The sequence below is a fragment of the Acipenser ruthenus genome, chromosome 24, assembly GCF_902713425.1.
Source record: "Acipenser ruthenus chromosome 24, fAciRut3.2 maternal haplotype, whole genome shotgun sequence".
Classification (NCBI taxonomy): domain Eukaryota; kingdom Metazoa; phylum Chordata; class Actinopteri; order Acipenseriformes; family Acipenseridae; genus Acipenser; species Acipenser ruthenus.
The window spans coordinates 20,125,131-20,368,923 of record NC_081212.1 but is presented as its reverse complement, the minus strand read 5'-3'; the positions used below and the strand labels follow the sequence as shown (position 1 = coordinate 20,368,923).

General features: G+C 38.1%; 3 protein-coding genes across 14 annotated transcripts; 1 reads left to right on the top strand and 2 right to left on the bottom strand.

Moving 5' to 3' along the window:
* Positions 1-922: 922 nt before the first annotated feature.
* On the bottom strand, positions 923-105,301 carry LOC117429861 (intermembrane lipid transfer protein VPS13C-like). 9 transcript variants are annotated; one of them, XR_009308427.1, is made up of 89 exons: positions 105,067-105,300; positions 103,160-103,203; positions 101,343-101,385; positions 89,505-89,600; positions 88,738-88,752; positions 84,725-84,826; positions 79,400-79,462; positions 77,021-77,083; positions 76,703-76,812; positions 76,157-76,216; positions 74,907-74,966; positions 74,152-74,232; positions 69,769-69,826; positions 68,908-69,035; positions 67,731-67,837; positions 67,202-67,373; positions 66,461-66,523; positions 65,953-66,091; positions 65,023-65,117; positions 64,717-64,859; positions 63,244-63,436; positions 62,299-62,413; positions 61,580-61,716; positions 60,772-60,904; positions 59,002-59,119; positions 58,520-58,652; positions 57,701-57,791; positions 56,420-56,547; positions 55,902-56,052; positions 54,935-55,014; positions 54,083-54,142; positions 49,556-49,721; positions 48,985-49,101; positions 48,187-48,290; positions 47,376-47,543; positions 47,047-47,082; positions 44,392-44,696; positions 43,776-43,923; positions 42,756-42,867; positions 42,252-42,385; positions 42,008-42,164; positions 41,642-41,712; positions 40,764-40,823; positions 39,347-39,512; positions 38,550-38,669; positions 38,147-38,250; positions 37,584-37,751; positions 36,989-37,293; positions 36,376-36,523; positions 35,728-35,878; positions 35,257-35,381; positions 34,622-34,791; positions 33,862-34,109; positions 33,237-33,469; positions 33,036-33,128; positions 31,896-32,261; positions 31,572-31,661; positions 31,061-31,216; positions 30,168-30,432; positions 29,402-29,562; positions 28,461-28,582; positions 27,732-28,029; positions 26,878-27,267; positions 26,581-26,685; positions 26,319-26,483; positions 25,533-25,658; positions 25,297-25,430; positions 24,921-25,053; positions 24,310-24,545; positions 23,904-24,051; positions 23,349-23,489; positions 22,600-22,681; positions 22,435-22,504; positions 22,215-22,326; positions 21,237-21,350; positions 20,745-20,875; positions 19,165-19,246; positions 16,846-16,959; positions 16,531-16,606; positions 16,204-16,367; positions 14,678-14,723; positions 13,970-14,093; positions 11,567-11,681; positions 7,629-7,720; positions 6,705-6,828; positions 5,703-5,786; positions 4,380-5,342; positions 3,768-3,908; positions 923-1,456 (listed from the first exon to the last, which is right to left on the bottom strand). XR_009308427.1 is itself a non-coding variant. In XM_058998623.1 (87 exons), exons 1-87 carry the CDS (start codon positions 105,164-105,166, stop codon positions 5,241-5,243), a joined length of 11,358 nt encoding a protein of 3,785 aa, XP_058854606.1. In that variant the 5' UTR covers positions 105,167-105,300; the 3' UTR covers positions 4,226-5,240. The 9 variants fall into 9 exon arrangements, 8 of the variants coding, with proteins under 8 accessions (XP_058854606.1, XP_058854608.1, XP_058854607.1 ...); XM_058998623.1 differs by lacking the exons at positions 923-1,456; positions 3,768-3,908 and having other exon boundaries at positions 4,226-5,342; XM_058998625.1 differs by lacking the exons at positions 923-1,456; positions 3,768-3,908; positions 47,047-47,082 and having other exon boundaries at positions 4,226-5,342; positions 105,067-105,299.
* A 2,122-nt stretch (positions 105,302-107,423) lies between these two features.
* Positions 107,424-109,300, bottom strand: LOC117429949 (C2 calcium-dependent domain-containing protein 4C-like). Its single transcript, XM_034049928.3, has 2 exons — positions 109,140-109,300; positions 107,424-108,912 (listed from the first exon to the last, which is right to left on the bottom strand). The coding sequence occupies exon 2, from the start codon at positions 108,889-108,891 to the stop codon at positions 107,551-107,553; it is 1,341 nt and encodes a 446-aa protein (XP_033905819.3). The 5' UTR covers positions 108,892-108,912; positions 109,140-109,300; the 3' UTR covers positions 107,424-107,550.
* Positions 109,301-116,130: 6,830 nt separating this feature from the next.
* LOC117429449 (talin-2) lies at positions 116,131-236,781 on the top strand. 4 transcript variants are annotated; one of them, XM_058998619.1, is made up of 58 exons: positions 116,131-116,292; positions 157,664-157,709; positions 178,072-178,243; positions 180,669-180,766; positions 181,608-181,737; positions 182,473-182,625; positions 184,073-184,215; positions 187,125-187,252; positions 188,147-188,210; positions 188,710-188,814; positions 190,014-190,169; positions 191,290-191,391; positions 191,786-191,862; positions 192,128-192,308; positions 192,866-192,979; positions 194,097-194,205; positions 194,476-194,684; positions 195,055-195,153; positions 195,340-195,507; positions 196,023-196,317; positions 197,396-197,562; positions 199,335-199,463; positions 201,537-201,650; positions 202,385-202,498; positions 203,413-203,547; positions 203,951-204,079; positions 204,228-204,330; positions 205,894-206,102; positions 206,944-207,063; positions 208,023-208,220; positions 209,026-209,165; positions 210,010-210,103; positions 210,802-210,891; positions 210,989-211,111; positions 212,645-212,788; positions 212,960-213,121; positions 213,784-213,924; positions 214,836-215,017; positions 215,811-215,943; positions 216,185-216,286; positions 216,381-216,551; positions 217,062-217,208; positions 218,053-218,154; positions 218,591-218,710; positions 219,271-219,417; positions 220,447-220,613; positions 221,438-221,621; positions 221,879-222,004; positions 222,334-222,450; positions 223,149-223,334; positions 224,029-224,136; positions 224,874-224,979; positions 226,436-226,560; positions 230,248-230,373; positions 231,141-231,203; positions 231,370-231,552; positions 232,142-232,267; positions 233,567-236,781. In XM_058998619.1, exons 3-58 carry the CDS (start codon positions 178,108-178,110, stop codon positions 233,693-233,695), a joined length of 7,629 nt encoding a protein of 2,542 aa, XP_058854602.1. In that variant the 5' UTR covers positions 116,131-116,292; positions 157,664-157,709; positions 178,072-178,107; the 3' UTR covers positions 233,696-236,781. The 4 variants fall into 4 exon arrangements, with proteins under 4 accessions (XP_058854602.1, XP_058854605.1, XP_058854603.1 ...); XM_058998620.1 differs by lacking the exon at positions 116,131-116,292 and adding an exon at positions 116,337-116,534; XM_058998621.1 differs by lacking the exon at positions 116,131-116,292 and adding an exon at positions 134,474-134,492.
* The last annotated feature ends 7,012 nt before the right edge of the window (positions 236,782-243,793 follow it).

Sequence of the window (243,793 nt, the reverse complement as noted above, 5' to 3'; positions counted from 1 at the left end):
CATCGCCATCTTGTGCACAGAACCAGAAATATTTATTTTTTTGCCGTTGGTAGAGGAGTGGGAAGTTCTGTAGTGCTCCGTGTTTGAAATGAAGTGAGCTTTCCAGAACCTATGTCACACTTTAGAGTAGTACACATAGCTGGAGAAAATGTTATCCAATTATCATGAAACTTACTAAGGACATTCTTTAGAACAAATCATTCAAAGCATCAGAATCAGGTGGTATATGGAGATAGCAGTCCTTCTACCTGCATGTATGTACTGTGTCAAACCTACTATTTTCACATGAATATACAATGGATGTAGGTAATTATGATTTTGATTTGCATGCATTAAAAACAGTCCCTTAAACACACAGTAGCAGTGTGAGAGTTTAGAAGAAAGTTCTTTGCTACTCGTGTGTTGGATACCAGCTTGTACTAAATACACATTTGAAATGTAATCTCTGAAAGCTGTTCGTCTCAAAATGGCTACTCCTTGGAGGACATGGGCCTTGTCTGTTCAGGTGGGTCGGTCATTATGTTTGAGGCTTACCACAGATGTTGTAACAAACAATGTAATTTTGTCAGGGTCTTGATAAAGCCCGGCACATACGCTTGAATTACTGCAAGGAGTGGCACATGTGAGACCTCTTTAAATCCCTTTGCTTAACATTTATTATTAAAGCTCCTTATTTAGTTAGCATTTACACTGACATATAAGGTCATTTAGTTTTATAATTACTCTTCTAGAAACCGATTCAGCAGCACTTAACATATATACAGATAGGTAAAACCACATTGTGTTGACGTTTTTTTGCTGATCCTGCTGAATTATAAATAGGATGTATGTTTTCCTGTTTTTTTTTGGTTTTTTTAGTTTAGCAATGCTGTGCTTTGTTGTTTGTATATACAGTAGCAGACAGTTAAACAAAGACCACAAAGAAAGTGATTTCTTTAATTTCGTATTGTTCTATTGAAATTAGAGATTCATCTTTATAATAACGACAAATTATTACATGCATAAAATGAAAAATAACATGCAAAAACTAATTTCATATTTTGACAAGTATTTGGGCAATCAACATATTTCGTATGAAACCCATTAATTCCTAATTATTGACAATTATCATGATTTGCAAACCAACATCTGAAGCCTAATTGTAGAATGAATAAATACGTAATCATCAAGTGCTGAAAAATACATTTGGAAATTTGCGATTCAAAAACCAACAAAAATGGTTAAAACTAAAGAGTACAGCAACGATCTCAAAATGGCAGATACAACTAAATGAAAAAGGGGAAACTACCAGGAAAATAGCAGAAAGACTGTTTACTGAAAAGCTCTGTGTGGGCTATTATTGACAAACACAGGAGAACAGGAACTACTGCAACTAGCTCCAGGTGTGGAAGACCAAGAAAGATTTCTGCAAAATCTGGAAGAATCGTTCGAGCAGCCAGGCAAAATCCTTGGATTACTGCAAAAGATTTGACAAGAGAATTGAGAAAAGATGGTCAAGAAATTCACTAGCGAACAATTCAACGATACCTTAACAAGGTGAATGTTCATGGGCGAAAACCAAGATGCAAACCTTTGTTAAAAACAATACAGTGTTTGTGGCATATGTTTGGTTTTTATGGGAGTTTACTGCTTAAATTCCAAATCCTAATTATACATTCCGTACATATTTCCTTTGAGACTGGTCAAAAGACCTCTTGCACACCGTAATCCCTGGCAGTTCCTTGTACAAGAGCAGTATACGCAAGGGTTATCACATGGCTAGCTCTTAAGCCATGTACGATGTCATGCTTTGGTAGACGCATGCACAGCAAATTCAAAATGCTGATCAAATGATGCTGTATTTTAGCAAATGTTCAATGAACAGATATACTGAAACTGTATCTTTATACAGTCGGGTTAAACCTAATCTATTTTGTGTCTCTTTTTTAATTTATTTTCTGTTCACACTAAAAAGAGGACCAAGACGATATGTTTCCTAATAGTTTTACCTTAGCTACCATTCAGGTTAGCTATAAACTTATTCAGGATCTTATATCCAAAAAGGTTGGATTGCCCTGATATACAATAAGTAGAAAATATATGATATATTAAATATACTCTTAGATCCATCTATATCCCCACTACATTTGAATTCCTAGCAATGTGTGGGTACTGGCAGATTGTAACCTATTAACCGCCAGTGTGTTTCCCCTGCATCAGTAATTGTATATTTCTGCTATGTAAACCCCGGATGAATTGTTGTTACTCTGTACATGTATTGGGGGAGTAGACACAGGAGGATTTTCAGATGGATGATATTTTAATCTTGTTTCTAGGCAGACAACCAGAGGTTGAGGGTTAATCTGGAGTTCCTCTTTTAAAAGGTCTGCAAGGCACCAAACAAAGAAAGGATGGCTGCTCGTGCCATTAGGTTTGCTGCAAAAAATACAAATGAAAAGGCTTACAAGGCCAAGTAAATACAGTTCTTTAAAATGTTGTTCATACAGAATAGTTAGGACCTTATGCTTCTGCCTTAATTGTCACTCTCCACCGGGCAAATAAAGAACAAACGTGCTTGCATTTACCATCTCGGTGGGTATGAAGTCTACTTAGTTATTTTCCCACATGCCTTGGGCCAAGTCCATGTGACAGCTTTCCATTGCATCCCAATAAATTACCCGCATGAATCCTCTCCAACAAAAACAGTACAGTGAGGGAAGCAAAACTGAGCTGCAGAAATCACCGTAATGGGATGCATGTCGCTTTGTATCAGTTCCATCGGAGTAATGGAGATCAGTTAAACTGCAGCCAGACAAGAGACCTTAAAAAAAACTCTGCATTCGAAACTGAGCCAGTAATAATGACTGCAAGATGGGTTCACAGACTTCTATACTTTATATTCCTGAACCAATATAATTCACAGCTGATGTCACTAAAACATGATGAAAACAGAAGCCTTAATATGCTGTAGTATCTCCTGTACAGAATCTACTATACCAGTCCAGTGGGATTATTGATTTGAAGTTATTGCCATTTTTAATGGACTAAAAGTTCACAAGTTTGTAAAATAAATGTATTAAAGGATTTGTATTGTCCTTTTTAAAAAAAAAAAAAAAAAAAAAAGAAACAGCAAAAACAAGTCTTGCATTACTTCATTTTGACTTCTTTCTTCAGCAATTTATCTTTCTATATTTCATACTAGTTGAGAGCAGGGAAGATGTATTTGGGTAATATGACTGCATTTACTATATATACAAGTTTAAGTGTATTGTTTGTGTGCTGTGTCTGTAAACCACCGTTCCAGCTAAAGATACCCATGTATGCCATATCATATGGGAAACTCCTGTGTAGTTTTCTATCCTAGTGATGTGGAGCCACCTAGTGGTATATATTGTATATACAGGATTAACAAAAACAATATCATCATTTGTCTCGGCATGCAGCATTGTGTCCCTCAGGTTTCAAGAATCTCTTTTAAAATATCTTTCCTGGCGGTGCTGTTTCTCAAGGATACACCCCGACATGTAAGGAGACTTGAAAAATAGAAGCTTAAAAATGAAAAATAAACTTGTCGGCTTATAAGATGCATGTGTGCTGTCCAAATTGCTCCAATTTAATGCTATTTATACTCTGGGTTCTATTGACTTAGGAAGTGGATATACTGTATGAATGAAAAGGTTGTCTTTGTACAAAATACCAATTAAACTAAATTCCTACAGTCCACATTTTTAAATAAAATCAACTACTAAGAAACTTATCAGAGAATGTGAATGTATCGTACATCTTACCTGGCTGTAACCATCAGGGGATAGTGTATTTGTTGTAGAGCAGTAAGCCTGGTATGGTTGATACTGTGCAGTAACTGCATCCTGTCGCTCAGTCTTCATCCCCGCTACTTGACGGTCTCAAGGTGTTAATCACACTATCCTCTATGACGGAGAAAGGCAATCACCATCCCAGAAGGCCATTCTACACCAGGTTGAACAGGTACCAGATTCAGAAAGAGGATGGCGGTTTCATTGGTTCAAGAATAAAGATCTGGTGAGGAAGCGCCAGTTTCCCCACACATGTTGTATTGTATATTGCTGCTACCTGCCAAACTCATTGCTCAACAGCCCATACTTTTCTGTGTCACTGTTTCTTCCAAAGCAGGACTGCACAGGGCTATCTGACTTTGCATTCATCTCATGTAATATATAATGCTTAAAAACAGATAGCAATCAATATTCACAACCCTTGTAACACATTACAATATAAAAACGTTTTTCAGCAAGGTTTATTTGTATACAGTACAATATTTTGTGAAATAATATCACAGCCTTTTTTTATTTTTTGTAGGTATAGTAATTAAGGCATTTGATCATGTTCTTAGTGCAAAAGGAAATGGAATGCTTGAATACCTGAAGCTGGTGTATTGCCGGGCTCACAGATACGGAAGTGACATCTGATCTAACTAGTGGTACAAACCATCTCATTTAGATTACATGGCATAACAAAAGAAAATCAAGTACAATACCAACACATACATCATTCCAGTATCTTGTGCATTTAGTGCAACATAGTGTACAACAGGGTAATAGTCTCAGTAAAGGGATAGCATAACATGTTGGTTTGATTAAACCATCTATAGTAGTTTTCTAGATGCATTTGTTCATTCACCGTTTCAAAAGCAAACTTTAATAAATCTCATTTTAATTAATGCCATTCCTATAACTTTTACCCATGTAAATGAACTAATGCTTCATTAGATTAAACTTCGAAATACCTCAAATCCATACCTTACCTGTAAGGTTTTTGAAGCACTCAAAAACAGATGGCGTGCACGAAATGGGCAGATTATACAATTATGAATCATACATACTCTTACAGGTGTTTCCATTTTGGTAGAATGTCTGTGCAGCATATCTATGCTGTGTCTATGCTGATAAGTCCAGCAAAAAAAAAAAAAAAAAAAAAAATATTTATTTGTTTTTAGCTATCACAACCTTTTAAAAAAAGCCTTTCCTTTTAAAACTACAACTATTTGCTGTATTTTAATTCATAAAAATAAACCAAACCAAAAAACAAACACCAAAAAAAAGTTTACGCCCCTCAGTCCAATATTTTTTGTTTCTTCAGTTTCTCCATGTAATATGTGCTTTCACTTTTTTATAATATCATATCATTTGTAAACTGGATTGTAAACACAAAACCATAACAAAAAAGAATAATAAAAAAATCAGATCAGATAAACGTCAGACTTGGAGGCAGTTCTTTTGACCTCAAGGCAATGTGTTTTGTTTAATAAATCGACGGGATTTCTGTTTTACTAGCTGGTGCTGTTGCCTGGAAGTTTTAGCTTCATCGATTGCACTGCACATTTTCTGTAAAAAAAAAAAAAAAAAAAAAGGGAAACAGATCAGAATCACTGAGAAGAGATAAAAATGTTGCCAAATAGCTACTGCATCGTAATTACTTCCATTTCTTAATTACTTTTACTAGGATTACGTCATTTAATTACATCTAGGGCTTCTGTTTTTCTGTGTTTTATTCATTTTATTTTTCGGTGCTTATTTTGAGCTATTTTCGAGTTTCATGTAAATCATCATTTTTTTTTTCACTGCTTTCGCTTTTTACTTTCCAAAATGCTTGGGTGTTATCAGTTAAAACTGAAAATCCGAAGCCCTAATTATACCTTACAAAATACAGATCATTTCATGTTGAAGTATTTTAAGATTATTTACCCTGGCAATGTCAGGATCTTGGAGAGGCACCTCTCTCATTGAATCCTGGCTGTCTTTGTTTTGAAACATTTTTATTCCTTGATCCTGCAATATTTCAAAAGGCAACATGTGATACAGAAGTATATTATTTTTTATTTTTATTTATTTTTATTTTTCTTTTTTATAAATTTAGTCGTTGCCAATTATTTTTATTATCTTTTCCCAATCTGGAATGGCCAATTATTTTATTATGCTCAGCTCACCGCTACCACCCCTGTGCTGACTCGGGAGGGCGAAGACGAACACACACTGTCCTCCGAAGCGTGTGCCGTCAGCTGACCGCTTTTTTTCACACTGCAGACTCACCATGCAGCCACCCAAGAGCTACAGCGTCGGAGGACAACGCAGTTCTCTGGCAGCTTACAGGCAAACCCTCAGGCACCCGGCCAGACTACAGAGGTCGCTGGTGCGCGGTGAGCCGAGGACACCCTGGCCGACCTAGCCCCCCCGCCCACAGGGCGGCGCTCCGCCAATTGAGCGCTGCCCCCTGGGAGCTCCCGTCCTCGGTCGGCAAAGGAATAGCCTGGACTCGAACTTGCAACGTCCAGACTATAGGGCGCATCCTGCACTCTACGCAAGTGCTTTTACTGGATGTGCCACTCGGGAGCCCTTAGAGAAGTATATTAAACATCAAAAGTATGATACTAGAGCTGCAACTAGCAATCAATTATCTAAATCAAATGTTGGGCAGGTAATAATCAACAATAATTGATGCATTGAGATCACTGTGCATTGTGATATATATGTACATATATTACATGCACATTACGTTAAAATCAAGGCACCTCATGTTAAAATCAGAATCTGATACTCTCCAATCCAAGTTTCATCACACTGGGATAAGCAGTTTGCCAGATATACCATAAAGAACATCTTTCACCCAACTTATTGTGGTTTACTCTATTTCTCAAAATATTGTTGGCACACGTAAAGCATGTTTGCGTTTTATAAATCATTGAATACCTTGGTGTATATATTCAAAGAGCTCCCTTGCAGCGAGGGGGGGCGGGTAAAATTTTCAAACAAGCACTCCCAGTCTTTGTTGATGTGGTCCACAAAGTCTATCTCCTTCAAACACATCACTCTCCTGGATATCAGAGAAAGAAAAACAGAAAGCACAGTTATTATCATAAATTCTTAGCAGCTGCTTTTGGAAGTTCAGAAATAACTCTTTCTTTTTTACAGTCTCTTGTGAGTCGAACATTTCTGAAGATGCTGATCATATTAGGTGGTTTGTAACACTGAAACACCTCCAATGGGCATGTTTTGGTGTAATGTTGTTTCATGGCTTGTTCTGTGTCAGTATCAGATGAGTCACAGAATGTGTGGATATACAGTATATCAAATAACATCATGCCAGCCCTGTAAGATCCACACGTTTTTGAGTTCCTGCACAGTATTGAAATGGAATGTGTATGTTTACAGCGTTCTTTCATTTATTATGATCATGTGTTGAGTGTTTGGTCTTGGACTAAATTAATAGTCTTTTTTTAAATCAGTGAACAGTATTGTAATCAATGCTGTGCCTAGTATTACATCTGAGTAACACATCAAGAAAATACATATTATTGGTGAACATCTGATAGTCAGAAATACTCAAAAGAATGTTAATACATTCAGTGACAAATGTTTTGACAAGAAATCTCTCTCAATTAAATTTATTAAGTTTATTTTAATATTTCTGAAGTCAACTCTGTGCATTTTTACCATGTATGCTCAGTCCCCTTTAAGTAAAAGGCTAGATTATACTGTTCAGTATATGCAGAAAATAATAACAAAATTAACTAGTAAATGAATGAACTGGTTTAGGGCTGCAGTACCACCTACATCTCATTGTTAAGCAAGAGCTGCAGGGACCTACTAAAATATCCCATCTGCACACAATACCTGTTAGTCACAACAAGGCTTGTTTTTCTGCTGCCCGGGACTTTACAGTGCTCCCGGAACAGCTCCCCTTCCAACTTCTTTATCTCCGATCTCTGTAATCAATACAAAGAAACTGTAGCTTACAATAAAAGAGATATGAATGGCAAGAATGTGTTCACTGTGAGGTTGGGTGGTGTACTCCCAATTCAAACCAAAGCACTGCATGTCAGTATTATAACCCTAGCTTTAGGAAAAACAATGTTATTGGCATGTATCTGACACTATTGTGAATGTGTTATATCCACATTTTTAATTAAAACTGACATGCGCCTGGCTGGTCTCAATTGATCATGTTAAGAAGCTAGTCAACCACATTAAAAGTAAGGATCTTCAGGTGTCTAGACATGCAATTAGAGACTTTCTTACCTTTTACTTCTTACTCTTTGTTTAGAGTCTCACCATTGAAATACACTATTGAAATATAAGATGACTATCACTTTACACATAGGGATGGATATAACAATACCACCATGTACAGTTTAATCAGCACACTAATGTTTTCTTAACTGCTTAATGGAAGCTGTTTTTACTGCTCGTGGACAGTGCATAGAAAAACACATTTGTGAATTTGACTATCTACCTTACAATGTAAAGAAATATGAAACCACACAAATGTAAATATATAGAACCGTTTATTTGTACAAGTTATTGTCTAAGTTTACCTTAAACAAATGGATAGATATAACCTATAAAGTACTTCAAAAATACAACTTTCAGCTACAAGACGATAAATAACACAAACACACGTGTCTGAATAATTGTTTTAAGGCAAACAAAAGAAATAATAAATAGAATGCCAGCATTTTTTTTTTTTTTTTTTTAGGATTGGGCAGGGTAACCTGATTTATTTAATCTGTTCAATTTATAATCCGTTCAGTCAAATTCGTTATAATTTCCCCATAAAACAACTTTTATTTCAAATACAGTTAGAAACCTACTTCACACTTCTACTAATGTAATTTTATTTACAACATTATTTTCTTCATATAATCCAAGTAAAAACTAGGTTAAACATATAGATATAAAGTAAATGAAGGCTCAAGTGAATTCTGCCCATCCCCACAACTTGAAATAATATTTGTGAAGGCCGTTGATTCCCTGTTCTGTTTTTTCACCCATCATTTCAAAAACACAAGGAAGCTCTGAGGTCAAGAGTACAACCATTTACAAAGCATACGTCACAAAAAGCTTTTACGATACTTTAACAGCCCTTGTTCAAGCACAACCTATAGCAATGCATTATGCTTTAGAGCACAGTGAGTTATGGAACATCTGATCATTATTTCTTTCCTTCTGAGCTTTGTTAAGTTATCGCTGGCTGAAAGCAAGAACATGTTTTCAAAATTCTAAACAGAACCCCACCACAAACATCTCAACCAGATCACACAGGCAGTGAAGCAGACTTTATAAATGTTCTCCGCTTTCTAAAGAGAAACCCGCCACCTTGGTGGTTCTTCGGGGGATTTTTTACATAATGAAGTTGACCATTTTTGGAGTAAAACCCTTGGTAACGGAATGGCACCATGTGATGGCAACTACTTTGTAACTAACAAAAATCAGTTTTTACAGTTAGCTTTAGCATTCAGGAGATACTCATAATGAATCTCATTTTTAGCTATGTTCTTGTGCTCAGTCAGTGATATATTTAAAGGCAGAGGTTTGGAGTGTATTAAATTTAATATCAGCAGCAACAGAGAGCCGAAAGTGAAATGAGGTATATGTATAGTACAGATCAGGCAATACAAAAGCAAGCCATATCTATGCAAAAGTTCTGACTATTCCTTTTCACTGCCACGTGGTTTGACAAACGGGCAAAATCACCACTTGTAAAAACAAAAACAAGGCATTTTGAACTATCTTGACAAGCTAACTGTGCTGCAATATCCCATGTGGTTCTATACATATATTTTTTACAATCTCGGTTTCAAAGTTGTTTAATAAGAGTGAAAACGCAATGCTATAGCACAGCTTTAAGAGAAAAAAAATGTGAACTTACTACTGTATATGTAATTACTACTGTGTAATGTAAACCATCTGGACTGTAAACAAGGCCGGTTGTTTGATGAATGTTGTAAAAGAAACCTCAAGAATATTTCGAGTTTAAAACCGTCTTTTGTTCCAGCTACTTGTGGGACACTGCATGTTAATATGTGTTCTTGTACAGTGTGCACATCTGCTGAGTTTTATTCATGAGGGCTCTAAATAAATACAGGTGAATTATTTATGTAATAAATGGAATATAAAAAATGCTATATAAGTGCAGGTGTTTTGCCAGAAGAAGCAATTTAAATCGCACAATAGTGTTCCAGGTGGTCTAAAAAAACAAAGCTTTTAGATAATGATACAAAACTATTTGGGGAAGCTGAGTTTTATTATCTTTGAATAACCCAGTTATTCATGGAAATAAAATAAACTTATTTAAAAAGTAATATTATTTTAACTCTTTCCTTCTGATCATTTTCTTTATCGCACCACCTACATAGACATCCATAAACTATGGCAGTATGTTGTTTGATAATGTTAGCTGTTTTCTGAGTTCAGTGGTTAAAGACAATATTACACAGATTGTAGTTTCAGTCATTTGCCTAAGGCTTTTCTGCCTCTGCGCATAGTTGACTGCATCTTTTAAGAACAATTCACAGCCTCAAATATGAGAAGAAGCTTTTGAATACAGAAGCTTTAAGAACACTCCTGAATGCCACTGCTTAACTGTATCTAGTTATTTACAATGCATATTGCTGGTACTGTAAACCAAATCATATCGCATGCTGGAAGACAGTTGAAGCATCTCTGTTTTATGCCAGGGTGGGAGGATAACTTGGGCACAGGAAAGTTATTAAAAATAAGAATTAGGAGGGATAACCAGGTAGCAAGCAGTCAGCAAAAAGCATTTGGCAGTTTAAGAATCAATTTCCAAAGATGGCTGACACCACTACAAAGCAGCCAACCATAGACAGCATGTTGTTGGAACAGTATCTTATGGAGGCAAATAGTTTATACAATACTACATTATATATATATATATATATATATATATATATATATATATATATATATATATATATATATATATATATATATTTTACACAGAAAACATGTGAAGCTCTTATTCCATTTCATGCTGCATGTGTAGAGAAAAGAAAGGACAGAAAACAAGTTAGAGTTCAGGAAGAAAGAGAGACAGTGCAGCCTACAAATGGGAGGAAAACTGACCGATCAGTTCAATCACTTTGAACAGAGAGATTTGTTTTCAAGGGTAATAAAAACAGCACAGTGGGTCAAATTAAACCAGTATTTCAAAACACAGATCTTCATGTTGGATATTACACAGAAGTATAGGAGAATGGAACTGACTCATTGTGTGACACTGAGGTTAAGTGACTTGCTCAGGGTCACACAATGAGTCAGTGGCTGAGCCGGGATTTGAACCGGGGACCTGCTAGTTACAAGCCCTTTTCTTTAACCACTGGACCACACAGCCTCCATACTTAACCTCCTTATGCTCCGTCTTTCAGGTGAGACCTAGTTGTAAGTGACTCTGCAGCTGATGCATAGTTCACACACCCTAGTCTCTGTAAGTCTCCTTGGATAAAGGTGTCTGCTAAATAAACTAATAATAATAATAGTAATAAAAAGAATATAGTAATTTGCAACAAGCTTTTTTTTGGCTTCACTTGCTTGTGATGATAATTCACAATCTTCTGTTTGCTGTACCTGTAGTACTTAAAGAATGGATACTTAAAGGGTGAATCATAATTCCCCAGTAGTTAAATTTAAATACCTGCTGATATGAGTCGTTTCGCATATCATGACAACTGCTGCCAAAAAAAACACATACAAAAATATAATAATTTTGGCAGTTCTTCTAGTTAAAACTGTCAGACATGTTTGTAACTTACCTGGAACAAGTCGTATCCCTCTGCATCTCCCTGGTTGAAAGGTCGGATGATTCCATCGTCCCGAATGAGACGTGGGGGGCGTATTTTAGAAACTTCTTCAGTTGACTCGGCAACCCTAATGATCAAAACAGGATGTCAGTGTACCAAACTATTGCCTTTCCTGAGCTTCATGGTGCTCGATAAACAATAAACAGCTAAAGAGTATTTCAATTAAAATGTTAAAGTGTTTGTTTTACATTGAGCTGAGCTCTGTGGCTCAGTTATTATCATTTTTCTCTACTGGCGTTGAGCTTGCTTTGAGTTTGTTCAGAGTTTCAACCGAAATAAAATGACTTCTGAAGCTACCTATTTTCTTTAACATTGCAATGGCTCACCAGGAAACAGCAGTGGATTATCTTTTTGATGTCAAATACATAACTTCATGATAACTAAGTAAAACTTTGTTTAAGGCTTGTGCACAAGTTTGGCCCTGGAAGGGAATATACTTTGTTAACCGCTGATCATACTTACATCTGTAATGCAAAACGAACGCAAGAAACACGTGTTGTTAAAGCATTTGAAGAAGTTCAGCTAGGTACTGTACCAGGAAATGTATGGATTATGGTTTTAAAATCCATTCTCTCTCACCTTTGATTACCTCTATTTGGACAGCATGGAACAATAAGTTTATTTAGTTATTAATAACATCATGTTAGGGTAATAATGATGATTTGATGAGCAAATACGCAACCTTTCTTGCAGATTGTTTGCTTGCAAAAGGGTCTTTCGTTTTGATTTGCTTTTCCACAATACAATCACCAGGATTTAACCAGAACAGTTCTTGCTAATAAGCAATGCAGGGGGACAGCTCATGGAACAAGCTAGAGAAGCAGATTACCATGGCACGGGAGCTGCGTGATGCTGTGGAAGTTGTTCAATTAATAAATAAATAAAATTATATATGGAAAATAAATGTACTGGAATTTTTTTCTTCTATTACTTCAGAGTTTTATTTTTTGCTGTTTTAAATGTTGCTGTTAGTTTCACAAGAACACTGACACAAAGTTTTCAACAATTCTGTTTTGGAGCATAAGTCTCAATGGTCTGTAGAAGGTGAATTTCCTATATGAAAATAAAATAAAATAAAATAAAATAAAATAAAATAAAATAAAATAAATGTGTGCATGATTGAATTAATGTCATGCAAAAACAATCCTCAATTTGGGAACTAGCTTGAATATATGACTTTGAAAGCACTGTACACAACTTGCATGATAAGTTCCAGTAGAATTTGAGAGCATTGAGCTTCTGAATGGCTAAAGACAAACCATGAATCTTGTGATAACTGTGATGTGTGAAAACTAGTATCTTATTTAAAAAACTCCTCCTACCCCAAATACAAAGCTGGCACTGCAGTTCTCCAAGCTAGCCCACTGTACATGAACAATAGTGCTTTCCAGTTCTTCTTGGTGGGGACTCAACATTTTGTTTGTCTCCAATGATGAACCATCAGTGCATCACGTGCAACAGACCAATCCAGAGGAGGTGAACAGATTGGGGGAGCGGCGCCAGTGAGCGTACAGTACCGAAAAAACACCAGGAGCTATAGTAGCCTTTTGAGTTAAATCAATAGCTGTATGGATTTTAGCACAGCCCCAAATTCCTAAATAAATGAGCAAAAAGTAATCAATAAACAGGCCTGTCTGATCTCGTCTCTGAGCCAATGAGTTCATGATAAGGTTTCCCACTGCAAGCCACACAATCTGTTCTCATCCTGTGGCATATATCATTTGCTCCAGCACAAAAGGGTGGGGGAAGGGGTGGCTTGCACTTTCATAAATGATAGGAAGGTAAATGTACCGGTATTTAATATAAAATAGAGAACAGTGGATTAGTAGAAATACTTCACTGTGGAATGGATTATGTTGAGCTTCTCAAGATGCATTGCTTACCATGTTGTTATCATCGGATCCACTCCTGTCCCTGTTGTAGCCTCCCAACGTGACTGACCCAAAAGTCATTTCAGATGCATTTACAATATAACATATAACTCACATTGTTATCATAGACTCGCCCCTGATTTTGATCAATATTAAACGTCTGATTTTTAGCTCTTGAATTAATATTAAAAATAAATAAATAAGTAATAATAATAATAATTGTGAAAAGTGGCCGAACATTACTTTTTTTTTTATAGTTCTCAGGCAGCTGCATCATGACACATTGCACAGCAAGGGTTGACTGGCAAATGTAATTTATCATCCATAGAGCTTTACACAGAGAATCATGAGGTCGACTCTAAGGGATTATATCAAGCAAACAAACTTCAAACTGCATTCCATTGTATCTCGTTAACTGAAACTACCGTAGCTTAATAACCATGGCAGATTCTCTCAATGAAACAAACAATGCCTGGCTTCCCACCTCTGTATTCCTTGAAAGGTGCTGCTGGCCATGTCTACAATGCCTCCCGTCGGTCGAGCCACGACTCCAACCAGACCTTTACCGAGTCCTTTAAAGAAACCAGCTGCTCCTTCCTTCTTAGCACCTGCAGACGAGAAGGTACACAGTCTTACCTCTTATTCACGTGGTCTTATTTAAACATCAGTTTTTCATTATCCGGATAATCAAAAACTCACAATCATAAATTCTGGAGGGAAAAACTGTAACAAGTCAAGTAGACAACTGTCTTGGCTAATGCCTTCAGTGGTGTTGTGAACTTGTGGTTTCCTCTTTGTAAGCCTTTTGTAAAATAATCATGCTACATGCAAATGGTTAAGAAAATGTGAGCGATATGCCAAGTATCTTGCACTGCTGAGCGGATCCTTAACTGTAGCACCTAATTAATCTAAGTAGATCATACTCCATGAACGTTCATGTAGTACTATAGTTACCCCATGCTGGATAACAGACTTGCTAGTGAAATAAAATACATCATGTTTAAACCTATGATGTCAGACAATTACTTTCCTTAGGACAAGCTCTGCATCTACTTAAAAGTTATTGGGTGCTAGATCTCTCAACACTCAACAACTCAATCATAAATAGGTAATGGTAATACTATTGGAATAGCTAAGGGATTTTTATTTTGTAATGAATAAAATAATACATTGAACAAAAGGTTTCAAATACCTTCTACAGGTTTTGTAACGATTCCTGTCACTCCACCAACCACCCCCTGGAAGAAAAGAAAATAATAATTGAAATGGTGCCTGGAAAAAACTAAAAGAGAACTGGTGAATTTGAGCTATTTACATATTTTGACATTCATAAATAATGACGTGGGTATACAAATTAACTGATAGTATATGTATTAATATTAATATACATATTTGAAAACCTTATGGAGGTAAACTTTTTCCAGGTAAATACATTTTGTTGCAAAAACAAATTCCTAACAAACTGTCTTTATACAGTTTTTTTTTCCTACTGTGTTAAGCATAAATGACATTCAATCATAACATTGAGTACCGCATTTCTTGTATCTGCTTTTAAAACACATTCTACAATTGCAGTAGATCAGAGCACTTTTTAAAAGGGTATAGGTGTTTAAGTGAATGCACTCATGAGATGCACAAAAGCTTGTTTTGGCACTTTGGATATACATGTGATGAGCAACAGCACATGTAAGATACACATTGCCTGGACAGTTAATTAGGACCGGTCCACCCAATTGGGTGGCAAATTAGATGATCATGTGCTGTGACCTGTGATCCCTGCAGCACAACTGGGTGCGTGTCAAGCAGGTCCCACAATAGCAAGAACAATCACATTGATAGGCTGCTCCCAGACATCGGAGTGTATCAGCAAAGGATCTTAATCCCATTCAGCATGTATTGGATGAACTGGAACAACGTATTTGTCACTTCGATTCTCTGCATCAATTGAGTACCATATCAGTGGCAGAATGGATTGACACCTTCCAGTACCTTGTAGAGTCTTATACCACTGGTCATCAGGGCAAATGGAGACCCAACTCCATATAAGTACAGGTCCTAATAAAAGTGGCAATGCAGTGTACACAATTCAGCTAAAGGGATTACACATGACGAAGACTTCATCAGGATATTCCTGGGACTCTCCCATACTTGGTTAGCTTTCAGAATGACATTACATGTCCTACAAATATCATCAAGAAGTGAGGCACTTCTGAAGAATGCTCAAAGTGGGGACTACAAAGCTCACGTAGAACACAACAATGTATTTATATATTCATTCCTTTCCATTAGTAGTAAACAAATGCGGCACTCCAAAAGAACAAAGGCGGATTCGTTGCACTTCAGAAGTGATGTAGGTTTGGATCAGGTTTGGAGTAAACACAGCCAGGTATCAGTACAGCATGCCTGTCAATTTAAAAACACTGCTGTGTCCTGTTTTGATGTGCCACACTTTGATTTTTCACGTGTTTTTATATTCAACAGCAACAGCAAAATCTGTTTCCTTTGTGGGTGTATATGGTAAACTGCTTTCTATAACCTAATGTAGTACCAGTTTTGCAATGAAAATACATGTTTGCTATAACATATGTTTCTTTCAAAACTGCACAGATAAAGGAAATGGTAGGGCACAAATGATTTAGGAATTTTGTTAGCTAAAATCACTTGATGATCTGCTGTTTAGCTCTTCAATATACTGCTGGCTTATCCAGCAGTTCCTACCCAAAGCAGGCCTTTCCCTCCTTTGGCCAGGCTGTCTCCAAAATCCTTAGGCTGGCGGTTTATCTCCTCCCTGCGTTTCTGCTGGTATTCTTTATCCATGGTGATGGCGGCTAGTCCCTTTCCAACAGAGCCTGTGATTCGTGACACTACTCCTGCTGCACCACCTGCGTAATATAAATACAATTCAAAATGTACAGTGAGAGAATACAATGTCAAGTGGGTCTGACTGGATTGTTACTTCCCTGCCGGTGTAATTTCTTACAAAGTTAATGTTGCCCTTTGTTTAACTGTGTGTGGACCTGCAGAAACCCTTGGGTATTGCCTTACCTACAGTGTGGCCTAGAAGACTCCTTACTCCAATAACAAAACCCTCAGCAAATTCTTCAGGACCTTGAACAGCACCCTGCAATGACAACCAACAACTGACATTGATGAAAATGACCATTTGTTTCCAAGGATTTAATGTGCACTGATATACAATGAACACATTTTAGGTATTTCAAAGCATATACAACTACAAAATCCAGCAGGATTTGTAAGCAAGCATTTCTACAGGAACAAAATAAATGTGCTCTGCACTGTGGCTGGACTTACATTGCCAGGAAGTAGGAGCTGTGCAAATGGGAGTTATGTCATGGTTACCTGGAAAGGTTCATAGAAGAAGGCCTCTACTCCCTCAGAAAGTCCTCTGATCAGTCCAAATGGATTCCCAAGAACATCCAGACCCAACACAAGCACATACATCTGTTTCAGAAACTAGAATAAAGAAAATAAAACCATTAAAGACAAGCTGCTGAATATTCAAGGCTCCTCCTTCTCTGTAACTGTTGTTTCCACAACTGTACTACTCTTCACATTTGATTACATATAAAGGGCATTTTATACCTAATAAAGAACATTATGTATATTATGCACACATTACGCACACAATACTGCTAAATTTTAAGAGGAACTGTATACATTATGAATTTTCTTATACGATGGCAAAATGGCTGCACACAATACAAGATTCCCCATTGTATCTAAAGCAGTTTAATTTAATGAAATGACTGGTTTTTATTCTCTAGATATCAAATGTATAATGACACTGGCTGGTCACTTTATTAGGACATGTCTATCCAATTGAATTTCACATCACTCTGGTGTTATACCCTAACAGCAATAGCTACAGCAAGACAATAATGCACCCGTCCACAGTGCCAGAACTGAGCCTGAATGGTATGCAGAGACTCCAGACATCTTCCATGGCCACCGCGTTGTCTGGATCTTAATCCAACTATGAGAAACTTGAAAATGAGGTAGAGGTTCTAATAAAAGTGGCCAGACAGGCTATATTTTCCAATTTATTAATAAGGACAGTTAGAGAAATACAAGAAAAGAAATACAATGGAATAGACATGCTTTGTATGCTCTTGCTGACGTAACTAGAACTCTACCTTGTGCTTCTACCAGGAGCAAAGAGAGCACAGGTCAAGCTGACATTTCCCATTCTACACTGGCAACTGTCATGCAATATAGTGGCTTTTTAATTATATGCACTAAAAGCAAAAGAACACTCCAGAAAAAAATCGTTTGGGTGGCACATGTTAGCTAGAAGGTCAGATAAATTGGGTTTATTCTATAACAGAAGAAAATTAGTTGCTTAACCCTCTGCTGCCCTGGGTATGTTCCCATACCCTTTTAATGCCTATTTTCTCAGTGTCAAATATGTTGGACAAACAACTGAGCCAACTTCTGCAACAATTTGTTTTCACCGGTCATGATATTAAATGATCATCCTTAGAGAAAAACACATACAATGTATACCCCTATTCCTGTTTAACACTAATACTGTAATACTGTTTTACATGCATAGGAAAAAGGATCGTGCATGTGTATTTGCAGTAGTTGGTGATTTCCAGGATTACATTGACAAAACTTCAAACTTGATGCGTTACAAATGGCTTCACCAAACGACTGACCAATGGGGTTTTGTGTGTAGACAGGAATATGTGCATACATGTTTTTTTCTCTAAGGCTAAATTAGCTATAGTGTTAAATTACAAGGCATTTCGTTTTATATTCCTTGGTCATTCACAGATGCCTGCATATAACATAGTAACTATTATCCTAAAGTGATGGCTGTGTGTACAGAAAAAAAACAAGCAAGAACTGAGAATCTAGTGAACTGTAAAAAGACCTTTTAAAATAATCTACTAGTTACAATCAATGCAACGTGGTTGTTGCTTTGGAAAAACAAACTGGGACTTATCAAATTGAATGAAAACAGGTTTAGTCTTCCTAACCAAAAACATATACTTATCTCCCTCATGTTTCAAATGATACCGAGCAGAATAGAACCACGCACCTGCAGCTGCATGATAATCGTGAACTCCTGCATAATTTGATATTTAATCGTATTGAACTTCTGTGAACTGCACTGCTAACCTTTTTACCAAAACAAATCCACGCTGCCTGCAACATGTTGATATGTTATGTTTTGCTTTCTCAGCCCTATCAAGTTTCTCGAACAATAACTATATTCATTTTTTTTTAATAATTAAAATTAAATAAGGAGTTCTTTAGAATGTGACATCAAGGTTAACATTTTCTGTAAAAACAAGACTGTAAAAAACAGATTTTTAGTCATAATTAATTAGTCACAGATATGGTGGGAGAGGTACACATGGCCCTAATGCAATTTGTTTTGTTGGGAATCAAAGGAGATATTTTGGCCTTTAGCATTGCCTGGTGCTTCATGCACCTGTTTTCACTGAGCGCATAAGATTCTCCAAAACAGCACACGTGAAATCTAAACCACATTATTATTGGATAAAAAACAAACCTGCGGTGCCAGGATCAGACCCTGTCAGTCTCATGATATTGAAAGTAGACACACTAGTACTGGGTAATCTTTTAAAGTCTATTATTTACTGTATATCAGTTTATCTGATTACATTTCAAGAAAGGATTGGTACTTACTTGTTCACCATAATGTCCACTCACAGTCCACATCAGCTGGTCCCTTCTGTAGAACTGGTATCTCACTTCAAAGCAAGCGAGTCTGAATGAAGGAATGGTTTATATTTTAGGGTCTTAAATTATGTTGGAAACAAAACACTAAAGGCACTTTAAAAAGTAATCTTTTGCCACTAATCATTACACTTTTACCCCAGTTTTGTCCCCAATTTAGAATGTCCAATTAGGACCCTCAGCGCAGCAATTCACATAACGTCCTTCAAACCCACAACCAACCCAATTTTCTATTTATGGACAGGAGCACAACAGCGGATGTGGACAAGCTACCAGCCCCTGGAGGACAAAAGCCATTCCTGCAGGTGTCTGCATATACTCGCCAGGTGCCAGGACAGTAGGGTTCACTGTAGTGCTTTGAGGAGCATCAGTCCTTGATGATTTTGTCCCTGTGAAATCCCCAGAGGACATTGCTCCTTACTCTATGACTCACCCCGCACACCACCTACTCGTGCCTTTACCAGGCAGCACATGTACATAGAAAATGCTCAAAAAGGCCGAAATGCCCAAACACACTGGCTTGCACAAATCCACGTGAGGGCTAGGCTTATCTAAAGCCTTCACTACATTGACCTTTGACTAATTGACTGACAAATTACCTTGAAAACAAGTACCAGCAACTCCTAATGGCAGTGCTAAAGAGGCACTACCTTTGGACCCTCCACTACAACTATTGATTAACTGGTTCAGAACATTTCGTTCTAATGCAGCTGTCATCAAGTGCTGGTGGTAGTGTGCTACTTCTTGCCAATTGTTTTTTCATGACACAGAAAACAGCACAAAACGAGGATTTACCACTGACCTACTAAGAGCGGAGATCAAGAGTCTAAGAATCGTGTAGTAGCTTCTTTCATCTATTGCTTTGTGCAGCTTTTTTGTTTTATTAACTTATGACTTGTATGTAGCAATCTTACATAAATACTGGTTCATCAAGCACAGACATACACTTGAGTTGTAATAAATTGACATGTAAAGACGATATATCATTGGCACAAATACAGTACTAAAATTGGGTACATTTATTTTTTAAATACTGTAAAACGGGAAATTATTATTTTCGTCCAGGTGTAGAACATGACCATTCCGAGATGGATTAGGTGCTAATTGTTTGGGAGAGGAGATTGAAAGGAGAGTTCAGTGAAGGCTAATGCCCAGCTGAACAAAGCAAGAAAGTAAGGCACATTGGGATAGCATGTGCTTGGGTGATCTGATTTGTTTGATTTTTGTTTATCCATTTTATTTTGATCCTTGTATCTTGTTATTTTGTTCCTGCGCTTTAAACTGCAGAGTCCCCCCCTCTGAGGATAATCAGCCCTGCCCGGGAAGCTTTCACAGCATCCAATGTACGAGGAGATAACATTGGATACATGAAGATGAAGTCCAGTTATACTAGATGCACACTGTAGTTGAAGCTGTTATATGACATGCTTTTTGGCTGCTGTTGTTATGGACCCTTTGCGAAACCCAATACAAATGAAAGGCAGAGTGATTCCACTAGTCATAATAACAGATATAAAGTTCCGACTTACTTGAAGATCAGGTCATCGACGTCTGTTAAAGTCGCCCCTATACTTTTCAATAAGAGGTTGATGGATTGGATAGCTACCATATCCTGCTTATCTGACTCCTCTCCTGAGCCGAGTGACAGGCTCAAATGCAGCTGGAAGTAAACAGCAGAGTTGAGGACAAGCTTTGCATAAGTTCCCCATCGATTTTGAAAACAACAGTGGAGAATGGAAACTAATGGGAGGTTAACAAATCTGCTTATTAAATAACGGTGCACCACATAAATAAGCAGACGACCCTCACCAATAATTTATCTATTTTTAAAATTCCTGCATTATTATTATTTTTTGCTATTTCTGGATTCATTTTAAAATGTATTATTTTTGCATTCATTTAGCAATATGTGTTTTGATTAAAACACTGCATTCTATTTTTAAACCTTTAGAACTTTGACTTGTTTACTTTAAGTTTTATTGTGCTTGAATAAATACTGCAGCCAAAAAATGATTAGTTACCTTAATAGGGGAGATATGGAGGTGCTCAAAGAAGCCGAGTCCTGACGTATCTGTTATTGATGTTTCCATTAGCTCTGCTTTTAGGGCTTCAAGATCCTGCTCAATGAGCTTTGTCTGCAAAAACAAACATAACTGGTCACGTTACTCAATTAATTCAAAAGGCCTCAAGTGTTGCTATATCCCAGTCGTATCGCCCACATTTTCTGAATGAGGCTCCTACCTTCAGTCTAAGTGTTCTTTCATTTGGTTTGCACAAATCCACGTGTGGGCTAGGTTTATCCAAGACCTTCACTACATTGAGCTTAGACTCATTTTTCAACTGACAAATGATCTTGAAAACAACAAGTACTTGAATGAAGTGTTAGAGACACTGCCAATGGACCCTCCATTGCACGTACTGATCAACTGGTTCAGAACATTTTGCTCTAATGTAGCTGTCATGAAGTGCTGGTGGTGGCGGTGGTGTGCTACTTGTTGTAGGTTGTTATGGAGAGATCCCAAAGTGCTAATCATTTTTTTAATAGTTAGACTTTCTGACGGCACAGAAAGCTCTTAACGTGGCTTACCACTGACCTAATAGGTTATGAACTTCCTAGAGCGGAATTCAAGAGTCTAAGAGTTGTGCTGTAGCTTCTTTCTTTGAAATGCTGTAAAAGGAAATGTCTTCAGCAACTTCATTGCAGATGTCCCACTACACATTTATACACACAGTAACAAATATGTTTATATAAAGTATACATATACTGTAAATAAACTCAATGTCTTGCCAGCACACCTTTCATGTTTTACTATATATTTTTTGTTTTGCTATACTACATATAAAAATAGAGCTGAAGCACACAAACATTGACATTTTTAAGATGCTGGCAACAACAGGGAAGTTCTTACTGCAGTGTCCGGTCTGTGCACAGAAGGTACCACAATTCCACATGTCCTATATCCATTCTCCATAGCCATTGAAAATCCCTGAACACATACCTTTTGCTTGTCAGCGTTTAAATCTGTCGCTGGTGTAAACAGGGCAATAATGGCTCCTAGAAATCCCTGGTCGATCTTCAGAGCCATTTCTTGAACAAGGGCCATAAAGTACCTGGTGATGCAATAGTACATTGACACAAAAGGTACAGAACAAAACTGCTATACAGAGGAATGGCATTAAATACACAAAGAGTTATAAACCACCACACTGCACACTTACTTGAACTGCATCACTTGGCTGTGCTCATTAAATCTAGTGATGATGCTAACATCAATAAAAGGCTTTGGTTCTAAAAAGAAAGACAGGTAAAAGAGATTTTAATATACTGGAGGTCACTGAGAGCGCACTGATGTTGAGCATTTGAAAAGATGTAGTTTTAACTACCTGAATCAAGGGCAATAGACTTGGGAGGAGGTACAGGGTGGAACACTATAGGAAATATAGCACCTGGCAGTTGATTATCAACCTATAAGAAAAAAACAGTGAATGATAACCAGTGTTGTCCTGAGATGTAACTGCATCAAGGCAATGTAAAGTTCTATCATTTCCGAGTGCTTACTTGTTTAAAAATAGAACATAGTTGTCGCATTTCGTCTCCAGTGATGTTTCACAATGGCACAATGACTTTCCCCCAGGCTTGTATTTAACACGGTAGGATTTAATCTCATAGTCCTAGCTCTAAATCTTTAACCAGACAGTGTAAAATCAGCCTCTCCATGGGCTCCCGAGTGGCACATCTGGTAAAGGCATTCTATCCGGAGTGCAGGTTTCCCCCCTTAGCTTGCAGATCAGCAGTTTGAATCCAGGCTATGCCACTGCCAACCATGGACGGGAGTTACCAGGGAGCGACACACAATTGGCCAAGCGCTGCCCGGGCGGGTAGGGGTTAGGTCGGCTGGGGAGTCCTTGGCTCACCGCACACCAGTGACCCCTGTATGCACGACGGGCTTGCAGAGCGAAAACATAGGACGGCTGATGGCACTCGTTTTGGAGGACGTGTGTGCTCCCTAGTTAGAGCAGGGGGTTTCAGCAGTGAGCGAGGTTTAATAATAATTGGACATTCAAAATTGGGAGAAAAATCAGGGTAAAATAATTGGCGATTACAAATTTTTGCTGTGGAAATTAGGTTTTACCTGAAGCCAGTGCACCTGAGCTCGTAAGCTTCTTTGGTGTGGGGACTGTTTGAACTCAGCCTGAATTCCTGACAAGAAGTTTCGTCTGATGTTGCAGGCAAACGGGTGACGCATCTCCATTGGAAACTTGGTGAAGTTAACCTGGGAAGGTAAGTTTTAACAACGTCAATAGAACTACAGTAAGGTTAAATTTTGTTGTTATCCAATTTTGAGTTCATAGTTGATCGAGACACCCTTCATATTGTTTTCTGCCGTTCAGATATTTAAATCCACTCTCATGTCCTTTACACTGAAAGTCATTTCGGTAACTTTCCCCATCAGTGTGAGTTCAAATCTCATTCAAGTCAATCCCAGTGGCAGATGGAAATGCGGCTTTACACAGTCTTGATAAACACCTTCTTTATCTTTTTATATTTTGTCAACAACATCATTATATTACTTGTGACAATTACCCTACTGCACAACCAACTTCATTAAAATACCTGAAGCCACTGTCCTACATTAAAACCTCAAAATGGAAAAGCAACTTGCAAAACAATGGCAGTTTTTAGTTACCTCAAAATTGTTCTCTTGTAACTTAATCCAGCCAGGCTGCTTATTGGCAGATAAATGCTTCTGGTAAGTCTGTTCCAGCAGGTTTATATTCTTCTGATTGAATGGTTTCCATCTCTGCTTGGGCTTCATCTCCCATACAACCCCAGAGCTGGAAAATAAACAAATGTGCTTTTAGTAAGTATGCTCTAAGGATGTTGAAATATTTGTTTTATAACTCATTCCAAGGCATGTTTACTAAAGTAAAACATCTGCATTGAAGAAAACGGACATTCACATTGTGTAAAGTAGTTTAATTTGTTTTATCAGTCCTACCCTCAGTTAGGTGGTTAAATGAGGGAGAGGGGAGGGGTTGTATAAAAACAACAATGGCATTTGAATAATTATTATTATAGTATTACTCTTATACCTAGTGATTCCAATGTAAGATATCTCCTGTTTGGTTTCATTGTTGATGAGGGATAGCCCTAGATTCTGAAGAGACACATTGATCTCTTTCTCAAACTGCTCCATCTCCTCTGCTTGCCTCGCTTTGGTAACTATGGCAACGTCTTCTGTGAAGAGCAGGACTCGCTGGCGCCCATCCAGGAAGGAAACCCAGTGAATCTGAGTGTTCCGATTATAACAGAATTGCCCGCTCTCATCCTGCACAACAAAACCAGAGGAGAGATGTGCATGACGAACAGCAGCACCATTCAGCCTTGCTAGTGTTTTGAGCAGTTCCATGCCCAATTTCCTGGTCTCAGAATTGCCAATATATACAACAAGGAGTTGCTTAAAATGCCAGTAATTTGCAGACCAAAAGAGCTACAACTAACATGCTAGCTATGTTATTCTATTAGTATTCATAGTCAGTTTAGAGAGGACTAAAAGAAAGGGCAGATTAATTGTTTAGTTTAAATGAATATCTAAATATTGTGTTCTTCATTTTATACCCTTCTCTGTCACAGGAGTTGCCAGCCTGCTCATGGTTTTAGCAGCCTGTACATGACGGGAGCCATGCAGTGTTATTGACCCTACCTTTAGCAGATCGAGTTCTCCGGTTTGCTGTGGGCAACTCCAGCTCAGTTTCCTAATGGCAGCCGGATTATTCCAAGCAAACAATTTAGCCTCTCCAGGTTTCAGCTCCTCTTTCCCAAGCTCCTCGTTCCCACTGCATAAAACAAGGAAGAATGGCCTAGTTACAGAATTAAAAACAGTTGGGAGGTAAATGAAAAAGAAGAATTTATATTTTAAAAAGAGAGCCCAATTCACAAAGCTTTAGCTAATGAGTTATTTAAAGACACTTGTTTTCAAAGGCTGTTCTTATCAATGAAATAAATATTAAACATAACCACTGTGAAAGCTGAGTAGACGTGGCCTTTCCAACATCCAAGTCAAGTTATAATTCACCTACCTTTGTTGATACTTCAGCGTCAGCGACAACGTGTGGTTTATAATGAGTGCTGGGGCAGCCCCTTCATAGTAGTCTGAGAAACTGATCACTGTGGCATGGTCTGCAATGTTTACAGCTGCTATAATTCCTCCACACTGTCAACAGAAATATAAATGTATGCAATTACAGCTTCGTGTGAGATCTACGTCAGTACATCAAGCATATCTTTACCTGAAACAAGTCCTAATTGAACTTACCAGATCCATGCCCAGCAAGGTGCCGTTATCCTGCTTGTTGAAGAAAAAGGATTTGGATGCCGTTTCTGAACCTACAACCCTAACACACAACTTTCCTGTTGTAGTTTCTGGCCACAAGGGAAGACACTAGAAGGAAGAGAAATAGATCATTTAAAACATTGGGTGCAGTTGTGTATGCACCCAATGTTTTAAACATTGGTACTATTGTACATAGGCAGCAGTGACGTGGTCGAGACAAAACTCGCATAATAGGTAAGCTAAGTCACATGACTCGCATCTCCCACACAACTGTCTGATTCAGTCAGTAGTCTTCTTGATGCAACGAAAAGAGCATTAGGAATGTCTTCTATTACGAACTACTTCTATAAATGGACGACAGGAACAGTGCATCGGCTAAGACTGGACCCAAACCAAACAAGAACAAAGCCACGAACACACAAACACGTAAATAAAGTAAGGCATTCTGACAAGATGGAGAAAGACACTTTGTGGAAATACTTGTAGATGTTAGATAAACGCATTACTAGTTCAGATACAAATAAAATGTAAATTTGTATAATAATTCTTGTTTAAAGAAAAATCGATATTTTAGTGGTGTTTCGGTGCGTTCAGTTTTAGGACTACAGCACTAACTGGTTGTATGCTATTAAAGTTGTAATTCCATCTCAACAGCGGACGTAGCACTTAAAAACCTAAAATACTATCACATTGCTTTATTTTCTTCAAGGTAGACCATGTTCTTATCACATTCTTTATTTTATCTTTGTACATATATATTACAGTTACCTCGGCTGCTGCAATGTAGTGCCATTTCCCATTTGTTACAGTTCCTGTGGTCTGCACTTCTCCCACCTCCAGTTCAAAGGAGGACTTGTTCACCAGTGTGTAGAATGGGCTCATCATCACAATCCGGGTCAGGTTAAAACTGCTCATCTGGATACTCACTCCAACCTGCAAAAAACAAAACAGCCTCCATCAAGGATTGAATTATATTCAGTACTGCACACTTACAATAATGAAAAATCACTACAAAGTCTACTATACTCACAAGGTAATCCATGTTGTTAGCAGGGCACTTTACACATCCATAGCTTCCTACTGTGTCCAAAGAAAAGCTACTGGACCACGTACTAGTAGAAACACACAGCTGAACCTAAATTAGAAAAAAAGCTTCTTCAGAACAAAGTTCAGAAGAACTTTACCGCTTGGATAACAATTATAATTCATTACACCATGTTACTGTTACCATGTTTCTGATCTTCTACAACTTCATCTGCAGAAGACGTTTGCATCATAAGTATGAGGGTGTGCAGATTTTTAAAAAATATATTTTGAAATGACGTACCTTGTTCTTACTAAAGATATTTTTCTTTTTGAAAGAGAAGAGGATGACGTCTCGGAAGTCGGAAGGGTGCTTGATTTGGATCTCCTCGGCGCGGTACTGGAGGACTCGGGAGGTCTTGTTAATGATCCAGTATGGGCTGAACACAGACAAGACCATCTGCCCGCTCGCTCGCCCCACGTGAACACTCAGATCCACACTCAGGCTGTCCAGAGAGTTGCTGGTGAAGCACACAAGGAAGAACTCTGGCAGTCCCTCATGGATCTTCATATGGCCACTCCAGTTCCGTCCCTGATATTTCACCAGGACGAGCTCCATGATCTCCCCACTAATCCTGGCACTGTGGACATCAGCTGAGCTCCCTTCTGTCAGTTCATGAGTCTCTGCTGCTCCCTGCAATGGGCAAATGCTAAAAAATTACCAATATGACTACTGTGTAGTTTCAGACAACTTATCCAGTGTGCATTCCTTCTATGGGTAACAGAAACAAATCCATTGCCTTAGTTTTTAGATGGAGAAGGATAGAACAATCGGAGTGAAGAAGCATTTCCAATATGGGAATTTATACAGTCATGTTAGCAGTGTTTAAAATATATAGCTAAAAAGATAATTCATATTATTACAATTTGAAACATGTTCAAGGCAATTTTAACAGCAAACACTTGAGCATAGAAATGTTTAATGTTATTTTTTTTTCAATCACACACACAAAAGTCTAGGAACGATAATTGCACACAAAAACTGCAGTCCACTTTTGCAGAAAAGTAGCATAGCAGCCCTGAACTACACAGAATTGTTCATTAAAAATATAAAAATATGCAAATGAGTGGCTAGGAAATGCCATCTTAGGTCATTACCTCGAGCAGGTAGCAGATAGTGTATGGCAGTAAGTTTCGGATGGTCACAGTGGGGCGGAGATGAATGAGGTAGGCTGGGTCCCAGTCCTCCTCCCCATGGCTGGAGATGAAGCTTAGCTCATCTGGGACAGCGACAGTGTTCACTATGAGAGGCAGGTAGTTTATCTCACTGGAGGGGCATTGCAGCACAGCCCTGACCTCTGAGCTCCGATGAAGCTCCTCCTTCCAGGCTATGAATGTGGAGGACTCCTTAAACTGGCCATCTAACATCCCCACTGGTCTCAGAAACAGCTGGCATCTGCAGCAAACACAATCAACGCACAGCTATGTATGTCTGTGGTCCACTGCTAAAGACAGGGAACTAAAGACAGTTATCTCAAGCAGGGATCACTATTGAGTTGTACATGCACCCAGACTTACGGAAGTGTATGGATTCTCCAATGTTTAAGCTTTCAGGTTCTGAAAATACATTTAAGACTAGAATGCAGTATTTGGAAAAGGCTGGCATTTCTCGGGATCAGCATTTTAAGAATTTCAAAACATCTGATTACTGTCTGGTTGTATTGTACACACCGATGCTTTGTGAATTAACACCGTAATACAAGCACTTCTTAATACTATAGGCATGATATTAAACTAATTGAAGTTATGTGACTATTAGAAGAGATCTGACCGGTTTTCCTCTGAGGATGTCAGAGGAAGCTGGGTGAGTTGAACTTTAACCTTTACCTGTATGAATCCAAAGGCACGTGGAACTCCTTTTCAGGCTCCGCTTCACCAACGGGTTCAAGTGACCTGGTCTTCATTGACAACTTGTAAATGGCAAATGGAATGGAGAAATGGTTCTTTATCTAAACGGATAGGATAAAAAGGCAAAATAAATATCTTCAATTGTGCTTTTATTTATCTTTAGTCCAGATGTTGGGAACGAAGAGAAGCCATTCCGTGATAGTAAACCATTTCTCCTGTTTTAAGAATATCTAGATCGACAGGGCATGATCTAACTGTTTTTAAATGTCCCTAGTGTTTTAGATGTTTCTTCCACCACATAGCCCAACTACCCCTACACTTGTTTACTTCAGTTTTAAAAGCAGTCCTGCTGTTTATTACTGACTGGAGATGTAAACAGAGGTCATGTCCCTTGCTGGGGTAGAAAAGCACAACCACTTGATTGAGATCAAACATGAACCTGCTGCTCTTCCTACAGCACTGTCTTAAAACCACCCTAAATTCCGCTGCTTGTCAACTCCCACTCACCCACTCTGGATTGAGAGAACCAGAATGCATAAAGATCCCTTTGATCAATTATTATGGATTCATCTTAAATGGCATCTGGTGCTTACTGTGCAGGAGCATTCTTATATAGTAAAACCCATAATAATGACAACCATTACTTATGAGGCAGTTATTTCATCTAATCCAAATTAATGACCTTTATAGGTACCAATAATTGGTATATTGGGTGACGTGAATTCAGATGTCATTGTACTTTTAAACACATTTAAATTTGAACCAACTTACTCTATGGCTTGCTACAGTAATGAGACTGCTTTTATATTATGTTTTATTTATATTAATACTTAAATATCTTCTGCACAGACTGAATCTGGTATTTCAACATTGAAAGATACCATTGAAAGACAACACACATGAGGCTCTTAATTTCCTACCTGAAGGGGTGAGCGGACAGTTATAACTTTATTGCCTTCGGTTGCATCTATCTGTGTGAGCACCGACACAGCATCCTCAAACATAGGACTGCGGACATTGTAGAGACGTCGGGACGGTTTGGCTATTGGAATATTTGCTATTTCACTGTAACCATTGGGAACTGCCAGCAAAAAACAACATTTTTGTCAGGAATGAAACTTAAAGAAAACCATTACTACATCATTAAACATCACTGAAACAGACTGACATATGATTTCACCCTTACTTTTCAAAACAGTTTTGTATTTGAGATTCATATTTGTAAAAACAAAATAAAGTAAATCCACAGAATGTAGAATATTAAACAGTACCAAAACAAAATCCCATGCATCTATAGCTGCCCCCCAAGCTACATTCTTCAATACTCAATACTCAGCTGTAAGTAATAGGAGAAGTAAGTGATCATAAGCTGCAGTCATGGTACAGCATGTTGAATAAGTTAATTAAACATACAATGTCCAAAACATACACTGACAGCACATTTGGGTGAACAGTTTTGAAGCTTTCATAGTTATTTAGCTCATGATACTTTCAGGAAAGTGTGCTATGGAATATCCAGACTAGATTTCATCCCCAATAGATGAATGGTTCTCAAGCTAAAAGATACGTCCTCTATATTACCTTGGGATAATAATGCAACACAAATAGTTTTCTAGAAAGACAAACATCCCATATTGAGGTCCCTGTTACTGCTGATGAGGTTAGGGCTTCAGATATGACACTCACCAATGCTGAGACTGAAGAGGCAGCTCTCCTGGCGCTGGAGTACAGACAGCCTCCCCCTGTGAATATGCTCGATGACAGCATATTCCAGCTTCACACTCTGCCCTACTCCCACTTCATGAATCCTTTCTTTCGCCCCGAAGCCTAGGGCCCGCAGATTGCTGCTGTGCTGCACCTGCAGGGGGATGCCAAGGGCGTTTTTGATGGTGTACGGGGCCTTTTCTTTTAACGAGTGGTCAAACGTCGTAGCGGTGCCTTCTGAGAAAGCCTAAACAAAACAAAATGAGAGAGTGAAAAAAAAGAGGCATAGAAACTAATAAGAGACTTCTAGCCAAAGCAGTCACCCCTCTACAATGTTAATCTCAAAGCTGATCTGCCTAGAGTTGATTATATATATATATATATATGATAGACCATTCATTATTAATGTTCAATATCAAACACTGATGACCCCAATTGCTGGTAGACCTCATTTTTGAGTACCTTATTTTATCTTAGGTAAGGTGGTCTACGATTAGTGCTGGAAGACTGCTGAAGGTGGTAATGTCATTTCATGCCCAGTTTAGTAAATAGTATTCCTGTCTTTTACGGGGTAGATTTCCCAACTGGAAGACCCCTTTGTGGCTACTTTCAATTGACATTAGATATTGACATTTTTTGTGTCTGCACAGAGAGGAAGAGCCAAGTAAGAGAGTGCATTTATAATTAAATCCTGTTAGAAACTATTGACTGCACATATTGTTGCTGTGAACTTAAGTTTTTTTTTTTTTGGTATGATATTTAACCCAGTTCTCCCTAATCTCAAAGCTGTCTTTGAGCCACTTAATTAAAACGGAGTTTGGCAACAATATGTTAACACTTGTAAAAGCCTGATTATTTCTGAGGACATGGATTACCTTGGCTAGGTTAGTGAATACATGAAGACAGCACTTGGATATGGTTATGTTCATTGTGTCCTTTGCGCAGATGTTGATGGCAGTCTGGGCTTCAGGGAGAACAACAAAATCATCTCCTGGCACTGGGCTTTTATCCTGAATGGGATTATTCTTCATCTAGAATACAAAAGTATGCATTTATGATTGTGTATTGGTATTATACAGTGTATGTTTCTGACAAATTTGTGTTATTTTTGTTTACAAACATCCCACAATCCCCAGATGAAAGACTAATCTTAATATCTCAATGAGGGGTAAAAAAAACAACCCAAAACAAACAGTTTCAAAACTCCACAATATTCCTCAGTGTTACTCTAAAGTAGCATTACTTCCTACTTGACTGCTATTCCGTTATTAGTCTTCCATAATTCTCATTGCTTTTTGTGCACTTTACTTGAGCAGTTTGTTTAAATTCCCCAAACTGGTAGCTTGAAGCTTCCTCAAACTGGAATGGAAAACCAAGCATCTTTACCTCAAGCTTCAAGTTCCATCGTCTTCTGCCATCTTCCACACGTTCAATGAGAGGTTCCCATGCAGCTTGCATTTCATTGTAGTAATGGACCTGAGAAAGAGGTTTGCCACTATGTTAGTTGCTTTTCTTGCTACTGGTGTTCATAGTCACCAATAACAATATTGGGGGAACACTTTATTTGACTGCTGTAAAATAAAAATAATCCCTAATTCATAAACATTGAAATATTACACAGCGATAACAGAGTTGGAAATTACTTTTTGGGTTAAGAGAAAGGAGATAATGGTGAACCTTTAAATAACTGTCAAGAGTTAGGGTTCTCACCTCCAAGGTCATGTCTGCACTGATATTAAGTAAAGAAGTCCAGTCCTGGGCTTTTCCTTTGAAGGATGACTCAGCCAAGAGCAAAGGAACAGTGCGATGGCCCAGCCCAGACTCCATGGTGACCTGAACCAACTTGACGTCAACAACCAAGTTCTCCCCGATACCTCTGCCTTCTCTATCGCTGAACTTATCTGTGACCTCACTGGCCATATCCACCCCCAGAAACCAGTAACTGCAATTGTTAAGATTCTTCACGGCCCACAAGTTGCTGACATCCTCAGTCTTCACCTGAGACCCCACCTCCTGGGCCTTGGGTGTCATGGCAGCCACGATAGTCATGACAGTGTTGAGAATCATTGGGGAAATCTGAACGGAAACAAAAGCCTGTTATAACTGATGTTCCATGTTTGAGTCACGTTTACGCTGGTGGAAGGGCTGCTTTTTCAGTATACTATAAATATACCAGCATATTATTTTCAATATATTATAAACATTAAAAAGAGGAAGTCGTTTCAAATGCCATTCTTATATTTTGTCCCCTTACCTTTTTATGATGTTTGCAATTATTCTTTGCCGTTGCTATTGCAATGAATCAGATATTGTGTTTTGTAACTGGGTGCTTTGAATACCCTACATGCGTTCTGGGGCTGCTTAGTTTTATTTGCCTGCCATATACTTACGTAATGTAGGCTATATCAGCCAAGTTACTTTATATTAGTAAGAGCACATCTAGAGCTCTGCTGTGTATTCCCAGAAAAACAAAAGGAAATATGAGCCAAAGTAGCAGATATTAGATGGGGCCAAAAAACACTTCTATATACATGTTCTTATCAAAAATAAAATAAAAAAATCAGTTAAAAACAATACAGTTCCATTAATATTAAAATAAAGCATGGCCAAAGTATCAGGGAGACATATCTACAATGTTACCTAAAAGATCAGTTTGCAATAGTCCACTTATCTGGTACTTGTTGAATTTTTACAGTGTGCTATTTAAAATACAAGGATGGGGAAATAAATGAAAGACTTTCCCTACTGGATTAAGAACACAACTGCATCTCCATTAACACCTATTGTAAAATATGCAATTTCAATTCAAGTTACGGGATAAAAAAATAAATAAAAATGAGGCAACCTAACCTTAACAACAATTGCATCCACTGTGACAGCTGCAGTCAAAGGTTCTGTTTGATGCAGTCTGGTTTCAAGAGTTAAGCAAGCAGGCCGCAACACCTGAAAAAAAAAAAAAAAAGAAATCAGTTTTAAGATGTGAAAAAAAATGGTAAAGTATATGCAACACATTGATCTGCTATTTAAACGAAAGCATTGCGTTGTGCTTACCGTGGTGACAGCCTTGTCTCCTTTGTCTCTGAGGAAAGGGCAGGCCAGGACCTTCAGCTCCCTCAAACTTGCTGTCATTTTTTGAGATGCTCCCTCAGATACAAGGGTGAAATCGCACTGGAAAGAGGCAGCAAGCGCCGGAGCATCAGCCCTCATCAGGCTGGCCACAAACACAACCTCAGGGTCGATAACAACAGCTTTAATCTTCATCTTGGAGCGAGAAGAATCAGGGGCTAAAATACAAAATACAAAATCAGCCGTCAAAATGTACAAAAATAACCACAAGCTATCTTTCAAGCAATTTTCCAATTGTCTCTTGTTTTGTTGGTCAAATTTGACTAATTCTGGTCTAACTAGGAGTGTGTTTCATTTCTCCCTCTATTATGAAGGTATATATGCACTTTTAAATCAATCCAACAAGCCATTCACACATTATAAGAGTCAACTGTTTCAGTGTATTAAGAACTGCAGTTAATACAAAAACGCAAGATTTTCACATTTCATACAAAAAAAACAAATGCTGTAGATTGCTATATTTTGCATTCTTGATGAAGAAAATGCAGTAAGCTACAAGCATTTTTGGAACTAGAGTGCCCAAGTAAAATTCTAATGAAGAGTAACTAACCCTTTTCAGAGGCAGCCCTTGGCACATTCACTTGTTTCAGCTGCAGCTGGTTGGATTTGTTAGGGGTGGCTGATGGACCCTGAGGCATGGCTTTGATGAAGAAATCAGCCACGGCCAGCAGGAACTCCACACTGGCACAGACGTACAGCTTCTGGAGCACAGCTACCACTGAACTCTCACTCTGGCTCTGGGTAAAACTCAGATCGATCATGACGCTGTCGCCCCCATCATCCTTCTTGTCAACCATCCTGTGGGACATTAAAATACTTTAACGAAACAGCACAAATGAACCTGAACTCAGCTTTGAAAATCGAAATTGTATTCTAAAGAATTAAAGAACTTTCCTGTCTCTGTCACCAGGAGGTTTCTTCCCACCCCAAAACTAATACAGATTGAGAGTGTAAATTAAACGTAAAGACTTACGCAAAAGAAAGTAGTCCTTAGTGGTGTGCAGCAACATTTATTCTCTAGGTAGCAGTTAGCAAAATAAATAATGTATGACAATGACATCAGTTTGCCACTGGGTGACACTGTGTGCTAAGCAATAATCCCTTTGAAGTAACCCTTACTGAGACCTATTTTACACAAACTTTTCTCAGTAGCATTTCTCACTTTTAATAGGCAGCGTTGATCTAATTCCACTGTAAATATAAAATAACACTTTTTTTTTTTTAATCCTTTTAAAAGGGATGAGGAGGCACGCTCAAAATAAGAGATGCATCTTTAGCCTTTAATATGATCTTGTGCATCGAACAGTTACCTTGAGGTGACCCTCTGGATCCCTTGCCTACAATCATCCAGTGTACAGGCAGTGAGTTTTGTAGAGGCCTCCAAGGCCCCATCTTCAAACATTTTCCCAGAAGCGGTCATTAGATGCAAGATGAATTCTCCAAGACGTAGGCTATCCTGTCTTTGGGAAAGCGGTGCTTTCTGCAGAGAGGGGAAACAACAGATATCTAAAAATGGAATGTGTATGCCAAACAGTGACATCAATGCAATGAGGCAGTCACATTAGGTTGGAGGTGTTTATATAACCCTTAAAAATATGAACACAACATATGGTCAGAACACATTTAATCCCATTGCTTAAACCACAGCATATTAACTGAAAATGGTTATATTTGGTCTACATTATAATTAGCCGTGCTCTTGAGCGTGTGCAAACAAACCTGTTACTAATAAAATACATAATGCAATATTGTTTTATACCCTTTGTATTTTAGACAATTCATCTAGGCATATTTTCTACAGTTCCCAAGCAGGCTAAACAAAGTTGTTGACACAGGCATCATCATTAAAACTGCCACCCACCTACTGACACACCCACATGTTTCTCCATGTCCTGTACACAAAAAAGCACACGTGAAAAGACAAAGTATTTTACTCAATACATACCAGCGTAGGATCACTGTTGTAAAGTACCAAGGAAAGCGATTCAAAGTTAAAATCAAATTTCAGCGTTTCGTACGGTTCCTTAAACTCAAGCACATTAGACTCTTCTTTTTTATTTGGAGCAGAACCTGAAATGATACGTAAAATAAATAAATAAATAAATACAAATAGTGTCAGCATATAAACACATGGCTATGATTTGTACCGCCGGTGTTTCTATGTACACATATCTAACCCCATTTTAAAACGTATACCCAGCTAACCAAAATAGATATCGTGTCTCTTACAGTATATGTAGTGAACTGCACGTACACATGTATTTGCAGTAACAATGTTAATCCCTGCTGATTATGGGGTTTAAGGATGGCAGCTGAGAGCTCTTTCAGTCAGTCATGCGAACAGGTGACTTAAATGCGTAGCTCATTATAAACATGCTTTAGGAATATATCCCAAGATCTGTTTTGTGTTTCTTACCTTTGGGCAGATCTGACCCATCCTGAGCTCCACCTTGCTTTTGCACACTATCAGCAGATCTCTTTGTTTCTGTCTGTGGATTTGCAGCTTCTCCAATATTTTCCATCACAATTTTTAACAGGACAGTTAAGTCATCTTGGCTCAGGGCCACCTTTAGTCATGAAATGGTTTAAGAGGAAAAATAATAACATGGCCCCTTAGGATCAAAAACATTTGTGTACCTGTTCAGTTCACCATTTCTTATTGATAAAAGCACGTCATTGTATTGACAGGTATTTAAACTTTATTTAAATCAGGACAGACCAAGTCACAGCACATTCCGTAAACATAACAGCATCACCTCATCTCTATGTACAGCAAACATTATTAATTCAGAATGCAGTAAGATTAATGACTTTACTGCCCACAGAGACCATTTTAACCAATAATTCATGTTATTTATGTATTTTACTACATTCTGTATCTCAAAACCCCAGTTATGAGGCTTTGGTCTTGTGGGGATGTTTCTATTTTATTATACATTAATAAATCAATAAATGATAATTTGAAAACACAGAAAAATAGTTACCATTCTATTACTGAAACATCACCACCTATAACAGCATATTTAGGCATTGAATAGAAAATGTATGTAGAAAGCATTCTGACCTTCATAGGTTTCAGATCTCCATTGATTTCTATTGCAGGTATCTTCTGGTACCAGGCAGCTGCGAGGTTTCTCTTCACAGACACTCGCAAGTTGACTGGTTGTAGTAATTCAATATTAGGCTGAACTGAACCTTCCTGTAGGAGAATTCTGTGAAAAGTGCATTTTATTTTGGTTAAGTTGGCTATAGCGATCATAGTGTACTTATTGTGGTCAGTTGTGGATCCTGGATACAGTATTTTAAATTATAGTAATTAAAAAAGCAGCACTATTTGTGACCTACATGACTAATGAAGTAAAACTGAGCCAAGACTTTTGTACCGTAATATGAAAGTGTGAAAAGCTATGCAATGTTTGAGGGAATAAAGGTGATAATATATTAGTTGGAGGCTAAACGCAATATTAGATTCTAAAAAGTGGCACTTCAATTTTTAAAAGGGAGGTCTACTGTGTTAACACACCACTTTAAAACATGTAACCAAAATATCACACAGGGACACCCTAGAATAATCCAAGATGCAACTGGAGAGATGGACTGCAAAATATTTATAACCAAAGGAAACGGCAATGTAAGAATTGTGCATGGCTGATAAAGGAGCCATTGAAATATTTTACCTGGACAGCTTCAGCTTTGTTAGCTGCACATCCATTTTATCAATGACTGGAGGCAGAGAGCACCCGTCTGCAGGGACCAGACAGAACTGGTTCTGCACGGTGATCAGCCCCAGGTCCACTTCCACTGCATTCTGGGAGACTGACGACTGGGGGATGACGATCACCGGAGCCTTCAGCTTGATATCCATGGAGAGGCGGAAGCTCTTCTGGGCGAAATCCCGCACGCTGGAGGCAGCTTTCTCTGCGGCCTGTGCTGTGGCCACACTCAGGGCCTCCTTTGCAGTTTGGAAGTTATTTGAAAAATTCTGGGAAGATTAAAAAAAGAAAATTACTCTGCTTTTAAAAGTAGTATTTTAAGACATAAATAAACAGTGTTGCCAGTCCCAAAATGGGTTTAAAACAAAACAACTAATGAAACAAATTTCCCACTTTCAACCCTAAAAACAAAGAGAAAACCATGTATATGTTATAGTAAAAAAATATACATTCATTTTTTTTATCCCTGAATGCATTCATTATACTGGTTCTAGTTACTGACTTATTATTTCTTCATTTCAAATTCCATCTCTATATAATACTAGACAAATGAGCTCACCACCAGAGACATCAGGAACTTGTGCAGGTAGACAATCTGAATGCAGCCCACTCTCAGAGTCACCTTCCCATCCACGTTGGAGGTATCAGTGTAGGCATCTCCCTCGGTAGCATTCGGATACAGCGCCATGTTGAAACTGAACACTTCATCTCCCACGATGGAGACAGCCTGAAATGATAACCCAATGTGAATGGGCTGTTGCGAAGGGAGACCCAGTCGATCACGGAGTACTGCTTTCACAACTCACTGTGGCACAAATCATTCACAGACTCGCATGCAGTTTTATTGTTTTTACTATTTTATTGTTTCAAATGTAATGCTCATTATGAATATATCCAGTCATTTAAGTTAAAATTGCACTCTGGAACAGTGTCCATATGCTTGTGAATCAAGTCAGTTGACTATGAAGGTAAGAAACGTGTTAAGTCACCACACTAACCACAACATTATTTAAATAGTGAAAATATTAAAATATACAACATAAAATCTAGGTCAACAAAAATGTAAAGGTAAATCTGAAATAAATGCTTTAAAAAAAAAAAAAGATTTGGAAATGCACTTGCCTTTTTGTGGATAGTCTTTGAGTCAACATCTGTGACAATGATATCTCTAAGTCGGGCAAAAACTTGAGTTTGAGATGACTGCATTGATATTGAGGCGTCAATACCTGTAGCATGTTAGAAATGTAATGTACAGGGCACATTACAAGAGAAATTGTAAGCAATTCACTTCATGTGTTTGCAACATACATCCAATCTGCAAGCATTTTGCCAAAATAAGTATTTTAAAAACTACACTAGAATGAAGAGAAAAAATACAAAACGTATACAATTTCATAACTAGATCTCTAATATATCTAACCTATGATATATGTATTATGCAATCCAATAAAATATAAATATAACAGCAATGGGTGGCTCCAACTGTAAGATGAAAACACTTTTCATCCTTTTGACATAAACCTACCCTGTATCCTAATGTCAGCAATGGCACAGTTTTCATCACATATTAATACATTAAATGCACCAAGCTTAGCTGTGAGCTTAAGGTCAATGACATCACCATCAGTTTCTGAACCAGCAGACACTAAAGGAGAGGAAAATAGGGTGTCACTAGAGGGCAGTATTACAACAAAAGTAAAAATTAACATTTTACACAAGACTTTAAAATGTATTTAGGATATCAGTTATAGGTCAGTGTCTAGACCAGTGACCTTCAATCATGTGCCATGGGCAGATTTGTGTCTGGGAGATCAGTGTTGTGCATGAATACTTCAGTACTGAAGTAGGAGGAAAACAAAGCAGAACAACAGGCATTACAATATACTATGTGATCTGCTTTTGTGCCATTTAAAAAATAAATCCCCTTTACCTTATGAGAAATAGAAAAATGCCTGCGGCCAAAAAAAAACAACTGGTTATAAAAAAGTATGGTGGCTTGTTAAGGTCATCCAAAAAAATAAAATCTTCTTAGATCAGAAGATATTAATCTTGATATTACCATTCTGTTAATGTATCCCAGGATCTTAAGAAAACGGAAGTCATTACTATCTCGACATATACAGTTTTTTTCTACAAAGGTTATTGCTATGCTTCAGATTAGCAACCAGGCTGGAAACAGGAATTGAGGAAATTAAATCAGACTGATCAGATTGACTTGGGGACCAGAATTCATCTACGTTTCTATCAGGAGCAACAGCTGTTCATGCAACATCGAGACAAGGTTAAACATTTCTTGCTTAAAACATTATTCATTGGGGTTACCAGGCTTTATTGCTGAGCTTTTGCTTTGTTCTTCAGCCTGTATCTTTGAATCTCGCTCCTTATCAGCAGAGGGCAGGCTGCTTGAAGACATGGCAGCTGTTAGGAAATGAATGCTGGAGAGAAGGGCCTGTGTGTGCAGCAGCAGGTCAAGAGATGAAAAGGCCACCTGGATGGAGATAGAGATAAAGCAAGCAGGGGGCTCAGTTTTCATAGTGCCTATAATATCACCACGTCATTGCAGAGATGCAACAGCAGGCCCTGCTCCCAGAGCTTTAACTCGAGTTCGTTCTGTTATATACTCAGGCTTGCTTGTTACACCCAAGCGAAAGTGCACCACACCCGGAGAGTGCTCTTTTAGCTTCACGGCCCCGACTCTCTGGAACTCTCTCCCAGCCTTAGTGTGTGTAGCTCCCACAGTTGCTCGCTTCAAATCAACTCTCAAGACCCACTTGTTCTCTCTTGCTTTCAATGCTCTTTAAGCCTGATATCCGTTATTAGCTGTTGTCTAAATTGCTATTTCAGGGTTTTTACTCCATCTTATTCGTATGATTCTGGATGACCCACACATCCACAATGCTTAGAATTCACATCCTAGCCTTTTATTTAATGTATTATGCCTGTATTTAATGTATTTGCTTTTTTTCAGTTTGTATGTGATGTACTATGCCCTGTATTTAATGTATTATGCATTGTTCCTCACTATCTTGTAAAGTGCTTTGTGATGGTTGTCCACTATGAAACGCGCTATATTATAAAAATTTTGATTGATTGACTGATTTAATAACAGTCTGATTACATCAATTACATTTGATAATCATGACACTGCCCTAGACTGTTATTAAAGAAACTCACAACAGTCTATAGCAGTTTCATGAATACCAAACATTTTAAATAAAAAAGAGATTTCATTCTTAAAATAACTCATAAGGTATTGGACTATCTCTGTAACTGGGTCGACTTGTGACCCATATATTAATGGTAAATGATGTAAAGTATTGCATATTGTGTGTAAACATGCAACAGGTTGGGACACACTGAATGGAATGGAAAGAGGGAAGGAAGACAGAGGGGTTATTTTGGGGTTATGGTGGAATCGCCTTGTAGTGAGGCCTTTACAAAGGCTAATAGAATGTTAAATTGTCAGAATACAACTCTAGGGAGGCAATGCTAAGACTATATGACTTTCCGTTTTTCAACGTACTGTCAGAAAATTAATATATAATGTTTAAAAAATAGAAATACAAAAGATGCATGAACAGAATTCAAGCACATCTTACTCTCAATACTAAAAACGTGTTCTGAATTTCTATCAAACCCACTTAAAATCTAGTTGAAAATAAAAAAGAAAATAATCTTGGATAAATCCTTTTTGAACATAAATCATTCCGACTGGCGACAGAAAGCAGATTTTACTCACAGAGATCATCTGCTCGGTGTTGTTGTAAACAGTTTTAAAGTCGGGCCCATTTTTGTCAGCCTGTAACAAAGAAATAATAAATTCAAAAATGTAAATTTCTTTACCTATTTAAAATGTATAGAAGCACTTCACAAAACAACATTACAGTACAAAAAAAAAGCTCCTGTATAAGTGCTGGTCAATACATGAATTGTGCAACTGACGCTGAGGGCAATTTCTAGTCTCTTTAATTATGCAAACTGTGTAGGCTGATATCAGTAATACTCTAATTCACTAGTTATTAAACACACACTACATCAAAGTATGCGATGAAGCAAGCTTAAGTAAGTCTCCTGCTTGTAGTTTAAATTGTTATATCTAAAGCAGGGTAGTTAAGAATGTTCTGTTGTAATGCAGTATTTAAACTGAAGCTGAACCACAAAATTCATCTAGGCAATAAGTGCTGTACCTTTGGGACGTAACACATGGTTTGGTTAATGGTATGATATTCCCTAGACATACTTCCAATTTGAATACCAAGCACACATAGTTCCTAACACCTCAAACTGCACAGTTAGAAGCATCCCTGTAGTGTACCAGATGCAGATTTTATTTGCACTGTCATTAAAACACACACACTAATGGAAGATGTTTTTTCCTGTTAGCGGTGCTCTTTTCATCCCTGCCGTCTCAGAAGCAATGCCCTGCAGTGACAATAACCCCAGGGAAGCAACACACGCTTCCTGACACAGTCCGAAATTCAACATAATAACTTCAAAAACAGTGCTACGCACAGCAAGCCACTGCAGTGTTAAACTCAGTGACTCAGTTCAGGGCAGCGGTACAACTGAGAGCTACGATGCCTTGCTGATTGTATTAAATTGAAATCTGTGTCGAACCTTGTAATATTCCACTTTCAGAAGATCCGCTCCCGGCTCATCAGAAGACCTGATGATATTGAGAGGTTCACCTTTTGAAATTAAAAAAGAATAAAAACAATCCAAAAATGAGAAAAAATGATTGCATTTAGTCGTCATCAAAACTGCACATATGTAAAAGCTGGACAGTGTGTTAAAATATATGCTAAATTATGTTAGAACTGAAAGAAAAGAAAACTATTAATCAATCATTAGAATAATCTGACAGTTAGGCATATAAGCATACAAACTACAAGGTCAGAGTGTTCATGAGCAAGGTATGCGATTAAATGGAACTGATCTTCATTTGTCTTCACAGTCACTGCTTGTATAGGTTATACATCATACCTGTAAATCCAAGGTACTTCATGTTGATTTTCTTTAGATAGGCAGTGGCACTCAAGTCATAGTTTCTCACTTTAGTTTCAGTCCCAAGCTTTGACACATGCAGTACCAGGAATGGAGACTCTTTCTCTTTCACTGGCTTGGTAAGCTTCACCACCACCTAATGAGAAATAACAGCAAGCCATAATATAAACCCAGCTATACAGAGCAATGAAATGAAACCCTGCTGATTGAAATGTTCACAGACCTCCTTGATTTCAAAGCTGAGGAGCACTTTAGTAACTTCTTCACAGATACTTGTGTTCACGTTCACCAGCGGGCTTCCTGTCTCGCCTGCTGCACTGGATAATAGTTTGATCATCCCCGACGTCTTACTTTTATCTGTCAAAAAAAACACAACATGTAAATAAAACTATTGGATATTCATCAAATGCTGTTTTATTTATTAAAAGAAACTACACAGGTTTTAAACAGACAATTAATGTGTGTGTATATATATATATATATATAAAACAAAATAATAAATAGAGTATCGGGTCTTGAAAATATTCTGTGTTATTTTTCTTTCCTCTAAGTAATCCATACTCCACATGTCACAGCTTTTTTCATTCAGTATTTAACAGATTACTGTACAACTCCCAAAATGGTGTAATGGTGAACTGTTGGTGTTATTTTTACATGGGGCTTGGCTAATATGCCCAAGCACATTTTTACATGGTAATTTCTGAATCTGAATGCATTGCTAAACTACCTTCAGCTTTTACATTGGTCAGGTTTTCTCCACTTAGTTCTTTACTGCCTTCTGCAATGTTTTCAACCAAAATTTTCATCAGAACTCCAAGATCCTCCTGGCTTAGAACAACCTATAGAAAATAGATGGTGGACACAAGTGACATAGAGACTACTCCAATTGATGCCGTAAACGCTTCATGGCTTTATGTCAATCACATGCAAAGTGAAAGCAATCCAATAGTCTTCACAAAGTCAATGTTTTGTCTAACCTCTTTGTCCAAATGTGTTAAGAAATTGTATACTGGCATTGAAGTAAAGTATGCTCTTTCTGATTTACTGAAATTCAGTTCCTTACAGCATTTTTTAGTAGTCTAAATCTGTTCCGTATACAATATGGCCTGACTCTTTCAGGGGATCTTGCAAGTAATCTAAATGAGAAAAAAGTGCCGGTGACATCTATGAAAAGTCATGTGCCAGGAAATGTAAGATTACGCAGGCAAAGGCCTTGATTTGATGCAAAGAAGGGTTATTTGATACTAAATAAGCAGAGCTAAAACAGTGGGCAGAGATCCCGCAAAGCACTGCTGAGTAATACCCGTACATTGCTTTAAATAGTGCTGTGTTCAGTAAAAATACACGTCAGGAATATGATCCTTTATGACTGTTTGACAGCACTATCCCAAGGTCTCATGAGGATATAACTTCCAAGTCTGTTTGTAAATGTAGCAAGCTCAAGTTATTTTGCTTTGTTTCTTACTAGTAAACTAAACAGAGATGGCAGCCGTATTCCTTACTATTATCATAAATGCAATAATGTAACATAATTAGAACAATTTCATGGGGGAGGCAGTGAAACAAATTGAAAGAAACTCATGGCTTTAACCCTATATTGATAAATACTGCAGATAATAGATTGGCTGTGGTGTTTATTTTTATTAAAATGTTTTTTTTTTTTTTTTTTTTTTTTTTTTTTTTAACATAGTAAACAAACATCCCTGTTTCCCATCAGCACCTCTCTATAGATCAGAAGTGGACTTACATTCATGGTCTCTAACCCTCCCTTGATCTCCACTGCAGGGATTTTGTTGTACCAAGAAGCAGCGAGATTTCGGTTCACAGCCAGGTCTAGGTTTATTGGCTGCAATATCTCAATGTTGGGCTGAGAGGAGCCCCCTTGCAAAACAACCCTGATTGTGAAAAACACACAATTACAAAAATGTACAGCTTTCAAGTTAATTGACTAAACTATTATTTTCATCATTTGTAGATATTAGTCATTCTTCCATCCTAACCAACCCCTCAAAAAATGGGAAACCTGATTTTCCCAATAAGAGGACAGGTAGTTGCTCATTGTGCCACGATATTGTTCTGTTCTCACTTCTGTGCTGTAATGCTCATTATGCCAGGTTATTAATCAACTTCTAAAAAAGTAAACTCTGTTTATTATCACAGTTTTTACTCAGTCCCTTTGAAGTAGTATCAAAAAGGGTTTGACTGTAGAAAGAATTGACATGAAGACTTCACTATGGCTACAAAACCCAAGACTCCCAAAATCCACCAATCACAATGTGTTACCTACAAGCTAAAATGCTGTTGTTCCCACTCGAAGAAGGAAATGACTAATCTTTTACAGGATTGATTTTGTAGCATCATACCTGGACAGCTTCAGCTTTGTTAGCTGCACATCCATTTTATCAATGACTGGAGGCAGAGAGCACCCGTCTGCAGGGACCAGACAGAACTGGTTCTGCACGGTAATCAGCCCCAGGTCCACTTCCACTGCATTCTGGGAGACTGATGACTGGGGTATGATGATCACCGGAGCCTTCAGCTTGATATCCATGGAGAGGCGGAAGCTCTTCTGGGCGAAATCCCGCACGCTGGAGGCAGCTTTCTCTGCGGCCTGTGCTGTGGCCACACTCAGGGCCTCCTTTGCTGTCTGGAAGTTATCAACAAATTTCTGCAAAAGGAAATGATGAAGTCACGATCATTTAAAACATCACAACAGCAGCCATAGTGTAAGAAACTGGCGTAAAAGTGAGTGCATTTTCTTTTTTTTTTTAAGAACAATTGCTCCCTACTTCTTGTTAGTAGAAAGCCATGCAACATGAAACCAGCAAAGCAAGTGGTTCTGGTTACACTCAAATTTGCGGAAATTAAAACGTTAGTACTCTGTACATTCCTGAATTTAACTGTATTGAACATGTTATGAACACATGGAAATGCAGTGCACACCATTTGGCTTACCCATGTTCTGAAAACTGAGTGTTAGTATACGCATTCCACCTGTGCAATTAGTCATAAAGGATTCTGTGCCTTGACATGACAGCTTGATGCTACCACTAGCATAGACAAGCGGTCATGCAACACAATCCAAATTATCATCCGCCTGATCATTCAAGGACTAGAGCATCCTCAGCAGTCTTCCACCATTGTTACAGTACAGGATATATACAAATTCTCATTCACATTATTTGAATACAAGCTTTGCAGACCCTTATTAGCACTGGATTACCTTTCCTACAGTAAAGTAACATTAGTTAGACCACGGTGAGCGCTACTCAGCATCTGCGAAACCATTAGTTTAAGTTCCTAATCCTGGGTAAACAATCTGTTACGTGAACAATATTGGACATTAATTATTTGCTTGACAGCTCTTATTCATTGAAAGTGTTTTTCAGTTTAAATATATAGTACGTGTTTGCCTGTAACCATATCAAGCATACCAAAGTGTGATTTTGTTTTTTCTGAAACCTCCATTCTGCTGACAAAAATCTAAAATGTTGATAATTAATGTTATGATAATTGCACTCATTGTGAAAATATCTTCATGTAATGAATCAATCGTGATACTTTCTTTACATGATACATCATTTGTGTCATGATACAAGAACAAAAGCACCACACAGCTCATTGTACTTCACCGTGGCTCTTGAATGACGAATGCATGTGTTTTATAGTTGCTATGAATGCATACCCTCCCTGTCTCATTACATTTTTTTTTTTTTTTTTTAACAAAATAGTCCCTTGTTTAATGATCATTTGATCTTATTATACATCATGCAAGCAGTCAATCTGGACCATCTCATGTATCGTGATACATATCATATCACGATACGTATCGTATCATGACATTAGTGCATCGTTACACCACTAAACTAAGATATGTGATCTTGCTCATAACCTAAAGCGCATATGTACAATTGCAGGCACATATGAACTCAGGTTTTCTCAACAAACACTACAGGTCAAAATAGTTGAGAAATGAAGGAAATACCCATGTTCATAGTATTATGTTACAGACCCAAATGTTTAGGGTTCATTAAAACATGTTGCATAACAACATAAGTCATATGTCAAAAACATACGTATAGATTGTAATTGTTGAAATCCAAGACCAATCATCCTAAAACGTGGATCACCATTGCATGAGTGATACCAGTAATTACTGGTATTAACATCTTAATCCTGAAACATATTGCATGAATAATCTTTTAAAAGGCCATTAAAATGAAGGGGTAGGCAGTTCAATAAAAACAGAAACACTCATTAAGGCACAGTAAGGAGACATGAGTCTGGAAGAAGACGTAATTAAATGAATGAAGGCTGTCATTGACGCAGCAATGTGAAACTCAAACTCCCACACTGCCTCCAAGCAAACATGCACAGGCCAATTACAGCAACCAATTTTCAAAGGGAAACAGAAATGATTAATATTTGCATTAGTGGTCTTCCACTTAAGACAACTTAATGAGACATGTTACTTAGCTCTGTGCTTAGATGTTCATTTAGAATGAAGGTTTAGCTTTTTTCATTAGAAGCAGCTTTTTACATTACATTTACGTGATACACTCCAGTCTTTACCTAACAATTCAGGATCTTTCAAAAGCATGAAGTGCACCACTGTTTCAACACTGACGTTTTGCTCAACAAACAAAGACAGACAAAAATAACATGACATTAGGAAGTGGTCTTTTAATCATGCTATTAGTTTACCTGCAACCTTGTATGCAAATTAAACATTTTCAATCTGTAACAGTAGTCTCATATACCCAAGGATTGTATTTTATTTATGGTGTTGCTATTCCTATCTATTCCTATGATATCTTTATCATAATTGTTGTTTGTCTTGTTTTTTTGGTTTTTTAAACACCTCCTACAAAAATGGCCCCCTGATGGTGTTTTGCCAATGAAAATCTGTCGCCCCATCCGTGCAGGGCTTTATAATGGGAAGTGCAGCAGTGTATTCAGATGAGGCAGCATGACCAAAAGAAGGAAATCAGTTTATGGTTGCATGAAGTAGTTTGTACCTTGCAAGATGAAGAATATTTGTAGCTAAGAAGATCCTGAAAAGAACAAGAAAGGGCGAGACAGACAGTAATTGAGGATGAAAAGAAAGTCAGCACAGAAATCAGGTGACGTGACCTTGTTCTAGCCAGGTAATTTTAAACACCAAATTGCTAAGGTTAATATATAATTAAGGACCTGGAGGTTGCAAAGTGCTTGACTGGAAGATCAGCTTCCAACTCGATGAGAAGAACCATATTTATCCGCTATATACTATAGATCATCCATTGAAATGAGCTTTAAAACATTTACTTCCATTTGCAATTCTTCAGTGTGACTAATATGTACTTACTAACAGTGACATGAGGAACTTGTGCAGGTAGACAATCTGAATGCAGCCCACTCTCAGAGTCACCTTCCCATCCACGTTGGAGGTATCAGTGTAGGCATCTCCCTCGGTAGCATTCGGATACAGCGCCATGTTGAAACTGAACACTTCATCTCCCACGATGGAGACAGCCTGAAAAGCAAGACTCCAACTCAGCACCATCTGTATGTAAACAACTAAATCGAAAAATACGAGCGTGTGTAGAGTTGCACGTATAGTCTAAAACTGTATGTCCGATCAGCAAATAAAGCATTTTAGTCTTTAGTTTAATAAGTATAGATATTATTGATTTTTTTTTGGTCCTCTGCAGTAACATAAACAAATGGAAAGGCCGCTGGTTTCATCCCCAGCCTGTTTAATCACTACTTATAAATAAATATTTTGAAGTGTCATTCAGTGTTGCTAAACAGGGTAGCATTGCCAAATGATTCATGCTAATTCAAATACCCACTTACAGCATAGACTCCATGAATGTAGGGGTCACCACATGTCAAATACATACACGACTATATCAAAGATAATGTTGCACATCACAGTGAGGTTAAACTGGTATACCTTGCAGACCACGAAAAAAAAAAAAAATTAAAAAAATAGATCATCCAAGCCTTTTATAGGCAGCAAATTGGATGACTGAATCGCTAAAGGGAATTGCCAGGTTTTAAAGTAGAAATATAAAGTGCAGTGCCAGGCTACGATTCAAATAATAATGAATCCCCAATGTATACATTACTCATTAATAACTGTACAACTGGGCAGGGATATGAACAGTGCCTACCTTATGGTGGATAGTGCTTGAATCAATGTCTGTCACAATGATATCTCGGAGTCTAGCAGAAACTTGTGTCTCTCTTGTCTGGACAAATACAGACGCATCTAAACCTGCAGAAAGCATGATTTTATTATTTAATATACTTACTGTAGCAAAACAGAGCAAGAGAATGAATACAGGAATTAGCATGACTTTAGGTGATTACATGAATTAGGGAATTAACATGAGTATAGGTGATTAAATTAGCTCTTTGTCAGTGGAGGATAATGAACTAGGGGTTTTAAAGAGTCACAACAGTCACAACAGGCTTCAATGTGAATTGTGGAGCTGCTATCCGTATAGAGGCTTGATGAATAAAACAAACAAAACCTGTGATAAAGATAGTTGGTGTCTTTGTTTTGGTAATTTAGCAGTTATAACGGCATTGAAATATTGAAAAACATGGCCATTGTTGCATCTTGTAGCATACAAAATACTCTTTACACAACTTGATCCAAACAGGAGGTCTAGGGTTCTGATTTTACATTGCAGGTAAATTGTGCATTTAATACATTTACTATGGGTGTGGGGGGGGGGGCGGGGGCTGACTGTTAATGTGTCTTTTGTTAAAGCAAGTACAGCTTTAAATCATGACACACTAGAAACACACACGCAAACCTGGTATGCCAAATAAAATAAAAAAACACCTAAAATCTCAGTGCTTTAAAAGGTAAAGTAACACATGTACAGTAATGTCAATTGTTATGTCTTTTCAGGACTGTTTTTTTGTAATCGTGGCTTGGTATTTGCCACCATGTTTTGTACCTTGGACTTTTATATCAGCAATCTTGCGTCTCTCGTCACACACAACAACATGGAAAGAATCCAGCACGGCAAACACCTTCAAATCAAAGATAGCCTTGTCCTTTGAACCTTTTGACACTGAAACAAGAGGAAAAAGAGGGAAATGTGGTATTCAGCACATTATTCAGCACAGCTCAGGCAGCAGCCCTAGTTTGGTATTAGAATGAGATGTGTTAAACAGATTTTATGGCACAGATGGAAATGTAGCATAATATTGCCTGACGGTGATGAAGAGGGCACCATGGTATTTTGTGTAATCATTTGTAATCACTTTGTGACTTCATTCGCCCTTGTAATAATAATTTTATTTCCAGGTTTAATACATTGTAACTTTCCTAGTTTGCGATTCAGGTTTTCTATAGATAAATTAAATCTGAGAAAACAGAACACAGGGATGCTGTTTATGGAAAACATAAAGGGATCATAATGTGTAACATCATTACATAACTAGACTCATTTGGGTTTCACCCAGTCAAAGCAAAGATCTTATCACCAGAAAACCACCGATGTGAAATACAGAAGTAGGCTGCACCTGTCTTTGCAACAGTCCCTTTCTCAGAGTCCCCTCCTTGCGACTTTGGCTGCTGATCCTTCCCAGCTGACCCCGGAATGCTTGAAGGGAGAGCAGCTGTCATGAAACTGATGGTGGAGAGCAGGGCTTGGGTGTGCAGCAGGAGGTTGAGCGATGAGAATGCCACCTGGATTCAAACACAAAAGTATGAGACACACAGAAAAGGCTACAATGAAAAAACGTAGGTACAGCAAGTCAGCAGAACCCTCGTTTAGATTTTGTTTTCGCAGTCCATTCTCCTACAATAATGAACATGTATAATATAATAAATATCTTAATACCCTTAAAAAGGTGTTGACCTAGGTTTTGAAATCCTTTCTCTCGTCATTAGCACTGGCAGCATTATCGTTGGTCCCATTCTTTTTGCGTTTTAGATCTTTTGGTTCTTTGTTTATAGAGATTTTGTGACACTGAGCCCAGGAAGTGTCTTGGTACCAGGAAGCAGAAGCACGTCTAGTGTTGTGTTTCAAATACCTTTATATTCCAAAGAACAAGGGCTCTTTAACAGAAGAAAAAGGGGATCAATAATAATATTGCTTGTGCTAACACAATTGATTTTAAAACCTTGGTTAGCCATCGCAATCCTGTAACAATGGAAATAAAAACATTACATTTGATCAAATAGTGCAGCAAAGATCTGGGCCAGCGGGGGTGGGGAATGATATTTTGGTGACATTCATCCCTCACCAATGTTGATTCAAATTAGAGCTATCAGTATCATAATAAAGAAGAACACCATGACCTATATCCACTGTATGAAAGTGTGAAATCCAGCCATTCAGACACTGCACAGCACTTCTGATACATTGCGCTTCATTATGTAAAGTTCTAGTTTCATATTGAAATACAGCAGTGGATCACAATAAACACAATTACTGTACTTTTAAACTGATTTTAAAAGGTACCAGAATGTGGCATCCATCTCCACTTAAAATACACTTGAAAAGTTAAATACATATACAAGGGGGTTGACAAAATAACAGAAACACTTGCAATATGTAGCACACACTTTGTGTTGCATGACTGAAATCTGTGTTTTACTGTGATTAAATACAATTTCCTGGCCATAGTGGTCAAACATCCTTCCAGAACACCTTGCAAAGTCGTCACGTAGAATCTCTTCGGTCCTGGCAGTTTATGACTAAGGCTTACAAAACACATTGAGATCTTTCTTATGCTTCGGTGTCATTTAACCTAATTTCTCACATAAACTGAACCATTTTCAATAGGTTTGTATGGGGCAAAGTAGCTGATAATGATAGTGGGGTTGATTAAATGACTAACAGTAGCACATACAACTGATTCTAGAGCAACAAAGTAGGCTTTTAACGTCATCGAATGATGAGTTTTTTAGAAATTCAGATTATCACGTATCTAGTATTTAATGTCAGCCTTCTTGTTCTACATAAACAGTATTACAGTAGTCTATTCTATCACATTTTATGACATCCTAATAGAAGGAGGGCATTCTTTCAAAGGCTGTATTGAAGAACATAGGAGTTGTATAAAACAGTGCCAATGTGTGTCATTTTCAGACCTAAAAATGACACACATTGGCACCATGACCTACATGCACATAATGTGGAACAGCTTTTCAGAACAATTCAGTTTCAGCAAACAGAGATTCCCAAGACACAGCACTCATTTTGCTCTGTACATTACTATGGAAAAGTAAAAGAGAAGAAAATACCCTTTAAAAATAAATATCAAAAGTAAAAAAGAAAAAAAAGAAAAAATATATTATTTTGTTGTACTGTATGTTGTGTCTTAAAGAAACAAATATACCAGACAATTGAATAAACTGGAGAATGAAAACTATATATACAGCAAATCCTTGCTAATACTAAAAGGTGCATAGTCGAAACATTTTATTAAAGATGTTAGTTATTTTAATTTCTTCTGTGTGTAATTCAAGTTGCAAACATGTTTTCATAGGATTTGGTAGTTTCCAGCATGCTAGTCTTAAATAAAGGTTTGACACATTTGGGACTGCTGACGGTGGCCTTAATATTGAATACAGGGGTGGTCATACTATAGTCATCAATAGGAGCAAATCAGGCCTTAATTTGCTCAGCCTTAAAAGCAAGGATTTACTGTATGTATTTATGTTAGTGTGCAAAAAGAGAGAATAATGACATTTTGAATCGTTCTGTATGTATTTATGTTTGTGTGCAATAAACAAAAATTGTCCAGATCTGTAATTGTACATGCATGTACATAGCAGTAAAATTAGACAAAGACAGATGAGACAAATCGCTCAACCATTTCAATGGTAGTCAAACCTGACACAGACAATCCCATATCCAGAGGGAGTTGTTGTGACAGGTTACATAACTCGGTTCTCAATAACAACTAGAGGGCTTTGATATTTTAGATAGCGAATGAACTATTGAACACTGTGGTTGGTTGCTATGTTACTGACTGCTGGGCTACATGAATAAAATCAAAGTTACTGTGGTCAATAATGCTGTCACTATCACAAACATTTACAAAAAAATAAAAAATAATTGAATTTTCACTTAGCAGGAAAAGTACTTCAGTGCTTTCCCCAAATCCTCTGTGATAGCACTGAACACATGTGATGTAAAGGACATATGATGGTGCTGAAGCAGTCAATCTATTTCAGAGCATCTATTTTCTAGAAGGAATTCTTTCTTTCCGAGTGTCACGCTAGTAGTTTCTATATTGCTGTACATGTGTCATTTCCCATTGCTGAAAAAGAATCTTTACAACCTCTTCAAATCAGAGAGCAGGATGTGCCACTACAGTAACAGTGCAAAATAACTAGTCACGATAATCAGGAGGAGGAGGGGGGGGGGGGGGGGGGGGGGGTTGTTTAAAGAGGGAACATGCTAACAGTGTTGCTCACAATGTTATTTACATAGGGAATGACAGGCTGGACGACCCACTGTACATGCATTAGGATGCAACTGCAGTACGTTATTATAAATTATTTTTAGAAAGCACCACTCTCTATGCCTTATCTTTTGCGCATATTCACGACTGGCTATTTTAAATAAATATGCCGGTATTAATACTCTTTCTTTTTCTCTCTTTTTCCCCCTCCAATTAAGAATGCCCAGTTACGTTCCCTCACTGCAGCAGCTCCCCACTACACTCAGTGTGTCGATCTCTTAACCAAGCTAATTGCTTTTTTAAACAGGAACTTGAGAATGGATGATGATGAGCTCCCAGCCACAATTTGCAATTTTGTTTTAAATCATCCCTATCTAACTGTAATATAGCTTTAAATCCCGCGAACAAGTCTCCGTTCCTAATTGTAATCTCATTTTAAATCTCGCAGGCGGTCTGCAATAGAAATGTGGGAATTTGCTGCCCCTCAGTAGTTGGGGTGGGTTTAAAGTATTCAGATAGAATCAATAATAGATACGAGTCAGGAAGGAGGGACATTGCCCAACTGCACTGGGAAAGGTAGTTTGCTTTTGTTTTTTTGTAGTAGTTTTTTGTTTTTTAAATGGGAAAGGGATGAAGTCAACATGAATTGAGTAACCATTTCCAGTGATTTTTGGTGTTTATTAGCTATACACCGATTTCTTTTTTTTTTTTGTATTGGTTAAAACCGAAAATCAGAAGCCCTAATTACACACTACATATTCAAGTCTTGACTGTCTACATAACAGTAAAACCCGTTTCGAGGAGATACAGTAATTAGCCCTCTTGTCTTAACAACTGAAAGGCGAGGCGGAGACGAGATTAAGGGGTTGTTTAAATAGATGTTTAAATACATGTAAATATTGAGTTTATTTAAGTGTAAACCTCTTGTTAAGAATTGAGACTTTCCACTCACACTTAACCAAATTAGAAAGGATTCATTCAAGTTAACTTGATATTTGTTTAAAAAGTTTTTTTGTTATCCTGAATATTGAGCTCAGTATGGACCTACATTCAGAAAGGGAATTAGTTCTGTTGTAGGATATGGGCAACATACAAACTGTTACACAAAACCCACTAACTCCAAGATTCTTGACATGATTCTTTAGGATATATACATACTGCAAGTACAAATGCCTCCACTGTCCCCTACAGCATGGGATAATAACGTGTCATAGAGTTTAACTGGTAAACTCTATGACACGTTATTTATGTCCATGAGGGATTTGGAAATGTTGTATCATGCCTTTTCAGCGAGATCAATGAGCTAAAACATGATAGGCTGTTCGGTAATGTGTTTCTTTAACATTAAAAGCATTCAGAAGCACCTGTTTAATCTAAGAGTCATTTGTTTCTCAAGTCAATTAAAACACCTGATAAAAGGCACTGGCAATGTTTTGATCATGGAAACAATTTTATTAAAAGCTTCTCTTATCCTTTCCTCAGGAAGTTATTATCAGAAGTCACTTTATTGGCACAACAGGGTACTGTACACAGTATTTGTGGGATGAAAATGCTGGCAGGAAAACAATATGAGCCACTATGGCATTGGTTGCCACGGATAACCAAACATAAACAAACCACAACATTACTCACCTTTAGCGTTTGTTCAGTATTATCAAATGTTGCTTTGAAGTTAGGGCCACTGTTATCAGCCTGCAAGTTATAACACAGTGAATAAGTATTTACCAGGCAAATCAAATTCTTAGAAAGGCCTGCACTATTGGGGGTCACAGTAGTCATGTCAGCCAAGTTAGAATAAATGACTGAGAAAACTACCTTGACTACATATACAGAAGTCTCGGGTATTGCCAGTTACCCCAGTTGCTTCAGCACCATTCAAATATTTCTTGACAGCTCTAAACAGTCTAACATCAAACAGACAACACTATTTTAATATCTGTGGATGTATTAGGAGATATAGGCAGTCAGAAATGGTACAATTATTTTTCTTGTTCTGCTTCTTGTTCTTAAAATGTATAGTAAACAAAAACAGCTCTTCATGAAACCCTGCTAACGTGTGGGGAATTATATGAACTAGGGAATGCAATTTGGCTGACCCTTCTTTGTATACATCTTGGTACCTTCTGTAGATATCTTTGTGTGGCTGGTCCTTTTATGCACGTGAAATGTGTTTAGACAGATAATTACACCATTTAAAAGGTGACTCCTAAACAAGGCATGAAAAAGTAAAACAATATAATAAATTGTTCAAATTGAGTTCAGAGGACAGTCTGGCACGTGGCGATTCTTTGCTTCCTGTCAGCCGAGACATTATCCAGAATGTGTGTTGTGGCGTTTCCTTATTTGTCTTCACTTTAATGATATTTATGATATTGAAAAACAATAGCTGCCAAGTTTGTTGCAGTTGCAGTACACAAGGCCTGTGTATGTTTAATGCATTAGAAACATGAAAACCAAAGATAGCTTCTAAAAATAAACACTTACCTTAATGAATTCTACTTTCAAAAGGTCTGAGCCAGGTTTATCTGAAGAACTAATTAAATGAATAGGCCGATTTTGGGGATCTGAAAGAAACGACAGGATGTTTAGTTTATAAGGGATTTATTTTTGACATATCTATAAATGAGGAAAAATACACATGAATTAATGATAATAAATATATTAGCTGTGAAAATCCCACTTGAAAAACAGGCTTGCTTGGCCTTGAGTTATCATAACCAACTCATAAGTACCTCCTCTCATACAGGCCCAGTCCTTTAGAATTCTAAATAAGACCTCTTGGTGTCTGTTTATGAGTCTCCATTAGTTAGCCTTGTATGCATTCAACTTCATTAGGAGGAAAGCAGGTTTACAGTACAAACAGTACACATTTCACGGGTGGCTTTAGCTCAGCTCCCCCCCACCCCCCCCCCCCCCCACCCCGACCCCCCCACCCCACCCCACCCCCACCCCCACCCCCCCCACAGTCAGATGCTGTACCACCCAGAACCAACTTCAACAAACATAATGAAAATAACTGTTGCTTCATGTCTAGTAATATGCAGAGAAACATTACATTCTCACTCTGGAGTGCACTGCATGGCAGCCTAGCTCTGTTGGTATGATATGTTAGTTTATAGAGCAATATGCTGTGTTAAAGTTAAACAAATAGAGTAGAGATCACTGTGGCAGTGAGGAGAACCAGCCTCAGCCTTCTTTCTTCCCTAGCCCTTGGGAGAGAAAAGGACAATGAAGCACTCCCTCTGCTCCCCAGCTAAACACTACAATACTGCAGCATAACCAACATTTGAACCAGAAAATCTGCTGCATGACTCATGCTACACCCAGTACAACAGTAGATGAGCCACTGGGGACACATATATATATATGTTTTTTTGCAATTGACTTACAATTCCATACTGCTTCCCCCTTAAAATGTCTTATAGTATCACAAGTATCTACTAAGTCGTACCTCTTATTTCACAGTAATCCAAGGTGACTTTCTTTAAATAGGAGGTAACTGTTAAATCATAAGGTCGGAGTTTGACTTCAGTTCCCAATTGAGCAATGTTCAGAGCCAGCACAGTCTCCTGGCTTTCCTGCCGTGTGAGCTCTACAAGTACCTAAAACACACAAAACAGAGAAACATGGGATACTGTTCAATTCAAATCCAGTGTATACAGTTAGAAAACTGATGTATCGGCTGATACCGTCTGAGAAAAGTTGTTAATTGTATATAGCACCATCTATTCAAAGAAATTATTCTGTCTTTGCATTTAACTGTAGTCCTAATTCTCGATAATGCTTTTCAAAAAGCACTGTAATACAAGGTACTTTGATATCATTGATCATTGTAAGATCTAACTTCAGCCTCAAATCATATTGTCAATGTAGACAGAGAACAGACCCTTGTGAAGCAGCCCACGTAACACATTTAAATATATACACACAAGTTATATCCATAGAAAAACAAACAAACAAACAAACTACCTCTTTAATTTCAAACTTGAGCAGCAGGTCAGTGAGCTCCACCTTTGCATCACCTCCCGGTAATGCCAGTCGTTGATCATGTCTGCCTGGGGAGTGCCCACTGATATCCTCGTCAGATGCTGAGGAAGCTAACAATGAAACAAAGAAACAGTTTGAGGTTCAATCAGCAACTGATATCCTAACCTACAATCAGTGAAAACATTTTTGAAAAAGACAATTAATGCATTAAGAAAATGTTATTCTAAAGCAAGAAGCAAAAAAAACAGATGTGTAGACTGACTTCACAAAAGCCTTCAAATGCCATACATCTGGTAAAAAGCATGTGCATACTAGTATACATACAGTTGTACTATAATATATGCATTTAGAACACTTAAAGCCTTCAAAACACCACTGAAAGCATGCATGTGCTAGTATTATAATATCTATGTGAGGCCACTGGGCGATTATTCAGTCAATGAATGTTTAATTGAGGCTTGCAAAATAAATGCCTTAGAGACAGTTGATTAAATCAAATAATTGTTGCACCTCTAGAAACTGTGAATGGTGAAGAGAAAAGGAGGAATGTACATAGAAAAGAATGGAAAGGTTTGGGACTTAGCCTATAAAAGCTAACCAAAAAACATAAAAATGAATGAATCCACATCAATTAGTGAAAAACATGACATGATTCTGTAATGTAAATCATCATGTAAATACCCTTTATATATTACACATGTAGAGTGACACACAATCTGCAAAGTCATGGACTCTCAACCACTGCAGATCCGATCAGAGGTCTAGGAAACATAACTCCACTAAACACACTGGAGTTCTAGAGGTATAGGGAGCATAACTCTAATGCAACAGACCATTAAACTAATCTGTTATACTAATATGTATAGATTTGCCCAGGGATAAATACCTTTACGATTCTTATAGTAAAGCTATATATAGCAATTATAACAGGAAATAACATAATGTGAATGCTTCCTATGCAATTAACCTACAGCTATAGTAATAGTTTTACTATAAGAGTCATACATGAACATACTGTATACCACAGAGTACTGCATGCTGTACTTTAGAAATCTTGTGTTGGCAATTTATGGAGAATACTGTATATCTGCATTTTTTTTACCTGCATTTCATGTTAGATCAGTTATAAACAAGTCTCATATGATTTAAGCTAACCTGCCAAAACCGATCACAAAACAAGGCTCTTGAACAGCCCGGGTGAGTCCCGTTCTGTGATTTATTGTGTGTTACAGTAATGTGTGTTAAGAATAGAAATGTACTAACCGGTGTCACCAGCTTCCAGTAGCACTGCGGCATTCAAGCTTTTTTCAAAACGTACTTTGGTTCTAGTATCTGCTAAAGAAATAGCTGGTACCTTTAACACAAACAGAGGAGTTGTTTAGTGTCCCTGTGACAGGTTCACATCTTCAGTTTTATATGGGATTTCAATGGCATTCCTTGAGACAAAGGGTGCCTATATTAAGCACTAAATACAACAGAAAGACGACTTATAGGAGGCATCAGCTACAGGGTGCTTTATGACCCGTACTGATAATTAATAATCATTAACTTATTACATCAAAGAGCAAGCAGCATCACATTCAACTGTCCCCTTACCTATGGAGTTTGCAACCATTCAGATTGGTTATTATAGCAATGACTAAAGTCTATGTAATTTATTTTGTCTGTCATTTTAAAAGCTACTCTTCTGGTCTAGTTGCCTGCCATAGGCTAAAACAGCCAAAGTGTCTTTATATTTGTAAATCGCCAGCACTCGCTTGTGCACAGCAGTGTATTGCCAGCAAAACTAAAGGAAACGTGATCCAAACTGGCAGACCACTAGAGGGCACTGTTATTTACTCCTTCTAACCTCAACAGCGGTACTAATGCAGGCAACTGGAACCGAAGAGCAGCTCCTGAAATCATGTGAAAGCACCTTAATACAGCAAAAAATAAAACACCCCAAAAAAATACAGAATTTGAGTAATTACAATATAAAACATCAGAATCGTTGCAAAAGAGCTAAAAGCTATAACAAATATATCTGACGATATTGAAAAGGGGTAAGACTTTCAGTATTTTAATGCAATTTAGTATCCCAACCTTCATAGCAGTGTCAGTCGGGGTAGATGGCCTCTGTGGTAATGGGATGCTTTCAGTCAGCTCCATGACCTCTTTGATTTTTTGGTCTGACATTCTCACATGCAACAAAGGGAGTTCTCCAGATACTTTAAATCTGAAAAGAAGATTATAACAGGGTAGCAATGCAGACTGTGGGATGATTTGGTATCACTTTACTTGAATTTGACCGAACATGTTGCCGTAACATTTTTACATACCAAATGCACTGTAATTGAAAATTAAGCATTTCTATTGCATGCTTATGTGACTCGTATCAAATACATAGCCTTGACTATAACATATATGGTTTCACAGACCCCGATAAGCACTAATTATGGTCTGTCTTAATCTGGGTCTATGAAATTTTATAAATGTTACAATGAAAAGTCTATCAGTGCCTTTCACAACGCATACCAGAACAGTAAAGGTCAACCGTACATTAACATTAGATAAGGAATGCATACTTAGCCATTCTGGCATCCTTGTCCACCATTGACTTAGCCAGCTGCACCTTAATATCCATGGGCTGAAGAATGTGCAGTTTCGATGACTTCTTGTGACAGGCATCTTTCCAACTCTCTCCTGAAGAGAAAATGATAATATCCTTAACAAGGTCATTTACTGGTGTAACAAACGTGCCTGAAACAGAATACGTATTCTGAATTTAAGATGCCCTCGAATTTAAGACGCAGACCAAATTTCTCACCCTCAATTTGAGGAAAAAATAAAACATCAAATAAATCTGCATTTACAAAGATATAACCTCAGTTACGCATACGGAGGAAGTTTGCGGTCGTCTGCTATCACACAGCAGAGCATTACAGTTATGTGCTGCTTCTCATTTCCAGTCATCATTACTCACACCTGTTGTTCTCCCAATTTGTGAACTGTGGTATTGCTTGGCATGTCGAAAAACGCGGGGGTCTGATCAGCATTTCCGAGCTTTCCAAGCTGGTACTGTTTGTTAGAAACGCTGAAATTGTAAAAGCTTCTCTGAATTCCTCAGGACGCTAATGACGATTCTTTGAAAATGGCTGCCTGTATGTCATGGATGGTTCGAGATCGGGCAGTAATGTTTTGTATCGTCTTTTCTCCGCAGTAAGTCACGTTGCGGCTTGTGTACGCAGGTAGTCATGTCTTTTGTCGGCTATTTTAATACACACATGACTACTGTACTCGAATTTAAGACGCAGGCTATTTTTGAGAAGTAAAAAACGGTTCATAAAGAGGGGAATTGTGAAAAACTATAAACTAACAAATACAGATACAGGATATATACCATACACTAAGCATGTTTTAAATCAGTACCAACATTTGTATTTAATCTCAGGGGATTCACATTTTAAAATACATTCTTGATGGTGCTGCATTTCTTTCTCCAAACCCTGACTGGTACACAGCAAGTACAAAATAGCAGACCTGCTCATACTAGAAGACCCTTGTACTAAAGCTGGAGAAAACCAAGGCAGGCTTCCTTTTCATGTTATCTCTTTACAGCAAATGCCTGGCCAGGTGACAGTGGTAGTATTGTCTACTATGAACAAAACAACAGCAATAAGACGGGACAGCACATCTTTACATCTGATAGTTAGGTGCAACTCTAAAAATATCAGCTACAGAGACACTTGAAATTCTTATTTTGCTAGAAGGTGCAACACATTTGTAATCCCTTTGATGATTAATCAGAAACAAAATAACTGCGCTAAGCATTGTGCAATAAATAACAAGCATTCCTTCTCCCCACGTTCACTATCATCTGAAAAAAAAGAACGAATTTACATAAAGGTCTGCATGGAAATGTACTCTGTTTCAGACACAAAGGAAAATATGTGAATCGCTAAACTTTAAAGCAGTGATAACCATGGTTATTTAATCCGTTTTCTCTTATTAGCACTACAGTATCTCCACTAGTGTATTCTGTTTAATGCCCTTTGCTTGTATTGCATTGAATATACATGTAATTGATGCCTGGTACCAGATCACGTTATGTGTTTTTGGCAAGACTCACCCAAATGGTCATGCTGTGATCAGATCATGTGACTACTGTATAGCACTGCATTTGGAAGAACTGCAAATCCTTAATTTACAATAAAAAAGTGAAGTACTAAAGGATTCTCAGGCTGATAATAGGGCACTGTTAATAAAGCTAAAAAGAGGTAAGAACGTGATTTTTAAAGCATTGGTTATCATTCTTTTCAGGTGTTGCAAGTTTTTTTTTGTTTTTTTTTAATTACCTGACTTGCAATAAAGAATTTGGACACTCTGGAGTTCCAAGTCAAACTTTTCATAGGCTCTATCCATGATTTCTTCTAAAGAGTTGAAGCTGGGGGAAAGTGGCTGCTGACCACCTTGATTCACACTGTTTAACTGAGGTAAAAAAATAATATGTAACAGAACAGCACATCTGATAAACACAAGTTAGCAGGTTACCTGTCTAAACTTTAAAATGGGAAGACCACAGTTTTATCACTCACAAAACCCTCATCATGGCACACTTTAAAACTATATGAACATCCGTTTTGAAAGAAAACTACATGGAAACCCCAATTACCTGAAAGGTGATACTAAAATAGAGTGAGAAAAAGGTGACTTATACTACTATTATTCGACTACTATTTTGCCCTTGAAACCAAGCCTTTGAAGTTTTAATTATTTTTAGAAGAGGTACAGTATACACATTTTGTCATTATTATTTAAAAAAAAAAATTGTAAAATTAAATGAAAAACATTTGGACTAAGTCTCTCTGATGTCTTCAGTGAAGAAAGCTGCACGTGAGAGGTATTGTAAGTATGTGTTCTATCGAGTGGATGCTGTAGGTATCCATAACTATAAAACGCTCTACAGTCGTATTCAGAAAATACAAAAAGAAACATGATTTAAAAAATCAACGACAAACGTTTCTCAATATCTTTATGCACACATCTGGTTCATCTGTTTAGCGACATTTACAGCAATTAAATAAATATTATACAGTACACATTCAGAGACAAATCCGACACTGTAGCCTGGTTTGCAATAAGGGAGCTGCTGTTTATACATACCTGCAAACTACCAAAATCCAGAATCACGAGATTTGATTTCCCATCATAGAAACCAGTTTGCGGCACAAGGAGGTAGGAGGGCTTTAAATTGACCTGGAGGTCAAGAACCTTACGAGTTTCAATAATATGTGAGAGACCTAAAAAAAAACAAAAAATGGTAACATATTATTCTAGCGATTTTGGTGTAATGGAAAAAAAAATATTGAGAGATGCTTGGAGGCACTGAAAATATATTCTCATCTCAAGTGCATTAGTAACATCAGCCCTTTGTGTTTTAGAAACATATTCCCCATTCATAGGCCACTTTAGGCAGAAGCTATTCAAAACTGAGGGTTACAAAGGCCTTTTAACCTCACAACCAATGGAATAAAAAAAAAAACAAAGCAAAAATATCACATAAAACAACCAAAGCACGGTTCATGTTGTTGCTTACAGAACTTATTAACATCAAGGTTATAAGCATTTATAAAAGCAAAGCATGTTTCTGAAGTACTTTAGCTTCAAGGTGTATAATGTTACACATTACAAAGAGGGTTATCCTGGATATCTGAAAATTATACAAAAAAAAAAAAAAAAAAAAAAAACACACATACCAACCAGGCTATTATATTACTAACATTATAAAAATGAGAAGCACTGCATGTTTTGAAGCCTATGGTGGGATCACAAGAATAGTACAGTTCAGCTAGTTGGTTTCTGATTCCCTGTGTCTTGTTTACCTGTTGCTGTCTTTTCTTTGATTTCTTCCAACTTCATCAACGTAGCAGAAGTCAGCATTTCAAGGTCAATCCCTTGGGCCGATTGGAAAAACTCTGCCAAGCCGATCACTGTTCTCTAAAAACATCAAATGATCATCATTTCCTTATTGTTTGGTACAGATGTTTCATGCTAGGATTCACAAGATATCTAAAACGTATATTCCTACAGTATACAATACAATTCAGTGTTTGTTTTATCTATAACATCATAAAAGAAAGCTGAAGAACAAGCATATTCAATCAAACATTTATTTTAGCAGCACATAACTGTATTTTTATTACAACACAGGGTCTAAAAAAGGAAAGACCACAGCACTTGTTATAATACAGTAGCTAATGTATACCTAAAGGATGCATGGAGTGAAAGTGGAGACAATCCCAGTCTCTCCTCTAGTATCCCTCCCTAATATTGATACAATGATCCACTTGGTATCTCCTCATATACTTGTAAGCCCTGTAGTTATCTTCTAGTATATTATATTAGTAGCTGTGTGGATCACGGGATACTGTGCATAATTAATGGAAGGACAGTTAACAAGATGCTGCACTGTGCAGTACATATTATTATTATTATTATTATTATTTATTTCTTAGCAGACACCCTTATCCAGGGCGACTTACAATTGTTACAAGATATCACATTATTTTTACATACAATTACATTATTTTTACATACAATTCTCTATTTATACAGTTGGGTTTTTACTGGAGCAATCTAGGTAAAGTACCTTGCTCAAGGGTACAGCAGCAGTGTCCCCAACCAAGGAATGAACCCACGACCCTCCGGTCAACAGTCCAGAGCCCTAACCACTACTCCACACTGCTAACACAGTATCAATATAATAACATGTTACAAATGAAAATGCAGTTCGGGCTCGGCTGGGGGGCGTTACCAGATATACTTACGGCATCGTAAATAATCTCAACGGGCTGAGACTGGACGACTAGCAGCTGGTCTGCAGTGCTGCCCTCTGGGTTGGTTTCAAAGCGAACATGGAGTAAAGATGAAGTGGCATCTCCTACAGAAGCGATGAGAGAAGGAACAGCACCTCTCTGCTGGAGCCCTGTTACATACCAGTGTTCCAGTTTAGCTTCCACTCTGAAATACACGTTTAACAGAAATAACAGTTAATACATGCGTAATTGGGACAGGCAGAATAAAAACGCTGCTCTCCGAGTAGGAGTGCCCTGCTTTCGTTTAATTAATAAATGAAATAAATATGGGATAGTGTGGATTCTGTGTTTTTCTGGGAAATGATGTACGAGTGAACTGAATCAGGTATCTTGGATACCTGTTTTTTTATATACATTTTTCATTATTATTCTGTGAATGAGGGTAGTCAAATAACCTCAGGTCCTATAGTATTCTGTTCATTTAACAATATTACGTAAAGTTTAACCTATATTGTAAAGCTTTATTTCTTAGAATTACTCTTATTAGGTCAAGCTCCACATCTGTCCAGCAGCACAGCGATATTTACAACAGTATGATTCACCCAGTCTTGTTTTGTTGGATTTGATTAAATGCAAGAGTGATTCCAAAATGAGATCATATACAAAATACAAAATTAAATAGTCACAAAGCAGCATTGAACATGGAAAAGTTAATGGATGCTAGATCTCTCAACACTGTTTGTATAAAGGGGGTACTATTATATGATGCTTGCAATTTAGAGTAGGCAGGGCTGGCAGAGTTGACAGGTCATATTGTCACATGATTTGAATGGAACGAGGAACGCTGGTCAGCTCGTGCATAGGATCTTCAGCCCAGCTCAAAGGCACATAATGAATGGAAACAGAAATAAATAAATACAAAAGTGTTTTTGAATACTGTGTGTATACTTACACCATTAAAAAAATTACAATTCAAAGCATTCATTTTAAAGAAACAGGGTTTTCACTTGAGCATTCTACAGATTTCCTGGAAAAGGACAGTATACTAAAAATACAAATGAGTTCGTAAGCAAATATTTAGCCCTATATGAGGCACATTATATTGAGAGTATACATGAGTATATGAAAAGGTCAACTTTTGGTAAAAGCCCTTTTTTATCTTGATTTAATCTGATGTTCAGGATATGATTATTTTACTTTTGTTAAGAGAAAGATGTGCATCTAAATATATACTGAGGGCTGGTACTGAAGTGGGGATGAGACCGCAAGGCCTCACCAGCATACTGTATGTGACTGCTGCATTGAAGTTATAATAATATATTTTTTAAAAGGAACATTAACAAAAAATAAAATAAATGCAAACAGAAAGCTCTGATATATTTAAGAAGGAAAGACAAGTACTATAACTACTGTTATAAATGTTAAATGATATTACTGTTACCGATAACGATATGCATAACGATATGCATGCAAGACTCAACTCACTTCAATGCTTGTGCTCCTGGCCGCTGGGAGATACTGGTACTCAAGGAGATCATCTGCACCTTCAGTGTCTCTGGAACACCAGGCTCCTCCCGCACAGTGATGGAGGTGCTTAGCAGCTTAAAGGTCATAACACTGGCAACATACTAAATAAACAAACAGAACACAGGGGTCACATTGATTTATTACGCTAAATCTTTAGCAGGGGATGATCTTGAAAATATTGTTAGTCAAGATATCTACTCTTGTACACATCTGGGGGCGGTCACTTTCTTTAATAAAATAAATAAATATAAAAAAAGTGCAAACCTCTTTGGGCAAAGCGAGATTATGGGAGCTGCCGCTGTATCCAATTGCAGTGTAGAGTTTAGCCTTTTCTTCTGCAGTCATAAACTCATCAATACCTAAAGGGGGCGACAGGGAGTGAAATACTTACACCATACTGCATATGCTTTCAGAACATATGCTGTATCCTGTTGTGTATGAGTTTGGCGCCAGACTAAAGCTTAATAAACTAATACTGCACATTTACGGAACTTAGATACTTTATAAAGAAGCAGTACAGTAGTAGAGTATTCAAGCAAGTAGCAAAATAATGACTTCAACTGTTAGGCACCAGGGAAAAGACCATGCAGAGTCCAAATGCTGTGCTACTGGGAGTCAATGAAGATCAGACAGTATGAGGGTTACATGGTGCCATATATTAAAAACAAGGACAGCACAAGAGGATCTATAGCTTAGAGCCTTTTTCAGTTTTAATATAAACCATCAGCTGCATGACATGATAGACATATGCAATGGACCAGTAAAACACAGCTCATAGGTATGAGATTTTCAAGAGACATTTACAATGGTTGATGTTTCACAATACAAGTATTTTAAGACTTGTCTACGAGTAAAAAAAATTACAAAAAATAAAGGTTGCCAATTAAAAGACTAAGTGATCAATTGCAGAAGAAGGGAGGTATCCAGAACTAGCGACAAAATTCTACATTTCTGTTTTTTAAGCACATTTCATCCGTTGTGGGATGATGTTGCAACACGTGGTTCAACAAGCAAACCAAACTGACGTAATGATTACTAAACTAAACTAAACCTGGCATAGTCGTGTTTGTATTGAAACGTATTAACATCAACCTTTTTTTAGTACTTTTCTGACTGTTGCTGGTGTCAACCTGGTCACTCTTCACTGAAATGGATGATATATACAGTATTTCTGAAAACACAGCAACAGCTTACTCTCAGGTGCTGATGACTCCTCCTCTTGCGCTTTCTTCTTCCCTTCTTTCTTTCCAAAAAAGCCACCGAACCACCCCCCTCCCTGCTTCTCCTTTTGCGTAGCCTTCTTCTCTAACATCTTCTGCCCAGACCTAATCACCTGTGGAAGAAGAGTCAGCCATCAGCTAGAGAGGCACGTCCAACTAAGCCAAGAGCAGCACTGGTAAAGCAGTCAACACTTGCAATAGCAAAGTTCAGTAAGGCATTTACAGTAGTATGATTGCATAATTCCCTGTGCGCAGTTTTCCCATAGCTTTAAAAATATGAAAGCAGGTTCATGGATATAAAAATGTATTTTATTAATAACAAAAAAAACACCTTGAAAAAACATTCTTTGAATAACTTAAGTTAAAGCTTTGTGAACAGAGCCCATATATTCCCCAGTGACTGCCTACAACAGTAAAGTAATGCCGGGGTGAGCATCAACTCATTAATTCATTTAGCCTTGAAAAGGTTGAAGAATACAAACCTCCACGTGTGCCTGCTGCCGGGCTAACGTGATATTAAAAACATCAAGGGTCTTTTCCAAGTCCTAGGGGAAGAGAGACATGCAGATTAAAATACAGATTTTAACTACAGGCTACTTACTAAATACAGGTCTAAACCATTTTTTATGATTACTTTTTTATCAGAAATAACCCAAACTAGTTATTATTCAAGCCAAACTAAGAAAAAAAAGTAGTTTATTCATATCCCAGACAAATGACTCAACAAAAAGTCTTCATCAAACACTCCTCTTTAACACACATAAGACATCGTACAGGGGTGCAATGCCCATGTGACCTGGACTGGAGTTTATACCTTACAGCAACCTATAATATATATATATATATATATATATATATATATATATATATATATATATATATATATATATATATATATATATATATATTTTTTTTATATAAAAGATAGTTAAATAAGAATAATTAACCAGTTTAGCTACAGATACATGTTTACCACTAAACAGTGTGTTCCAAGTTCTAGAAAATTCTGGCCCCTTTCCATACAAAATGCAAGGCTTGCAGTTGGAGAGCAAAATACCTGTCTGTACTGCCTGCTATGCCTCATAGAGAATTACTGTAGGTTGGTATTCCTCATCATCTTTCTTGCTGAAATGCTATACAATTGGCCAGGATTTTCTGTCTAAATGTTTGTCTTGGATTTAACCAGGTGTTTTTTCAATGCCGTTTCATTTATTAAAATTCACCTGAAGCTGCTTCAATGTTTCCTCGCCACACTTGCTTTGTGTTAGTTTGGTTTTGTAAGCTGTTTTGTAAGCCCTAAGGTGCTGTCTGTGCTTTTTGATGGAGCTCCAGAGCCACATCTGAGTGGGCCTCCTGATGTGGACCTCTGATATGCTAGTAATGGCATAACCCCACCTGAAACATAGAACATTGAGAAAAGACCTTGTCAGAATCGAAAGGCAGATAAAGATACACTAACTTCAGGATTAGGACAAGTGGCTTTGAACCGTTTTCAGCCAGTTATAACCTCACCATGCAAGTATATTTGCTCTCTTCTGTCAGCTATCACTGCACAAGCAAAGTGCCTTCAAACGCTCCAGGAGTGGGTTGTCTCAGTATATTTAAAACACGTATTAGTGTGATGAAGAAACAGATGGTTGTACTGTACTGAGACAACTGCATGGGAGGAAATCTTACCAGTTAGAATGAGCAGTTCGTCCAGGGCATTTTATGCATTTTTTTTTAAAAGGTCAATTTCTTTTACTGACTTACCATTTTCTGGCATTGTTATGGAGTGGTAGTTCTGGTCTGTATTTTCTGTAGGGGGCATTTTTGACCATACAATCTACCGATTCAAGAAGGTCTATCATACTGAGGTACTAAAAGAAAGAAAAAAATGTTAATAAAAAAGTGATAAAACGTTATGGTTGTCACACAATGACTGCCAATAGCAAGATATGACCTACACTTTGATATTTAATGTACCCATTGCCCGTGTCAATGTTCCACGAATAGCTACCTGGCATTAAACTGTGTTATTATTTTTAAAGAGATCACTCATTTGTTGCAGAATTATAAAAGAAAGGAAGATTAAACTAACTTTTTTGTTTTATGTCCTGAGAGCATGGAAATAGCCCTGTACAGTATGTATGACTATTCACTTACAGCTATGTCCAAAAGTTTTGCATCACCTAGAATTTTAGGATTGAGATTGATTGATTTAAAAATAATAAAATATATAATTTAGATATTTTATTTAACATCATGTAATCGAAGAAAACTACAAAATGATGTCGCAAAAGTCTACCGGAAGCCATAATAGTAGTACAGTATTTCATGTTAGGTTTCTAAATGTCAATTTTTCGTTAAATATATGGAAAGTTACAAAGCGGTATGTACTTTAATACGCTAACGTAACATTACTCTGTAGGTTTCATTTGACTTTATGAAGCAAAATTAGATAACTCTATAGGGTGATGCAAAACTGTTAGCCACAGCTGTATATTCAGTCATTCTACGAAAGTGAAGTCAAAGCACACATAGCTCAATAACCAGGCATGTTTGGGTTAAGAGTCCTACTCAATGAATAATCTAACTCTTGTTATACACTGAAGTACTGGGATCATCATTAGAATGTCCAGGCTGTATGGACGAGTGTACACGACCACTTTGAAGGCAACACAATGAAGCCCTTCACATTGCAGCCAGTGGCTCATAATGCACACGGGAATGGAGTTCTTTTGATGCAGGTGGCATTAGAGAAGACTGTCTCTGCCAGCGGTCATTAAAATTCATCAAACTGTGCTTGAAGCAGGGCCCAGCATATGCTTGATATCATATTATCAGAATTAGATTAAGTCAGTTGTCAACTCTTCAAACAACCCCATTCTCTTTCTGGCAGTAAGGGTTGTGCAAAGCTGAGACACAGCAAGCCTGCACGTTGTCTTACCTGTGGCTTGGTCATCTCTATAGCAATACTCTGGACTTCCATGTCAAGGTACATTTTGGGGGACTTGAGTTCGATCTCAGCATGAGGGTTGATGCAGAGTTTTGCTGAAGCGAATATAGGTCTGAAAACTGAAAAAGAAAAAATAGAAAATGTGTATAATTCAACTTTCTTATTAAGCAAGGGAGTGTTGAATCCTACTTGAAATAATGCACTGTTGCCAGTTTTGAGTTGTTCAGGCTACTTCAGTTCATGCGCACTACTGTGAAAGCTATTCTCCAAGACAAAATATTTCTTAAACAACCACATTGCTAATTGTTATATAAAACCCATTATATAAATTCTACCCACCACCCCTACTTTTGCTATATATTAACCTTGATTTGGCACAAGTAGGCAGTTACCTCTTCAGTATTAGCATTGGCGTGCTACTTTCCATGATCCTATGGAAAAGGTGCACACCTTATGTTAAATGTGTATTTAATGCAAGTGGCTTCTGGGAGTTAAGAGTTCTTGTATTTGCTTTTCTTCACCAATAACTTAGAAAAAATACCATTCCCATTTACCATAATGTGTGCATGTTTAATATAGGACAATATGAGAGTTATGAAATGATAGAAATGTCTGTTTGGTAAGATTTGCAATAATTACTTTGTTACCTTTAAGTACTTTAGGCTGAGAAATGCTCCCAAGCTTTAGAGGTAATGGACCCACAAAATACCTTTCTATTAAACTGCTACAAAATATATGTTAAAATAAGTATTTTTTTGTAGATTTGCAGTGCGATACGGAATTGTGAGTTTGGACTGTCTTTTTTGCATTGTTTTGGTTTCCACAGATGTTATTGAAATACATTTTACATACTGTACTGATAATCTTTGGGCTCCTTGACACTTGAAGCAATTCCTTCTTTCAGCAGTCCCTGTAAAGAAATACAGAGCAGATAGCAGCTAATTATAAACGGGAGCCAACCTCTTTGATAAACTCAGGCCTCCAGAATGTTCTAGATTCAAGAAACCCTGGACACAATCTTGCAGCAAACTTTGTTACAGTTCTTGTGGGTTAATGAGTTGTAATTACAGTACACTTAAAAATCAGCACCAGCATTAACAGTTGCATTGCTAGTGTTTTTTGTGGGGGGAAAGAAATGTAAATACAGATAATAAAAACTCATCAAAGCATATTATTTTAAAGTTGACATGGAGGGTTCTTCTGGCAGACTCTGGTTTTTTTTCAAATGTGCCACATTGTTTAGTCTTTAGGTTACTCCAGAATTCCCTGCCTAGAAACAGTTGATATTGTATGCCTATGAACACTTTTTCATCAGTCTTCATTTGCATTTGAATTTCAGTTCATATTAGAAATGTAACTGGTAGTACATGGTATATACAAGACTCTTAATACACAGCAGTTGGAGCTATTCCAGGGTTTACAATGAGTTCAGATCCCTATGTTACTAGTGGCGTGTCTGTGAACAAACCATAAACATACAGGATCTGATATCACTGTTAAACCCTGTTCAAACAACAGCAATGCACTGCTGTTATCAAAACCTGGTAGTAAAACACAAAAGGGGGTAAGTAAATTATTATGCAATGACAATGTCTGCAATAATGACAACACAATAAACAAAGAAAACATTATATATTTTAACAGCTTAATTACCATAATCCATCTGGGTGATTTCTAATGTAATTTTGTTCTCTATTAGATATCTATTATCTGTTCTCAGAGCCGTGAAGATTTACCACCTGAGCCCCTGTGGAAGTTATTTTGACTGCAGCTCTGTTTCGTAAGTACTCTCTAATTTCAGTTTTAAACTTGCCGGTTATATATTTTAGTTAAAATGTTGCAAACTCGTGCATAACCTCTGTTTCCCCAACACCCCATTTCAAGCATTGCCCACAACTACAATAAAAGTTCAGAACAAAATAGTCCCGCATTCACAGCGTTCAAAATAAACCTGACCTTGAGCACTTAGTATGTCAACACAATAAAAAGCAGAAAATCACTGCAGAACAAGTACAGTACATGCTGTAACATTAAATCAAACTTGTGTCGGCACTGGAAGCCACTGAGTATTATTCATAGTTTACCATAAACATTAACTCAACCTCGTAGCTACAGCAACAAAAGAATGAGGAATAATGAGAAGGAACCGATTGAAATGCATCTATACAGATACCAGAGTAACCTGAACTTCACACTAATCAGCACTGCATTATTCAACATATCTCTTTGATGAATCTTGGAACACCCTCTTCTGGAAAGGGTTTCTGAGTAAGAAATGAACTGTAAGTTCTTCCCCAATTATTCCACATTTCTGAGATAATGAAGTCTAACAATATACCTGTCATATAAATATAGCTGTTAATTATTAAAACAGGGCTATGCCTAACATTTTAATGAGAGACATATTTTTATTAAATGCTTAGACTCGTCTCCGAGCGGTCAATAGTACCCTCTGACTCCACACCACAATAAACAAAATGGCGGGCCAGACACAGCATCACATATTTCTCTGAGTGAATACTTTAATAAAACAGATATCAACTACAGTTTTTCATCTTATAGCGGAAAACTGCTCCACTTGGATTGAAAGTGACTCAAAAAAGCAATAAAGTCCACTGTTTATCACTTTTTCTAGCATCACGAATTGATAGTATTTAGATTGGTTGCCATCAAATAAATATCTGTATAGGCATGTCTGATGAAGCTCAACCACTTTTATAAAACATTCCTTTTATTTGCTTAATTATAGACTGATGGTCATTTTCCTGTGGGTGCCAAAAACAGGACATAAAATATGCAACAATGACATGTCTATCTTTTATCCTGCTTTGAAGTAGAAGTGGTGAAGCAATACCATTAGGCTTGTCAAGATGGAGAATGATTAACTGGATAGGTGATAGCTTTTAAAAGAAAGACTCATTCAATGTAACCGGATGGGGGACGGATTTAATTCCACTAATAGAATGACCTGTTTCCCAATACTATTTACTTCTTCATGACGATCCTTTTCTTCCTTGGCAAACCTGGACATATGGTTTGTGTTGACTATTAATTAAGAGCAAAGGTTTGTATTCAAGCAAAACCTAGAGCTCAGAGAGATGAGGTAAAGACTAACCTTTTTAATCAAGTGGTTTAAATGAGGCACCACTGGCTTGACAGAAAAAAATGTTGTGTAATATTAAAATGTTAACAACTCCTCGTTTTCAGATATCTGGTGTTAGCTGAACAGTGAGTCACCGAAAAATTGTGTCTGCAAATGAATACGGCACGATGAAACATAGAAATTCCATTCCAATATCAAACTGGGGCTGCAAAAGTATACAAAAGTTACCGCGTTTTTGTACAGTTGTTATTTATAAATGAATGCAACAACCTCCATCATTTCCCTGACAGTATAATATAAATTGACAGAATTTAAGTTCTGCCTACATATTCTTTTTTCTGCAGTCAGTGATTTAAAACCTGCCTCTCAGGTCCTTCGCACTGGACACTCATTAGGTAACTTTCACCATCAGCGTGAGTCCCAATTGAAATCTATTTAATTTCTGTCTGCTGCTCATGGAAATGAACAATCCTGATTTCAAATTGCTTTCAAGTTTTTTTTTAAAACTCAATTTGGGTCTCTCTGAATCTGGGGCCACTGTCTTTTTTAGAAGAGAAGCTTTCATGTGCGTATAAATCTGTTAGGGTGGGTATGATTCACTCATACTTCTGCCCAGCACAAGTGGATTTTGAAGGTTAAGATAAAAGCACATACAGGTCACTAAATCGGATCGGTGGATCAAATACAATACAATACAATACAATACAATACAATACAATACAATACAATACAATACAATACAATACAATACAATACAATACAATACCCAAGATGCATGGTGATCACATCAGATTAGCATTCAAGTGTTACAGTGAACCCCCCCTACCTCCCTTTCACAATCAGTATAATCGTTTCCGCTTTTTAACGTTTGCCCTGATTCAACTGCACACAACGCTACACAGCATGCTTCCCAACATGTACACACAGCATGGAAAAATACCAGTCAAATCATACAGTGCGAGGATAACAAGCTCATTAGTTTAAGCACTAGACACTTCAACAGAGTAATTCATCTTTGGCTTTGAGGAATACTGATCCAATTAGGAGGCAGTAGAACTGCCCACTGATCAAAGCAGGGTAAACAAAATCTGTAATGGCCAGCATGAACGTAGGGTTTTTGTTTGTGTCTGTTTGACAGCTTAGAAGCAGGGTTACCTTTAAAAGACTTCAGTTGCTCTTGCAGATAGAAAGTGTTTCTCCTGTTTCCTATGTCAAGAGCACCTGACGTCATCTACCGCCCCGAAGCTACTTAACTTTTGAAAAGCCCACTGACAGATGGATTGCTACAATCTCTTTGTCCAAGCTGAATTAATAAACTATCCTCACCAGCTGACCTTTGAAGTTAAAGGATACTACATAAATAAACAAGACATGTCAGTAAGATACATACATGTATCCCCTTATAAATGTTAGAGGTATTAGAATAATTACCTACATCCAAAGCTTACAGAATCTCTTAAATGTCCATGCATAGTTCAAATGTTTTTTTCTATAGGTATATCCTTCAATCGTTCTGCCAATCACTGAGAAAGAAGTAGATCACCATGACAGAGTCACTGTGTTACTTTAACCTTGAACGTTTTATTTTTAATACAATTTCATATTGTTCTCATTTTTCTGTAAATTAAAATGGACATTTAACCCGTGTTTTGTACAGTTGCATTAATGTATTGTTTTTGTTCACTCTAACTGCTAGAGTGTTTGTTTCACTTTCACGGTATGAAGTATTTTGTTTGCATAATTTGCATGTGCAAATTATTATAGTGCAAGATAGTGCACTATAATGTTGAATAAAACATTTCTGCTTTTATTAAATACAACTGTCCCCCAATCTACAGTAGAGGGTGTTTCTTAAAATGTGTCTTTTTATTAAACTATGCCTTTTAATCAATGTACCCTGATTAATGCACATTTCCTGATATTAAAATACACATTAAATAAGCTACGAGGAAACAAGTTCTAAAATTAGAAAAAAGCATTAGCTGTCCATTAATGTTGCTAATGGTCGACTCGTGTGTGAGTTTCCTTTCACAGAGATGTACCCAATGTCCATGTTTTTTCAGGACAAAAACTAAAAGAAACATTACTTAGGATAACAATATAAACAAACAAAATAAAATGACTTATTTTACCAGTATATCTTCCCGAGTACCACGGTAAAACATCCTGCTCTTCACGTTCCAATAGGCACACAGGCAGTCTAAACGGACAAGCTGGAATTGATCAAACACAGAGCAGTTAGGCTTCCTCTTACTATGCAGCGCACTGTCTAAGCAGGGTTAACACCAAGATTGCTTGTTTTTGAAAAAGTATCCCAAACAAACCAGTATTCATATTATACAGCCCCACTTAATGGGACTGTAGCTAACTAAATCATTACATACATTTTACCTGTTTTGCAACTTGGTCTCAAATGTGCAGTTTTGAAAGAAACACATGTTATAGCAATTGTGTATTTTCATAAACAAATTTTCATTTCTTACTCTCAGGGAATCTGTCGCACTTTCTAGGTCATTTCACTTTGGAAATTATTGGCATGTCAGTCAATAGGGGAAGCAGATGGCTGGTTAAGGAAATGAGTGGAGAATTCACCCTCCAGGTAAAATTACCAAGGAAGTGCAACACTATCTGAAAGCATGGCTCACAAACAGAGATTTCATAACAGTGTAATAAAATAAAACAGCATTTTAAGACTTACAGTATTTGACAATTGTGCACAGATTAATGGAATTGTTTTGTTCGCTACAATCACTTCCAACAACCAACAACCAACAAGCAAAATACAATCTCAACAAAAAAAAAAAAAGAAAAAACTATCGTAAGATCACAGGATCTACACAAATGTATGTGTTTTGTTCAGTATGTTTTTTTATGTTTTTAAAGTTACCTTGTAGATGATTTTGTCCGCATTGTTTAGTATGCATGGCTTCCAATTTTCATCGGCTGTCTGTAAAGAAAAGAATTTCAAAGTTATCGATCTGCGGTGGGTTCTGTCCTGTTCATGTTCACAGTAGAGCCTCTGAGTAACTAACTTAACCTTGTAGTACATGACCTACATGTGAATGTGCTTAGTCTTCCTGTGTGAATCCGGTACAGTAATCCGTCGCATATCCGACTGCGGTGGGACCAGAGTAAGGGCGGATATGTAAAAAGTCGCATGAATGAATCCTGTTTTAAATACCATTATACACAGCTGTAACAATTACAATATTCACACAACTACTGTTTTGAGATTCAGATTTTATTAGGGAGCTCCCCTAAATCCCTTGTTTAGAAAGATACAGGGTATTAATGTCAGAGTAGCCATCTGCCGTGTGGATGCGTGCAGGAGATCGAGACGGAAGTTGAAGTGGATACGCCCCGCAGGCGAATATGATTTATTTATATATAAAGTGAACACACTGAACAGCTCACGTGACACTACCAGCAATGGCTGCGCACGGCGCACATACAACACAGTGTACGAAAACTTTGGCAGGATCTACAATCTGTGAACTAATCTTCTCCGTTCAATAATAAACTAACGTTGCTGAAGAGATTGATCATGGCGGACAAACGGTTAGGGCAGATACGTGATGGATTACTGAATTGGTGAAATACCAGTATTGATGTTTATGATACAACTGTCAATGCCTGGCAGGGGTGACACTGTCTGGAGAACTGCTTATCAAACTGGCACTAATCTGGAGTATTGCTTATCACATCGTGATTAAAGACTGTTCATTCTTATTAATGTTATTCTGTAATACTGTTGATACATGTCACGTTCATCAGCATTCCCATCATACTCATGGCTGACATTTTGAATTTGGAGCTGCGGAGGGGGGTGTATGTTACTGACATGCTTGTTCTTGCTCAGGAAATCTGCAATAAACAGTAATGATGAAGTGAGAGCTGAAGACCCGAATGTTTGCTGATACAGAAAACTGACACGTAATTGAATTGCTCAGAAGTTCAGAGTGCAGCACACTGATTTCCCAATGCATTAGGCTGAAAGCTTCCTTAACAGGAACTCAATGTACTTCTCCCAGGCAACTGGCAAATTGCTACACATTTATCCTACAGTTGCAAATCAAGGTCAAGTAGACAACAACAGCATTTCTGATGTATTAATCACTGAAAAGATCAGAGCTTTACCTGTAAACTGAGCTCTTCCAGTGTAACACCCATCGATAAAGGCTGCTCAGGGTCTGTAATCTGGGAAATAAAAAATATATATAACATATAGTAAACTTTCTCTGACAGAGAGTCTAAGTGTTTCCCACGATTATCCTTCCAATGTGCTGGTAACATGGCTGATTATTCTATGCGCTCAGAAAAAAAACCAACACAATTTGGTTACATTACCAAGTTTTAGCTATAGGGACACAAGTATCCTCCATTCCCTTGTCTGCATATTTAAGACTTTGGGTTGGATCATCCCCATAAAGCTACAAATCCCCAAGAAACATAGTTCAAGACAGCCTTGAGCTATTTAAATATGTTCATTTAAATGCCACAAGAGCTTCGCAATCACGTCACTTCACTTCTGTGTCCATCATCTGGCCCAACTGGTCCTTCAAACAGCATCAATGTTAATACAAAATAAATATGTAATAAAATACTAGCCAGTTTCCCTGTCCAACAGGAATGTATACAATAACACAAGCACATCATCATGTGACTCTTTTGAGGTATACTCACATCATCTTCATATCGGATATGAATGTTAGTTATTTTGACCTGCAGATTCTTTATGACCTGAGTAAGTAGCTTTTCTTGAAATGAATCCTTCTTCTCATCTTTAGGATTCTCTAAAAATAAAACAAAATCAGACAAAGCACTTTGATTCACGAAAAGCAGTTAAAAATACTGCAAATAATATTAATTGCTAAACAAATCTAGAATGAACAAATCTAAGGGGTAAAGCCCACTTCACAAGACAGTATAAACATAAATGCCAGTTTGAGAAGGAGCTAATAAGTACTATAGATACTACATATAGATATTGCACATACATACCTTGCTTGTGCTCACGTCGTTTAGATTTCTTAAAGTGTTTTTTATACTTTTTATGCTTACGTCCTTTTTAAAACGCAAGCATTAGGAAGAAAAAAAAGTTAGTAAAGAGGAAAGATACAGCCAAGCAAACAAGACAAAGATTTCAGAATGAAAAAGGAAATTATAATACTATGCATTCGACCACTGAAACAAGACCATCAAAACAACAGCATGCACTGTGTATACTATATTTGGTACATATCCATACTCATAGAATGCATAAAAGCTAGTTATATTACATTAGAGAAAAATATCTACATAAAATATAAGTGACTGCACTCATTCAATTATGTAACTTATTAAAACCAGAACAAACTCAAATCAATATTTAGAATGTTAAGCAGTATTCTTTTTTTATTGCAGCACTTGAAGAGGTACACTACCAAGCTGTCGGATTAATTTACTTCCCACACTGTAAAGTAAAATTTGAATGAAAACAGTGTGCCTAATTATTTTATTCTGGTTTTTCTCCCAAATTTAGAATGTCCAAATCACTGAAAACACAGCTAATCCCCACAGCAGCTCTGGGATTTTCTGTAGCGGGTTAAGGAGAAACAGCCCCATACCCTCCCTGGAGAACCCCCAGCAAAGATCAGCAACTTGGCACAGCCAGGACACAAAGTTGTGCTCCCCCGACTGCATGACTCACCCTGCACACCACACGGTCATGCCATTACCTGGGGAGCCCCTCTCGTATTATTTAAAAAACAGCAGCGGTGAGAAATTACCCCAATCAGTAGAAACAGACATATGTAGGGAAAGACACACAAACAGGTGTTTCTCATTCATTTGTGGATCTGCATTTGTTTTATCGGAATGATAAAATACAATTCAAAGCTGCTGCAGTATGTCCACTGTTTTGTCATTTCAAATCTTTTCACAAAACATACATTCAAACTTTAAAAGGTGCAGTGTCCAGTCAAAAGTACATCATGGAAAAACACATCTGTAGGTGAAAAACACCAAAATAAAAGTCGCTACATTTAAAAAATATATATTTCGTTATCTGAACAGAAGATAACCCTAAGACTAACCCTGAATCATTCAATGCACAGAGCAACTACTTCTAGGCGGTTTTTTCTATTCATGTGAGCAGCGATATTTCCCCTCAGGCATTACTGGCACATTGTTATTAAAAACCGGAAATTAATGGTGAAAATTTGTCTATAAAAGATGACATCATTCAAGGACATTTGCATTGGTTAAACACCAAGGCATCTGTTGTGTACACCATAATAAAACCCAAGTGGCTAATTGGTTTTCAAAATCTGGCTCTACATCAAATAGCATGTTGTGAAAAAACAATACAGCAACGGATCTAAGCGACACCGTCATAACATGAAAAACGTTATCTCATTTGTATATGTTTTTGTATTCATGCCTTTGTGGCACAATATTTTGCATAGAGCCAGGTCAGTGCAGTATAGTAGTCAACCTTGATAACTTACTATTTTTTTTTCTCAAATGTGTCCAGTCCATTTTTGGAAAACTTAACAAACAGTTTTTCATTAAGTGTGCTAGCGTTCCAATGAGACTGCCTCTTAGAATAAAAATCATCTCAAATGTGCAGTTTTGAAATATAGCAAAGAAATATATAATTTTGTAACTGTGGCAGGGCAGAAGACCTGCTGCTGTAAATAGTGTGTGTGTGAGAATGTAAGGTTGGCAGGAATGAGGTTAAATCTATCCCTGCCAGCAATCAAAGTTGTGGCCATTCCCCAATTAGGTAATTGGTGCTAATTGGGAGTGGCCACATATATATAAGGAAGGAGAAATCCTTTGTCTGTTGGTGGAGCTTTCTGTCTCTGGGTGTCTTTACAGCCTGGGCAGTGTAACACTGCAGTTACTGTCACAGTAACATATACAGCACTGCACTACTGTAGGTGGTCTTGCCTTTGCTCCTGTCATTAACCAGCCAGCTGCTTCTCCTACTGACTGAGTACCTGGAAGTAATGCAAGCCAAGCAAACACAGAACTTCCTTTAACCTAGTGTAGTATCAGATATCATTCTTTAAAATGAATATACTGTACATGTTTGCTGTTACAAGTGTCTCTTTCTCTTTCAAAACCTATATAGCGAATCATGATAGCCTGACAGGTAAGAGTTATGGAATTATTGTTAGCTACAACCACTTTCATCACACTTATTTGTATCAAAACTAAGTATTTATCCAGAGCCAACATCAAGGGTTTTACAGGTATTGATACATGTTTCAGATTTTTACTAAAAATATTAATAAATAACAAAGCCATAGTGTATTTGTAGGCATTTGTCTTGTTAATACACTACTGGTGTGCAGGTTGACTCAGATAAATGCTGATAACAGCCTTGGTACCTACCTGGCTTGACATCCTTATACACATAGCTTTCCAAATCGAATAAGAAGTCTCCAGTTTGAGTGCCTTCATCCCAGGGTAGCAAAAGGCAAGCAGCAAAAAACATCAGACTCAAGTTATGTTCAAAGTTAAGTTTCCCACCAGAAATTCAGATGGGAAGAAGATGGCATGGTGGTAAAAGCATGCATCATGCAAAGAAGCAAATAATTGAACTTAATTAACCATAAAAACGCATGACCCGGAACACGAGTGTGGTGCGCTTTACAGTATGTTTAAGAACTTCTAGCTTCAATTACAAAAGTTGATAAAATTCAGGCAAATGGGATTTAATGAAATTGTGGTATAAAATCATAGTATGGAACCAAAGAACTCTACCCCAGAAGAGGGTAATTTTATGGACATCCTTAGAGGTAGCGGAAGGATGAATGACAAAATGATGAAACGGGAAATAAAAGGCAGAATTACTGTAAATGTGCCTTTGTGTTCCTGGCAGACCTCTGTCAATATGTACACTGTACTGTATGATTGGATTCAGCAGCAACAAGAGCAATCTTAACCCTGAAATTGATCCTGATAGTAGGATTGCCTTTATCATAAGGTACTTTTTCATTTTTTCCCCCAAAGATCTGGGTTTTGCATATAGTAAACACTATGCCCACAGTGATATCACTTTCTACAGTTAGCAATGCATGTTTTCTGAATGCTGGTTCCCAAACAGTGTAATAATTTCCTGCCAAACAGCGACCATCAAGCATTTAACTTCCGGAACATGATAAAGGACAGCTAAATAAATCATTCTAATGAACTTGAACTGCAGTAATAAATAAACCACCATGTGATGTAACTGTTTCAGGCCTCCTGTCATTCTGATTCACATGATGAAAGTAGATTTCATCACGCTGTTTAACTTTTTCTCCCAATTTGAATATTATTTGGGGAATTCCTGATGTAATCTGAGCTCAGTACTTCATGTGCTCTGCAGCAAAGCAAACATCCAGGATTCAGTTTGCTTGAAATGATGGCATCATTTGTTTTAAAGGCATTGCAAAAACAAATAAACAGGACCTGTCTTTGGGTTAGTACTTAACTGTTACAGCTAAAATTCAAATCGATAGCACCTTAGATCACAGACATGCATAGCCGTTGAATGGCAGTGTAATACTTAGGTAATAACCAATGGTTCCTGACATTGTAACTACTGTGCAATTACATGGGAATGACCTTGTGAACAACATTACATGATCACACCATGGCATCTAATTACATGATCACACACATCTATTCCTACCATTTAAGAGCATAAAACGGTAGTTGGTAGTTACCCAATGACATGGTATCTAAAGTATTACCAAATGACCCATGAACTATGACAGAATAACAGCAGGTGTGGGGTCCACAAGTGTCTCTCCTGGTAATGGCGCTGCATGCTGGCTTAGGATGAAATCAGCTGGGTTGGTTCAACTCACCGTACCACAATGTCACCTACTAATGAGGTGCCATCCTCTGCATAACAGTGAACCTACTGACTCTGTGCCAAGCGCATACAGTGACCATCCCTATTCACAACGTTTTAATGTAGGAATTATTTAAGACTGTTAAAAGTTCTCCATCGTGATGCATGACAAAGTGGAGTTCAAAGAGAATTATTTCTATGTTGTTGTGTTGCCAGCAGGGGCCACCCTTTATACAGAGAGAATTCAAGTGAATTAAGACACATTGCAGGCTCTGTGCACCACTCACCGCATAAGCACTTTATTAAATGATAACACTTAACCATACCCTTTTAAAACGGATCATTAAAAATGTTCTGTCACACTACATCAAGCATTATCATCCTGGTTCATCTCAGGTAAAGAGAAGAAGTAGATGAATTGCAGATGCATCAATTAGTTAATGTACTTCAAGAAGCTGGCTTCAATTGTTTAGTTGTTGTGCATCACAGACGTGGCCAACTAATGTCCTCCAACTTGTCTCGGGTTTGGCATATTTATTGTTAAATGTCCTTGAGAATTTGTATATGAAAGCGCGTTGCATAGAGGATTTATACTGGACCCTGACACAACCGATAAAACAAGGGAGTGGGTGTACAGTATTTGTTAGCCTATTTGTTTTTCTATGGGTCTCTGATATATCGAGAGGGTGGTGTGTGTGTGTGTGTGTGTGTGTGTGTGTGTGTGTGTGTGTGTGTGTGTGTTATAAGGTTTGTTATCAATTCTTGCCCACACAACAGGCCCACAGCCTAATTTAGTGTTGGCGTATTTAGATGAACTGCCAGCTCATGATATAACCTTCAACCTGCTGACCGGTTTTGTTCTTGCCAATGTCATGTAGCAAGTTTTATCTTCAAAAACCATCTGCAATATTCTTTGAATACAAAGAGAATGCTATGCATCCTTGCAGAAATGACAAACAAACACTATGCACATTTCATAACAAAGAAACACCTTTGTCCTTTATCTTGTTTGTCACAGTCAAAACAACAGGTTTTTTGTATTGATTAAACTAAATCACTCTGACCACGATTATAGTGTGATTGAAAGTACCAAAACATCCCTGTTCCCTAGCAACGCAACCATTGTTGATAGTAAGGTATGGTGTGATCATGCAAGGTACTTTTCACTTAGGCACTTTTATTATCAAATCAAAAACATTTTCCACTAATGAAGTTTTTATCAATGTGTGCCCACACACAGAGCAATCATTCACAGTGCTTCTGTACTACAACAGTCAGAATATAAATAGAAAAACCTGCAGTAGTAGTTCTGTCTTACTGATAAAGTAGCAATTAACACATTGTTATCCACTCCTATTTATACATCTTAAACATTTTACATTTTACAAATTCTTAACACCTGGAGGTTTCAATAATTTACCTACACAAGGGGGAGTTCTGAAACCAAGGTCAGAGTGTAACTTTCAAACCCTGGTCATTCACTGGTGGAGTTTATTATGCTATTCATGCATCTTGAAGCTCCATGTCTTCTGAACCCTTAAACATCACTGCAGGGCTTAGTCATAATAAAAGATTATTACAGAACACAATGCAAGAATATTGAGCAGCTGTGCTGATCTATTTGAGAAAGCATATCTTGAACGGAAAGGCACAGTGCTTCCTTCTAAAACATATTTGCCAATAGTTGACCTCTAATGCCCCGGTTACATAAAAGTTGGTCCATGAACAGCTTTGGGATGACTGGCTGTAAAGATTCTTATCAGATGTAACTCTCACTTAGACCACATCACAAAGCCACCACACAACTGGGGGCGTATCAAGGTTGTAAATCAAATTGCAGCCATTAATATAATGTGAAAGCATAGCCACTGTTTTCTGTATTATTATTGTAGAACTTTATCAAATTAATGTTTGTTTCACCACTGTACAATTCTTATTAACATCACACCTCTAACTACAATGGAAGAATATTCTAAAGCACGTTTCTCGTCTGCAGTGGTAATGACTGGGAAACAAGGGACCTGTATCCAGGGCCAATGCTGATAAGGCTCAGAACACCGCAGTACTCAGATAGCAGTATTTACTGTGCTTAGAAATCCTCTGGATTTCCCTCCTAAATAGGCTTTGTCTGAATCAATGGCTTTATCAGATGAGATGCTGGTACATTATTCAAACCATTTCTTTACGTATTCAATACAAATCAATACATATTAAATAATACATAGAAGCATTGCACGTTATCTAACTGCATGGAAGAAAAAAAAACCCTGCTGTTTGTTTATAATCACATTTCCAAGAAAACACAGATAAAGGCATCAGCTAAAAGGTTTGTTGTCTTGACTCAGGGACCTATTCTCAAACAGTTTCAGTCCAGTCCGTAATTTACTTCCGGCTGGGAAAAAAATATGTAACCATTCGAACAAGCACGGACTGAAATGTATTCAGGAGCAAAGATGATGATGATTGTATCAAAAAGATTAATTAAGTATTAATGTGCCAGTAAATTCACAGCACCCCAGTGCAATTACTGGCGTGCTAATGATTTAGGAATATGGCCCATCGGGTAAAGGATGTAAACGTGTGAAATAAACAACACATACGTACGTGTTTCCCTCCTTTGTTTATAAAGTAATATGAAGGGGTAGCATTTTTAAAAAGCCACTTGTGATTCTTTGTGTAATACAGTACACAGTTGATGGACTGATAGGCACGGATACAGTGGAAAAACCCTAAGCCAGCAGATTTTTATTGATTCTGTCGATGAGCGATGGGGGTGACTTTGTGTCTCATCTTAGTGCGAGTCCAGGAACATTAAGGTAGTTTACTGCTCCGCTATCAGTGGCTGCAGCTGTGAGTTTGCAAAGTGAACAATAAATCAGCTTCAATGAATTGTGTTAAAAAATACCAATATTATCAGCTGTGCTGCATTTTCAAAGAGGGTAGGTGATGCAGAAGATGGCATTAATTCAGCATTAATTCCTGCACCTGACACCTCTGCGCTAAAAACATTGTGGTATGAAAGAACAGTGCAGAGATCCTTTAGTCTTGGGTTTACCTGGGATATTTATAGGTGTTTTGTCCAAATTGCTTGCAAGACGTTTTATTTCCAAAACTGTACTTAAAAAGAGAACTTGCTGGTGGTTTCAACGTCCTACCACTAATACCATTGGACTTAGCTTTACATAGAGAGAATGTCTCCAAAAAAAACAAAAAAAAACTGCTATTTTGAGCAGTAATCATTCTCCTGTGTTTTACAGAAAGCACCACTACAATCTAAGATACATTTCCTTTGCAAACCCGTGGCAATCTAAAGATATAGCGACATGTCAAGATACAACCCCACCCCCTACACCCTGTCTCCCATCCCCAAGATGCAACCAGTATAGGCTAGTAGGGTATTCTGGACAACTGGTTTAAAATGTACAATAGTAAAGACCATTTCTAATCAAGATTTACAGCATGTACATGGCTTTATTACAAATATCAGAACAAAAGAAAGGTGTAGAAAACAAATCATGAAAGGAAATGGTGAGAGTTGGTACTATAATGTAGATTTCCCATTGGTGTTCCAGTACAATAATTCCAATGTTGTGCCAGGTGGTGGTTTTTTGTTGTTGTTTTTATAGACGCCAGTAAAATTTAGATTAGAAATTACCCAAGTCTATTCGAATGCCCTAAAGAAAACAATGCTGTTCAGTGCTGTAACTGGAACACCCAAGGATTTATTGTAATACAATTTATTTTACAAATAATTCACAATGTATAGGTTAAATAATGCATTCACAGCACAGAAAGTTAGACTGACAGGACAGCATAGGAAAAGCTCACAAGCAGCCATCATATTACATGGTCTACCTTTCAAACGCACAACATACCTCTCGCTGCAGCCATCTGTAGGGCTTCTTCAATGCGCAGCAGTTCCTTCTGTTTGGCCTCCTGTAGGTATTTATCCTCTTTTGCTGCATCATATTTAATACCTGCCACAAATAATGATAAAGATCATTAACACATAACTTTTATTTAAAAAAAATACAAGGCTCAAGGCTTAGGGTGTATATCAAGGGTGAGGATTTGTTTAATTGTGTAAAGAAAGTACAATAACGAATTCAAATACAGCTGAAAAGAACAATGGGGTGCATTTTAATGATCCAGAGTGCCAGAGCTTAATATCATCATCTGTGTTAACCCTGCCAGGGTCCGTCCCCCCATGTGTAATTTATTGACAGACTTAAAGTCAGGTTAAAAAAAAATGTCATTATCATAGACCCATATCACATTAAAAAAAAACACACTTCGTACAAAGCCTTCAAAAGATACAGTACAAAGGGAACATTAGGAATTATTCTTTGTACAGAAATACAGGTAAATCATCCCCACGTCAGACAAGGGAAGACTTCTGTTCCAGGTGAGGCAGGTTCACTGAAATATCAATAACACCCTCATATGAACCATGATGAAAGAGACATGATGAGGTCTTTCTAGTTTACTGGAAAAGGATGCTTTCTTGAAAAACGTGTCTGTGTGAAACAGATACTATAAGGGTGACAGGTTACTGTGAGCTAAACTTCATATTGATTCTTTAATAACATGTTTAATATAATCCAGAATTGTTACTCTTAGCCTGGAATAAGATTTACTCAAATTAAATATAAATATTGTGCATGTTGGCACCCTGTTTTTTGCAATAATAATTTGTTACCACAAACTCATGATGGGTCTTGAGAATGTTCAAATAGTATTTAATGAATGTTCAAGCATATCTGCAAATGAATACTTAAAATGTTTTGGAAATGTTCATTTTTTTAATTGTCTGCAATTTAAAAGAATGCAGTGTTCCTACAATATTCAAATTCAATCACGACGGGTCACAATGCAGCACAGCGACTTCCTGTAGCAACAGACTGGCTGTGTGCAGCATGTTCACCTACAGGAAAGTATAGGAATAAACAAGACTGAAACTGCAGAGTTGGTAAACTCCTCTCCCTCACTCTTTTGAAAAACATGTTTATTTGTCTGGACAAGTCAGCAATTTGCCAAGAGAGCTAATGAGTTAGAGCGAGAAAGCTGAAAGCTAACTGGCTTCTTTGTGTTTGCCAAGGGGAGCAGGGTTGGCTGTCAGTTTATTCTTTGAGTTATTACTTTGTAGTGGAAGCATTTCTCAAAATATCAAGAAATGTTGCCTTGTACCTCTTTATTAATAGTCTGAACAGCTCTTTGTGCTCAGCTTGCCAACAGGTTTCCTAAAACTGTCCAGTCTAAGACTGTCAGTACTTTTCTGTCTTTGTTTGACCTACCAGGCGGCCTTGTGGTTAGCATAAGGGTTGTTTGCTGTTGCTGTTTGCTCACAGATGAGCCTAAAGTGTACAATGATATGTTTTGAAGTATCAAACACTGACAGAGCTGTATGTTAATGTTCAAAAGAGCTGCTTTCACACATGCAGATGGGGGTGCTTTATATCTGTGTAAAATGCCAAAAGCCACAAATCACGTACGTTAATGTCAGCTTGATTATTAAAGCATAAAAATTGTTTAAAATAGTAATGTTACACAGTGAATTGTGGCCTACAGCATTGAGTTTTATTATACAAGCTTGACAAAGTCAATGGGGGTGAAACAAATGACTGAATATGAAATGTCCACAGGGGCAGTCACATGCATATCACATGGCATTCACAGATGGCAAAGCCAGAACACCCAAGTGAAAGTGATTTGAAAATAGTTTAATAGGGAGATTTGATAATACTCCATTATAAATGGATTAAGATTTAGTGGAGACATTTAAGCCAAAAATGAGGGTAACATTGTACGTCTGATTAGGTATGATGAAATTCAAAATGTAAATGCAAACTGAAAATATCCGATAAGGCTGTCCCAACAATATTAAACATCCTTCATTTTAACAACTCTCAAAGAGCTAAAAGCAGCATTCTTTGTTCCATTCTATCATACCTAGGAATTTAGAATTGCAGCACTTAGCACTGCAAATTATCAAAAAGTGCAAATGAAATGTCATAACAACAAACACCAAACAAGTGTTGCACAATAAAAGAGGCGTGTGGGTTCCCTTAGGCTTCAAAATAAGGCGGAAATGGGAAATGATGCTGTCGCTTTCAACAGTTCATAAACATGTAAATAAACCTCATTGGGAAAACATGAATCCCCTTCATGTGTGTTGTAATTACTAATGTTTCTGATTGAACTATGGAGCTTTCACAATAGGCTTTGCAAAAGAAGAACAGCCTAATGTAATTTTCTGCTAGGCAACAATTTCAGCAGTCATTAAAATATCTAAAGATTAAATCAGAGGCCGAATCTACTGAACACCAACATTTAAAGTGGTGCCCTTCAATTAAATATATGATGTTAATGATGCCGTCAACGTGCTTGCTTAGAGCTCAGCTCATTAACATGCCTATACTGTGCTTAGCACGCCATCTTCTTGTGTTCAAGGTTATGATGACAACTTAACATGCTCTTTTTTATTTCATTAAGTGTCTGCAAGAGTACCTTTACTTCAGCCCACAAAGGGAACTTTAACTGTATATGTTTTAAAGCTGTACATTTAAAGTGTTCATATCCATTGGCACTGTAGATCATTAAACTAGGGCCTGCTTTTACATTTCTACAGCATAGTGATTTCTATGACTATTATACGTAGGGTATTCACACCTTCAAACCGCGGAACAATGCTCCACTGTTAATCAGCTTTGTGGTTAGGAACCACTGAATCTTTAGTAATTACACTCTCTTTGTATATCCACTTCCACCCACAATTACTAAAGAGAAAAAAGACATACTGCCTCTTTGATATCACTGTCATTGTGTATCCATTGTATACAGCCTCAGATAAAGAACACATGGTCTGTCTTTATAGATACATTCTGCAAAAACAAAAACGCGTTATCTTGTTGAAGCAAATCACCTACTATACTATGTCAAAGCGCTATGATTTTAATGTTGACGTGTAGACTTTATGTTTGCAGGAATCTGCACCTCTTGCTTCAAATGCTGAGAAGGGGAGTACATGCAGAGGGGGTTGGGGAGGAAACCCCCTCTGAAGTTACAATGGCTGGAGCAGTTTTCATTAATCTAAAATCAAAGTCCAATTGTGTTAGGTGCCAGGGAATCCTTAACATAAAATCACAGGCATGTACTCATTATTACCTGAAACTTCCCACAGTAACCTCATAGGTATTAAAAAAAAAAACCAAAAAAACCCAAAGAACAGGCCTTCTTGCATTGAACTGCATACCCAAGACATGGCTTGCCATATATTCCCATAACCATAGCAGAATGTTAAACCCATTGTTGCATATTTAAAAGAAATAAGGGAAGGAATATTAACAGTACTGGGCTGACGAATTTGCTGTACATTAAAATACAATTCAAAGTTTAAGCTTTTATTCATTATGCCAAAGTCTGTGAATCGTAAATTAAATAAGCAGATAAATAATGGTAAATAATAAGTGGCTAAAGTCTCTAAGCAGGTACTCGTTTAAATGTTGCACCCACACAAGACGTGTGTTGTAAAGGATTGCAAAGACTGTAACGGGCATACACATGTATGCACAGGATGCAACAATGGTTTTTAAGCTTTAGTACACTGTGATATCTTGTCTCAAAAGCCATGTCCTACAATCTTTTTCGAGTAGAGTCGCTCAAGACAAAACCTTCCTTTTGTGTTGTTAATTTCCTGTTTTGCCATGACACACTAGGACATGACTTTATTAACAACATATTTCTGTGTACTGTACATTTAAAGCACCCAAAACCCTCAGTTTACATGCAAATTTGTTGGATAAGTTTGTAATCAGTCTGATAACAGAACATGTTGGATTTGTCTTGACTCTACCACCTTAAGCATATACTATGTCAGGGAAACTCTTACCTATACCAGTCTCAGCTGAAAAAGACAAAGTCATTAGTAAAGCATGTTACTATACTAGTTTACAGTGTAAGATCTCTATTTTTTAATTAAAGAGATACTTTATATTATCTTAATTTTTATAATAATTTATTTAGCAGCTGTTTGATATTACATTCTGTGTGTTCTTCATTCTCTTAGATTATTACTGATCATGTTTGCTAATGCCAGATTATTTTCAGCCTAAAAACTAAAATGCGGCGGTTGGAAAATGACCACTAGGGATGGGCAACTAAGGAGGTCATTTCTGAAACTCAAAGATTTATTATGCTGGTATCTCAATCCAGTTCTCTCTCCTATTCTCCCAAATCTCTCTCAGGGACAGAGTCCTCAGCTCTAGACGTTTCACTAACGAGAGGATCTTCAGGTACCCAGTGTTACCCTGTACTTATGGAATTTGGTTTAACATGAGATGGAGAGGGGATCTCCATATACAGTACTGGACAAAAACCTGCATTACGTTTGTAATATAAAAGCTGCATCTCCCTGTTGAAAGGCTGTTTCAGTCATGATGGGGAAGACAGCAGCTCTGACAGTTATAGAAGATTTCTAAATGTTATCAAAATAATTACATTTGGTGAGGAATGTTCCCTCCAGATGAATTCAAAACACCTTCACACCTTTGGTGTGAAGGTGTTGTTATTTCTAAATGGCAATTCCGTTCACGTCCTCACACAGTAGATGTCACAATTAGACTGGGGAATAGAGAAACATATTAATATATAACTTACTTGCTCCAGGAACAACAAGAAGATAAAGGCCATCTAAGGTTGCCACTACAGCATCATTATACAGATTCTTCCACGGGATCTTCAGAATCAGCTTACCTAAAAACACATTATTTAAATAGTTTTTAAAACTGTTTTTCAGTGAAGGAGATCACATATTGTTACAGGGAGTAAATAGCCGTCATCAGTGATTAATTCCGTATCAAACAATGTTCCATTAAAAGAAACGAGAAGCATCTCTGTAATGTATGTTAATGGCAGTTGAGTACATCGAGAACATTCTTTTCTTTTTCTTTAAACAGTAATGCATGTGAAAAGGCTTATAGTGTTTGTTTCTCTAATTGCAAATGGTACTTATAAAGCACTGAATGTCCTATCAGAGTGGTCAGAAACAGGGAAAACTAATTTACTGATTTTATTCCAAAAGATTCTTACTGGACACCCAGAGCTGCAGCACATGCTGTGCTGTTTTTAGCACAGTAATATTCCGAACATATCTGTTGTTCCTATTACAAAGAACCACTGTTATTGCACAGATCATGATCATTAAGTATTGTGATTATCCCAATACAGAACATTTGGTGTAAATACTCCGAGAAAGGTGTACACTTTGCTTGAAATAGCCCTCCTTCAGCTAATCTTTTTTTTTTTTTTCGTAGACACAAGGCCACCAGGCAGTTCTTACCCAACCACAAACGGGAAAAACTAAACCCAGTTTGTCGTATTTTTAAATGCAGTATTACCCAGCCTTGCCAAACTGAATGTCCTCATGCACCAAATACTTTAACAGTGACTTCAGACTTTCAAAATCCAAAGCATTCTTCTCAAGTGATGTTCTGTAAAATGAACCAGCATTCAACATGCTAATTCACTAGCATCTCATTCGTTTGACCTTTGGAGGCCCCAATGCCAAACTCTCACAAGTCAAATGAGTTTGGTGGTCTCAATCTACTGTAATGACACTGGCAATTTTGAAATATTGTGTAGTGGTTTTGTTATGTGGACCAGTCTCTTGCTTGAGAGAGTCAGGACTCAATGCATTAGACCAGCTGATTTCAAACAGTGTACTGTACACTTTCATATTGAGGTCCTGAAGGCCTTGAGGTATTGGAAGAGCTGTTTCAACACTAATCTGAATGAATCATCTCAGTACAATTTGCAAAACTGTAGGTTGGAATAATTCTCTGAATAAAAATGATATTGCAGGAAGTGATCCTGCTTGTTAAATAAACATGATTGAGATTAACAATTACATAATATCCTAAAATGTCAGGTGGTTTCATGTGACAAAACAGATGCTGAATTTGACTGCTAAAACCTGGTAAACAATCACCTTTAAATGTCACCAGACTCACTGTCTGAGCAAAAACCTGATTTTATTTATCATTTCTATCCAGCTAATTCATGAAACAAAGTGAGGAACTGGGCAGCTGCAGTGTTTAAACCATTCTGAATGCAGGACTTATACTGCATGCCCATTCCTTAATGAATAGTTAATCTAATTCCGTAAATTTGTACTCCAAACTCAGCAACCTCAAAACCGAAATATTTCTATACTTCACTGCACACAGACTTCACGGTTGTTCATTTTCCAGCCAATCTTGAAGTAATTGAATCTTCAGCTGCTGCGTATGAATGCTGAGTCACCTCTAAAAGTATTTAAGTAAGGTGTCATGCCAAATTTTGCATTATTTTGAGATGTGTTTTGATGTTTTAAAAGTACATGTTGACATAAGAAAGTGATTCATACTGGCGCCGACAACAGTAGAATCTCCAGCTGAGGTATAGGTAAAATGATGCGATTAAGTAAAAAATAATAACACAGTAATCTGTCGCGTATCCGCCTGTCACATATCCACCCTAACCGTTTATCCGCCATGATCAATCTCTTCAGCAACATTTGTTTATTATTGAACAGAGAACATTAGTTCAGAAATTGTAGATCTTACCAAAATGTTCATACTCTGTGTTGTTTGTGCTCCGTGTGCTGCCATTGCTGGTAGTGTCACTTGAGCTCTTCAGTGTGTTGATATGTAAATATATTCACCTCGATCTCCTGCCTGTCAATCAGCAGAGGATGCATGTACCCACGCAGCAGACGGCTACTCCGTCACAAGCATTAATACCCTGTATCTTTCTAAACAAGGGATTTAGGGGAGTTCCCTAATAAAAGCTGAATCTCAAAACAATAAGTGTGTCAAAATAGTTATTGTTACAGCTGTGTATAATGGCATTTAGAACAGGATTCATTTATCCACCTTTTTACATATCCGCCCTTACTCTGGTCCCACCGCAGTTGGATACGCACCGGATGACTGTACTGACAAAAGTGCATTTCAACACAATATGGCGGTTTTTGATGATTTGAAGTATTTTAAATAAAGTTGCCAAGTTCCTTTTTTCCCAAACAAACAGTGGGTATACAGTGGGTAACAAACTGCATGTATTTCAATTTCCTGTCCAGCCCTTGTATGAGCTTTTATGGTGTCTCTTCCACAGTACCAGATTTTTCTAAAGCAATACTTGTGTGTTAAAACAAGCGTGAAGGATTCGAAGGTAACCATGGAAATGACCTAAAGTATCCCTAGAACAACACACACAGTTTCTTAATTAAGATGCGATATAAAACCAAATACCGCTGAAACGTTATGTCGGTTGATATGGAGCACAGCTAATGTGAGCAAACAGTGAGGACAGCAGAAGACTATCTAAATGTGCAGGCCTCAGCCTGATTGAGTACTGGTTCAAACTGCAAATAATGGAGTTGCCCAGCAACCCCTTCTCTAGCATTCCCTGTAAACCAACTGAACACTTATCTATTTATAATGTGTGCGCTAAGCATATTTACTTGCCTTGTTTAATTTCTTTTAATGGTTTGGCAGGCCTGCTTTAGCTGCTTTCAAAACCCATCATCCATTCTTATCAGGGCAGTCCAGTCTGCCTTTAGGCCAAGCACAATACTTTTATTGGATTTCCAAGTCATCTATGCTCAACCAGCAGGAGCAGACTGGCTGTCAAAGTCAGCAGCTATGAACGTCATACAAATTAGATCATTAAGGCTCTTCAGGCTTTCTTTTTTGCTCAGAAATAAAAAAAAAAAAAAAAAAACAAGAGCAATATGCTTTCCCTTCTCATCTTGTAATTCAGGTTCACTTAACCTCTTACTTTAAAAGTACAGTTTTAAATGAGATCTAACAGAGCAGCTGTGTGTTATTTATAAAGGAATAGCACTTACAAGTATATTTTAAATTTTAAAAATATATAAATATTTTGCTCTTGAAAAAGGTTTGGGATAAATGACTCTAGTTAATGTCAAGCATGGTCTCTGATTGCTCCACAGGCCCAACTTGAACATTTATTCCTGGGCCTCTCAAGCAGAGCCCGTCAAATGCACTAAACTATGCAGTAGTTTTGTGATGTGGACTTATGTTCATTGACAGCTAGGTTAAGATGGCAAAACTCATGCCAATTATGGGGGAATCAACCAATCACTGTTAAGGGTTTGTCAAAAATCCAGTACATCTTCTGCTCAGGTGTATAGTAAGACACTATACACACAATGTATTCACTTCTACAGTTCTGTCTTGTACTAAATCGTAATACCATTAAAACGATGGCATGTTTTTTTTTGTTTTTTTTTATTTGCTAACAACAATTTAAAAAAAGTCTAAATACTAACTACACAGGCAAAACCACCATGTTCATAAAAACAGAGTCATACCACAAAACTAGAAAATGTTAAAACAGAACTCCTAATATTGACAGAGCGGTAAAAGATTACTCTCAGAATAGTAAAGAAGTCTGTCCAGAACACTTTTTTTTTTACTCTTCTGACTCAATAAGTCTTTGTTCTGTTCTATTTTCAGGGGTAGAGATTACTTTAAAAAGGTCAAGCAAGAAGAAAATAAACTAAAAGGGTATTTGCTTAGCACAGAAAATCACACCAATGTGCACTAGCAAATGATTATGTTGGTACATGTAAGGTATTGATAGCCAGCAGGTGTTTGGGGGTGAACTGTGCCTGTTTCTTTTCCCCATCATTATGAACCTCTATACAACATTTCAGATCAATCCAAAAAGGCTTTCAGAAGTTAGACAGACAGACAGATAGACAGCAAGGGATGTTCTACTGTATATTCAAACCAAAGGGAAACCAAGTAGGAGACCCTAGGAACAGGAACAGTTAATGAAATTCTAGAACTGAAACTCAGTCCAAAAGGTGGTATATCCCTTTATGGAAAATTAAATGCATGTTATTGTACAGCTTTGGTGTTCACCAATTTTCAGAGATGAAATTAAGCAAACTGGCTATTATGCATTTATTTACTGTGTTTCCTTGAAAAATCTGCAGTTTTCAGAAGATCCAGAGAATTAAAAAGGCAGGCATCATAGAAACTTTGAATAAAAGTATCAATCAGGCAAAATTAAATACCTAGCCTTCAGAATGCCCAAAGATGACACGTGCAATATTCATATGACACCAGTAACTTGACATTTAACAATACAGAGGACCTATATTAAATTGCTTTGAGGTTAGTGAAGCATTCCTTAATATCCAATCTAACATTGGAAGCACATCATTCCCTGAACTGCAGTGATTCAGAATTTTACATGACAAATAATTAAAAGGTTATTACACAGACTGATTATTCTCTTGTCAGGAGCTAACAGTGAATTGCAGTGGGTCCCTGTGGGGCAGGTGTTAAGCAGAATTAATGACTCAAAATTGCACAATACATCTAATAATAAGGAAAGGTATGAACTCAAAACAAACGCGTTAGTCACACCATATTCTACCAAAGTTCGCTGTTCTGTACAGTAGAATCTATACTGTTATATGAACTAATATAATATGGTCAATTTTACCACAGACTTCAGGGACATGTTGTACAGACCTCCGTTTCCAGTGTGGCTTAAAACATGAAAACAGATGTATATAAAACTTTACACAAGAAATATCATTAAAGTGGCCTCACCAAGTTTCACAATAAATAAATAAATAAATACGGTACATAATTGTCTATTTTAAGTGTAGCATTGACAGCTAAACAGCCAGAATATCAAATTGCATCAGAGACCCCTGATTTACAGCCATCAGAAATCATAGCTGTTACATTGTAAAGGCAACATTGTGCATTAGTACAAACCAATAAATAAGAAGCTTGCGCTGGAGCTAAAGATGAATACATACAGTAAAGTAATTCATTTTAGCATTCAAGTGCTCTCAAGGAAATGAAAAGTTCCAGTTACTGCATGTTTGATACAGTTCATTTCCGACTGGGGCACAATGACCTTAAGAAGGTGCCAATCTTATCCAATCTTGTTCTGAACTGCTGTACTAAATATGGACATTACAATCTGTTTGGACACGCGAGGCGAACGGTACACTGGTTACACAGAATGCTGTGCCTACTGCTTACACTAAGTTCTCAAACAAATACCACGTGAACTGCCAGCATAGATTAAAAAACAGTAAATATTATTTTCAAGTACAAATAATGACGGTTCTCCACATGTGACAAGAAATACTAGTATTATGCCCAGTACAAAATCTGGCAAAAAGTAATGAAAACAAGATAATTTCTTTCTGTGAACAAAAACAAAGCAACTGGAATAGTATGAGGTTTAATGGCATCTCTGTTGGCAAATTTTGTTAAGAGATAGTAAAATTGATATGTGAAAAATCTGTGCCATTGAAATCACTAATGGTGTGAAATATATTTGGGTTTTTTAGGGGGTTTTTTTACAGAAAAAAAAGTGTTTTTTTTTATACCAGCCAATAGTCTTTACCCAGAAACTTGAAAGTCACATGACCATAAGCCAGCCATATAAGGCCAGAGGTCAATGTCATGGTCTCAGTTTATATAACAACTATGCTGATGTCTGAGATATGAGTCTTTCACACTTCCAAGGACAGCTTTGTAAAATTACTGACATGCAAGGGTTAATTTTTCTTGGCTGATACACTCCAATTTTACTTTATTTTGTGGAGAACAAAACCAGAATTTGAAAACCATCTGAGGTCACAGGTCTGAAATGGTTTATTAAGATACTATTCGTTGTACTGGCTGTGGAATATCTGCCCCCATACTATCACTGCCCCTCCCCCATGTTGAAGAGGCTGTGGCTCTTTCGTTTGGAATAAGCAGCGATTTCAAAGAACACGCTTTAGATCAAAAGTTGCTGCTGGCATCCAATCACATCACGTTTTCAAACTCGCTCCAATGGCCTGGTTAAATTTTATAATATAAAATTGAATTTAGAACAGTCACAAAAGCTACTGCCTTACTAAATCAATAAGAACTCAGTGCAATTAGGCCACTGATTACCTGAAAACAAAACTCAGCACGTAACTAAAGCTCCCATCCACAGGGTGTCATTAAAATGTCATTAAACTTTCACATACTGCCTAAAGGAACACATCCCACACACTGTAAGCAGTAATCAAAAGAGACAGTATTCATAATGTATGCAATTCTTTAACAATTAACAGGCAGACGTTCTGGAACCAGTACTGTACTGCATTACCTTATCATGCATGAAAGATAACATACAAGAAAATACAAAGACTATGTTGTCTTGCTGGTTTGTTGTAGCGGCACCATTTTGTAAAGTGGCACCATTTTTTTTAGATAGATAAAGTGTAAACTACAGCATCCTTATAGTTTTTTTTTTCCACGATTATCTCCAAACAAGAAAAGGGCACCTTGCCCTTGTGTATAAAGTCTGAGTAAGCCTAATAGAGACTATGGGTGCATTTTAACATTTAAAACATGAGCGTTTCTTGTAAACAAGTGGATTTTCTTTATGATGTTAAGGGGCCTGTAGCTAGATTAAAGAAACAGACAGACATTCTGCCCAGGCAATGACACATATATTAAAGTGCACTTCATCCTACAAAGATACAAGAGCATGTATATTCATAGAAAAGTGTAGGAGCCCAAGATTACTGCAGGATTCTTTAAAACCCAATCAAATTGGGTCTCGCACAGTTCCAGTTGCTTGTGTAGGAATAGGTTAGCTAGACAGGAAGTGCACTAGCCTGCAGACTCCTTGTTAGGTGGACAGTGCATTACCAAAAGGACAGTGTGCTGGGAAATAGAAAACAATTAAAAACATAATTGATACGCTCCATTGGCTTTAAAAGACACAAATCCATTGGGAGATGGATGAAGACTGTAACACCGCTGGATGTACAGAGCATAGCCAGGCTTGTGTGGTAACACCGTGTAACAATTTTTTTTTTTTTTTTTGGTTCCTGGGTAGTAAGTGTTATTTCCTAATTGCTTATGCCTCAAAAGTATAGAAAATGGCTATTATTCCCCATAAACTTTGCTTTTGTGACCAGGACAGTGATATTTTGAAATTTACCTATTTCCAATGAGAAAACGGGCAAATTTGTGTCTTTTCGTTCACATAAAGTCAGAAAAAAACAACATATGAATCCAAATGAACATGTATTTATACTAAAGTAATACAAAAATGACTACAAAAGATTTAGAAGTGAGTAGTTTTTCGAGATTTACGATTATACTGTAAATCACTTTCACGAATCAGCCCCCAAATGTAGTCTCCCTTCATGTTCTCGTTATACTGTCCTTGGTAGCGGCGTTCAAAGTCCAGTATATCCTGGTGGAAGCGAACCTTGCTCCTCCGAGTACGCTCCCATGTTCTCCTTGAATTTATCAAGATGAGCATCAAGGATATGGACTTTGAGGGACATCCTACAGCCCATTGTGCCGTAGTTCTTCACCAGAGTCTCAACCAGCTCCACATAGTTTTCGGCCTTGTGATTGCCCAGGAAGCCCCAAACCACTGCGACAAAGCTGTTCCAAGCTGCTTTCTCCTTACCAGTGAGCTTCTTGGGGAATTCATTGCACTCCAGGATCTTCTTTATCTGTGGTCCGACGAAGACACTGGCTTTGACCTTTGCCTCAGACAGCTTAGGGAAGAAGTCTTGAAGGTACTTGAAGGCTGCCGACTCCTTATCTAGAGCTCTGACAAATAGTTTCATAAGGCCCAATTTGATGTGCAGTGGTGGCATCAGCACCTTCTGGGGGTCCCAGCCGTACTCATCATACTTCAAGGCGTCCAGCAAGGTCTTGATGCTGTTGTAATCCTCTTTGAGGTGCACCGAGTGAGCCAGGGGAAGAGACGGGTACTTGTTACCATTATGGAGCAGCACGGCTTTGAGGCTCCTGGATGAGCTGTCAATGAAGGACAGTATAACGAGAACATGAAGGGAGACTACATTTGGGGGCTGATTCGTGAAAGTGATTTACAGTATAATCGTAAATCTCGAAAAACTACTCACTTCTAAATCTTTTGTAGTCATTTTTGTATTACTTTAGTATAAATACATGTTCATTTGGATTCATATGTTGTTTTTTTCTGACTTTATGTGAACGAAAAGACACAAATTCGCTCGTTTTCTCATTGGAAATAGGTAAATTTCAAAATATCACTGTCTGGTCACAAAAGCAAAGTTTGTGGGGAATAATAGCCATTTTCTATACTTTTGAGGCATAAGCAATTAGGAAATAACACTTACTACCCAGGAACAAAAATTGTGATACATAGTGTAATTAATCAGCGGACAGACTGGGAAGACTGTAGACTAGTGCTAAGGGGCTGATTTGATCAACGTATACCCCTCTGGGAAATGCCACATCTGGGTTTTCTTTACAGCATTGTTCATCACTGGAGAATCCCCCTGGATTCACCTATTTGTGACTATCCAGGGATCACCCCAAAAATAAAGTGGTTGGCACAACCCAGGTGGATTCGTTAACTGATGTAACTTAAAAAAGAATGGTGAGTAAATAGATTCAAGAAACTGCACAGAGTCCTTTTCTTCAGTCAGTTGTTAGGTTTATTGAAATATGCAGGGAGTCTGGTCCCAGGTACAGGACACAGAATACTCGTTCTTACAATTGTAGCATGACATTAAATACCCTTCTGCATAGGTGTCTCTCTCCTCCTCTTTCTCTGACACTTAACCAATAGAAAAGGTACAACTCATTATCATTATGTGTGTGTGTGTGTGTGTGTGTGTGTGTGTGATCTAGTGTGAAGATCTCTGAACTCAGTGCAGTCTTCACCCTAGTGCCCCAAAGGTCCATACATCTGTTTTTTGTCATCTTCCTTGTTCCTATCTCTAGACCCTTTGATCTCAGTGGCACTATCTCTTTGGAGCTCTCTGAAGTCTTAGAGCCTGGTCTCTTCGGTCCCCTTGAAAACTAGCTTTATGACCCCCGTCATAAACCAGCTGTATTTTCTAAGCAAAAACCTGTTAACTAGTTTTATACCCCAGTGGATTCCCCGAATTTCATGTCAGGGCTGGAGATCAAAGGACTTGTTTGTACAGCCGTGTGCTGCTGGCCAGCCATTTGCTTTGACACAAAATAATCTTAACTTCTCTACCATATTGCAGCCTTCATCTATCACAGCAGTGCTTGCATTTTTGGAACTAACAGTTTTTTCTATCCAATGTTAAATCACTTTTCAGAAAAATAACATGAATACAGCCGTCATTCCTCATGCGTAGCAAACTGCTATTCAATACTTGTTCCATGTTTTCCAACATTAACAATGTAACATACAGCTGTGACTTATCTAAGATTCTGATTATAATATAATGGTCAGTAGTTAATAGATTTTCTGTGGAATTGATAAACATTTGGAGTAAATGTATTTATTTGACAGGGACAATGTACAATTTGTAACACTTAAGGCATGTCACAAGATGTATTGCATCCAGATTTAGCTATGAGCTCATTTTTATTGCGAAGTCCCAGGCAGGTGTATAGAAAGGAAGAAAATAAATAAAACACAAAAGCAGAAACAGAAAATACAAATAACGTAATATTTACAGACCGAAGCAATTTGCAATTGACAGTTTAGGTAAATAACTTGAAGTTATATCCTCAAACATAATGCATTTATTCCCTCTAAAACAAATACAGTTATAATCCTGAACAGAAAACAGCTAAAATTCATAGTACCATAATAATAATAATAATAATAATAATTACACTTCCACCCCTGATTTGAATAATCGCAGTACAACAATTGACAAAATCTCCTAATATACCACAGTTACTAATAATTTACTTGACCGCTTTCCCTGTGAAGAAAATAAAAAGTTATAACCTACAGCTACACCAACTACTGAGTGGCAGCAAATTCCTGCATTTCTATTAGAGGATTGTATCCTGCTTACAAGATTTAAAACAAGATTACAATTAGAAACGGAGGAGTGTTCTTGCTCGTGAGACTTAAAGCTATATTACAGTTCGATAGGGAGTATTTACACGCTTGTGGAATCTCAAACAGAATGCAAATTGTGGCGAAATGCAGAAAATTTCCTAAACACACAAAAACTCCATAAGAATATGCCTGTGACCATAAGGATGTATTTGTGGAAGACAGCAAAACAAAAAAGGTACAATTGAAGTGTGAAAGTACTGTCGAATTACTGTACATATTGTGACAGAAAAAAAAAACGCCCAAGAATTTTGGAAAGTAACCGAAAAAAATAATATCATACAGAATATAAAAAGCGAAAGCCCCCCCCCCCCCCCCCCAAAAAAAAGAAATTTACATAAAACTCGAAAATAGCTAAAAATAAGCACCGAAAAATGAAAGTAATAAAAACCAAAAAAAGACCTACCTAAACTTGTATAAGGTGCACCAGATCTTTAAATGATTAACCCACAGCAGCAAAGTGCCTAGGTTAGCTTTATTTTGACAATTTGCAGAACAGGTTTCATGATTTTCTTTGTTAATATAGGGGACTTTCAGGATTTACTGCATCGTCCACATTGTTTATAAAACTCAGGAATGCAACAAGTGGCTTGTGATCGTCAAACCACATTTATCACCAGTCTTCTTCAACCTTACCTATCTGAGGTTGCCTTTATCACTCATTGATCAATTCTACTTTGTGTACAGCTGATAATGCAGGGTTCAATAGCAATCCCACTTTCATTACACATAGGGTGGCAAAGTCACAAGCTTCTTATGTTAGGCCAATAGTCCTCAAAGATTTACATGTGTATTTCACTGAAGGAGTTTACCCTAACCAACTACTAACTCCAATGAGTAAAATAAAATGACACTGAAATATTATCAAACATTATTTTTGTTTGCGGCACAGATAAAAGCGCTGCAAATTTGTTATTATTGTTTTGTATATTTAAAACCCTGTGAGGATGCGTGGCTGATCAGCTACTGATTATTTAACTAGCTGACAGTCACGCATCCTTACCAAACGCGTGCAGACTGTGGCCGATGGGTAATAAGACAATTAACAGCTAGTTAGTATAAGAACCTGCAGCTGTCCGTGCTGTGGGGGTAGAGTGTACAGAGGAGAGTACGGGAGAACGCGGGAGAACGAGCAAGGAGAGCGATTAAGGAGAGCGAAAAACAATTGCTATATTTAGATATACATGTTTCTCTTTATTTGTTTGGCCAACGTGCCCTTTGGTTTCTGTTTTGTTTTGTTCAAATTGTTTGTTTTCTTTATTTAATAAATCCAGCTGAATGCCGTTGCGTTCAGTTTCACCCACCCATCCATTGTTTTGGTTCAGTTACTTCCTGGTCCGTGCTATCACTACACCTCACCACTGCAAGCCATCCTGCCACAGTGGTTTATTGGGAAATCTTCAAAAAGTGAAGTGTCAAGGTGGATGTTTAACACCCTGAAGCCTAAAGAGCACATTGTAACTTGTCTGCTGCCTCCCAGGATGTCATTGTTTAAACTAGGTTATATCTAAAATGGACCTATAAAAAACGGAAACAAAACCTTGGATCAGGATAGATAGATAGATAGGTACTCACCAATCTGCCCTGCCTTTACTTTGAAAGGAACGTTGAATTCACTCTGTAAGAAAAAAACAAAAATATGTTGGCTGGACAAATCCACCTGTCCTGCAAACAGACAGGTTTCCAAAACAGCAATTTTGAGATCTGTTATTAAAACTGGAAATGTGTGTATTTGCACTTGTTACTTTGCTACTGGCACATAATCCTTTAAGTACTGAAAGGGACTGGGTGTGGAACAAGCCCTGCAAAGTAAATACAAATCAGAAAGATATAGGAGGCCGACAACAAAACGTCTGTCAAATTGACACCAGTAATGCATTGTAAAGCAGGGTTTGATAGGAATCCACTTACTTGCCACATTACTATACAGGATTATAAACAGAAATGTGTGTAGCTCTAGGCAACAACAAAAATACAACACAATATCCCCACTATTTATATACAGTACTTAGAGACTTAAATAACAATGTAACTCAATAACATACAAATCCCAAGCCAAGGAAGAGGCTTGAGTCCCATGTCACCTGTCACCATGCCCTTTAATAACAGCATGTAGAATAGTATAGCAAACTAAGGGTTCTCAAGATATAGCTTTTCATCCAGGTGTCGGTACTGTGAAACAAAGTCACTGTGCCCTTCATTTCTTGGGATTACCAGTTGGAACAGGTTGTGTTATTAAATACAGAAAAGGCATGCATTGTTCACAGTGACTGCACCCAGTGCTGTTAGCTTCTACTTTATATGACATGTGCATGCGTAATGGGTTTTATGGATGGGAATCAAACCTTTCACTTTTCATTTGTTTCCTCAGGTCTGTTCTCCTTCCTGTTTCTCTTATTCTCCAGAACTCTAGACAGATAATCCCTTTTAAACGGTGTAATTCGACTCTAAGCGATTATATCCAATGGGCATTATCAAGTTTAAAAATAACTAGTCCATAGTCCACCATTTTGTGACACTGGCTTATTCATTTGCAGCTTGTACTGCTTATTGGATAATACAGTTACTGCACATTTGTATAGACCATAAGAAATAGAAATACATTTTTTGGGGGCTACTTCCAAGACTATAATGCAGTTATCCACCCTGCCACAACTGTGTGTGAATGAAGCTGAACAGCCCACGTGTCACCTCGATCCTTGTGGAGTCTATGTCACGCAGTGACCAGGCTGCGACCAGAGCAAACGACGCACTACATGAATGTGCTCAATTTAATTCAGTTTTATATCTTATTTTAATGAATCACTAAAACAGGAATGTGTTACAGTACTACAGTAATCCAAAACGATAGTCAAATTAAATTTAATGGGGGAAAAAAAAAGACCATCCGTAAACAATGAGTGAACTCTCTGGCACAGCAAGGTACTGTATAAATAATGACTATGCTGCCTGTATCATACAAAAATGCCCACAGCACTGTGCAGCTCAAGCAGCCAATTAATCACAGATATTAGGATGTCTATTTGATGACAGCATTCTGACGATACATGCATATGAAGAAGGAATACTGCAAAACAATGTCAGCTTTATTAAGAGTCCAGTATCAGTCTCTTTAGCTGTAGGGAGACTACACTGCATTGCACAGGAGCAATAATGCACTAGCTGTGTACCAAAGTCACAACTTTGTCATTGGTCTTTTAGTAAAACATTTCTTTAAAATATTCTCAGCATAGTGGTTTTCAGTTGATCTTTTTGTTTCCAGATCCAAGTTTCCCTGCCACAATGCAGGTATGTTTTATTACATGCTAGGGTCCCATACGCAGCAAGTTAACTACAGAGTAATGGTAGGTAAAAGTGAAATGAAGGTCTAGAAAACAAAATAAGTCACTTACCAATGCATTTTCTTTGACTTTCAAGTTTTCAAGAACCACATTGCCTGTAAGAAGAAGAAAAAAAAGAGCAATCATTAAAAATTCAAGTTTGGCCCTCCTTGCTACCTCATTCTCTTCCACCCTCTCCCGCAAAATACTGGACCCCCCCAGCAGTGACGCCCACTCAGAGAGTTAGAACAGCAGCAGGTGTGAGGTCTTGCACTGCCTCTGCTAACTGCTTTGCACTTTGGAGCATATTTTTAAAGTGTTTACTCCAGTGTGTAATTTACTCCTTTTTTCTGAAACACCTAGCTTAGAGTAAATGGTTTGAAAGTATGCCTCAGTGTCTTATTTGTCCTGCCGATTTTACAACATTGCTCCTTCATTACCCTCCCCCATTCCCTGAATTTAACGCCTTTCCTGAAGCCATTGTAAATCCAGTTTATTACCTTGACAATCATGTAAATGAGTCATGCAGCTATTAACCCAAACCTGCTCCACATGGATTCTGGTTTTATATACAGTAACAGAAACACATTATCACAAGTTTGGTGAGAATACTTTTCCATACTCAAAGGCCTAATGAATTAATACTGCAAGAAAAAAGAGTCAGTGGTTTCCTTTTTTTCTCAGACTCAATAGCATGTATAGACCTGTGCTGCTGTCCTGCTTGCTTGCTTTAGATGACAAGGATGTTTTCTGAGCTGCCAGTGTCACATAGTCAGGAGAGATGTTTGACAGTTTAAGTTATGGTCCAGTTCATTCTGGTCAAAGCAAATGGAGTTCCCAGATTCAGAACACTATCACCAATGTGCTTAACAGAAGGCTTTGTTTCCTGCATGTTAAATGCATGCCAGGTCTGGCAAATACTGGGTATACAGTAAGCCTAGTTGAAGAGCTTGTTTAAGGCATTGTAGCACTAATCAGAGCACTTTAGAAGCACTAGACCAAGTGCATGAAATAAAACCTGTACTGTAATTTCCAACAGAAGGTAAGGTGTGTCTACGCTCACAGTAAAACTTTAAATGCAATGGGAAACTTTTACATTATTACAAAATAGCCCTCTATACTTTCTCAGAGTTAGAACTGTGTCTTCAGAGTCAAAGCAGGTCATTAGGAGAAGCAGCAGGTTGGTTAAGGGTGGAGAGAATTTTACTAGCCAGGCCTCCATAGCAAATAGAAGTGCTAACATGAGAGATGTATGACATTAATGTATTACCTGTTAAAAGACATATACACCTTCATTGTAGCAGACAGATGTTTGAAGCAGACTGGATTTTACATCTTATGTGATATCATGAATGTGATGATCTGGATATCACTTCAATTATCCAACAGAATGAGCTTAACTGTAAGCAGGTTGCACAGACAAACACACACGGCACCTCTGGGGGAGGAAAAAAACAAACGACATCTACGACAGATATGAATGAAACATAGGAAGACTCATAGTTCCCAACTGGCAACGTCACCCTTGATTACTTGGGTAGTTAGTTGTGGAGAATAGAAATATGACTTGATTCCAGGTTGTATTCACATAACGCACTTTAAAAGCGTGCAAAGGAGACTCTACTGGGGAGGGGCGTGTACAGAAAACCTTCTTGATTTCACCATCGGTTTAATGTTTGTTTCTGTTCCACAAATCAAATGCATGTTTTCATAATGTAAACACAATTGATCATGCCATTCACGTGCACCTTAATTTAGTACAGTAATAATAAAAATATACAATTTAACACGGCAATGCAATGCATTTTAATGTGGTTTCCCGTGTGGCTTTAAATGTCACACTAACTAAGGATAAGGTGACGTTACGTTATTACATCCGTGTTGCTTCATAAATATCATCAGATAGACGTTGGTGTTACTTGCAATACGGCCTGGTTAATACTAACAATCTGGTGCTAAATTGTGAATATTTCTCTTACCTCCCCAAATGCCAAGCTTGAGTTGGGACTTGTCCAGATTTTCCACATAGTCCCCTATAAACTTGTTAAGAAGGTCTGCGACAAGAGACTCGAACACCATGATTCTCTGTATTCACTGTAACTGGGTTGTTGTGTCGATGCTGGAGCAGACGAGTCCCCTGATCTGCAAGGCTCTCGCTCGCACTAATGCAGAAACGAAAGTGAATTGTTCTGCGATCAACTCGCCCTGTCTGTGATAGTGAGAGCTGTCACAACTGAACTCTGATACCAAGAACTACAATATGTTATATTGAGCATTAGGAAGAAGTGTTAGTAAACCGGTATCTTGAGTGTGGCGAGAACGTGATAACAAGACAACAGGGTTTTGCAACCCATGTGTACGTGTAGCCTGATAATAATAATAACAATATCAATGTGTGCTGAAGTAATAATATGAGACAGAGGCTACAAGGAATCCATTCAGTGCACCCTTTCAATGCACGAGCGACCAAATGTCCTTTAAATTAAATATAATTGACATTGCTGTCAATATCAACAGTGGAAGGGGGCTGGCAGTAGTGCACACCTATTACATGTATTATTTCAGTACAGTATTTTATTTGGCAAGTGCTTCCCAATTGATTTTGAAGGCATATCAGATAGTAAAACAAGAAGGGACAAGGCTGGGTTTTTTTTTTTTTATTACTGGCATCTACTGTTAAGGATGCAACCACAGAACATGTTTTTAATTTGTGTCAACTGTGTTACATCAAGGTTACACAGAGCTAACACTGCAGTCTTTCCCGTGGTTATACCTTCATTAACTATCATATATAGTAGTGCCATGGTAAAAATCATAGTGAAAAACTGTTGTGAAGCACCCAGTAATCTATAGTAAATGCACAGTTCTGGTTTACAGTAATCATAGGAAAAGCATGGTGAAGATTACTGTGTACATTTACTATGCTACACTTTTCTGTGTATAGTGCACAGAAATTGTTGCATCATATTCACAGGGTGATAACAATGTAGAGAAGCCCAGAGCAAGTCACTATCCTGTTTCTCTCTTTTTGCATAGCAGTGTGGGTCCCTTCCTTCATTCGTGCACCAGTTGTGGGTGCTTTTCATGGAAGCTATGAAAGTCAGCTGATAAATGTTCTGAACCTTTGTCACACGCACACACGCATCAGTGCTCTGCTTTGAGAACCATTCAGGTTCATTAGTGCATCAGTCCCCCTCTTCATTTCTAAAGATAAATCCATTGCAATTCAGAGGCATAATGCACAAGCTGATAGGGACTAAACTGTTAATTTTATAAAACTATAACAAACAATTTAGACCAAAAAATGGTGCTAATTGCATTCTGGTGTAAAGAACATGATGAAACTGTCATATTATATTAGATAAAAACACACTAATGTGCCTGTACACTTTTAAACCCTGTGTAAATCAGGGGTGGAAATAAGATTCCTATTGCATAGCAGTTTTATCCCATTCCAGGTTTTACTACGAGCTTGATTAGCCACAGTGTATCGGTAAGAAGCTCAGGTGAGTCTTATAAAACTCATTGTAAAACCAGAAATGGATCCAACTGTTATGCAATGAGAGTCTTATTTCCATCCCTGGTGTAAATAAATGCAGTAAATGCATGTTAATAGAGTAGAAGTAGACTGTGGTTTATCAGTTGTTTGTAAGGTGCAGTGAACCAAGTGGTTTTAAAAACAGGTTATATATATTTAAGAATGTGTTGACTTATAAAAGATAGAAATACAAGCTCTTATGATGTTCCGTGTACAATGTTGTTAGCAAAAAAGCCATATTTAACTTCTGTATTGTTTGATGGTTTATAACAGAGCTTTGTTTTGGCTCTCAGTGCTGGTGATAAGCAGGGTTCATTAGGGTTCAGCTGAAACTTTATTACTTACTTTGTAATGTGTCCTAAAACCTGTTACGATTGCAGCAACTTTAAGCAGCACGGGTGTATAAAAAGAATGGGGATTACCAAGGCTGAAATCCCCAAACTTGAAATAACAAAACCTTTAGAACACCTAGTAAGATATTTATGAAATCCTGATTGACACAATTATAGAAATTCCCTGACACTTGAGAAAAACCTATCTGTACAGAAACAGAGAGACAGAAGAGGCACACTTGTTAATAGATGGAACAAAGCCTTTGCAATGAGGTGTAGGAGTGCTTCTATTTGCAGGCTGCAATGTAGCGTGATTCATACTTCTAATAAAGAGCTAGGCAGCTACACCGGTACTCTAGAGGAACAATGGGGAAACCTTTTACCCTAAGTACAGATATATCATTGAGGAAAGTATTAATTTGTAGTGAACAAAGAAAGGATCACAATGAAAACTGAATGGTTTTTCGTAGTTTTATTATAAATAAAACAGAGTGTATAAAAGTATAAATAAATTCTGCATGAACCTCATGCTCACAAAATAAATATATCATATTTACACACACACACACACACACACACACACACACACAACATTACTTGGGTAAGATGCTTGTAAGAGGGAGCTCACATTCGCCTAAGGCATAGTCTCTTTTCATACTCGATCCTTTGTTAACCACTTTCATTCTCAGTGATCTGAAACACAGCTCATGCTCAGAAATCCCATCAAAGAAAAAGTCTTCGTTGAAAATGGGATTCCTGCTTTTCCTAATGACGGTGCTGCGCTGCTTTTGGATTTTCCCCGGCACCAAGGACATGCTGACGCAGCAGTTGATACTTTTGGGGTCCACAGAAGAGTCGTATAGTCCTTCAGCACTGACCAGGCGCACCCGGAGTCTCTGATTGTCCTGGCAGTACTCAGCAGAAAGTCTTAAGGTACCTTCTCTGCCCACAGAAATTACATTTTCTTTTATGACTCTGTCCCTGTAGTGCACCAGATCCAAGGGGAAAACGGTTGGAGGCATCAAGCCATAAGCAGAAGGCATAGGCTCCAGCAAGCATTCAGATGATCTTCTCATGATGTTGGGACTGTTGTCTGTGGAGCTGCCTTCGTCAGTCGACAAGGAGTTGTTCCTTGCCACCATTGTTCTTTTTACAGTCCTGGAGAAGAGTTTTTCTTGGCTTATTGCTTTGAACAAAGAGGACTTGGGAGGAGACCTAGTAAGAAGCGGGGAGCTGAAGGGAGAAGATTCTGTAGAAGATGCAGTGTCACTGTCCAGGGTGCCTTGCCTGTGCAGGCTGAAGTTTTTGGGAGACAGTCTGGAGGTCAGTGAGTTCAAACTGAATGAGGAGGAGGAAACTCGAGAGTAAGTGTTGGACCTGCTTCTGGGGATCATGATGGGGATGCCACAAGAGTTTGGGTCATTGTGGAAAAGGGACTCCTTCCTTCTTGTATGTGGGCTTTCAAGTAAGGTGCAAAACCCATAGCTGGTTTGAGCTTTTGGTAAGTGGGGCAAGGAAAGAGCAGCTTGAGACTGGGGATCAGCGTTGGTGCTTTCTTCATCACTGTATCCACAGTCATAGGGCAGCTCATCCACATTTTCAACTTGTATCACATGCGTGTTGACCATTTCATGGAAGGGGGATTCCTTTTTGTTAGCAGTGTTTTCTGACGTGGAGATTTGGATGCTGGTGGGGTGTTTGTTCTTCTCAGGAGTTTTGGGCTCCAGGTGAGATGGTAACTTGGGCGGGATGCAGAATTCTGGGATTCTGTCTGGGGTGATGATGTTGGGGCACAAAGACATTTTCTTGTTTTTCTCAGATAATGGTCTGTCAATGCTAAACATGATGTCCCTGATTTTGAAACTGTATTCTGAGATGGGAAGAGTCAGACTGGTTCTTTCCACAGACACACGGATCGTATCCACCACCCACATAGAAATGTAAAATGCAAAACCCTGTCAAGATAAAGAAAAGGAAAATTAGGATACAGTTACACTGAAAATGCAGCACAGTTAGAAATACCACGTTCACATTAAACAACCAATACTAGACATATATGAAGCACTTTTGGCAGATGGCAAGCATTTAAAACTTTTTTTTTTCTACACAGTAAATTAATCTGAAATATTTCAAATGTATATATTATTAAGACTATTAGCTGTTCACGTTTGAATATTATTACCCTCAAAGTCTTTAGAAACTCTTCAGGTTGTCTTCAGTTGCAGGATTAGGAAGATTGCTCCACGAACAGTCCTGTATGTATCATACACTTTCTCTGAAAGGCTCTCTGTGGCTCTTGTAGGTGTTACTCCAAGCTTCAAACCTTGCCTAGCTTTGTGGTGCTCAAAAAGCGTCTCTCTGTTTAAATAGGCTGCTCAATATAAGAAGGATCCAATCCCCTCAAAGCACACCTCCACTGTCAAAGCAAGACCCTCCCCTTTTCCCAAACAGTCTGTTCACATAGAGACGACCATGCGGAGAGAGAAGGAAAAGGGGTCTGGAAAAAAAAGGTTAACCAGATAAGAAGCTGTAGGTAAACTCTACCATAAAGCAGAACAAAAGTGTATTTGATATTATAATAAGTGGTAATTAGCGTATTTGTTTTTCCATCTTACTTCGTGTAAATGCATTGTAAAGATACAGCAATCTGGCCAGATTAAAGTAGTGGTTGTTATTCCCCAGGCAATTGATGCTCTCACTGTGTGACTCAGTTATGTGCGTGCGTAATCATCCCACTATTCCTGTGTGTATTGTATATATATGTAAACAAATTAGCAAAATGAAAACGTGGAGCAGCCTGTGTTTCTATTCTTTTTTTATACGTATATATATATATATATATATATATATATATATATATATATATATATATATATATATATATGTATATATTCTAGTCTTTATATGGGGACATATGGAAGATGCAAATGCATCATAGCCTCATATGAGGATGCCATTTTCCCCATATAAAGCAATGAAAAAAATTGGGGGACACTGTATTAAAACATATTTATTATGTGTCCAAAACTACTTAAGAATATTTCATTGTTCTGTGTGAAGTACATGACAAAATAACTGGAATGCTGAATTATTACATTCTGTTGTATGAATAGTTTCTACCGACTGCCAGATTTTTATTTAACATTTCTTATTGATCTGTATATATTGGATATAGCAATTCGATTTAGAATCTGTTTAACTGTACTTTGGCTATGCTATATGTAATTCTGTGGAAATGACTGAGAATGGGAATTTGTGTGAGCTTTAAAAAATAAAGAGACAGCAGTGCCCTCTTGTGGACAATGACCGCCATTACTATCTAACCCAATTGTAATTATGTCAGCGCTATCCTTATAGCAGTCTTCAAAAAGTATCACATAACAAAACCTATGGTACGTAGGTGCAATTATTTAATGCTAACACTGCATACAATGGCAAAAACCATCACAGTAGTTGATAGTTTTGTTATGTTGGTACCTTTTAACACAACTAATGTAATCCTAGTGTAAGAATGAGTTACTGACATACCATACTTCGTATACTAGGTATTTTGCTACAAACATGTTATTGTATATACAGTTTGGGTTACCCCTTTTTTACATGTACAGTATGTCTTGTGGAAGTAGAGAAATATAAATTCTTACATGCTGAAATTGATTAATCCCACATTGACAATTCACTTATAACTGAAGGAGTTGTATTGCTGTTATTAGTGCTACAGGTAACACCACTACAGCTCAGACTGTGATTAACTTAATCTCAGTTCATTTCTCTTCATGCATTCAAATGTTTTTTGAAATCCTTGTTGTACACGTGGGACACTGCAGTCTGTACTGTATGTCTTTGCTAATCTAAACTCAGTTATTAGTCAGGATTTTATTATTTAAAGTGTGATCCTTAAATCCCATCACCCTTTATATTAATCCTGTTGGTCGTGTCAACAAGTCTGAATGAGGTCCACAATAGTTTTAGGGAGGCAGTATTTACTTCTGCCACTGTCTGGATCATATACCCCAAACTATATAAAAACAAATCAATTTCAATGCCCTGGGTATTGAATGAATTGAAAATACATCATGGGTCTTTCTTTGTTTATCTTGACATTATTCATTTTTCAAATAGTATGTGAAAAACAAAAGCTCTCAATGAGTACATAGTATGAAATTCAGGAGGCAAAATCTCCATCTAACATTATCACCATTTTTTTGTGCTTTTAGTTTATGCAGAAAATGAATTCCCAGTTCTTTACTGCGTTTCATGTGCTGCAGTGTAATGATATCAGCCTGCCTGTTTGTATTATGACCCTCGAGCATCTTCCATAGAAACAACAACATTCCTTAAGTATAGATACACCCCACAGCTCAATTTGCATATTAAAGAATATTATTATTTGTTAACTCCACAGCCATCACTAAAAATCAATGCACGATTGCATTTTATGGACAAAACATTGCATTTCACTATTTAAATATAATCCTATAAGGATAACTCATTTTTTAACCAGCCATTGCCATAAACAGACATTGCTCAATTAGCAAAATTCCATCAAATCAGCTCTTTCTCATGAGGAAACACTGATAATTAAGAATAAAAGAAATCACGGAATCAGCAATGAAAATTAAAGTTCCATTCAGGGACTATGTGGGGGTCATGGTATATAATGTACATCATTATTTAAATGCAGAGAGATATTTACATTCTAAGGTGGCCTGTAGCATTAGGCAAATGTATCTATTCAAAAAGGATGTACTGTATTATACATTGCAATTTAACATCAGTGCCCAATAGTGACACCTGCTGGAAGAGAAGTGAATGGAGCAGCTGCACATTTCCTCAAAGCCAATCACAGTCACTCCCTGCTTCTGCCACAACACGTGAATGATCAGGTGTGACACGTTAAAGGTTCTTTTGCACCGCACAAATTTGTAAACTGGCATGCGTTTTCACGGTAGAAGATAAAATGAGCTATTCTTTGGATTCTAGAATGATTATATCAGTACACTGTTGAAACTGTAATACTATGTAACTTAAACTGTCTGGGAAAACAAGCAAGCCCAGACGCCCAGACGCTCCATTAGTGAGCTACTGTTTCCTAAGTGTCAATATGGAATCATAGAATTTTTCCTGAATTCGTCTGCCAGCAATTTGGATTTCACCTTTGACCTTAAGTGGTAATTCGATGCTCATATTATCTTTTCCCCTAATCCATCTTTCTTTCATCACAAAAGCATTACTACTGTAGGCTTTGTCCTGTTTCAACCCTTTTTAAAAAAAAATAAATTCAGAGATGCTGACTACAAATCCAGTACTGTAATGTAATCACACTTCTAGAGTTTACTCCCATTCATATGTTATGTATTTAGCTTGCTTTACTATGACAATGGATTTTACCATAGTATTCAGCAATATACTGTACAGGTACTATGCTTTACCACACTTTCACTTTTACTCGGTTATACTTTACAATGGTTTATAACCGTCAACTTTAATAAAGACTATCCTGAGCTCCTATAATAGATCACAGTCCATTGAAAGCATTATTTTGATAAGAGTGTAGTCTTTCATGGCATTCATATTCAAACAACATCTGTGGTTACTGTTCCAATGTTTCAATAAAGTATTGAACATTCCCGCACTGGGGTCTTTCAATAAATGTGTGTTTAAACCATAATAAATCTTCATTAAGTATTTTGTTTATAAGTCTTGTAGTATATTTATATTTTCTTGCATCGTGCTTATCAGATATATTCTTCCTACTTCTCTACTCACAGCAGGTCAGACACAAATTAAATAAACTGCGTCTGGTTACCAGATACAAAACCAAGTTAAAAAATCTGCTATTCGCTCTCAAAGACGCGAGGGACATGCTCGCCTATCAGCAAGTTCTGTAAAAAAATATTCTTCTTGCCCACTGTGTGGGTGCAGATCCAGAATTAAATTACTGAACGTCTTAGCACGATCTAATTTTGGATCAGAGTAGCATCACATTACTGTATATCGCAAACACACACATTGAAATGTTGTCTTTCAGAGAAGCCAGCTCTCGCAGAGCATACAAGTAGAGCACTCGATTCCAACCAGCTGCTGGTTTGAACCTGCTCTCTCTCTCCTTATTCTCTGGATTTCATTCATGTTTTAAGAGTCTCACCTGTTGTCTGCCTGAATTTGACTTGACTTACCGTAATTTCTAACAAATAACCTGCAACAAGAATAGTAGCAAATTGAAATGGTTCCAAGTTCTGTTTCCTTAATCTTTCGATACTTCATTCTTTTCTATTACTCAATTTAATTGTTGTGTGCCATGTTTTTTTGCTTCCTGTGAAACTTCAGAACTCATGTCGTATTGTGATCTTTCAACTCTGTCGCCCCACCTGTGTCATGATACATAGTATAATTGAAACACCAAAAAAAGATTAGGGAGGGGGAAGAATATATTTAAGTTGCTTTTGTAGTTAAATGTACTTAAATTCATATTACCCTGCCAAAGATGCGAGTAGGATTCTACTTGGGAATGCACAGTTTTGTATGGGAATGCAGTTACTCTTCTTGGTCAAAGGTAGCTCCACAGTGCAAATGAAAGATGCTGGTGCAAAAAATGTTTAGATAGTAATCTATTGTATATCTAAAACTCCATTTTAAAGCCATGTAGGGTTATTTTTCACTATTTTCTAAAATGGTGCCACATCTTGCATATGCACTGGGCAGTGTGTGGTACACTGTCATTGTAAATAAAACTCTTTTGCATATTGTCCTTGTTTGCCAGTTCTTATCTAGTCCCTGCCATATTATACATATAAATCCACCACCTATTTGCACCTAATTCTAATATCCCTTAATGTGTCACTGTGTTACAGTTTCATCATTGGAATCAAAGTTCAAGAGTTCAACTTCCATATTCTATTATTTTATCTCTTGCGACACAGTTATAACGGATGATTAATTTATGCAAAACCAAAGAAAGGGTAAAAAGAAACACCCCTTGGGCAAATCTCACAATTCAGAATGTTTTTACAGCAGCCATGCGTGTTAATCATAAAGTGTTTACTTGATTCATTATGAGTGACTTCCCAGCACTAAGAGCCATCCTGACCTGTTATCCCTCTGCAGATCTTGAGATATCACTTCAATATAGCGCACACTGTACAAACAACGTTTTGCAAGCTTGCTTTTAAAATTGCAGCTCTGGAGTTCACACTTACATACACTGATCTTGTGATAAACTTTGTTTTAACACAGGTAACGAATCTTCCCAGAACATCTGTGGTTTTACTGTAAAGGTCAATGCAAAAGATCACCACCTTCATTCACTGCACTTCAAGTTACAATTAATCTTTTATTGTGTATCAAAGTCTTTATAAATGACTCACACATACATAACTTTGTACTGTACCAGCAAACATGCATTTTCATTTACAAGTATTATCTGGTACTACATTAGGTTAAAGGAAGTTTGATGTTTGCTTGCCCTACTTTTCAGGACTGGTACGGTTTTACTTCCGAGCTTAACCTCAGCAGTGTCTTTGGGGTCAAAGCTTGTTAGTCATACAGGAAGCATCTGGTTAGTTCATGACAGAAAAGAAGGTGTGTGGTTAATTTCATTATCCTGCTGACCAAGGATGTGTAAGTCAACCTGAAAGTGAGGCTTCCAAACAGGACAGTATCAAATATAATTTTTTAAATAAAAATATGTGTGTATTGTAACTGTGTTTCTTTCAAAACTGCAGTTTAGACTGCAGTAAAATAGCAAATGGAAATGCATAACATATATGTTTTAAATAACTGTTTTGTCTTTTGACGGGCAGCAAAGATCTGTATTCTAAACAGCCTGCCATCTTCCATATCTCTTGAGCTAATTAGGAACCATTTTAATGTTATGAACCTAACCCAAAATGCCAACAAATGTTTTTCATATTGAATAGAAAGGCAAAAACGAGAGCTCCTGGTGTAAAGTGTTACGCACTTTTTGAATCATTTTTTGCTTCTCAAAAATAGTGTGTGTCTTAAATTTGAGCACAGTATAGTGATGTGTGTATTAAAATCGCCAACAAAAGACGTGACTACCCGAGTACACAAACAGCAATGTGACTGGCGGCAGAGAAAAGACGAACAAAGACGTCACTGCCCGAATACACAGGCAGCAATGTGGTATATATTGCATAAATCTCCCAGACCAGTTAAACAGGCCTCTAAGTGTTAAAGAAGAGTTATAATCAAGGCAACTTGATCTTCATTTAATCTGCTTTAGCTTGCACCCGACTCGTAAACACTTTAATCAAGGATGCTGACAAGCTTTTACTCCATGATCATATTTACTCAAACTACAAGTTGTTAAATCAGTGATTATATCTTATAAAATGAGGTTTGCAAATAATCTCATTATATGAAACCTTACATCAGCAGCAATTGATCTCGAAGTCACTGTTTCTGCCCCCTTAGTGACTTTGTTGGGCAACAGAAAGGTGGCCCAACGGGTTAATTCACGTGCCTCTTGTGGCAGCCTGTGTGCAAATCTGGCTCATTTGTCCACATCACAGAAAACAGCTAATTTTACTTTAACAGTCATCACCAGGAAAAGCCTTAAACACACCTACAGTACTCCATGTGCCATCCTGGAGATTGTAACCGGTTTCTCTTTAGGAATTATATGAAGTAATCATTGGGAAACAATTGAAACACCTTGTCCTCTTGGCTATATACCAATTGGCAGTTAACCATCAAAAGTTCAGTTTATTTTTTGGTTTATATTACTGTAGGTCTACCACTAAAATATACTGTGGACAAAAAGTGAAGAATAAAGCACTTTTCTAAAGACTGAATATATAATAATAATAATAATAATAATAATAATAATAATAATAATAATAATAATAATAATAGTCGTAGTAGCAGCAAACAAGTCTGTTTATACAGTATGTGGTTTCCCAGGGTGGTTGGCGACTGCAGTGTAATTATGCAGTCGTATGAGCAAAATATATATATACAGACACCGGGAACGGATAACATTTTACCTAAGGAGGGTACTAGTATTTGCATACTTGCGAGGAACAAACACTGAAAATTAACTGAAATAATAATAATAAAACGACAGAGTATGTATTTTTTATATCTGATTCAGTCCTCCAGTACGTTCTTTCTGTAAAAGCAAAGGATCTGTGTCCCAGGATGATGACGAGTTTCCTCTTTCCCAGTGCAGGAATCTCCCTCGGTCTCGCTCTCGCTCTCGCACTCTCTCTCTCTCTCTCTCTCTCTGGGAGGGGTTAGCTATTAGAGAGGCAGGGACTTGCTGCACATCCCAGATCTGCCAGATTGCAATGCAACACTAGCTTTTTTCACAGGTAAGATTTCATGCGTTTTCCCGGTTTCCTTACCTGATGCATGGACGTATCTCCGTTCAGTTTGTCGCAGGCATTTGTGGAATTTGACTTGATGCATTCCAAATCTTGCAACGTGCATGAGGCACACCAGAAAGTAATAATATTGCAATTGGATGAATGGAACAGGAGGAAGGATGCCATGAATCTTTGAGTGTCATGTCAGTATTTTGTATTGGTTATTTAAAAAGTGTCCTGTTTCGAAGGTAAGGGTCGTGTGTGTGGATTTGTTGCTATCATTACTATTTAAAAAAAAAAAAATCTCTTATGTTTAAAAAAATTGCTTTCACTGCTAAATTATTCCCAAATGTAATTTGCAAAGTGATTTGAGAGGTAATGTACTGCAAAAAGTCCCAAATGGGAGTATTAGACCGCAAGTAATTAGAAACACATGCGATTTAATACGAGATAAGGGAGCTTGCTTAATCCTTTGTGTTTTAAGGCTAACGCAGGAGATCACAGAAGTGAAACTTCACTGGCAAATTAGAATCCTTTTTTCGTTCTTTTGTGTGTTTGTCTCATTAATTGTGGTGTGTCCTGGTATTGGTATAAGTTGAACATCCCCAGATAAACATATGAGAGAATGGATTTGAGACGCCATATTTTAATGGATCTTCCTCAACACACGGGATATCGGTACCCTAAGGTCATATGTGTTGGCTGATGATGTTTGGAATAAACTTTGTGTTCTCTGAGAAGTAAAGGTTTGGCATGGCACTGACTGAGTTGAATCAATTTGTAAAAGTGACCACTTTATAATTTATAAAACAAAAGGGGAGGTTTGCAGCAGTTCATATATTTTGACACCCCCTGCGTCGTGGGAATTTTGTTTCTATGACCGTTGGAAAAAAAAAAAAAAAATCAACCTACTGCAGCTACTGTATAGTTAAGTCATTTATAGAGCCTATACATCGACGTTTTATTATTCATCTAGAACTGCGCTGCACGCAGTTGTTTTAATTATATTCTTAAGTAAACTGTCATTTTTATTTATGTGTATTTAATTAATTTGTCAGATGTGTGTGCTATAGGGTCTTGAAAGTGTAAAGTGTCTTAGCTTTTGAAGAACAACACATTTAATGCTTTACGTTTTGTAACGTGGGTCATGTTCTCAGTGTTGTGTACTGACAGTTTTAACTGTTTTTATTTATTTATTTTTAAATACTGTCTCAAACATTTACCCTATACAGTTGCCCAGAACTTTGAGGCTCCGATACCTTGTTTCAGTATTGAGACGTCCTTTTCTTCCATCACGCGCCTCTGTCTTTTGTTGCCCAGGTATCTATTTATGTAACAATTAGGAAACGTGGTAACACTTTGATTTTGTCCGATTAGCGGAGATACTGTTGCAATTACCCAGGCAGTAACACATTTTAATGCAGATATGATGACGATCGTTAACCACAGAATATACTTTGATCTGATATTGTTTTCGGATTATGTTAGTAAGAATCCTTTTCAAACGTAAGGTGAAATTACTGATATACTCGTATTGTTGCATGTCTTCGCCGTGTGCCGCACCCCTTGAGTACTATGGGTTTAATTTGTGTTGTGTAATTGCTTACACTAGGACTTAGGAACAAATGACAAAACGCCAATAACGTATAAACAAACCGTATGCATTAACGGGTCATTTCCTTGCAAACTATCCTTCACTGTCACAACTATAATGCAGTATTTAAAAGTACTGTAATTGCACAATGAAGTAATATACACTGCAATGCACAGTCGGTACTCTGTTTACTGTGCAAAGTTAAGTATTTCTGTAAAGGATGATGGGGGGTGGTTGTAGTTCAGAGGTTGTCGAATGCCCTGTGGAGTTTGGGTTGGTCTCCTGAAAAGCTATGGCAATGGTACTCTAATTTACAGAGCCAGACACAGACTGCATCTCTCAGGATATCTGGAATGAATGACCTGGGTCAAAGGCTAACCCTTTTAGACCGTTAGGAATGATTGAAAGTAATCTATCGGTATGGATGGAAGTAAAGACCCATTTTAAATTACTTTCTCCTGAAGGGTTCAACAGCTCCTCTGATTAACCTGCTTAAGATGTATACTGTTGGTCTTTGTAAATGGAAATATGAGTGGCAGTGTTCAAAGAAACCTAAAATGCACATTTCAGACTTTTTACATTGCTTCATGTTTCTTGGCCCCCCAACAATAGTTTTTAAAATTGGTTTATTTTATTAATATGTTCAGTGATGTCAGGCTGGTGAGTGATGTGTTTGATATTTGAGACTGAGGTTTAAATATGCATCTGGTTTTGCGATCGCCACATCTGAAGTGTAAAAACCTGAAAGCAGCCTTTGCTAAAATTTAAAAGATGCACCTTCCCCCCTAATTCTACCTTATAAACAAAGTGCAATGTGAGCTGAAGTTTATTGGTTCATCATCACCTGCATATAGTTTATATTTCAAAGTATTGATTGACTGAGCATTTGTAATAGTCTAGAGTTTGCATATGAGTTCCAAAGTGAAGATGCTCGAACTAAATTCCCTAGAACCATAGCTTTGTTTTGATCAGGTTCTTGGAATTACCAGCAGTACCCAACGGGTAGATCTCAGAGCCTACCCTTGAGGTTACGGAAGCCTAAATCAATGTCAATTCATTTTTGGAAATGTTAACACACTATTTCTGTAGGTACATGTTTAAAAACTGGTGTAGTTGTAGACACAAGTGTTGGCTGCTATACCAGCTCATAATATTGACAAGCCTGCTATTTGTTGTGTGGCTGTGACAATGATTCCTCGTCTCCGAATTAGCTGGTTTAATTGAGCTGTTAAATTGAAATGCATTTGGGCTTGATGACATCTGTGAGCAGGCTTCAACACAGAGACTGTTCATATTCCATTAGTACTTAGAATGGCAGGAAGTTGACACTGGATTCTGTGCTGCATGACAAAGGAAGAAAGGGATGTTTGAAATTGCTGTGCAAGTCACTTTTTGACAGGTTTATGGGGTCGGGAAAAGTATTGGTTATGGATTTCCTGCTTGGACCTTGGTCTTTCAGAAAGAACACCGTTCATTTACATCTCTAAACGAGCTGCAATTCTAGGTTTGAAAAAGGAACTTGCACAAGAACCATTTGGTGTACTACAATGAGGTTTGCACAGCTTTTGGTTATGTGTAAACAGATTGTTGACTTTGTTGACTTTTTTGGTGGATAAACTAAAGTTTGATTTATTCATGAAACTCTTCTGTAGACATTCAATTATTAATCCATTCATTGATTATTGATTGTCATAGCTTTTATTTTCCTTATTTGGAGACTCGTTTAACGAGCTACCCAAAGACTTTTCTTGCAGGTTGCTAGACTAAAGCTTATCTGTTTTGAATTTTGTTTTTTGATGGAAAATGGTAGAGTATGACACAATCGCCTTTCTGTGTTTCAATGATAGTTCTCGTGCCTATTATATTACTCTCTATTCACATGCATTTTTTAATGTTGTAGTTTGTTTTTTGTGAAGTTTACAGATTTTTTGTTTTGCTTTTGAATACTAAATTGTTATTTATCAGTTATTTGTTTTATGTGCCAGTGTTTTTTTTAGTATTGTTTTTACTGTTATTAAAATAAACAGTTGTATGTGATTTTAATTTTTTATAGACGTGCTGGTTTCATTAAGTAAAAATCTTTTTTAAATACAAGACAATATTGTGTAGCGAGATATACAGTAGTATAAAAAAATAAAGCCAAAAACTAATTTCTGTCTCCTGTAAGTATTCGGTTGGCCCTGACCCTGTACTGCCGTACCGTTTTTATGTATTTATTTAATAGTGTACTGACAGCTTGCAACCATGTGGACAATCAATGTGTTTGGAGTTTACCAATCTTTATAAAATAAATTGAGTGTAGTGCCACTTTGCTAGTTTCTCTGTATGGTCGCCTCTCAAGAACATACACTCAAATTCTCCTTTAATATAGAACCCTAATGGAGCTTCCATAAATGACATGACCCTTGAGAGACCACTAAACCAACAGCTGGTCCTTCAGAGGCTCATGACAAGTGTTGTGCTAATTCACTGATCCAGGTTGTCAGAAGTAAAGACAAACAGATTTTGTTTTTGCTGTAATGGTAGGATATATATTTAAAATAATTAGTGGCTGAAGTTGGCATTACGTGAATGTAATTACGGTATGTGATGTGTAAAAACAGTGGCCGAGATGGCAGCAGTGTGTTTTAAATGGTCAGTCACTGGTAGTTCTCACCCACCAATTACTGTAGTGGTAATTGTGTGTATGTAAGTGTTTTGAACCATTGCCTGAAATGATGAAAGCGCAAGTCTAAAACGGCTGCGCTGGGGCATGTTGGCCAAGTGCCAGGAAAGTGTGTAAATTCTGCTGTGGGTGGAATATGAATCAAAATCGCCAAAGGAATGTTCCTTTGGACGACTCTTCATAGTTTTTGCTAAGCCTTATTGAAATGAGGGTGTACATAATACTGAAAGCACTGTTACCAACAAGTGGGTCATGCCGGAAATGCACTATACATTTATTAAAAGAGCAAATGTATATTTATTTATTCATTTATCCTATCAGTTTGCTTGCTCTACCCAGCATTTTTCACTCCTACTCAAATATTTGACACTCTAAATTGCAGTCGATAGGGAATATGCCATGGCCCAACTGAAGATATTGGATTTAATTTACAAGTTAGCGTAGCCACAGGTGATGTTACGGCCTAACAAGTAAAGCAATCAAATGCTTTCATTTCCGCCATGGCTTGATGGATGTCTACAATGCTATCATTAATTAAGCAAGTCTACTGTTACTATGAATTGTGTGCGGCCCAAGCTTATTCCATTATGTCCACAGAATCTCCCAATGTGTGTCACAATTTGTTATTTGTGTCACAAATAGGAAATCATTTTTTAAATTATTAATCTTTGTAAAATGTTCATACATGGTGTGAAAGAACATGAATTATGCTTCCTGTATATACATAAGTTATAATACTTGTATTTTTCTATACTAGAAACCCACATGCTTTTAGCATGTTTGTATAATTGGCATAAGGCTGCAATATTAGTCTGGCAGTTCGCTAAGATTTTATGGCATGTAGGCTAGTTGCACAAATTGCCACCTCGGCATTGCAAGGAACTGCCGAGTACCGGCTTGCCAACAGCAACTGATAAAATACTATCCCTCAGATATTTACAGAATAAAAATGCACAGTCTACGCTCCACCAAGGGTTTCATGAATGAGACGGTAAGTACAAACAGTATCAATAGCTGTAATTCACTGCCCCTGAGCCTGCAGTGTGTAGGCAGAATTGGAATATTGAATATTGAAGACTCCATTGCGTTTCAAATTAGAAGTGGCTGGCTGCCAGTGTTGCCTCTCATTGTTATGTGTGCTTGGCAGTGCCGTTGTAAAATATTTGTTCAAATTAATAACATTGAGGAAGTGGCTTTTTTCTTAGGATATGGGTAGGTGGGTACCGTACTGCCTTTTGACAAGAACAGTCAAATAATTTATCACAAGTGTCTCTCCCCCCCCCCCCCTATGTTTTATGGCCTCCTTTAATGCGATGCCTATGTTGTAAATTCATAGTAGATTACTTCTACTTCACAATGAAGAGCAATGAGACGTTTCTGGAAGAATCGGTAGAAACTTTAACAATCCTTTTTTTTTTTAGAAATAAGTTCTGTGCTGTAAAGTGTATTTGAGCTTGCCAGCTAAATTGTGGAGTCATTGTGAGCAGGTGACCAGCAAGAGCTGGGAATTGGAACTAAATATAGATAACGGGGAGCTTTATAAAATGCTGAACATGGTTACAGAAAGATTCATTTATTAAGAATTACTTCAGAATTTTACAGTATAGAGACCAACGATCAATGAAGGTTCAGTGCTTGTAACATGAAGGTTGGTGCTGTTTTATATAGTACTTAGTAAGGTGCCGTTTCTCCTAATAGCAACTTTTGAAACCCACATGGGATTTTGGGGGGGGGGGGGGGGGTAAGGGATTGACAGGCCTATGTGTAGTATTTCTCAACGTTTAAATCTCTGAGGTTCTGATTAGTGAAATGTTTCTCATTGTACAATCTTACCATTTCATTAGAATACTTTTTTTTAATTATCAGAATGTAGTGCTGTTGTCAGTACAATATGTAGTTTTATTCTTCATGGAATAACTGATTACATTTTTTTTTTTTTTTGGCATAAACTATGATCACTTGTTTTTGTAAAGGAAAACAATGGTGATTTTTCACTTTCACTTCTGAAACCGATACAATGCTGTAGCAGTCCTTTTTCTTTTAATGTATCTAAGTTAACTTACCATTTCACTGTTGATGTCAGTATTTTACCAGTACGACTGCCTCCTTGCTTAATTTCACATTGTCTCAGAGAATGGAATCTGCGCTTCTATGTAAGTTAAAAGGAAGTTATGCTGATCTGGTGAATGGCAGTGGTGGCTGGAAACATTGGACAGCAGAATTATTGTATACAACAAGAATACTTAATCAGTGCCAGCATGCATAATAACAGCATAAATAAAATCAACATTTTTGCCCTTATTTAGACTGGAAAGTAGCTGGACATTTTACAACTGCTCAGTTATTGAGCTGAAGTTCATATAAGGAACTTCTGTGACTTGCCAAGGACTACACTGGCACAGTGAAAAATGAACACGCATCATACTGAAAGGTATAAACGAGCAATGAGTACTAAATATCAAATATTTACATTTTCTTAATGTATTTACAGTAGGGGCTGCATTGGGAGTAAGATTCACATATTAAAACAGCAGAAGTATAGTTTTATCACCAACAGTGATAGCATAGACAGCTATTGTTGTCAAAATAAGCTTGCAAAATATTTTAAATGGCATTGATATACAGTATAGTAAAGAATTGTAATATGAACATACCTGATGTGGTCCAGTCAGTACCCAGTTGCAACATGACACTCAGCTGCATAGAAATAGCAGAGCTTGAAATTGGAAAGCAACAGCCAATACAAGACAGGTTTCCAGGGGAGCAGTCCGAGAAGCAGTCCTTGCTTATTGTATTGGCTGTCGCTGAATCTGTCGGACAATGCATTGGACTTGAAACTTGGAAGGTATAACAACCTCCAATGGGGAAATTTGATGGGTGATATGAAGTCTGACCTCCTAATCAGTATGGCTGTCTAGAAACCATCTTGTTGGTTGATACACAATTGATCCAAAATAGCTGAAATGAATTTCTTTCACATTGTATTAGGCAGTGACCCTTCAAATATAGGTGTGCTGATTTAGATTTTAGAAGCAACTGGTGGTAATGTTTTACCCCCTACCCTTATACTGCAGTGAATTGTTCAAATAACTACTAAAGCCATATTGCGGCTACAACACATCTCTGCCGGCAGAGACTAGCATTTTCAAAACGGATTATTTTATATAAATCTAGCAGTAACGGCGTATGCTTTGGGTAACATTAAGCTGGATTGGGAAATGAAAAAGCTTCCTGAGATGTTACACCACCTAAAAGACTCTGGATGTCTTTGCCAGATTTATTCCGGCATTGCATTCTCTCAGTAGAAAGGATTCTGATCTCAAAGGTGTGTTGCTTTGTCACGCTGGAAAGGTGACTGACTATGCAGCCGCCCTTCGTCTGAAACCGCAGAAATAAGATACCAGATGGGATGCCTTAATGTAGGGCTGTTGAAATGCATTGTTATCACAGTGCCTGCTCTCTGACTAGCTCCTGGCTGGTAACCCATCTCATCTTTGCCACTGCTGATGCTGGACTTTGACTGCAGTGTGTGGATGAATGAGAGAGTGTGACATATGGAAGACAGAGTGTGTGTGCTTGGGTTTGGCTTTTAACAAAATTAGACATGAATAACCATTTGCTAGCAGGGCACTTGTACAGTGGTCTATATTATATTTATTAGTAAGACATTTCTTGCAAAACACTGGTGGAGGAAAAATGACCTTACCTATACAGCGTGGTGCAGTACAGTATATAAGTTAATACATTGGGTGAGTTGCTTTTTGTATAAATGAACGCCTTGTAAGAGATGCCCTACACATGAAATATTGTCAAATTATAAATCATAGAAAAAAGAAAACTGTTATTATACAAACCCTAACTGTTATACTTGATTTTATTATAAGCATTTCAATGTCCTGCATGTTGGCAAAAGGTCACATCTTTCTAATGTCTCACAATGACGCAGCAAAGGTAAATGTTTACTGTAAACTATGTTGTCAAGGAACACCCAGATTATAGGATTCCCTTATGATCATTTTTATATATATATATATATATATATATATATATAAATATAATATGTGTGTGTATATATATATAATATATAATATAATATAATATATATATATATATATATATATATATATATATATATACACGCATACATACATATTTTTTTTATATATATATAATACATTTTTTTAAAGTGAAAAATTAGTGTTGAAGTAGTTTCATGGGGGGGGGGGGGGTTCTCACATTTGGGACCAGTGTTCTATTTTCCATGTAAATGTACAGTACACGCCTTTGAATGTCTTAATCTTTTTTTTCACATGTTTCCAGTGAGATTTCAGGACTTGGACGTATGACTTGAGCTCTGCACTCAAGTCATTGGAGATTCCCCATTGTGTTGTGGGAGGCTGACAAAAACTCAATTTGCTTTCCCTCTCTTGTTACTTGCATTGTTTTCTATTATTCGTTTAGCCAATGGGCTTCAGATGTCCTATTTATTGTATAGTAGTACTTTAGGTTCATTAATGGATTCCATCAGTGATTAAACTGGCTCGGTCAGCCTGACACACACAGCCATTGAGGAAGTAGAAGCGTGGGAGCCACAGTAAAATAAAATGTAAGATACAGAGCCAGCAGCTGGAGAGGGAAGAAATATGAAGAATGCTCTATACATTTCCTCTCTAAGCATTCCCAGAGCCCTTGCACTGCCCGAGGTGACGTGACATGTCTCTCTGTGTCTGGATCTCCAGTCAGTTCACTCCCTTCATACCCAGCTTGGGTTTAAGGTTTTAGAAAGCAAATAGTGTGACGTCTCGGTCTGTCTGAAACCATCAAGCAAGCTACAGTCCACAGAGAGCTTGACACACACTGCACACTGGATCTCGAGATCCACTTATCCATGAGATGAAACTGGTTTGGCACATTTTTATCACAAGTTATAAGGGCACCAGCATCTGGGGGTATATGGTACCTGTCTGTCCATAGGTATGTCCGATACATTGGATATAGGTCAGTGTGCTTTTACTTCTGTATTTACTGCCATGGTGGGGGATGTAAGTTACTAAAGTTCTTCAAGAATGTGTGTGTCTCTATCTCATCAATATAAAAAATAAAGTATTACATCCCGTTCAACAAGAAGTGATATAATTACCAAATGACAAAGTAAAAGAGGAAAGGAAATGGTGGAAATAAAATACAAAAGAACTGATTTAGAAATATGACAAGCAAAAAGGGGAGGGGGTTAGAGAATGAGAATTTGAGGCTGTGTCAAATGTTTCAGAACATCCATGGAGTGCGTGTTACATTTTCTCCAACACTGCATCCTCTGAAAGTATGAGGATCAGTGTCTTGCCATATGGAATGCTCTGAAACTTGACATTTACACTGGTTGGTTTAAACAAGCATGTTGGTTTGGGGTATGGTAAGTTCTAGTGTTAATATAGTATGTGTGAGTATCGATTGGTCTATCATCCCAACCCAAGTATGAAGCCTGATGAGAGTTATTATTTTTTTTTATCTTTCTGGTTTACAAATGATAGTGCTTCTGCTTCCTTAACTATGCATTGACCCTCGTGTCAAAGCAAATTAGTGGCTCATCAATGTGTTTCTAGAAGACATGGTAATTATGGGCCAGCAGTTTAGCAGACAGATGATTGATGGATGTACAGTATGGTTGCTTTCCTTTTGCTTTATTCACATGAAAGGCAAAAAAGTGGATTAAATATGCAGATTTCTAAATAGCCGTGCTTGATATCAAAGCAGCCGCATGAGATTTCATTTCAGTAATCATGCAGCAGTTGCACCTGGGTTACTCCTTTGCTGTATCTGCCATCGCTTAACCCTTCATCAGGTATGAAGGTATACAGTAACTAGGGTTCTTCTGAGGAGCACCCAAAATACTGTAATGAATCACTCGTTTAAAATGATCCAAGCAAAGTGCTTCATTGAAACATAGTGAAACCTGTTCATTGTCAGGTTTCCCCTGCTCAATGCTATATCAGGCAGCTATGTGTAAACAATAGGGAAGCAAAAGACATGGATTGAATGACTTTGCATATTTTAATGGAATTATTTGATCGACGCCCAGCTGGTCTGCTTATTGTCTTGGGTATAATGTGTACTTATCAAAAATAAAAATGAGGACCCCCTATTTATAACATAGGAGGCTGGAGTACACCTTGCTGATCTGACTCCTATTAGCTTGGTATGTTTTTCCTTTTGATATCTTTAAGACTCACCCTTTGAGTCTCTGTTCTGCAGGACTGAGCTCGACAGTCGAGGTCCTGTAAATGAGAACTGTGTTTTATGTTGCTTGATATCGTGTGACATTTGACATTGTAAGCTGGAAGCAGCAGTCTTGTCCATGCTTTGTCCTCTGTAATTCTGTGTAACAGTTGGTCTCCTTAAACCCTACAGTGTCCCACAATAAAAGAATGGTAGTTTAAATGTTCATAAAACCAATCTGCCCGTATCTGTACACGTGCCGTGTGCCCTGCAGCTCACCAAGCAGCCTACGTACCTGTAGCTTCAACCAATCAAAATGTTGCAAAGAAGAAAAGACTTCGAGTCCAGAGAAAAATAAATGTATTTTTACCTGACTAGATCCCCCCCCCCCCCCCCCCCCCGATTTAAGAATTTGGAGGTATAAACGTTCTTTAGTATTTTCATTGTCACTAGTATACAGTATGGTGTTCATTGTTTAAGACCTTTAGCTACTGAATAAAGGAAACACTAATAAGCAGCATACAGCACATTTCTGATCTTAACAGCTAAACTATGCTAGGGTACTCTGTTTGTGCTGAAATTATTTGTACCTGTACACAAAAAATTGTTCTCAATAAATAGGGTATCTGGCATTTTTATCTCCTTTAGAAGTAGGGAGGAGGCTGTAGTGGGTACAGGTGTGTTAAATTTGTAGTAGTGTATGATTTATGGCATCTCCTTCAGTACTATACAATTTAATGAAACTTTTAATTGATTTTAATAATTGTGTGATTGGCTGCTGTCCCCATTTTTTCATTTTTTTCTGATTTTTGAGCTGTTGTAAGCTACAGAGTTGTTAATGTGCAGTGAAATGATACAAGGCAAGTCATTCATTGTATTTATTATGACTGTATTCAGACATCGACAAGCAAGCATCCTCTTAAAGCTTCTAAAGAAAGTGTAGGCAATGTTGATATGTAATGTAAGTCCTTATGTGGAGAAGAAAAACATTTTGCTTGCCTCATACTGTATGCAGGTTTGATAATATGTATGCAGTTGGTGCATTAAGTTCATTTGGTTATGTAACACGACAGCTGGCATTCTTTGCCTTTTCCTTCCATTAAAAGAAAGGTACATTCTGTTCACATGGAGCATGCATTTTATTTACAGCTTCATACAGTACATAGGAAAAATGCTAGGAAAAACGTGCGTGAAATGCGAAAGTAGGTCAGTGGATTTCAGTTTAAGGCACTGATGCATGGCTGGAGCTTATTGGTACAATAGATAGAATGGACCACAAAGTCAGGACTGCCAGAGCTTGGTCTATAAATGCATAGAAATGAATGAGTATTTGATCAGACAAAGGTAATAAGTTGCCTGCATTTAGCCATACAGTTGTAAGATATTCGACAATACATTTATAATGTAATTTGATGCACAGATAGTAATCGGCCCCACACATACTACACACTCCCTTAGATGAAGAAAGCTTACTTATGGCAGTCAAGCCCCCTGCTGCTGCAGGTCACTGTAGAAGAAGGTTTTGTAGAAGGTTTCTGTTTGGTTCAGAGTGACGAAGCGTACAGAATGTCAGTAACGTGTGTGCCTATAGCTAAAACTACCGTAGGTCATGTAAACAAACTGGTGAGCCAACAATGACTTCGTTTCAAATGAAACAGAGTGCTAAAGAGGATGAACCATGGAAGAATGTAATAATAAATACCAGTGAATTATATTTGAGTGTAAAATTGGCAGATATCAGCATTTCTATCTGCTTAACAAAGAGAATTGTTTAATAGTATATTACATTATTTAGGTAAGGGCAATTTGTATTCCGTTGTAGAATACTGCCAGGAGTAAGAACGTTTTAGTTGAGATCATTGCTTGATGAAGCAGTGGATTGATTTTAAAACAATAGGGGCGTTTCAGACGTGTTTGGGGTACAAAACAACCCAAGGCTGCCGGCAACAGCTGATGACCTTTAATTGTACTGAAGCTGGGAAATAATCTGTAGCTTTTATTTCTAAATGAAGGATCCCCAGTGAACCTTTCCAACAAGTGCTGGCCAAAAGAAAATCCCACCCAAATTATTATTTAAACACTTGTCACATCCAATCAGTGCTGCACTAGATGTCCATGGTGGCCCTGCACCCTATTGACAGTATTATTGCAGTTGTTCAATATCTCATTTTAAAACCCATGATATATAAAGCCACCTATGGCAAAAGTTTCTACATAAGTGCCCCTTCAATATTCGAAGAAAGTCACAGTGTGCCAGTGTCTTTGTAAAAGATGTGTGCATTGGCGACCCCACTTTTAAATATGAATGTGTCCTTCTTTTGTTCACATATTTGAAACCGTAGACTTTTATGTCTGTCTCACTGGCTGAAACTGACTCGTATAAAATTGAAGCCGACTGCAGTTTATAATTCTTGACTGCAGGGCATATCTTTCTGTCTCACACTTTTTAAGTTGTCACAAGAAGTACCCTTGACCCCCACAGCTGCTAATTAATCAATGCATTGTTTGTGGAAGATGGGGTTAAATGGCCACCTTGCTGAAGAATGACAGAAACATTTAATTAGGCCTGCTGATATATATATATTTTTTTTTCTTTTCCCCAGACTAGAAGTAATTAGCACTGCACAGTTTTCATTGCACGACACCGGTTAGTCATGTTGAATAATCCTTTTTGAAAGAGGTTGCTGGATGACATGTAAACAGATGAGAGAGACTCAACAAATATGACCTGGGTTTCCACTACTGCAGGTGGTCAAAATCTGCAATTAGGAAATGAGGGATTCACGTTCTCTGCTCTTGTCCCGGGGTTTAGCAGGTGAATGTTTGCCACAGCTGTTCAAAGCGTTGCATTGTCTACTGTAGTTTAGGGTTTTGTTTTTGGCTTTTCAATATACAGTAATTGTCTGATACTTGAATTTCAGTTTATGGTTTCAACCATTAAATAAGGAGCATTGTAAGCACCCAATTGAAATTGGGTTGCACTGGCATGTTGACAGACAGTTTTTACCAGTCTATCCAGATTTGAATGATGCATTTTAATTGTAAACCCCTCTCCTCGGTATACATTTAAAATAGAAGAGGTAGAATGCAGGCAATACAAATATAATTAATTATTTTTTTCTGTCAAGACTTTCAGATCTAACTGGCTTGTAATAGGCACTTGCAGGTTTTCTGCTGTTTTATAGCATATAAGTGGTAGAGTTCACAGCAACAGCAAAGTCTGCCTGCACTGTTCATTGGAGAGGACTGCTTGGGAGACCAGTCCCAGCAGTTGGATACACCTTGCTGTTTGACAGTATTGGTAAAGACAGTGGGTACTAATAGATGGAACTGGAATGAGTAGAATTAGTCATATGGTGCAGAAAGTGGTGTTGCTGGCACTCTTGTTAACTCTTGTGTCTTGGCGAAATCCCAATGTGGGTCAATACAACTCTGGCTAAATTCCTGTTACCTTGACTAATCCTCAAACAAACAATTCTGCCTATTCCCCAAGCCACCATGTAAATGAGAACCTGTTCACAGTTTAGCCTACCTGGTTAAATAAGTAATTTCCTTTTAATGTGTATTGAGATCCAGTGTTTTTGAGTCCCAGCTCAGCTTTTGCAGGTTAGATATTCATTAGTGTGGCATGCTGTTTAAATTTATTATCACAATGATCACGTTTAAAATAAAGCAGGACTGCTGTTCTCTCCCACGGTAGAGAGGGGCTGAATTAGTCATTTTCCGATGCCTGGTTTATTTTCATGGCACTGAATCCCTACTCCTGGCTTGGTGCCCTGTATCTTTATAGACAAATCAGTGACTGTCAAAGCTAATTAACACCTATTTTAACATGATTATGACAGTACATTTTCAATACGGTTATTAATAAAGGGTAAACAATTAAAACATCACTTTAATCACTGATTTTTTAATCGCTCCATCATTTTTAACTTTTAAAAAGTCTTTTATTCCCCCATTTGAAAACTGAAGAATGGGGAGAGTCTTTCCCACTTTGTGAATACAGATTTCTGTTTATCAGACAGGCAGCTGTTGCTCACATGATCACAGCTGTGGTACTCTCCCCATGTGGTAATGATTTGATAAGGAGATTTTTTCCCCCTTCTATGCAAAAAAGCCCACATAGTTTCTTTAACTGGAATGTTGTAAATTACATCTTATCAACAAGGCATTGGTTTCACTGTAAATTGATTTTTTTTCTCTTCATTTGAAGATGAACATAAGTTTTTAAAAAGAAAAGACTCTTTGAGCTGTAGTTGTCTCTATAAGGATGTTCTTCTCTGCATGCATTATCTTAAGTAGACCTCCATGTGTAATGTAGTTAAAAGCCAAGCATGATGGCCTTTTCTTTTATTTTTCACAGTTATAACAGAGTGCTCACGGTGGTGACAGAATTTATTTTAGTGCATAATCCTCTGTTCTGCACACTCAGGATCATGTGCTTTTCAATACCACAGCCAATTGTAAGGCTATTTTACCAATACAGTTCTGCACATTTGCCTCAAACAGTCATATTGAAGACATCGCTTGTTATGTAAAAAAATCAAGGGGCGTATTTAATTTTCCTACCATTGTGTGAAAGGAGAAAAATCCAACTTCAGAATGCTTATGAAGTATTGCTTCCTTATGGTTACTAGTTAAGGTGAGGTGAACTTATGAATGTGCAAATCTGTAGCTTCATAAACCCAATGTTATCTTAAGTCAGGCAGTCCAAGATTAGTGCTAATCAGGGGCTGTGAAACCAGCTGCAAATGTGTTGGTAACATGACATTTATGCATAGACCTAAAATGGCTGCCAAAATTGTTGGGTCATGTGTTTTTTTTTTTTTTCTTTAATCTTCGTGATATGAGCACGTCCACAGACACGCACGTCGTATTTCAAATTGTGTACCACTGCCGCCACAGCCCACTTTAATAAAGTAATATGACTTCGTTCTGTAAACCCAGCAAGATTTCTACTGATCCTTTGATGTCTCCCAAAAGGAAATGAAGTTTCAGAAAGTGATGATACAAAACCAAAAAAAGCTATATAAGGTTCTGAAAGCACATGGATTTGCCAAGCCATTCTTTCTAATAAAGAGTTATTGTTGTAGCATAAGGGCAGTGTATGAAGGTTTCTAAATTTGTTTTTTTTTCTCCAATTTCTATCAACTTTTATTCCCAAATCATGATGCAGAAGATGTAGCAATACAAAAATAAACTTAACAGGAAGCTGCATTGGTAAGCACTGCCTCAAGGTAGTTAACAGGGAAATTTTCAGATAGAATAAACATGTATAAGAATAACAATAAAGCCACCTGTTTCTTTTTGCAATAAAACCCTCATTATTGGGCAAACCTTGGTAGTTTACCTTGCCTGAAGTGGTCAACTACCAGACGGTAAGGCCCTATAATTGGGATTCAAGTGCTTTGTTAATTGAGTCAAGATCCAGGAGATGCAGAGAAAATTGGGTTGGTTTTAATATAATTTGCAGATATCTGGTGTTAATATGCACAAAATGCATTGGGTCTGTCGCAGACTGAAGGGAAGACCTTGAGATTCTCTGTAGTAGGATAGCTCATGCATAAGTAAGCAGTTAGATATAAAAGCATTGCAGCATTAACCAGCGTGGGAGGCTGCCTTACAGTAAATGGGTTACAGTAACAGAGATACTGTAATGAAATATGCTAACATTCATGCTGCTTTCAATCTGTGTGGTGGTTGAAGGGTTTAGGAAGTCAGTGGAACAGGAGATGAGCTGTTTTTCTAGTGGGGGGCCTTATTGTACTGTTTTATGTCTCGCACTGAAAATTAGTGACTGGGGAAAGATGTTGATTTGAAGCAATTATTGTCCTGTCTGTTTCAGTGCAGCCTTTCAGCATATAGACACAATAGTACATGTGGAGTTTTGTGGGTTACGATAGCTAGACAGGCCCATTCCTTTACTTGGAAGTTACAAACTTCATAATGAGAACTTTTATATAAAACTTGTCCTTGGGACATCAATTGCTGTAGCACAATAACTGTGGTACAGTGGGCAAGGCTTTAGTAATCAAATCACAAAGATCTGCCATTCACAAGAAGCACTTTTGTGATTGAAATACTGTAGCTAATAATCCCATTAACTTCTGGTTCACACTAAACGTCTTTTTTTTTTTTTTTTGTATCCAGCAATGATGCTAGTTTAAAGGTGTTACTAAGATTCTATGCTATGTTTAAAATACAAATTTGTATATTTTAGGACGTTTTTTTCTTTTGCTTTGTTAAATTCAAAATATGTGTTGGGTCTATGTAAAAAGCTACTGCAAAAAAAAACAACCTGTCCCTTTTTTGCTTTAAGCTGGCGGTTGATTCAAAGAATGTTGAGCAGGATTCTGGAATATGAGCAGGATTCTGGAATATTGACTGTACATAGGGGAGGGTGCTGTCTGTGCTCTGAAAGCATCACGTGTGTCAGAACTCTGCAGTGTTGTCGACGGGATACAGGATCGGCTCTCAAGAAACCTCCCTCTTGGAGAGCTACCCTATGAGTGACGTGATCCTTCGTGGTGTCCACAGTGACAGCAGAACAGTGCTGACTTCAGCTGGAGCAAGGACAGGACAGGGATAGGCAGGGAGGATGGATAGAATATGGTAAGGGGTAATGGCTTTTTCCTGTTTGCGTAGCAGCACTAAGAGGAGCCAAATTGATTTATTGGTTCGTAATTAGTTTATGACCCACGAGAAAGAGATAAGACAAATGTGATTGTCATGAAAACAGAGGCTTATCCTCCTGAACTGCTGTTTACAATGTTGGCTGTGCAGTAACATTTTTTTTTTTTTGCAGTAAATAATGCTTGTCGGGGCTGATGCTGCACGTCATTAAGACACAGCAGGATGCTGCAGGTACATGCCAATGAAAGTGTTTTTCCTTTTAGCAACAGCAGACTGAAATGTATAGTCAGTGGTAATTGGCCTTTACTATCAGGGCTGGTATTGATAAAGTGAATGTAGTTTAGGTTTGGGTGCAATGAATGTAGTTGGAAATGAATTAACCCAATATACCCCATGGGATATTTTCTGTCCCTGCATCACACTGCACATACGGATATTTGCCGACTCCTCCTAAACCATTCTAACACCAAAACCCAATTTTTGTCCCAGATACAAAAAAACACCTGATGTGCTATTAAACATCCATTTAAATAAGAGTTCTGCTTTTTGAGGGCACCGGCTTATAGTGTCTGCTCTCATACCATTTACTAATATGCATATACATATTAGTATTTTTTTCTCTCCATTTTAAATTGCACTGCATGCAGCTAGTGCTCTAAGTAATCCAATCCATCTGCCTGTAAATAGGACTAATTCGGAAGTAAAACAGGTGCAAGTTCTCAAGCACAGCCAAGACAAGCCCACATTATCCAACATGAACGAGCAGCAGTACTGCTTGCATATCTATTAGAATTGAATTTGTGTTTTATACAACTGTTTAGAAGAGGCAACTTCAAAATGAACAGTCTATCGGTCTGTAACGCATGGGGGATCTGCAAAGTTGTATTTTTTTTGGAAAGAGGTAAAAAGTTGTCTTTCTCTGCAAGAGGGTTATTATCATCCAAAGCAGCAACACCCCTTTTTTTTGGCTTCCATTACTTTATACTGTTTTGTTTCTTCTTCACAGAGGCACAGCACAACTTGCTTTAGTTACAAACAGGCATGTTTGTACAGTGTACGGTATCCAGTTCAGTGCTCATACCGTAGTTATACATTATACAGGTAAGGTGCAGTAGTTTTTATATGGTGAGAATCCAAGGGCAGCAGTGTGGAGTAGTGGTTAGGGCTCTGGACTCTTGACCGGAGGATCGTGGGTTCAGTCCCCGGTTGGGGACACTGCTGCTGTACCCTTGAGCAAGGTACTTTACCTAGATTGCTTCAGTAAAAACCCAACTGTATAAATTGTATGTAAAAATAATGTGATATCTTGTAACAATTGTAAGTCGCCCTGGATCAGGGCATCTGCTAAGAAATAAATAATAATAATCCAAGCTTTTGAAGCTCAATACAGGCTTCACTTTCTGGTGTTCCTCAGAGTAAATTAACACTGTACGACCAGAAGGCAGGGGTCTAGTCCTGAGACATGACAGACTAAGCAGGAAAGCCCAAGGGACGACCCCAAAATCCCATAAAGGAAGATACATTTGGGATAGCTCTTTAGTTTATTATCCAAAGTGACATTGTTCCTCTTCTGGGTCAGAATATAAACAGGACCCCCTGGATTAGGACCCCTGGGATAATACCCCTGCTCCTGTTCCACCCATGTGCCTCGGGAGGTTTTTCATCTGCAAAGCAGATGGTGTCTTGGCTTCACTCTGTCTAAGTGCCATCTCTTGCTCACATGGCATGGAGTCTCGATTTTGTATTTGTATGTTAAAAAGGTTGCCAAAGAATGAGCTGAATTTTAACCTGTAAAGTGAGCTCTATAGTAGCTACCAACCCTGAATTATCGACTGTGTTTTAAATATAAAAGAATTCTGGCAAAGAATCAGGAACCAACTTCGTGATCCAATTGGAATCAGACAGGACTTGAATCCGTCAATGTTGACTAATAATTGAATAATGCTCCCTGATGTAAAGTACAGTATACATAGCCACACATTACCACAGCAATGAATGGGGCAAATGTTCTTATTTTAATTTAACTCTGTATTAGGGATTTAAGGCCTTCTAGTTCAAAATGTCATGAGATTTTCAGCACAGGATTTTTGCAACCGTTCCTTGGTGTTTGAATGTATAAATTCTGTCACCAATTTGCTCAACAGTTTCCTGGCCAATACCAAATGCATTACTGCTGTCTTTAGCCTTTCAGGTGGAGTATCTTCATTTCAGGGTATAAGACTGGGTTTAAGGTTACAGTACACATAGTGTATCCCATACCATACATGCCAGAGCTGATAGTACTAGCATAGTGCACATTTGAGTAGCTTTTTTGAAATCCTAGAAGTCAAGGATAATTAGTTACTGTAATCTCTAATTGCATGAGTTAATTCTGCCTTCATTACTTGGTTCAAAAAGGCTAATTTCCTGGCTGTCACAGTGTTTGCAGTCCCTCCTTCCCTCCTGGTGGATTAACGAAACTCTATACCTATTTAAGTGCTTCAATAGGACTGAGGGTCACGTTTTATGGTGTCTAACATCAATGTTAAAAGGATTTAACAAAGTTTCTGTATTTTTCTATACCTCTAGAATGTCCTACAAAAATGACTTGTTTAGGGAAATAACAGCTGTTCCTGCTGTTTACAGTCCATTTAAGGTATTGCTTATTCTAGCTAGCATAAAGTGCCATAGTATACTACAATTCTGCTGTCCATCTATTCCACACTGCATGTTTCTACAGGATTTTGGAAACCTATTGACCTTTTGACTTCCAAGTCCAGGCTAGATATGAAGTGGGTCATGATATAATTAATAACAAAGCCCATCTTGTTTTTTCACTTCTGTCAAAGTAGGAGTAGAAGAGACCAGGTTATAAGGGAATCTGTTCAATTGAAGTAAGATGGACGTTTGATTTTAAAATGCAAACTGAACGTGTCCAAGATTGTAGATGCTAGGTTTGCCTATTATCTCTCCTTTCTTTCTTTCTTTCTTTCTTTCTTTCTTTCTTTCTTTCTTTCTTTCTAAATGATGGTTCTTTGGGCTGAACACGCAATGTGCTCTTGCTTAGTGAAGAATCCCCAGCAAGAGGCGACACAAATTCTCCTGATTTTATGTCGCTGCAAAGTCAAAGCTTAAAGCCTCATTCGTTCTGTTGAAATGTCAGACTTTAGCCATGGCATTGATGGTGTAGGATATGACATTTTGTATTTAATTACCCATACAGATTTAATTATCCGTGCAAAAACAATGTGTCTAGTTAGGCTACCTGAACAAGAACATTTTTTGGCATAAATGTTCTGCTTGTGTACCTTTTATGGATTATCACATGATGTGGAATGTTGCCTCACATCTCATTAGACCTGGTCTTCACTGGTACTGTAAGCATTCAGTGCTGTACTAAAAAGAACAATCCTAAGACACAATGCAGGAGTTTATTAAATGGATTGTCAGAAACAAGCTACTATAGCAGTTGGTGGTAAAAAAAAAAAAATTGATTTAAGTTTGTCAGTCTAAGAAACTACTGTACAAGACAAGCACTAATACACAAAAACACCCTCCTTTCTTAAACTGTAGTTGTTTTCATTCTCAGCAGGGTATTAAGTCCTAGCAGACCTTAATTGGGACTAAAAGGTTTATCGTAACCCTGTATCCAATGTAAACTTCTTATAAACACACTCAAGCTAAAACTGGCAATACCCTGCTATCTGATGGATGTGATTTTTCCAATAAAGGCCTGCGTAAAGAATGATTAAACTACTTCCTGCCGATACAGGGTCAGAGAGCTGCACAATGGGAAGATAGGAGGGACTGTTTGGAGGTCGGCTTCAGTTTGCTTTGTAGAGCGTAAAAGGCTGCTGTGCATTTCAATACTGTACAGATTTTGCTCCTCTTAAATGGCATCTCCCTACTAAGTTACTCGCTGACTGACCTCCATGACGGTCTGGAAATGGCTGCTACCCAGATGTTGTTGTTAACCATTTGCTGCAAAAAAATGAACAAACAAAAATGCTTGGGGTTATTTATTTCCAGGCTACATTTAGAGCCAGTTCTCTGGCAATGAGATACAGACATGAACTTGCCACCAGGGTAATACTGTCTGGGCTCTACATTTATATTTTTTCCTACTGGCCCCTTGGGCCACTAAGGTAGTGTTTTCACTGGCCCAGATACAATTTTAACTGGCCCATAAGTACAAAACTATATCACCCTGCTCAGCAAGTTAATAGCAGAGTAATGTATTGGGTTGTGTGTTAGCGCCATTCAAATATAAAATAAACAACCTTCTGGATTATTTGTTTTAACCATTCTGATTATGTGTACACCATATGTTTGAATGGGAATAGCTGATCTATTTTTTAAATCTGACTTTTAGTACATTTTAACATGTTTTGACGATGACAATATACAAATAAAATGAGTTATCATCTGGAATAAATTCACCCGACGTTTAATTTTTAAACCTATTATTGTGTTATTTTTGGCTTCAGGGTTGCTATGGCGTCAGTAAATTTAAAGAAGAAAAAAAAAGCAGTGCAAGAAACTGAATTTTTGGTAGAAATTTTGGTCAGACACCAAAATCTTGCAGAACTCGACTAAACTGCATTCTCCTGCTGTAGGCATTCAAGAAATGCATCCATTAAATTAGCAAAGTACTCCCTCGGCTTTCTTCTACAGCAATATGTAAGAATCTAAAACATGCTCTATTAAAAAAACAGAGAAATACATAAATAGCTGCCATCTTTCAATATGCCTTGCAGGATATTGTAAACATCCAGTTCACAAATCATATAAACGAGCCGAGTGCACATGCAAACTGCATTGTGAACACAAACAGACCTGATCCTGAACAAAACCAAAAGGGTGGGGAAACAACAACAACAACAAAAATAACTTTAGCTTGCATGAATATTCTTTTCATGATGTTTTTTCACTTCTGTATATTTAGTAATCTGTACAGTAACCAGAGAGCCCACGTCTCAAATAAAAAAAAAAAAAAAAGTGGCTAAGCGAAGCCTATCGATATATGCTGCTGTATTTCTGTCATTTAACATGCACACATTGGCGTGCTTGTCATGAAAATACTGTATTCAAGATTTGAAAATGTATGTATACAAATAATCCTCATTTTTTACAAGCAAATCTGCAACCAACGCTAAAAGGTTTACAGATTTATACTAATCCGAATAATAAGCAGTATTCAAACAATAATCATAATAAAAATAATCGTTCTCGGATCATTGTCGCTTGTAGCCTCTCCCAAGTCAGCACCAATCTTACTGCGGATACGAACAAGTCCTGTAAAGATTGTGAATGGCATTTCTGACCTGAACACATTGTACCCCAAATCAAAATGTTAGACAATTCAATCCCGTTGTCCAGCTTCCGTGTGGCGTATCTGGGGAGGGGAGGGGAGGGGGAGGTATGTTTTTAAAAATGGTTTGTAAATTAGGTTTTCATCTTTTTGGCACAATGACCCATTTTCTTGTGTTCCTGAAATGGAAGCCATGTGCACTATACTATATACATTATACAGTTAAAAAATGTTACCGGCCCAGTCGGGCCTGTGGTGCTTCATAACTACCAGCCAAACTGCGATCTATACCGGCCGCCGGGCCATGGTTAATGTCGAACCCTGACTGTGTGGGGCCCCAGGAACCTCTTGACCAACCTGTTTGGTGATGCATTCTTTTTTTTTCCTAAAGCCCCTATTGCATACTGTAGTGCTGCCACTAGTAAAACTTGTATGTGTGTGTTATTGTATGATTTGGCACATTTTAAAGTCTTAAAGCATTAATTAGCTATACTTTATTGTTCTATTGCAGTATCCTACTGTACCACAGTCTAAAACTACTAGTAGTTGAGAAGCATTATGAAAACCCCTCCACTGTAGTTTCTTGACACAATGAGATCCAGATTAAACTTAAAAGCCTTCCATGATTGGTGATGAAAGTTTTCCACTTGGAAACTGTTCAGGAACAAAATAATCGAAATATTCTATTGCAGTTGTATGCCAGCAAAGAGACAATAGTTCACATTCCCATGATGTCAAGCATCTTTGGTTTATTAAAAAAAAAAAAAAAAAAAAGTTACACCTCCTGGTTCTGCAACACCAAACATTTATTTTATTTATGTAATTATTTATTTATTTTAAATGTCTTGCCTAATCAAAATGGTGAAACAGATTCCCCCCCACCCCACTCCCAGATCTTCTAACAAAACTTGTAAATGATAAATTTTGTTTAAAATAAAAAAAAAAATAAAGTATTTTTGCGTTGCACAAGCAAACCTTGTTTAAAACAATCTTCGGCAGCTGCATGCTGTGCATTCTTTCCTTTTGTTCTGCGGGTCATACAGTGGAAGGTTTCTAATTGAATCAATTGCTTGTGTCACGGCCTCTGTTTCGCTGACCCTGGCTTCTGTACGGCATGTCTTGATCAGGTCCTGTCTTGGAAAAAGTTCCCCATATGAACCCAACTGACACAGATTGCAACCCTGAACTGCCCTGAACTTCATCAACAACGACCCCCTCTCTGCAATTCCCCGACCCAGATAGTTTAGAATTTCTATTAACAGCAGCTGCAAGGCTATTTGCATATTTAGTATTTCATTTTGAGAATCATTTTAATTTCCCCCCAAATCTCTCTGGGCTAAGCAAGTATTCCGTACAACCCACATGGTGACTGGACTGAAAGTCAACAAAGACTAAACAAAACAAACATAAGAATATGTGCTATACAGTTACAGTTTCATTTTCATTGAGCCTGCTTTCAACGATCTGGATTGTCTTCCTTTTTCAAGGTGTGTTTTTTTTGTTTTTTTTACAAGCTGGGGAAATAAACATTTGGCAGGTTTTAAGTTCTTCAGTGTGTAAATGGAAAAAATAATCCAGAAAAAGAATGAATGATTTTGAATACTTGTATGTTCTGTAGAATATGCTTTTTCTGTGAGAAAAAAAAAAAAATAAAAAATAGTGACATGCGACAACCTTTTCTGATGTTTACTGTTACCAAAATGTTCCTAAATCAAATGTTCTGGAGACACAAGAAATAAATGCTGCTCAACTTTTATTTTGCATTAAAAAAAAGCTTTTCAAAAAATGTGTATTGATTTTTAGATTTCAACTTAACGTGTTGTGATAATTCACTTACAGAACATTGACCTTCTCTTTTAAAATAAAGTACAGCAGTAGTGTTTCATTCTACCCCTACCCTCCCTTTCTATCAAAAGGTCATTCATCTCAGTGAAGCCACTGATGTTTAACTCTACAGTACGGCATCCTGCCAGTTCCCTTGGATAAGAGCCAGTTAACACATGAATTCCCAACATGCAGGTCAACGTGTTCTTTTTGGTACAATAGAGTAGGATATCTTGATTTTGGCTTAAGGAAGATCGAGAAAGCGAGGGCTCTTTTCAGAAAATATCAACAACATCCTTTCCCTTTTAAAAAGGAGGGAACTACATAAAGTACATGGACAAAGGCTGCTGCTTTTACCCTTTTTCTAGATTATAGAAACACTGTGCCTAGAACCTCAAGGCTCAGTACTGAAATTGATAAGACCCCAACCGGTTTCCTTTTTAGGGTCTTGGGAAAAGTGGGGGTGGATGTCACACTAGCATTTAATGACTTCGGACAGATGGACGAGTCAAGCCAAATCCAGCTTAGGTTCCTTGTGGAAGGAGGCACCTCTACCATCTAAGTGGAGGGTAAGATGTATTTCAGGACCAGCATGCATTTTGGTGACATTAGGTGACGTGGAGTTTATCTTATTAGATAGGGTGGTATTTTAGGTCTAGACTGAGGTAAGTGGGCAGTTTTTTTGAAGGCTGCATTTTTAACTGTACAGTAACTAGGGTGTGCTTAGGGTATTTTTATTGTTTGACTTTTTAGTTCCAGACATCTTTTAACATATACGCAGTACTTAGATTTGTTATCCCTTTTTTCTCTGTGTGCTTGAATCTGTTATATAAGGGCATATCTTCCTGTAAATGGATCTGGCATAAAGGCGCTTATTTTTTTGTTCCCTTGTGGTTTCACGTCTTGCATCTTTTAATGATCTCATACGTTCGTTACCCCCTCAGGGTGGAATAGAAGAGGAGAGGGGGAGGAGGGTTTCTGCTGCGGTAGATTATTTGACCTCTTCATCTCAAGTCTTCTGGTTTTGTTCCTCAGATGAATGCATCTATTGATAAATTCTCTAAATTCTTCCATGCTTCTAAAATATTTGAAGAGGTTGGTGCTGCTTGCTGAAGACGATTGTAAAAGAAGAATTCTGAAGTGGAAACTTTCTTTTTTTCCCAGAAGAGACTATACTGGGCTACAGTTTACTAACTGAAATTTTCTTGGCCTCATTTTTCTTCGTATACAGTTGACCAGGGGTTCCCAAACTTTCTTTGCTGAAGGCTCCCAATGACATTAAGCACCCTAACCGAGGAGCCCCACCATAGCAATGTCAAATGTTCTCCTTACAATCCCACCCCTTGTTGTGTATGGAGTTCATTGCTGCTGTTTCAATTGTACAAACATTGCTTTGTCAGGGATCTGTCTCCTGGACCCGTTATTACTCTGGCTCCATCAGGATTCTGCTACAGCACTTCATTTGTTTTGTTTGTATAACCTGTGTCAATATTCTAGTCAAGTTAGCTTCATTTTGGGGGAGAAGAATGCTTGGGAAATATTCAAGGCCTTGTTGTTCTGCAACCAGTGCCACTGTGATCTTTAATATCTGTTTGGTAATAATACAGGCATGGTGTCTTTTGGGTTTCTCACAGCTAGTTAGTTATATCAGGAGTGCTTCAGTTGTAATCCCATTGGATATGGGGATAGCAGTAAATGACGGCAAGTTCTGGCAGGTTTAGAGTCGATTCATGTAATTAAAACCATTGAGCCAACATATTGTAGACCTTTACATCAGTGTTTTGGATAAATTGAATGTGTGTTTGTCTGAATGTTGTATTTTCAGTAACTTGTGTGTCACTAATGGCTGGTTTCACAGCCCTGAGTCATCACTTATCTTGGACTACCTAATGTTCATTTATGTAAGGTTGTCCAATATGCTAATTGGGGTCTGTGAATCCAGCCGCTAGTTGTATTATGTAATACCTTATGAGTTAAAGAAGCTTGGAAGCAATTAGGGCAAACAAGAAGTCCTCATTCCATTACGTGATAGACTTAAATGTCTTACTTGCTACTAAGTAATTTTTTGTAGTGATATCAGTTGGTTTCACAGCACTAATATTGGATAATCTTATGTAAGCTACCCCTATGAAACTAGCCTTATAAACACCTAATGTACTTAGGATTTTAGGACTATACAGTGATGGGATGGAACTAATACTTCCATTGCATAGCAATATGATCCATTCCTGGTTTTACTATGAGTTTAATAAGACACACCTGAGCTTGTTACCTATACACACTGTGGCTAATCAAGCTCAATGCGTGAAACTGCTGTCAATAGATGTCTTGCTTCCATCCCTGCAGTGGAATAATTCTATTATGACCACAAAATGGAGTGGGTTAATGCATCATGATACCAGTCTGTAAAACTCCTCTCGTTCCAATATCAAGCTAGGGCTGCAGTCTACAATCCCATCTGCAACTGGACATTACAAAAAATATCACTGCATCAATGTAACATGCTTTGTATAATAGCCAAACTCCAATATGTACTCATCGTATAACTAAGAAGTCCCCCGTTTTGCCTAATATAAATCGGGTTCAAATCACTTTCAAGTAAATTCCAGTGGCAGATGGAAACAAGCATTAGAAAGATGGTCTTAGGTTTTCTTTTGTATTTTGACATTGGTGCATGTGTGAAAAACTAAAATCTTATCGTATAGTTGTACTGTATACAGTGATTTTTATCTTCATGCAAAGCAAGATTATTCATGCAACAGCGATGATAGCATTTATTTCTGGTTTGACTTGAAGTAATGCAAACAGGTGTTAATAAGTACGAGGGGATGTCCGCCATTTCATCCACAGTGACATCTATGTGGGTGCCCCAGGATAGTCTAGGCCAATATGAGATTTCCATTGTATATCTGTTTTTAAGCTTAAGTGGGTTTTGTTATTCCAAGGTCTGGCAGCCTTTCATTTGTAAAGAAATATATTTTTCATTTAGTGCTAGAAAAATGTTTGTCTATGAAAAAATGGCTTCAAATTTTTTTAATTTGCTGTTCCAAAAAAGTAAGCAAGTAAGTCTGTCTGTCTGTCTGTCTGTCTTTTTCTTTCATACATATACATTACGATTTCACTGCTGGAGAGCTAAACATATTTTATACAGTGTTATGGTCTATAAGACCAGGTGGCTTTTGCCGAGTCCAGAAAATTGAGCCGATTAGATTACCCTTGTCAGAAGCCAAGTACAAATAAATAACAGGTTCTGTTAATGGAGTGTTTGTATGGCGAGCTTGTGCAGTATGAATCTAGACTCATGCACAGTAATCTGATCATGTTTAATGAAGTACATTTGAGAGCTTGTCTATAGATATTTGCTGAAATCGGTACACTGTACATGGTTTAGAATTTGCTTGTGTTAGTGGTAGGGTAGTATGTAATACACGATGGATACTTTTTGCAGGTGAAAATAATTATTTCTGCTTACTGTGTAAGAGTACTGTTCTTAGACATCCTGAGAACTGTTTAAATCCAGTAACCACAATGGGAATCTCTGTTGCAACCCAAATTATAAGGAATTAAGAAAAGTAGACACATTTAATTACACAGGAGCTGAATCATCTATTTTGTATATATAAAGAGAAGATGGATAACTGCTGAGTTTTGTTAGTGTTAGATTTGCCAACACTCAAATTCCATTTTTAGGTGTACAGCGTAGCAGGTAGCACTGAATTTACTACCCTGAAACCAGGACTGTCATCTCCTAAGATATGTGGTTAGGGCTCAAACGCTGCTCTCCACAGAGGAGTATAGACCGATCTAGAGCCCTAATAAAAACTGCTAACTATTGATGATTAGTATCTCATTTGTATCTCTGCTGCTTCGTGCTGAAACCCAGTACATTCTCATCACGTAGACATGAGAACTCAATGGCACTGACAATGTTGCCCTTAAAGCCCAGATTGAGAACATTTAGTCAAAGCTGATTTATACTGCCAATCTTAATATTCTCATTTCAAAGTACTGTAGAAGCATTGCTTTTTTTTTTTTTTTTTTAAAAACCTTCTTACTGAAGTCACGAGGCAGGTTGTAACTGCATTAATATATTTGTGACCACTCCATAATTCTTGACAAAATGCATGCAGTCTAAGACCCCTTTTTAAACAACTGTTATAGAAGGCTTGGATAGAAAATTAGAAGCACCATCAATTGTTCTGGTTATCAGCTGTAGACTTGGAGAATGGCCCTTTTTTCTTTTCTTGAGGCATTTGTATTTGGGCAGTGACACTTGCCGAACAAGCACCAGGCCTTACGTTTTTTAGTCCTCTTGCAATGAAGAAATACTCCCTCGTGAGCCTGACTGTATAGGACTAGTAAAGCTGCTGTTGTTTTTTTTTGGTTCTTTCTCTGCGGTCACTGTCATAGCCAGTACTTCTTATGATGAATGTGCAGCCAGTTTAGTTTAACAGGACACTATAATACAAAGCATAGTTTGGAACGTCTGTTGACAGCTAGAATACAAGTTTTAGTTTGTTGGTGAGCATATTTAATATAGAGCCAAAAACCTGTAAAGAGTGGATTCTTGACCATTGTAATTCATTTCTTATTGAAGTGCTGTCTGAAACCTTTATAGTTATATGTCTAGCCACTTTATTAAGGCCTACTGAATGCTGAAGTTTCCTTAAGTATTGTTGCAGGTCAATCCCACCCAACAATGCCGTACTCCTGATGGCGATTGGCTACTTTCAAGACAATCATGCACCCATCCACCAGGAGTGTGAGCGATTGGTTTGGGGAGCATGACAGAGACTTCAGGCATCATCCATGGCAACCACAATCCCCAGATCTAAGTTCAATTAAGCATGTTTGGGATGAACTACTCGTTCGTTATCACTATCCTCTGCCTATTTCTCTGCACCGATTGTGTGAAATACTAATGAATTAATGGACTAATACCCCTTGGGACACCTTCCAGCACCTTGTGGAGTCTATACCATATTGAGTAAAGGTACCCAACCCGATATTGGTACAGGTCCTAATAAAATGATCAGACAGTGTTACTATACAGTACATTCGATCCAGACCTCCCTGAGTGAGGCTGCATTGTAAAACAAATTGTGTTTTACATTCTGACGGTTGCAGTACAGTAAAAGTATCTTATAACAGTCGGTCAACGACAGTGTATGAGGTTATACATGCTCTTTTGTAAGGACCTGGTAAATGAATGTGTGTAGCTGATAACCTACAGAGAAGCTGAGTGTTTATTTTCCAGTTGGTAAATCAATATCATGTGCAGGAGATTATGATAAATATTTTTTCAGTTCATTTACAAGTAGTTGAAAAATGGTGTGTTACAAATACAGTAAGAATATGTTCTAAAAGTGAAGTTGTGGAGGCAAAGGTTTTTTGCTCTGTGTTCCTGTAAGAAAAGTGTAACCTTCAAGTATTTCCCTTTGCTTATTACTGATAACCTTTGACACTTCTTGGCAGGCAAACCTAATCAGTCATTGTCTTATTTTTACAACTTAGACGGCAATACATTTTTGTTTTATTTTTATGAAATGCCCCTGGCTCTCCTTAGCATATCTCACACCATTTGAATGATAAGACCCTGTGAGTTGAGCTAAGTTATTACAAGTAAAAAAAACATTGCTTGTTAATCTGCTGCTACTGTAGGTATTTATTTTAATCAGTATCAGTCTTAGTGTTATATATATATATATATATATATATATATATATATATATATATATATATATATATATATATATATATATATATATATATATATATATATGTGTGTACATATGTATGTATGTGTGTGTGAATATATATATATATATATATATATATATATATATATATATATATATATATATATATATATAATGCAATGCGCATAAAATAGAATGCATGTTTTTGTTTTTTAATAGTTTTTTTTTAAATTACATTTTCGATCTAGTCCAAATGAATAATGCATGCATTAATGAAGCCGATAAGAACAAAAGTTAGGCTACGTCACAATTTGTGGCAACTGCTTATAAAATGTCATCAAGAAGGATGGAGCTAATAGTAACTTCATTTAACAATATGCATACTGTAGAGACAGCCCTGGATATAAGTTTGACTGAGAAACAAGTGTTCCTTGTACCATTACATTAATTGTTTATTTTTTTACTGTAGAAGCCTGTGTCTGGAGAATATTTGATTTGTCTTATTTTAATTGGTGTAAATAAAAAAAAAAAGACACCACAGGGTGAAAGTGGTATATGATGATTCCATTACTATTCTATGTTTGCAATCATTGATTCTGGATTATGTTCCAATATACAGTTGTAATTTTCCTGTAGATCTGCCTATTTCTGGCTCAATCTTGCTTTGAGCTTGTCTGGACAATCCTAAATGATGGGACTAAACATATTTCCTCTATCCATTCAAACTGCATGTGTTTTGCAGCTGACAGAGAATGTGGATCATCACCATGGAGACAAACCTGTGGTTATGTAGCCCTTTCCTAGCATAATTAATGTAGAGCAGGTGGGACTGGCAGAGTTGAAAGGTCACTGTCACATGATTTGAATGGAATTATAAATGTTCTGTACTGATGGTTAAAGGCAGATTTAGCTGACTGAATAAGCAAGAGGAGGCTGATGCTGACATACTGTATCCATCAAAGCTTCTGACCCAGTACGTTGTGTGACATCATAATGAAACTGCGTTCTCTGCGCTTCTAACTCTCTACTCTCTGTTCCTTCCTTCTTTCTACCTTGTCTCTATGGGCCGAAGGGCTTTTTCAAATCCTGCTCCCAGACTCTGAATTTGTTCCCTGAGTGTATTCGCCTCGCTGACTCGCTTTCGATTTTTAAAAGTCGGTTAAAAACGTATCTCTTTGGTTTAGTTTATTCTTAATTGTTCAGCGCTTTGTGATAACTGTTATGAAAGATGCTATATAAAACACAATTATAAGCCTACAATATTAGCACTTTGGGGAAATATTATTAGTAATTTCTTTCATAAAGTACTTGCTTCAGCAAACAAAGAATAATAACGTTGTTGTCTTGGCAGAACCAACAGCCAAGCATTTGGGCAGGAAATGACTGTTGTTAAAGTATTCAGAAGGCAGATATTCTTAAGTGTTTGCGCTTTGCAGTTGAAACAGATGCAATACAGTGGGATCAAACATTTTATTAGATTTTGCTGTAAAGTTGCTAAGGGGTGGTTTGGCACAGCGCACATAGTTTCAAACTGCAATTAAAGTAAACATGTCATGAAACAGGCTGCATTGTTGACGTTTCTGTTGCGGAACCTGTAGGTCATTCAGATTTGTTCATCAGAGACAATTCAAGGAAATCTTGAGTACCGGTATGCAATATAACCCTTCAAGAATCCAGCTTGCTTTTTGATGTAGTTAGTTACAGTGGAGAATTTAAAATGGAATTCTATGGTACTCTAATTAGATTTAGTTTTTGTTCCCTGAGCTAGCATACCTTGAAGCCAGGGTGTATTTTTATAACTGCCTTCAGAAGAATGGCAGTTTAGCTACAGAGTGACGTGGCTCATTGAGTGATGAAGGTTTTAATGAAGGGGAAGGAGGGAGCCTTACAGAAAATTAGCCCATATAGTTCGCTCCTGCTAGCTTAGGCCACTGACTTAGTCAGATTTAGGTCACCTATCTTAATAAAAATGAAGTTTTTCTCGTGTCTTCTTTCATGATTTACGATAACACTATTTTTGTGCATGTCGCACACTATACATTGATTTTACTGATAAACTAACATTTTGGGTCCTGTTTTTAAGGCACATTTTCCGTGTGGAACATAACAAAATGAAACTCGCATGAAAATAATTTAATTGCAGGGATTGAATTTGTATGTAAATGTTCAGTATGAGCTTAATAATAAAGCTTTACTCCATGAATGCAATTTGCACTGTTAGCCAACTGGGTGATTTTTGAATAGGCTGAAGGTTAACTAGAAGGCAGAAATGACATTTCAGAGGATTGATTAGCCAGCCTCCAAGGCAATAGGAACTGCGATCTTAATCCCTGTGGTTTTTATCTTTTTAGAATGACCTGGTAAATTACTTTTAAAGAGCTTTTCTAACCTGACGAGATAAGAACGAGGTTAAAGCTACTCTTCTTGAGAGCATTTGTTAGTGCTACTGTGCAGTAAAACATCGCTTTCATTCCACAACCATGAAGAAGTCATTTGTTTGTTTTTTAAAGAAAACCTCAACAGTTTTGTCGTAGTTTAGAATCACCTGTGATAATGCTGATGGATCTGTATACCTTTACATAGTAGCCTGTTGTACTCAACCAGTCAATTACATCACTTCACTTTTCAGTGACTTGTGGAAAGTAGATGTCTATAGAATGTTCATGGGGCCAAAACGCTGCGTATCCATCAAACACTCTCATGATATCGTCGGTCTCTTTGGAATAATGTGCACTCTGGGGGTGTGTTCCATATGAGATAGTGTAATAGGGGTAGCACCGAATAGTCGACAAGTCAAACAGCAAAGTGACAGCTGACCTCAGAAACTTGTAGTTGACTAATCGCTCATCACAAAGTAATTGTGAAGAGTGTGGTTTCAGATGGCTGGAAGCACAGTTGCAGTAGCAATCCATTTATTGTTTATTTTATAGATATATAGATATATAGATATATATATATATATAGATATATATATAGAACATGTAGCACTCAAATGGCAAAGTGTTTTGAAACGGCGCACCAGACATTATTAAATTACATGCTTTTTTTATTGAATTTGAATACTAGTCCACCTGTTCGACTATTACAGCATAATCCGGAGCCATTTGGTTTCTCTTAGACAGGTATAGTATGGTATTGAAAAACTCACATGTTTCTTTTCGGTGTTGATAAGAGTGTGTGAGTGAAGGAATCTGAATGCCTAGAGGCTCTGTCTAAACTAGTAAGCAGATATAGTGAACCTACTTCATGTTGCGTTGTAATTTAGAGATAATGACATGTTTCCTAATTCTGTAAAACAAGCTCATGAGATGTATAATCGTGATAAACAACACATTACCCCATCATCATTTGTTCCCCCAAATGTACTTTTTAGTGCAAGTTTTGTTATTTCCCAAACTTTGATGTTTTGGAAGTGCTTGACATGTCTTTCTGCTTTTCCTTTATTAATGCGTGCATCAGGCAATCCTGGTCACGTCTGCCTTGGTAGACTGAGAGGATATATATATATATATATATATATATATATATATATATATATAATATAATATAATATATATATATATATATATATATATATATATATATATATATATATATATATATATATATATATATATTTATATATATATATTTATATAATATAAATTCAAGCTAGCTGATGAACAGTGGTTAAATGACTCTGGAGGCCAGCATGCTGTTAAGAACACTGATGCACTACTGAGTTTCAGTAACTGGATCCATTACTGTGCATCTCAGACACAGCCCCCTCCCTTCGGAATTGCAGCTCTTTACAGTTATGTAACAACACATCTGACACCAGAAGCTCTCTATTGATTTCCTTTTTTCCTGAAAAGTCATAATTGCAGGACTGTCAGAAGACTTACGACAGGTTGTTACTGGCCTGCAGTGATGGCAGCGCGTCAGTAACCAGTGCCAGAAAGGACCTTGTCTGCCTGTGTGTGTCGGTCACAGACATGGCTCGGTGCCAGAATCTTACATTGTTCTAATAATCTAAAACAGCAAGGTTTCTGCAGTACGGTAATATTCTGAAGGGCCTCACAGCACAGTACTCTAACTTAAAGTGAAAAATCGTTTATTTAAGACACTTGTTCCCTTATAGTCTGTTATAAAAATTAACTAAATGCTTGCTATAGCTGTAATCTCCTCCTTACATTAAATGGAAGTTGACATTTTCATTTTATAAATTCTGTTTTTGGTGAGCCCAGCATTCTATTGACTTAAGCAAATTCTAGATCTCTGTGGTTTTATAATAGAAAAAATAAAAAAAAAATGGTTGGGACGGAGGAGGATAATATGGCTTGAAGATGTAATTTAAATATACCCAGGTTTTTTACCCAGTGTATTGTAATATCCATTCATCTGGTGGGTGTTTTCAACCCAAAGGTATGGGGTGAAGTTGCAGAAAGTATTTGCTAGCTGTTCTTTTGAGATGGATCCCAATAGTTAACTGTACAAGCAGAGTTACAGTGGTCTGTGCAGTACAGCCACCAATCAGTCATCCGGGGTATCAACAAAACAACCTTAAAGGCCCCAAAAGACACAAATACATCCCTTCATTCCTGTTAACAACAAACTGGCTGAGCCAAAGATTTCCTAAAACAAAACTCTCTTGGAGTATTTTAATGCGACCTTGGTTATGATCCGGTACAGCAGCAGCAGCATGAAGGGTGACGTGTGCAAATGAAAGTTAGATTTCAGTCCTCTTCAAGGGGGTTACAGAAACACACCTTGGGAAGTGGTTCATGCATTCAGTAAGTGTGAATCACAGGCTCAATACAAGGCATGGGTTGAGCACTCCGAGGTGTTTTCATATTATAATGTTTGACCAATCAGATATGGGGGTACTTTGAGGGCTGTCCCAGCATGCAGTTTAGTATTCAACAATACTGAACTCTTGATATGATTGAGGTCTTACTGGCAATTGGACAGCAAATACTTTCAACAGAAAAAGTCTGGAGGCCAGTGGAATCTTTTTATGATCTTCTGTGTGGCAGCCCCCTATTAGAAAGCAGAAAGCATACATTGTTATAATACGTTGGCTGATGTATCTGAGTTCAAACATTTAAGAATCGGCTAAGCAGTTAGAAGTTCTATGACTAAACTAAAGTGCATACTGGTTTAAATATAGCACCTCTACTTCTGATTTAATTATTGACATATGTTTTGTTGTATCTTGTGTAATTCCCGTTACTTTACTGAAGAATTCGGAGCACAGGGTTCCGTGAGATACAGGATAGAGGGGATGCTGTTGGTTTGCTTTAAGTGCCCCCTGTCCACGATGGCATCAGCAGTAGCACTGGGGACTGATCCAGTTACACAGAAGGATTCTTTTCCTAACCCACGGCCTGCTTGAATCAGTTACAGTGGTGCCAGTGAATAGGATTCTGTTGCTGTCACTAGTCACAGCCGAGACAAAAGTACCCATTATCCACATAATCTTGGGTTTCTGTTGCAAGAGGCCATCTTGTCTACAGCTATGGCCAAAAGTTTTGCATCGCCTAGGATTTTAAGATTGTGAGAAAATAAATAAATAAATAAATATTTAGGAGGCAGTGGTTAAAGTCCAGGGCCTGTAACCAGAAGGTCACCGCTTCAAATCCCACCTTTGCCACTGACTGACTCACTGTGTGACCCTGAGCATGTCACTTAACCTCATTGTTCTCCATCCTGCGGATGACATGTTAAAGGGCAGCAGTGTGGAGTAGTGGTTAGGGCTCTGGACTCTTGACCGGAGGGTTGTGGGTTCAAGCCCCAGTGGGGGACACTGCTGTTGTACCCTTGAGCAAGGTACTTTACCTAGATTGCTCCTGTAAAAACCCAACTGTATAAATGGGTAATTGTATGTAAAAATAATGTGATATCTGTATAATGTGAAATAATGTATAATGTGATATGTTGTAACAATTGTAAGTCGCCCTGGATAAGGGCGTCTGCTAAGAAATAAATAATAATAATAATAATAATAATCAATGTCTTATTGTAATTGTCACAGCCTACCTCTGTAAAGTGCTTTGTGATTGTGGTCCACTACGAAAGGCGCTATATATATATATATATATATATATATATATATATATATATATATATATATATATATTATATAAAATAAATAAATAAAATATATATATAACATAATTTCGATATTTTATTTAAGATCGTGTAATCCAAATAAACTATAAAATGATATTGCAAGTGTACCCGAAGCCAATACTGCATTTTATTTTACAACTGCAAAGCGGTATGTAATTCAAATATGTTTACATAACATTATTCAGCAGGTTTCATTTGTTCATCTATAGGGTGATGCAAAACTTTTGGCCATAGCTGTAGAACGTTTTTAAAAAAGGCATTTCCCAGCCAGGTGAATACCATTGGCTAAAAGTTGGGTTGGTGAAACAAACCTGATACAAGAAAGATATATACAGTATTCAAGAAAAAAAGCAATGGAGAAATAAGGTATCCGGTAAAGTATTCAGTTTATGCCAGCATTACAAACACATTTCAACTTGAGAGGCTTTTATGCTGACAAAGTGTTAAAGGTATCTGGAAGCCAGACAGATTAGTGGTAGTGTTTCCAGCCAAGCTAAAAACTAGAGTTCCCAGAAATTGCCAGTCTGTGTTCATTTGCTACACAGGTCAGAAGACTGGTGTTGTATTGGACAGATTACATTTTGAAACAAGCTTGGTTTTAATTTAATATAGAAAAAAATGTTGCCTTTTTAGTATTGGAGCAAGATCAAATTCCGGTTTTACTTTTAAAGGTGGAATAATCAAGGTTGTAAAAACATTATTTTCCTCTAGTCCCGATTGTGTTGCTGTAGATGTTTGCCTTCCTGTGTTGCAGTGAAGTTTGGAATACAGATAGATCACAAGAAAAAAGTGTTCATGAAAATTTTAAGCAAGAAGAGCTTTGCTTTGTATTAAAGGGCATCTGTTGGTCTATTGGTAAGCGAACCTCCCCAAGGAGCTGCATTTCCCAACCCCAGGAAGGGGGAAGAGACTTCAGCAGAAGATCAATCCTTTAACTCTCATCCTCGTCAATAACTTACTATGCAGCCAGCTAGCACCCCCCAATAGCAACCTTTTAATCAGTAGGATTTCAGAGCTTTGGAAGCCAGTCGCAAAAGAACTACATTACAGCATTTGATGTTCTTGCACTTGGCTTGATGAGGTTGTCTGCAGTGATAAAGCCCAGCTTTTGTGTAAAATTGCAGTGTAAATGACAGAGCTTTGAGAGGAGTTTTTTTTTTGTTTGTTTTTTTTCATCTCTACAGTAATATGATCTAAATGACCCAGTGGTGATAGAATTGCCTGATATACAATATTGGTCATTTTTAATTACACCTGGTCAATACAGCAGCAAATGCACTGGCAGTATGAATTTTACAAGGATGTTAACCCTGGGAGGGACCTCCAGTCTATTCTTGCTTGTCTGTGGGGAATGCACTTGACATTGCAAGTACTTAAGGATGATGCTTAAATGGTTTGCTTAGGATGATTCTGTCTAAAATACATTATCTCTATACAGAAAACGGAGAGGTCCACTTTAAATAGAGAAATATATTGATTGGCGGTCTGAGTGACAGTTTTGGTAAGAACAAATGTGCACTGTATACTGTACCAACTCACTGTATTTAAGCTTGTACTGTGTTGCCACACATTAGGTAGATTGGGATATGCACTGCATACTGTTGATAAAACACAAGGCCTACAAGTAGCTTCCCATTGGCTCACCTAGTAAAGGCACTGCTGCTTGAAGTGTAGAGTCATGCAACCGGAACCTTTCTGACAGTGGCTTAGGTTGGTTCAGTCCATCAGGCAGTCACCTGTCTGGAGGCTAAGCCCTGGAGTCTTGCTCTGCAGTGCTGCTCAGAACATCACACTGCCATATGGTATGGGAACAGAGACTGCACAGTGACCTGCTTACAGAGTAGGTGAAAGGTGACAGATGTTTTCAAAACTGGGGAGTTAGAACTTGACTTCTAGCAAATCCTAATGCTAATTGGATGCCGTAGCAAAGAAAACTAGCAGTATGGAAGAAGGGAGACAAGTAAGGAGAAGGGATTAAGGTTCTGTCAAGAGGAAGGATATGATACTAATTTGACTGAAACATTTACAAAAGTAACTGTATCCTCTTTTTATCTTGAAATCTAATCTCGGTCTCTATGCCAAGTCACTACTGGATAAAGTCCTATTGCTGGAAATGCACTGTTTTTTTTTTTTTTAATCATGAATACAGGCTGTAGAAAGTTCTGTAGAAGGTCTGGTTTCATTTTTCTCATTTATGTACAGTATTTAAATAATATAGAACAAATAGCAGTTTGCAGCAGTGCCTCCACTGTGGCTTGTTATGGTTTACCTAAAGTTATGCAAAAGTAAAAGTCCCAGCTCACAGTTGATGGTTCACTGTGCAGTATCTGTGAAGAGTTGGTGAGCTGCCCCAAGTGCACTGGTACCAAAGAGTGCACTGTAGGAATCGGGACAGATGGGCAGAGGCAACCGGGAGCAGTTGGTTTTGAGGAAGTGAGTGGTGTACATTTAAATATAGTATGCTGGTTTTGCCAGTTTAGTGTCTACATTAGGAACAGGGTTAAATGTGAAAGGCTTTTTTTCCAACAGACAACAGTATTCAAACCCACAGTCAATGTAGCTCAGTACATTATATTTATTTCTACACCTGTAATTTTTCTATTTATTCAGACCGTATGAGGCATCACTAAGTGGGGTATGTCGCAACAACACAATTAATTTGATTGTCTCCATCTGTAGACTGACTAGACTCCAGACTGTTGGTTTTTCAGAGACGTCCATGCTTATGTCAAAGAGGCAGTAATAAGGATCTATTACCTTCTGCTGAGTAAAGTGTGGTTTTGATCAAATGTCTCCTAATAGAACGGTTCCAGGAACACAGTGTCCAGTCGGTGACTGAAAAGCCAATTTGATACATTTAAATGCATTCAATCATTTGCTATCCATTTTAGAACAAATATACACAAACAAATATCTTTTGTGTGCTCTTCAAAAATAAAGGGTCAAGTGTATGATAGATGTCCAACCCCCTATTTTAATGCAGTTCATTTGAGAGGCCATATACAGTAAGACCTCAGACAGAAAGCCTATCGGTGAGAACGCTTATAATTATGGCCTGCATACTACATATCTCCTCTGTGGCCCTCTTAGTTCTTTCTACAATCCCAAAATTCATCACATTCATTAATAAAATAATAGCTGAATTTCTTGTTGAAATTGATTAAGTGTTGCACATGCACCGTACCAATTAATTGCAGCTTTGCTGTAAAAAAAAAAAGGAGTTCTAAGGGTCTGGAAGTACACATCTTAAAGTATGAAGTCAAATGAAAGTCTTCAAGATTTAAAATGCAGATATACACATGTTTCGTAAGTAATAAATTGATTCTGGATAAGCATAAGAACATTTCTAACCTTTTATTCCATGGCAGGTAAACCGTCTGTCTTATTGTAGCAGTGAACCGCTTGTCCTGATTTTTATTTATTTGAAAATACCTATTTATGTTATACTGTGGATGTGGTTCATGGTTCTCTGCATAGCATACTGACTACCGGTAATGTTGTATTTTACCCTTAACAGTACAGTATTTACAGTGCATAAAAACTAAACAGTGTAATAGAAATTCTTTTTGAGACTAAATTCAGGGATACTGCCATTCTTCACTTTTACTGTATACCAGTGGGACTGTTGGTTATTCTTGGAACTAGGTCTGCTGAAGCTCGTGAGCATGTGCGTTTCGTTGTGCAGAGGCTTCAAGGAGGAAGCTTGTGTGCCTGCAGTTGAGACCAATTTCAGGGAATGATGAAAAGACATTTTTAGTATTGGTTTCTGAGCAAGTGCACAGAATGGGAAACTATGGACAGTAAACTGTGGATTATTCGATTTCAACCCTTTCGAGATGTTATACTTGTAATGCTATTTAATACATTTCCATTTCAACTAATTTATTTACAAATTACCAACTGCCACTGCTGTTCATCCTGTTCTTGGCAATTACACCACATTGTCCACCATTTTTAGTATTGGTATTAACAATTTTAACAATAGTCATATGAATAGCAGCTATTGACTACTGTGCATTCCGTGACTGGTTTCATTTTATGAGTCCACAGTTTCTTTGACGATTCCACAGTTCCCTGTTTTCTCTTTGGCGAATCCATACTTCAAAGGATGAAGTAATATAATACATTAAGTGTGACTTGCTGTATAGAAGTGATTCTTTGCCAAAGGATTTTGGCACTTTGTCATAGCCAGTAAATAAGTTGGCCACAATTTTAAAGGAAATCAAAAAGTGTGCATTAGAACCGTTCTAGAGGTATAATGTAGATTCAGCTGGCTGAGCTTATTAGCTTAGCCGGTTATTGATCTTTCCTTCCTGAGCCCTGTAGGCATGATATCTGGTAAGTGTAAACCTAGGAATTATACTGCTGGCAGTTTCCTGACAAAACATTGTGTTTAAACCCCCAAAGTAGAGATACAGTAGAATGTTTTTAGAACTGCATTGGGTGACCTAGGACAAAGGGTCTCCATTTTAAAAAATACAAGTTTTTAGTTGAGCAAGATTTTGGTCTCATTTTATCACATGCTGGAAATGAATGCCCCAAAAACATAGTGCTCTGTACGTCACACTTCAGTATTTTATATAGATAATTGCTTATCCAATTTAGAAGAAACTTGGTTAGGACATTCTTTAAGTGTCGGAATGGGTTTGTTTTAAGGCAATGCTTGTTCTTAATTTATTTTACTTGCAGTTTTGGTTTCCTTTGACTTCAACTACTGTAAACCATTTCAAAACTGTTTTAGCCCACATTTTCTGGTTTAATGCAAAGTGCTTGTTTTTGATTTCCTTCTTGACCCTCGTTCTGTATTGGTGAGTCATTCTGATCAAGTACCATAGCAGGTTCCAGTATTCAGTTCAGTGTCTCAAGTTTTATTGTGTCAGAGCCTATAAAAAGTAAGGGGGCTGAATAATTTGCCAAGGTCTTTAACTAACTACTGTAGCTTACTGTAACTCTTCAAGACGTCGTTATCTGCTAAGCCTTCATCTTTCTTGTTAAATTCCTCTACTTTATTGGTTTCTCTCTGTAGAGCCTAACAAAAGCAATTTGATATTAAAATGCATCTAGCTACAGCCCTGGCCATGAGTTTCCATCAGGCATTTTTGAAAAGGTCATGCCACGCATTTAGTAATTATAAACACATTGACGCTGTGTACAACCTTTTTAATATAGGCTGACATTTTGGACTGTAAATAAAAGTGAAATGCAAATAATATATTCAATATTATCTGTCAGGTGTTGCTAATAAAATGCTGTGGTGTGTGTTTATTATGTTTTTCTTTAACTTTAAGCATTGCTGTAATGTACAGTTGTAACCCTTCATTTAACAGACTCTTTTTCTTTTCTTTCAGCTGTAAATAACTGCAGAAACCTGTGGCTGCTTCTTCCCTGCATACGGTATGATTGCTTTCTTTGCAAAGTATACATCACTTATTCATTTGACTCCTTGCAGGTTATGTCTTGTTAACGGATGTATTTGTATTGAGTTTAAAGGTCTGCCATCTTCTTTTTTTTTATAGACTTTTTGTTACAAAGCACTATCCATGATTTAAAACAGTTTTTAAATGTGGTGTTGCAGCCTTCAGGTAAAAGCATTTTTCCAAATGTTACTATACAGTATATTCTGCTCTACCTCCTTGTAGTTTTTGTTAACTGGTGCCAGGATTTCTGTACAAAGGCTTTTCTCAAATTTTGAAGCAACCAGTGCTATAGAACTCTTTTAGTATCAGTTAGTTTTGTTACTGGCTCTGAAGTGTTCAAATTGATGGGACAGAAGCTGCATGTCTGGTAGCCATCAGAAGAGGCATATAACAGAGAGTAACCCTATTGCTGTTTTCATTGTTCAATAAAAACTGAACTTCAGCTCACTGTGTTTTAATTTGTATCCTGAACGCAGTCCAGAAGAGCACAGAGGGCATGTTCTACCCAGTGTCGGGTTTATATAACTGCAAAAGGTTTTTCAAACCTATGGACATCCTGTTAGTTTTGGAAGCAGTAGACTTGTTTTGTGATTGCTGGCACACAGTGAGGATTGGTCCCTCTTCACAGGCACCTGTTTCAGGCAAAAGGCAGCAGAGGGGAGCTGGTGGCAGTGGTAGTGTTTCACTTTTTTCCGCTGATCTGATTCAGAAGATTTATTTGCGTTTGTGTAACAGAGGCATGATAATTACTGCTGTCGAAAGTGATTATATCTCAATTACAGAACTAGACAGAATGTGCCACACTGCTGACTGCTGGGTTTTGTATTTGTTCGTTTTAACAGTGTGTCACTGCCGACTGCAAGAAGGTTACAGGTTATTTGATCTGCTGCCTTTCCCTTATGTGTTATTTATCTTTTGATGGAACCAAAAGGAAATGTTGCTAGTACTGTCTAATACATCTGTCTCTGCTGTAGCTAGTCAAGGCCTTATTTACACTACATGGATAGCCCTAGGGTTCGCTGCTGTACTCTGACTAACTTGTTCTGCCTCAAAAAAGACAAAAAAGAGACCGTGTCTTTGTTGTCTATTGTTTGGCAGCTGTAGCTACTGTTCTCTGTACTGGAGTGCTCAGCTGCCGCCTTCACTTATACAGTAAGATGTGGTCATTGGGGGTTTTGTTTGTTTACAGTCCTCATAACTTTTTTTTTTTTTTTTAATATGAAAGAACATCATGTGGAACAGCTTTGTTGCTCTAAATCCCTGCAAGTTTGGTATCAAAAAACATTTCAGACATTCCTGTAGGCTAGTTTAGATTTCTCCCTCCACTCCCCCTGGCAATGATACTGTACCTGTGTCTGAGTGGTGTTGTAAAACTGAATACTGAGTCAGTTTGGCAAACGCACCGAGTCTGGTTCGCTTACTAAACGTCAATGTGAACAGCAGCTGGACTCGGTCGTTTTGCACATAGGAAATTAACTACAAGGTAACCTGACTCGGAAGTAAACATTTCACATGTTCATATTCTGAGGAATCGTCCTGGTTTTGCAAGTGTGTGTGTAATATATATATATATATATATATATATATATATATATATATATATATATATATATATATATATATATATATATATATAAAAATTACAAGTTAATAGCAGCATAATGTATAAGTGTGTTTTTAAATGGTAATAGCTGATCTATTTTTTAAATCTGTCTTTTTGTACATTTTAATATTTGTTGACTAGATGACAATATAGAGAAAATGAGTTTTATGATCTGCAATAAATTCACCCCATGTTTCATTTTTAAACTATTTTTGTGTTTATTATATACTGTTATTTTAATGGCTTCAGATTTGCCATGGCGTCAATTGAGGGGGAATAAAAAACACCCCAGTTTTTCACTGTGGAAATATGGACAGTGGGAGAAACTGAAGCTCTGATAGAAATTTGGTTGGACACGAAAATTCAAGCCGAATTGGACAAAACTATTGTAGCTATCAGGGCTACTGTATTTCAGCAATATGTAAGAATCTAAAACATGCTGTATTAAAAACCGGAGCAATACATTAATAGCTGCCATCTTTCAATATGCCTTGCAGGATATTGTAAGCATCCGCTTCACACGCCATATAAGTGAACAGAGTTCACTTGAAAACTGCATTGTGAACATAAACGCACTCGATCCTGAAAAAAAATGTAACATGACCAAAAAAAACGAGCTTTAGCTTGCATCCAAACGGCCCCTTTGCTCGCAGATAAGTGTGAACCGCAAGCACATTGATACATTTGTTTCAAAGAAATAGAACTGCAAGCACATTGATACATTGTTTCAAATGAATAGAACCAGACTGAGGCCGTTTTGAATGCAGCCTTAAGAGCTGGCATGAGTGATCTCAAGGCTTTTAATATTTTTTTGAATGGTTTGATAGCCAGACCAGTACTGCTTAGCTTCTCATGTAAGCGTTCTCCCTTGCAGGGTAAAGTTTGTTTTGCCTTGTTAGAAAGCGAAATCTGTTTAATAATTGGTCTCTAGTAGTAATTGCCTACAGCCAGGATGTTGCATGATGTGCTAACAGTTTCTGGCCAGCTGCAAGCCAGACATGGAGCTGGACAGTAAAACTACAGGTATGAGGGAGGCACATGTATTGTCTCCTCTGAAGGGCTACGTTCTAAGTTTGAATCTCTTCCTAGGCATGTTGTACAGTAATACTGCTTCAGAAACATGTGACTCCTTTTAAAGCAATACACAACACATCTGTGTGTGTGTGTGTGTGTGTGTGTGTGTGTGTATGTGGGTGTGTTTTAAACTTTTTAGTATGGAATGTTAGTAACCTAGAAAGCCTGTATTGAGCAGCCACGCAATAGAGAGGTCTGTACATTTTATTTAATACATGAATACCCACCACAGATACATTTACAGTATGATTTTTTTTTTGTTTGCTTGTTTTGTTTTTCCCTGCAGATCTTTTAGGCATGAACCTGATCTAATACTGTTTAACATTGACAGTACCTAAAGTGTTGTCAGCTCCTGAACACAGGAATCTAGGATGTGACTGCATAACATTTTTTATTTTATTTAATTAAGGTATGTGTTTATCCCTCTAGCTAGATCTATTCTCTTTGTGTTTGATGGCAGATTATGGATTTGCCATCATACAGATTACAGACAAGTTGTATTAAGAGTAAACCTGTGACCTGTAGTACTTGCTGTGTAAAGATTATCAAGATCAGACTGCTTGTGTAAGTCCTGGTAGACCCTGATCTTCTGGTGGTTTAGTGTAGACTGAGCTCTGCTCTCTAAGTATATTATTGTTGGAAATACCTATAAGACCCCCAGTGAACACCTACAAATTAGAATCAGATGTTCTACCAGCTGCCAGCAAAAATATATTAATCAATAGTATTACTCTTGAGATGTAGATACAGTTTGGCCAGTGTGGAAAAGCACTTCCAGTTTGTCCACTCAAATTTGAATCTAATCCACACACTTTTTTTTTTTATAATTTAATGGTGGAGTATACTGTATTATCTGTGCTGTTGGATACAGTGACACCAGGGGTGAGTGGCTAGTTGAAGAGTCTGCAGACAGCCCTGAGGCTAGAGCATTACAATGCCTGCTGATTTGCAGATTGACCAGGGCTGCCTTAGCTAAAACAAATGGTTCTCTCGTCTACTAAAGGTTGATTTTATAACTAAATCAACTTTGGAGATCAGGTGTATTTTCTGTGGTTGAGATTGAAGATCCTGTGTACGTCTGTAGGTTGGTATCTCATAATGATGCTAAGGGGCGATATATGAGTCTTGTAATATATGAAATGAACACTCCTTTAGAATAACATGACATTGTAGTCAAACCTCAGGTGGATTTTATTGGACCATTTTACAGGACTGAGGAATCACGTTTTTAGTACACCAACTGGAAACGCCAACTTTCATTAAAAAGCAAGATGGTGGGGTTTATTCTAGTGATCAAAACAGTATCTTTAATACCACTAAGCGTTTTAAACCTCGTGTCATTTTATTGTATCTATTAATGTTAATAAGTGGGTCGATCTAGCAACCTTAGGGGAGTAAAACCTACAGCTGCATTAATATATAGAGCTGCCTCTGTTCAGATTTTTAAAATAGATCCAGGTAACTCACATTCCACCTTGGTGTGGTGATTTTTATACAGAATGCCTCATACACATGCTTTGAGAGGAGTGTTGAAAAGGCTACATGGTGTAAGCCTCACAAGCCTTCTAGAAATGTGTATCCAAGGCAGAGGACACAGAGATCTATCAAGAAAAGGTCAGGGAGCCCTGATGTACAGTATCAAATACCACAGAATCCCCTGCCATGTGGTTTTGTTTTTTTTCCCCCAGCAGCTGCTGTTCTGTGACTCTCTATCTTATCAGTTCAGGTTTTTGTTCCATTTAGGAACTGAGATAGAAGATTCCAATTCTCATGAAGGATATCAGACAACCTTGAAAACACCTGAAATAGTCAGCAGCGACTGTGATTGCTCAGTCATAGAAAAACTTGAACAATGGGATCCCTCCAAAGCATTCAATTCGACAGGATGTCTGTACGCAAACATAAAGACCAGACTATTAAATGCTGTATACTTCTGAAGTTTTGAAAATTAACTGTTTCCATTACAAACCTATGGCAGCCTGGACCCCGACAACACCAAAATATGTGACATCTGTACCCTGTGCTGGTAGTGAAGCAGTGCATAACGCTGGAGTCAGTCCCTGGAATAGAAGCCAAAGCTGCTTCACTGGATGTCGGGTGGAAATGCCTTTCAGCATAGGCTTTATTTTAAAGACAGCTCTGGGTGCAACACAGTACTGGTGAACACTGAAGTCTCAAGATGTTTAAACATGAATGCATGCGTGAAGGACACATGTATCATATGATGAACTTTATATGCTTAGTAAATTAGTTTAAGTTATTGGAATTAGATTGTATTCACTGCAGTAAGTGAACTAATATCAGGAACAGCGTGGGGTAGAACTATTTGAAATATATATGGTCTGTTTAATAAATTACTGTTAAAGTACTGTTTGGTCCCTATACAAGTGGTTCAAATTTTGAAGTATTGTACTACCACGACTAATAATAATAATAATAATAATAATAATAATAATAATAATAAAAAGGTACAGGCATTGAGCCAATTGAATGTAGGCACTACATTTGTAGTGTGAGATGTTAGCTTGTGAAAGTACCAACATTGAAATGCCATTTTGTGCGAACATCTTTCAGGTTATTATGAAGCACAGTTTGTCCAAGCTGTTCCTCCGTTTTAAAATGGCTTTTGCTCTACACACTAACTCTAGCTGACTCAGAAGCTGCATGTTCCATTTATAAGACCATTCATTGCCAATCTCCCTTCCAACTGTTTAAGACTGCAATATGAAATGTAGGGATTATGAACCAGAAATAGATTCTACAGAATACATGTATTGAAATCAGAAATGGAAATGGTTTAATATGTTTTATTTTTGACAGTATTTCTCGAGCTGTTCATAAGCACTCTGCTGTCACTAAATACTGTATCGAGGTACAGTTTAACATAGCGTTTTGTACTGCATTTCAGTTATTTTATCTTGACTCTGCTTGACAGTGTCTGACAGCACATTATTCACCAACATGAAATGTATCAGCTGAACCTGCTCGAGGCACCTGTATTATGGCAATCATTTGCTAATAACCAGCTATAACCACGTGATTTTATTATTTTAATTTGTAGTGCAGCAATTCTAGAAATAGGCTGCAGTTTTGTAATGTAATGCAGGAACCTTAACTTGATTAGTTTGTGCTGCACATGTTATACCCTTGCTTGAATAATTATCAAAGCTTGAGAGAACCATGGTAGAGGTTGAAGTTCATTAGCTTCTTCATAGAAGCTTCTTATTTATGACCTACTCTCCCCAGCAGAGTCTATAGAGCAAAGACTGAATTTAGTTTAACAAATCCAGCAGGCGATGATGCAATACCATCGCAGGTCAGCCTGCATTTTTGGGGTTCTACGTGTAACAAGTGAGGAAAAAACTTGTCCCTTTTGATAACATTTCCACTGCTTGAAATTGACCGTTTTAAGTTTTGTTTTGTGTATTTAAAAAATGGTTATATAAAACAACTAACCTTAGTAACCTGCTGACATACTCTAAGCACTGATGTGATTGCTCCTAATGTTTTTGACTGGTTATCTTTCCTATACTACAGAGCAGTGTGTAGTTTTGCGTTGAAATCAGGACTAACATTTTTTTTTTTCCCCCCATTGACAATCATTTCATGTACTTTTATGGGATGTTTTAAATCGGTGCATTTACTGTGTGATAATCTTTAAAGACATGATGGCACAATTTAAATGTTTGTCATATTGTTAGTGGGTTTTACCTGTTGTGTTCGTCAATATACACTGCGATTGTTGCTTGCAGATGTGTCATTTAGCTTAAGTGGACAACATTCTGGGGTGGTACTTCCTCCATTTGTGGTTGGTTGAGGTCAGGGGTTCCAGGTCAGGTGGTGTTGTGCATATCATGCCTCACATGGTGAGAACATTTCAGAAGGTGGTAAACATGCCCCTTTTAAAGCTTGCTTGCTTCAATGGCTTTCTAAGAGGTCAAGTAACCCGTGTCTGCTCTTCTTTTTTTAAGATGAAAAGAAGGGGGTGGCCCGGCCTCCTTTGGTTCCACACATCAGAAGTTGAAAATATCTGTCGCACCCCCTGGCTTAACTACTGCCTGCAGCAGTGAGTCCCCACAAGTTTGACGACATACTAGTATTCATTTCCACAGGGATTGAAAGTCGTATCGGTAGTAATACTAGTTCTGAATTTGGAGTAAGTGCCTCACGCAGGTGAGATGCATGTTCGGACATGTCCCTGTCTGGGAGTTGACCGAGATGTCAGGCGGGGGTTCTTGCTTGGTATGCAGCATCATTTCCTGTTCCTATCCAATCCTGTATAATATTTCTCTCAAATATCCTGTTGAGAACAAGCAAGGCACAAAGTGCTACATTAATTGTTGTTTAATTGGCGTTTTACCGCTTTGTTATCCTTGCTTGTTTTAATGGGGAATGCACAGCCGAGATTCAGAGCTACGCAATATTGCAAAATAACTGCATCCTGCCAATCTGAATTCTCAATGGCTACACACTTGGCCTGGTTTTGTCATGGATCATTTTCATTGACTTAATTAGGTCTCATAATTGAAACTCCAAGTCTCCCTGATGCAGTAAATGCTACCATTTACATATTCTGCTTGGGAAGTTTATTAATAATCTGCAGGATTAAGAAAAAAAAAAAAATTATATATATATATATAAAGAATGGCTAATTGTTAAATAAACCAACATGGACATAGAAAACCCTGTACAATTTTGTTTTCTATCTGCGATGGCCACCACAGGTATTGAATGCTGTGCATGCTGGGACTGTTGCAGCTGTGAGTTCACCACAGTTCTCCCTGCCTGTCAGTGCACACTCTGGATATCCTACCTCCCTGGAGGTAATCATCCCTGTTTCTGACCTAGTTGGGTGACCACAAAGCCATTCTAAATGAGATCCAGATGCTTGCAGTAATCTCCATATGAAGTGTAGGTCCCCCTACTGGTAGAATTCCAGACTGCAGCACTGCAATCGAGCTGCAGTATTAATGTAAAGCATTACTGGAAATCTGCAGTGAAGTCTAATCTCTGGAGTGGCCCTAGAGGCTTCATTTTTAAGAGATCCACTTGTAACATCACTAATTTGAGCAGTCTTGGATACATGGAAGCACCTTCCCACTGAGTGCTTACCAGTACCGTCTACTGTCATATACAGTAACTGACTTGCAACAGTGAGATGCATCTTATATATAACAGAATACATGTGATCCATTTGTACAACAGTTTAGTGATATATTCTGCAAGTGTCTCATGTGAGACAGCACCCATTGATGCAGCTGGCTTGTATCCCACACAGTGTTAGTTTACAGCCGTTTGTGTGAAATTTATCTTGTAACACGCATGCAGCGGTGTGGAGTAGTGGTTAGGGCTCTGGACTCTTGACCGGAGGGTTGTGGGTTCGGTCCCCGGTGGGGGACATTGCTGTTGTGCCCTTGAGCAGGGTACTTTACCTAGATTGCTCCAGTAAAAACCCAACTGTATAAATGGGTAATTGTATGTAAAAATAATGTGATATCTGTATAATGTATAATGTGATATCTTGTAACAATTGTAAATCGCCCTGGATAAGGGCGTCTGCTAAGAAATAAATAATAATAATAATAATAATAATAATAATAATAATAATAATAATAATAATAATAATAATACTTTTAAAAGGGGAAACCAAATTAACTGCTTACCCTCTAGATGGGTGGTGTTTTAAAGGACATGTTTAGGGTCTCAGCAAACATATATTAAAGGCCATAAAATAGGTAAGGAATAGATGTCCTTCATGCAATTTATGCTTTTGTACATAAGCCAGGACCTGTTGCCGAAGCAGGAACATTGTGCTTTGTAAAAAACAAACGATTAAAGAATCAAGCCTCCAGCAGCACAAGGATGACTGCTTTTTTAAGGACCTGTCATGTCTTGAAGGAACAATCTGTAGATTCTCATTACAGACTCTGCAGTGACTGGTACAGTGAAGCATTGGGCTCCCTGGTCTCTCTGGATTTTCTGTGAAGAAAAGCTACTTATTAATCATGTCTCTGAGGGGCTGTGTGGACCAGGACTGGAGGACGTTCTAAATGTAGAGCATCCCAAACACCTGGTTTGTTGCAGATGAATGGAGCTGCTTATTCATGCTCATAAGATTGAACAGGATTTTTGGCAGCAAAAAGTGCCTGTTGGATACCTTGTTTTTAACAAGAGAAATATTTAAGGGTATGAGGTGTCAGTCTGAAAATGATTGTCTCTGTTAGTGTGGGGCCTTGTTTGTTTTGTGATGACTGGTTTGGAAAGAATGAAACCTGGTGATTTTTATAACTGACTACTTCAGCAGTTTTGGGTTTTGGATCCTAGCAAGACCTCTGTTGTTCTGCAGGTGCACTTGCAGTTATGGTCATTTTATTGTGTGCACTGCATACAAATGTCCTTGCCAAATACTGTACTGTGTCATAGGACTTCATTGCTTCATTTGACTTCATATTTTTAGGACTGACCTTGAACAATCAAACCTGGAAAGATTAAACCACAGTAATCCAAAGGAGAAAGTTGATGATATCAATGTGTATTTTATAAAACACAGTACAACTGACATTTACTGAAATATGGTGCTTCGACATTTTACTCTGGCTCTTTTTTTTTTAATAATTGTGTTTGGCCCCTTGACCCACCCTAACCTGCCTTAACCAGAGGTACTTTATAAAGTACAGAACTTTGCTCACGGGCAGCAATGTCTGAATTTGGAACATGACCCTTTCCCTGTGCTGTGTGTTGCCATTTGTCTTATGAATGCAGTGTGTTTGCTTTAAGTATGTTGATCTGTTTTCTAGTGATTTTGTTTGCTAATATGTACCAAATGAATTGTGAAACGTACTGACATGATGTTGAACGTGAAGACCAATGACACTACATGGCTGCCTGTAGTCCTCCAAATGGTTCTTGATTGATGAAGAAATAGAAGTATAATAGCCACAGATGAAAGGATACCTGGTTTGTGGTTTTCCAGACATTTTTCAAGCCAAAAGCTAAGGGCCAAACACAGTGCATAATAACCATTGGAGAAACAGTCCACAGGTTTCCAGTATGAAAACATTCCACAGGCATTAATGGGTTAAATCTCTTCAGTCTGGAAGAGAAGTGTGCCAGTTTGCACATGCCACCTACAGCAGTTTCTTATGTTAATACTACCAGTGATGAATTCCTGCATCTTAATGCATTTCCCTGAAGAGCAGACAATGTGAATGAAAGCAAGCTCTCTGTACCAGTGCAGACAGATGAGGGAGAGGTGTTGTGAAGATGGCACGAATAGAACAGTGATGTATTGTACTTCTGTAGCTCTTGTATAGAATATGTGATTTTCCCCTCTGTATTTATCAAGCAAGCAACATCGTGAATCTTTTGATTTATTCAGATACAGTATTTAGGGTTAGGAATAACGCTGCTTTTATTGAATGATCTACCATTCTCTGATGGCATAAAGGTGATTTAAGATAGTACTGTAGTTGATTTGTCATGTTAAGATATTAACATGTCTGTTTCTCCTGCCTTTCTCATTTAACTTGTGGGATATTAACTGCTGTGGCAACCACTGTGTGTTGTTACACAAAGCAGTGTTGCGTTACTAAGAAAAGCCTTGTCCACCTGTACATGAATGTTCTCCTTTTGATAGTGTATTATTGTAGCTGTTGAACAGCTTCATCAAATTTAATGCAGGGTCCCAAAGCTAAGCCTTCTTAATGTGTGAAGCTCTTAACACGGCCGCTCATACCCCCTCTGCGGGCTGAAGGGTGACCTTGTCAGAGAGACCCGTGGCCAGTCAGCTGTAAGCAGGCGCATCAACATATTGACCACACATAATTGAATCAATGGAGGCTGGGGAATGTCGGATAAAAAATAAAATGACAGTTGGATAGCGTGATGACACTACGTCAGAGAGACTTGAATTGTAGAGACAGGAGCAGTTGCTGGAAGGGGCAGTGCGTGGCAGGGAAAGGTTCACAGCCATCCGTCTGGTTGATCAGATCTGTCAAATAAGCAGAAGGGCTCTGTCCTCGCTATTGAAGGCATATACTGTAGTGTGTTTTTTTTTTTTGTTTGTGCTTTGCCATACTTCTCTGGGCTTTACAATGCTTACCTATGTTTTTCTACATGTTCACTTTGCTATACTTTTTTGCTTTTATTACGTTCAACTTTTTATAAGGGATTGTACTGTCTCATGAAGGTTACTGTTCTGGTTGAAATAACTTTTTGTGGTTCTAATTTAAAATTAGACAAAGTGAATACACCTACACAACACTGATGTACCTCAATAACATTTCAGCAGAATAATTACTTTTGCATATATACAGAAAGTATTGTTTTGACTGAACTAAAGTAATTACAATGTGTCTTTCTACTGCATTATGAATTTGAATACTGAGCTGTACTGGAGGGTTTTTAAAAAAAAAAAGGCTTTGTCTGTCTGGTTTGTTAATACATCAAACTTTTGAGATGAGGAAAATGAGGATCAAATCTACTCACTGTTGTACAGTATGTATGTGTTTGCTATGCACACATTGTAAACATTCACTGTTCCTTCTGTGAAATGTTCCATTTTAGTGGCCTACTGTACTGTAGAAAGGGTAGCAACATTATCATGTGTTCGTGTTTCCAGTTGGGGAAAGTAGGCTGCCTTAAACCTACTGTCTTCAATCATTTTCTCTCCACTACCAGCATGGCTGCACATAGATTGCAGATTTTTAAAAATTACTGCAACTCCTCCTGTTGTCTGTCAATTTGTGTGCTATGTTTGGAAAACCAGTATTTTGACCTAATCCACACTCTGTTTCCTCACAAAATGAAATCTGTCGTCCTATCTTGATGTGCACCGTGCCTCTAGCTTTATATCTTGATATGTGCTGTGCCTCTGTCTGTCTTTTTCTCATTCATAAAAATTGCATCTCTCCATGTGCCTTGAGGTATCTTGTTTAGTCTTGCTTGAGTGACAGTCAAATGCCTTTCTAGGAGTTTGTTGTGACTGGGCTGCAGGCGATTGGGAAGTGTTAGCCTGTTTCCTTGCATTACAATGGATGTGGAAGGAATTGTGTATCTGGGAAGGGCACGTTTTCAAAAACAAACTATTTGTGGGTTTCAAATGAAACAAAAAATCTTGGGAACCCAGGTGAGGGTTGCGTTTTTTGTATAGTTCTCCTGCCTCGATTTACAGGATATTCTGTGGGATTATTATTGAAAACGTGTTGAAATAAGGTCTTTAAAAAAAAAACAATTATTGGCTTGTCAAATCTTTTGTTGATAATATAAAGTGGTGCCATAGTGACACACCACAGCAATGCCATTATTCCTTAAATAACATACAGGTCTTGGAGACCAGAATTATTATTATTTTTTTCACAGGAGAAAGGTTTCTGTGATGGACAGCATTAAAGACCCACTTTTTCCTTTGTGTCAGAATCCCTTATTTTCAGTAGAGAAGGTTATTTTGTTTTTACATGTCCTTAAGAAGAGAGGCATCTGTGGAATTCAAAATATCACAAGGAAAGAGAAATAATTAGGGCAAGATATCACTGCTTCTGGTAGAGCTCCCGAGCACTGCAATAGTTATCCTATGGTGTTGCTTACTTTGGGGTCATTTAGTAGTTTTCAAGTTGTAATAAGAATAAGCCTGCACTAATTTGTGATCATTTATAGAAACTACTATACACTGATATTGTAACTGCAAGAGTGCTACACATTTGAATACACAGTTGTAGGTACTTTTTATGTAATTTGAAATGTTTCTGTATGTTTTATGCAGTCCATGCTGACAATGCAAGAAACAAGATCAGAATACAACCAAATTCATTATACAATGAACATTGCTGTTTTCTCAAGTAGATGGTAAAATGTCTTAACTCTATCACAAAATGGGCATTTATAAAGTTTTGAAGCCTAGGGTATGTTTGAGTGCCTAAAAGGTAAAGAAAATATGACAAGGAAGATAGTACAGATTAGTTGGGAAGATATTAAAACTGGATTTGTAGTTTTGTAGCGGTGTCAAAAATCGCAAGTGAAACCTTTTATCTTAAACAAGACTGGAGAATTCACATAAGCACAAAGTGGCTGTGGTAAAAATGAGTGAGATTCGTGAATACTCCATTTCAAGTACATTTCTCTTGAGTCAGACTGCAGAAATTGGTACCTGAAAAAGTACTTGGTGAGGCGAGTTCAAATTTTAGTGAGACATGTCGGTAAACAACAACGTTCTCCATTGGCTAGCTTGTGTAACCACTGTGTCTGTTTGCTGCTCATTTAAACTAGTTTGCTACATTAACCTTTTGTTCCCTCACTGTCTTGCCAATAGAGGCTCTTCTAAGAACAAACCACTGAATAACAATGGCTCTCCCCTTGGCATTTTAACAGACCACATTTCCTTAGACTGAATAAAAACATACAGCTGTATGTAATTGTTGTAGATGTAAGAAAGTTTCCAATCAGCATTAAAACAAAAAAAAAAAGTGGAAACCATTTTCAAAGGTCATTTGCCTTATTGTGCCAAAGAACTTTGCCTCTAATCGCCTATTTGTGAAGAAAGACACTACTCTGGAATTTGTAGAAATAGGATAAGTGGTCTTTGAAATATGTCTCTCTGTACTTCTAAACAGGGCTTTTCTTTGGTGTATAATTGATTGCCATTAAATTCTTATACTGTTTATAATTTAGTAAGGACTTCCATGCCTCAGAACATGCTTTTCTGTAGTCTAACGATCAGCCTGGAAATCGTGTTGGTTGAAAAAGATTTGGGGGCAGTGCTCGGCATATTCCTGTACACCACAGTGGAAGGTGCTGGTTTTGTATGGAACCTAGGCTTCCATGAGCACATGAGGCACAGTTCACATCAGTTGTACGGCCTTTTAATGAACACAACTGCTTTCCATGTAATTGTATTGTCAGATCAATAGGAGCCAGTGAGCTGGTGAAAGTTATCTGTAGTCCAGGAGCATTCAAGTGCCTAGAAGTGCATTCTAGTTGGCTTTGGGGAGATAATTACATTGGCTTGTTGGTTAACCATCTATACTGCAGATTTTATGACCAATTTAGTAATTAGCTGAGTTTTATAAAGCAGCGTTTTAATTTGCTCTCTGTTACAGACTGCGCTTGGTAGACAGTCGACTGGACAAAGTGTCTGAATGCAAGGCAGTTTTGTTTGCATGCCAGTGACACGATACAAGGTGTTGGCATTGACTCTAAATCCAGTAATTTGCAACATTACTGTGGGCGGTGCACTAAATTCAAACAGCTTTTCATTGTGTGCCTTATGATAAAATCTGGCATTGTTCAAGTCGATTCATTGATTTTAGTTCTTTTGTTTTCTAGTATTATTTAGATCAAAGAGGTAATAATGATAATTCCTGATCGTGGGTGTGCAAGTGGAAAATTATTTTATAACAAGATAAATATGTCACATAAATACAAACATTTATTCAAATGTCTACCTTTCCACTTTAAAGATACAATATCCCACAATCGCACTGTTGTACAAACAATAAATAGTTTCCCCTGGTATCTGTTTTACTACATTTCTAAACTTTTTCTATGAACTTGTTGACTGTCCTGGTACCCCACCCAAAATGACAGTTTAGACTGAAACATTCTTGCTACCCCTGTATATGTTGCTTTATGTGCAATTTGTAAAAAGTGGAGCAGTGCAAAATGAGCTCACAAACAAGACAACTGGAAACTGCTCTGCCTTAATAGGTGGCTACATTTTAGTTGTGAGTTTTCTATCTAGTTTGGTGAGTGAAGGAGTTAATTTGATAGAGTAATACACGTATGGTAAAAAAAAAAAACATTCTTTGCAGCCCCCACAATAGAGAGATTATGACTGAAATAAGATAAACAGTAAATGCAGTACTTTGACCTATGTATTATACACACTGTCCTTGAGACGCCAAGCCTTTTTGTGTATTGTGATGAGCTTCCAGCAACAATACATTAACTTAATAGGATTTCATGTACTATAGCTGCAAGCTGAGGTATAATAGCCAAATCCGACACATTGTCATTGCTAACTGCCCTACAATAAAAGCAGCGAGTTCGTATAAAGATTGAAACAGTTGGAGGATCTCCATAGTGTAGCTGCACTGAGCAATTCTTCTCTTTTTAACTTGTGTGCAATATGAGGCTGTCCCTTTTAAAAAAAAAAAAAAAAAAAAAAAAAAAAAAACTCTTATGAAAACAATTAACATTTGATTATCGTTTAGATAAGTTTTAATTCCTTTTTAATTCTTGCGTTTGTAGCCCAAGCCTTTGACACACCATGGGAGTAAGGTTGACCTGCAGTAGAGAAAGGGACACATTTTATAGTGTTTGAAACATTTACCCTTATTAAAACCAAACATCAAGCTGTAAAAAATAGCACAACAAAAATTGAATCTGTGATAATGATGCTAAAAATGAGTATTCCAGTAGAAACAGATTGCAAAACCTTGAAGACCTCCTATTTACTGCAGATGTTTTACATCTCTTATTGTCTTTTGAGGTACGACACTGAATACCAACCCCGAGGTAACTCTGAGCTCCAGTACTTGTTACAATAATCTGTGGTTTACTGTATATTATTTGCACATATTGTTTCATTCCTTCCATGTCCTCTTAAAGCTGTAAAGCGTCTGTTTGATTTGTTAATTGTAAAGCTCTGACGTGCGTCATGTGGGTAGTCGGTGTGTTGCTGCAGGCTCTGTGGATGGTTGGTAAGTGATGCACATGGATCTGTGTGACAGTGGCACTACAGGATTGAAGCACTGAACAGCTGTGGGAACACTGTCACATGGGCGGTAATTATTTCTCCTGCTTTGTTCTCCTGAGTATTTACTGTATAGAGAATGGAATCTTAGCAGTTTGAAGAAAAACAGCTTGAGAATCAAGCTCATGCTGAGGTGAGGTACAGTCAGGTCCTCATAATTACATTTGTTGCAGGCAAGATTGGATTGAAGCAGTGTTGTTCACGTAACGTTTTCTTTTTCCTTTCTTTCCTATTGATGATTTAAGCTGACAGAAATAGTTGTTTTTCAGCTTCGGCTATTCTCTTTCAGCACCTTCACAAAAGGACAAGCCTGCTATTAGTTATTAAATAGTGAGTGTTAATTAGTTATTAAATAGTGTCTTAAATGGAAACAGAAATTATACAGGTGTATTAAGTGAGTTATTTCTTCTAGACTTTTTGGAGTGGAGTTGTTTTTCGTTGGCTTCTTACAGGTCTGCAGTGTGGAACGAGCTAAGGCAGGGAAATGGTAGTACTGCACAATCCTGTAAGTGTATTTTTTGTGTATAATACACTGGCATTACTAGCATGGCAGTATCTGATACTCCATATTTCTTTAGACCAGTCAAACGTGTAAAATCACAGGGCTCGTGGAAGGTAGGTTAGGCAGGCACTGCTAAAGCTGTTCACAATTTCCCCTGAAGGAAAAAACTTCTGTTAAGATGCATCAGCTGTTTACAAAAGAAGTGTCAGGCTAGTTTTGTTAAATGTTACAAAGGTATAGCTGTTTGCTTCATACTTTAACTACTCGCTATTGAGAGTTGTTGTTTCTGAAGTTTTATTTGCAACTTTTATGGAAAAACAAAATTGTGCCATTAATTCTTCGGTAGCAGACCAAAATCAAAACCAAAAACTGATTTTGAATGAAGTCAGATGGAGGAAGTTACCTTAAACAGGGAGGTGTTAAATCTTGAACCAAAGAAGAAAATGCATTTACTTTTGGCAGAAATTAGGAATTTAACCATTATACTATCGGGAGATATGTGAATGAATTTATCGCAAGTAAACAAGTGTGTTGCAGGTAGATACTGTATATGTGACCTTTTGTGTTGCTTCCAGTTCCAGACTGCAGATGCTACTGGTGGTAGGCCGATATGGGAACAAGATTTGAGTTTTACAGACTGGTTTTAATGGTGCAGGTGGCAGACGTGGCAGTTCTGTTCTTGTCATCCTGTAGACTGGATTTTTAATTTTTTTTATTTTTAATAAGGCCAAAAAGAATAGGCCTGACTTAATGTGGACCTTGGGGAAATATGAATGTCTCGCCCTAGCTGATATTCTCCTCTGGTGACGGATGTGCTTGACCAGTGAATGGCATGTATTCACTCCAGCGTGTAATTGGCATATTGGTGCCAAGATCACGCTACCCAAGTGCCTGCTGGCCCAAAGCCAGCAACTTAAATCAGATCATTTATGTTGACATCTTGTGTTTTTAAAGGTTGACCAAGTTGCTGTTTTGTTAAGATTATATATTTTTTTTCTGTTTTTAAAGACAGTTTTTTTTTTTGGATTTTTTTTTTAAATATACAGTATTTCCCAAATGTACTCTAGTGCCTTTTTCCATTTGCCCTGAGATTTAGTTTAATTTAAAGTGATCTGAAATCGACCTGCTGTGTTTCCATTGGCAGCAGATCAGTATCGATGTGACCTGATCTGTTACGCTGACAGTGTTATGGGAAGGATGCTAGAGGCAGGTTTTTAAATCAGCATTGCAGAAAGACTTAGTGGGAGTGCTTGACATGTCTCTCAACACAGTTCCTGACTGCAGCCCATATCCTCTCACTAGATGAGGTACATTTAAAAGAGAATGGCACGTTATACATTTTTCTTCAATGTAAGCCCACTTTTATTGTCCACTGACTTCTCGTCTGCACTTTCTGCGGTTCAGCATCGTCTTTCCTGACAGTTTGTGCATAACAAGCTGGAGTCCCTGTCTAAGAGAGAGCATGAAACCCGGCTAATGTCTTAGCTGTACCCATTCTCCTCTCTCACAGCAATGTTAAGTCAGGTCAGATTGACCTGATGATAGCAGAGCTCACTGTGACAACTAATCCTCTGCTCTCTCTGCTATTCCCACGCCACTGCAAAGTGCTTTCAGACAGCCTCCTTTTGTACAGTAGTGGTACATTTTATTGTTGGCTCCCAAGGATGTTAAAGCTTTTTGTCGGTAGTGCTGTCAAAATGGACGACCGTCAATCGCTTTGGAAGGATATAAATGGGTGAGGTTCCTTCTTTTAATTCCTGGCTGTGATCACTGTGTTTTAGTGCTGTGATCACTGTGCTGTGGGTATAAATATTGGATGATGACATAATGAGGTCAACAGAAAATGTATTAAATATAGCCAAAGAATTATTGAGTTGTGTTATGTTTTGTGATTAAACTGTGCAGCTAGATTTTGCTGCATTTGGGACTATGGGCATTGCATACGTCGTTTTTTCTTTTTTTTAAATCGCCTCCTGTTGGGAAGGCAGCACTTACTGTAACCTACATTATCTTATTGCTTTGTAATACACTGTTTTACCACTATTTAAGATGTTGTTTCTTGTATCTTAGGTGAGCGAAATACCATACACATAATTACACCAACTGGAGAACAAGACAAAAGGGATTTGTAAGCACCTCAGTGCATTTTACTGTCTTTCCATAATACAATATCATGTACTGTAAGGAATTCCCATTATACTGAAGGAGGGTATAAGAACTACATAAAGGCTTTGGCCAACAAATAAGCATGGATACTGTTCTTTGTCTGATGGTGTGCATCTAATGCCTAAACCCTTCCTATTAACAACGAAAAAACCTGGATGATTAGTGGGGTGTAGATTTGCTGTGGTGAAGATCCCTAAAGTGACTCTTTATTCAAGCTAGTGCAGTTACAGATTGCATAAGGTCACCACCCAGCCTAAGACCCACTTCTGTGTGGCTCCACTGTGCTACATGTAGCCGTACAGTAGGTATTATCTATAGTATGAGTGGGAGCCCCCAACAAAGCTCACGACTGGAATGCTCTAAATAACTTTTTTGTGATTAATTTTGGTAAAGCTCTCTTCAACACTGTCATAATATATGTTAAATTATTCTGTACTTGGTGATATCAGAATTATGAGTCAGTCCTGTCTGTGGTAAAATTAATTCATGTTGGAGAGGTGCCCAAGGGATACAAATTATTTATTACCTGCTACATAAGTTGTAACAATAGATATTTGAGCCCTGGAATAAATGTGGAGCTAATTTTGAGCTTCCTTGTGAACTGACGTACAAACACAGGCATTATGGAGAACTCAGACCCTCAATTTTGTATTTTTTCTAATATCAAGTAGTTTCTATGATGGAATAAATCTAGTTACAATAGACCCAGCAGTTTGCCGAGATGCAATAACACCGAGCTACATCACCCTCTATGACCCGTGATGGTCGTCCTTGAATCTTATTGCCCATTGTTTGGTGCTTCTCCTTGCCAAGTTCAAGTCTCTGCAGTAAATGTTTTCACAGTTAAATTGTCAAGTATTGTACAGTGTATATACTATACTGGTACCAAAAGCCTCCTGCAAGAGACAAATAGGAAGATATTGGATATTTATGGACAATTTGCAATGTGCCTTTATTATGGTTCAGTTTATTAAAACTTACTAACATAGGCTAGAAAGTTTAATCTGTTAATAAAATCTTAGTTTAAATGATATCCCTTGCCACCCCCAACCCTTCACCCAAGCTTGTGCACCTTCTGTATGTGTGCAAGTTCAACAGCCTATATATAATCACTATCGGGTTGGAAGAAATGTGATAAAAAGAACTGCCTTGTTCAGCAATTCTATTGTACTATATGTCTCCATGGTCATTGCCCAGATGCTCTCCAAACCTTGTGAGCTGGGGTGTGTTAGGCCTGCAAAGCAGAACTGGGAGATGGTTTTTAAAGCAGGTGGTTTCACTTTACACATTTGGCAACACTGCCCTGTTATACTTTGCAGAAGCAGGAATATAACATCTAAGCAAACGCAATAAACAATGAGAAGAATCTCCACCTACTTCAATTTGCTTGTCTGGGTTACAGTAATTGGAGTAAATCATCTGTACTTTTTGTTTACAAATGATTTAACAATGGCAATGAGCTAAACAGGACCAAAACCAGATTCTGCTAACTAAATATTGGCAACAAGTGTGTGTGTGTGTTTCTCTATAGTCCAATGGTTGTCACTGTCCAGGTTTTTATTTCAACCAGGAACTTAATTTGCTTTGTATAAGTACACAAGACCAGAGTAAAAGACTGAGAATTAAAATACGTAACTGCAGCGGTCTATGTACTTCAAACAGTTGTACACAATTAAAAAAAAAAAACTAGACTGTTTCAGTACTTGAGGACCTGGATTGACAACCACTGCAGTTACTGTAGGCCGACCCTTAAAAGAAGGATGTGATGAGTATCTTATTTATTTAATAAAAAATGTGTACAGGGTAGATTAGCCTGCTGGGATGCGAATGGGATATAAATTGATAATGATGGTGATAACTACTAGAGACCTCCTCTCTAATGCTCAGCTCTGCATGGAGTATCTCATCATTTGACCTTTTTAATTATGAACTTTTTCTGTGAGGTTTCGTCATTCGCCTCTTTTCCATTCCATATTCTGCAGACGGCTCTTGTTGAGCAATTGTAATATCTGACGCAGTGTCTGATTTCAGTTTAAAGTGCCAGTGCTGTGGATTACTGTCTGATATTGTTGGCTCAAAACTAAGATTAATGCTTAAACACAACTCTGTTGAACATTTCTTTTTTTTGGACCACTTTTGTGTAACTGCTGTCCTCCAAATTACAGAACAGGGTACCTGAAGTGCGTTTCCACCAGTTCTGGCAGTGGGTTACTCACATGTGTCCTTTCCTCTGTGTTGCTCTACAGGTGTTGTAAGTAGGAGCTTCCTCGCCACCTGTCAAGATGGTGGCCCTGTCCCTGAAGGTCTGTGTCCGGCAGTGCAATGTGGTGAAGACCATGCAGTTTGAACCCTCCACTGCAGTGTATGATGCCTGCCGGATAATAAGAGAGCGTGTGCCTGAGGCTCAGACTGGACAAGGTAAGAGTTTGTAGGATGGAAAATAACCCAAATTACTCTTAATTATTGATGGGTATAGAGTGGCTATGAGGAGCCAAGGGCATGTTAGCTTTTTAAAAACCCCAATGCTTTGTTTTAGTTGTGCAATGTCATAAATAATTGATGTATTGACTATTATTGATTTAATAAAGGAACAACGTGAAATTAATGGAAGTAAATTATAATTACATTCTAAGTTATTGATTCCCTTTCATTTACAAAGATTAACTTGCAAAATAGAATTGTAACTGTCTGTTCCATCAGGTCAGCCTATACAAAGCAGGCTATTCTGAATGCTTTGTAAAACTGTCAACTCCAGACGCCTGCTGGTCTACAATATACGCCCCCAGCGCTGCACACTTATAAACATCCCAGACATGCAATGCCTGTGATAAACTTTACCCTATAATGTGAAGAAGCTAATCATTGAAGCGTATTTTGTTAGTGATCTCCTTGACTTTTTTTTTCCTTTTGAGTTATCAGTTAAACTGTTGGAATTGAAAGTTTTAATTGGGTTTTGGAAAAGGAGGGCTAAAGCACTGTGTTGCACACAGGAGTTTAGTTTTGTGTGAAATGGAATTACAAACTAAGTTTAAGAAGCACCTCTGCTTGGCTTTTCAATACCGTAGGATGTTATTCATAGCTTGGACTCGCAGTTGAAGGTGCATTTCAGTATTGTATTATGTGTGTTTGCTTTTCTCGAATGTTTGTTTCATTTTCTTAGAACTTGTAAACGACTCTATTGGATTCATTTGAAAATGTGTTCATGCCTTCAGAATAGTGGAGGATTGGCACATGAAACCTGCATGCTCTGATATGAAATACTGCAGCATAATAATTTGAGCATTGGTGTGATTTAGTCAGTCATTCACCACAAAGACAAACATTTGTAAACAGTTCAATTACTTTGGAAAATGTCAAATACCTCTCTGTTTCGGAACCACAGTATGGCATTTGTTGACATTCATCAGAGAAGGGTCATGATTGAACGTTCATAAAATTAGGCTGACTTCCTGTTCCATGGTGGAGATGTCTGGTACAGGAAGCTGAAGAGAGTCGATCGGGTCTCTGGGATTAATGCTTTGTCTCCTGTGAGGCAATTATCAGGAGAAGGACCATCAAACAGATGGTCTGAATAAGAAATGTGACACCTCCAATAGATCACTGCCTCCACATAATACACTAGTGTTACTGGGTGGAGTGTGTCCCGAAGCTGCCATTACTGTAGACGATACAGGATTCCCTCTTGAGTCTAACTCATGACACGTTTATGATCTTTGAAAATTCTGTAGTATGTGAATTACAGGAATAGAGAGATAATCGACTATCGGATAGCTATCATCATTCTGGTTACTTGTTCCATTGATTTATTCAATACACTTTGTTGCCATATCTCCATATGTACCATGTGTAAAATGTGGTAGTCTTAGGGGGTACAATGCAAATGTCCTTACTGTACACACTCACAAACTGATGGTGAAAGACAAGGAAGTTGTAGAGCTAGTCTGTCAAAACTGGCACATTACCTGTCAGTAAACCAACCGAAATGTATTGTCACCCTGGTGATGTATGTAGGCTACACAGTTACATTACTGATTGTACTTTATGGGATTAGGTTTGGTGGGATATTTTACATGTGTTCTAACATACAAAAGACAAGTGCCGAGTACACCCATTGGCTGGGCTGTATCTATGTGAGTAAAGGCATGGCCAATAACCCAATAGTACTATTGTATCAATCTGGCTTGTTTGTACGGTACCTGTGAGGTGGCCCATTGGTTGGTTGTCTGCTGTTTTTGTTGAAACACTATCAGCATGATCGAATCAAAGTGTCTTCATGCTAATTTATTGGATTACATCAAATTACATTTTGCTACACAACACTATTCTGGCTAGTGTCAGCACAAATGTATAACGCTTGATGTATACCTTTTGTTAAACATATCTAATTCAGTTTGACTTGAGGTACATTTTGCCTACTGCTGTATGTTTTATGTTTAGATTTAATCAATAACAGGCAGAAAAGGAGCTACAGTTGCTTTTACTAAATGTAATCTGTATTGAACAGAACTTTGGAAAACCTACATTGTTCAACATGGAGAGAATTGCATTTGGGCTCTTGTTAGTAGATTTTCATTATGATTTAGTTTATAGCGTAAATTAATTGCCTTATCTAATATTGATCAGAACTATCCCAATGCACCTTGTGTGCTTTCATTATTGGTTTAATTATTTATTAATTTTATTACATTCAGTCAAGAAGGATAAAGCTGTCAATGTAATTAGACCAATGCTCTTGACCTCTAAGGACTACATTGTTATAGATGTAATTGATCTAACTAAATAGACTAGTTCAAGAAATGTGTACTTTTATTATTTATAAAAAAAATATTCCCTTGTTTTGCAGCATCCGATTATGGGCTGTTCCTGGCAGATGAGGATCCTCGAAAAGGGATCTGGCTGGACTCTGGGAGGACCCTGGATTATTACATGCTACGAAATGGGGTACGGCGGCTTCTTTTTGTGATGTACAAGCCATTTCCTCCATCAAGGTTCTATTGACGTGTTTACAAATAAAACACATTACTTTACCTTTGCTGTGCCCCAAGTGTTCTGTATCATAGCGCTACATTTTTCAAGAAAAGCTGAAACTGGAGAATTTATTTTTCAACTATTACCTGGTAGCGTTCGCCGGGAGAATGCATTTCTCTTTTTTAAGCATCGTTTTGTATCCAGATTATGCTCCCTTCTGCAAAAGTGCTGGTGCTCTGATTGAAATGAGTGGCTGATTGTGGGTACAGAAAACGAGCCTTGCTGTAGGATGGAGCATGTGGAGGGGATCAAAACAATTGAGATTATGTTGAAAAATATATCCCTGCAACAGAGACAATATGGGTTCCATCAAAGGTAAAGTAATAACCCTATTGTAAACATTGCAGTCCTTTTGGTAACACTAATTCATTGAGTGCTGTTCTGTTTTTCATCAACAGTAGTGCTCTTGAAGAATTAGATTGGCACCGAGAGTGCACAGGGGCTACTGCCCCAAGTTTTTTGGGTTGCAAAAAAACTGCTTACAAAAAAAGTGAAGCTGGTGCTTTGTTATTTAAAAAGTAGTTATCAGGAACACTGACTTCACTCAGGATCTAGGCCAGATGTTTGGTTCTGTCTTGCTGGGGTAGCCTTGTGCAACGTGGGGGCGTATACTGTAGACCAGCAGGCGCCTGGAGTTGACACATCTCAAACATGAAAATACACAAACAATTCAAGCTTGATGCTTCATAAAAGTAGTTGCTGAATAAAAAACCAATACCTGTATTTTTAATTCTGAACCCTGTTTGCTGTCTAGGATATTCTGGAGTACAAGAAGAAACAGAGGCCTCAGAAGATCAGGATGCTGGACGGTGCAGTTAAAACCGTCATGGTGGACGACTCAAAAACTGTCGGGGAATTGCTTGTTACTATTTGCAGTAGAATAGGTGGGTATTTTAAATTTCAATTGTGTATGCAGGAAAGCTTAAACTGTTACAGAACTTCCTGCAGTGTTTACAAGAAACACATTATTTTACCTCTGCTGTCCGTATCACAGCAATATATCTTTAAACATAAACCTGACTGTTTTTTTCAATATTCTTATTCATACGTCGTGGGTCTTTAAAATCTTTTATTTGTTTGTCCAGAGAAAGGAGAATTTATTTTATAAACATTGCAGAGTATCCAAATCATGCTCCCTCCTACAACAATGTTCATTTTCTCACCCACAATGCACCACTCATATCAATCTGAGCACCAGCATTGTTGCAGGAGGGAGCGTGATCTGAAAACGCAACAATGCTTAAAGGCATTTCTCCTGAAATATGTGTGAATGAAATATCAAAACATTAGGGATTTTGTTAAATGTGTGTATCCACAATACTGGCAATATGGTATACAGTAAGGGTAAAGTAATGCATACACTGTTGGGAGTTTTAGGCAACATAAAGAACAGGCAGCTGTATTTCATTGATGGCCATAACTTGGGAACTTTCACAGGATGTAAATGTTAATTTTGTGCTGAAATGAGCAATGATCAGAAAATCACTGTGTCCTTCTCTCTTGGTTACCCAATTCTGTTTTCTTGCCTTATTCCAATCTGAGTTCCATGAATGAGGCAGTTTTTATTTGCATTTATACAAGTCTGGAGAATCCATAACTCTATACCCCCCCCATTTCAGGAATCACAAACTACGAAGAGTACTCTTTAATCCAGGAGTTTGCAGAAGAGAAAAAGGAGGAAAGCACAGGCACACTTAAGAAGGACAGAACCCTCTTACGAGATGAAAGAAAGATGGAAAAATTGAAAGCCAAGCTTCACACAGACGATGACTGTAAGTAGGCTGAACGCCCCTCTGAGACTCCTAACAAGTAAGAACATGGTTAAATCCTGTTAGATAGTGGATCTGCTGTAAGGATAACTTGGTGCTTTTAAAAGGGAGACCTATAATTTCTGTTGCATTCAGTTCTATAGATTGCATATGACCCCACTGAACTCTGGCACTTTCCGTATACATTGACGATTTTGGTTATTAAATCTTTAAGGTATTTAAAAGTTTCTTATTGAAATCATTTGGAAATGCAATGTTGGTTTGCTGTAACTAGGGATGTTAATAATTTGAAGGCCATATTTTACTCCAGTCTGACTTCTGTTTTTTGAAGAGAAAAACACTTTATTAACTTTACAAACCTATTATCAAACATCTAAGCAATATAATTGAAGGTCTCTTAAGCACTCACTGTGTTTTGTTTCTTAGTTTTTTACATTACTGTTAACATTACAATGTTTCTTATGGATGTGTCCTAATGCTTTTTCGGGGAGTAGTTGTATGTTTAATGTGGCTTGTTGGCAGCCTATGCTGATGACTGTTGAGTACAAATGATATCACAAAGTACATATTTATATTTAACATTAACTCTTTAACACTGTTAAAACCCTTAATTAACTGACTAGTTATGTGACCTTATTAAGTAGAACCCCATCATTGTGACACATGCTTATCTCATGTTCCCATTTTATGAGAATACATGCTGCTAGTCAGGAATAAACTTTAAAAAGAGAATTTAAACCCTAAAGTACATACTGTACTAGACGACAAATTTTTACATTTACAGAACATCCTGTGGTCTATAGAAGAAACACAATACTTGACCGTTGCTGTATTTTACAACATAATCCTGACCTATTTTTGATCTTGGATCATCTAGAGAATTATATCAAAGATACCAATGCTGGTCTTGAGGGTTTTTGGGTAACGCATGTTAAGGTAGCTTAGAAGCTGATGAACCTTACTAGACCTTGATGTCTCCGGTACCCCAGATATAATCCGAAGCTCTGTTCATCAAAGATGAAAGCATTTCAAAGTGTCGTCTTCAATGGTGCTGTTACCAATTGCGTGCTGTAAACAATTCACTTGCTTGTTGAGGTAAATATTTGGAAATATTGTCTTTTCAAGGGATTAGGAATCCTGCCTGGTTCTGCATCCACTTGAGATGCAGCAAGCTGTTCCCAAAAAGCATTGACACTACAAAATCATAAGCCAAGAACAAAGCAGGAATCCTTCAAAGTTCCTCTTAAATATGATGGTTAGTTTATGTTAGGCCTTACGAGCAAATGGGAAAGAATAGGTCCCTGCATGTTAATTGTAAGTACATAGTCAACTTGGTTGTCAGCAAGTTTATCTTCTGTTAACAAAAGTCCCATTAGTAGCATGCGTGAAAGCTGAAGAGCCGCCCTGCCTGCTTTGTGTGTCAGATCACAAGTTTCTTCATGTGTTGCAGTGAACTGGTTGGATCACAGCCGGACCTTCCGAGAACAAGGCGTGGATGAGAATGAGACGTTGTTGCTGAGGCGGAAGTTCTTCTACTCGGATCAGAACGTCGATTCAAGAGACCCTGTCCAGCTCAACCTGCTTTATGTGCAGGTAAAGCCTGACTGTCCAATAAAAAATAGAGAGTGATGTTTTCTAGAGGTAGTTATCTGCAGATGCTGTTACTCCAGGAACACCTGGGAGACGGTGTTTGTGGACACGTTGGTCAATGCAGCCACTGAGGGATGAGCAGCTTGCGTGGGAACCTACAACTATGCCTCTTGTGTAGTCCCTGAGAGCCTTTTGCTTTCCCATCACTGTAGATGAATTGCTGTGCACAACTGCAACACTGCTTATATAGGTCTAGTGGATCCAACGCCATGTCGCATGACCACATATAATGTATAGATTAGTTTATTTAGCAGATTGCAAATTATTTCGATTTTGTACGTATATTGTCTTGTTTGTTTGGCCAGTGGTGTGTATTTTGTTTGCTTTAGTAATAGTCTAGCCATTCACCAAAAGTTATTTTGAGCATTTTTAAGTTGTCTGTCATCTCCTTCTTAAAAAAAAATTGTCTTACTAAATTTCTTCTGTTAAGACCACATACTAGAACCTATTTTGAAGCTAAAATTCACACTTTCACAAAGTGGTGAAAAAACTAGAAAGTAAATACCCAGCCTTCCTGCAGTTGTTTTTTTTGCTAGTTTTCTACTGTTGAGAGTCCCAGTTGTTTTATTGCCAGTGCCAATCATTTTGTTCCTCTCACAAAATGTGCCTTTGCACTTCAAAACAGGGTGGAAGAGGTTTGAATGCATTTTATTTACCATAAGTTTTTTTTATGCATCTATGAGTGGCTTTCTTTTGTAATACATATGATAAAACAGAGTAACAGTGTACATTATACAAAGATGTGCATTTCTCAAGCAGCTTATACAAAACAAAAACCAGGGTTGAAAAATTAACCTGACATCCATCTGTGCAAAGTATATATAGGTATGTGTTTATATCCTGAATTTATAGCAGCCTTATTCAGACTTCTATCAACACAATATTTTGCATCTAAGCCATTGTGTTTTTTTTGTTTTGTTTTTAGACATTATTGTAGCAGGTTTGGGGTGGAGGTCAAGTATAGCATTCAATGGCACACAAACCCATGACAACCGCTTGAATTTCAGTTCTTGTGCCTTCCCTTTTAATATTACACCATGTGCACTCCTTTATAAATGGTTCAAACATTCCTAATCCCAAGGGGTCGGCTAAAAACATGCTTGGAAAGATTTACTAGCTACAAGGCTCAGTACATAAACATTAGTCTTCCAGCTCCCTTAATGGGACCGTAGTCTGAAACTAAGTGTTGTAAAGAACCCGCATTGGAGAGTGATCTGCAGAGACCCCTTAGTTTGGACTCTTGTCCTATTTGAATGGAAAAGCATTACATATGTAGCAATTATAAAGGAAAAAAGACTGCAGCAAATTATTGTATTCCCTTTGACTTTAGCTATTGAATAAACAGATTGGAAGTAATAGGAACCTAGCAGATGGTGGGAGTGCTGTGTTGTCAAGATGTTCCCCCTTATTTAACAAGGACCCAGTCTGGCAATCAATATAACTGTATATGGGGGAAAAGGCTGTCCTAAAAATAAAATTACTCCTTTATCATACAAAAGATTGGTCTTTTGCAGTGTCAGAGAGCAGCTTACAGTATGTATCACGCTTATCTGAAAATCATTCTCTAACAATTAAAGTAATTTTATGATGCCTAGTTTAATCACTTCAAGTCACAAGACCCACCTGTTCTCTCTTGCTTTCCATTTTCTTTCAACCTGATATCTGCTATTAGCTGCTGTGTTGTTGCTACTATTTCATGTATTATGCATTTTTCACTGTATTTAATGTATTATGCATTGTTGTTTTTTTTTACTGTATGTCATGTATTGTGCATTTCTCTGTTTTAAAGTATTATGGATTTTCTTGTTACTGCATCTTGTAAAGCGCTTTGATGGTGGTCCACTATGAAAGGCGCTATATAAAATAAAGATTGATTGATTGTATGCTTAGACTATGCCAGCAGTGATTCATCATTTAGTAATTGGCAGCATTTCAGCCTCTGCCAGGCAATAATGAAAGTACAGGAGGACCAACATGAGTAATACCTGTCATAGCCATGACCTTGTCAATAGGGTGAAGGAGTGCTCTTGTTCAATGTGCGGAGTCTGCAAGATGTGTAAATGGTTCTCGAGTTACACATGACCGTTTCCTCAAAGAATACCTTTATTGCCTTCTGGGATGGAAGGCTTCTCTCTGTGAGCAGCTTACAATATGTATCACGGTTATCTGAAAATAATTCTCAAAAAATTTAAGTAGTTTTCTGATGCCTAGTTTTAATTACGTTTCACTTAACCCCAGAATCTCATTAAGGACAAATACATTGTCTACAGGAAGAGAGAGGAACAAAAAAAACTTACGTTTTTTAGATGACCTGTGAGAGACATGATTTATCACTGGTTTCAAACGACTATCAGTACAATAATTGAGACTTAACAAATTATAGATAATATCATGATAGATTACTGATCCAACCCTACTTACACCTGAAGAGACATTACTTGAAGTCTTGAAAGCTAGTGTTTGCATATCAGTTAATCTAATAAACTGTATCAATGGCAAACAAATCTCTTACAGAGGTAATTTGGTTAAAAAGCATTTTGAGTGCCAAAGACATCCTGCACAAATAGATGAACTATTAAGTAAAGTAAAGTCTTTTTAATGTTATCTTATATGTATTGACCTCCCCACTCTCTTTGGGACTAGTAGAGTTTTAAAATGTATTGCTTGTCCTATTGTGAAAGTGCTCGTCTACAACATGAGATAATAGCTATTTCAATGAACAGAGAATAAAAAAAACAAGGTTCAGATTGATATTTATTTTAATAGTTTTTTTTTTGTGTGTGTGTGTTTATCAGCATTTGTGGTTTTGGTTGAAACACTTTTCAAATGCAATGCATCCTGTTTTCTTTCAGGCCCGAGATGATATTCTGAACGGCTCTCATCCTGTATCTTTTGATAAAGCTTGTGAGTTTGGAGGTATCCAAGCCCAGATACAGTTCGGACCCCATGTTGAGCACAAACATAAGCCAGGATTTCTAGAGTAAGCTAATTTTTAAATGTTATACATACCTTGAGAGTAACTCAGTTTACAGACCTGGAGTCTATCAAACTACTGGCCTCGGTTTTGGTGCGACTAACTGGATTAACCTGAAGCATACGGTTTTGATGATGATTCATTAAAAAAAGAAGTGTAAGTTAGGAACCAAATAAAATTAGGCTTGCACCGAGTAATGTTTTAACTACTGTCCCCTGTGCTCCGCAATGCTAAGTTGCTACCTCCCTAAATAGTAAGCAATTCGTAATGTACTAAAATGAAATACACACTCAATTAATAACAAAACTAATAAATATTGTACTTGGTGGATTTAGTGGCTTATGTCTCAGTTTAGGGAATGATACAAAGTTTTGCAGTAATAAGTTATTTCTTGTATATTTATGTGCAACCAAATTGCTGGAACTTCCTGTCTTATTTGCTTGTAATTGTTTAGCACGTATTACTACTAAAGTGTATATGTGTATGTATAGTAGCATGGTAGTAATGCGGAGTGATGGACTTTAGGTTTGACTGGACCAACCCATTTTCAGACCGTTCTTAATAAAATGCTGCCAATGTGTATGAGGTGTATTTTGAGGTTTATCGTTGCTGGCATATTGTCTGGTGGCATAATGCCAACTGGGGTGTAATCTGGGTAGCTCTCAAAAATGGAATTGATGTTATTCTGCCCCCCCATTGTTTACCTGGGTGTAGTCGGTAGTTTTTAAAAACTGAAAGGGAAAGGGCTGGGCAGTTTTTCTATAAAAAGACAAAGAATAGAAACTTTTGTATTCTGTTGGCTTTAAACTGCATGTGAAGGTTTTTTTTTAGCTCTACTTTCTTAGTAACTGTTTGCTTATTTGTGTGTGTGTGTGTCATTTTTGTTTATTTTTTCTTTAGTGTAAAGGAGTTCCTGCCTAAAGAATATATAAAGCAGAGAGGAGCCGAAAAGAAAATCTTTCAGGTGTGTGTCTTCCTTTTCTTTCATTTTCATGCGGGGGGGGGGGGGGGGGGGGGTGGGGATCCTCCCAAGGCATATAGAACCAGAAGAAGTGTTTCCAGGAAAGACAATTAAGCCAGGCAATGACGGTTCAATGCTGCCTCAGCAGAAAGGTGATACTGGAATCATGAATTGTCTCCTGAGATTCCATCTGTCGTCTTTTAAAGCTTTACATCTTTATACCATCTGGTTACCGTGGTAGTACAATAGGTTTATATGCATAATGGCTTAATAATCGATTTTAGTTGTTATTATCCTCCACTGTGTTCTTAACTTTTTGCGCAGAAACATTTGTCAGAGTCATTTTTAGCACAACATACAATGGTAGTCCATAGTGATGTATTTTTTGTATTATATTGGTACGTCTCTATTGGATAGTTCCTACCTGTGTCTTTTCTTTCTAGTGCTTTGTTACATTATTAAGAGGACATTTGTCTAACATGTTTCTTTGTTTGCTTGTTAGGACCACAAAAACTGTGGAGAAATGACAGAAATAGAAGCAAAAGTCAAGTATGTCAAGTTAGCCCGGTCTCTCAGAACATATGGTGTATCATTCTTTCTAGTAAAGGTAAGGACTATCATCTACTTGCCGTACAGTATACTGTTCAATTTATGCATGTGTTTCTAATGGACACCATACGAGAACCATAAATATTATAGTAGTAAAAAGCATCATAATCCCAAATTCATTTATTGCAGCTTACAATTGCTGTAAATAAGTTGCCAGTTAACACATAACCTTCATGCATTTCTGTTTGCAATGAAGCATATTCCAATTGTATTGGAATTCAGTAACCTTGTTGTACAGTTGAAGTAGAAATTGGTGATTGAACACTTTTTTGTATGATTCTATATCCAAATACTATTACGTTTTAGTGGTCTTTTATATTTATCTCAACAAATATTCGAGAAAAATTGTATTTTCTGTATTAATTTAATTGGAAGCTTGGATTTTTAAGCATTCCTTTTTTGAATTTGCTCTTTAGAATATAATCCAACACAAGGATATGGATGTGCTGTAAATTCTGGATGAGGGCAAAACAGATTTTACTGGCTTGACTATAATTGCTCTTACAATTCCTCTCAAGTTGCATTAGTAAGTCATTATATAAGACTCTCAGATATGAAAGGAATTTAAATGCGTTGCTTAGTGGGGATGAAATAAAGTAAGCAATGAAAACGCTTTGAAAGAATTGTTTTTCACCTGCAGAGCAAACTTAAACCCTTCCAGATGTCAAAAAAATGCTTATTTCACATTCAAACTTTAAAAAAAAAACACAAAAAAAAAACGAGCATACCTGAGCTGCTCGCACCCAAAAAAGGTTTTCTTCCCTTGGAAAGGCTACATTTATTGAGCAGCTAATTACAGAACGTCAGAAGTAAAAAAAGCTCATTAGGAGTCGATTCGTGACCGCTTTAAAAAGGAATCGGTTGTGGAAATCAAATTATGTACAGTATCTGGAGTTTTAATAAAAGCAGCAAAGACAGATCTACAAATGTGTCCGATTTACATTTTGAGTAGTAGCAATTTATAGGGGGATGAAAAAACAGAAATTCATCTGACTGCCTCCTCTTTATAGAAACAAATACATTAAAACAGGCACTAAAACCTAGGCAACAAACTCAAATTTCTTTCATTTTACTGTTAGTGGATTGCCAATTATCTTTTGGTTTCACGTATCAAGGCTGCTAAATGGAAATGTTCTTTCCAGGTCTATATGTTCACTGCATGTGTAAATATTATGTTTTTTTGTTTTTCTTTTAAAGGAAAAAATGAAAAGCAAGAATAAGCTAGTCCCCCGCTTGCTGGGTATTACCAAAGACTCTGTGATGCGTGTAGAAGAGAGGACCAAAGATGTGGTACAGGAGTGGCCATTGACCACAGTAAAGAGATGGGCAGCTTCTCCCAAGAGCTTCACTCTGGTACGCCAGCGTGAAACTCATTGACATTCATTGTCCTGGATTGTTTAGCCACAATGAGAACCCATTGATATCTGCATTGGGTGTTCAAACTGTTTGAAATGATGTTCTTTATAAGAGACTTGCCACATACTTATTAATGTATTATAAACTAAGTATGTATGAGAAGTCTTTAGAATTATGCTGTACGTTCTCTGCATGGGATGACATCAGAACATAGGATAAGATGCACTAGAATAGGTAAATGATTTCTCATGCATGATTTATATTTCAAATAACAAGAAATGAATGTGTGTGTGTGTAGCTCTCGCTCTCTCTCTCTCCCTCTCGCGCTCGCGCTCTCTCTCTCACTCTCGCTCTCCTCAGTAAATCTCCTGGTTTCCAATGCTCTGTACCCTAAACCTGTTCTCTGCAGTTTCCCAAATTAGAAAATGCATGTTAGGTACGGCAGTGTCAGGGAAGGGCGGCTATTCGAAGAGGAAGAGGGTGTTTGTTTATTTAACGCTGGAGACCAGCCCTTGGTGAAAATTCTGAAAATGTACAATAGCAGAAGAGACGTTTCATTTCCTGTCCAACACCTATAAAACTGTATAGTCTGTTTTAATAGCTTCCCTCGCTGATTTATGGCTTGGACAGAGAAGGCTGTGTTGTAAGCTTCAACGAGAACATGCTTATCAGTGTAATCTCATTTTAATCCTCCACCAGAGAATGAATGTGTGGTGTGTGTGTTTTTTTTTTTTAAATGTGATTGGTGTTAAATAAAATGATTTAAAATGATCAGAAATATTGTCCATTTTAATGTTTTCTAAAATACCTTGAAATATTCCGCAGATTAATTTTCAGATCTGATTTAGAAAATGTACTTCACTGCCGTACAAATGCAGTAAATTTCAGTAACTATTTGGCTATTTTTAAAACTCTTTCATATGGTTTCACAGACCCTGATTAGCACAAGTACCTAAGATTACCTGTATATGCACGGAATGTTGACTTGAAGCTTTTATGGAAACTGCGCGTGCGTGTGTGTGTGTGTGTGTGTGTGTGTGTGTGTGTAAGTAAGGAGGATGAAAAGACTGACTTTGTTGTGTTAGAAAGGGCTCAGAAACATTCTTTGTGTTCCCAGGATTTTGGGGAATACCAGGAGAGTTACTACTCAGTGCAGACCACGGAAGGTGAACAGATCTCCCAACTCATTGCTGGATACATTGACATCATCCTGAAGAAGGTCAGTGTGCTTTGACCTTTTACAGAAACATGTCAATAAAAGATGCTTACAAAATGGAAGAACCCTGACAAGGAACAGAACCTTGTAGTACGAACACTGGTCTAGGCCGCTGTAATTCTTAAACCATGCTTAAATGATTAAGTATCTGTGGCAGTGGCTTTCTTTAATCATTCATGAGTCTGAAAAGTAAATAATTGAGATGCCCCAGTCCCCAGTGTACATTAGTCCACATCAAAACCATTGCACAGTTTGGCACAAGCAGCAGTAGCAGTCTTGCTGTGAGAAGCCCAGAACTGCATTGCAGAGGGTTTCTTGTTGTGATGAGTTGTTGGTAAACTGTGTTTTTGGAAGGTTAGACATTTCCATGACTTTCTTCTTTTTTTCTTTTATACAGAAACAAAGTAAGGACAGGTTTGGGTTGGAAGGTGATGAGGAATCCACTATGCTGGAGGAGTCTGTGTCCCCTAAGAAGTAAGGCTAACCTCTCCTAGCTCCCTACACCATGCACATACATTTGCACCACACAGTATTCAGGCTTCTAGTTTCAATAGACACACTTCTATAGTAGATATTACAGTTGGGTTCAATTGAATAATGGGTTTATTTGATCACCTGTCTGCTAGAAAGTGGGCTGAGGCCAACTGAAATCATCCCAAAGTGGCCTTTTGAGTGTCAATAAATCAGACCTTCACTGCCGCAGCTATATTAAGGGGATCTTGCTCTGCTTGCTCGCCAGGTCAACGATTTTGCAGCAGCAGTTTAATCGGGTTGGCCGCGTGGAACACGGGTGCGTGGCGTTGCCGGCGGTGATGCGCTCAGGCTCAGGTGGACCGGAGACCTTTAACATGGGCAGCATGCCATCTGCACAGCAGCATGTTATGACAGGGCAGATGCACAGAGGTCACATGCCACCACTGGTAAGAAGACGCAATGCAGAGCTTTGCTTGGGCCAGTGTTTGTTATGCTTCCGTTCAAAGTTGCAGTTGCATACAGGACATACATTTTGCACTGCAAAACATAAAACTGACCCACAGTGAAACTGCTAGAGAGAGCATTTAGTAGCAAGAGGTTACGTTTTCCAGGCAGTAAAAAGTGACCTAGAATGCTAAACGATGTTCTCGGCCACCACCAGCATTATAAACACAGTTCTGCAGTAAAAACACCCAATTTAAAGTTTCCATAAATTTGAATATGTAGATGTCCCTTTTTTAATACAAATTTATTAATTGCATTTGATTGTAAAAATGCATTAAATTGTTAATTTAGGCAGCAACCAACCAGGTCTCAAGATTAAAAACAAAGGCCATCAGTATATAGATTTTTTTTTTTTTCTTTTACTACACAGATTCAAACATTTAAAAGACAGCTCCCTGGATTCTTACCATGCTGGAGCAGTGCTTTGTGGGTATTTCAAATGCGTTTACTTAGTGTAATATGTCATTAGCATTATTTGAACTTCTCTTCTTTTTAATAGAGCTCTGCACAGCAAGCTCTAATGGGGACCATTAACACCAGTATGCAGGCAGTTCAACAGGCCCAGACTGACCTTGGGGAAGTCGGGGATCTGCCACCACTGGGACAGGACATGGTGAGTTAACAGAAGTGAATGTTAGGAGGCTTGGAAAGATGCAGGGTTGAGCATTAAGTACTGCTGATGGGCATGGATTAAGTACTGCTGACGGGCATGCTGTTGCAAACACCATAGGGACTGTTGTGTCCTTGTTTAGTCTTGCAGGGGGTTCCCTGCGCAAGTGGGCAACATCCAGGACACCATGTTGTCTTCTGATCTTATTCCTGCTGTGCATGTCTGTGTAAGTTCCTCACTAGAGAACTGCAGAAACTTTAATTTACACAGAAGAGTACACAAAAAAGATGAGTTGTCCTGATGTTGGGTGCACTGAAAATGGCCCATGGCATGTTAATACAATCACAACTGTTTATAAAAGCAAATTTTCAGCAATGCTATGGACACAGGAGACAATAACACAAGTAGAAAGACTGTTAGAAAAAAATTAAAGATGCATGCCTCAAGTTGATGTTACTGTACAAGGGGAGCCTCAGTACATGACCACTTGTGCCAGGAATTGCAATTGAAGCAGGTGGTGAGTGGGTGGGGGAGGGGTAGTATTTAACTGCTCCAATAACACATTTCTTATTAGATGAGATGGCATTTGAGGGACAGAGAAGACGACCCAATTGTGCAACTCTTAAGTAGAAGTTGGTTCATTGTCCCAAGGGCAGATGACTTTAAAATGTAGCAAAGGCTGGCTTTTTAAATTAAATACCAGCGACACCAACCACATTACTGTATATGATTAATGTCTACTAGGAGGGGGACTTTAAATAGCAAAGCCTTGCTTGCAAATGCTAACGTGCTGTGTCTTCATTGTGAGGTTGTCTCTATGCATGCTATCACTGTACATTGAGATACTTGAGGAAGGCTGAGCCCCCGGGGTTGGTGTAGACCAGAGCTTCACCTTCATGCATAAACAGACCAGTGAAAAATGTAAAACGCAGTTCTAAGCTCCATGATAATATTAAACCGTCATTTGTCTCTCTCTCTTGTAATAGTCCTCAAAGTGCTGTAATTCTAAATCCTTGTAACTGAACAAAACAGAAGTATCCCGCTGCTGACCTGCTCGAATTCAGCCAAGGCCTTTCATTGTATCCCCTTTGAGATCTAATGTGTTGCTCTTCTTTTTCAGGCATCAAGAGTTTGGGTTCAGAACAAAGTGGATGAGTCGAAACATGAAATTCACTCCCAGGTCGACGCTATCACGGCTGGCACTGCTTCAGTTGTGAACCTTACAGCTGGTGAGCGACTCAGAGTGATGAGAGTACAGGATCACCAATGCTGTATGGCAAGGGAATGAAACGTTTAGAAATTGTTCCACTGTCAGGCCAATCCTGTAGTCTGTCATACTGTGTAAATTAAGAGAAAGTGGAGAATCCGGGATCTGTTACTTGGGTTAACACCATTAATTTTACCACAGCAGGTTTGGGGTAAACATTTCACTGTACTTTAGATAGGGAGAAATTGCAGCGCGCCAGTGACCTTAACCTTTAGTGTTTATGCAATCACAGGAGACCCAGCAGACACGGATTACACTGCTGTGGGCTGTGCCATCACCACCATCTCTTCCAACCTGACGGAGATGTCCAAGGGGGTGAAGCTGCTGGCCGCCTTTATGGATGACGATGTGGGCAGCGGGCAGGACCTGATGAAAGCTGCCCGCACTCTGGCTGGCGCAGTGTCGGACCTGCTCAAAGCGGTTGAGCCGGCTTCAGGAGAGGTGAGGCAGCCTGGACCCTGGTACACTGCTGTGGTAGAAAAAGGCATACAGTGGAGGAGCTGCCAGTGCCATATTTAGGAGCAGGGAAACATTTGGGCATAACCACTTTTCCAGAGGCAAGTTTATGCATCTGTACTAAAACATGCTGCAGAAACATTTTAAATATGTATGTTTTTTAAGATTGAATCGTCCTTGTGTTTTTTGTCTTAAATGTGTCATTTGTAGATTAGGTTAAGGTTATCTTTATCCCTGTCCTTTAGAAATGGTTGCAATATACAGTAAAATGCCTCTTGATCTTGGGTCTGGGAAGACCCCATATATACATCCAGGGAAAGAATGTTCTTATGACTCCGGTGCTTTGGTTTTGCAGCCCAGGCAGACTGTACTGACAGCAGCTGGAAGTATTGGACAGGCCAGTGGAGATCTGCTGAGACACATTGGAGAGAGCGAGGCCGATGAAAGATTCCAGGTGAGAGAACACACGGCTCCATTAACAAGCCTGGATGTCTGTCTGCACTCCATTCTGTCTTGGCTGTAATTGCAGTAGCTACTGGAACACTATAAGCTTCTCTAAAAATACAGAGAATTTCATAAGCGCTGATACTGTTACATTTTGTTTGTGTTTTCACAGTCACATTTCTTTTGCTTATTTCAGGATGTGTTAATGAATTTGGCCAAAGCTGTAGCCAATGCGGCTGCCATGATGGTCCTGAAAGCCAAAAACGTAGCCCAGGTGGCGGAGGACACTGTCCTTCAGAACCGAGTAATCGCTGCTGCCACACAGTGTGCCCTCTCCACATCCCAGCTCGTCGCCTGCGCAAAGGTAGGGTACCCAGAACAGAAGCACCAGGACAGCGCCCACACATTATACATTATACTGGATGCAATAAACACCTGCAGTGTGGACAAGTAGTTTGACAGAAGGACTGGGGGATGTCAATCCCCTGTGGACAGCAATCTATTGTGGTACAGTTCCAAAGCTAAGTAGAAATTGTTCAGTTTCTTTGCACTGGTAATGATTTGTCAAATAAATAAAAAAAATGGTAATATTACTGTTGTGCAGTATCTTTTCAGAAATTGAACCGGTTTTATATAGGCCGGTTGACAGTGGTACTGTAATTCACCCGCCTCTCTTGCCTTTCACCTTGGTTCTGATGTGATGTTTCAATGGTAATTAGTCAAATAAAATAACACCCCCCTTTTTTTTGCAATTGGCGGTCTCTGCATAGTGAGACCCAGGGTTGAAAGGCAGGGTTTACTCGGTCAGGATTGAGATGCCCTTGCAGAGTACCTCTTGGGGCACAGTAAATTAACCATACTGGCTTTGCTCTTCTGCAGGTGGTGAGCCCCACCATCAGTTCTCCGGTGTGCCAGGAACAGCTCATCGAGGCTGGGAAGCTGGTGGACCGGTCTGTCGAGGGCTGTGTCAAGGCCTGTCTTTCCGCCACGGATGACAATGAGCTCTTGAAGCAGGTGAACGCTGCAGCCATCGTGGTCAGCCAGGCCCTCAACGACCTGCTCCAGCACGTCCGTCACTATGCCAGCCGAGGGGAGCCCATCGGGCGCTACGACCAGGCCACCGACACCATCATGACAGTCACCGAGAGCATCTTCAGTTCCATGGGAGACGCGGGTAAGTATTGACAACGGAATCCCTTTATTCAGACCTACAAAATGGTTCTAATTGAAGATCTGTAAAACACAAGTGGCTTCAAATGTCTTGTTTTATTTTCTTTATTACATTTCCCTTAGTCTTCCATGGGCTTTGAAGTCATTTTGAGTGGTTCTGTGTTCTGTTGCGCCAGTATTGAGTTGATTTACCATTTTTCATTCTTCTGTTACCAGGGTTTGAACTTGCGTTGAGCTTGTCTAGACAAGTGCTGGGACTGAACAGCCTTCCTTATTCCATTAACATCATGTGATAAAGTAACTCTGCAATGCCCACCTACTCTTACGGGTTCAGTAGGTGGGGTTTGCAGAGGTCACATTGTCACACAATTTGAACAGAATAAGGATGTCCCAGCACTTCTTCAGACAAGATCAAAGTATGTTTTAAAAGCCAACATGATAACTTAATATGGGAGCAACAGAACTCAGAGCCACTCTGAATCATTGCAGACAGCATACATACACAATGATGGACATGTTAAAAAAATAAATAAATAAATATGCAATGACATGCAAGCTACTTATTCTTAAAATAATAGATTGAGTCTACAAAGTCAGTCATCTCAGAAGCTGCAGTGTTAATAATCAATAGTCCTTCTGAATAATGGGCATCATTTTACATTGCATTTCACTACAGCAACTGTTGCCAAGTACACCTGATCCACTTCTTAAGCAGCTTCAAACATTCAGTGAGCCTTTCCAATGGTGGCGTTACAGGTCGGGAATTCTTGTGAAGGTTGACCTTAGCAAGGCTTTGAAGCTAACAAACAGAGCCATATTTAATAAAGACTTGCCTTATTCCCCATGAGTTTTTTTTAGACCATGTTCTACAAAAAGAAACCAAGACCATTTAAGATCTTCACAGATTGAGGATCAAACACAGCAGTTGTTACCGAAAATAATGTTACTTTCTGTTCCCTTTTTTTGTTCTTTTTACTGGGATTGGTAACTGATACCATATTGAACACACAGCATGTTTAATTGATTGAATATTTTATTTATTTTTCTGTGATTTATTTAATTTCCTCCTTTTGTATGCGCAGGTGAAATGGTACGGCAAGCAAGAGTCCTGGCTCAGGCGACCTCTGATCTCGTTAACGCTATGAGATCTGACGCTGAGGCCGAAATCGATGTAGACAACTCTAAGAAGCTGCTGGCAGCCGCTAAACTGTTGGCCGATGCTACAGCCCGCATGGTAGAAGCTGCAAAGGTAAGAACAGTCTGTTCCTCCCACAATAATGTACCCTCTTATAAAATGTTTCTAGGAGGCCCACTTAAGTCTGTTCTTGAAAGAGAAGATAGAATATGGTGTTGCCAGTTGTAGCTTCGCTGCAATTCGCAATTATGTTGATATAAAGTGATAATGAATATGATCTTTATTACAGTTGGCTTTTCTGGTGTAGAAATGTCTGTGTACACCTAATGCAATGTGCCCTGTTTTGAAGCAAATTTTCAGTTAACTACTAATAACAATAATTGATGTTCCTTCTGCAACTAAGGTTCTTCTTACAAGTTTGATACCATTACAGCCTCTGTTATCCTCTCTTGCAAAATTGAGCCTTTAAGGTACACTTGTATGAGCTTTCTGGCTTTGTTTTAAATGATGTGCAGTGTGGTATTTTCTTTAAGTGCAAGGTGACCTTTCAAAAGCACGAACAAGTAAAAATAGGCTCTGACAGCCCCAGAGGTAACTTTTGTCTGTGCCGTTGAATGGCAGAATGATGAAAGAGTGTGTGTTTAGAGTTTGCTCCGAGATGTCCTATTTTTCTTTTTTTTTTTAACTCGGTAACCGTCTGCTGTTTCTACTGCCAGAGTCGTGCCTTTCAGTCTGCATCGGGTGAAATTTAATTAGATGGTTTTAGCTTTTGTCCCATATAACAGAGGGCCATGTCCACAAAGCATTTGCCACTGTGTTATGTTTTCAACATTTAAAAAATAGTGTGGCAGAACTAGCAGGAAACAACGATAGTAAGTTTGTGTGTTCTTGCAGCTGAGTCCATCCCGTAAATGAAATATTTAGAATGGGTGCTTATTGGACCATGTCAGTTGGGTTTAGGGAGGGGTTGGCAGAAAGGGCTGAATCCTGGTGTCGTTGTCAAAATGTATATTAAGCCTTACAAGTCTACTCACCAGCCATCATCCCAGACAATAAATGGCTCGGATATTATTAAAGCAAGAAACCTTGTCTCATGGAATTATTTCTGAGCTCCTGTTTAGATGTGTGTGACCTGTGACACATTCATCATGGTTTCTAGGGCTTTATCGAGGGATACATACATGGTTTCCTTGGTAACTGTCAGAAGGTAACAAGACACATATTTGTATGTGCCTTATTTTAAAAAAGTCAAACACAATCCTACCCAAAGAATTGCAGTGTTTATGTAACATGCAACCATTCTGTTCGTGAACAGAGAACAACTTAAATTTCTTTTTTTATATTGCTGGCAACACAGAGTGAATGTTAACAAGATAGTGCTGTCTCTTACTACTTTAAGATGCATTGTCTGGTTTTGCCCGTGTTACTTATGTGGCGGGCAACTAGAATTGAAAGAAGCTTCTTGGTCCTTTTTTTAATCGTTTCTACTTACAATTAAAATAAATAGCATTAAATAATAACGTAAGAAAATAAATTATTCTAGTTTTGCATCATACTTAACACAGCACTGATGAAAGCATGAGCGAACATTTGTCTTTTTAACTTTGACAAATGAGCGAACATTTGTCTTTTTAACTCCTGATTTGTGACCTCATCGCACAATACTGAGGAAGACATAAGCAGAAAGATTCTCATTGTCTGACCTCCACAATTTATCATCGTTTGACTTTGCAGATAAAAAGTGCATTTCCAGTGTCAGTTGTGCCGTGAAACATTTCTAAAATGCATAAACACTTTGACTGCCTCACTGGACTGTATGTATCCTTGTAAGTTAGTGTTCGGCTCTGCGCTGTACAGCTGGCTAACGTGACTGCTTCGGTACACAGGGGGCTGCAGCTAACCCAGAAAACGAAGACCAGCAGCAGAGACTGAGAGAGGCAGCAGAGGGACTGAGGGTTGCCACCAACGCAGCTGCTCAGAATGCCATCAAGAAAAAGCTGATCAATAGACTGGAGGTAAGCTGGAGCGGCTCTGTGCCAAACGCCCATGTGCAGCGATAGTTAAGAAGGGACCAGGATGGGGCAGTAAAGCCTTGGCGATGCAGCAAGTATAATTTAAAATACTGCTTAGAGACCAACTTCCAAAAGTACTTAAGCTACAAACTGTTTCATTCCATTCTTGTCCGGTCATTGTTTAGCAACACCTGCTTTTTAGTCTCTATTTTTTTTTTTTTTTTTTTCTTTAATATTTGTAATGTGTAATATAACTCTTACCACTGTAGTTGACGTCTTAAAACTGTTGTTTTTAACAGTATTTCATGTGCGGCTTCAGCAATCCTTCAAACAAGCTTCCTGTTATGCTAAGTACACTTCATACAGTAGATTTCTCATAGATTTCAAATCCAAGCAGCCACGTGCTTCTATTGAGCATATTTGAACTGAATGTTCAAATTGGTGGTGCACATTAGTGAGAGCTTGAAACAGAAATGCGGTCTGATTGGAGCCTGTCATTATGAATCTGGAATATTGATACGGGGGTTCTTGGTAGGAATGTACATGTATTGGATGTGCAGTGGACTCGCACTAATCAGAACCAGTTGAGAGCAGATGCTGTTCAGATTAATGATCTGTTTAGAGTCTGAACAATCCCAAACATGCCTTTGTCTAGTCTTTTTGTTTTACTTTTTTTTTATACAAAGACAGATGTAAATAGTTTTATATACTTTTATGAATGGTGATCCTGCTGTCAGCATGTTTTTTCATTATGGTAGCATGGTTGAGTGGGACCATCAGGGTTTGGATTAGCGACAGTCTACTGTATCAGTTAGTTTAATTCGTGTGCCATGCTAAATTGACCCCAACTGTGTTTTTGTTCGTTTCCTGAGAATAAATGTTGCTGGTGTATATACCAAAAAACAGAAGCGGATTGTAGAAATCTTGTACTATACTTCAAGAAACCTAACATAACACCCCAGGCCTGTTGATATGTTTAGTTTGACAATGCCCGCAATAGCATATATACAGTAAAATCTATATTTCCAGTCAATAGCTTTCCTGCAAATAACACCCCAGTGCCATGAAGTGTTGATATGACTAGAACTCAGCTGGTAGTAAGGTTGCCTTTTAAAGTTTGTTTAAGCAGCTTTAAGCAATTGTTTTCAGCTCATTTCCAACCCCCTTTCAACAGGAGAGCAGCTGTGAGCGGTTTCAAATAAATGGTCTGAAATTCCTGGCATTTACTGAAGATAAAGAATATAGCAAGAAAAAAAAAGCAACCAGGCACAAACCAAATACATATGGCGGGGGGGGGGGGGGGGGATACAGACTTGCACCGCCCCCAGCAGGGGGGAGTAACATAATTGAGTTAAGGACTGGGTGGCTGCTCATCAGAGGTACCATAGATGAAGACCAACTGAGCAGAGCTTGCAAGCTAATCTGTTCATTCACCCCCAACCTTCACCAGCAGCAGGGATCAAAAGGTTTCTGACATCTCACCAGGGGGTGAATATCTTAATGCTGGGTGTAAAATTATTAGCAATTCAGTTCCGTCAATACAGACATAGGAAAATGGCTAACCTACCTGCTTTTCAGATTGATGTAAAATATAGATGTAGTCGCATTTCCTTTATTAGAATTTACATCTGAAATCATACAGACTGCATACATAACAAGGACAACAATAACCGCTGTATGTACATTCAAAACCTGTACATTTAATAATTAAAAAATAATTCGTACCATTGGTTAGTTCAGCAGATATTATAAGACTGTTCTTACAAGACCGAGAAGTTACAGCTGCTCTGTGTTGAAAAATCCTAGCGCACTTGTAGATGAAGGCAAGGGAAGCTGACCCTTGAGCCCAAGCAATATTCCTCTGAAAAGCTTCATTTCCGGACCTCAGCAGGATACTGACAGTTTGATGAAAAGTGCTGACACGGCGAAAGAGCTGCTCTCTATGAATATTTTCAAATGGGATTGTACAAACTGTCATTCAATCTGACTGGGTGTGATGCTGTCACGCTGACTATTGATTTTGTAAGTGTGTTTTTTTTTCTATTCCTCTTTTCTTGTTATTGCCACTTCTCGTAGAATGCAGCTAAACAGGCTGCAGCTGCTGCTACCCAGACCATCGCCGCATCTCAGAATGCAGCAGCATCCAACAAGAACACTGCGGCTCACCAGCAGCTTGTACAGAGTTGCAAGGTACTGAATTCACATGCCAGATAGAGAATCTATGCCAAAAGTTCCAGATTATTAACTTAGATGGTTATCTATGTATACTGAATTTATGGTAACCACTTGTGCCATATAATATTTAGTCAATGTAGTAAATGGAGAGAGAATTAAAAAAAACACCTCTATATCTAAAGATTCAGTATCCAACAAGATGCTCATCAATCACTAGCAATATTTAATGAAGAAGAAACAAATTGAGAAACTGAAAACTCACTTTTAATAATTAGCAACATTATTTCAGCTTCCGTTGTAGAAGTGTTGTAGCTTATTAGTAAATGTCTTCCTTGCTATTTCTACCATGCTATCTGAAGAAGGCAGAAGTTAAAATGTTGTAGCTCATTTAAAATAGTGAGTTTTCAGTTTTCATATATATACTGGTAAAAATGAGCATGGCTCTATTTAACTAGGAACAGCTGTTACTTTGAAAGGGGAGACACTTATTTTTAGTTGCAGCAGTTTCAAAGATATAAATAAAATGTGTTTGTAAAGCTAGCCATGTTTTTCTTCAATAATGAGAATATCGACAGAGACAAAAATGAGTAAGTCTCGCGCAGTATAATGCACTATATGTAATAGTCCTCCCAGGTTATTTTACGATTCAAAAATTCACAAATTACTAAACAAATTTATGGGGGTTAACTCATTTAACACATGTTGTTGTTTTGTTTTTGAAGAGTCTTGCTGCTTCTCTGTTTCTGCAGGCTGTTGCTGACTATATTCCCCAGCTGGTGCAGGGTGTGAGAGGAAGCCAGGCCCAGCCAGAGGATCTCAGTGCCCAGCTCGCTCTTATTATTGCCAGCCAAAACTTTCTCCAGGTACCTGCTGTACCACCAGAAACGTCTTCAAGTATTTCAATTACAAAATATACTAGAACGACATTACTGTTCATTTATGAGCATGGGTGGGCTGCAGTGTGGAGTAGTGGTTAGGGCTCTGAACTCTTGACTGGAGGGTCGTGGGTTCAATGCCAGTTGGGGGACACTGCTGCTGTACCCTTAAGCAAGGTACTTTACCTAGATTGCTCTAGTAAAAACCCAACTGTATAAATGGGTAATTGTATGTAAAAATAATGTGTAAAAAAAAAGAATGTAATTGTATGTAAAAATAATGTGATACCTTGTAACAATTGTAAGTCGCCCTGGATAAGGGTGTCTGCTAAGAAATAAATAATAATAATAATAAATGTCTGCTTTAGTAGTGCCTTTTGCCACGACTCCTGTTGCTGTTCGTAAAGGCGTGCTTGTATTTTGCTAATGCTCTTCTTTACAAAGTGGCCAACTGCTGCTCAGTATATACAGAGCTTATCAATACACAGCTCTCGAGTTAAAGGATCAAAATATATTAACGAATAGTTTATAATGAAGATGACGATTTACTTTTCGTCCTTGTCCACTTCTTTTCATATGTGTTAATGTACTGTACTTTAACGCCACCGCCTTGGTAACCATTTGACATAGACTTCTTGTAGGCGGGGTTATATAAAAATAATGGTTAAAATCTGCTTACTAGTGTTTTAGCTCTCCTAACAATTATCATCCGCACGCTGAAACCAGAAGATGGTCATTTGAAGTGTAATAGGCGTACCCCTGTAACCGTAGACAAATACTATTCTCCTGACCGTGTTCCTGTAACAAGAATTCCATGTAGTGATTTTAATCATCATCATAACATTTCCAGTTAAATTTAAAATAATTGTATTCAATTACTTTTTTTTTTTTTTTTCCCCAAGCCGGGAAGTAAAATGGTGACCTCTGCAAAGTCAGCTGTCCCAACGGTTACTGACCAGGCGGCTGCCATGCAACTCGGGCAGTGTGCCAAGAACCTGGCCACTAGCCTGGCAGAACTGAGGAGCGCAGCACAGCAGGTAGGGGTGGGGGCAGACTGTGCCGTCTCTATTGAGTTACTGGCCGTGTATTTACTTGACTTCAGATTGTGTTTGAACTCAGTGTTCATAAAATGTGGTATATTGTGATAATACTTACTGTTTAAGATGTATATTATTGGGTAAATATTCACCACTAAAGTAAACCTAATCATTAAAACCCAGAGTAGAGGGAATTGCCGTTTAGTAGTTGACCACATCAGGTTTTTATAGTGATTTCATAATCTTTACCTATTACTGTTCTCAAATAAATAAATAAATAAATAATCAATACAGTAGTTGTTTCTTACTTGTGGTCTGTAGCATAGTCAGTTTTGAAATCTGTGCTGCAGTAAACTGTGGAGTTTCCATTACTTTTTATTTCTGTTTTTCTTATTTTGAAAAGGCGCATGAAGCCTGTGGTCCTATGGAGATTGACTCGGCCCTCACTGCAGTGCAGACTTTAAAAAATGAACTTCAAGATGCCAAGATGGCTGCAGCTGAAGGACAACTCAAGCCATTACCAGGGGAGTCTGTAAGTTTTGCTATTTGAAGATTTTCAATCTGGTTTCTTAGACTTCACTAGACTCCAGTGACTTGTACATTGATGTATACAGCTTGTTTTTGTGTTGCTCTTGTAAATGGATATTCCTACACAGCTGATGTGTTTCTTTGTTCTGCAGCTCGAGAAGTGTGCGCAGGACTTGGGAAGCACTTCCAAGGCAGTGGGGTCTTCAATGGCTCAGCTGCTGACCTGTGCAGCTCAGGGCAACGAGCATTATACAGGTGGGTATTCAAGTAGTATAGCATTATACACGGGACCAGATCAGGAGAGAGAAATTCCCATTCTATATCAAATGTACGTCTTACTTGAAAAATCAGTTTGCATGTGGATGAGTCATTTTATCCTTTGTGTGATGTACGTGAAATGGGATCGTGAAATGTGAGCGTTGCTATTTGTGAAATGCGTTGCCAAGCTACAGCAGCCAATTCTTTTCATTCTTGGTTTTGATTTCTCATGCTGTCTGGTCAAATACAAATGAACTCGCATGAAATATTTGTCTAATCAAAACATTTTTCTGAGGTTTTTGTTTACAGTTAAACGTTGTAATGTAATTGTTTCCAGACACATGGAATGTGGAGACAGACGTGCTGTCAAGGGTTAGTTGGGTTAGTGAAGTTAGCTAGTTGATGAATTTGTTGACCAAGCCTGTTTCATTTTTTGCCTGACCATTTTAGTTTTTGTTTCAGTAACTTTTTTTTTTTTACAGAGAGGGATGAGTGTATGCAATGTTGTTGATGCTAAATCACTGGAATCCTTTATAATTAAGACCCAGCTTGACAAAATTTTGAGATCAATCAGTTTCTTGGCACTGGATAAGCATTGATTGGCTGAATGGCCTCTTCTTGTTTGTTAACTTTTTTTCTTTTGTTCTTTCATCTGTTATTAAACAGACCTTGTAATTACAACACAAGTCAGGTCTTTGTTTACTCTTCAGCAAACCCTTTAACATGCCCTTTTACAAATTGAACCCTGTAGTAAACTGGATTCAGAAAAGGAACACAAACATGCAGATCTTTTTTTCCTCTTAATCTTTATTTTCAGTATTCTTCTGCTGACGTCAGGGAGGGCTTCAGGTCTGCTGGATAATTAAATGTGCAGATTTTCGCTGTATTGTATCTAGAAAGGTCACGTCCCTAAGTGGTGATGCATTATACTGTGAGACTTGCTCAAAAATGGTGTCCCTATTGAGATTTTGCTTATTGAAGCTTTACAAACCTATTTTATTCATCATTTGAACCTGCAGCAACTAAAGTGTCTTCACTTTCAAAGTAACAGCTGTTCCCAGTTAAAACACCGCAGAGCCATCGAAAGGTTGCTCTGTGATCCATGCTTGTTTTTACAGGTATTTTCATGAGGAAATGTTTCCTGACTTTAAGCAATAGTCTAAATCCTAAATGACACTGATAATTATATTATACTATAATTGTATTATTCTATAACGAAGGTGATTAAGAGCCTTCCTCTGCTTTGTGCTTGAGAAATATTTCTAATTGATAAGCGCTTACCCTCTGCTTCTGCAAACCATCATATCTCATGTCTGTGGCATACTTGAATTCATTATGAATCTAAAACAATTTTATTTGTGTAACTTGAAAACCATAAGCTATCCAGATATTACTCCTATGAAATTCTACAAGAATTCAAACAAATCCACGGCTGTTATTTTAAACAGTTACCTAGATAATTGAAGACTGTAAACTGGATGGCTTTAAAACAAGTAGATATAATACATGTAGATTGCTTGTCTGCATATTGAATTTTTTTTTCTTCTTTTACCCATTTAGGCGTTGCAGCCAGAGAGACTGCCCAAGCTCTGAAGACACTAGCCCAGGCAGCCCGAGGGGTAGCCGCCTCCACCGCTGACCCGCCGTCTGCTGGTGCCATGCTGGATTCGGCCCGCGATGTGATGGAGGGGTCGGCCATGCTGATCTACGAGGCCAAGCAGGCACTGGTCTGCCCCGGTGATGCTGAGAGCCAGCAGAGGCTAGCACAGGTCAGGGACTGGTTACTAACTCAATGTCCTGTTACTAAGAGGTAGATTCAATTAAAAAATTAATGACTTCTTTTCCTATATCTTGATTGGCTGTACATGCATCCACACATGCAGCACATGGTAGTTAGAAGAAAAAAAACTGTTGGAGTATCAAAATATTTAAGAAACAAAGGTTTAATAATTAAAATACATATCAAGTCTAACTGACCTGTCATTTTTAATTTGTAAAAACTGAAACTTTCCAAATCCCACATAGATCTTACTGTATGATTCTAATCCTCACTCTAATTCAGTCCTTTAGGGATAATCATATATTGGGTTACATAGAAGTGTAAACAAGGTCAATTTATGGTTGTAATTTGCATTTTTATTTCTTTGGATTCTGGGGCTTTGTAATTCTTTTAAGATAATTTATTAACAGACTGAAGATTTCAATATTGCAGACGAATGTCTGTGACCCATTTTTGGCTATAATAAAACTTGTAATACAACATCTAAGACTGAAGAAGAATGTTGGGGAAGATATTTTTGCATTTAAGGATTAAAAAGCAATAACACAAGTGGCAGAATATCATACAAGTCACCGGCAACATGGCTGGAAGTTGAAGCAAACAAAGTGGGGTGGCATAGTCGGCTTAAACAGACTGGGAATCTACTAGATGGGCCAGGGATTACTCAGGATTAGTTATTTATGACTGTGTCTCTACGTTTCCATACATGTTTGTGGTTTGATTCCCGTCTCTGTCGATGTTGTTTTCCAAATGATGACGCTTTGTACAAGCATATGTAATTGTATATGAATACAGGACCCCAAATGACAAGCCTTTATCTGCTTTTTAAGGTGGCAAAGGCAGTATCCCACTCCCTGAATAACTGTGTAAACTGCCTGCCTGGACAAAAGGATGTGGACATGGCCTTGAAGAGTATTGGGGAAGCCAGCAAGAAACTCCTCGTTGATTCTGTGAGTTCACCAGTCTCTGTGTTCACTGTGTAGAAGTTGCAGGGACACTATGTTGATCAAGACTCAAGACCTCATACAACAAAACAGGCTAAATGTTGCTCACAGATAAACTTCAAGTCACATTGGGCAGGTATTGTATCTGCATCTAATTTACTTATGATAATGCATGTTGTTTTCTTAAATGCTTTCTCACACAAGCAAGCTTATATTCATCCATAGCTTCTAAAACATTAGATTTTAAAACATATAACGGAGTAGGGATTATGAACTGAAGTACAGATGTGGAGGTGTTGGAGGGATGGCTGTTAGTACTTTTTGTGAAAGTCCAATATTTGTTGTCAGGAATGTTAAGTGCAGGAGTGACTGACTGACACTGTGTTATTGAATTAATACAGCTGTGTATTTTACCAGTGAATACAAATGCTGTCTCCTAAAAGATGAACTTCCCCCTAGGGATAAACAACAGATTTTGATTCTCCTCTTTAATGTTTTACGGCCATTATTTTGTTTTATTCAAGTCTGTTTTTATTAACTGTCATCATTTGGATATACAAATTAAATAATAGAACAATGGACAAATCCACATTTAGGAAAAAGGGAGAATGGAACTGGAAAACATATGTATTTGCCTAACGCAGCCAACCACACTGCTGTTAACAGTCATTGTGTGGGTTTCTGGTGCAATGGTGTCCTTTTTTTATTCCCTTTATAATTTGCAAAGCTGTATTTTACGTTTTCAAATCAACTCAACAAACCATTCACCAGTTATACACCTTACAAGCTTGTATAAGGGCTGCCAGAATCTATATAATCTCCCAGTGTCTAATGATCTGGGTTTTATTGCATTTTTAAACAGTTTTTTTTTTCCTTTGTGATGAAGGGCAGCCTAATTCTGGTTGAGACATACTGATATTCAACCTGAGCACTTAAAATAAGACTCCCTTCTTGTAAACTTGTAGCTTCCTCCAAGCAGCAAGTCTTTCCAGGAGGCCCAGAGCGAGCTGAACCAAGCTGCAGCTGACCTAAACCAGTCCGCTGGGGAGGTGGTCCACTCATCCAGGGGCACGAGTAGTCAGCTGGCTGTTGCGTCCGGAAAGTTCAGTGAAGACTTTGACGAGTTCCTTGATGCTGGTATTGAAATGGCTGGCCAGACACAGGTACCTTTACAGGGACGTTTTATGCCATCTACAGTACATTTTTTAATACCTCTCTATCTCTCTCACTAGTGTGTTTTTATCCTCATACTGGGATGTCAAAATAGAGATGTGATTGACCTTCTGACATCTTGTCTCCAAGGCAACTTTTGCATACAGTTGACATCTGGAAGCTAGAGTTCCCAACTCCATTCCAGCACGTGGTCCAATGATAATGATGTGATATCATGGGCTAAATTTGAAGAATTTTAGAAATGTGTAGTGCTGCTCTGCTGATCAAATATAGAATCTCTTTATCTGTAGGATTTTACAAGAGCAAAGAGGGTTATGAGTTTAATTTTGGTTTGATACAGTGCTTTGTTTTTTTTTTTTTAAATATTACAGCTTAAAATGGAATAATTCCCGGCATAAGTACATGTTTTATCAAATAAATCTGAAAACTGGCAAGGGTGACGGGTGTCTCTGTAGTTGATACAATTTAGAGGAACAATAGATTACTTGAGAATGACAGAAGAAAAGAAAAAAAATCAATTGAACATCTGGGCAGTTCAACTAGATAGGATGCTGGTGCCTGGCACTGAAGGTAGATCAGCTTTGATAAAGGGCCGTTTTGACAACAGAAGTATTCTCGGAAAATGCAGTTTTCTGTGACCCATGTGACCCAGACATTGTTGGAACAGTCTTCCAAATTGGATTCTGCTTCAAGTTAGATAATAATGGCCTCAGTCATTGAGACTGCAAGTTAAATTATATGCTTTGTAAGAAAATGGACAGTTTCCACACCATGTATGTACGTTTGTCCTCCCAGTCCAAGGAAGACCAAATCCAGGTCATTGGAAACCTCAAGAACATTTCTATGTCCTCCAGCAAGTTGCTCTTGGCTGCCAAGTCTCTCTCGGTTGATCCTGGAGCACCAAACACCAAGAATCTCTTAGCGGCAGCTGCAAGGTAGGAATTTCTATTATTCTGTAGCCTTAGTGTTGATGAGCCTGTATGGATGTCAGAACAGTCTTCAGGCTTGGAGGCTGAGATGCTGAAGAAGGTCCTAGACTCAGAAGCTACTGAGAGAGGCTGATTGACAGATCTACCTTGAATAGTTTTATTAATGAACTTGAGTTCAGCCTTTAGACAATTAGATTTCCTCTTTTTAAAATGGCACGTGTCAGTAATAATTAATGATAATTATTGTTTCTGCTGTATAGGAAAAGATCAGTTTTACCTGATCCAAGTAGTACCTTGACATGGACATGTTGTTTTTTATTATCTGAGCAAAGCATCAGATATCCCCATTTTCAACAGAACATAAATAAATAGACCAATAGAATTTTTATTTTAAAACCAAACTTCAGTAATGAAATGGGCCATACAAGTAATCAATGAAAAAGGATTATTACCCAAGTGGTATTTTTAATTATACACTATATATAATTTTCAGTTTTGCTTTAATAGATATTTCCCTGAAGTTTGCATTATAGTCTGTTTATATGAGAAACAATGTGCAGTTTTTACACACAAAAAAAATGCCTGTAATTGCTGTACTTACTCAACCTCTAGCCTGCAATTTGTCATGGCACTGATAATTATTAGTTTCGATTGTCACCTTGGTTTTTTTTAAACATATTTTTATTCCAGCAGGCTGTTCTAACATTGTTTTCCTTAGATCTACAAACTCGGGTTCAATTCGTTATTCTTCATGAGAAAGTCCACTTTGCAAACAGGGATAAGTTTGAAGCAAATATTGAAATTGTGTCTTGAGTGTTTTGAAACCCAGGCGTTCCCTTTTGTATTTCAGAGCTGTGACGGAGAGCATCAACCAGCTGATCACACTGTGTACCCAGCAGGCACCGGGGCAGAAGGAGTGTGACAATGCATTGCGAGAGCTGGAGGTACCTGCTGTAAAACCAGCCAGTCCATTAACACATCACTGCAGTTCTGTGCACGTACCCCGATCATTTCTTTAAATTAAACTACGTGTAATGGGATTTATAAATGTCATTAAAGCTTATCTATGTCCTACTAATCTAGAAAGCAGGTCATGAATTAACCTGTCACCAAACTGAATTAATCAAGGTGCCTCTGCCATTTTTTTTAAATAAAAAATCTTTTCTGGGGTTTACTGGTTGTTAAAAGCAGATCACAGCTTAGTTTGTGTCGCACAAAAACACAGCACGCATACAGCATATCTACCGTATAAGTGTGTGAGTGCATTTTCATGTTATTTTTCACTGCAGGCCCCCATGGTACCATACAGTTTTAGGGATACTTGGTGTCCCCCTGGCCCCGTTTCCACTTTCCATTTCCTGATCTTAGCTCAACAGCATAGCTGGCAATAAATGATCTAGGAGTGTTGTTTTCCATCGTACCCACTCACCTCTCCGCTGAGGAGTGTGCTGCAGTAAATGTGGTCAAGGTACCTGCAAACATTTCTGTGTGGACTGATTCTTGACTGACACACCTGGAACCCAAACTCTCAGCCTTTACCAAAACCAATAGTAGAGTTTCGCAGTTAGTGTTTCTGTGTTGGATGCATTGTGTGATTAGAAAAGTCCGTAACCCCACAGTGGCTTGCTGTTTCTCTGTACAGACTGTGAAAGGAATGCTGGATAACCCCAATGAGCCAGTCAGTGATCTCTCCTACTTTGACTGCATTGAAAGTGTGATGGAGAATTCCAAGGTAATAAGTCATAATGTTTTGGAAAGGGGTGGGGCATGGATATATTGGCTGCTGTTGGGAATTCTATTTCAGACATCTTGATTGTTTCCCTTCACAGGTCCTGGGAGAGTCGATGGCAGGGATTTCTCACAATTGCAAGACTGGCGACTTACCAGCTTTTGGTGATTGTGTGAGCGTTGCTTCCAAGGCTTTGTGTGGGCTGACAGAAGCTGCAGGCCAGGTAAGCTCAGGGGATTTCATTCCACACATCATACTATGTTTTCCCAAGGGCACTGTGGCTGTTTCATTGCGGTTTTTTATGGCTTTTCTACCAGGAAGGAACCTGGTCAGTAGACATCAAGAAACGCAGCTGAAATCACTGGAAAAATGACACTGTGCAAAGATGTAGTAATGAATTCATGAGAGTGGTGTGGCTGAGATTGTGAGCACCCCTGTGGACTTTGCTCTTGTAGCCCAGTTTCATATCTAACTCTGGCCGTCTGTTGTTTTGAACCCCTGGGGATTAGGGCAACATGCTTCTGAAATGCATTATTTGCTTGCAGCTTCTAAAGCATCTGTTTGGATTTCATTTTGGCACTTCACATTTGTATTACTGTGTACTCAATAAACTGAGACCATTTGCATCACCGTTCTCCCCATTCTTCCCATATTGCCTTTTCCGTTGCACTTATAAGGTGGAAAATAAGCACAATAAACATAATAACATATATTGTACATCGCTGTGGCCAGGGTTGCCAACTGGCTCCAGAATTTACGGACACTTTAAGCCAGGTCAGGTTTTTTTACTCGCCTTTCTAACCACGAATTCATTGATTTTTATTGAGCATGTAACATGAGTGTATATTGCTTGAGCTGTCACTAAAGGAATGGAATTGTTTTGCTAACTATTACTAAAAGCACACACCTGTCTGGGGGCGGGAATTACTTCCTGTGAGGATCGTTTCTATCAATCAGACCTATACAGCTTGCTGATTTGCTGTATTTGTCTGATTGGGGCGGGACTATGCGAAGCAGAAGTAAGTATTACATTAATAGAAACGTAACCCCAAGGTTAAACGAGAGAGTGCGGGCGAGTTTTCTAGAACAATGGAATTGCATTATTTTGATACATATTGTTTACTATATAGCATTTCAAGCAATATGATTTTTAATACATGTTATGATGCTCTCCGGATAGAATTGCCACCGCAATTAAACAATTGAACACATTTATTGAAGCCGCTCATGCAATTCACACCCAATTTACTTGTTGATTTAACATCAATTCATTTGTGGTTTAGTAGCGAGTTACAAAACCTGACCTGGCTTAGTGTCCGTACATTCTGCAGCCAGTTGGCAACCCTGACTCTGGCATACAAGACAGACACTTCAGATGCCATTTTGAGACGGAAATTGTCACTGAACTGATATTGCTTATGCCATTTTCTGGTTTTAATACAGTAACAGGTTTTTAAAATAAAGCATGAATATTTATTGTATTTACTAGAAGATATCCCAAACACCCAAAACCCAAGTTCAACTAATACTGGAAATTACAGTGCTCCCCCTTTATAAGGCGGCACTTTATACTGCAGAACAGGTTATAAGACGGTATGGTCATGGCTCCCATTTGCCCCATAATGCCATTACACTAGCACTTATATTCTCATTATAAGACAGAACACAAAGCGTTTTAAAAGGGGAACACTATATAAAACAAAACATACTTGACTGTTGCATAGCCTTAGTCTCTGGATCTCCCATTTCTCTTTAGGCTTCCTATCTGGTTGGTGTGTCTGACCCAAACAGCCAGGCAGGTCAACAGGGGCTAGTGGATCCCATCCAGTTTGCCAGAGCCAATCAAGCAATCCAGATGGCCTGTCAGAACCTTGTGGACCCTGCAAGCAGCCCATCTCAGGTAATAGAGTAACTAAGATATATATATATATATATATATATATATATATATATATATATATATATATATATATATATATATACATATATATATATATAAAATATATATATAGGTCTATAGGTCAAAGCATAAACAACAACCAGTGGTTTTATTTTATTTTTGCCTTTTCAGGTGTTGTCAGCTGCCACTATTGTAGCCAAACACACCTCCGCGTTGTGCAATGCCTGCCGCATCGCCTCCTCCAAAACAGGAAACCCTGTTGCTAAGAGACACTTTGTGCAGTCGGCTAAAGAGGTGGCAAACAGCACTGCCAACCTGGTTAAGACAATTAAGGTAAAGTGGGCTTGTAATAATCAGAAAGTATGGAGATCTTTAAATCTGGTAACCTTGGAAGGATGCTGGCAGAGTGCAAGGACATTGTTAAATCAAATTAGATATGATTTAATACTTTAAATGCAATAATAAAACTTAATCACAAAATGATGATTTTGTAAGTTAGTGTTCTTGTATTGCTGCCTCTAACCCTATATACTGTGCTGCTGGTGCAGATAAGTGTCAATCCAAGTAACTACTTCAGATCCAGCATAGGGGTTATGACCAGAGTGTCTCTGTTAGAAGAATGAAGTGATCGGTTAGAAATGTTTCTCTTTATTAAGGAATGCGTTTGCCCCAGCAGATTTTCTTATGTCTTATCCAGAGGTTAGGGATTTATCATTGTCCACACAAAAGCAAGAAGTAAATTTACAGTAAACAGTTTATTCAGAATTGCCCAAACTGATCTGACACATTCTCTGTACTGCATGTCTAGTTTGCCAATATACACTGTCACACTGGGCCCTGTTAACGATCCTTCAAGGCATAGGAGCAGCTAGAGATCCCAGCAAGCTACAGTGAATGCACCTCTCTCTTTTAAGTCCATTAAGGTGAAGTGTGATCTTGGTGAAAAGGTCACCCTGATAACCAAAGCTCCATTTTAACTCTTTTCTTTTCCCTAGGCATTGGATGGAGATTTTTCCGAAGAGAATCGTGACAAGTGCAGAGTTGCCACCTCACCCCTTATAGAAGCAGTGGAGAATCTCGCAGCGTTCGCCTCCAATCCAGAATTTGTCAGCATTCCTGCTCAGATCAGCAGAGAGGTACCATTTTAGGAGCTGTGTACCATTTAGAATGCTGATCCATTTCTTAACAGGTTCTTCCACAGCTGTTGGGATTCCACATTGCCTGTACATGATTATCAATTAATTGCCTTTGACTTGCTTTGGTTCAGACTAATAGACCATTTTTGTGGCTCCTTGTCTTTTGAGCAGTAATAATAATTTATTAAAGGATAAACACTTTTCTCACTATGGACATCCCCTGGCGTTCATTAGCTTTTCATTGCAGGCAGTGGTTGCATGTTGCCTGGAAGCCAAAAAATAAGCAAAACCCTTTAATCTTAACCTTGAGCCACAGTATGCCCATCTCCAAGAATGGACAGCATGCAAGGAAGAGGAAGTCATTTCTGCCCTCCCAGGATGCACCTGGGGTAGTTGGTCCATGTGCACTTTGAGTAGGGTTTAACAGTTTAGAATGTAAACATTAATCAGGATTGTGTGATGTTAAAAATATGCATGTAAAATAAAGATGAAAGTACCTTTACTGTTTAAGTTGTAAATGTACATTGTAATGCAAATTTATTTCATATTTAAAACACATTCAACAGTTGTCCATTTGCACATACATTTTGAAGTAATGCCCAGCAGAGAGAAAGAAGCAGCACTTTAATAGAGGGCTTCTTATGTTTAAACCTTTTTATACAGAATGTCTTCTCTCTAACTGAGAGAAGTTATCATATTATGCATAACAGTTTCACCTTTACTATAGGAGACTCAAAATGGTTGTTCTGAAAAGAGGCATTTTTCCCCACATCAAATATTCATGTATTCTGAAGATGCTTTTAATGTGTGTTAATACTCGTAAGATGGTGTGGTTTGAAATTATGGGATGCTTTTTGCAAAATAGTATGTATACGTATGTTTCTAGTGGTTTCTTCTGGTGTTGTCTACAGGGGTGTGCAGCCCAGGAACCAATCCTGTACTCTGCTAGATCCATGCTGGACAGTTCATCTCTCCTCCTTAAAACAGCTCGCTCATTGGTTATCAATCCCAAGGATCCTCCTACCTGGTCTATATTGGCTGGCCATTCACGCACAGTGTCAGACTCTATCAAGAGCCTTATCACATCAATCAGGTGGGTGATTTAATAAGAACATTCTTAAATCAAAAGAATCAAATGAGAAATTGTATTTAACATAAGTTAAATTGTGTAATGCAATGGTAAGCCAACCAGGAGAAGATAGATAGACAGGCATTAACAGAGTAGCTGTACAGTTTTGTCTGACGGTTTTGATGTGCGGGTTATATGAACAACTGCATTTTGAAGGCTTGGTAGCTGGTGAACTAGCAAATGGCTGGTGGAAGTAATTTGATCTGTCACTTTCTATTCCGTGCAACTAAAATGCATGGTGTAGGAAAGCTTTCCTTTTTTTAAGAAATCCAAGTTGGGCAGAATACACTGATGCTGAAGTGAGTGGGATGTTAACATTATTATCTGATGGAAAATAATTTCCTTTTTGTGGTGTGCTCTATTTCACCCCCACATCTCTTCTGCTTTTAAATATTTTTTTTGTTGGGTCAGATAAGGTACTTTAGTCTCAAGCTCATTTGGTTTTCTTTGCACAGGGATTGGTTGAGCGGTGCTGAGTTACAAAGCATACTAATGTGGATAACACAGCCGACCTAGAGATTATTCCAACACCATCAGACTCATTTTACCTGTAACCTGAGATGGAATCCATATCTGCTTTAAAGACACATTAACAAAGGTTTTAACTGTTTCTTCTCAGAATTCGCTGCAGGACCGTGTCTCGCAGTTCTATTTTACACAGAAATAGAATTCCTTGGTGTCTGTTTTTCTTTGTAACAGGTAGTTCTCCAGTAAACCTTTGATGGCATGTAACAACACCTTCTTGTTCTTCAATCAGGGACAAGGCTCCTGGTCAGAGGGAGTGTGACTATTCCATCGACAACATTAACAGATGTATCCGGGGTATTGAACAGGCTTCTCTTGCAGCTGTTAGCCAAAACCTGCCTTCGAGGGATGACATTTCACTTGAGGTAAAACACACAAACAGCCAGGCTTTTCAGTCTAAATAGCTAATATACTACTACTGCATCTATGCAGGTGCCAAACAAGTAAAAAATACTGCGTTTGCATTATTAACTGTAAGGCGTTAGAGACGAATAGCTTCAGGTGCCATTTCAATGTGTTTTTAGCAGGGTAAAATTGCAAATTAAATGCAAGATACAGCAACAAGTGGTCAAGGCACCAAAGTGTAAGAACTTGCTTTCCCACCAGGCTTTGCAGGAGCAGTTGACCTCTGTGGTACAAGAGATTGGCCATGTCATTGATCCCATTTCATATGCGGCCAGAGGAGAGGCAGCCCAGCTGGGACACAAGGTACATTCCAACTGATCAGGTTTGATTTGAATTGCTTTGTCCCCTCTTTGTATTTATTATTATTCTTTTAATACATATATATTCCTCACAACAGGTTACGCAGCTGGCTAGCTACTTTGAGCCTCTCATTCTTGCCTCTGTTGGAGTTGCGTCTAAACTTCTGGATCACCAGCAACAGATGACCGTGTTGGACCAGACCAAGACATTGGCAGAGTCTGCCCTTCAGATGCTCTATGCAGCCAAAGAAGGAGGTGGTAACCCTAAGGTACTGTACTGTACCATAAGCACACACCCATACTTAAATTTGGTGCAGTACCTCTAAATTCAACAGTATTGGATTTTTTGTTTCAACTGAAATTACATATTTTACGGGTAGACAGCTTAAACACTTCAAGGTTTTAGTAAAATCGTTATTTTATGTGTGCTTGCACAAAATATTTATTGAATGGCTTATCTTTTAGTATTATGGATTAATAGAAATGCATAATGTTATGGTAGACTATTTATAATAATTTGGCTCCCTGAATTTGCTAGTGTCAGTATCCCAGTCTTGCAGCTAAGTTCAGGAGAGTCTGTAGTGCTCATTGAGTAGGATGTGGGAGAAGATAAGTGTACTGTGCTAGTCTAGAGTGCTGGAAGATGGTAAAGGACCAGATCATCTTTCTCCAGCATGTTGCTCGTTGACAGTCCAGAAATGAGTGTGCTTATGTCAGAACCACCCTCAGTGATGTTAATCTGTGTTGTGTCCTGTTGTAATGCCTTCCTGTCCATGCAGGCCGCCCACACTCATGATGCTATTGCAGAAGCTGCCCAGCTGATGAAGGAGGCAGTGGATGACATCATGGTCACAATGAACGAAGCGGCCAGTGAAGTGGGCATGGTCGGGGGCATGGTGGACTCCATTGCTGAGGCCATGGGCAGAGTAAGTATTGTTTGTTTTTTACAAAATACAATAGCAGGTGGTGTTTATATCCGGAATATAACACTATTGAGTGTTGTGACTCTCCAACCACAAATCCAGGAGACCTTTGCAACTTGGCTGCCTGCAAAGTCACTTTTCCCTCAGAGTAGTACAAGCAAAGGAATTTCAAAATCACAAACAAAAGATGATATTGTTGTGCAGTAACTGCAAATGATATAGCTTCCATATTTTGAAAGAGGAGAAGATTATATAGTCAGGGATACCTAGATAATTAGTAAGTAAAGGGTATGAGTGAGGAAAAATGGGCAATACAATCCCCCTAGTCTTGCCGCAAATGATCTGTTGTTGCCATAATTTGTGCTGGCACTGCAAGTCAAATAGAAGTATAAAATGCCTGTCAGAAATGATCAGTTGATTGTCTTTAAACCAGTTATTACAAGTCTTCTGGTTTCAATCAGAACCAATAAAAAGGCCAAACAACCAAGCTTGGGAATTCACCGGCCAGAAATTAAACAATTAGATCAGATGATGAGTCGAGTAGATATTGTAACAACAACATGCTATTGAGGTCAGCTTTTGGCTTTGGACCAAATATCTCTTCATGCCACCTGCTGTCTTGGGTTTCATGTTTGCAATTAGTAAAAGTGATGCTTTAACATGTTAATTTGGTCTATCTTCGGTTCTGTAATGAGCATTGAGGTATTTGTTGTGGTTTTTTATATTTCAAAGCATCCCGGATGTAAAGCTAGGAGCAATATAGAGTGTACTACACTGTAGACCACAGGCATCATTAAAACATTTTGCTGCTTCTATACTTAAACCTGCTTGTGGTTTTCTTTCCCAGTTGGATGAAGGCACTCCTCCGGAACCAGAAGGTTCATTTGTAGATTATCAGACAACAATGGTCAAATATTCCAAGGCCATTGCAGTTACCGCCCAGGAAATGGTAGGTAAAAACCAAAATGATTAAAATAGACTGTAGAAAATAGATTGTGTACTGTATTTGCCTATTTCTACTTCTGCTTCTGTGGACATTGATTCTGTTTTTTGGTTACTGGCCAATATAAATATTCTGTTTTTTGTATTCAAGATGCATTCTTTTTGCAACTTCTGCCTTTGTGTTTTTTAATCAAAATGTAAGCATTACAAGTTTAAATAAAAGTAAATACATTTTTTAATTATTTTATTGCAAGACAAAGTTGATCCTTCTGTTTTCACAAAGCACATTTTGCTTCCCTTGTGTATATTTTGAACCTAGAAAGAAGCTGATTTTGGGCTGCAGTTCACATCATTTTGTTATATCTTAAAGCTGGTGAGATTAAAAATATTGCTTGGTGAGGATGTTTGGTAAGAGTTTTTAAGAATTGTTTTCCTTTCTCCAGATGACAAAATCTGTGGCCAGTCCGGAGGAGTTGGGAGGCCTAGCTTCTCAGGTCACCACAGACTATGGTCATCTGGCTCACCAGGGCCGACTGGCAGCAGCTACAGCAGAACCTGAGGAGGTGAGCGCACTGTGTGCCCTGCTGCTCGGAGCTCTTCACAGGCTACCACTGCTCCAGCAACGAGTCTCTCCTTGTATTTAAGATCAGGATCATGGGGGAGTTCTGGCTTCTCATGAACTTTTCTTAGATCATTTTTATAGATCAGGAGGCCTAATTGGCTGAGCTACAGTATAAATGGCATAATCATGTCCAGTTTGAAACCGTATGTCCTTTAACTCACACATGCAGCCTAGCTCTTTTTTGCATAGTGGTTTAAGACGCTTGCCTACCATTTTTTGTTAAATAATGCAGACGAGCATCTTAATCGCTATGCAAAAGAGCCAGGCTCGCCTGCGTGTGTGGTTTATACAGCTTTTAACGTTACCTGTCCATCAGGCAACACTACCCATTACACCTGGGCGTGCTGTGGATGTAGATCAGGATAATAACACCTGGAATGTGTTATGTACGAATGCAAGACCGAATACACTTGCAGGTTTGGTCACCTTAGATGAACCTTTTTAAAATGTGTTATGTGTGTACCCTCACTAAGACATTCGCTCTAATTGTTGTTGCTCCAGATTGGATTCCAGATAAAAACCCGAGTCCAGGAGCTGGGTCATGGCTGTATCTTCCTGGTTCAGAAAGCTGGAGCCCTGCAGGTCACCCCCACAGACAGCTTCACCAAGAGAGAGCTGATCGAGTGTGCCCGAGCAGTAACTGAAAAGGTAACTGCAGTGTTTCTTGTACTTTTTTTTGTACTTTGGTCCTGTATTTAGTACCCGTTTAGCCTATTTGAGCTCTTTCACAAGGCTGTTTCCAGATACTGCTTTTACCAGTTTTTATATTTGTGTTGAATCCAGGAACTACAATCAATTTCTATGCCTGTGTATTTGAAAATCAAGAACAAGCTGTTTTTCCTTAAGATGTTCCACCCCAATAAACAATGTTCTAGTTTGTATGTTTTGCTTGCCACAGTAACAGTGGTCTCAATGGAAGTGATTCCAGATGGCAGGGTTGTATAAGGTCATTCATATTTAATTCCAGGGAGAGGGCTAACTTTCGGAGTTAAGTATGGGAAGGATTTAAAATGTGTACTTTTCAGTGTGGTTAAGGGAAAGGGGACATTTTTCTTTGTTTTTATATATTTTCATTTCACCTTTTCAACCCCCCCTCTACAGTTTCCATTTTGCTCATCTCCTAGCGGAATAGATTGCATATGAGCAGAACTCATTCCTGCTCAGCCTACTTCTGATCACTGATAATACACTTAAAAGGGATGCCATCTACTTCAACTAAATAGCAGCCGTGCAGTGTTCAGTGTTACACTACAATGCTAGGATGCATTTACCACATGTTTATCTTCTGTGCACTCCACAAGACCTTATGTGCTTATTTTGCCAAAAGTGACGCAATGTTGAAATGTTTTTTTTTCTGACCAGCTTTGAATCGGATGCACTTCACTGTTTCTGCAACTAGGTGGCAGACAAAACTGAGCTATACATTAAAAGCAATAAGCAGGGTAGTGTATGGACTTCCATTAAGACATGGAAGTTTTCCTTAGGGCAAGAAGTCTTAACCCTAAACTAGGGAGCAATGATGGTAAATAGGTTCTTTTATAGCAGACTACAAAAAGCACAAATTTGATATCTGTAAGCCATTCTCAGAGCGCACCTGAGAAAACAGATCTGAGGAGTGACAAGCACATATTTTCTGAAGTGCCCTGAAAAGTACTTCTTTTTTTATTGTGTGTGTAGGTTTCTATGGTTCTGTCTGCGCTTCAGGCTGGAAATAAAGGAACTCAGGCCTGCATCACTGCAGCCTCCGCTGTGTCCGGCATCATCGCGGATCTCGACACCACCATCATGTTTGCTTCGTCAGGCACCCTCAATGCAGAGAACGAGGAGTCGTTTGCCGATCACAGGTCAGAGACTCCTCTTTACTACCTACACAAGGTCCTCCACAATGTCTGAAACTGGGAATACATACATTTTTACATAGAGAATCATTATTCAAGTGTGATTTTAACTTGGAAGAATCTTTTAGTTATGGAGTGTATCAGAATATGGGGGTACATGGTGGTGTCTGTCAGACACAATTTCCACGTCCATATAGACGTGCATGGAAAATCTACTTTTTCACGTTACTGATAGGTCTAAATTTGTATGTACAGCTGTGTCCGGTGATGTGGTCGCTGACGATCTTGTTTCTTTTCTCTACAGACCTGTCCCCTAGTGTTACCTGTATCAGTAATACTTGTTTGTTTCTAAACCTCCATTCACTTAGTTACCTGCACCAAATAAATTGCAGTAATCCTCAGTAATCCTTTTGGGCTGTTTTTGAGAAAACTGATCAACGTAATCTAAATAGCTCAGTTGAGAGGATGTTAATGTAATTACCTTAAAAGCCACACAGCAAATGTGAAGATGAATGTTGGCCATTAATATAAATGTATGCAGCAGACACAATGAAACTTTCCATTACTTTTTATCTTGGTTTCAGAAAATTCCACATATTAGATTAGGTGTAGGCTATGGGCAATTTATATTAGAATGACACTAAAGGATTTTACAATGAACTGCCTTTGGATAAAGATGCCTTGGTTTTTCTCTATTAAATAGCGTCTTATACAATGGTTTTATTTTCATGTGGAAAGAGCACAGCGTCGGCTATAATGTGTGGGAGCTGTGCAAGTCATGAAAAGGGATTTGAGTAACCATGGATATTGTTTCCTTGCCTCTCTGACAGGGAGAATATATTGAAGACTGCTAAGGCCTTAGTTGAGGACACAAAGATGCTGGTATCAGGTGCTGCTTCCAGCCAGGACAAACTGGCCCAGGCTGCCCAGTCTTCTGCTAATACCATCACACAGCTGACTGACGTGGTGAAGCTGGGAGCCACCAGCATTGGATCAGATGACCCGGAAACTCAGGTAAACCTGAATAAGAGCAGAAAACACTGTGGGTCAGCACTGTGTCGCTCTTTTACTGTGCGCCTCGGGCAGCCTGCTAACCTAAGAAGCGGTGAGGAGCATCATCAGGATGTCTAAGGGTTGGACCCGTAGGACTAATCCTAATGTTCAAAATGTTGTCCCTCCACAGGCTCATGCATTACAGACATGTTGAAGCGTTTGTAAATTGCAAATTGCAGGAACAGCGCTGTTTTACATAGAGGTTGATGTTTCTATAGGTCGTGCTGATCAATGCCGTGAAAGATGTTGCCAAGGCTCTAGCTGAATTGATCGGGGCCACGAAGTGTGCTTCAGGCAAGCCAGCTGACGACCCCTCCATGTACCAGCTCAAGAGCGCTGCCAAGGTAAGGAACAGTCCAGTCAGAGCAGATGGCATTCGACAAGCTTCTCAGGCTGGGCTCTTGCCTTCTGGGTTCAGTCGCTGGGTAACATGTCTGATTGGCTTGACAGAGGGAACCGTTGATCTTCGGTCCTCCTGATCAGTAAGTGGCTTGCAGCGGTGTACCGACGTTCGAATGGGGGGAGGAATCAAAATAATTGGAGTGTAGCAGCTCATTTATTTATTAAATAGACTTACTCAGTGCATCGTCAAGACGGGTAGACTGCGTTGTTTATGTGTTAGACCTCCTCTCTGGATCATCATGTGAATAAAATGCCTCTTTTATATCTTCAGGTCATGGTAACCAATGTCACGTCGCTTTTGAAGACTGTGAAAGCTGTGGAGGATGAAGCCACTCGAGGGACCAGAGCACTTGAAGCCACAATCGAGTGCATCAAACAGGAGCTGACGGTAAAGAGCTGAGAGTGCATCTGCACTAGTGACGCTTGCCAGTCCCAGGAGACGGCTATACCGTCTTTATTTAGCTTTTTAAACACTGTTGTGATGTAATTGATGTACTCTGAAAGGCACTATTGTTTGATGTGGATGCTTTATCTACAGTGTGTTTCATCCCCCTTTTGTGGAAACTTTCTGTAATACAATGGAAATATTAGTTGGTATTTTCAAGGGTATGTTAATGTAACTGGGGAGGTATAAAATATATGCTTCAAATGCATTGAATCTATCTATTGACACTGGGAATGTATAACATTTTAAGATAAGGAGGAAACCTGCAATATGTAGTGCAATTGTCTTATTTCCTTACATTTTAATTAAGAATCCCTTGAAGGGGGTTATACAATCCTGAATATTTTGGCCATACTGCACCTATTTACTTGTCAATGTATCAAACTTCTTGTATTAGTATTATTGGTAACTTATTTAAACCACAGGTTGCCAGAGGAACTTATTAAGCACAATTGGCTTCAGTTTGAAAAAAACATTCGGGCCTACATGAATAAATACCCCAAATCTCTGGTGTCACTTTGCACAAAAACATACAGCGATTTATTTAAAACAAAATACTAATAAAATCCCTTTTTGGAATGCAATAGCTTTTAAGATAAACTACAGTCAAACCTGTTCAAATCTATTGATCCTCTTCCCAGGTATTCCAGTCAAAGCAGGTGCCGGACAGGGTGTCTACACCCGAAGAGTTCATCCGGATGACTAAAGGCATCACCACGGCAACTGCCAAAGCTGTGGCAGCTGGCAACTCTGCGAGACAGGAGGACGTGATCGCAACAGCCAACCTCAGCCGTAAAGCCATTACTGACATGCTGATGACCTGCAAGGTAGGAGAAAACATGAAGCACAACAGAGGACTCAATTTTGCAGTAAAAGTTAGAAACATGCATTGAGTTCTTCCACCACTAGGTGGAGCTGTATAATCTGTGAATTGGAACACACACGTTTAAAGTTATCTCCCGACTTTCTAAGCTTAGTTAGTTGTTTATTACAGTTTTAATTCCGTAGAATTATACCACAGAGGTTAAACTGTATCTTGATGATGTATTTATTTTAAAGAATTTTCCATCTTTAATAAGTGTGTATGTGTGTATATATATGTTCTTTTAATACTCGAAGTGGTTTCATTTTACTAAAATGTACTGTTTTCTAGCGGCAGTAGACCCAAAAACAGTTGGTAATGAGCCAACGGCCATTTCCTAAAACAAACAAAATGTGAACTAGCATGTCCGCTTGAATTTCACTACACTTTAAAACAGATTGTATTCCATGCAGCAGCTGTTTTTGTTTGTTCAAACCTGACTGCGGTCCAGAATGCTGGTTTAATAGTAAATGTGGTCAAAATCCTTTTTTTTTTTTTTTTTTAGGGACTCTTCACATTTCAGTAATGTAAGCGAAATCAATGTAAATACTTTTACAATACTGAAAATCAGGGGAGGTGGGTGGGGAGATGAAAGAGGTCTAAGGATGTGGGCATACAAATGCAAATCTTTGACTTCCACTTCGTTCCTCTACGTTTAGCAAGCTGCCTATCACCAGGAAGTGGGAGATGATGTGCGAATCCGTGCCCTGCGTTTTGGGGCGGAGTGTACCATTGGCTATGCTGAGCTGCTGGAGCATGTTCTGTTGGTAGGTTGATTTCCACTTGGATTCTTGGCAGTTCTAAATTTGTATTGGCTGCTCCCTGCACCAAAACCCTAGCTTTTGTCTTGTGTTTAACAATATTAAATTGACAATTTAATTTTTATTAGTGCCTTTTCAGGGTAAGTCCTCCCAAGGTGTTTAATAATAATAATATATAATAAACTCTCATACATGCCAACGTTGCAGTTAGTTATTGTTTTACTACCAAAAATGAATTTCAGTGATTGTCTTTTCAAACGGGAAAATTATGCTATGGCCCAGCTTTTTGTGTCTCAAATGTTGCCAGGAATACATATTGCTGTCCAATAGCTGTCTCATTTGGGATCCAGCCCAAGAGTCCAACTGCTGCATTTCTGTGGCGCTGGGGGTGTAATATGTATCTCTTTGAAATATATCAGTGGCTGGCAGTTGTTTTTTTTAGGATGTGAGCACCAAATTTAAACAAACAAAATCTGAGCTGCTGCATTTCATCTGTAATTTGAGAAGCCAGCAAAGTGGGACATGCGAAAATGTGAAAATGTTTGTCTTCCTCAGATTGTATTTTGTATGTATTGTATAAAGCTGTTTTTTCTGTTTTCATTAGACTCACTGACTGTCTCCTTGATTTACAGTTTATTCTAGTTTTAACCTGCACCCATTGAGCTTTTTTGAAGTTCCGGAGCAGGATACCATATCAAACACAGGACATATAGTACCTGACTCTCTTGATTTCCTTAATGCAGGTTCTTCAGAAACCAACTCCTGAGCTGAAGCAGCAGTTAGCTGTGTTCTCGAAACGGGTGGCGGGGGCTGTCACAGAGCTCATTCAGTCAGCTGAAGCCATGAAAGGTGAGTGTGGCAAAGCGCCCCGCCCCTGTGTGCATTTGTGTTATGTGTATGTATGTATGCGTGCGTATGTTAATGTTGGTGTATAGATTGGTACACGGGATATAAACGGGTCTGTGTTTCACGTGTGTTTAAAGTGTATAATTATATTTAGGCACGAGGATGGCACATCACTTCACGTGCTGGTTAAATGTAATATGTGAGCACAGGGTTGCACAGAATGAATTCACGTGCTGGGATTCAAGTGAGTAATTAATTAGTAATTGAATCCCAGCACAACAGTATATATAGATGCACGTTTTAGTCACTTGTGGTTAGGTGTTCGGTGAGTGGAGAACGGGATTGGAGCGGAGGTAAATGTTAAAAAGAATAATAAGAAGAAGAAGTAGTCGTAGTAGTAATCTGCTCACCGTGTTGTGTTCGTCTGTCCTGCACCGTCTGTTTAGTGTTTAGTACGTTTTGTTTGTCTTTTTATTTTGGCGTGTAGTGCCGTGTCCCGTGTTTTTGTTGTTTCAAACCTTTTATTTTCTGTCTGTTTATTAAATGCTGAGCGCGATCACGCGCTCAGCCTAACCAAAATCCAAGTCTCTGTGTTTGTATTCCTTCCTGCTTCTGGTCTGACGCCACCCACTCCGGCCGTCTTTGTGACAGTGAGGCAAAGCAGTTCCAACGTTAGTAGACATTCGGGCCCTTTAGTAAGAACACAGTGATAGTTCATCATAGTATTCTCACTTAAACTACTTACTGTATAAAACACCAAAGTGTGTAGCTGAATTCTGGTGTCTTTCATATGACACCATCCTCTTCTTTTTTTCGCCCCTCTATAAAGCCAATGCCATCCACAAATCCTTTAATTTCCTGAGTATGGCAGGGAGACTGGATGCAATCTTCAAATACAACCGAAGTCAATACTATACAAATGCATATGACTTGGGAATATGTTTGAATAGTTTCATGTTTTATCACTAAATCCCATTAATGTGAAATTGTATGTCTACATGTATTCTGTCCTGAATCCATCTGTCTAACTAAAAGTAATACAATCGGATACATATTCACAACTCTGCCACCCTCCTGTTTTAACTGGTCAGTAGTTCACTGCATTAATGCATATTGCTTTTTCCTTTGCTTCAGATGGAGGTAAGTTTGAATCTTGCTGTGTCATTTTTGTGGGTAACTTTTTTTTTTTTTGGTGGGAGGGGGGTAGGGTATCGGTATCCTGATACACAGGAGCCATATAGTATTTTCTCTCTCTCTCTCTCTCTCTCTCTCTCTCTCTCTCTCTCTCTCTCTCTCTCTCTCTCTCTCTCTCTCTCTCTCTCTCTCTCTCTCTCTCTCTCTCTCTCTCTCTCTCTCTCTCTCTCGTTCTTTAGCCACGTGTTGCTCCTTGAACTCCAAACTGTTCTACAGTGCGCTGTAAGAGAAGAGGTTCTCAGTGTTCTTTTTGCCATGCTTTAAGGTAACGAATGGGTAGATCCTGAAGATCCTACAGTCATTGCAGAGACAGAGCTGCTGGGAGCTGCAGCATCCATAGAGGCTGCAGCCAAGAAACTGGAACAGCTAAAACCAAGAGCCAAGCCAAAGGTATGTGCACAGGAGGAATGGCTCGGGTGAGACAAGCACAGCAATGCCATGTAATATACAGAGATTGGACACACAGGTAGAAACATCTCCAGCAACACGCTCAATGGGTTTATTATAGAGCCACCATGGCCTACCTGGATGGCAGTGAGTTGGCATAAGTACACAAGGTGTGTCAGGGATTGCGTGAGCATTCCTCAATGAATAATGCCTTTAAGGAAGGCAGAAATGTGCACTAAACTAGAATGAGACGGTTCCTCCTGAAACACCAGTTATTGCAGGGATGGAAATAAGACTCCTATTACATAGCAGTTTTCCCTATTTAGCCACAGTTTTTAGGTAACAAGCTCAGGTGTGTCTTACTAAACTCATAGTAAAACCAAGAGTCATTTCCTTCCATGTATTGGCAATACAGAAGCACCTACCAAGTGAGGTGCTGTCTTTCCCATTGTGACTGAAACTGATTTCCAGGGGAGAGGCAGCTTTTATACTTTCTTGAATATATGTCAAGAGCTGCTGTTTATACAGCAAATGAATACTGTAGGTCAGGGGAGTCCATTCACGCAAAAGTGTGTCCTACAAATAGCAGGTGTTCTATAGTTTTTTCAACCCCCTGTATATTTCTGGAACACCCATCAATATCTCAAAGCAGTTGTTAGCTGTATAGTCAACAAGTTGAGATATACAGTACATTTGTAAAAAGGGAGATGACTCTGTCAGTCAGGCCTAGGCATTCAGTTCAGACAGGATGTAATGGCCAAGAATGTGCTGTGTGCTCTTTCTCATGGCTCCTCTGTCTGTTTAACCAGGAATGTACAAAAAAATGCCTATCTAAGAATTGGAACACTTACATACGAAATGCAATTTACTGAACTCTGCCATCACATCTGTAGGTTTCTAGTTGTAACAAGCCTGACTAAAGTGTTCTCCATTTGCATTGTGTATTTCATTAGAGGTCCACCCTTTATTGGTTTGTGTGAATATTAAAGACTGTACTGCTTGTAGCTGACAGCCAGAAAGTCCTGGGGAAAAAAAAGACAGGACTTGATATTAAAGTAGCCACTGTTTCTGGAATATGATTGTCTTGTAAGATTCCCTCATGAGCTTTGTGCCTGTCTGTCTGTTTGTTGATTGGATAAACATGACTGCTCAGTATGAGGAGATGGGGTGTTGAAATAAAACAGAGATTGAGTGTCCAGGCAGTTTTTGTTTTATATATATATATATATATATATATATATATATATATATATATATATATATATATATATATATATATATCCTAGATACCCCTGCAGCAGTAGTTGGTTTTCACCAGGATACAACTCAATTGATAGTTCTGATAACACAATTTTTCTGATGGTTGCTCCACTCCTAGAAAATAGTAGCTACATTCAGTAACACCAGCTACACCTATAGAGGCATCTAGGATAACATGATCTAAGCTGCTGAGTCCCACAATCCATATTCAGTTTCATATAAAAAATAAAATGTATTGCTGTGTACTTCTTCCAGAGTTTAGCCTTTTTTTGCACTGTACTCTACCAGAAAGCATGCTTTGTTGACAGTCAAAAAAAGGTAGCTTTTAGGTAGCGCCCTCCTTGAAACACACCTGTCCTATGCTTTCATTTGTTAGCCAATTTCTCAGTGCATTTTCAAGTTCTGCTATTGCCCAGAAACACAAATTAACAAAGGGGAATGCCATTTTTCCAAATTGTGAAGAAGTAGATTTCGTCATAATTACGTACTCATCAATATTCCACATGGGTTCAACACGAGAAGTAAAAATGACTATTGCTGTCATGTTTTTAGGGTAGCATGCAGATGGGTACATAATTATGCCTACGCTATATTTTTCGCTAGTGCTTAGCTTTAACTATGGTATGATGGAAAGGCTGTCCTGTTTGCTGATTTTAAGGACTGTGTCCGAAACACAATCCACAAAGTCAAGGAAGACCCCATCCCATCAATCCTCTACACCTTCCCTTCCCAGTTCTCCTGTCAAACCCCCACCCCACCCCTCATCCCCAGCATTAGGCGGTGTGTTTTCACTCGTGGCAGCATGCCCCACTGTTTCAAGCCGATATCAAACCTGGAAGCCTGCTCTGCAGGACTCTGTGTGATATGTTTGATATATTAGGTTGTTATTCAATCCAACTATATATCAAACATATTCCTACAGTGTCCTGCCCTGTCTCCAGACGTTTATGCTTTGTGTTCTGTTGTAAAGTGCTTCATGCTGATGTTCTTGTGCGTCGGAGCCAAAGTAGCAATGTTAGCTTTTCTCCTGCTGTTATGTTTGGATTACCTACGAGAGACTCATAACGTGATGAAATTCTGTTGTTACCCTGGCAAGCGCAGAAGAGAAGCTTTTTAGGTTTTATTTTGTTTGATCTTAGCCTTAGAAAGCTCATGCCGTATTGGTGTCTGTTTTGTAGGGCATCTTCTTTCTAAGGTCAAAAAGATATCTTGCACAGGAAACCATGATTTTAGTGGTTGCCGTACAAACCCTCGGTCTCCTTGTGTTGTGGTTTGTAGGTTGCAATAGTTGAGATGAAATTGTAACGAGGCATGTAAAGTGCCAATGTTGCCTTGATCATACTTGTTAACCCAGGAGCAGGTACTGGAGCTGTAAATCCAGGCACTGCAGTTCCTTTTATCTCCTGAAGGTGTCGCCATTAGGAAGGTCCAGCAATGAGGGCAATTGATTTGATTTTTTTCTTCTTTTTTATTTGCGGCCTGAATATAGATGTGTAGTTTTATTTGCTGTTTTCTTAAAATACAGGGTAAAAATAATCTCCAGTAGTATAAATATCAATCAACAAATACATGAATCCTTACAGGGGTTCTTTCTTTCCATTGGGTACTGATTTAAAACTGAACTGTTGTATGATCTTAGCTTGTAATAAGCCCTTTAGCAAGCCTTGAAACAAAATGTACCTGTAGAACGTGGTGGTGCAAGAGAGGTAGGCAGTGGATTGTGATGGCGAACGCATCATTCAAGTTAATCCCAAACATGCTCCACTTGATTGCGTTCCACAGATTGTGGTGGCCTTGGATGATCCCTGAAATCTGTCATGCTCTCTAAATAATTCTCACACACACACACACACACACACACACACACACACACTCATCTGGAAGGGTGGATGGTACCTTATAAATGAGTCTTTCAGAGTAATCAATACCATGCCTCGCACCAAGGGGTTCCATTAAAGTGGTCTGCTAGTGTATGACACTGAAGCTGGAGAGGATTGTTTAAGTGATAAGTATATGCTAAAGGTAGATTTAAACAGACTTGGTGTTTGCATGGCTTCCTATAAATACATATGTAACTTTCCAGGTTTATTCAAACACATCATACACGGGTAGAAACAGCTTTTGTGGTTTGTGCTTCCAAAGATATTAAGCTGTAAAGTGGCACACAATTTTTATGGCAATATATTTTTGTTCTTACATGATGGCATTTTAAAATGCAATATGGAATTGTATAAAAATACATTCATATGGAACCATAAATCCACATTCATTCATTTTGAAGAAAAATTCTAAGTTCATGTAATGATGATAAAACTTGGTAGCTCTTAGTAACTGGATCAAAAACTACATTTAATTTGCTGGTAATCGTGATCCTCGTGGCTTTCTTTGCCAGTTCCGGATGTATATATGGTCATTTTGTTTTGCTTACAGCAAGCGGATGAAAACCTGGACTTTGAGGAGCAGATCTTGGAGGCGGCCAAATCCATCGCCGCGGCAACCAGCGCTCTGGTGAAATCGGCATCAGCAGCACAGAGAGAGCTGGTGGCACAGGGAAAGGTGAGTACAGAGGAGACCATACAGTATAGAAATATATACTCCTTAATCTCCAGACATTTCATACAGTTGCTTACCCAAGCGAGAGTGCCTTGGTTCAGTCTGATCAAACCTTATCCTAATGAGAAACCAATTTTAAGTCTTTTTGACATTATTTCATGTGGATGACTTCCGTTTTAAGCAACTGTTTGGCTTGAAAAAGCCATTTTTATCAGTTGAATATCCGTGCTGAACTGTATATAGTGTGAGGAGAAATGTTAGAAAAATGAACCCAAAGCAAGGAATTTTGAATACTGTTTTAAATTATAAATGTTTGTGGGCAGTTATTTTAAAGTTTTAGAAGGTTGCAAATAGAAAAGACACTGCTAATTGTTACCGACCTCCACAACAGTGTGAATTGCAGTTGCTTGAACAGCTGTTCTGTTTAATATTTTGGGGCTGTTTAACCTCAAGCTGGAGACGCTCTTGGCTGCCTCAGCAATGACTGGAATTAGAGCCCGACTCCTTTCCAGACTATTGAGTTTGCTTTGACTGAAAGAGCTCTATCACATCAGAATGCTTGACAATACTGAAAGCATTCTCCACTGGGGCGTGCCATTTTAGAAAAATAAAGTAGGAGTAAAAAGTTCTCTCTTTAAACGTTATCTTAAAATTTAAATCACTAAACAGTAATTACTGTGCAAGTCAATTTTAAAGCATTTTTAACCGCTGTCTTTCGAGGGCTGTGTTCCACCTCAAGCTACTCTGAACCGTGTGTTTTTGTGCTACAGGTTGGATCTATCCCTGCCAATGCTGTAGACGACGGTCAGTGGTCACAAGGTCTTATATCGGCTGTGAGTATCGTCTCTTCAAATGACTTGCTCCACATCATACCTGGCTTTTTGATGAGTTAATGCAAAGGCACTGATTTCCTTTGTTCCCAGTTTGATACAATCTGCATTGTGTACATTGTTTGTATTTAGTTCATTTACCAGTCCTTGTGTTCTGTATTCATTTTAGGCTCGTATGGTGGCAGCTGCTACCAGCAATCTGTGTGAGGCAGCCAATGCATCTGTCCAGGGCCATGCCAGCGAGGAGAAACTGATCTCCTCTGCCAAACAGGTGGCTGCGTCGACAGCACAACTACTAGTAGCATGTAAAGTGAAGGCAGACCAGGACTCTGAGGCAATGAGAAGACTACAGGTAGGTAACACATTACACGCAGAAGGCATTCCAGCATGTTATAGAGGTTCTTCAGAAAGTGCCTGAGCTAGTAGAAGCAAAGTAGAGCTTTCTTTAACAATAAATATCTTTGAGAAAGTGGATATTTTTGTGCCAGTGGTGCCTTATTCAAAGTTCATATATTTCAAGCTGTGGCGCACACTATGTGTGAAGAAGAAAAAAAAAAAAAATCCTTTAAAAAACAGTGCATTCCTCCAGACCACACTGTTAACTAGAGGGAAGGGGAAATGTTTTACAGAGCTTTTAAAGCAACGCTGTGTCCAAAACATATTTTCCTTGTTTATATTAACAAATGTGGCTACTTTTTTTTTTTTTTTTTTTTTTTAAAAGACTAGTTTTAATGCAGTAACAATACCCCTCTTTCTACCTACTGTTTTCAGCCTCTTTTTTCTGTATGTCCAGGGCCAGGGGATGTTGTTGGCTAATACATTGATGTTTCTTGTTCTTCAAGTACATTCTAGTTCACACAAGTTAATTTAAGTCTATACAAAGTTTATTATCAGCAGTACAGCTCCCTTTCTTAATGGTGCAACTGTTTTTCCTCTCAAAGGCTGCTGGGAATGCTGTGAAGCGAGCGTCGGATAACCTGGTCAGAGCAGCTCAGAAGGCGGCATTCGACAAGAATGATGCTGCTGACGTGGTGGTCAAAACGAAATTTGTTGGTGGAATAGCGCAGGTATGGATTCCATGCTGGTTAGAGGTCTTGCACCTTTGTCAGGGTAGCGACAGACGCCACAAAAAACATTTCCTATCGACCTGAATTTGGATCCTTCAAACATTCTAGAATAGTTTTGTACTTGAATTATTTAAGGAATGTTTTGTTAAAGGGTGCTTTTTTAAACTGTGAATAAACTTCTAACCTTCTCTAATATAGTTTTAAAAGGGGTTTGTGAACTGCAGACTTAATTTAATTCATCAAAATGGGATTTAAAATATTTTTTTCTATCCTACAGATGTATTGTGCCATGCGAGTTTTCATATAGCTAGTGCGGTTTATCAGTCGAATGTCACTGATCTAGCATTTGGCCATTAAGAAAACCAGCGCTTCTGTCTAAAGTCCCTGAATGTATCTACTGTACTGTAGGTCCTACAATGTTTAATGTCAGCATATCCCAGACTCCAAGTGCCCTTTAGATTTGGACTGTGTTTCCAAACTTGAATCCTCAATGCTCTACAGTAATTTCCACTCACGCAGCAGATCTAGAATTCCATGAACCACTTATGGTTGAAAAAGGGTAGAGCACGTTGCCAAATTTTTAAAAACACACATCTGTTTCAACAGTGGGTTTTTTGAAGTGGACAATTGATATATATTTGACGGCAACTTTCTTCCAAAAGGGAAACATGAACAGCTCATTTTAATTTGTTGCAAGTACAGTAAATAAAGCATGGGACTGCAAATTCCCATCACCCCACTAAAACCAAACTACATGTTGTTAACTCTGCCTTAATACATCTTTGTATTTTAGATGTAGCCAACCCTCAAGCCAGTTTAATGGGACGTCTTGCTTCTGGATATTTTGTTGTTTACAAAATCAGTTTTGCAATGGACGCTCATTAGGGGAATGAACTACACCAACGATTAGTCATATCACTGTAAATCTTGTTTCAAGGGCTTTCCAACTTAAAAAAAAAAAAAAAAAAAATCATTGACGCAAAGGGTCGAACAACACTCAGATTTTATAAGCTTACTTGACAAGTACTAGTCCACATATCTCAATCATTCAGTATTCTTTATAATTATTATTATGTTTAATCCAGTTAGTGTAACAGGCAGTGTTTTATGATGCACTGCTGTTCATGCCCAGCCTCTGCCATGTTACATTAGTAGAACAAATTAGACAGATAAGAACTAGGTTACTTAATATTCCATCCCTTTAGTTCACAATCAAAATGAGTGTACGTACTGTGAATAATGTGAGTGTGCTGTACATGAAGTGACGGACCCCTGACTGACCTGTGCTCTCTGATACAGATCATTGCCGCGCAGGAGGAGATGTTAAGGAAAGAGAGGGAGCTGGAGGAGGCGAGGAAGAAACTGGCGCAGATCCGGCAGCAGCAGTACAAGTTCCTGCCAACAGAACTGAGGGAGGACGAGAACTAAACAAAAGAACTTTGCAATATCTTAATCTTTTCCATTCAAAGGGACAGTATACCTGTAACTGGTGCAGTAGCTGACAGTAATGTGTGTGTGTGTGTGTGTGTTACATATGCTTCACTGTACAGTAGATAAGCAACATTTCTAGTGCCCAACTGATAACTCGCTACAATATCTGCAATAAAAATCTGTTCTGAAAAGCAGATTATGAATATACAATTTGTTACATCTGCAAAGGGAATTTTTGTAAATTGCTTTCAATGCACTTCTATGAACTGCGTGCAAATTGAACATCACAGTTTGTGATGCTTTTGTGACTGTTTATATCTATGCATATGCCAATACAGACCAACCTTTTGTAAGGCTGTTATAGACTGGGAAATATTTTTCCTTTCCATGGCATGCAATTCTGCAGGACAGGCATATAACAGTTATTTGCAGTTTACAGAGACTAAGGCAATTCACCTTTTTATTTATGTGATGCAACCCAGGTTGCTAATGAATTTACAGTGAGGTACAATTGCCATAGAGAACATTTAATGGTATGTGATGACAAATGGATGCTGGTGGGTGAGTGTAACAACTAATCATATTTATATAACCATAATCATAATAATTGATTCCTAGGATACCACTTCAGAAAGCTTAAAAATGCATTGGCTTTTTCTCCATAACTCACCATCCATTTAGCAACACAGATGCAGCTGTCTAAATGCAAAAACCTATTTGTGTTTTATGAGCTTTGTAGAGTTTTAAAAAGTTACAATGAACTGCAAAGTTGATGTACTTGGAGAGGTACACAAAAATGAATATTATAAAGGCATATCCCTACAAATATTAATATATGCACACCTTTGTATGTTTACTAACAAAAATGCTGCTGCACTGTTTTTAAATCTAATTAAAATACATAAATAAACCCCCTCCATCTTCATTATAGGGATAAAATAACACGTATATAAGGCTAATGTGCACCTCATTATTATAACAAACACACACTGCTTGTCTTGTGGCTTATAATACAGGTGGAGTGGAAGGTGTATATACTGTCCCTTTTGAAATGCATCTACCTACTACAATACTGTAATTGAGCCAAACCTGTTCAGAAGTGCCTACCTATCAAACACAGCTGTGTAATAGATCTAATATTGCACTGGGAAGTAGACTGTTTGAAGAGGTAGGTTAGAACAAAATAGATAGATAGTTAGTTTTAACTTCCCAAATCCCCTCCACCCTGCCTTGCATGGACTTACATATACAGTACATATCAGGGAAGTTTATAGAGTAGTTAATCTAACGAGATAGCGCACACCAAGTAGGAAGCAAAAAAATGCAGTTTTTTCCCCTCCCCAAATAAAGGTTGAATTAGTTTATTTTGAAATAAAGAAGAAACACCTGTGGCTGTTCCCATGCAATGACGTATTGAGATTATAGGAATTACATTTTTATTATAGATCAGTAATGTAGATTACTTTCTAAAGTTCGTGACGTAGTGGAGTATTTCAGTCAATAGGCTTTGCCCTCGTTTCTTATTGCAACAAAAACTGTTCTTCCATGTGTACGAGTGCAGAGACAATGCATTCGGTCTTACCGCTGTGTTGCAAGCTGCATAGTTTTCGGAAAACTTTTAGGGTCTTTTCAGAAATATAACGGAGTGAAATGTGAACAGAGGATACTTTGCATTCGAATGCGGACAGCATTATTTGAGTCCTGCCAAGCTTTGCATTTTTGGCATACATGGGCATTCAGTTTTAGTCAGAAGGCTAGCAACAATTTAAAGAAAGAGCTACAGGATGCAGCCAGCTTTTGTTTCAAGTGGTCACATGAGTGTCCTATTCATGTGTTACAACTGAGATGATGGTGTTATAACAGTGTTATAACTAGGCATTGGCTACCCCTGCATAGTCTTCAATGCCCTTTGTTTTTAAATACAGTATGTGAATTACATAAGTTCACTTTTCTTTTCAAATGTACCTGAATGTGAAAATGTAGTTTAATGTCACTGTATGTTTTGAAAATGTGGCCCATTTCGAAATGCACTGCTGCAAACAGTAGAAATATCCTTAAATGTGTATTTTCCTACAGTATGCATCTTTCAGCGTCTTAGACAGTTTACAGTATTCCCAAATGGTTCAGCTGACCACTTTTACAATGAGCCATATTCTCAAAACAGAACTATGTATTTGTATGGGTATATATGGTTAGTTTGCCTAGGGTGGCAGAAAGCCTACTTCTGTCACTGTGTACGTGGCTTTAGAAGTTGTGTTTATTATTACTCGTGCTACTGTTGCAAAACAACAAGAAATTTAGACAGTGCAGTGTCTTTAACGGGATAACTTTGTTGTTGAGTCACAAGGTGCTGCTTGGCTTATTAACACTGGGTCTTTTTTTGCTGTTTTCATATGGTCTGTGTAGCTTTTTAGTGCCTTAGTCTAATCGCACTTAAATAGCCTCTATCTGCTATAAAGAAGGCGGCCTCCACGCACAGCCCTACTCACTCAGACCTCTGATTCTGTTCAGCAGTTCTGCAATGACCCACACAGGCTGTACTGTTCTTGTCTCGCCTCCTTGCATGAGCCTCCTAGTAATCTGCCTTGTTTCTTTGCTTACCTCGCAAGTTAACCGGGTGTCTTTCGTTAGAAAATAAAATGTGCTGGTGTAAACTTTTCTGTGTACAGCATTCCATTAGCATGTGCCAAGATGCATTATACCTTAAGTAAGGCAGGCAGCCTCGGTCAAACTGTACTGTCCGCTTAATTCTTGTATGTTACTAGTTTTTGCCTATTTTAGGCAACTGCCTCTATTTTATTTTTTCTTCTTAAGCCACTATGAATAGAGCTGAAAAACAATTAAATGTGATGACGTTATTAAAATATGTAAATCTGTTTGGTATGATGTATTTTAAAACAAACAAAAAAAATCATCATAAGTTTTAATTTTCATGTGTCTTTTTTTTTAATAGACAAAATGAAAAATATTAACCAGAACTACAAATAGACTATAAACATGTTGTAATGCTGTATGTATACTATTTATCTTGCCACAAAAAATATTTTTTTGTATTCACCAAAATAAAGAGGTTTCAAAGAAAATGGGTTTGTTTTATTTTATGTCACTTTTGGCATTTCTGCAAAGCAGGCCGTATATACTCTCCATCAAGGTAGCACCTTCATTTAGTCAAACAATGGCTGGCCACGGTCCATGCAAGCCATCACATTCCTGACTTGAACACCCTGACCTAGGCTTTTCTCAGTCTAGATGTATTGTGTTGATTGTGTGATGAGGCTTAACCCGTTTAGTACCATTGTTCTCATTTGAGGACAGGGTACTTTTTTATAATTTTTGGAGCATTTTTAACTGGCATCCACCTGTTGTGTTAATGTTCTCTCTACCTACAATTATGTTCACTTACTCTAATTCTGTTTACCACAAAAGTTGTCTAAATGTAATGTAATTATGTAAATATGGTCTTTCAGATGCTTTTATGATGCCTCAGTATAAAATAAGAAACCGAAGACTAAAAATGATAATTTTCTTGGTGTTTTCCTATCCACAGTGATGGTAAAGCTCTATTTTCTATGTGTTGAGCTTCATAGCCAGTGTGAAATTTCACTGGTCTGATTACAGGCATGTCTAACACAGCAGTTTGTGGCCAAAATTAAGGATTTTTTTTTCTGTGAAGAAATATTGATTTAGAATGTATCAAATTACAGAAACACAGTTCAGATTCCTTCAAAGAAAAATACTTTGGTTCATAATTGGGTGAGAACACCAAAATGTCACGTGTGTCAGATTTTTACCCAGGCCCCCCGGGGTGAAAGCCTACTGCACCACCTTGCCCTATTGGTTGTATGTTCTAAATTCTGATTCGAAATTGATGTAGGTGTTGATGAGTTTTTTTTATATTTTTGGTGCTGATTTTATGACATCCCTTGTTTTTTATTGGTGCTTTTACTTGATGCATCTTCATCTTCAAAGCTATGTTAGTATATTTTGACCGTTCATCCAGCAGGCCCATCTTGCAAAAGATTCATGCAGACAGTGCAGGACCTAAATCACATAAAAGGTACTGTAGCACTGCATTATTTTTCAAAATGAACAACACAAAAAAAGTCCCCCTTAAGATTTACATTTTACCAGACATGTTTGATGTAAGAATACGTACAAAGTGATTTCCAGCTGCAAAACACCCATATTGTGGCCAAAATCAGCGTTTTGCACAGTCAAACCATGTTCAGTGGTTGCAAATTGGGACTTTAGCAGCCACTAAAAATGATATTCAAATGAAGAAAATAGTATTTGGAATACTAAGCGAGCGCAAACATTATGAGATGTAAGGATTTTGCCTTGCACTTGGCAATTGTGACTCTCCAAAAACCTTGCACCCCCTCTTACAAGGTGCAGACCATTGTAGAAGTGAGTAATAAAGAATTGCATAAAACCACATACCTTCAGAGACCTGTCATTGGACTCAAGATGGCTGCTGTGGTACACTTCCTGATGCAGCGATGCTTGGCTCTTGTTGAGGACAGGCAGGGAAGCCTTCGGAAGAGAAGGGCAAGACGGAGAAGACACTGCATATTCAAACCCAGGGTCACTTTGTTTGGGATGCCGGAGGATGCAGTGCTAATGCATTATCGTCTCACTCCTCAGGTCATCCGAGACCTAATCGCTGAATTTCACCTTTTCATCACCAAGTTGACTCTCCTCCTGGTAACACTGACAGAATTGACTTTCTCCACTATAGAGGACCATATGACCTCTTTAGTAACATAACTGATGTTAGCTGAGGCTTTTCCAAATAACTCAATTTCATGCGGTGACCTCAGCTGTTTCTTTTTTTTTCCGGCCCCCAAGAGCCCGATGCACAGGTGGTGCTCATTGAGACCCTCATTATCATGACTGCAGGTCATTATTTGTGTGTGTTGAGTAATTTGCATTGCTCTTAAACATACACAGGCCACAGTGCAAATTAATTGCCTGGCCGCTAGGCGATTTGGATTTTGCAGCCACAATTGTTTGCACTACATCTATCTTTACATCAGCCCCATAAACTCCAGCCAAACAAAATAAATCCCTGGCACGGTTGCCCAGTCCTCTGTTAGAGCAATGCATGATAAGACTTGGCATTTGTTTTACATGGAAATAGCTGGGTGGTCCATTTTCGCCTTAGGATATTTCATTCTCAGAAGTGGATCAATTCTTCCTGCTCTTGGGGGCCTACCTTGTTTAAGAGACACAGCGTAGTTTAGCATTTTTAGGGGGCTTGTAGCTGAATTTGAAAAGACTGTATATAGGATAAGTGTGTATTTGACTTCGTCAATTTGGCAATTTTAGCAAATTCAAGCCTTCTCCCTGTCCCAATAGCAGAACAGCAATGTAGTCTCACATCAATTAACAACCTGCCTACTGACTGTTCAAGGCTAAAAGGATTGACTCTTGCATAACCTTTAGACAAAAAGGCAGCCTTCAATTCATTTTCACCCACCCTCCGCCCCGTTTTTCATGGAAACCGTGAAGAATGTGTACAGTATACAGTACAACTTAATATGTAAATAGTTAGTTTCCAAATACAAATTGACCTTTGACTTTAAACATATACAAATAATAAGCATTACCATCACAACTCCAAGCGACAGAAAAAACAGTTTACCAAGAGGGTTCCGAGACCGGTATAAAGACCAACCATTCCTTCGAGGACTAGTATTTGTTTTTATCACATGTCTCTAAAGAGTAGATACAAGGGATATTTGAATGCCATTTTAATTCACAGACACTAAATAATGGCGTCTAATCTGTTGAACGAGGCTGGTTCCTTGACGTTTAATAAATACAGCTTTGATTGAAATGCTTATTGTAATGAGTGCGTTTCCACAGCATTTAACCCGAAAAAAAGCTGTTTGTAACATTCTTTTTCAACGTAAGACAAACATATTTTAGATGTCCATTTACATTCTTGACAGTAGGTGTCACCACAATACATTAAACAGGAGTTGTGTGCTGCCTTTAAATGACTCACTTTGCACTGTGAGGTCCTAATATAGTTTCCATGCTTAATGTATAGGGCTGCAGATTCCAACGTGGAGCTATTGAATAACAGAAGTTTGGAATCTTTGTTTCTGAATGACAGAGAACCAAGTGTGACAAAAAGCATGTCACTCCTCCAGGCTAAACATTCATACATAGTGATGAAAACTTATGAGCAAGATTCTCAAAATGTACTTCACATCAGCTTAACTTTTTTATGAAGCTACCCATTTTTGTTATTACGGATTAACTCAAGCTGTTCTGGGACTTTCTGGTTAACCATTTCTGAAAGTACCCAACACTGAAAGTGACACCTGGTATAGACACTAAGAATTTGAGCAACTTTTTGTCCTCCTTTGACAAGTCTGGAATCACTTGCTTTGTTAAGCTGTGCTGAAATTCAGTCAAGATAGTAATGGGCTAATATTCATGCAGTGGCAGACTATAGCCGTATGTACAATTCTGAACAAGACGGACATTCACAGGAGCATATTAAAGTTTTTGTACAGATAATTTACTGTAATGTGAACTGAACAATACTTCAATTGATCTTGAAATTTTACTCCAAACCGCCGAAACTGTCTGTAAACTCCGCCAGTGAAACTTAATGCTCTTAAAGCTTGTATGATTAAAATGACTATATTAGTGTTTGAGTGAAATCTGCCTAACAAGAATATTGCATAATTACGAGGAAACTGTGCACGAGGAGGCTGCCGGCAAATTGGAAGCATTTAGTTAAGCACGTGGTGCTTCAAAATTTCAGACAGACAATTCAAGCAATAACTATACACATAACCCTACATAGCAATGTTCATTGAAAGCGACCATAAATAAATATACAGATAGAGAGAACAAAATGTACCAGAAAATGTTTCCTTTTTTACCATAAAACATATTCTATTCAGCATAGGTATTGCTACAGTAGTTCTCTACTAATAGAAGTGCAGTTTCCTGAAGTTCAGCTTTGATTGAACGCTGTTTAGTTGCTTTTATCGTTGGATAAAACTGTTAAAAAGGCTGTGGAAATCAAATGAAACATGCCTTAACATGAACGTGGTTTAAAGAGAAGGAAGAGCACAGAAAACCTTTCAGGAGATCCTGACCACATTATGAACTCCCTGTCTGCACCTGAACTGGTGTTTCGCATGGAGGTGTGAGGCAGGATCAAGCAAGCATTCCAAGTCATTTACAGTGCCTTGCGAAAGTATTCGGCCCCCTTGAACTTTGCGACCTTTTGCCACATTTCAGGCTTCAAACATAAAGATATGAAACTGTAATTTTTTGTGAAGAATCAACAACAAGTGGGACACAATCATGAAGTGGAACGAAATTTATTGGATATTTCAAACTTTTTTAACAAATAAAAAACTGAAAAATTGGGCGTGCAAAATTATTCAGCCCCTTTACTTTCAGTGCAGCAAACTCTCTCCAGAAGTTCAGTGAGGATCTCTGAATGATCCAATGTTGACCTAAATGACTAATGATGATAAATAGAATCCACCTGTGTGTAATCAAGTCTCCGTATAAATGCACCTGCACTGTGATAGTCTCAGAGGTCCGTTTAAAGCGCAGAGAGCATCATGAAGAACAAGGAACACACCAGGCAGGTCCGAGATACTGTTGTGGAGAAGTTTAAAGGCGGATTTGGATACAAAAAGATTTCCCAAGCTTTAAACATCCCAAGGAGCACTGTGCAAGCGATAATATTGAAATGGAAGGAGTATCAGACCACTGCAAATCTACCAAGACCTGGCCGTCCCTCTAAACTTTCAGCTCATACAAGGAGAAGACTGATCAGAGATGCAGCCAAGAGGCCCATGATCACTCTGGATGAACTGCAGAGATCTACAGCTGAGGTGGGAGACTCTGTCCATAGGACAACAATCAGTCGTATACTGCACAAATCTGGCCTTTATGGAAGAGTGGCAAGAAGAAAGCCATTTCTTAAAGATATCCATAAAAAGTGTCGTTTACAGTTTGCCACAAGCCACCTGGGAGACACACCAAACATGTGGAAGAAGGTGCTCTGGTCAGATGAAACCAAAATCGAACTTTTTGGCAACAATGCAAAACGTTATGTTTGGCGTAAAAGCAACACAGCTCATCACCCTGAACACACCATCCCCACTGTCAAACATGGTGGTGGCAGCATCATGGTTTGGGCCTGCTTTTCTTCAGCAGGGACAGGGAAGATGGTTAAAATTGATGGGAAGATGGATGGAGCCAAATACAGGACCATTCTGGAAGAAAACCTGATGGAGTCTGCAAAAGACCTGAGACTGGGACGGAGATTTGTCTTCCAACAAGACAATGATCCAAAACATAAAGCAAAATCTACAATGGAATGGTTCACAAATAAACATATCCAGGTGTTAGAATGGCCAAGTCTAAGTCCAGACCTGAATCCAATCGAGAATCTGTGGAAAGAACTGAAAACTGCTGTTCACAAATGCTCTCCATCCAACCTCACTGAGCTCGAGCTGTTTTGCAAGGAGGAATGGGCAAAAATTTCAGTCTCTCGATGTGCAAAACTGATAGAGACATACCCCAAGCGACTTACAGCTGTAATCGCAGCAAAAGGTGGCGCTACAAAGTATTAACTTAAGGGGGCTGAATAATTTTGCACGCCCAATTTTTCAGTTTTTTATTTGTTAAAAAAGTTTGAAATATCCAATAAATTTCGTTCCACTTCATGATTGTGTCCCACTTGTTGTTGATTCTTCACAAAAAATTACAGTTTCATATCTTTATGTTTGAAGCCTGAAATGTGGCAAAAGGTCGCAAAGTTCAAGGGGGCCGAATACTTTCGCAAGGCACTGTAACTAAGCCCATATTTGGCCATCTCTCACAAGTTTACTGATCTGTCACTGGTAACTCCTTGGCAGCCCCTCTATTGCAAGTTAACACTGCAGCATGTTTTACTAAACCCATATGTACACTCAGGAATTCAGTCCATAGTTGCTGAATAAAAAATAAAAAATAAAAATTAAAAAGTATGAGTCGTCCCTTAGTATTGCAATTGCAATTTACTAGACAAAACCTTTTTTTTTTATTAACTGAACTTTTACTCTGGTTTACACATATGGATCAGAAAAATGTGCAGTACTCTTTAGTGAACAAGGGGCGCAAGTGGGGTAAAACCAGAAAGAAATGCCCCATCCCCCTGGCGTTCTGAATGACTGACCTTGTACAGTCACGACAGTGGAATGTGCAGGGCGAGTCATGTAGTCAAGACAGCACAGGTTTGCATCCTGATAGTGCCAAGTTGGGTATCCCACAGTTAGTGTCACATAGGCCTGGTGCTCCCCACAGTTGGGGAGACAAACTTGACAGGAACAGCAACCCCATCTGGCAAGGTGAGTTTTAGTGGATACTTGCAGGGCCGGCGTTTGTCCTGTAAGTATCCTGGCAATAGCGATTTCCACTGTTGATCTGCTGGTGAAAATACTGGGTTGGCAGTGGGATCAGAGGATGCCCATAAACCTTCAGGCTGCTGTAGAAATATAATGGATAGCATTTTGGGGTACCACTGCACTTGTGAAATAGTTTGCTTATTATTATCTTGTGTCTGTATTTGAGGGGATGATTATCTACTTATTTAGGGTCTGAGTGAGGTAAAAAAAATAAACAAAAACTGCAACAAATGCCCCATCCCCAGTTGTTCTGCATTTAGCATCTCCCTCAATACTTGTTGGAAGGTAGACTAAGTCAAAAAATGCCATTTGGAATGTATGAAAGGGGTATACTCATTCCTTCTGGGTCAGATAAAAGCATTTTTGTGAAATTGCCTTCACTAGCAAAGATATGGAAAACAGCTGCACCTTGGCGATCCCTTTGAAGTATATAATATAGAAATCAGATTAATAAAATTCCTGTTTAATAAAATGCCCACGTTTGTGAAATGTATAGTACCCGTTATAATTACTATAAACAAGACATATACCACCTCCGACCCTCACATTTCCAAATGTGTTGAATTAAGTTAATAGTACTTAAATCCCCCCTAGTCGGGTTGGGATTGATGAAAATTCTGATTCCTCATTGCTGTGAAAATAAAATGAAATACAATGCACAGAG

Bases quoted from the DNA above. Each gene is read 5' to 3' on its own strand.
- LOC117429449 (XM_058998622.1), top strand. From the start codon at position 178,108: ATGGTGGCCCTGTCCCTGAAGGTCTGTGTCCGGCAGTGCAATGTGGTG. The intron at 201,651-202,384 runs GTACTGAATTCA...CTGTTTCTGCAG, and splicing joins AGCTTGTACAGAGTTGCAAG to GCTGTTGCTGACTATATTCC. The intron at 223,335-224,028 runs GTAGGAGAAAAC...CTCTACGTTTAG, and splicing joins ACATGCTGATGACCTGCAAG to CAAGCTGCCTATCACCAGGA.
- LOC117429861 (XM_058998623.1), bottom strand. From the start codon at position 105,166: ATGGTGTTCGAGTCTCTTGTCGCAGACCTTCTTAACAAGTTTATAGGG. The intron at 42,165-42,251 runs GTCTGTGAACAT...ATTTCTCATTAG, and splicing joins TCAGCTTTGAAATCAAGGAG to GTGGTGGTGAAGCTTACCAA. The intron at 34,110-34,621 runs GTAACTGTTCGA...AATGTCCCACAG, and splicing joins ATCCAGAGGGTCACCTCAAG to GATGGTTGACAAGAAGGATG.
- LOC117429949 (XM_034049928.3), bottom strand. From the start codon at position 108,891: ATGTGGGTGGTGGATACGATCCGTGTGTCTGTGGAAAGAACCAGTCTG.